This window comes from Hyperoodon ampullatus, assembly GCF_949752795.1.
Source record: "Hyperoodon ampullatus genome assembly, chromosome: 1".
Taxonomy (NCBI): Eukaryota; Metazoa; Chordata; class Mammalia; order Artiodactyla; family Ziphiidae; genus Hyperoodon; species Hyperoodon ampullatus.
Genome location: NC_136914.1, coordinates 143,915,599 through 144,203,956, shown reverse-complemented (window position 1 = coordinate 144,203,956; position 288,358 = coordinate 143,915,599). Strand labels below are relative to the sequence as shown.

Below are 288,358 nucleotides of genomic sequence, written 5' to 3'. Positions count from 1 at the left end.
TTTTATCCTAGAAAGTTCTTAAAGCTCCTGGAGTTTAAATGTGCTGACCTAACGCTCCCTGCCAAGACATTAGTACTAATGGTCCGATCTGAAGAGGCTGCTATATTATAAGACATCAGTGCTTGCTGCTTGAGTCATTTTTACCTTGGTGAAGAATCCCTTGTTATTTTGCATCAGACAGTGGATGCTGAGAAGGAAAAAGAGGCTGAGAAGGAAAAAAATGCAAGGAGCTTGAATTCTAACTTTTTTTTTTGACAAACTCTAACCTCGATTTATTTATTTAGATACCTGGTTTTAAGGGCCATATTTGGAAAAGATATCACACAAGAATGGGTACATCAGAATGGAGAAAGTACATCAGTAGGTGCCTTACTAAACATTAATATTTTTTATTTCTCAATTCCATACACCAATCATATAAAGGTACTCCATGCACATACAGTATACATGACAGTTTGATATACCAAGTGTTAATATATACAGATAAAATTAATCAAACTTATTTTTTCTTATTTTAGATAACACAAAAATAAATATCAATAGAAATTCTATTTTTTTTCATGGCCCTGTTAATTATCTTATGTGCCCTCTGGGGTTCATACACAGTATACCCATAGCATTTACATGACACGTTTGAAAGTCCTTGCATTATAGAAACAAAGCATATAATGTCCATATAAAAAGTATTAGAGGATAACAGAAAAATGGAAGTAAGCCATTCTCAAACCCTTGTAACCAAAAGTGGGATCTGGCCACTCACCACTCAAAAGCCAATAAAGAGGCAAGTTGGTGGAAAGGAAAGTTCACTTTATTTTGGATGCTGGCAACTGGGGGGTGGGAGTGGGGGGGGTTGGTGGGGTGTTGGTGTGGTGAGTGGACTCCTGTCCAAAGGCCAACTCCCCCGCCATTGACAATCAGTGGGCAAGAGCTTTTATAGACAGACAGAGGGGGCTACATGCAGAAATAGCACAGTCAGCTCTGACTGTCATCTTGAAACGGGTCATGCGGCTGTCTGATCAGTGTCATCTTGATTGTTTTAAGAAGAGTTAGTCTATGGACTTCCCTGGTGGCGCAGTGGTTGAGAGTCCACCTGCCAATGCAGGGGACATGGGTTCGCGCCCCGGTCCGGGAAGATCCCACATGCCGCGGAGCGGCTGGGCCGGTGAGCCATGGCCGCTGAGCCTGCGTGTCCGGAGCCTGTGCTCCGCAACGGGAGAGGCCACAGCAGTGAGAGGCCCGTGTACCGCAGAAAAAAAAAAAAAAAGAAGAATTAGTCTATAGTGCCAGGGTTGGTTTGTTCCCATTTCCTTGAGACCAATTCTTGGACTTGTGGCAGCTTATGTCATGGCTACAGCCTGGTCATCATGTAGTTAACTGCTTCCACCTGGTGGGGATTTCAGTATCTATACGACCGACAGCTCACAGGATGTGGCTCAGAATATTATCTACAGCCCTTGAAGAGGAACTAAAGGTCCTTGACTTTGCTTACTGACTAAACTGTTATTGTTTTGTTCTGTTTGACTGCTTTTCTTTGTTTCTGCATTTTCTCACTTCTCTGATTAAACTTATTCTTTGGCTAAAGTTTTTCCACAAACAAAAGGCAGATGGAGGACATGGGGGGTCAAGGACCATAAAGTTCTGCTTCATTTCACCCTTAGTGATAATACAAGACAATGAAAGTCATCTTAATTTTTTTATTATTTTTTTATTGAGGTATAGTTGATGTGCAATATTATGTAAGTTTCAGATGTACAACATAGTGACTTACAATTTTTGAACATTGTACTCTATTTATAGTTATAAAATATTGGCTATATTCTCTGTGTCATTCTATATATCCTTGTAGCTTATTTATTTCATATGTAGTGCTTTGTATCTCTTAATCCCCTACTGCTATCTCATGCCTCTCCCCTTCCCTCTCCCCACTGGTAACCATTAGTTTGTTCTTTATATCTGTGAGTCTGTTGCTTTTTTTATGTTCACTAGTTAATTTTATATTTTATATTCAAACTTTTTAATGTTGCTTTTGAATTTATCACAAATGGCACATCATAGACAACTCACTATTTCATCAAACATGCATACACCACATGCTGGAGTTTATAGAACCTGGTTGGATTAAGTGTTTTATTCCCTCACACAGATTTATTTAGCACACGCTGGAAATTTTTTTGTCACAAGTCTGTCATTTACAAAAGTTTAGGAATAACATCATATTTCCTCACAGGAATGTCTAAAATCTCTGAGATCTACTAAAAGGCATTTGACTATCATTATACTGTATTTGAATTATAATCAAGAACTGGTACTTATTTCAGAATCTTCCCTTTTATACAGCAGTAAAAAATTCCCAGGAAGCATGTCATATAAAGTTAGAGGATCCAGAGAAAGTGAAAACTTTACAAAATGAAAATTCTAATTTTGTAGTAATAAAAATTATTCTGAACATGAACTTATTGTTAGTAGGTTTGTTAGGCAGAATAATGTCCCTGCAAAGATGTCCACATGCAAATGCCCAGAACCTGTAAATATGTTAGGTTACACAGAAAGGGGATTGAAGGTTGCTAATAAGGGTATTTTAAAATAGGGAAATTGTCATAGATTATCCAGGTGGGCCCAGTGAAATCACAAGGTCCTTAAAAGGGAAAGGGGGGAGGGGAGGCAGACGAGTGAAAAACCAGTAAGATGGCAGCATGAGGACTCAGCCTGAAGTTGCTGGCTTTGAAGATGGAAATGGGCCACAAACCAAGGAAAGCAGGAAGCCTCTGGATGCTAGAAAAGATAAGGAAATGCAGTCTCCCCTCGAGCCTCCAGAAGGAATACAGCCTTGCCAACACCTCAATTTTAGCTGAGATGCATTTCAGACTTCCGACCTCCAGAACCGTATGATAATCAACTTGTGCTGTTTTTAAGCCAGTAAGTTTGTGGTAATTAGTTATAGCAACAATAGGAAGCTAATACAGTTAGCTGTTTTCTTGGAGATACGGTGGAAAAGTCAGAATCCCCATTATCTAAGACTTTGGAAACTCACTCATCTTGCACACTGCTAAGGTGGAGAGGGAATGGGTAGGCTTTCTGAGGTTACGCTGGACAGATTCTTCCACCATTTCTCTCATCATGAATCTTCTCCTTCTAGAGAGAATTCTGGGGGGAGAGTAGAGCTGGATCGGGGGGTTGAAGTCCGAACCCTGACTTCTTAATTTGTAAATGAGATTAGATCAGATCATCTCAAGAGAAAACCAAGGCCATCCCTGAAATGCCCTAATTCCATCAATGAGGAGATATGGATATGTAACTACATTCATCACTTCAAGTATTAAAAAACCTCAACCCTTAAATCTGTGTTGCTTGTTTCTGAAGAGTGAGGACTTTGGATATTCTGTTCCATTTCACTATGTTTGAAAGGCTTATATTTTCTATATTAGAAAATAGATTCTGAGCTTGATTTATAATTCCTCAAACTTGGGGTTAAATTATAACCAAAGTGAAGCTCAGGAGGATGGGATTGTGTGACTAGCAATCATATGCAGGAGGTGGGGTATCTTCACACAGATGGAGTTTTGGTCTCTAGCTGCCCCTCAAGTGATTCTGCATCTGCAAATTTTCCAATGTCCCAGCCACTGTACTTATTGAAGAATGGATGGATGGATGGATGGATGAATAAGTACCTATGCTTCTTGACTTCATTTATCCCACTCTCTACACAACTCAGCTGGGAAGTGGGAAAATACAGTGGCTGCTTTTGGCCCAAAACACACCTGACTTGCATTCCTCCATCCATGCTTTTCCTATCATAGAGATGTTGTCCTTTTAAAACAAAGCTTAAATATTGCTTTGAAAAACATCATTCTCATACAAATGAAATGAAGTAAAAGAATATATATTCTTTGAGTTTTACATCTAAAACAAATGAGCATTTCTAAGGAATAAGGATTGGAATAAACAACCAAAAAAAAAAAAAAGAATTTCTGCCTTGGACTAAGTTGTAACAGCATGAAAAACAGACTCAAATGATCTGCGTGCCTCACCCTTGCATTCTCTATCTCTTCTATTGCTGACTCATTTTCCACTGAATCTTCTATTTGTAACATTACCTACGTTCTGGATATCGACTCATGTGTCATGAGTTTTTCAAAGTGGTCTTTTATTTGAACGAATTGAGATTGGCTGTCTAAATGCATTGACTAATACCATAAAGCATGAGTTAATTAATCTCTAATTTTATTTTCCCCCACCATGTGAAACTAATATTACATCAGCAGTTGACCTTGATGGGTAATTAGAAATAATGAGAGAAGACAACAGGGAACAGATTTTCAGATATCAACTATTAGAGGATTCATTTTTTTCCAAAGGACTGAGGAATTTTAAATTTTTATGTAAAGCATTTCTTAAATAGAATGTAAATTATTCACAGAATATGCCTAATGATATATAGTATGAAAATACCTCTTAGGTCAGTTTAAGATCGCTTGACTGCCTTACCAAAGTAGAATATAGTCTTGGGAAGACATCATTCTTTTTCTCCTCTCCTGAAAGTTATAGCCAAGTTGAGCAAAATCATACATTTCCTACTTTCCATTTCCCATGATGCTGGAATATTACCCAGGAAATAAACACGATTGAGTCTGTTTGTTTCCTAAAACCATGAGAAAAATGTGAACTGCTTGGAAAGTTACACCCAAGGGAAAAGGCTCATGCTGAGATCAGTGACGTTGTGAATGTGTTTGGTTCCTTTTCTCAAGAGTCCACTCCTCATCCCTGGATTAGGAAGCCTGCAGCCCATGGAGGAACAGCCTCTTGTCCAAGGTCAACAGCGTTGGGGAAAAGGACTAAGCTTAACAGATCTCTTCAGTGTCCAAGGATGTTGACTGCAGCAGAAATATTGTACTCAACCTTCCACCTCTGTCAGCTTTACAGGGCATGAATTGTGACATTTTAAGTATCCTTTACTCAATGGCCTTAAACCTAATCAAAGACTTGAATTAAATTTCTTCTTCTCCCCAGGCTGCCTTTGCTTACAGCTGTGACCACAACTCTTATAGAGTTAATTCTTTGCTTAGCTTGCTTGCAGTCAAATGTATAAGTGGCAGGCCGTAAGGAGTTTTTGGACAACTGCCATCATGAGAATAGGGATTTGACAAAGAGAAAGAGAAGCGTTGGCAGCTCTGCTGTGTAGTAGGCAGAACAGGAAAATAATGGGGGCAGAAGGAAGGAAATAGGAGAGTTCAGTGTCTGAGAATTGTCCTGTGAGAACACAAGAGCGTGGAAAGCACGAGATGGGTAAAGGAAATCAGCAATCACAACAGTCAGGATGTAGACTTCTTATAAGGCACGGCGGAAGAGGCAGGGCATCTAGTTGGATTATTTTACAAACATAGCTCCCATGACCAAAAGCTCAGGAAACTGGGTGAGAGGTTAGCTGGCTGAGAAGGCAGGACTGAAACAGGAGGGAAGTGGGTGGGGCACAACCTTTAAAAGAATGACATAGCCATAGGACATGACAAAACCTGGTTAGAACCAACTAGGTCCAAGATGGTGGAAGATTTGATTTCCAGTGGACCTTGAGCCTCATTATATGCTCATTGTAATATATTCTACTCAATGACACACCCACCAGAACCATGACAGTTCTGAGGCTAACCATAAAAGGCCAAAAAGTGGGCAGTGGCCCAATTCCTGGATATCCCCACCCCTTTCCCAAAATAATTGAAATAATCTTCCCACTCATTAGCCTGTGAAATTACCCAGCCCATAAAAACTAACCACCCCATGTTTCGGGGCCTCTCGTCTTCTGAGATGGCCCACACTCTGTCTGTGGAGGGTGTTTCTAAGTAAATCCACTTCTTGCCTGTCACTTTGTCTCACTGAATTCCTTTTGCAACGAGACATCAAGAATCTGAGCTTCATTAAGTCCTGAGACCAGGTGTGTGATCTCAATTAAAAGTCTGTGGGTTCAAGTCCCAATCTGGAATCTTGCTGGGTTCGAGTCCTGGCACATGGGTTCAAGTCCCATCTGAGTTGCACAGTTTCGGAACCTATGAGGATAATGACAGTTCAAACGAGACCCTTGCCTTCTATTTCAGTATACATGCTATAAGCCTTGAAATAAAAAATAAATGGCAATAAAGAAGAGTTAAAAAGAATATTTTAAATGTTGCCTTGAAAACTCTCGGGTCTTCTTCTCTTAAGAGAGCTGTGCTAGCTCCTTCCTTGCAGTTTTCTTGCTCCTCACGGCACACTGCTTTCTGAGTTTGGCTTTGCTTACTAGGAGCTTTCCAGCTATGGCTGAGATTGCTTTAGCTCCTGGGACCCAAGTCCCTTTCTCTCAGATATTTAATATCTCATATCTCCCTGTTGTCTTGATCAGGTATCCTCTGCCTATTACTGGCTTTTTTCATCTACAGAAAATTTCTTAGGATAAAGGTAGAATCATGGCGAGTCACGGTCACTTAACCGCTTGTAATGTTACAATAGCTCTAGATCACCTAGTAACTAGTTAATTCCCCATGATAACTAAAACCCCTCAGTCTCCTCTCCCATTTTATCATTGTCCAGAATCCTTTTCAATATTTTTTATCATAATAAAATGTGAAGGGGCCCAGAATAAGCCACCATGGCATAAGAACTATTGTGCTGAAGGAATCTGAGAATAGGTTTTTTCTGAACTTCCGTATCTGCCTAAAAGCAGAGCCTCCCAAAGGGACTTCATTGTCTTAAATTCTCTCCCTGGGAGTTTCCCAACCAAGGAAGATCTTATCACTGGAGAAAAGTCACACACCACACACCATACATAAACAGGCAGTATCTTAGCACTATCACTGTCTCCTATCTATTGTCCTAAGGCCCATTTATCTTTCCTAAAAGTTATTTGTTTTCTCTTCTCCCCTCCCTTTCCTCTGTTAAGATGATATATAAGCCCCAAATTCTACTTCACATTTTTCTGTGAACTGTCATGCTTAGGTGATTAAATTTTGTCTTTTCTCTCACTAATCTGTCTTTTGTCTGTTTAATTTTCAGTCCCCCAAATATGAACATATGAAGGTAGTTTTTCTCTATCCTTTAACATGTCTCTTGTCATGGAGGGGGGTGGGGTCCAACGTGTCAGCTAAATGAATCTGCCTGCTATTTGTTACCATCACACTGTTTGATTTTCTACCTCTATTTAGTTTTTTTTTTTTTTTTAACTCTGGAATTGTCTCTTCTCTCTTCCATTTTCATTCTGTTCCGTATACAATAAAACCCTTCTTTCCAAATTCAGCCAAAGTGCTATCTTCAACATGAAACCTTTCATAAGAGTTCATGTGGAAATGACATTGTGTTTGAACATTGGTAGACAAGGATTTAAACTTCTGATCTAATATTTATCAGCAGGGTACACTTTGAAAAACTTAGTTGTCCTCTCAGTCTCAATCCATATCCACTGAATTGAACTTAGGCCAGCAGAGGTGTGGAGCCAGCCCAGCTGTAGCCAATGGGCATGCATATATACATGCTCATATATGTGTGTACATAGAAAGTATTTTTTTGTTCAGTAAATGGTTCTCCTGTTTCCCAGATTAGAACCTCGACAAAATTGCTTAATTTCTCTGTACTTTGGTTTTGTCATCTGAAAATGGAGTAATAACAGTCCCTTCTTCATAGGGTTATTGTGAGTGTTAAATGAACCAGCACTTTAAAGAACCTTACCTGGCATATAATAAGCACTTAATGTTAGCTACCATCATCATCACCATTATCATCATCATCTAATAGATGATTCTACTTTTGGATTTGAATGTTTGGTCCAGGAGAACGTTTTTATGTATTATCTTCCAGGGAGATAGTCTTAATTTATTTAATGAATTTATTTTCATCATCTTTTGGCCTTTCATCCAAGAAATATTAACACTAATGGCATAATAGTTGACATTTTCTCTTACAGAACAAATTGTGTTTCATCACTTTGACTAATCAAATCTTAATTCAAGTTTATACTAAAAATATTTCCCCATATGTTTGCTGTATATGACATAACCTCTGAAAGCAATGTTATTGAATCATTGACCTCAGTTCTGTAAATACTTTTGTGTATTACCTAGGGCCATAGATATCCTGGACCCAGTAAACAAAAGTAAAAATGTGACTTGAGGGTAAGAAAAATATCCCTAATGGAAATACAGCATCCTGTTAACATATAGTGCTTATATGTGTTAAATGGACTCTCGCATATACTTTCTCATTTAATCATCACATGAAGTAAGAGGAAAATATATGGTAAATTTTATTTACAGATTAGGACATTGAAGTTCTAAGACAGTGGTAGCAACCTCAACCCATCTTCTGCTTTTGTGCAGCCTGTGAACTAAGAAAGGTTTTCACATTTTTAAATGGTTGGGGAAAATTTTTTTTTTAATTTAATGATGTGAAAATTAAATGAAATTCAAATTTTGATGTTCATTAGTAAAGTTTTATTGGAAGACAGCTCTGCTCCTTTATTAAATATTGTCCATGGCTGCTTTCACACTACAACAGCACAGCTGAGTCGTTGCAACTGAGACTCTATGTCCTGCAAAGCTGAAAATATTTATCAACTGGCCCTTTACAGAACATGTTTGCTGACTCCTGCTCTAAGAGGTTAAGTGACTTGCCCCAATTACATAGCTTGTAGGGTGATGTTTTACAACTTGAATCCAGATCCTTTGTCTATCTCAGAGAACAGGCTCACTGACTAGATGTCTCTTTGTTTTTTAGACAAAAAAAAAAGCCAGGCTTCTTAGCTTCAATTTCAATTGTAAAATGCTTCAATTACGGAAGCATGATCCGCAGATGCAACCTCTCAGAGCAGCTAACACGAGCTCCTCCTCCTCTAATCAGACAGCTCCACTCCTCTGCCCCAAGCGATCCTCAGAGCTGAAGTGTGTCACCTGCAGGATGCTTATCGCTTCCAAAAGCACCAGGATGAGACTTATTCTTAGCCTGAGCCTAGTCGTAATACTTATCGAGTATTACACCCCTTGGTGCTCTTGTGACTAAGGAAAACCAAGATAACATATTACCAGATGGAGAAAAGAAATATCACTATATCATATCTTCATAGTGGCTTCTTAAAAAAAAATTTTTTTAATGTTTACTGACAGTATCTGCTCTGCTTACCATACATGCAGAGAATGCTTTAGAAACCCAACTACTTACCATTTCTGCTTCAAAACAGGTTTTAGTGGTAAGCTTATAATAACCTGGAAGACAGCCAGGTGTTCTCAACAGGAAGTAAGTTGCCCAGAGGATTTAAACAAGAGTAAGATGGTCAATTTGGGCCGTTTCCCAAATTACTGTGTTAGGCCATAGTATCCATTATTTTTCTGCATGAATTATCAGAAAATTAATGACATCCATATGAAATATAAATATATAAACATATTAAAAAACCCAGTTAATTTTTGGAACATCCTAAATTTTGAAATAAGGCCCTTTCTACCCTCCTGTGTTAATGCTGATAGACAAGAATTGATCTACTTTAGTGTTAGAAAACATGGTATGTAATTTCTTTCCCAAATATTACATGGAGTACCAAGACCAATTATCCATTAGGCTTTCATGTGCTATAATTTCTCATGTATATTATTAATGAATTTGTCAAGGTAAAAGACAACATACACATACATTACAATAAAAATCTCTAAGAGATACAGCTGTAAGGCAGTTTATTTCATCATCATCATCATTATATAATCATTACTAATAAAAACTTATTGGAGATATATTGAGCTTGATTTTCTACTAAGCTATCAGGAGAACTTCTGCCAAGGTAGTAATTAATCAGTAATAGAGAGGAGTATGGCAAAGATTGTTTACCTGCCTTAGTTAAAATTTGCACGTCATGAAGCCTTCCTAATATATGTAAAGCATTTTGTGATTTATCTACCACTGCAGGTTTTAAGTTTCTATTTTGAAATGATTTTTAAGATTTACAGAAAAGTTGCAAAAATACTGCAGAGACAAACATTTCCATATACCCTTCACCCAGGTTCCTCAGAAGTTAACATTTAACATTTGCTTTATCATCTTTTATATAAATAGAGAGATAGATGAGTATGATTATGTTTTTTGTACCACTTGAGAGTAAGTTATAGACATGATGCTCCTTTATCACTAAATGATCCAGTGTGTATTTCCTAAAACCAAGGGCATTCTCTGTATAACCACACTACAGTTATCAAAATCAGGCAATTAACTTTGATACAACTAAATTGGGAAATTAACTTTGATTTACAGATCTCATTCAAATTTTACCAGTTGTCTCACACAAAGATCCTTTATAGGAAAAGGGGGAAAAATCTACTTTAAGATTCAATCTAGGAGTACAGATTGTTGTTTGGCTTTTTTCTCTCTTTAGTCTCCTTTAATCTGAAATATCCAGTCTAATAACCTTAACACTTTTGGGGAGTCCAGGCCATTTATTTTGAGGCACATCCATTTGTAGATTCTTATGTTTCCTCATGATTAGATTCACACTGTTCTGGGCGGGCAGGAATACCACAGAGTGACATTTGGCCCTTTCTCAGTGCATTATATGAAAATATGTGATATCTATTTGTCCAATTATAGGTGATATTAACCTTGAACTCTTAGTAAGGTAGTATCCACTGTTTTTTTTTCACTGTAAATTTTCGACATTGTCTTGTGTGGAGTTACAATGAGACTGTATCATATCTTCTTTCTCATCAAACTTTCAGCCAGTAATTTCTTGCCTGAAACAATTATTACTATGGAGATTGCCAAATGGTAATTTTCTAGTTTCATCATTCCTTCTACATTTATTACTGTTTGTAAGAGCTTTTCCCTCTTTGCACATTTATTTATCTATTTATACTAGAATAAAAATGAACTCATTTTAGTCAGTGAGTTACAAACCATTATTATCATTATTTATTTTGATGCATACATTGTTGCAGTTTTGGCTAGTGGGAGCCTTACTGCAAATTTTTGAGGTGAGCAGTAAGGTCATCTGAACTGTGTTTATGGTAGTTCTGGAAGCACTGTAAAGGGTGCTTCAGAAATATGAGATAGGAGGTGGGGAAAACCATGAGTGATGAGAGCATTGGGTATGGAAAGGACAGAATGGATTTTTAGTGTCTCTGAGGAGGCGAATCAATAGGATTTGGAAACTGGGTGTAGAGGTAAAGGAAAAAGAGGTTTGGATCTGGATAACTAGGAAGGCAGTGGTGCCACAGGCAGAAGCAGAGGATATAGAAGCAGAGGGGTTGCAAATGAAAACAAGTTTAGTTTTAGACTTGTTGAGCTCAAGTCTCCAAGGATACATCCATGTGAAAATGCCCAGCACTTGAAAATAGAGGCCTAGAACTCAGAAGAGAAATAATGGTAAAGGAGTAGACTTGGGAATTGTCAAAGACAGAGGCTTTGCAAGTAAATGAGCTCATTTGGCAGGAGGGTAAGTCCAAAACAGAAGTGAAGAGGGCCAATTTTAGGAAATGCCTATAATTAAAATAGGCATTTTAATTATTACTCCACCCAGTGGTGGAGTAAGGGAAAGACACTACACAAAGTACGACTATCAAAGAGAACTTTTTGATATGTCATCAAAACCTAGATAAAAGACAATTTCACAAAGGAAGGAGTAGTAAATGGAGCCAAATTCTGAGGTTGAATAGAGTGAAGGATGAGATGATGCCCTAAACGTGACAATTAGGAAATCAGTGTCTTCTTTAAGAGAACTATCTCAATTAGATCAGTGTGGATAGAAACCAATTTACAGGTAAGGTGAGGTAAGGAACTAAACCAGTAAATATTATCTATAATTCTAGACTATTTGGCAGTGAAAGGAAGATGGAGAGTGCCTTGGATGAAGCAAGAGCAAGAGGATTTTTCTTAGTATGGAAGATCTAACCATTGTTTTAGTCTAAGGATCAAGAGTGCAAGTGTTTATCTTTGGGAAGCAGAAAGTTTATTCTGGAATATAAGAGAGAATAATGGATGAGAATAGAGAAGTCTTGATGTGGAGAGGAAGGAAGTTGAGGGAGACTGATGTTCAAGTGAAATAACCTGATTTTCTTAGTGTAATCAAAGTGATGGAGTGAGAGTGGATTCAGAGATTTTTGGTGAGTGGAAATGATTTCGAACAATGGCATTAAGGAATGTAATATACCTAAGTATGATGTGGTGGCATTATTGTATATATGAAAATCTGACTGTGTATTAACCATGTTAATGATGGCTGAGCACATTAACACCTCAAATTCTTTATAGATCAGAATAGGGAAACATAAACAAATGGGTATATTTTGAGTGTGTTATGCTCCTTCAGAAAGCAGGTGTCAAGTCAGGATTGAATATGCTAGATATTTATTGGGGGGAAATGTCTATGAAGGATGGAAGGGGGAGGGTCACAGAAGGTGGGGAGAGCCTCAGCCTGTGATGCAGGTTTGATCTCTATGAAGGAGAAAGGGAAGGAAGGGAGGATTAGGTAGGAAGAGTCTCAGACTTAAATGCAGTACTAAGAAGTTTGGGCAAGCCAGTAGGAAATGCTGGAGCCAAACTCCCTGTTAAGGGAGTTTCCTATCTTGCAAGAATGGGCTAGCTTTAGTACCCTTGCCATGGTAAGTCCTTGGCTGGAAGCAGCCTGCAGGAAGCATGGAATGGACCTGGGGGTCAATCCAGAGAGAAGGCATCTCAGTTTTGCTCTGTAGCAGGGGATTTGAGTGCTACATTTCCATGGCTGCCAAGTGAGCATGTGATGAATATATATTTTGCAAGACCAACTGCCTGGGGGAAAAGTCAACTGAAAGAGTTCCCAGCAAAAAGCTCCAAAGATGGGCTGAGTTGAAAACCGTAGCCTGTGAGAACTTGTCGATCTCTAATCTGTTGTGACATAGGGTTGGAAATTGAACCTAAGTGGATGGACTCAGGAGCCTTTAGGTATGAACTGCTGGATCAGAGAGAGATAAGTAGAACCTGGACAACATCACCTTTTAGCAACCCTGAAGACCTTTCATCACCAAATTTGAATAGGCAGGAAGGAAGGAAGCCATGCAAATATGCCTGAAGAGTTGTGCTAACTTAATATGAGTAGAAGCAGTGTTACATTAGGATGAGAGGGTTTGAGATTCAGTAACGGTGTTTGCTGATTCCCTGAAAAGTTTAAGATGAAAAGCCTGTCCCTTGCAAAGTCGTTTCTAGGGTTTCCAATAGGGCTGAGTTTAGGGTGAGGTGAATGAGGAAGGATTGTGTAAGTGTAAGATTGGATCCTGTCATTATTTAACATTTTGATACTTTTTTCATCATGGATTTTTTGCACTAGTTTTTTTTTTCAGTATTTCTTTAAAATATTTATCTTTTTTTTTTTTTTTGCGGTACGCGGGCCTCTCACTGTTGTGGCCTCTCCCGTTGCCGAGCACAGGCTCCGGATGTGCAGGCCCAGTGGCCATGGCTCACGGGCCTAGCCACTCCGCGGCATGTGGGATCTTCCCGGACCGGGGCATGAACCCGTGTCCCCTGCATCGGCAGGCGGACTCTCAACCACTGCGCCACCAGGGAAGCCCAACTGAGATTTTTATGAGACATCAAAGGTCATTTTGGAGGACAAACAAGAAAACCAGGAAGTCAAAACGTTTTTCTCCTGCCTATCCCAACTAAAGGAGGTCATCAGATCATCTTCATTAATTTATCACCTCTAATATATATCCAACTGTCCTGTTGGTTTTACTGCAGATAATACTTAAAGATGTCTCTACTTGGAAAGTTGCTATTTTAGTCTGAGTTCTCCAGAGAATACTTTTTCAAACATCACCTTTTTTCTTTGGCACAGATAGATTTTAAATTTTTTAAGTAAATGCTACAGTCAGGTATAATTAGATGTAATTATTTTAACCTCAAAATGTGTCCCAATGAAGCCTGTGCTAGGAGTAAAAGATTTATCTCTGACATTTTGTTTTCATTTACTTGTGCTTGCTGTATTGCTTCTATCTTTGATCTGAGGCTTCTTTGCAGGAATATTATTGAGGCCACCTGTCCATTTTATGAAGACTAAAGACTAGATGATACAATCTATAAAGTCATTCATTTGGGCACACATAAACTGAACTTTGCATATGCTGCAGACAAGTATATGAGAACACCAAGTTACACCCTCTCTCCCTTTCTCCCTCAAACAATCCTACCCTCTCCTCAGGATACATCCTATACTAGACCTGACATGTAACCATCTGACAGGCAGGTGAAATTAGAGAGCCAGAGCCAATCTCCATATTAAATAGTGGCATCGCTTTTTGTTTTCACCCTCCCCCTGGGAATTTAGCTTTGTCTTGGAGTCATTTGTGGATCCAGCCCAATGAGGCCAAGGACATTCCAACTATGAATCACTGCAGAGGCATTTAGATCCTTCAGATTCTTCAGAGTGAAGCAATGTCAAGGCAAACAAACCTTCCTTTTCCTAATATTGTTATTCTCTTGTAACATAACTGATGCATTATTTTACAGTAGAGCCTCTGTCTGTTTATTCTGCTTTACCCAGAGTGCTCTCCCTATATAGGAGTGGGTGGTAGGGAATAAGGACTCAAGGAGAAGGGAAAAGAAAATCCTGTCCCACCACATTATCAGGGTCTAGCGTTTAGCATGTGCTCTGCGTTAAGCTGTCATAGTGATGTGCTATTGATTTTCTTTGTGATCTCATTGGGTGTTAGGTCCCACTTAGTCTGTGGCATGCACAGAATCAATCTTGGCCTGAAAGACCCCCTGTAGCACTAAAATTCCTTGATTCTATGAATTTGTGTCCTTAGTGAACACTGCCCACGTTGGTTGGCAGTGCTATTCCTGGGTGATATGGGTCCGAGGCCTCTTTGCCCCCGTGTCTCACTCTATCTTTTGTGGAATACAAGGAGTGCTTCAAAAGACGAGCCTGAAAATGGATATTCGTGAGAATTAGAAACAAATCACTGCAGGGAACTAACAACATAAAAACGCTTCAAACTGTGAGGAATAGAAGCAACAGTTCCTGTTGGGATGTACACAATGAACACAGCATGTGAGCAGCTATAAAAAACACTGGAGGAAAAAGTGTATCTATGAAAAACAACTTAAAAAAAAAAAAACGAAAACCCACAGAGAGCTCAAATGCCTCACGTGCAGAGAGTAACTACCACAGAAATGTCTTTGGGGTCAAGAGAAAGAATCCACGGCATACGTTTAAAGTTTGAATCCCAAAGTAAGTTTTGCCAGGCCTTGCCCATCTCCTGATGCCCACACATCCCCTCAGTGAAACCAAAGGTCTTCCTGCTTCTATCACCTCCCAAGCTATATGGCCAAAGTTACCATGTCCATTCCAACATGACTTAATTATGTAAAACTGGATAGAGAAGATGAGTAATCCAGATTCAGTCCTTAATCTAAAATAAGTCACTTATTTCTAGAGTAGTGTTTTAAGAAAGCTCCAATTTGTGACTTGCTATGCATATGGGTGATTGATTACATCATCACCATATTACTTTTCAAATGTAAACCTACTCTGGCATCTCAAGACAAGATACTCTGAATTGAATGAAGAATGAAAATAAAAGTATAAGCCTATAATCATCATTTAATATTATGTATGCCAAAAAGGGAGTATTTTAATTAAGGATCATATTCCTCTGGGGAAAAAAATTTTTTTAAAGTCACATTTAATGGACAAATTTGATACTGACCCAGAGCTCCCTTTTGATACTGAAGGAATAACTCTTCCTAATTGGGTAACTAATGAGAAGTTTATTACACTCAGTGTGTTTTATAATCATTATAATTACCTCTAGATTGTAAAGCCCTAGAAGGCAATGCTTAACACATTTTGTTCAGTGATTTAACAACCATCCCTAGCTGGTACAGTATTAAATAAGCAAGGAATTTTTTTATCACTTAGGATGCTTTCAGCTGGAATTAGTAGAAAACTCATCTCAACCTGCTCAAGCATTAGAAATATGTATTATCTTACATAACAAGTAGTCTAGAGTTAAGAGAAGTTATCAAGTGGCTCAATCATCTTATCAGAGACCCAAGTTCTTTCCATTGCGCTATCCTCAGAATGCCACCTTTCACTTAGAGGCCAGCTTCCTTCATGGTTGTAAGTGAAGTCCCAGACACCACGTGCAGATATGTCAAAGTCTGATGGATAAGGTGGACATCTCTTCCCATGTATCTCTATCTTAGAGAAGGAACCATTTTCCAGGAGCCTCCTGCATTGGTGTTTCAGGAACTGGGTCCCATGACAACTAGTAAACCATTTACTGCCAAGGCAAGTACAAGCCAATGATTAATGTAGACCAATCAGGATTTAGTTCTGAGGCTCATAAATGAAAGATGGACAACTATATTGGTTAATAGGTTTGGTTGTGAGTAACAGAGCTTGTAGCCCACTTTGGAGAAGAGTTTTGTTATGTTAAACCAGTGTGCTAAAACTCTTGTCAAGAATCATATTGTAAAAGAAAAGAAAAAAAGAGTCATGTTGTCAGAATCTCTTCTTGTAGTCACTTATTCTTCCTAGAATATTGAACCATAATATGTCTTTTAGGGATTGAGAGGAGCTCTGAAATTAGGATGCATTTATCATGATTCTTCACTACATCAGAAATCCACTCCAATTTTTAAAAAATTAACTTCAGTTAATGTAAACATTATAAGGGAATTATTGAAAGGGATAAGAGGTGGTCATACAAATGATAAGAAAGCTGGAAAACAAGGACTGGGCAGGTTCCAAAAGTGCTAAGGCAAAGCCAGGATCAGCCCCAGTTATGGCTGCTTGAGACTTCTGCCTCTGCCACTCTTGCCTTTGGATGCTTTCTCTCCATGTCATTACCTTCTAAACTCCACAGCAGCCACCTGAATCTTACTGACCCTGTGCCTTCAAGTCAGTTCTTTAAGAGCCAAAGTTCTAGACAGAAGTATCTGATTGACTACTTTTAGGTCAGATGTCAGTGCTCTGACTTCCAGGGCAATAGAGAGAGAAATATCTGCCCCTCCATCCGTTTTTGTGAAAAAGAAATCAGGCTGTGTCCCACCTGCCTTTGGATTCATCCAAAATAAGAATGTTAGGAAGCTGGTCAGCCAAAACAACAAATACCCACTACAGAAGCCATGATGGGTGCTACAGAGGAATAGGGTCACTTCACTCAGTTATAGAGGATGTTGGGATGAGGGAACGGAGAAGCAGAGAGCCAGCATGGGTGGGAGAAATTTTAAACTGAGAGATACTCACCAAGAGAACAAATTAAGTATGAAATAAAATGGAAATGTTCAGACATACAAGATCTCAAAATATTTCACTTTTTATGCCCTTTTCAAGAAGCTTCTAGGACATGTACTACACCAAACAAGGAAATAAACCAAGAGAAAGGAATAGGAACCAGGAAACAATGTATCCAAGGTAAAAGAGCAGTGTGAAGAATTCCTAGGATGAGGGTGAAAGAAGATCCCAGGTCACAGTTGAGCAACAGACCTAGATAGCCACCAGCTCCTGGTGGTAGGAAGACGGAGGACTCCAGGAGTGAGGACTCCAAGGGGTGGGACATGTATATACATGTGGAGATACGTATGGAGATATTTGGTGATACATTAGTGATAGATGCATAAAAAACAAAGTAAGTTGAAAATGAGTTAATTATTAACTTCAAATAAGATACAAAATTCTATAAGGAATGAAATATAATCATAGTCTACTATATAGTTCAACTGTAAATAATACAGTTATAATAATGCAAACACTGAATACTGATCTAATAAGAAAGTGAGACAAAACTAGATTCTGGCATTTGCTTCAAAATAGCATGAGATGATGGGGGAAATGGGTGGCGTGTGGATAGGGCAGGCCTAGCTATAGGGTAATGGTTGTTGGAGTTGGGTAATGGGTACCTGAGGGTTCATTATATAATATCCTTTTTGTGGTTATGTTCAAAATTCTGCATAATGAAATGCTTTTTAAAATGATATAACCATACTGGAAGGAGGCTGGGACAGGGATGTAAAAGAGCTAACCCTTATCTTCCATAGTAGGAAGCCCATAGATAGTGTCTAAAACTAAAAACTCAGGTAGTGGTTGAATATGCATGTTACTTAGAAATATGGACATAAATATCAGATGGTATAGCTAAGAGATAAAGTCAAGTGCCCTGAGGAGAAGGCATCAAGGATGCGGTGAGTGAGGCTGCTGTCTTCCCTCTTGGGCCTTGTAGAACAACTTGACTTTTAAAGTTGTACAGCCATGTGTCTGTACATCTTTAAAAATTGAATTATTAAAATTCATATAAAATAACGTTTAAAAAGAGAGAAAAAGAAAGCAGAAGGACTAGTCCGAAAAAGTTATACCTTGCTGTGCACCACAGGAGAATCCTCTCTGGGTTGAATGAGCAGGACTCCTGGCAGGCGTCAAGGGCTAGGATGAAATCAGGCCAGGAGCTAGACTCAGCCCACAGGCGAGCTTCCCAACCACTACCCAAGGTGTCCATTAAAGTTAACAAGGAAAGCAATTAGGTCATTACACATATGCCCTTGGTATGCCCAGGCCTCATATCTCATACTGGCCAGCTACTTACTAGCTAAATGTCTAGCTTTGAAAAGATGAGAGCCACCAACTATTCCTGGGACCTTCTGGATGCTTCTTCTCCTGACTGGAAGGAAGTTCACAGTGAAGCTGCCATTCTTTCAATGCATCTTTGGACTTGAGCCTGTTCTTTTGCTGTGGCCTCCACTGACAGATCATTTTAGCTTGAGCTGATATTAAATATATTTAATAATTGATACGGGACACGATGTGATCAGGTAGAAGGGACCCAAGTCATAATGCACAAGCAGGGCCCTCCAGGCTGCCTGCCAGACCAGGCATTAATCATTTGCTTGTTGGACTGTAGAGATCCTGAGGGTTCCAGGGGAGGCCAGGGCAAGTGTAGGGGGCATGTAAGAGGCTCAGGTCATTAGCCATTCACCAACTTTTACCAACGTATTTCAACACTTTTAACAGTCCTTCCCTGTATTAGTGTTACCAAAACGCAAGTCCGTGTGCCCCACGCACAGTGAGGCCAAACAGTACCAAAACGCCGGAGTTTGGAACAGAGAAAGGTTTATTGCAGGGAGATGCAAGGAGATGGGTGGCTCATGCCTTAAAAAAAAAAAAAACCCATACTCCCTGAAAGCTTTCAGCAAAGCCCTTTCATAGGAAAGGTGAGGGAGGGGCGTGGGTAGCTGTTGCAAATTTCTTGGTGTCAGATCTTTGTTCCTGAGGTCAGGTCATGGTCAGGTCACGGTATTCCTGTAAATCTCCACCAAAGAAATGTCACTCTCTGTTCTGACAAGAAAGGGGACGGTCCCAAGGCACAACTTTCACCCTTTGAGGTCCAGGCCTAGCTGAGAGAAGGGGGTCCCTGCCCCAGAGCGTTCATCCAGCACCCAGTCTGGGTCCTCCTGCCAGTGCCCAGACCTGGCTGAAGAGGCAGATCTCAGTTAGCGGCTCCCTCAGGGCCAGGTCCCCAGACCCTGCCCAGCTGTCATCACTGAGGGAGCCAGGCACCCAGGGCCCAACTGGCCCTCAGGCTCCTTGAGCCACCCAAACAGTAGGGGCCAGGTCCCCCAGACTATGTCCCATGCAGACTGCCACTGCCATTAGGTCGCAGAGGCAGGGATGGGGGAGAGGGTTACCGCCGTGTCAGGTCCTGGGCCCGGCCAGTGGGCGTCGTGGCGAGGGCTCTGGAGCCCTGCAGGACACACCCCCAGCCTGTCCCCTGGGCCCCCCAGTTTACCCACCAGCCCAAGGCTGGGTGAGCTGGAGGGCCCTGGGGAGAATGCCAGGATCTGCCTCTTACCTCCCTCTCCACCTGCCGACCACCACTCCACCAACCGTTGGCCCAGTGCCCCTCTAGGTCGTTCATTGACAGATGCTTGCTTGGGGGAGGGACCCACTGCAGCACCGACCAATGGCTGAGTGGGGGCCCCTGTGGCGCCCACTAGTGGCTGAGCAGGACCTCTAGTGGCTCTAACCATTAGGCATTAATGGTCTCCCGGTAACCGTTGCCTGATAATGGGGTCCTGGGTAATGGCTCACAGCAATGGCCAAGTGCTAAGGGTTGTGCACTGCAGCACTCTATTACATTCATACACACCAGCCAAATATTAGCCCTGTCTCAAGAATCTCAGCACTGGGCAACTGGTCCAGGTGGGATGACCATATTTAGTGCAGGTCTGAATCACCTCAAGTTTGGATCTGCTTGAGACCAGCACCAGAGATGTTAGCGTTTTTACCACAGCTTAGCCTTGGGGGATAGGGATAATGAACTCTCTTGGCTTAACAACGTATCGCTGAGGTACCCTAGTCTGTTAAACAGCACGGTACCTTTTTGGTTTTTACTAGTTTGCCATTTTTCTCCATTCTACTATCTCCTTAATGGCTACCTTCCACCTTTTATTACCAGGTGCCTTCACTGCTGAATCCGCATTGCCTAGAATGGTGCCCGGCATGTAGGAGGTGCTCAGTGAATGAGTCACTGTGGCTTCTAGGAAACAGGAAAGGTATCTTAGGCAGAGAAATGATGTCCCGGGAAATCTGAAGGGAGATCACTGGAATTCTGATACTATCTTGAGGGAGAGCATTCCGTGTATGGAAAACATGTCTAGAGGATGGCACTCTGGGCGTCCCGCTGTCTCCTCAAATGGCAAGACTGTGCAAGTCAAAGAAAATCTTAGATAGCCAGGTGTGTTAAGAAAAGGACAGTGAGTTTGCAGGGAAGAAATAGAGACACAGATGTAGAGAACAAACGTATGGACACCAAGGGGGGAAAGTGACGGGGTGGTGGGATGAATCGAGAGATTGGGATTGACATACATACACTAATATGTATAAAATGGATAACTAATAAGAACCTTCTGTATAAAAAAAATAAATAAAATAAAATTCAAAAAAAAGAGAAGAGGGCAGTGGGCGATTAATGCTTTTGCATTCTCCTCAGTCCTATCTGCCAACAACAGTCAGGTTTCTGACAGAGAAAGGAATGGCTCTGCTCTTAGATAAGCCTGATTGCCTTCTTCTCATCCTCAACTGCTTCCCCAGTTCTGCCCAATCTGAACAAGAACCTCTCCCCAACAACCCTAACATGCACTTCTCTCACTCCATCCTCTTCAAACGCACTTGTCCTTGGATTGACAACTTACTGACTCATGTATTGCTTTAATGCTTCTATTCTGCTCTATGTCTACATCCGACTATCTTAGATTCTAAATTCCAGGGAAATGAGTCTAAGTAACTGTCATATTAAATAGTCATGCAAACACTAGGTACAATTATGCACTTCATAGGTTTTTTCAAAATGATGGTTAGGGACACTGAAATCTGAAGCATAATGTCATAACAATAATCACTTCTGCAAACTGGGATTCTTAATCAGGGACTCATAAACTTGGGTGGGAAAAAATTACATTTTTTTTGCTATCACTAACTGAAATTTACTAATTTCTCCAATTATTAATGCAGGCAACAAGCCATGGAAGTATCAGCTATATATATGACTTTGTCTCTAATAGAAATCATAGATATTTTCATATCACATTACAGTTACTGTAGATAGCTCAAAATAAGGTTTATGCTCAAAATTTCAGTAGAATACATATTTTACCATAATAAAAATAATTTCAGTGGTTACTAGACCTGCCACTACATCTTGTTATTTGATATGTTAATAGGAAAGTGTATGTATTATAAGTTTGTCTTTTAAATATATTTTGACAACTATGTTTAATATCATTTATTTCCTTTGAAATTCTATGTATTCTATTTTGTTTTTCAAAACATAATCTGAGAAGCAGTTTATAAGTTTGACTGTCAAAGGGTTCTTGGCACACACACACCAAAAAGGAGGCTTCCCTCCTCTATGCAAAGCACTTTACATAACTATTGAATCATTACAATAACCCTGTGAGTTAGATATTATCATTCACCACAATATAGATCATGACACCAACCCTTAGAGAGACAGGAAACATGCCGGAAGTCAAAACACACAGCCAAAAGGCAGCAAAGTCGAGATCAGTCAGTCTGACTCCAAAGCCCATGCATTAATCACCATACTACAGCACATCTTCTGGGTGTTGTGAGAATTGCGTGCAAACCATTATTTTGTGCATTAAAATAAGGTTGATTTCTGGTGTGAAATGAGAGTTAAAAAATATTGACATTAACTTTAGTATCAAAATTATTCTAGTTATTACTGAGACTTAAAAATTACATTTTCTGATTACAGAAGTAATATAAAGTGGTAGAACAAAGCAGGATCACAGAATCTCACTCCTCTAATATCTAATGAAATGAATAAAAAATTAGTCTAAGAGTCAAGCAGTGAATATTCACCTCCTATGATGCAACAGATACTGTTCTAGGTTCTGGGACTATGGCAATGAAACAAAACAAAGTCCCTGCTCTCATTTCACACCAGCCCCCAACTCAACCAGCAGCAAGCAAACACGGAAAAAGAAATAGCCTTATGGAACAAACTGGCTTTCCAGGAAGGAAGACCCTGATATAATGAGACACAATTAGACTCCAATTCCTGTCCCCACCTCCCAGAAGTAGTGCTCAGCATAGAGGAAGGGATTTCTCCTTAAAAGGGGACTGGAAGGTTGAGTAGGCAGGTCTAATAAGTCCAAGAAAAGACCTTATGAGTTTAGCTCCTACTTGCCACCATAGGACTTATGCAGATGTCAGAACTGGCACTAGCGTTCGTCATTTTCCAGAGCACTAAAATGCTTGAGTTGGGGTTTTTACTGCTTCATTCATTTGACAAATATTTTAAAAACACAGACCTGAATGATAAGAAGCCATTCAGGGGCTTCCCTGGTGGCACAGTGGTTGAGAATCCGCCTGCCAGTGCAGGGGACACGGGTTCGAGCCCTGGTCTGGGAAGATCCCACATGCCGTGGAGCAACTAGGCCCGTGAGCCACAACTACTGAGCCTGCGTGTCTGGAGCCTGTGCTCCACAACAAGAGAGGCTGCGGTAGTGAGAGGCCTGCACACCGCGATGAAGAGTGGCCCCCACTTGCCGCAACTAGAGAAAGCCCTCGCACAGAAATGAAGACCCAACACAGCAAAAATAGATAAATAAATAAATAAACTCCTACCCCCAGCATCCCCTAAAAAAAAAAAAAGAAGCCATTCATTCTAGGATCAGAGAGCAGAGGTTTTAGGCTGAGGAAACAGGGAATGCGAGAACAAATTTGGATCATGTGATGGTTCATTTTATGTATCACCTTGACTAGGCTTTGGTACCTGATTATTTAATTAGACACTAGATGTTTCTGTGAAGGTATTTAGTAGGCATGATTAACATCTACAATCAGTTAACTTTAAGTAAAGGAGATTACCCTAGAAAATGTGGTGGGTCTCGTCCAATCAGTTTCCAAAAACAGGTTTCCCAGGAAAGAAGAAATTTTGCCTCAAGACTACAGTATTGACTTCTGCTTAAGTGTCCAGCCTTCCCTATGGATTTCGGACCTGTCAGCTCCACAGTTGTATGAACCAATTCCTTAAAATATACATAGACCAAGAGATTCAGAGAGAGAGACAGAGATTTATATATACATACACACACACATACACACACACATCTCAGCATCTGCTTCTGAAGAACCCAGCCTGTGAGAATTGCCGCCAAGATATAATGTATCATACTGATTCTGTTTCTCTGGAGAACGCTGACTGATACAGAGCTCTGGTTTGAGGAACAGAAAGAAGGCCATTGTTACTGGAGCACAATGAAAGTGGTGGGGGTGATGGCTTGGTGGGAAAGTGATATGCGATAAGGACAGAGAGGCGGGGAGTGGCCAGGTTATCTCACTCCTTGTAGATTCTACAAAACAGGAGTCCACAGGAGAGATGCTGAAAAACAGGTTAAGTGAAGAAAGAAATCAAAATTTTACAGGTCTGAAAACTAAATTAGGTGTCTTGCTTATCAGATTGGTAAATATTCTAAAGATTGACAACCCACTTTGTTGGTGAGGCTGTGTGAAAAGGAGCACCCTCAAATATCTCAGGTGGGAGGGTAAAAGGGCATAACCCCTATGGAGGGCGATGTGAGAATATCTAACAAAGCTTCATATGCATTTATCACTTCATCAAGTACTCCCAACTGAGGGAATTTACCCTGAAGTTGTACCTCCATAAATATGAAAAACATCAATTATTTGCAGCATTATTTGTAATAGTAAAATACTGGAAGCAACCTAAATGTCTATCCATAGGAGATCAGTTAATAAACTAGTATCTGCACACAGTAGAGCCCTATGAAGCTGTTAAAAAAAAAAAAAAGAATTTCTATATATTGATATGGAATGATTTCTAGGTTATTGTTAAGAAAAGCAAGGGGCAAATGAATATCGGTAGAATGCTAAGAAGGAAGCAGAAATAAGAGAGAGTGTGTGTGCGTGTGTATGCTTATTTTTGCAAAAACAATGCAGGCAAAAATAAAAGCAGGAACTAAGAAAATGTTTTTTACGGAGTCAAATAGACAGAGATGGGAATAAGACTTCCTTGAGGATAAATTTTTGCATGGTTTTGACTTTTAAATTATGTAAATAGTTTAAATAATCCCAAACATAAAATTAAAACAATGTGGTAAATACTAAAATGTGCCACTCAGATCGTCTTTCAAGGAAGCATGGCTGCCCACCCAGGGAATGCAGACAGCAGACAGCCTCCAGCTATCAGCTCCTTGAGGGTTTGCCTCAGCTGCAGATGAACAGCCTCCTGCAAAGTCACCCCCTTCCTGGGGTGACCACATCCTGTCACTGAGCCAGGCAGGGGCTTAAAGGCCCAGAGCTCCACACCAGGTTGGCTGAGGCTTTGTTTAGCTTGCATCACAGTTTGTTTTCTCCCTTTTCCAAAATCCTGTTTCCTCTCCCTTCTCTTCACAAGTATTGATCGCTAATAAACACCTTGCACCCCAAACTCCATCTCAGCGTCTGTTTCCCAAGAACCTGGCTCGCAATAGTTGCAGCCAAGAGCTGAATTACTCACCACCTGGCTGGTCATGAGGACCCTTTGCTGGTGGCAGGTGGAGCACAGCAGCCCCTGGCACAAGGCGGTGGTCCAATTGTTCACTGGTAATGAGTTGGAAGGGTGTACCAGTGACAGGAAATGCACTAACGAACGGGTGCTCTGTGTCTCCTCTCTGAGACATATAGAGGAAATAGTAGCTCTGAGGATTGCAGTGTTGGGCGGTGTTGCCAAGCTCCACTGATACCCTACAGAAAGACAGTGGAGTGCTGAGGGCCAGATAACAGACAATTAAAAAGGACTCTGGAAGCCAAAAGGCCTCTTTGTTTACATACAAATAAGCTCAACTCCTATAGCAGAAGAGCAGAGAAAGTTGAGGATCAAGTTCAGACTTTATGGTCTGAGTGGCTGAATTTCAAAGAAATTTCTTTTTTTAATAAATTTATTTCTTCACTTATTTTTGGCTGCATTGGGTCTTCGTTGCTGCCCATGGGCTTTCTCTAGTTGTGGAGAGCGGAGGCTACTCTTCGTTGCAGTGCGTGGGCTTCTCATTGCGGTGGCTTCTCTTGTTATGGAGCATGGGCTTTAGGTGTGGGGGCTTCAGTAGTTGTGGCACGTGGACTTCAGTAGTTGTGGCTCGTGGGCTCTAGAGCGCAGGCTCAGTAGTTGTGGTGCACGGGCTTAGTTGCTCCGTGGCATGTGGGATCTTCCCAGACCAGGGCTCGAGCCTATGTCCCCTGCATTGGCAGGCGGTTTCTTAACCACTGTGACACCAGGGAAGTCCCTGAATTTCAAGGAAATTTACAGTCCAACCGTGGTGGTCTGTTACATTAAGGTCAGGGCTCTGATGGGGAAAACTTGGGCAACTGACTCTGGGATGGCGACGTCTGGGCCAATGCTTCTGAAGATTTTGACTCCCCGGACTCCCCCGAACCTTCTGAGCCTGCAGCAATGTCCCACTCTTCCCTGTTAGAAACTAGCACTGCAAATAGGATCATCTATACCATTTTTCTAGATTCCACATATACGTGTTAAATATGATATTTGTTTTTCCTCTTTCTGAGCTACTCCACTCCGTATGACTGTCTCTAGGTCCATGGGAAGGAAGTCCAAAAGGGAGGGGATATATGTATATGTATGGCTGATTCATTTTGCTGTACAGTACAAACTAACACAACATTGTAAAGCAACTATACTCCAATAAAAATTAATTTAAAAAAAAAGAGCTAGCACAGCAACCACACTGGAAGAAGTCACAGAGGCCTCTTTCCCATAAGGCAGCAAACACCCCCCTCAAGATCTGCCCCATCTCTCCTTCTGGCCTATAATTAGGGTTAAATCACAAAATAACACAGCTGGGAACAAGCTGGATCTGATAAGGAAGGATAGAAATTATACCCTAAAGGAGCTGCAAGACCATGGTAGCAGGTATTGGGAGCTGGGAGAATATGTATTGATTGGATTCTGAGGGTGCTGATCAAAGAAAGAGTTTGTTGACCAGGGAGCATTCAACTAAGATACAGTATTTAACAGCCTTGCAAAGGCCCCAGGAGATGGTGTGGACTTGCTCCTAAAATGGCTCCTAGAAGCATGGAAAAAGCCTGCCCACATGACATCCACATCATGGCCCACACTGAGCACAGCTGAAATGACAGAGTTGCTGTGGTAGATGGTAGAGGAAGGGATTTAAAAGGTCAAGGAAGTGAGCATGCTTGGGTGGATATAATATGATGATGAGAAGGCTTGGCAGATGACTCTGTTCCACAGGATGGCCCAGAGGATGCACCATTGACTAAGGCTGTGAGAATGAACTGGCAAGAGGGGCACCAGCATCAACAAAATTTTCATGGGGTATCCTCCTCTATGGGTCATGGCTGCTGGGAGGAGAGGCTGTTGTAGAACTTCGCTCACTGATAGAAATGAGGACGATAGAACCCCAAAATAACAGAAGGCAGGGGGTGGCAATTAAGAGCCAGAAGCCAGAGGACAGCAATTATTGTAATGATGAGCAAGGTCAGATTGGAATCCAAGGGATCTGATTCACAAAAAATTACAAAGATTATTAATAGTATACAGCATCTCCAGGGGTAAAGTAGATGGGCAGCCAGCATGGGAACTATTTAGCTTATACCAGCAGAAGCAATGAAGAATAGATGACCAAGGGGTAAGCAATATGATTCCTTGTCCAGTTCTTCACCTGAGCCAGGATTCAGATGAAAACCTCATTGACTAAGAGGCGGCAGGGTCTCTGGGAGGAAGGACCATGTAACACCATGGCAATAAACATGGTGATGATTTCCCCAGTCCTTCCCTGAAGAAACTTGTGGCCATTTGTGTGGGTAACTATGTACTGAGGAAAAGGAAGTATCCGGACATCAAGGACTGATGGACCCAGTGTCTAGGTGACATTGTAATCTGGAGCACTGAGGCACTATCATGGTCCCCTGTTAATGTGGAAAAATAGTAGGGTCAGTTAACGGAGTGCTGGTCAAGATCAGGCTTACATTTCATCCTCTGAGTCCCATTGGTGCCAATGGTTCACACTCATTGGTCACAATGGTTCACACTCATTTCCCCAGTCCTTGAATTGAGATTGATATACTTGGCAGCTGGTATAACACTCACATTGGCTTCTTGGTCTGTGGAGTAAGAGTGCAGAAGAACAAATGGAAGCCTCTAAACTACCACCCACCTGCCAAGATAACAGACATAAAACACAGTATTGCTTCCCAAGGGCAGCAGAAATTAGTGCTGCCTTTAAGACTCTACATGATGCAGCAGTGGTGGTCCCCATCCATTTAATTCACCAGTCTGACCCCTGCAGAAATTAGACTAATGCTGGAGGATAATTATAGACTACCACAGGCTCAACCAACTAGTACCCCAATCACAGCTACCATGCCAGCTGTGGTATCTTTGCTAGAGAAGTTTAATATGACCTCATATATATAGTATGCAGCCATTGATTTAGTGAATGTATTCTTTTCTATCCCAATCAGGAAAGAGGATCACATGAAACAGTCTTACCCCAGACCTCTGTTATCTCTCTTATCCTCTACCATAATATAGACAAAAGAGATTTGGACCACCCGGACATTCTGCAGAATATCACATTAATCCATTACATTGATGGCATTATGTTGGTAAAACTACATAAACTAGAAGTGGCTGGCATGCTGGAGGCCTTAGTAAGACTCATGTTTTCCAGAGGGTGGGCAATAAACTGTGTAGAGTTTCAGAGGCATACTACATCTGGAAAATGTTTAAAGTTTCAGTGGTTAGGGTTGTGTTGAGATATCCCCTCTAAAATAAAAGTGAAAGGATTGCCTCATACCTCCTTGCATAAAAAAAATAAATGCTGGTAGGTTTGGGTTCTGGAAACACTTCTCTGGCCCATATACTGAGTGGTGAATGGCTGCCAGCTTTGAATGAAGCCCAGAGCAAGAAAGGGCTGTGCAGCAGACCCAAGTTGCTATGTAAGCAGTTCCACCACTGGGGCCATATGATCTGTAGAACATATGGTGTGAGGATATCAGTGGTAGGAAAGGATGCTGTGTGGGGTTTGTAGCAAGCCCTAGCCAGGAAATCACAAAGGAGGGCCCCTGGGGTTCTAGAGCTAGGCCATGATGAGATAGGAGATAGATGGGCCCCAGGCTGAGCAGCTGGAGTTTGTCCCGTGTGGACAGATATCCAAGATGAAGATAATAGCAGGAGAATAATAGGAGGAGCTGAGCCCTCCCCAGATAAGAGATAAAGAGACTACATATTCCTAATTCTCGAAGTCAAGGAGACCTCCGTGACTACACATGAACAGAAAGGCTCCTTGGAGGTCAAAAAGGGAGGGGGCACCACCCCATAGTAAGTGATGTCAGCCTACCCATAGGCCTCTTTGCTAGACTCCATCTTGGCTAAGAGATAAGCATGCACACAGGGGAGGACACTGAGATATACCAAATACAGACTCACAGTCAGGCAAAGCAAGATGATTGGCCAAAGGAAATCTAGAAGAAATGCCCCATATAAGTGATTTAAACTACCACAAGCGTGACTCTCTCACTGAGCCTGCCCTTGTGAGTCTATTCACACATACTCTTTTTCCTCCTATTAAACGCTTTACTTGTTTCACCATTTTTCGTCTCTTTGTGGAAATTCATTTCTACAAAGCCAATGGTCCAGGGGCCTTGTCTCTGGCCACTGTCCCTGGTGGTCTAGTGGTTAGGATTCAGCACTCTCACTGCCGTAGCCTGACTTCAGTCTCTGGCCAGGGACCTGAAATCTTGCTTCAAGCCACGGCAGGCTGAGGCCACCTGAGGTCAATGCCATCTGTAGCAGAAAATTATGTAGCTTGCATACTGCTTGGGTCTTATAGAGGTGGAATGCCTGACCGTGGGAAACCAAGTGACCATATATCAGGAATTGCCTCTCATGAGAACTCACAAATTCATAAAATTGAGCAGGCCAGCAACAAGCTCTCATAAGATGGAAGTGGAACTCCCAGCACCATTGAGCACAATCAGGGCCAGAGGGCACAGAGAAAGCTGCATGTTCAAGTAACCCAGATTTCCACGACCCCAACCACTGTTACACCAGTGCCCAGCTCTCAGATGAAGGAAGAGGGAAAAAAATCTGATCTTGGTTTATGGGTGGGTCAGCTGTACGTGTGAACGCAAGCTTAGGTGGAAAACAGCTGCACTATAGCTTCATTCAGATGCAACCTTGGTGGTGATGAAGGAAAATTGTCTCAATGGGCAGAGGCCTCATGAGCAATGGCTTGGCCAAGACAATCAGTGACAAAGAGGTCTGGGATAGAAGCGTGTGGGTGGACATTTGGAAGTGTACACAAGGTGTATACTTGTAGAAGGAAGGTTTTTATATCACATCTTAATGCCCACCAGAGAGCTTCCATTATGAGAGACACCCAAGTAGACAAAACGATTTGGCCGGTCAACGCCCACCCAAGTACTGGTACGATAAGCACAAGTATCAGGATGATATGTTTATTTCTTATCACTCGCCACTGAAATGACCTAGAAGGAATAATACTCCAGTAGCAATGAGTACATCTAGTTCTCAGATCTTGGTTTTTAAAATACCAATATCCATTAAAAAGGAAGCAGGAATCCCTGGAGAAATGGTTGACTCCAGATCTGGGACAGAAAAAGTAAAAGGTGAGCCTGGAACATTTTTTCATCCCCAAAAAGCAAGAAAGTGCTCAAAAGGTTATAGGAGCCAGCTTGAAGGAGTTCCCACTGACCAAACTTGGGAAAATTTGAACATCAAATTGAATAATGATGCTAATGAATTATAACACACTGAATAAAAAGACAACCATAAGTCCAGAGTGTTCTTTTCAAAAATGAGATGGAGGAGAGAGGAAAAAAGATAAAGCTTTTATCTATAAAAGAATACAAGCCAATGGATGCAGTAGAAATGCTAAGTAGGAAAATCACTATTTTGCAAGCACTGATTGATATAGGTGGGAATCATTTATAGTTGCTAAAACTCATAAGTAAAAAATTATTGGGGAACATGATATTCACAGTTTTCAAATATCATGCCACAGATTACTTATTCATTATAAAGAGGGAAAAAAGATATAATTTTATAATGGAGAGATCTGGTGAACACCAGCATAACCAAGTAATGAAACTGTCTTGTCAGTAATGGAATAGATGATATTTTTTGCCTCTTGTGATGTACTGAGAAAGACACAAGGTCACCTATGCTATGTTCTTGCCAGAATGTTTAACCTGAATATAACCATGAGGAAACAATCAGGTAAATCCAGATTATGAGACAACTTACAATAAAACAAGATTTCCAAAATGTCAATCATTAAAAGCAAAACAAAAGGTGAGGGATCTCTTCTATATTAAAGAAGATTAAATTCTTCTATATTAAAGAAATGCAATGCATGACCTTTGATTGGATACTGGATCAAAAACAAAAACAAAACAAAAAACAACTAGAAGACACATTTTGGGGACAATTGGAGAAAATTGAGTATTGGACAGTATATTAGGTTAAAATACTGTGTTGGCATAAGATTTCTTAGGTATAATGATGGTATTGTGGTTATGTAGCCCAATGTACTTATTCATAGGAGATACTTCCTGAAGTATTTAGGGATGAAATGTCCTGAGAGTTAAAGGGAGTGTGGCAAAATATTAACAATGGGTAAGTTAGGTTGAAAGATAAAAAGTGTTAATTTTACTATTTTTTCAACTTTTTATTGGTTCAGAATTTCTTCAGAATAAGCAATTGGGGGGACTTCCCTGGTGACGCAGTGGTTAAGAATCCACCTACCGATGCAGGGGACACGGGTTTGACCCCTGGTCCAGGAAGATCCCACATGCCGCTGAACAACCAAGCCTGTGCGCCACAACTACTGAGCCTGCGCTCTAGAGCCTGCAACCCACAACTACTGAAGCCCGTGCACCTAGAGCCCATGCTCTGCAGCAAGAGAAGCCACCACAATGAGAAGCCCGCGCACTGCAACGAAGAGTAGCCCCCGCTCGATGCAACTAGAGAAAGCCCGTGTGCAGCAACGAAGACCCAATGCAGCCAAAAATAAAAATAAGAAAAAAAAATAAGCAATTGGGGAGGGTGCAAAGTTTGCAAAAATAATATGATATATTTAAACACTTCGCAGAACTGATTTTGTGCTGTTGATACACAATAAAGCAATTTTAAAGACAAAAAGTAATGAAAACAGCATTGCACAGTGGAGACAAGGCTGAAAAACAAATGATTGACGAGGAGAAGCTTCCATCAGTCTCAGTGAATGCAGGGGAGAAAGACAGAGGTCGGCAGGAGAAGCTGCATATATGGTGTAGTAGAATTTTCTGCAGCTTGAGGGAAAGTGGTGTGCAATAATGATTTGAACCAGACTCCCCCTAAAAATTAAACTGTCTTCCCAGGCAGAGGGTGAAGTTTAGGGAAAGAGGGTGAGGGTAACGGAGGTAAAGGGAAGGAAAAGGCAGAGTGAAGAAGTTTTATGTCACCATCACTACCAGCATTCTCTGCTGTTCCTACTAGTTTGTGTGATTGCAGGGAAATGATACACAGACCCACTCAACCATCCAAACCTTTTGTACATCTCTGAGAAAGGAGCCAGGTCCTGAGTCTACCTTGGGACCTCAGTTGTCTTGGCTTTTTCTAAATAACTCATTGTTCCAACCATATTGCCACCAGAAGATCTCGGATCACCCATTTTTCTTAAAGTTGTAGCAAGGTCCTTCTTCCATGAGCCCTGAAGATAAGCTATGAGATGTAAGCAGTGCATGAATTGGATACTGAAGATAAAATATTGAAAAGCCAGCATTTCCTAAACTGTTATAATTATGGAATTAAGTGTTGGAAAAATGTAGAGCTTCCTCCAGACAGGAAAGAAAATATGACACATTTAACGTCTATATAACTTTCTTCCTGTTGCATAAACGTTTCCTCGTTATTAACATTTCGTTCTCAACAAATCAAGGTGAAGTCAGCAATGTAAACCTCTGTGTTTACCTGCTCTGGTGACAGTCATGTACTCCACTGTTGGTCTTCCATACTGAGGAGACTAAACATTTTTTAAGAAAATGATTTTTTTTCAACCCAGCAACCATCTCAGTTTTCTGTGCTTTTTCTTGTGAATATTTTTACATCTTTACACACTGGCTCTAGAAATTGCAACTGTATTCCTTTAATGTTGTTGTGTATAACATTTCTCCGCCATTGCAGAGAAAAAGAGCATCATTTGGTTAGGTCTTTGGGATACACGTGGCAAATACCAATAGCTCAGCCTTCCTTGTCCTTAATGAGTTTTGTCTCAAGTTTTAGCTGGGCCCATGTCTTAAGATACTTTCCCATACATTTTTCTTCATACCTGGGATGATGATGTTGGACTTCTCACCAAAATGAGAAAATAGATCCACAGGTCTTTTACGTGCTGTTTGAAGGGTTGTTAACATCACATGCTCTTCCTCTTTTTCTCCTTCCGCTTTTACATTTCTTTTTACTTCCTCTCCTTTCACCTCTCCAACACTTCACTTCTAAGGAAAGATGAGTCAGAGCTTTGTGAGGCATGCTTTTCCAAACTGTATACTCTGGTTCTAGATGCAGTTGTTCTTGAAATGTTTGGTTCTAAATGGAATAATAGCTTGAAATGCTAGTGAAGGTGTTAAAAATAAGATGAGTGATAAAATTCATATTTTTTCTTCAACAAGAATAAGCCACAATAGGGCAGGAAAAGATTTTGTAATTAAGGTTTCCAACAGTTGTTCTCAGGATTGAAAAAAAAAATTCACCACTTTGTCTCACATTTATGTATACTAATTACTGTTTTAGCAAAATGTTTTGTTGCCATCTAGAGGATGTCTGACTTTTTAAAAATATGTTTTGATTCCATTCAGAAAAAAACATCCAACTGTGTTATTCTTTTTAAATTGATTTTTCTCACCGGAGCACAGAACAGTACCATGAAGGCTGAAACTCAGAAGAGGAATAACAAGATCGTAGGATGTTAGAGTTACAAGGTGTGGTGGAGGTCATTCAACAGAATCCTTATCTGGTTCATGAAACCTGTACACAGTATCCTCAATGAGGTCAAGAACAGAAGTGAAAATTCATCCAACAAAGATGGTACTAGAGCTACTTGTTTTTCAGAGATCTTGAGCAAGAAACTCAAAATTTGCTTTTGAAAACTGTGAAACTGAGTCTGAAAAATGTCATCTGGGATAGTATTAACTAAAACAGCTAAGAAGCCAAATTCCTTTTTTAAAACAAAATAATGTTCTTGTTTGGTTAGTGTAAAAGGCTTGCTAGGCCTCACAAAACAGCCATGAAGTGTTTTTATTAGATGAGCAATGCAACTCTTAAACGTATAAGAATGAAATATTCCTATGTCTACTTGTGCACTTGTAGTATTTATTTTTATTTATTTTTCAGGTGCCTAGAGGGCAGAGAGTTGAGCTAATCTTACTCCTCAGTTTTATGCACATTATCAATATCTGCCCATATCCTCATATTCTCCTCTCACTTTAGGCCCCCATTCTAATCAAAGACAATTACAAGGATAAATGCTTGTAACTGTGTATTTATCCTTGTAAAATATGTGGTACTAGATGCTGTGCTATTTTGATGTGTATAACAGTGTGCTATAAATCTCATTCTTTCCTTAACTCTTTTTATTATTTTTGATACCTATAACTTTGATTTACATAAGGATAATTTCTATCTGATGTACATTAGTCCATGATATGCATCTATCATATTTTATGTATCTATTCTTCCAGCTTTCAGCTCCCGACCATCACTAGCAATGCCACCATGAGTATCTTCAAAAATAGCCCATCAAGGACTTATAAAAAGATTTCTCTGGGATACACCAGAATAGGACCACTGGGTCACAGAAGGTACACATACCTCATTCCTTTGATTATGATCAGATTGCTTCCAGAATGACTAGCACCAGCAATGCACCATTACTCACCAAACCTGAGCAACATTCATCTTTATACTTTAAATAACATGATAGGTTAACATAGTATATTATTTAAAATGTCCATTTCTCTGGTTACTAGTGAATTTGGTTTATCTCTGGGCTTTCTATCCTGTTCCATTGATCTATATTTCTGTTTTTGTGCCAGTACCATACTGGCTTGATTACTGTAGCTTTGTAGTAGAGTCTGAAGTCAGGGAGCCTGATTCCTCCAGCTCCATTTTTCATTCTCAAGATTGCTTTGGCTATTTGGGGTCTTTTGTGTTTCCATACAAATTGTGAAATTTTTTGTTCTAGTTCTGTGAAAAATGCCAATGGTAGTTTGATAGGGATTGCATTGAATCTGTAGATTGCTTTGGGTAGTAGAGTCATTTTCACAATGTTGATTCTTCCAATCCAGGAGCATGGTATATCTCTCCATCTATTTGTATCATCTTTAATTTCTTTCATCAGTGTCTTATAATTTTCTGCATACAGGTCTTTTGTCTCCTTAGGTAGGTTTATTCCTAGATATTTTATTCTTTTTGTTGCAATGGTAAATGGGAGTATTTTCTTAATTTCACTTTCAGATTTTTCATCATTAGTGTATAGGAAGGCCAGAGATTTCTGTGCATTAATTTTGTATCCTGCTACTTTACCAAATTCGTTGATTAGCTCTAGTAGTTTTCTGGTAGCATCTTCAGGATTCTCTATGTAGAGTATCACGTCATCTGCAAACAGTGACAGCTTTACTTCTTCTTTTCCGATTTGGATTCGTTTTATTTCTTTTTCTTCTCTGATTGCTGTGGCTAAAACTTCCAAAACTGTGTTCAATAATAGTGGTGAGAGTGGGCAACCTTGTCTTGTTCCTGATCTTAGTGGAAATGGTTTCAGTTTTTCACCATTCAAGACGATGTTGGCTGTGGGTTTGCCATATATAGCCTTTATTATGTTGAGGAAAGTTCCCTCTATGCCTACTTTCTGCAGGGTTTTTATCATAAATGGGTGTTGAATTTTGTCGAAAGCTTTCTCTGCATCTATTGATGTGATCATATGGTTTTTCTCCTTCAATTTGTTAATATGGTGTATCACGTTGATTCATTTGTGTATATGGAAGAATCCTTGCACTCCTGGAATAAACCCCACTTGATCACGGTGTACGATGCTTTTAATGTGCTGTTGGATTCTGTTTGCTAGTATTTTGTTGAGGATTTTTGCATCTATGTTCATCGGTGATATTGGCCTGTAGTTTTCTTTCTCTGTGATATCTTTGTCTGGTTTTGGTATCAGGGTGATGGTGGCCTCGTAGAATGAGTTTGGGAGTGTTCCTCCCTCTTCTATATTTTGGAAGAGTTTGAGAAGGATAGGTGTTAGCTCTTCTCTAAATGTTTGAAAGAATTCGCCTGTGAAGCCATCTGTTCCTGGGCTTTAGTTGGTTGGAAGATTTTTAATCACAGTTTCAATTTCAGTGCTTGTGATTGGTCTGTTCATATTTTCTATTTCTTCCTGATTCAGTCTTGGCAGGTTGTGCATTTCTAAGAATTTGTCCATTTCTTCCAGGTTGTCCATTTTATTGGCATAGAGTTGCTTGTAGTAATCTCTCATGATCCTTTGTATTTCTGCACTGTCAGTTGTTACTTTTCCTTTTTCATTTCTAATTCTATTGATTTGAGTCTTCTCCCTTCTTTTCCTGATGAGTCTGGCTAATGGTTTATCAAGTTCATCTTCTCAAAGAACCAGCTTTTAGTTTTATTGATCTTTGTTATCATTTTCTTCATTTCTTTTTCATTTATTTCTGATCTGATCTTTATGATTTCTTTCCTTCTGCTAACTTTGGGGTTTTTTTGTTCTTCTTTCTCTAATTGCTTTAGGTGCAGGGTCAGGTGGTTTACTCGAGATGTTTCCTGTTTCTTAAGGTGGGATTGTATTGCTATAAACTTCCCCCTTAGAACTGCTTTTGCTGCGTCCCATAGGTTTTGGGTTGTCGTGTCTCCATTGTCATTTGTTTCTAGGTATTTTTTTATTTCCTCTTTGATTTCTTCAGTGATCGCTTCGTTATTGAGTAGTGTATTGTTTAGCCTCCATGTGTTTGTATTTTTTACAGCTCTTTTCCTGTAATTGATATCTAGTCTCATAGCATTGTGGTCGGAACAGATACTTGATACAATTTCAATTTTCTTAAATTTACCAAGGCTTGGTTTGTGACCCAAGATATGATCTATCCTGGAGAATGTTCCATGAGCCCTTGAAAAAAATGTGTATTCTGTTGTTTTTGGATGGAATGTCCTATAAATATCAATTAAGTCCATCTTGTTTAATGTATCATTTAAAGCTTGTGTTTCCTTATTTATTTTCATTTTGGATGATCTGTCCATTGGTGAAAGTGGGGTGTTAAAGTCCCCTACTATGATTGTGTCACTGTTGATTTCCCCTTTTATGGCTATTTGTATTTGCCTTATGTATTCAGGTGCTCCCATGTTGGGTGCATAAATATTTACAATTGTTATATCTTCTGCTTGGATCAATCCCTTGATCATTATGTCGTGTCCTTCTTTGTCTCTTGTAATAGTTTTTGTTTTAAAGTCTATTTTGTCTGATATGAGAATTGTTACTCCAGCTTTCTTTTGATTTCCATTTGCATGGAATATCTTTTTCCATCCCCTCACTTTCAGTCTGTATGTGTTCCTAGGTCTGAAGTGGGTCTCTTGTAGACAGCATATATATGGGTCTTGTTTTTGTATCCATTCAGCCAATCTGTGTGTTTTGGTTGTAGCAGTTAATCCATTTACATTTAAGGTAATTATTGATATGTATGTTCCTATTCCCATTTTCTTAATTGTTTTGGGTTTGTTATTGTAGGTCTTTTCCTTCTCTTGTGTTTCTTGCCTAGAGAGGTTCCTTTAACATTTGTTGTAAAGCTGGTTTGGTGGTGCTGAACTCTCTCAGCTTTTGCTTGTCTGTAAAGGTTTTAATTTCTCCATCAAATCTGAATGAGATCCTTGCTGGGTAGAGTAATCTTGGCTGTAGGTTTTTCTCCTTCATCACTTTAAGTATGTCCTGCCACTCCGTTCTGGCTTGCACTGTTTCTGCTGAAAGATCAGCTGTTAACCTTATGGGGATTCCCTTTTGTATTATTTGTTGTTTTTCCTTTGCTGCTTTTAATATGTTTTCTTTGTATTTAATTTTTGATAGCTTGATTAATATGTGTCTTGTCATGTTTCTCCTTGGATTTATCCTGTATGGGACTCTCTGTGCTTCCTGGACTTGATTAACTATTTCCTTTCCCATATTAGGGGAGTTTTCAACTATAATCTCTTCAAATATTTTCTCAGTACCTTTCTTTTTCTCTTCCTCTTCTGGGACCCCTATAATTTGAATGTTGGTGCATTTTATGTTGTTCCAGAGGTCTTTGAGACTGTCCTCAGTTCTTTTCATTCTTTTTTCTTTATTTTGCTCTGCAGTAGTTATTTCCACTATATTATCTTCAAGGTCACTTATCCATTCTTCTGCCTCAGTTATTCTGCTATTGATCCCTTCTAGAGTATTTTTAATTTCATTTATTATGTTGTTCATCATTGCTTGTTTCCTCTTTAGTTCTTCTAGGTCTTTGTTAAATGTTTCTTGCATTTTCTCTATTCTATTTCCAAGATTTTGGATCATCTTTACTATCATTATTCTGAATTCTTTTTCAGGTAGACTGCCTATTTCCTCTTCATTTGTTAGGTTGGGTGGTTTTTTACCTTACTCCTTCATCTGCTGTGTGTTTTTCTATCTTCTCATTTTGCTTATCTTACTGTGTTTGAGGTCTCCTTTTGGCAGGCTGCAGGTTCGTATTTCCCGTTGTTTTTGGTGTCTGTCCCCAGTGGCTAAAGTTGGTTCAGTGGGATGTGTAGGCTTCCTGGTGGAGGGGACTAGTGCCTGTGTTCTGGCGGATGAGGCTGGATCTTGTCTTTCTGGTGGGCAGGTCCACATCTGGTGGTCTGTGGGGTGTCTGTGGCCTTATTATGATTTTAGGAAGCCTCTCTGCTAATGAGTGGGGTTGTGCTCCTGTCTTGCTAGTTGTTTGGCATAGAGTGTCCAGCACTGTAGCTTGCTGGTCATTGAGTGAAGCTGGGTCTTGGTGTTGAGATGGAGATCTCTGGGAGCTTTTCACCATTTGATATTATGTGGAGCTGGGAGGTCTCTTATGGACCAGTGTCCTGAAGTTGGCTCTCCCACCTCAGAGGCACAGCACTGACTCCTGGTTGGAGCTCCAAGAGCCTTTCATCCACACGGCTCAGAATAAAAGGGAGAAAAAATAGAAAGAAAGAAAGAAAGAAAGAAAGAAAGAAAGAAAGAAAGAGGATAAAATAAAATAAAGATAAAATAAAATAAAGTTATTAAAATAAAAAATAATTATTAAAAAAAATTTTTTTTAAGTAAAAAAAAAGAAAACAGACAGAACCCTAGGACAAATGGTGAAAGCAAAGCTATACAGACAAAATCTCACACAGAAGCATACACATACACACTCACAAAAAGAGGAAACGGGGAAAAAATAGTCTATGTTGCTCTCAAAGTTCACCTCCTCAATTTGGGATGATTCGTTGTCTGTTCAGGTATTCCACAGATGCAGGGTATATCATGTTGACTGTGGAGATTTAATCTGCTGCCCCTGAGGCTGCTGGCAGAGATTTCCCTTTCTCTTCTTTGTTCGCACAGCTCTTGGGGTTCAGCTTTGGATTTGGACCCGCCTCTGCGTGAAGGTTGCCTGAGGGCGTCTGTTCTTCGCTCAGACAGGACGGGGTTAAAGGAGCCGCTGATTCGGGGGCTCTGGCTCCCTCAGGCCGGGGGGAGGGAGGGGCACGATACGGGGAGAGCTTGCGGCAGTAGAGGCCGGCGTGATGTTGCACCAGCCTGAGGCACGCCGTGCGTTCTCCCGGGGAAGTTGTCCCTGGATCCCAGAACCCTGGCAGTGGCGGGCCGCACAGGCTCCCAGGAGGGGAGGTGTGGATAGTGACCTGTGGTTGCTCACAGGCTTCTTGGTGGCGGCAGCAGCAGCCTTAGCGCCTCATGCCCGTCTCTGGGGTCCGCGCTGATAGCTGTGGCTCGCGCCCGTCGCTGGAGCTCCTTTAAGCAGCGTTCTCCTCGCGCACCAGGAAACAAAGAGGGAAGAAAAAGTCTCTTGCCTCTTCGGCAGCTTCAGACCTTTTCCCGGACTCCCTCCCGGCTAGCTGTGGCGCAGTAACCCCCTTCAGGCTGTGTTCAGCCGCCAACCCGTCCTCGCCCTGCGATCCGACCTCCAAAGCCCGAGCCTCAGCTCCCAGCCCCGCCCACCCCGGCGGGTGAGCAGACAAGCCTCTCGGGCTGGTGAGTGCCGGTCGGCACTGATCCTCCGTGCGGGAATCTCTTCGCTTTGCCCTGCGCACCCCTGTTGCTGCTCTCTCCTCCGAGGCTCCGAAGCTTCCCCCCTCTGCCACCCGCAGTCTCCGCCCGCGAAGGGGCTTCGTAGTGTGTGGGAACCTTTCGTCCTTCACGGCTCCCTCCCACTGGTGCAGGTCCCGTCCCTATCCTTTTGTCTCTGTGTTTTCTTTTTTCTTTTGCCCTACCCAGGTACGTGGGGAGTTTCTTGTCTTTTTGGAGGTTTGAGGTCTTCTGCCAGCGTTCAGTAGGTGTTCTAAAGGAGCAGTTCCACGTGTAGACGTATTTCTGATGTATCTGTGGGGAGGAAGGTGATCTCCACGTCTTACTCTTCCGCCATTTTCTCCGACCCTCCCACTAGTGAATTTTGGACCCTTTTGGTATGCTTTTTGGGCACTGGACTTCCTCTTCTGTGAATGCTTCATGTCCTAGGCAAATTTTCCCATTATATCCGAACTTCAAATTATACCTTCACTTGGTTTTTACTTTCCCTTGTTTTGTTTTTTATCTTAATGGTTTGTTGGGGTTTTTTTATTTTTATTTTATTTTTATTTATTTATTTTTTTGCAGTACGCGGGCCTCTCACTGCTGCGGCCTCTCCCGTTGCGGAGCACAGGCTCCAGACGCGCAGGCTCAGCGGCCACGGCTCACGGTCCCAGCCGCTCCGCGGCATGTGGGATCCTCCCGGACCGGGGCACGAACCCGTGTCCCCTGCATCAGCAGGCGGACTTTCAACCACTGCGCCACCAGGGAAGCCCTAAATTTTTATATTTTATTTATTTATCTTTGGCTGCATTGAGCCTTTGTTGCTGCGCGCAGGTTTTCTCTAGTTGTGGCGAGCGGGGGCTACTCTTTGTTGCAGTACACGGGCTTCTATTTGCAATGGCTTCTCTTGTGGAGCATGGGCTCTAGGCGCATGGGCTTCAGTAGTTGTGGTGCATGGGCTCAGTACTTGTGGCTCGTGGGCTCCAGAGTGCAGGCTCAGTAGTTGTGGCGCATAGGCTTGGTTGCTCCACGGCATGTGGGATCTTCCCAGACCAGGGATCAAACCCGTGTGCCCTGCATTGGCAGGCAGATTCTTTTCTTCTCAAGAAACATCTTTTTAATACAGTATCTATTTGTCTTCCTTTTGTCAAACCCTGAGCCAACCGGCAGGCAGATTCTTAACCACTGCTCCACCAGGGAAGTCCCGATGTGTTGATTTAAAAAAAAAATATATATATATATATATATATATATATATATATATATTTGGCTGCACTGTGTCTTAGTTGTGGCATGCAGGATCTTCACTGCCACGTGCCAGATCTTTAGTTGTAGCATGCAAACTCTTAGTTGCGGCATGTGGGATCTAGTTCCCTGACCAGGGATTGAACCCGGGCCCCCTGCATTGGGAGAGAGGAATCTTAGCCACTGGACCACCAGGGAAGTCCCTGATTTGTTGATTTTTTAAATACTGCAAATATTTTTTCTTAGTCACCTGTCTACTAAAGTTACCTGTGGTATCTTACCCTGAACAGAAATTATTTTCTTTAATTTTGATGTAGTCAGCATCAATTTTTCATCTTACTGTTTGCCTTCAGAGTCTTGTTTAGCAAGCCTGGCCCCAAACATATAGAACAAATATATCCTCCTATTTTTTCTTCCTATTAGCTCTATTGTTTACCTTTAGTCCACCTATTCATACCAATAAGGTAGGAATACAGTTATATACATATATTCTTTATATAATGAACTAGTTATCTCAACACTCCTGAAAATAGGCACTTTCATTTCTCCACTGTTCTGGGGTAGGAATTTCATACATCAATTTCCATACACACACACACACACACACACACACACACACACACACATACATCTGTCCCATTTCACTGGCCTATGTATTTGTTCCTCTTCCAGTATTATATTGTTTTTACTAATAAAGCTTTGATTTAGTCAATACCTAGTAAGACATGTCCCTGCTCTTTCCTCTTGTTTATTAAAATTGATATAGGTATTTGTTGGCTTCTATTCATCAATATAAAATTTGGAGTTTGTTGAGTTCCTCATACTGTCAGCTGCATTTACTGGACGGAGGGGAGAATTGCGTTGAATTTATGTATTAAATATAATTCATACTGTGCTAAATTAAAACATTATGAGCATATCTAGCTCTTCACTTACTCAGATCTTTTATATCCTTTAAAATTTAGTTCATAAAGGTTTATACATTCTTTCATTAATGCCTAGTTCTGTTAATGGTTTTGTTAATGGTGTCCCATTTTCTATATTTCTAGTTGGAATTGTTTGATAAAGGTATATTATAGTATTTATATACTGTAAAAAACCAATACTACTTGGTATTAGTTTTGAAAGGAAACTAATTTTTGTAGTAATTTCATGTTTGTAAAGTAAAGACACTTTTAAACCACTGTGTGTGTGTATCTGTCTCCTTCCATGGGAAATCCCACACCCAGTTCTAACCTTCATTTCTACTTTGATCAGGATCCCCATCCTAGCTTGCTTTCCCACAGTATTAAAAACATGCCCTTTAAAGAAACTAAAATGTTATATTTTATTCAAATTCTTCTCAAGTCTGGCTCATTTCTTAACTCAAAAGACGGACTTTCAAGGTGTTCTCGGCCCCAAAAGCACACAACCTGATTTTACTATCTACCAACATTTGTGTCGGCTGCTAGGGAGATATTTAGTTTATGTAAACTGAGATGTCATGTTATAAATTGTTGGGTTTTGTAAGAATTACCATTATATTGATAGTTCAGGAAAAAAGTGGCAAGGGATTTCTTATGATAGCTGTATGAATGGGGCAATAATTCAATTACATGTTATTGAAGTGGGAGTTTATGGAAGAGAAAATATGATTAGAGTTCAATAAAAGTATACATTAGAGAATAACATCCTTGATGTATAGTAACAAGTAAACAAACTACCATATTTTCTTTCTGTCATATCTAAGAAACCATTGCCTAACTCAAGGTTATGAAGATTTACCCCAGTGTTTTATTCTAACATTTTATAGATTTGTATTTTACATTCTGTATAAATGTGCATTCTCCATTGAATTGCCTTTGCTCCTTTGTCAAAGATCGGTTAACTATATTTGTGTGGGCCTATTTTGGGGCTCTCTTTTCTGTTCTGTTGATCTATGTGTCTATACGTTAACTAATACCACGTTGTCTTGATTATTGTAGCTTTATAGTAAGTCCTAAAATTGGGTAGTGTGGGTCCTACAACCCTGTTCTTCTTCAGCATATGTTGGCTATTCAAGTTCTTTTGCTTTTCTCACATAAACTTTAGAATATTTTTTTTTTTTTTTTTGGATATCTACAAAATAGCTTTCTGGTATTGCATTGCCAATCTATAGATGAAGTCGGAAAGAATTGACATCTTAACTATGTGGAGTTTTCTAATTCCTAAGTAAAGAATATCTCTCAGTTTATTTAGATCTTCTTTGATTTCTTTCATCAGTATTTTAATTTGCTGAATATAGATCCTGTACATATTTTGTCAGATTTTTACCTAAGTATTTCTTTTTTTTTTTTGGTGCTATTGCAAATGGTGTTTTTTTAATTCCAAATTTCAATTATTTGGTATTGGTATATAGGAAAGTAGTTGACTTTTGTATACTACTCTTGTATTCTGTAACCTTGCTATACTCACTTATTAGTTGCAAGAGTTTTCTTATTAGTTCTAAGGGATTTTCTAAATAAATAATCATGTCATCTTTGAATAATGACAGTTTTATTTCTTCCTTCTTAATATGTACACCTTTCATTTCCTTTTTTGTCTTATTGTACTAGCTAGGGTTTCCAGTACAATGCTGAATAGGAGTGGTTAGAAAGGACATTCTTTCCATGTTCTCTATTTTAAGGAAAAATGTCTAGTTTCACACCATTAATAATGATGTTAACTGTGGGCTTTTTGTAGATCTTCTTTATCAAGTTGAGGAAATTTCCTAGTTTGCTGAAAACTTTTATCATGAATGAATGTTGGATTTTGTCAATGCTTTTTCTGCATCAATTGACATAATAATATGATTTTTCTTCTTAGCTTGTTGATATGTATATTACATTGTTTGGTTTTTGAATGTTGAACCAGCCTTGCATACTGGAATAAATCTCACTTACTCAAAGTGTATAATTCATACATTTTTTATTCAATTAGCTGATACTTTGTTGAGGAATGTTACATCTATCTTTGTGAGAGATATTGGTCTGTAGTTTTCCTTTCTTGTAATGTTTTTATCTGGTTTTGGCATTAGGGTAATGCTGGCCTCATAAAATGAGTTAGGAAAGGTTCCCTCTGCTTCTATTTTCTGGAAGATATCGGGGATAACATGTATCACTCCTTCCTTAAGAGTTTGAAAGAATTCATCAGTAAAACTATCTGAGCATGATACTTTCTTTTTTTGAAGGTTATTAGTTATTGAATTCAATTTCTTTAATAGATATAGGTCTTTTCAGGTTTCTGTTTTTCCTAATGTGACTTTTGGTACTTCGGTCCAGTTCATATAAATTATCAAATCTGTGGGCATAGAATTGTTTGTAATACTTTTTTTTAATCCATTTAATGTCCATGTGATCAGTAGTGATGACCCCTCTTTCATTTCTGATATTGGTAAATGTATCTTTTCTCTTGTTTTCTTAGCTAGCCGGGCTAGAGGTTTATGAAATTTATTGATCTTGTCAAAGAACTGGTTTTTGGTTTTGTTAATTTTCTCTAATGTTTTTCTGTTTTCAATTTTATAGAGTTCTGCTCTAATTTTAGTATTTACTTATTTCTTTCTGCTTGCTTCCAGATTAAATTACCCTTCTTTTTCTAATGTCATAAGGTGGAAGCTTAGGTTACTGATTCTAGATATTCCTGTTTTCCTAATAATGTTTTAATGCTGTTAGATTCTTTCTAATCACCACTTTCACTGCCTCTCACAAATTTGATAAATTGTATTTTCATTTTTATTAAGTGCAAAATATTTAAAAATTTTTCTTAAAGCTTCTTTTTGACCCATGTGTTATTTAGAAGTGTGTTGCTTACTTTTCAAGTATTTGGAAAAACTTCCAGATATCTTATTGATTTCTAGTTTGATTCCATTGTGGTTTGAGAGTGTACATTGTTATGATTTCTATTCTTTTAAATTTGTGCCCAGGATGGGGTCTATCTTGGTGAATATTTCATGTGAGCTTGAGAAGAATGTGTACTCTCCTGTTGTTGGATGGAGTATTCTACAAATGTCAATAAGATCAAGTTTATTGATTATGCTGTTTGGTCAATTATATCCTTACTGATTTTCTGCCTGCTTCATCTATCAATTAATGGAAGAGGGTTCTTGAAATCTCCCTTCAGGTCTATGAGTTTTTGCCTCAATGTATTCTCCTGCTCTTTTGGGGGGTTTATGCAGATTTAGGATTGTTATGTCTTCTTAGGGAATTGACCCCTTTGTCATTTTGTAATGCCCCTCTAATCCCTGATAATTTTCCTCGTTCTAAAATCTGCCTTATCTGAAATTAATGTACCTACTCCAGCTTTCTCTTGATTAGTGTTAGTGTAGTATATCTTTCTTCATCTTGTTGATTCCAAGTCTTCATATTTAAAGTAAATTTCTTATAGGCAAGAAGTAGGGCTCTGTTGTGTTTTTTTTTTTTTTTTTGTCTACTCTGACACTGTATTTCTTTTCTGTATTCTCACTGGTGTTAGGACCATTCACATTTAAAGTGATTATTGATATAGTTGGACTAATAACCATCATGTTAGTAACTTTTCATATTCATTGCATCTGTTCTTTATTTCCCCCCCTTCTTTTTCTGCCTTCTCTGGTTTTAATTGAGCACTTTATATACTTCCATTTTATCTCCTCTCCTATCATATCAATTATACTTTAAAATATTTTAGTGATTACCCTAGAATATCCAGTACACTTTTTAAACTATTCTAAATCCATCTTCAACTAATACTCCATCACTTCACACATAGTTCAGGTACTTTATAAAAGTATTTCTAATTTCTCCATCCTTTATGACATTACTGTCATTTTTAACTTATTTATCCATATGCTGTAATCACCCAACATATTTTTACTATTGTTGCTTTAAACAAAGGCATCTTTTAGATCAATTAAGAATAAGAAAAATATAATGATTTATTTAACCTTAATTTATTCCTTCTCCAGTACTCTTCCTTTCTTTCTGTAAATCCAAGTTTCTGGCCTATATAATTTCCCTTCTCCCTGAAGAACTTCTTTTAATATTTCTTGTAGAGCAGGTCTGCTAGCAGTGAATTCCCTGTTTTTGTTTGTCTGTAAGAGTCTTTTTCTTTCACGTTTGAAGTTTAATTTCCCTTGTATATAGAATTCTAGTTTGGTGGAGTTTTTCTTTGAACATTCAAAATATCTCACTCCACTCTTTTCTTGCTTACATGGTTTCTGATAGGAAGTCTTGTAATTTTTATCCTTTTTCCTTTTAAAGACACAGTGATTTTTTTTTCTCTGACTTTTTAAAAGATTTTCTCTTTACCTTAAGTTTTCTGTAGTTTGAATATGATATGCCTATGTGTTATTTTTTCTTTTTTTTTTTTCTGTTTTTGTTTTTTTGGTATTCATGATGCTTCTTGGTGTTGTCTGAACTCCCTAGGTCTGTGGTTTGGTGTCTTTTATTAATTTGGAGAAATTCTCAGCCATCATTACTTCAAATATTTCTTCTGTTTCATTTTCTTTTTCTTCTTATATTCAAAATGCATCTATTTTATACCTTTTAAAATTGTTTTTCAGTTCTTGGATGTTTTGTCCTATTTGTTTTCATTCTTTTTCCTCATTGCATTTCAGTTTGGGAAATTTTTATTTACATATCTTCAAGCTCACTGATTCTTTCCTTGACTACCTTCATTTACATCAAAGGCATTCTTCATTTCTGTTACAGTGTTTTGGGTTTCTAGAACTTAAATTTTTTTTTTTTTTTTTTTTTTTGTGGTGCACGGGCCTCTCACTGTTGTGGCCTCTCCCGTTGCGGAGCACAGGCTCCGGACATGCAGGCTCAGCGGCCATGGCTCACAGACCCAACTGCTCTGCGGCATGTGGGATCTTCCCGGACTGGGGCACGAACCCGTGTCCCCTGCATCGGCAGGCGGACTCTCAACCAGTGCGCCACCAGGGAAGCCCCAATTTTTTTTTTCTTAGAGTTCTTATCTCTCTGCTTATAGTAGCTGTATTGTAGTATAACATCTTCTTTCATGTTGCCTACTTTTTTCCATTAGAACCCTTAATATATCAATCATAGTTATTTAAAATTCCCTATCTGATAATTCCAACATGTGTGTCAGCCCTGTGTTGATGGGCCTGTATGCATCTTGGCTAAAGCTTTAAAAGTCTGTCTCATGTCTTGCTCCGATTGCTCCTGAGTAGGTGCAGCCTATCATATGTACACACCTTCCTGACCCCAGAGTTGTCTGTGATCTCAAGAAAGTCCTTTTCTGCCTCTTTTCCTGGCTCTTTCCATTAAACTTCTGACTGCTGTGTTACTTTGCTTATATGAAACTAACAGCCTTTTCTTAATTGTGCTCCGCCAAGATCTCAGTTGTTTTCAATAAGCATGGAGTTCTCCACTCTCTGTTCCAAATAAAGTCAGTTCTTTCAGGCAGAGCTGCAGAGCTCTTTGTCCTTGTGGCCTGCCTTTCTCCCTGGACAGAACCCTTGCACCATTGCACTAAAACTAAAGGCAGGAAACTGCTCCCACCCACCCACTGGGGCAGGGGCAGGCCCTAGTTTTCTCAGCTTTGTCCTCTCAGCATGGAACCTTCTCCCTACAGCCAGCTGGGGCTGGGATAAATTGGAACCTTAGTATTTTCAGACTGCCATACCTAAGGTACGATGTCTGTCCTGGAGGGGAAGCTGTGTGTGGGAAGACAGATATCTGCTACTCTGGCCTAGAATAGAGCTCCTGTAACACAGGCCTGGGGAGGAGGAAAAAAAAAAAAAATCTGCCTGACCTTCTTGTGGTCACCATAGCCTCAGACTGGGAGCAGGTGGGAGAGGAGTCTCATTCTTGGTTGCAAGTGCCTGGGGGAGAGCTTTCATAATGTGGAGCTGAGGGGGTTTGTGTAATGGAGCAGATCATGGTTCATATGTCCCAGGCTCTCACTGGTCTTACCCAAGATTTAGTATAGTTTCTTTAATGAATATTTATTTATTTGCTGTATGTCCTTGGCACAATTTCCAGAGACTTAGAATGACTGATTTTTATAATGTTTACCAGTTAAACCACTGTTTGGCTGGGGAGAGGGTCTGCTGAGCTCCTTGCTTCACCATTCTGAAAGTCCTGCCTTAGCCGCTGCCAGCCCCCTTTTTTAAACCAGTGCAGGCATCCAGTGTGGCAAATTGGAATCTGTGGCAAATTGAGGAACCACAATAAAGGATTAGTCCTCGCTACTAGGCGGGAGCCAAAGAACACAGCTTCCCCATTTTCTTCTCCAGATGGGTGGTCCCAAGGCACATTTTTTATAACAGTCATCAAGAATAGCCAACTTTTGTATCTGCTCCATTTCTGTACTTGCTTTTCTTCTCCTTCACTGCCTGATCCAGCACTTGCTCTTAAACTTCTGCCTTCGGTCTGCTAAAACATGCGCCAAGCTTTTTATCATACTTTCTGCTTTATAAATAACTCATAGTTTTGGCTAACCATTGCATTGCATTATTATAAGTTAAATAATGAAAACTAGCAAAAAATTTACTCTTTGCCTTATAGATTATTAAGAGAATGAAAAAAATTATATTAAACTATGTGGTTTTAATCTTGATGGCTTTATTTCTAGTACTCTACCTTACAATTTATTTTTCAGTGATATTATCCCTCAAAATGCACATGAACACATTCATTTGAATTAAAAGTTAAGACTTATTTTTTTAACAGAAAGTCAATCTGGTTTGGCTAACTGGAATAATTATGAAGTCTAACTTCACTAATTAAGTTCAAAGTAGACATTTTCTATGAACAAGCTTAATCTGAAGGTCTAAGGTTTTGACAAAACATACTTAAAGCACATGGCATGATAAAACATTTTATCAAGCATATTGTATGGCAAATATACTGAAGTTAGAAGTATTTCAATTTTATCAACTTTTTTGTTTAAACAAAAAGGTGGCTCTAAGTGAAAAATAATATACAGTTATTATTGGTGGCTCTAAGTGAAACAAGGTGGCTTGTTAAACAAGGTGGCTGTAAGTGAAAAATAATATACAGTTATTATTGTTTAAGAAGTTTTGGTAAATTCTTTTTGGAAAAAATGGCTAATGACTAGGTAACAAATCATTTTGCAACTCAAGAAGATACTGATTGGTTTCTAATTCTTAGTATTAGAAGGACCTAATCAAAGAAATAATTTTTGATAATGGATTATAATGTGACTTTTGGCATGTAACTCTGAAGGAGTTCAAAGACTTAAGTGATATTGATGTAATAAAACTTCTTTCATTTCTATCTCCTTCTTTATATGAGCAAGGTTTCTCAGAGCCTATATCAGTGTACATGAAAAAATAGGAATAATCAGGTCTCCTTCAAGTAATCAGTAGGATTCATCACAGATATACTAACTGGGGAAAAACACTATTTTTTACAATAGCATATACATTTCCAGTACATTTTACTTCTTGTGTAATAAATTTTGTCAAAGTTTATAAAATAATTATTTTGGTTAATTGACTTTCACTAATTGCAATTATAATTCAATCCAGAGGGGAAAAAATTAACTCTTAAGAGTTTTATGGTCACATGAAATTTTAGAAACTGAATTTATATTTATTTACATAATTTGTTGCAGAAAAGAAAGAGAGGTGTTCAAAAAAACACTTTTAAGCATTAAATGTATATTATATTAGGTAACATTCTGCAGGGGAAGTATGATGAAATTACAAGTTCAGAAAGGAAAAGAAATGATATAAAATTTTTAACTGTTAAAGAAGAATTTGTCCATTATTATTTTTAAGTGAATGATAGTGCATGTAAATGACTGTAGTATTTAGATCCCATTGAATACATTTAAAAGAGTGATATTGCTTTATTTTAAAATGTCAGTATTAATAATAGTCTAGAAAACTTCATCCTTTGCAAATATCTAAACTTACGATGAAAAATATTAAATGCTAAGGTGTGAAGGGGTATACTGCTTATGACATCTTTAAGGAACACATGAGCAAGAACATTTCAAGACCACTGACCTGGACCTAGGTGACCTGACCTAGTTCACTACTAGGTGAACTTCACTGGAGTTCAGCCCCAGAGAGAATGCATAGAAAAAACCCCAAACCTGCAAGGTGACCTAGAATCTTGAAACAACCTTCTTACTAAGTAACTGCTGAAGGAGACAGAAAACAGCCTGAACTGAGAACATAGTGAGCCTCATGGAGAATGAAGTACAGTATAAAACCAATTGGATTATGACTCTTTTTAAAGTCCTTCACTGGCTTCCCATTGAATTTAGCATAAATTCCAGACAGCTGATCACAGACTACAACCTTGATACTCAAGTCTGTTGCGTGGGACAGCAGCAACAATATTACCTAGGAGTTTGTTGAAAATGCAGAATCCCAGATCCCACCCCAGACCTTGGAACAGAATCTGTATTTTAAAAAGACCTCCAGGTTCTTTGTATGTATAATAAAGTATAAGGGGAACTGGTATACATGATCATAAATAAATAATTTAGAAAATGTAGACATAGTCAAGGTACTTACTTTAGCTTAGAAAAAGCTGCCATATGCTAGATTTGAGGCTTGAAATGAAAGAGCAAAATCCAAGTAGTACAATGTCTCAAAAACACCCAAGAGCTTTTCCTACCTCATCAACCTTGTCCCTCTGTCCCCTAGTCTCTCCCTTGTTTGCTGTGCTCCTAGCCAAAAGGATCTTCTATCAATTCCTTTTGCCCACCAATTTTTTTTTTCCCCTTTAAGGACCTCTACACATGCTCTAGGAATTATGCTTGGAATACTATTCCTTTCATTCACACACAGTCTTCTTCTCATCTTTCTGATCTCTGCTCAAAAGTCAATTCCTCAGAGCTACCTTTTCTGATCACCCTCCTGAAAGTCTTCAGTTCCCTCATTGTCCCCTCTTCCTCTCCTACGTAGGTTTTAGCACAATGTGTAAGTTATCTATTAATTTTAAACTTCTTTTTTTTTTGGCCGTACCACACAGCTTGAGGGATCTTCTTTTGCGGGATCATAGCTCCCCAACTAGGGATTGAATCCGTGCCCCCTGCCGTGCAAGCATGACATCCTAACCATTGGACCACCAGGGAATTCCCTTAAATTTTTATAGCAAAATAATTTGACTCACAAGAAGTTGCAAAAACAGTGTAGGAAGTTCTGTGCATCTCTTACCCAGCTTTCCCCATTGACATTTTATATAACCATATTACATTTTTTTAAATTAATTTTTTTATTAGTTTCTGCTTTATAACAAAGTGAATCAGTCATACATATACATCTGTTCCCCCATCCCTTCCCTCTTGCATTTCCCTCCCTCCCACCCTCCCTATCCCACCCCTCCAGGCGGTCACAAAGCACCGAGCTGATCTCCCTGTGCTATGCGGCTGCTTCCCACTATCTATCTACCTTACGTTTGGTACTGTATATATGTCCCTGCCTCTCTTTTGCTTTGTCACAGCTTACCCTTCCCCCTCCCCATATCCTCAAGTCCATTCTCAAGTAGGTCTGTGTCTTTATTCCTGTTTTACCCCTAGGTTCTTCATGACATTTTTTTCCCTTAAATTCCATATATATGTGTTAGCATACGGTATTTGTCTTTCTCTTTCTGACTTACTTCACTCTGTATGACAGACTCTAGGTCTATCCACCTCATTACAAATAGCTCAATTGCGTTTCTTTTTATGGCTGAGTAATATTCCATTGTATATATGTGCCACATCTTCTTTATCCATTCATCCGATGATGGACACTTAGGTTGTTTCCATCTCCGGGCTATTGTGAATAGAGCTGCAATGAACATTTTGGTACATGTCTCTTTTTGAATTATGGTTTTCTCAGGGTATATGCCCAGTAGTGGGATTGCTGGGTCATATGGTAGTTCTATTTTTAGTTTTTTAAGGAACCTCCATACTGTTCTCCATAGTGGCTGTACCAATTCACATTCCCACCAGCAGTGCAAGAGTGTTCCCTTTTCTCCACACCCTCTCCAGCATTTATTGTTTATAGATTGCTTGATGATGGCCATTCTGACTGGTGTGAGATGATATCTCATGGTAGTTTTGATTTGCATTTCTCTAATGATTAATGATGTTGAGCATTCTTTCATGTGTTTGTTGGCAGTCTGTATATCTTCTTTGGAGAAATGCCTATTTAAGTCTTCTGCCCATTTTTGGATTGGGTTGTTTGTTTTTTTGCTATTGAGCTGCATGAGCTGCTTATAAATTTTGGAGATTAATCCTTTGTCACTTGCTTCATTTGCGAATATTTTCTCCCATTCTGAGGGATGTCTTTTGGTCTTGTTTATGGTTTCCTTTGCTGTGCAAAAGCTTTGAAGTTTCATTAGGTCCCATTTGTTTATCTTTGTTTTTAGTTCCATTTCTCTAGGAGGTGGGTCCAAAAGGATCTTGCTGTGATTTATGTCATAGAGTGTTCTGCCTATGTTTTCCTCTAAGAGTTTGATAGTTTCAGGCCTTACATTTAGGTCTCTAATCCATTTTGAGCTTATTTTTGTGTATGGTGTTAGGGAATGATCTAATCTCATACTTTTACATGTCCCTGTCCAGTTTTCCCAGCACCACTTATTGAAGAGGCTGGCCTTTCTCCACTGTACATTCCTGCCTCCTTTATCAAAGATAAGTTGACCATATGTGCGTGGGTTTATCTCTGGGCTTTCTATCCTGTTCCATTGATCTGTCTTTCTGTTTTTGTGCCAGTACCACACTGTCTTGATTACTGTAGCTTTGTAGTATAGTCTGAAGTCAGGGAGCCTGATTCCTCCAGCTCCATTTTTCGTTCTCAAGATTGCTTTGGCTATTCGGGGTCTTTTGTTTTTCCAAACAAATTTTGAAATTTTTTGTTCTAGTTCTCTGAAAAATGCCAGTGGTAGTTTGATAGGGATTGCATTGAATCTGTAGATTGCTTTGGGTAGTAGAGTCATTTTCACAATATTGATTCTTCCAATCCAGGAGCATGGTATATCTCTCCATCTATTTGTATCATCTTTAATTTCTTTCATCAGTGTCTTATAATTTTCTGCATACAGGTCTTTTGTCTCCTTAGGTAGGTTTATTCCTAGATATTTTATTCTTTTTGTTGCAATGGTAAATGGGAGTGTTTCCTTGATTTCATTTTCAGATTTTTCATCATTAGTGTACAGGAATGCCAGAGATTTCTGTGCATTAATTTTGTATCCTGCTACTTTACCAAATTCGTTGATTAGCTCTAGTAGTTTTCTGGTAGCATCTTTAGGATTCTCTATGTATAGTATCATGTCATCTGCAAACAGGGACAGCTTTACTTCTTCTTTTCCAATTTGGATTCCTTTTATTTCCTTTTCTTCTCTGATTGCTGTGGCTAAAACTTCCAAAACTAAGTTGAATAAGAGTGGTGAGAGTGGCAGCCTTGTCTTGTTCCTGATCTTAGTGGAAATGGTTTCAGTTTTTCACCATTGAGGACGATGTTGGCTGTGGGTTTGTCATATATGGCCTTTATTATGTTGAGGAAAGTTCCCTCTATGCCTACTTTCTGCAGGGTTTTTATCATAAATGGGTGTTGAATTATGTCGAAAGCTTTCTCTGCATCTATTGAGATGATCATATGGTTTTTCTCCTTCAACTTGTTAATATGGTGTATCACATTGATTGATTTGCGTATATTGAAGAATCCTTGCATTCCTGGAATAAACCCCACTTGATCACGGTGTACGATGCTTTTAATGTGCTGTTGGATTCTGTTTGCTAGTATTTTGTTGAGGATTTTTGCATCTATGTTCATCAGTGATATTGGCCTGTAGTTTTCTTTCTTTGTGACATCCTTGCCTGGTTTTGGTATCAAGGTGATGGTGGCCTCGTAGAATGAGTTTGGGAGTGCTCCTCCCTCTGCTCTATTTTGGAAGAGTTTGAGAAGGATAGGTGTTAGCTCTTCTCTATATGTTTGATAGAATTCGCCTGTGAAGCCATCTGGTCCTGGGCTTTTGTTGGTTGGAAGATTTTATCACAGTTTCAATTTCAGTGCTTGTGATTGGTCTATTCATATTTTCTATTTCTTCCTGATTCAGTCTTGGCAGGCTGTGCATTTCTAAGAATTTGTCCATTTCTTCCAGGTTGTCCATTTTATTGGCATAGAGTTTCTTGTAGTAATCTCTCATGATCTTTTGTATTTCTGCAGTGTCAGTTGTTACTTCTCCTTTTTCATTTCTAACTCTATTGATTTGAGTCTTCTCCCTTTTTTTTTTTGATGAGTCTGGCTAATGGTTTATCAATTTTGTTTATCTTCTCAAAGAACCAGCTTTTAGTTTTATTGATCTTTGCTATCGTTTCCTTCATTTCTTTTTCATTTACTTCTGATCTGATCTTTATGATTTCTTTCCTTCTGCTAACTTTGGGGGTTTTTTGTTCTTCTTTCTCTAATTGCTTTAGGTGCAGGGTCAGGTTGTTTACTCGAGATGTTTCCTGTTTCTTAAGGTGGGATCATATCGCTATAAACTTTCCCCTTAGAACTGCTTTTGCTGCGTCCCATAGGTTTTGGGTCATCGTGTCTCCATTGTCATTTGTTTCTAGGTATTTTTTAATTTCCTCTTTGATTTCTTCAGTGATCACTTCGTTATTGAGTAGTGTATTGTTTAGCCTCCATGTGTTTGTATTTTTTACAGATCTTTTCCTGTAATTGATGTCTAGTCTCATAGCATTGTGGTCGGAACAGATACTTGATACAATTTTAATTTTCTTAAATTTACCAAGGCCTGGTTTGTGACCCAAGATATGATCTATCCTGGAGAATGTTCCATGAGCACTTGAGAAAAATGTGTATTCTGTTGTTTTTGGATGGAATGTCCTATAAATATCAATTAAGTCCATCTTGTTTAATGTATCATTTAAAGCTTGTGTTTCCTTATTTATTTTCATTTTGGATGATCTGTCCATTGGTGAAAGTGGGGTGTTAAGGTCCCCTACTATGAGTGTGTTACTGTCGATTTCCCCTCTTATGGCTGTTAGTATTTGCCTTATGTATTGAGGTGCTCCTATGTTGGGTGCATAAATATTTACCATTGTTATATCTTCTTCTTGGATCGATCCCTTTATCATTATGTAGTGTCCTTCTTTGTCTCTTCTAATAGTCTTTATTTTAAAGTCTATTTTGTCTGATATAAGAATTGTTACTCCAGCTTTCTTTTGATTTCCATTTGTATGGAATATCTTTTTCCATCCCCTTACTTTCAATCTGTATGTGTCTCTAGGTCTGAAGTGGGTCTCTTGTAGACAGCATATATATGGGTCTTGTTTTTGTATCCATTCAGCCAATCTGTGTCTTTTGGTGGGAGCATTTAGTCCATTTACATTTACATTTAAGGTAATTATTGATATGTATGTTCCTATTCCCATTTCCTTAATTGTTTTGGGTTCGTTATTGTAGGTATTTTCCTTCTGTTGTGTTTCTTGCCTAGAGAAGTTCCTTTAGCATTTGTTGTAAAGCTGGTTTGGTGGTGCTGAACTCTCTCAGCTTTTGCTTGTCTGTAAACGTTTTAATTTCTCCATCAAATCTGAATGAGATCCTTGCTGGGTAGAGTGATCTTGGTTGCAGGTTTTTCTCCTCCATCACTTTAATTATGTCCTGCCACTCCCTTCCGGCTTGTAGAGTTTCTGCTGTGAGATCAGCTGTTAACCTGATGGGGATTCCCTTGTGTGTTATTTTTTGTTTTTCCCTTGCTGCTTTTAATATGATTTCTTTGTGTTTAATTTTTGACAGTTTGATTAATATGTGTCTTGGTGTATTTCTCCTTGGATTTATTCTGTATGGGACTCTCTGTGCCTCCTGGACTTGAGTAACTATTTCCTTTCCCATATTAGGGAAGTTTTCCACTATAATCTCTTCAAATATTTTCTCAGTCCCTTTCTTTTTCTCTTCTTCTTCTGGAACCCCTATAATTCGTATGTTGGTGCATTTAATGTTGTCCCAGAGGTCTCTGAGACTGTCCTCTGTTCTTTTCATTCTTTTTTCTTAACTTTGCTGTGCAGCAGTTATTTCCACTATTTTATCTTCCACCTCACTTATCCGTTCTTCTGCCTCAGTTATTCTGCTATTGATCCCATGTAGAGTATTTTTCATTTCATTTATTGTGTTTTTAATTGATGCTTGATTCATCTTTAGTTCTTCTAGGTCCTTGTTAACTGTTTCTTGCATTTTGTCTGTTCTATTTCCAAGATTTTGGATCTTGGAAATAGAATCTTGGATCATCTTTATTATCATTATTCTGAATTCTTTTTCGGGTAGACTGCCTATTTCCTCTTCATTTGTTAGGTCTGGTGGGTTTTTATCTTGCTCCTTCTCCTGCTGTGTGTTTTTCTGTCTTCTCATTTTGCTTATCTTCCTGTGTTTGGGGTCTCCTTTTTGCAGGCTGCAGATTCGTAGTTCCCATTGTTTTTGGTGTCTGTCCCCAGTGGCTAAGGTTGGTTCAGTGGGCTGTGTAGGCTTCCTGGTGGGGAGGACTAGTGCCTGTGTTCAGGTGGATGAGGCTGGATCTTGTCTTTCTGGTGGACAAGTCCACGTCTGGTGGTGTATTTTGGGGTGTCTGTGGACTTTTTATGATTTTAGGCAGCCTCTGTGCTAATGGGTGGCGTTGTGTCCCTGTCTTGTTAGTTGTTTGGCATAGGGTGTCCAGCACTGTAGCTTGCTGGTCGTTGAGTGAAGCTGGGTGCTGGTGTTGAGATGGAGATCTCTGGAAGATTTTCGCTGTTTGATATTATGTGGAGCTGGGAGGTCTCTTGTGGACCAGTGTCCTGAAGTTGGCTCTCCCACCTCAGATGCACAGCACTGACTCCTGGTTCCTCAATTTGGGATGATTTGTTGTCTATTCATGTATTCCACAGATGCAGGGTACATCAAGTTGATTGTGGAGCTTTAATCCGCTGCTTCTGAGGCTGCTGGGAGAGACTTCCCTTTCTCTTCTTTGTTCTCACAGCTCCCGGGTCTCAGCTTTGGATTTGGCCCCACCTCTCTGTGTAGGTCGCCGGAGGGTGTCTGTTCTTCGCTCAGACAGGACAGGGTTAAAGGAGCAGCCGCTTCGGGGACTCTGGCTCACTCAGGCCGGGGGGCAGGTAGGGGCATGGAGTGCGGGTGGAGCCTGCAGCGGCAGAGGCCGGCGTGATGTTGCACCAGCCTGAGGCGCACCGTGCGTTCTCCCAGGAAAGCCGCCCCTGGCTCCTGGGACCCCGGCAGTGACGGGCTGCACAGACTCCCCGGAAGGGGGGCGTGGACAGTGACCTGCGCTCACACACAGGCCTCGCGGTGGCAGCAGCAGCCCCAGCGTCCCACGCCCGTCTCTGGGGTCCGTGATTTCAGCCGTGGCTCGCGCCCGTCTCTGGAGCTCCTTCAAGCAGCACTCTTAATCCCCTCTCCTTGCGCACCAGGAAACCAAGAGGGAAGAAAAAGTCTCTTGCCTCTTCAGCAGGTCCAAACCTTTTCCCGGACTCCCTCGCGGCTAGCTGTGGCGCATTAGCCCCTTCAGGCTGTGTTCACGCCGCCAACCCCAGTCCTCTCCCTGCGCTCCGACTGAAGCCCGAGCCTCAGCTCCCAGCGCCGCCCGCCCCGGCGGGCAAGCAGACAAGCCTCTCGGGCTGGTGAGTTCCGGTTGGCACCGATCCTCTGTGCGGGAATCTCTCCGCTTTGCCCTACCCAGGTACGTGGGGAGTTTCTTGCCTTTTGGGAGGTCTGAGGTCTTCTGCCTGTGTACAGTAGGTGTTCTGTAGGAGTTGTTCCACGTGTAGCTGTATTTCTGGTGTATCTGTGGGGAGGAAGATGATCTCTGCGTCTTACTCTTCCACCATCTTCCCCGGAAGTCCATATTACATTTTTAAAACCAGGAAATTCACATTGGTACAGCAACCAATAAGCTTTTGTTTGCTTATTTCTTCTCTTGATCACCCCATTTAAAGTTAAACCCATAATTCTGGATCGCATTTCCTTATTTATTTCCTTCTTTGTACTCATACTTCTACTCACTGTCTAGAACTGTTTAATGTATTTGTTTACTTGGATGTTGCCTGTCTCCACTTCTAGGACATAAGTTCCCCGAAGGCAAGCAATTTGTTCAGCATTGTAATACCAGCACTTACAACAGTGCTATAATTGTTAAGCAAAAACACAGTAATTGCTTAATAAATACTGATTTGGTAAGTGAATGGTTGTAGGCAGAGATCAAATTCCAAATATTATGATTGATTTGTATATTAGTAGTTCAGGAACAAACATGTTACAATAATTGATTGTATACAACTAGTAGATAAATAAGTTCTGGAGATCTAATGCATAGTGTGGTGATTATAGTCAACAGTACTATATTATATATTTCCAAACTGCTAAGAGACTAGATCTTAGATGTTTTCACCATAAAAAAAGAAATGATAATTATATGATGTGATAGAGTTGTTAGCTAAAGCTATGGTGGTAATCATGTTGCATTATATAAATGTATCAAATCACCAAGTTGTATACCTTAAACTTACGGAATGTTATATGTCAATTGAAGATACCCCAAAAAATAAATTGTAGAATTCAATACTTCTGATGACCACATTTTATTATTCTCATATGTTAAGTGGTGGGAAGGAAACATATAGCTTCAGTTTCCTTGTCTACAAGACAGCAAAAGGTGGACTCATGTCCAAAAGCCAACCCCTCACTGCTGGTCATGGGGCAAGAGCTTTTAAAGGGGAGTTTCAGGGGCATATAGGTGGAGGGAGGGGGCTACATACAGAACAGCACAGTCAGCTCTGACAATCGTCTTGAAATTGGTCATACAGTGGTTTGATCAGCATTATCTTGACTATTTTAAGTGCACTTAATCTTCAGTTCCAGGGTTGGTTTGTTCCCATTTCCTTGAGACCAGTTCTTATAATCATGTAAGGTGGAGCAGCTTATGTCATGACTAGTCTGGTCATCATGTAGTTAACTTCTACCTGGTGGGGGTGTCAGTATCTGCAAAAGAGCTCAAAGGATGTGGCTTAGATTATTATCTATAGCCCCTGAGGAGGAACTAAATGTCCTTGACTTTGTTTAATGACAAAACTATTATTATTTGGTCTTGTTTGACTGCTTTCCTTTGCTTCTGCAGTTTTTTCATTTTTCTGATTGAATTTATTCTTTGACTAAAGTTTTTCTAGAGACAAAATGAAGTTGGAGGACATGGGGGAGGAGGTGTCTGTCATGGGAAGGCCCCATAGGGTCCTGCTCCATTACAAGGTGACACTGATATGGAAGAAAAAGGATTTCAAGGAACGTAAATTATGGTGTTATGCTATAGTTAATATTGAAAATAGTGTCTTTTACTGGCTTTGAGTTTTATTTCTTCTAGTAGATTCCAATGTCTCTGCAAAGATGGGTATTTTTGTTTCCATCTTTATTTTCATAAATCTTGATACAGTGTCTGCACTTTGGGTTTCATGATAAGTTTGACTGCATCACTGTAACATTTTCTACATGAGGCTTCACTTGACAACTCATTGACTAAACCAGTTTTTAACAGCTAAGTACTGAGGCATATTTAGGTATTAATTTTGCACTGCTTTTTATATTGTATTTGAAAGACATCTGCTTTCATCTCTCTGCTATCCTAATTTTAGGTTGCCATATCTTCTTGTGAGGGACAAATGAATTAATACATGCAAAATGCTTAGGAAAAATATATTGGCACACACTAAGTGCTCAATATACATTATGAAAATTAATAAAGGGAAACCTCACTAAAATGGTGTCAGGAGGTCAGAAGCGGGGGCTGTCATGCACATACCACTTGACATCAATGCAGATCACAACAGGAAGAGAGGGACGTACTTTTCATCTCTAGCAAGAAGCGACACTACTACCACCAGCAGGAGGAAAAAAGATTTTCTTCTCCCCTGGCAACAGCTCAGCCAATGAAAGACTGTCACAATTCAGCCAATGAAAAGCCACTATACTTTGAACTCCCAGTTTCCTCCAATGGGCTTGATATCACTGAGGCAGCACATTAACCTATGGCTACTGTGGCCCAACAGGTTGAATTATACCCTTTTACTTGGGCTTGTATTTTAGCCAAGGTCAAGACTGCAAACATTTATACTGATAGCATGCCTTTGGAGCAGCTCATGACTTTGGGGTGCTATGGAAACAATGAGGTCTCCTTACCTCTAATGGGGAAAAGATTAAAAATGGCTCTTATATCCAAAACCTATTAGATGCCATACTCTTGCCAGCTGCCTTGGCTATTATTAAGATCCCTGAGCATCCCAAGCTTGAATCCCTAGAGGCTAAAGTAAACCACCTCATTGATATTTCTGTCAAAAATGCTGCTGTCAAAGGAAGCAGTGGCCAAACCTTTCTCATGGTCTAAAGGGATGCGCCCTAAGACAACAATCTAGAAAAAATTGACTAGAAATGCCCAACAATTGGCCCCAGAAAAGGAAAAACAGTACTGGAGTTCTGGTAACTGCTGGTTCGATAAAAAGAGAGAACTCTGGTTCAGGCCAAATAACAAGTGGTGCTACCAGAAATTCTAAGATTTTCACTCCTTACCACTGTACATGCATTGAACCATTGGTCCACTGACAGAATGATAGCATTCGTGAACCAATATGGGTGGGAAAATATTAAGAAGGCTGCAAAAAGTGCCTACCTCGCTTGTCCCACCTGTCCAAAATATAACCCAGGGAAGCCTGTTCACAGTGCTCCCCAACATTTTAAACTGCCTAGTGGGCCATTTGAGGTTTGAAAAATGGATTTCATACAGCTGCCCTGTCTCATGGACATAAATATGTTTCAGTCATGGTTTGTATGTTTTCTCACTGGGTCAAAGCTTTGCCTCATAGGCAGATCACTGCTTATTCCATGGCTAAAATTTTGTTAGAATAGATTATCCCTACTTGGGGAACACCTTCCACTTCATAGTGATTGAGGGACCCATTTTACTTGTCAGGTACTTCGACAAGTTTGTGCTATTTGGCTGGTTTTACAACATTTTCACTGTGCTTGCCATCGCCAATCCTTAGGGTTAGTCTAACATACTAACGTCATTCTTAAGACCCAATTGGCAAAATTCGTAGAGGCCCTTAAGATACCTTGGCCAAAAGCACTGCCGTTGGTCCTTCTAAATCTCAGATCTACTCCTGTCAGAACTCATAAACTCTAACCCTTTGAGATAGTCACTAGACAACCAGTGCACCTGACCCTTGCCTCTTTTAATCTGCATTTGATAAAAGGGGATATGCTTCCACACTGTAAAGACCTAACTTCTATTTAAAATAACCATGCTCTGATAAAGCAATCTTTTTTTTTTTTTTTTTTTTGGCTGCATTGGGTCTTCGTTGAGGAGAGCAGGGGCCACTCTTCGTTGCAGTGCACGGGCTTCTCATTGTGGTGGCTTCTCTTGTTGTGGAGCACAGTCCCTAGGTGCACAGGCTTCACTAGTTGCAGTGCCTGGGCTCAGTAGTTGCAGCACGCAGGTTCTAGAGCGCAGGCTCAGTAGTTGTGGCACATGGGCTTAGTTGCTCTGAGGCATGTGGGATCTTCCAGGACCAGGGATCGAACCCATGTCCCCTGCATTGACAGGCAGATTCTTAACCAGTGTGCCACCAGGGAAGTCCCCTAGAGCAATCTTTTCACAGTGTGCTCTTGGGAGATGAAGATCTTAAGCATCATGTGCTGCAACCTGGAGATTTCATCTATTGGAAAAATCAACTCCAGAAGGATTCTCCTCAATCTTGCTGGAAAGGCCCCTATCAGGTACTGATAACCAACCTGTGTGCCACCAAACTCCAGAGCATAGACTCCTGGATTCACATGACACATCTAAAGAAAGCACCAAGTCCTGATTGGACCTGCACATCATCTGGTGACGCGAAGGTCAAAATTTCCCAGAATTTAAGCACGTGACATAAGACAGCTTTTCCAAGATGTCCAGACCAGGCCTGTCAGAAGGTTTAGAAGTCACAGAAGTCTTTCTTTCATTTGGACTATAAACTGACTCTGGATTCTTTTCCAAGTTCATACTCTCTGAATTTGTGAACTACAAGCTGTATTATTGATAAAACATTTGGTTCCAAACAGTTTCTTTTGAGATGACAATATTGTTTAATTACTTCATGTTTGTTCCTGCACTGTGTCTTCCCAATGTGCTTACTTAATTCCTTCAATTTTGAGTGTGCCCTTGCTGGATGCACTATTCTAAGATGCAGATTTTAGGTGGGAAATGCCTGAGATGTCCCCCTCCTACCCCTCCTTGTTACTCAAATGTGACCACAATAGGTTCCCAGTCTGTGCACTTTCCCTCTGACATGGGACATGACACCCAGGAAAGGTCCTTCCTGGCACTGAGGGACAAAAGGCCACTGAATGCTGGCCAAAAAATTAAAAAATTAAATAAAACCTAATTCTTGATCAGTGATGCTTTCAGAGAAAGATCTTGATCAAACTGGGGAAATACGAAAATTAATAAAGGGAAACCACTAAAATGGAGTCAGGAGACCAGAAGGGGGAGTTCTTATGCACATACCACTTGACATCAATACAGATCACAACAGGAAGAGAAATATCTTGCATTTCCAGGAGGAAGTGATATTACTACCACCAACAGGAGGAAAAAAGATTTTTTCCTTGCCTGGTAACAGCTCAGCCAATGAAATACTGTCACAACTCAGTTGATGAAAAGCCACTATACTTTGAATTCCCAGTTTCCTCCAGTGGACTTTTTCGTTTATAACAGCCCCAAGCAACTTTCCTTTCTCCTCTATAAAACACTTTCCTTTCTCCTCTATAAAACACTTTCCTCTCCTTTGCTTTACTGAACATGCATGTGGTTTACCATCACTGCATGTCCCAAACTGCAATTCTTTGCAGCTCTTGAATAAATCCACTTTGCTGGTAAAATAACTGCCTGTTTTATTGTTCTTAGTTAACAGTCTTAACTATAGCAATTATTATTATGATGATGTCAGTCAGCAAATTTGAATATGTAATATGAATATGAACAGGTAAGATCCTTTAAACATAATAGGTGTTAGATTATTGCATCACATTTCAAATTGAGAAGTATAGAAAAATAACCAAAAGCATTATATAATGATAACTTTATTTTTGAAATATTTCTCAGTAAATGGAAATTCCAGTATTTTAAAGTGTGCAGTATTTTACATTCAAATGAAGGGTGTGACATTTATTGATCTTAAACACTCTTTTACATGTTTGTTTTTATATAGATTTCTGTTATCTGAAGCTAATTGTTCCTTCCTTCATTTATTTAATAAGCATTTATTGAATATTTACCTTATGCCAGACACAATGCTGGGTCTGACAACAAAACTCTGTAAGACAGTTCCTTCCTCAGAGAATTCACAATCTATTAGGGCAAAAGGTATTTAGAAACAGAAAAATTGGAAAACACTGTGATACATCTTTACTGATGACATAATGGCAGCACAAAGTTGATACCAGCTCTGATTCTGGGGGTGGAGTGCATGACCAAGGTCTACACTAATCAACACTACTGCAGTTCCCAATGCCATTGGGGATAAGCATGGGACCTAATAGTCAACAAGACTCAAGAAGACTTTGAAATTTCTGGAGAAAAGACTCTTGCTCTATCTTGCTGGATCAAAAAATGGGGAGGGTGTGGGAGCTCTACCACTGTCTTGCTACAGTGGGAAACATGAGATTGAAGCCAACATCAATGTGAATGGTTTTGCTGAGAGACATAGCCAAGCTTGGTCCTGAAGACATATATGTCATGGAGCCTCAGCCTGGCGTGAAGCCAATTTCTGGGGTTTAAAACTTATAAGGGCCAGTATATTACCTTTACTTAGGCCAACTTATGTTCGTTTTCTATCACATACAATCAAAAGAATTTGAACTTAACATGGGTTGGGAAAAAACAATACCATTAACAGGAATCATTAGACTGCAGTGAGAGATCAGAGTTTAAGTTTTGGTTTATTCTCTGTCTTTACCACTGACTATAACACTCCTCATGGGCAGAGATGATGTCTACCTTGATTATTTCTTCATATCTAGGAGCTAGTCCAGTGTGTACTGTACAAAATATTAAATATTTATTGACTGACATGAAGGAGAAAAATAGACACATGAAAAATCAAAATAAAGAAGACTTTGAAATAATTTTTCACATTGTCCTGAGGAACAGAGATACAGTGATAAGATGATTAATGAATTGTAGAGGACTGTAGCTACAAAGGCAGTAGAAAGAGTTTATTAGAGAGGTAAGATGCTGTCACTTAGACTAGCACATATGCCAAGAGTGGGCTTGACCAATACCAAGGGAGAAGGGAAAAAAATCCCCACCCTTCAGCCTTTTCTGGAACACACACAAGATCAAATGGTAACTTACAAAAAAATTTTAAACCTTCTACTTTTTTTTTTTTTTTTTTTTTTTGCGGGCCTCTCACTGTTGTGGCCTCTCCCATTGTGTAGCACAGGCTCCAGACACACAGGCTCCAGACGCACAGGCTTCGCGGCCATGGCTCACGGGCCTAGCCGCTCCGCGGCATGTGGGATCTTCCCAGACCGGGGCACGAACCCATGTCCCCTGCATCGGAAGGCGGACTCTCAACCACTGTGCCACCAGGGAAGCCCAAACCTTCTACTTTTTAAAAAAGAATGATAGGATAAATGAACAAGATAACATAATACAAAATACGTGTAGCAAGAGTTTTTTTTTTTTAATTTAACAAAGGTTTATTGGGCATCTATCATGTGCTGTGCTCAGCTGGGCACTGGATACATCGTGGTGAACAGAGGAGCTTGGTCCCTACCTTCGAGGGCATTCAATCTAGTATGGAGAGATGGATGATAAACTGGTAAATTAATACAAATTAAGAAATATCAAGAGTTTTAGAATAACGTATGTGGAGTATATATTTCAAAGAATTATACAAGAGATCATATTTGTCATGTGTTGTGGGCTGAATTGTGTCCCCTCAAAATTCATATGTTGAAGCCTTAACCTCCAGTACCTCAGAATGTGACTATATTTGGAGATAGGGCCTTGAAAGAGGTAATTAAGTTAAAATGAGGCCATTAATGTGTTTAATCTGACTGGTGTCTTTGCAAGAAGAGGAATTAAGACAAAAGGGGAGACACCAGGGTCAAGCTTGCACAGAGAAAGGACATGTGAGGAAAAAGTGAGAAGGTGGCCATCTCATCCATGTACATACATGTTATTTTACGTTATGTGCCATTGACTGGAAATGATAACTTTTGTCCAATTTAGTTTTTGACCAATATATTTTTAAAGTCACTTGTAGGTTTTGGCCTATTTACTTATTATTTTTCACACATACACATATATTTTTTGCTCTTCACCTTTTTAATAATATACATTGTAGATTATCTCATATCAGTGCATTTATAACTATCACAATTTTTCACTGCTCTACAAATGTTTCATATTTTTAAACTCGTCTTCTAGAACTGAACATGTTTAGGTGGCTAACAATCTTTTACCTTTATGGACAATGTAGCAATGGATAACTTGTACGTTTTGGTCATGTGCGAAGATTTCTGTATGATTCATTTCTAGAAATGGAATTGCTGGGTCAAAGATATGAGCACTTAAAGCTTTAAAAAGATATTTTTTGTATTGCTCTCCATTGAGGCTAAATCAATTCATGACCACCAGCAAGGTAGGAGGGTGTCTATTTCTTCAAACCCTTTCTAATATTGAATTATCAAAAAATGTTTTGAGCTTTGTCAATTGAAAAGAAATAGTACCTAAACATTAGCTGTAATTGGCCTTTTTATTTTTATGAGAATGAAGACTGTCTTTTCTAAAGTTTTAGGCCCAGTTGTATTTCTTTTTATGTGAACTGTCTGTTCACATGTTTTGCTCATCAGGTTGTTGGTCTTGCTTGTTGATTTCTAGGGTATTATATGTCATTAAAGTTCAAATCATTATTAGAAAACTGGATTTTTCTAGTATATTAAGAGATGTACACACTTCCTCTTTCAACACACATGTTCAGCTCCTTTCACTTTTGCGTCAGCTTTAAAGTGTATAATCGTGGTTTTCTTAAAATATATTTGACTTAAATAGCATTGGTTTGTTTGTTTTAGCATTGGTGGCTCCTGGGACAGTGTGACATCACAGAAACTTGAACTGTGGCCTGCATTGGCTGGGGGTAAGTGAAATGAAAGAAATAATTTCAGTTGGTAGATATATTGGGAAATAATACAGGAAACTATTAATTATTTTGTGTGTGTGTTTTATGGACTTATTGATGTTACTTTTTTCTTCTTTTTGGTGTGAGAATTAACTTCAGACTTGGTATGGTATTATAAAAAGTGTGTAACAACTTGAGGAATACTCAAGTTTATATATAAAGGAATAGTGGCTTTAAGAAATTATTAAAGGGTAGTGAAATAAAAATCTGAATTAAGCATTCACAACAACTTTAACATATTGAACTTGGTGCCATTAAATTCTTTTATGCATTAAAATACAGACAATATGCCGCTTTATCATCACTGTTTTTAAATTATCTGTAAAGTAGTTATGTTACTGAACCAAACCTCGGTCTGCTTGCCCAAGCTCAGGAAAGCCAATCTACTGACACGGGGTTGTGGTGAAGGAAAGGGCAGCATTTATTGCAGGCACCAAGCACGGAGTCCAGGCAACTAGTGCTCAAAAGGCCCAAACTCCCCGATGGCTTTCAGGGAAAGGTTTTTAATGCCAGGGTGAGGGAGAGGGCTGCGGGGTATGTGATCAGCCCATGGACATTCCTCTTATTGGTTGGTAGTGTGGTAATTGGGAGTCAACACTGTCAGCCTTCTGGTTCCAGCCTGTCTGGGGTCTGCATGCTTGTGGGTAGCATATAGTTAACTTCTTCCACTTGTTGGGGATTTTAGTATCTGCAAAATAGCTCAAAGAATATGGCTCAGAATATTATTTATAGCCCTTGAGGAGGAACTAAAGGTCCTTGACTAGTTTATTGGCTAAACTATTATTATTTTATCTTGCTTAACTGTTTCCCTTTGTTTCTGCATTTTCTCACTTCTCTGATTAAATTTATTCTTTGGAACTCTGGAAGGCCTAGGAGGCTTAAGTTTTTCTACAAACAAAATGCAGGCAGAGGACATGGTGGCAGGGGCATGGGGGTGTCCCAGGAAGGTCTCACAGGGTCCTGCTTGGTTACAGTTGTGGTTTTACATTATTATCTGTTCCAGTACTACAATTTGAGAGATAATCTTTTTTTTTTTTACTTGGATCTAGTATGGAGTAGTGAAAAATAATAGGTATTGGAGTTAGACTTTCTTGAGTTCCAGTTCTGGTTCCACTTTCTAGCTTGTGTGACCTTGGGCAAGTTATTTAACTTTACTAAATTTCCTCATTCACAGGTGGTATATACATTATGGGTTTGTGTGAATTAAATGAAATAGTCCATAACAGATATTAGCCAGGTGCCTGGCACTTAGTATATGTATGTAATTTAAAAAATTTTTTCTTAGTATATATTCCATTAGTTTTTGAAGCACATTTTATTTTACTCTAGGATAAAACATTTTCATGATGACAATATCACTGTAAATAGAAAGCAGCTAAATTTGGTTAATTTGGTGGCTACCTCTTGGATTATTTTGAAAGTAATCCCTTCTATCCTTAAATAATCCTTTCACTGTCCCCAAAATTACACCATTAGAGATTTATTCCATTCAATATCTTTAAAGTTGAAGATTTTTATTGTCTTTAATGTTTTCACATAAAAATGAAATATCCCCCAGAAGGAGATGAGGAATATAATTTTAGGGGACCATGAGAGCCTGATTTAATCAGACTTGAGGCTGACCTTTGTATGTGAGCTAGTGAGTGGCAAATAAGGGTAACAAATGAGAGTAACAAAGGGGAGAGACAAAACTGAAAGACGTAAATTTCACATTGGTCTCAACTTAAAAAAATAGTCCTCTTCAGTGGACCAAAAGAAATTAAGACAAAGAAAATGTCATATATATATATGTATATACATATATATACATATATATACATATATATATTTTTTAACCACTAGACCACAAAGAAAACTTATACACAGTTATTCATAGTAGTTTTATTTATAATAGCCCCAAGTGGGAAACAACCAAAATGTTCCTCAGTAGGTGAATTGTTAAACAGACTGTGGAACACTCAGCAATAAAAAGAATGAACTATCGATATGTGCAACAACTTGGATAGCTCTCAAGTACACTGTGCTGAGTGAAAAAAGCCAGTGTCTAAAGGTCACATACTGTGTGGTTTCACTTATATAATATTCTTTAAATGATTACATTTATAGAGGTGGAAGACAGATTAGTGGTTGCCAGAGGCTAGGAATTATACACGGAGGGGAGTAAGTGTGACTATAAAGGGGTAGCGATAGCATGAGGGGGTATATTTGTGGTAACAGAATAGCTCTCATCATGTTTGCAGTGATGGTTACATGACTTTACATGTGATGAAATGATATAAAGCTATATATACACATTATACCAACGTCTAATTCCTGGTTTTCATGTTGTATTATAATTATGTACCATATAACCACTGGGGGAAACTGGGTGATGGGTACACAAAACCACTCTGTACTACCTTTGCAACTTCTGTGTATCTATAATTATTTCAAAGTAAAAGGTTAATAAAAAACCCAAAATCATTAGAGGGCTTCCATCATTAGAGCAATTCTTATTGAAGTCTGGATGGAGACATTTGCTTTTGTATTCTTCTTTGCTGGTGAAAGGTGAAAGTAGGTGGTAGACAAGTGAAGGGAATAAGCCTTGTCATGAAAATTAGTGAGTCAAATGAAATGTCAGAGAGTTTAACAATCTTCACAACATTAAACACCTTTGGAATAGAAAGCTTTTAAAATAAATAATTCATTTTTAGGACGCCGTCTAATGCATATCTGTAGTTGTTACAGGGTGGCCCTTTTTCTTAGGGATGAAAGGAAGTAGAGTCAGAAACTTTCAGATTCTAACTGTCCACTCAGTAGTTAGATGAAGACCACATTCAACTTCACCCCCATCTTCCCTCTTTCCTCTTAATTCTTTCCCTTAGCTCCAGGGCAATTCAGTTTCAGTTTAATTTTTGATTTGAGGAGCTTGAACCACATCTTGGTATTCCTACTCCAGATAACTTGTGCTGGGACAATTTCCCTTTAAGGCAGGGTTGAATGTTTGACAGTAGCAAAGTTGAATCCTTGTGGGGTCCTGGAGCCTTACTAGGGAATAAGGATTAAGAATGATTGAGATTCTCCAGACTTTGAGAAAGACTACTGAAATTAATTTCTTTGTAGAAGTGCAGAAATAAACTCTAAAGAGCTAATTCAAATAAGGGAGGCAGGTGTGTCTCGGTAGTAGGTGGAAGTAACTAAGATAGGTGTATACTTTTCTCTTCTTGGCTTTCATCCAGTCCTTTCATAAACCATTTCTGCTTGAGCCACCATTTCCTTATATGCAATAAAGGTTAATACAATACCTCATGTGATTAACCTTTTCTAGCTTTATTTTAAATTTGGCTTCATAGCTGTTGTTTTGAGGTAAAAACAGAACTCCCATGTAAAAATGTTACTGAGAGTGGTACTTCAGCTCAAGGAAGTCAGACTAGACATTTCGACATTCAGAATTTAAGAGGCAGTATACAGTAATGCTTAAGAGCATGAACTCTGGAGCCATACTGCTTGGGAACCCTAGCTCTCCAGTTTGGCAAGTTATTAAACCTCTCTCTGTATCTGAGTTTTTAATTTGTGAAATGGAAATAAGTGGGGATAATAACAGTATTTATTACCTCACAGGGTTTTGGGAGGATTAAATGAGTCAGTAAATAAAAAGTGCTTAGAACAGTGCCTCGCTCATGCTTGACACTGTTAGCTATTACTAGTATGTTACCGTTTGCATTTCTAGTTGTCTTATGTGCATTCTCCACATCTGCCCCAGGCAATCAGAAAACTTTTACAGAGCTAAGACTGTTTCCCACTTTTCCTATTACAATTTGTACCTAAGAAGTGCGCAAAATATCTGTAACAAGCCTCTAACTCCAGGAAGTAGTTTGCTTTGGTGCACCCACTAATAATATGAAGAGCCTTTCTCTTTAAAAATGGTGAGCATCAACCACTTTTTAGTAGTATAACAATAAGAGACTTAGTTCTAATAGATTCGCTGTGGCAGCATTTCACACGATGAAGCTCCCTTTATTGATACGGTCATAAAAGTTTTGCTCTCTATTCAGAGCGGATTCTCTTCAAACCAGAGCACCGGTCTCCTTTTGGTTAGCGATCTGTCCCCACCTGTGCTCATCTGCCTCTTGGCCGCAGGAAGGTAATTCATTACCATTCCCTTAGGGTGGGTAGCGAAATGATTTTTCAAATCCGTGCCTAACCTCCGCCTCAAGGTCGAGGTTCCGCCCCCAGCCCTCCCAGGAGGGGGGGAAGGGGCGGGGCGTCCCAATTCCTGGGCGGGGCTCGGGTGGCGTGCCTCGAGACGCCGGCGCCGTGACGTATGACGTTACCAATTGACGCAGCCGCAGTGCCGCCCGGCCCCAACTCGGACCCCTCCCATCCTCCTCCGCCCCACTCTGTGTCAGAGGTGGGGCCCCGGGCCGGATTTCGGGCGGCGGGTCCGGGTGGCGGGGTTGGAGGGTGTGGACCCGCGCAGCGCTCAGCAGGCCGTGTTCGGCTGGGCGCTGCAGCTGCCGCCGCCGCCGCCCAAGGCCCTCGGCATCCCCCGGAGAGAGACCAGAGCGATTCCGGGCCGCCCCGGCGCTCGCTCAGGTGAGGGGATGGGTCCGGCTGGGCAGGGTTTGGGTGGGCAGCACTCTTCCCAGCATCTCTGGACCTCAGTCTGGTCGGAATCAGGGAGGTGTGGCTTCGTCGCGACTGCCTGGTGCGACGTCGACTCATCTCTTATTCGTTTGCCATCCTTACCTGCAGCACGGGGACTTGTACACCGGCTGTCGAAGGTCCATGAGAAGGCCAGAAAGGGCCATGATGGGTGACTGGGGGCTCGAATGCAGAAACTGGCCCCTGGGTGGTGGTATGGCGGGCGGGCGACGCCCACCTGCGGCTGTGTGGGAAGGACCGTGCACCTGCAGACTCTGGCTTCAGCCTTGTTAGCTGCACCGGGCTGCAGGAGACCCCATCCTGGTTAACGCAGAGTCGATTTTGGACCAAGGGCGGTGGAGCCTTAGAAACCCTGTTTACTCCCCAGGCGTGGTGTGTTTGTATTCTGATGGGTGCTTGCTGGGGCTACACTATGGAAGAGTACGTTTCAGCGGAAACATCTTTTGACCAAAGGAGGGTGAAGGGAAGTTGATTTTCCCTCTGCAGAATTGTCCCCCTCCCGCTCCTCTTGGCCTTAGCTTTGACAAATGCAAGTTAGGGACGCTTGTTAAAGGGAAAGAGTTCTTGTAAATTTCCTCTGTAAGGAAATCATTGTTTTCCATGACTGTTCAAGCGTCTAAGTTTCAACTGGTTTCATGTTGCTGCTTTCAACTCTGTGCATGGCAATGAAGCTGATTTATTTTAAGTTCACTAGATACATAAAGTATAAAAATAGATGAATTAACCAGAACATTTATCTTAATAAGTATTGAGTGGTACATGCTTTATGTGCATATATTATCTTATTTAATCATCATAACAATCCTATCAGGTAAAGTCTGTTATTACTCTTATTTTATAGATGAGAGAACTAAATCCCACAGCCCTAAAAAACAACTTGTCGAAAGTCAGAGTTGTGATTTAGATCAGGTCATTGTACTCCAGTTTAGAGTCCCTTAATCAGTATGCTTTACCACTCCCAAGCATCGTGAGGATTTGCAAGGTGATTTTCATTTGATAAAAAGTGTGCCAGGTGGGAATAGGAAGGAAACTGAGGCACCATTCTTGCCAGCAAGGACCCAACAGATTGAGAGAACAGCTTTTTCAAGGAGTATGTTTTAAAGGTAGGATTTGACCTCTAGAACCCTCTGATTACCAAAATCATGCCCTTTCCATAAGTACAGTGGTTTTGAAACCTTTGGAAGACTGTAGTTTGGAAATTGTGGTCTTCTTCTAGTTTTAGGAGTATTTCTTGTTCAGAAACTTTAAAGAAGGAAATGTAATATTGGATTAACACTAAAGACTTCTTGTGTGTGCATGCACGCAGGTGCATATGTAATCAAATCATTTAATCTGAAATGGTGAAACTGCTGATAAAGCCAGAATATCTTGTATAATTGGTTAAAATGGGTGATCTTTTCAGGTGTGTTAAGATGAAACACTGCAGACAGGCCTTCTGAAGATCAAGAAAAGGAAAAACAGAACATTACAGACTCTGGAAAAAAAACTTGGTAAATATTTCGGGTTTTCAGTTAAAGCTCAGATAGAGGAAATCTGACTTTCTGCTTCAATTGTAATTTAACCTGATCGAATGGTCTAAGAATGGGGGTGGGGTGACAGTAGTGTATGGGGTGACAGTAGTGTATAACGTGACCTGCCATTCATTTTACCTGACTTCTGAACTATTGCTATGTGACTGACAGTTGAGTCATGTGCTTAGCTTGTGTATTGGCAGGAGAAAGCAAAGGGAATTGTTGGCTTGATTCTCTATCAAGTGTCAACTTTCTTTTCTCTCTTTTGCTTCCTCATTAATCTGCCCATATTATAAAGGGTTTTAAAAAGAAAGGAAGAAAATTAGTTGACGTTTGGTTTGTTCTTTATAGAATACTGTGTTTGTTTGAACTTAACTGTATTTTTCACTATGAGTTCAATGGAGAATAGTAGAAGACATGGTTAAACATGATTGAGAAAATCTTAATTAATTTCATAAATATTTATTGAGTACCGTACCTCAGGCATTTTTTCAGGCTTATGTTAAGAGTAGTGGTCACCATGGCCCTGGAGAGTACTAGAGTAGTGAACTTTTTTCTAGAAGGTGAGATTTTTGTGAACCCATATCTTTTATTTATTTATTTATTTATTTATTTATTTATTTATCTATCTGTCTATCTATCTATTTATTTTTGGCTGCATTGGGTCTTCATTGCTGCTCCTGGGCTTTCTCTAGTTGCAGCGGGCGGGAGCTACTCTTCACTGCAGGGCGTGGACTTCTCATTGCGGTGGCTTCTCTTGTTGTAGAGCACAGGCCCTAGGTGCATGGGCTTCAGTAGTTGTGGCATGTGGGCTCTAGAGCACAGGCTCAGTAGTTGTGGCACACAGGCTTAGTTGCTCCGCGACATGTGGGATCTTCCTGGACCAGGGATCGAACCCGTGTCCCCTGCATTGGCAGGCAGATTCTCAATGACTGTGCCACCAGGGAAGTCCCTAAACCCATATCTTTTAAAAAAGTTTTATATGCAAGGATGTTTTTGATTTATGTAAAAGACTAGGAAAACAGCACTACTCATACAGTAAGTGTTTGTATCTATAATAATTCTTTCATATTATTTTAGTTAATAAAGGAAGGCACTCTACTAGAGCTACTTTAAGGTACAGTGAGAAACTAGGATTCTTACAGACTTCACTTTAGTGTACTCTTTTCCATGTTAGAGATAGTAGTAGACCACATGTTCTTTATCCATTCATCTGTTGATGGGGACTTGGGTTGTTTCCATATCTTGGCTATTGTAAATAATGTGATATATATATATATATATGTATGTATATATGGAATACTATTCAGCCATAAAAAAAGATGTAACTTTGCCATTCGTGATGACATGGATGGATCTCGAGGGTATTATGCTAACTGAAATAAGATGGAGAAGGACAAATAACATGATTTCACTCATATGTGGAATATAAAAAACAAACAAAATAAATGAACAAACCAAACAAAAACACAGTTACTGAGAACAGAGTAGTGAATACTAGAGGGAAAGGGATTGGCGGGGGTAGGGCGAAATGGGAAAAGGGGATCCACTGTATGGTAATGGATAGAAACTAAATTTTTGTTGGTGAGCACATTGTAGTTTATACAGAAGTATGAATATAATGTACCCATGAAACATATAATGTTATAAACCAGTTACCTCAAAAAATAAATTTAAAAAAGATAGTGATAGAATTTCAAAAGTTCATGGGAGATTAAGAAAATTAACTCTTTAATTTGAGAAAATTTCAGGGAACTTATATATGACAAATAGAAGGGACATGGTCAGATGCAGCAATCTGGATGATGAATTGGAGAGAGATGAGCTTGGAAGCATGGCAGTCAATTAGAGGCTATTGTAGTAATCCACGTGGCAAATGAGAATTAGAAGCACAGTAGTGTAAATGAGATTTATGGGATGGAGATGGATTAGCTAGATATAAAGGAGATAGAATGGATAAGATTTAGTGGGCTTGAGGGAAAGTGGAGTCAGGGTGATTTCTAGCCATTATCATTTTCAATTTTATAATTAATGTTTAATAAATATTTTCAGAATAAATGAATTATCTGACACCTGGCTTGGGAAACTGAGTAGATTCTGGGCCATTTACTGAGGGAATATATAGGAAGAGAAATAGACTGAGGAACATGGTTGGAGGAGATGAGTTCAGTTGAGGCTCTTATATTTGAGGCATCTGTGACTTCCAAGAAATGTCATTAGGCAGTTGTATATACAGGTCTGAGTTAAGAAGAAGACTCAGCTTGAGATATAAATTTGAAGTCACAGTTTATAGATGATAGTGAAAAGCAATGGGAATGGATGAGATCAGTCAGGGAGAAAAACATAGGGTAAAAGAAGAGAAATGAGGATGGGGAACACTAATATTTAAGGGTAAGGTGGAAGGAAAACATACCTCAAAAGAGATGAAGTAGTAGGCAGGGAAGTGGGAGAAGATCAGCAGAGTCACAAGTAAGTGGAAGAGCTGAGTTTGGAGAAAAGGAATGAGTATTAGGCATCTTTGAGACATCACATAAAATGAGGATAACAAAAATATCCATTGGACATGTCAGTTAAGTCATTGACTTCAGCAAGAGCAATTATATAGGTGGATCCAGTTCACACTGGCTAAGAGATAAGAAATTGAAATAACTAATGTCACTTGGTCTTTCAGAAAGTTTGGTTTTAAACAGGGGATAGTTAGAGATAGTTTGAGATAGATAGATAGATAGATGAGTTTGAGAGAGGGTTTTTGTTTTTTAAAGGTACGAATGATATGAATACATTTACAGTCTTTATTTGCTGAGGATAAGAAGCCATCAAAAAGAGAATTTGACGAGAGAAGAGTGAGAGAGAAGAATTGGTGGAGCAAGGTCATTAACCAAGTTGGAAGGGATAGAATACAAAGATGCAAGTCAAGGGTGCTTCAGATAGACCTCTCCCGAGACAGGAGGGGAGGAGGTGGTGATGATTATGGATACAGATAAATTTGTAGGAGGCAGGGTAGAAGTTGCTCCACAGAGTCCTTGCAGGAGACTCCCACTTAGGGTGGAAGGAGTATATGATTCACTCATGTGATTGGTAGCCTTCTTGGTGTGGTATTGCTGACTCCTGATCATTTGGTGAGGAGGAGTGGAGTGAGGGTAGTTTAGCTTAAGATGGCAGGTATGAACCATCAGGGTAGAGATAGCTTGCAGATATCTCACAAAATTACCTTTCTCATACTTTGTATTAGTTATCTATTGCAGAGTAAGAAATTATCCCAAAAGTTAGTGGCTTCAAATATTTATTATCTCAGAGTGTCTGTGGGTTGGGAATTTGGGAGTGACTGAACTGGTTGCATCTGGCTTCAGGTCTCATGAGGTTGTAGTTGATTGGCTGGGACTTCAGTCCACTGAGTGCTCAGCTGGGGCTGGAAGATTTGCCTCCATGATAGTTCATTCACATGTGTGTTGGCCGGAGGCCTGAAATCCTCACCACATGAACTTCTCTAGGGCTTCTGAAGTGTCCTAACAAGGCAGCTGTCTTCCCCTGGAGCAGATGATCCGAGAGAGAGAGAGAGACAGAGAAACAGAGAGAGAGAGAGAGACAGAGAAACAGAGAGAGAGAGACAGAGAGAGAGAGAGAGACAGAGAGAGAGAGAGAGAGACAGAGAAACAGAGAGAGAGACAGAGAAACAGAGAGAGAGACAGAGAGAGACAGAAACACAGAGAGAGAGAGACAGAGAAACAGAGAGAGAGACAGAGAGAGACAGAGAAACACAGAGAGAGAGAGACAGAGGAACAGAGAGAGAGACAGAGAGAGACAGAGAAACAGAGAGACAGAGAGACAGAGAGAGAGACAGAGAGAGACAGAGAAACAGAGAGAGAGACAGAGAGAGGGAGAGAGGGAGAGAGGGAGAGAGAGGGAGAGAGAAAGGCTGTGATGCCGTTTTTGACTCAGTCACAAACCATTGCTTTGTTCTTTTAGAACTGAATCACTAAGTCCAGCCCACACTTGGGAGGGGAATGAATTAAGCTCCACCTCTTGAAGGGAGGAATATCAAATACTTTTTGGACATATTTTAAAACTACCACAATTCTATCAATTGTCAGTTTCTTCAGGGCAGCAAATAACCTCTTTAAAAATATGTAGATTCAGCCTTTATATCCAGGTGAGAGAGAAGTACAGAAACGTGGGGAGGTGGTTCAGTCACATTTAGCTCACTTTACCGTTTGGTCTCCATTGCCGCGAATTAGGCTCAATAACTTGATGTGTTACCTCTTGTAGTTAATTTAAAAAAGTGCTGACCTTTGATTTAATAGAGGATACTTTTAGGAGAAAAAAATGCCATAGTGGGCAAAATATGAATTTTTTATACCAAAATGTGGATTTTGGTAACATTCAATATTAGCTTCTAAACTAGAATTTAGAGGTAGAAGGAAGGAACTAATTTTTCGCAGCAAAGAAATTGAGGACTAAAAGACAAGTACAGGCTGATTTCTGTGAACATATATGATATGAGAGGCAGTATAACACAGACTCTAAAGCCAGACTGTCTAGTTTCAAATCCCAGGTCAGCCATGTCTTAGCCGTATTTGTGCTTAGCTTCTCACTGCCACAACTTCCTCATCTGTAAAATGGGGAATTGTAAGTAGGTAGTTATTTCTGACAATTAGATCAGTAACTACATGTAAAGTGTTTAGAAAAGTGCCTGGCACATAGCAAGCAGTGAATAAATGTTAGCCATTTTATGGTAGCTATATTTTATCATTATAATGGTGAGTTAATACCATGGCATGAACCTTTCAAGGAGTAATATAACATTGTCCAAAATGTTTACAGTCTAAACTTTAGTGGACTTTGTCACTTTTGATGTATATGGAAAGTGTGTTTCTATCCAGCTCCATATCCATTTAAAATACTGTGTCAAATATCACCAGTAGTATTGTATAAGGTCACATCTGCATTTTTTCCTGAAACAGCCTTTTTTGTTGTAGTAGGTACATAGAAGTTCAATTTCAATTACAGCAGTGTTCTCAGTTCATAGGAATTGGCTATTAAATGGATCTTTGGGGCTCTCTGCATAGCAACATGCTAATAAAAAATAATTTCATTGAACTTGGTATGATGAGATTGTTGGTAAACACACATGACCAGTTTCTTCCTCCCTCTCCCCCATATCCAAAGACCCTACTTTATTGGGTGAATAGTTTGAATATATATTAGGTGGGGTTTTCTGATGTGACTTAAGGCAGAAGATAACAAGATTAAGAGCCAGATAAGAAAATGGAAATACTGGTTTTATTACAAGAAACCTTCTTTAGAATTTTACTTTGCTGATGCTAGTTTTTTTTTTTAAGTTTTATGCCTTCTGGTGTATCAATATGGAAGGGATATATAGAATTCTAGATTAAAAGAATTAAAAGAAACTTGTAGATTGTGTTCACCAGCCAGTACAAAAAGTGAAAACAAAACCCCACAGCTAATCAGTTTATGAGATGCAGAAGTGGAAGGGTTAAACTTTTCACTCATGGCACTTTCTGTTGATGTCTTTGTATCGCTGGCCATATTGAAGAATACACTGAAGGTAGTAATTACTTCTGGTGTGCTGTATGGAGGTGGGTAATATTTATAAATCATGGTTTCTTCTAGATTTGAAGAAGTTGAAGTTAGCTCTTTTTACCCCATTATTAGTAGATATGCTTTCTACAGCTTTTTAAGAGTTTCGTTTTGTTTTTTGTGCTTTCTATGAATATTTAGGTGAACCAGCATAAATTTCTGGCTATAGCAGTGAGGTTTGCTAAAGTGCAATATTTTTATTGGATGATATGACTTCTTAGATGTTAAAAACTCTTCCATATGTGACATGAAGAACCATTTTTGTAGCACAGATTATGATATTAAAAGGTACTCTACATTTGTTTAGTTTGTTGATTTATACTGTTTGAATCGTTGGTCACCATATCTGAATAATATCAATACTTCAGCAGTAATTGCCTGGTGATCATTGAACTTTGGTATTTGATCTGCTTTTAAGAATCTCAATAGTATTTTTAGAGCTATGTTATTCATAATACATTTTTTTTTTTTTTTTTTTTTTTTAGTGCTCCCTAGACTCATGGCCCATGCTATCCAAAAGTTTGGTGCATTTAATACATTTTTGATTGTCATTTATATCAACTAATTTCTTCTTTGTTATAAATTTCTGTTGTTTAATTAAATATATATATTTCTCTTTTATATTTTTATCTTTTACTAACAATACATTAGTCATTGTTTACTGGTGTGCATCTTATGTTTTTTTAACTTTCACCTTGTGTTGAACTGGTTTTCTTTTAAAAAAGAACATTAATGATAGCTTAGCTACCACTGTTATAATGTGTTTCTTGTCAAACACTTTGCTCTGAGTTTTATGTTTGCTCTTCAAGGAAGAGATGGCCATTTTACAACTTGGAAACAGGCTCAAAGAGATTAAGTAACTTGCTTCAGTTATCTCACAGCTAAGGAAGGGCTAGAAGGGATAGAAAGAGGAAGCTTTACATTGCAAATCTGCTTTAAAGCCTATTCTGTTTGATTTCTGTTATTTCTGACTGTTACTTTACCACTTAATTCTGTTGGTCTTTAGAGGTAGTTAATAGTTAATAGGTCAAGTTGTGCTTGTTGCATGTAGAATCCTGGGGCTGAAAGGGTCCTGGAATGACTCTTTCTAGGTAGAGAGGATTATTCCCAATCTGTTTGATCTAAGAGGATAATTGTCTATTTTGTTTGTTTAAATGAACAGAATAGGACATTATATAATTTTGCTTTATGTACACAAATCTGCCAACCCTGACCACATTTCTTAAGGAAACTAAATTTGCTTTTTTTGCCTACCATCTTCTTTTTAAGGTTTTTCCCATTTTCAGGAATCTCAGGCCTTCTGTGATATTCTTGGATCTTGCTTGTTAATGAGAAAAGTAATCTATTGAATTAATTTATACTAATAACACATGGTAATAATTAATGGTAGCTATTATTGAGATACTCTAAAGATATCTTTGCATTTTAAGAGAGAATATTGGTTGGTACTCTATTTGAAGAAATGGATGGTGGGATTTTAGGCCTTGTATCCTGATGGGCAAATTTTTTTAGGCATAGAGGGCTCTTCAAATCACTATATGCTCAGTTGGTAATACCAACCTTTATATGCATTCCAATACTATCTTAAATGTAAATGTTTACATATTTCTTTTGCTTGAGATGTTCAATTGCAGGTACTTTTCTGTTTTGTATTATTTTATTTGTGCAGCGTCCTAGAATTGGAAGGAGCATCGCAAAGTCATTTGTTTCAGGCCCGCTGCCTTTAGATTGCTGAGTGCTCAGACTACTTGAGCCATTGTAGAAACAGTTCAAATGAATTAAACACTCTTGAAACTTCATTTTGTATAAAAATGTTGCCATCTGATTTGTGTTTTACTTTTGTTTTGGGTTGTCATTATGCCATAGGAAACTTAAGCAGTCTGTTTTGGCAGTTCCTTTGTGTTGGTATTTACTGAGCTCTTTGGGTCAATTACCTGACTTCTTAATTAAGGGGGATATAAATGACTTTGAAATTGGGACCTCTACAAAGGTATCTCAAGGTAATTTCTTACATATTTACAGAAACCAAACCATACCTGAAAAGTTTTCAAGTAAGTGTATATTCTGTAACAGTTAATGTAAAATCAGTCAAGTTTGGTTTATGGGCAAGCAATGCAAAAGTGTGTACAAAGTGCATACTTCACAGAATTTCTAGTATACAGAATGCTGCTATGTGCTAATAGGTATTCAAGCTTGATGTTGAAGAGAATGCTAATGTTGATGAAGCTGAAAGGAGAGCTATGAAGTCGATATATTTTCCAACTCTTAAAACCCATGTAGCACAGGGAACTGTATTGAATATCCTGTGATAAACCATAATGGAAAAGAATATAGAAGAAAAGAATGTCAATGTGTGTATAACTGAGTCACTTTGCAGAGATGGGCACAACAATCTCGTGCCAAACTATACTTGATTGGCACAATCAACTATACTTCAAAAAAAAATTAAAAAAACAAAGAAACAAACAAAAAAACCCCACGTAGTTTCCTTTATGGAAAAGGAACTGTGATTAAATTCAAAAAACTTTAATATAATGGTCTGAAGGTATGTGAATGCCTTTTATACAAATAATTGTGACTTTATTGTTGCATGAGGGATTTGAGTATGATTAATTTTTTTCCTTCATTTTTGTTATATTTGGAATTGGGTTATCAAAAGGATATTTTGATATCCTTTCCTTAAACTCAAGTGAATGAAAACCAAATTTTCTTGAGTGTGAAAAAGATCATTTAGGACTCTCTTGGCCTTGAGTACAGTGGAAATACTTGCTTACCTTTGGCAATAGCTCATAATTATGTACTTTTTATAATGATGCATTTATTTCATTCAGTTATGAAACAAGTATTTATTGAGAGACTACTGCATACCAGGAACTTTGTTGGATATTGCACACTCAATGAATAGGGCAAGCATATCCTTAAAGAGCAGTTAGCTGTCTAGGTGGGGAGACAGACTTCTAAACTGATAATTACAATACAGTGTGATAAATGCTAAGATACATTTACCACTGTGGCCATCTGGAGCTCACTACCACTGGGGAACTCACGGAGACTAAATAAAATATTCCTCAGAGTTATCCCAAGCCAAGAGCAGGTAAGCTGCAGGTGTTTACCCACCAACTTCCTAGCCATCATTGACATTAACTCTGGCATTTCTGGCTTGCCCTGAGTACAAACTGAGCATGTTCCTGCAGCCAGAAAGCAGCCTACAGTAGGATGTTACAGGTGTTCAGAATGAATAATCTTCTGGTGTAGAGGTGAATGTCAACAGTTTATGGGCAAGACACCAATGGCATTTGTTGCCAGTATCAGGCATTTACACAATGTATTATCTACTATGTGCTACGCATTGTTCTAAATGCTTTACATATCTGAACTCATCAATTCTCACTGTACAACTCTGTGAGGTAGGTACTGTTAGTGTCCTCATTTAACAGATGAAGAAATAGAGCACAGAGTGGTTAGGTAACTTGCCCATGATCACATAGCTATAATGTCAGAACTGGTTTTTGAACCCAGGTGGTCTAGTACAGAGTCCATGCTGTCAGTCCACATAATGGTCTGCTTTTGGAACAATACAGCCTGAAGCAGGACCTTTTGACTCTTCTGTTTTCCCTTGGTAACTGCTTCCTCTTTCTCCCTTCCTCCAGTGTCTTTCCTGTTAGTGTTCTTTACTTCCTTCCTTGTTTTTAGCTTGCCCCTCTCTAGAACAGTACAGCTGTTCAGCTTCCATTCTTACACTCAAGGCTATCAAATCAAATAATTCTTGCTAAGGTGTTAACTGATCTTTCTGATGTTTTGATAAAGGCTTTGAGTTTCATATTGCTTGGTATTTGCATTTTAATTTTTTAAAAAGACAAAGATTTAAGAACCGTAGAAGGAAAGACATGATGGTAGAATGACAGAGGATCAAGTTGATATTTTTGGGTTGGGAAACACCTATTCCTTGGCCACAGTTATAAGGAAAGGCCAAGGGGTGTGTGCTTGGGCAAAAAAAGCCCCTTTCTCGCCTGTCATGTCCTGTCTTCCAGCCACCACCCTCCCTTTTTTCTTTTTAAATTGTGGAAGAATTACAAGCCAATTGTAAAACATTTAAATAATACTTAGTTATCAAGAGTAAAAGTGAAAGTTCTGCTTTACTGATTCTTTTCCTTTCCCCAAATCTCCTCCCACTGCTCTCGGAGGTAATGGCTTAGCTAATGTTTTTGCAGATTAATAAAAGTATATACATATACACACACTATATATGTACATGCATATGTGGTGTATCTATATGGTGTATATATGTAATACACATAATGGATAGTCTTTTTAAAAAATGTAAGTGGAATACTATACATCTTTTTGCTCAACTTGCTTTTCTCCTGCTAACATTACATGTATCCTGGACATTTCCCTGTATTATCCCCTATAGAGCTATTTTATTCTTTTAAAAAGGCTGCATATTATTTCACATGGTAATAGTATTTATATGGTAAGAGTGTACCATAATTTATTTAACTATTTTCCTATTAATTGACATTTTTTCTGTTTTCTCAGTATGATATATAATGTTGCAGTGACTGTCCTTGAAAAAACATCTTTGTGTCTAAGTATTTCTGAGAAATAAACAGAGCCTTAGAACTGAAATGTTCAAGTCAAGGCATGTACATTTTTATAGTATCTGATAAATTGGTCTTCTCGAAGGCAGTTTACTCCCATCAACTGTATAAGTGCCCATTTCCCCATACTTTTGCCAATATAGTTGTTTTCAGTCTATCTAATTTTTGCTTATAGTGGGTGATAAATTGTGATTATCCCCGATTGCTAGTGTTACTGATTATCTTTCTCTGTGAATTGCCTGTTTATATATTTTCTCATTTTTCTATCAGATTATTTGTATTTTTTGTATTGACTTGTAGGATGACCTCTATTCTTGTAGGACCAATCAAGATTTGGAGTTTTATCTTTAAAAGTCTGATGATGCAAGTATTAGATGTTAGATAGTTTTATTCCTTCATGCTAGTGGAAGAGAAAATAGGTTGAATGTAGTATTTGAAAATATTTTACAGATAATTCATTTTGAAAAGTAATCTTTTTTGGAAAGCTATTTCTAAGAATGTTGGTAGTAGTGGTGGTATTAAATTAGGGACTTTGATAAATCTCTGGTTGTTGCTGTGTTTGATTAAACTGTTTCACATTTTCATGCTTTTCTTTGTATGCCACTAAAATATTAATTGCCACAATTTCTTTTCTAATGTGGACAGCAGTTTTGAAATGAGTACCATGGATTTCAGGAAGAATGAAGAGAAGAATATAGGTGAATCATGAAAATATTGCGAGAACATGTCTTAAAACACGTAGATCAGTGTTACCTTCTTACGTAATAGATAAAAATGCCATTTAAAATGATATGATACTTGAAAACAGTGGCTGTGTTCAAGGCATTGTCACTGGTATTTTGGATACAAAGATGACTAAAACAATCTCTATTGGTCATTATGATTCAGAAGAGAGAGGCAAGATAGATTAGATTCAGGTTATGTATCTTTGGCAGGAATATCAAGGAAGTGAGGCTGTTTTCTTCTATTAAAAAGTGCACGATTTTGATTTGTCCCTATATTGATGGTATTTACTTTGATCACTTAATTAATTGCCAGCTTTTTCAGAGTTCCTCTTTTTCCCTTTGTCATTAATAATTATTTTGGGGAGCAGTTATTTTGAGATGATATGAGTATCCTGTTGCTCATCAAAATTTAATTGATTATTTATATTCGTATGGACTCATAGATTTGTATTTATTAAATGGGTTGTAATTTATTACTGTTATTTATTTTACTGCTTAAATTGTCCCAGATTTTGCCAGTGGGAGCCTCTGGTTTTTATGTCCTTTTGACGTGTTCCCATCATTCTTTGAATACTTCTTTCCTTTCTGGAAAACAAGGCTCATCTTGACTTTCCCTGCCCTAGTTGTGGAATCAGCCATTTCTTCAAGGAGCTCTCTTAATAGAAAACTGTTTTTAGAAGAAAAGTTCTCTGCTCTTTATATTGGGGTGTTGCTGCTCTCAGGGCCTGTTAATGAACATATGCATAATATACATATATACATTTACAGCTATATTTGTTTCTATATCCGTTTATATTGAAAACCGTACCTCCAGTTCTTATCCAGCACCACAGGGTTAATTCTGATTTTCTTCCTTTATATATCCTCTAGCAGTGAGAAACTTGGCTCCCATTATTCTTGGTGTATTTACTTACTTGATTAATCCCCTCCCCCATCCCCTGCATGGGCTATCTCCCAGGTGTTCGCCCTTCATATCCCGCTCCTGCATCAATGCAGTACCCCAGATCGCCCTCCTGCATGGAAGCTCTACCCATCTCTTTGGGGTCTGATGCCTTCCACTTGGGTTCTGACACCCTGCACCAGGCAGCCTGCCTGTGTGGATGACCTCATTCGCCCAGGCTCTGACACCTTGAGCTGGACTGCTTCTCCTGCCCCTCTCCCCGTGCCTTGGACCCTCGTCCTTCCACTCAGTCTCCAGCACCCTGTGCCTGACCTATTCCCTGCAAGTATTGCCTCCTCATCCTGCTATGGCCTCAGTACCCTGAAATACTGCCACTTTTCCACTAGCCTCATCACCGCACAAATGGGTATTTAATTTAGCGTATTTAAAGGTATTATTTGGCTCTGATATTCTACTCTAGGCCACTGAGACTCCTGTCCCTCTCTCCCCCATGTGCAGGTGCCTGCCTTACTCTGCTTTACCTTATGGCTTTATTTATCTGTTTGTTTGTTTATTTAATAGGAGATGGAACAATCTGCTTTCTCTCTTTTTTTAATTAATTGGTTTATTTATTTATTTTTGGCTGCATTCCATCTTTGTTGCTGCGCTTGGGCTTTCTCTAGTTGCAGTGAGCGGGGGCTACTCTTCGTTGTGGTGCGTGGGCTTCTCATTGCGGTGGCTTCTCTTGCTGCAGAGCACAGGCTCTAGGCACACGGGCTTCAGCAGTTGTGGCTCGGGGGCTCTAGTTGTGGCACATGGGCCTAGTTGCTCTGTGGCATGTGGGATCTTCCAGGACCAGGGCTCGAACCCATGTCCCCTGCATTGGCAGGCAGATTCTTAACCACTGTGCCACCAGGGAAGTCCCACATTATGGCTTTTAGACTGAACTGTTCAGGAAGGGAAGAGGAAGAGGAAACAACCAATTTGTTTTTTATTCCATCATTTGCTCCATGAAAAGGTTTTGCAGTAGGTTCTTGTATCAGTCTCCACTTCCTCTTCCTTAAAGGACTGGTGGTGTGCCACTTAAACAGTGTGGCAAAGCATATAGCCCCGTTTGAGTCTGGATTTTCTGTGTCCAGTGTTGTTTTTACTCACTTACTTTATGCCAGAATGTCTACTGTTTACTTTAGGGCCCCTTGTTAAGTCTTAACCTTTACTTCTGTATTTGCTCAAAATATGTTCTTTTAACTATTGAGACTTTGTCTGTTGATTTCTCTTAAAGGTTTTGCATTAACTAGTAATTGGACAAATGTTGGTTAAAACTGTGTGATACTGCAGTTTTCTCTCTTGGTAACTTGAATACCCTCTTTCTAATTACATTCTCTTTGGCTGCGGGTTGTTACAGTGGTGGGTGGTCCAGGTGATGTTGCATGAGGACTGTAGATCCTTTTGGTGGATAGATCACTTTTCCTCTTATGTGGAGATCTGAATGCCAGAGTACATCCCTCATGGAGCATCCCCTAAGAGTCACCAGGTGCTCCTTTCTTCCTCAGTGTGCTGGTGATGCATCTGTAAAATGTTAAAAATAAGTATGAAATAGGTATAGATGTTATTTTATAATGTGTAAACCATTATATAATATGTGAATATTTGGTTTTAGATTATAGGTCTTTTCAAAGTGTTTTCTCTCTTTTAAAACTTTTACTTCTTCTAGTCTACAAAACTGAAAAGGGAAGAAAGAAAGCTCATGTTGTAAAAGTTAGCCTCCAAATTTTAAGTTGCTAGTTGACAGACTTTTCAAAGCCTTGAAAAATACAGCATTTTTCCCAGTTTTATTGAAACATAATTGACATATAACATTGTATTAGTTTAATGTATACAACATAATGATTTGATATATGTATATATTGCAAAATGATTGCCACAGTAAGTTTAGATAACATCCATCACCTCGCATAGTTACACGTTGTTTGTTTTTGTGATGTGAAATTTTAAGATCTCTTAGCAGCTTTCAAATATGCAATACAGTATTGTTAACTATAGTCACCATGCTGTTCATTACACTCCCAGAACTTATTTATCTTATAACTGGAAATTTGTACCCTTTGAACATCTTCAATCATTTCTGCCACCCCACGCCTTTGGCCACCACCAGTATTTTCAATATGTGAACATTTTTTACTCTCTAAAACATAGGAAAAAAGGTTTACTGAAAAATGAAAACATTAAAAAAATTTCTCTAGCCATCTTGCCCTTAGGTTTGCATATCACTTTTAATAATAAACCTTTTATTACTGAGCTCTTCATTTTTTAAAAATGCTTGTTTAATTTGCCTCTAAATTATACTGATTTCAACAATGCAGAAATATGAAATACTGTAATCTCTTGTAGATAGTATCTTGCAATGTTGTTTCACCCAGTTTTTAAACTTGTTTTGTGATCTATGAAGATAGATTTGTGGCGAGTAAACAGAAAACACTTTTAAGTTTGACAAGCTAACTACTGAATTTCATCTAGAAAGTTGTCCTCACATATTTTTCCTGTTTTAAAATCTGTCCTTCTAGTTGTTCATAAAAGTCACATATACTGTTTGATCTTAAGGGATTATTAACTGCATAGCTTTCTTTGTCTAACTTCTTTCCCCCCTTTTTCTGATTTATCACAAGATAATTTTGTTATAGGTGGGTTGGGTTAGTCATGTTAATACTGTATTATCAGATGGATAATTTTCTTGTTTCTTAGATCATAAAATCAGAACTTTCATTCCTCACTTTTTGCTCATTCTCAGTACGTACACACACACACACACACACACACACATACACACACACACACATACATACATTTTTCATGTCTAATCACAATTTGACATATGTTGTAATTTATCCTGAGCATCCGGTAGCAGGAGATCTGCTTACTGTCCAAACTATCCAGAGTGAATCTAAACTAGGAAGATTGTTTCTCCATGGAATAATGGGAATACACAGCTGATAGAGGTTAAGAAGGATTAATACAACTTAATATATAAATATATTATTATTAAGTATCAGTTTTTAGGACAAGTCTAGGTGAATTTGTCTAATGTAGATGATTAATACTTACTCCTTTATTGTTGAGATAAATATCTTAGATTAGATTTAAGAATAATTATGTCCCTCTTATTTTGAGCCAGAGTATAGTAAATGAACCTGAGTCTCTGTTCATACTTTGAATGGTGAAATCAGGACATTAAAAATATGATACATTGTTTTATATTTTATGTAGAAATGTGGACATGTTTGTTGTTTGTTATATTTTTGCAAATATAACAAATTTCTTCTTATTGAAGAAAGCAGAATATGATTTAATAAACTTTCACATTTATTAAATTCACCTTATTTTCCCCTTACACAGGTTAAGTTCTAAATTTAACCTTTGAACTCTTTCAGACCTTTAGATGCTATTCTGGAAAGACTTAAGTAATGGATCAAAGGAAGAATGAGAGTATTGTTCCTAGTATCACTCAATTAGAAGATTTTCTTACAGAACACAATTCCAATGTTGTTTGGCTTCTTGTTGGTAAGTAGAATATATTTTCTTGTACTTTATTGTTTTTTGTGTATGGATTAACAACTGCCAGATTTTAAGCAGTGGTTGACTGAAGTTAGAATGCTTACAATACCATTTGTTTATTTTTTGGGGAGAAGATTTTAATCTATGCTTCTTTGAATATTTGCTCTGGAAACTGCTCTGGAAGGCTGTTTTCCTTAGATTGCCTCCTTGTCTGACTTAGAAGTGGGATGAGAAGAAAGACGTAGCTTATCTTTCCTGTTTCAGATCAGCTCTTCCATTCCCCATCCCAACATACAAGCAAACACTTTTGTTTTATTATAAAAGTGATAAATCCTTGTGGCAAATATGTTTTTGCCTAATTAATCTTCTCATCTCTTTCCTCACTCTTTATTCACTTGACAGTGGGCTTTTCCAGTAATAAGTTTTTTTGTCTTATATTGCCGAACTTTTCTAGGTGTACACAAATAATACAAGACAGTGTACACTTAAATTGCAGAGAAAGGGAAGAAATACAAGTGAATGAATGAGTATGAACAAATAAGAAGGAGAAATACAAATAAAATACCAAGGAAAGGAGAGATTACTGTAGGCTGTTACTGCCCAGGATGTTTTGTGGAAGAATGGTGTTTGATTTGAACTTTATCATGGGAATTAGAAAGATACAGAGAGGAAAGTAGGAAGGGTAAGATGGGGTGAGAGAGGAAAGGGAGGGTAATGGTAATATTTATTGAGGTAATATTTATTGAGCATCCTTTGTGTGCCACATGCCACAGGCATTTTGCATATGTTGTCTCACTTAATGCTCACAGCAGACTTATGAGGGTAGGTGTTATTTTCCTATTAACTTGTTGGGGAATTGAGGCCCATAAGGATTTATTAACTTACACAGGTTACACAGCTGTTTTTTTCTGAGTGCAGGCTTATGCTTCTTTCATGACACTGCAGGATGCATGGTAGGGTTATGGTAGAGGTGAAGTGTATATAAAGGGAATTATAATGATTCATGATTTCTAGGTAAGATTGGATTACCATTTCAACTTCAAGTTTTTTTTTTCCTAATTGACAAACATGAACTACTGTAAATTATCATTAACGAAAAATAAAAAGTAAAATGAAATGCAAAACAATACTATGAAATATAACTTCATAAAAGCAGCATTTAAAATTACCTTTTAGTTTAATTAAAGGCAGAATTCTTTCTTTTTTTCTTTTTAACATTTATTTATTTATTTTGGCTGTGCTGGATCTTAGTTGCAGCAATCGGGATCTTCATTGCGGCATAAGGGATATTTAGTTGCAGCATGCGGACTCTTAGTTGCAGCATGCATGCGGGATCTAGTTCCCAACCAGGGATCAAACCTGGGCCCACTGTGTTGGGAGCGTGGTCTTACCCACTTGACCACCAGGGAAGTCCCGGCAGAATTCTTTCTTATTTCCTAGGTGCCCCTTCTCCTGTCACCTTGAATTTCTCATTTTCACATTGTATACAGCTCCTTTCTTTAAGGTGAAAATAATTGCAATGACCAGAAAAACCTAGCGGGATTGTTTAATCCCTCTGTTTTACTAATGGCCTTACGCTATTGAAGGGGATGGGGGGACATGATACAGTGAAAGGCCATAATCCTCAGGTGGTTACTCTCTGGGAAAGAAGCGTACTTTCTCAGCAAATACCTTTTGCCTTTCTGAAGGGCCTGTAACTATCTGCTCTTCACACAGTGATTTACAGTAAAAATTAATGCAAAATGACTTTAAGCTTAAAACAGTGTTGTACCATCAAAATAAGTGTTCAAAAGAATTGTTCTAGAAATAATTTTTATGGACAAATCATAGCACTTGCTACCTCAGAGCTATTACCATCAATCTAAGCTACCTTGAGGAATGTTGTATTTTGACTCTCAGTGACTGCTTTGTTTTATCTATGTTAAATAATTTTTTTTTTTTTTTTTTTTTTTGCGGTACGCGGACCTCTCACTGTTGTGGCCTCTCCCGTTGCGGAGCACAGGCTCTGGACGCGCAGGCTCAGCGGTCATGGCTCACGGGCCCAGCCGCTGCGCGGCATGTGGGATCCTCCCGGACCAGGGCACGAGCCCATGTCCCCAGCATCGACAGGTGGACTCTCAACCACTGCGCCACCAGGGAAGCCCTATGTTAAAAAAATTTTTAAAAATTTTACGAACTTAATATGATGTTGCTAAAAGGTTACACATATTAAATTGCTTTATATTACTGTCTTAATCTAGAAAATAGTTATACTATTTAAATGGATAAGTAAAAGAAAATTTATCGAAAAATACTTTCTTGTGTTTTGCGTTTTGTATGTTTACGAACTAGGTTTTTTGGGAATATTATAAATTTTATAAGTGACCATAAACTTTTCATGAAAAATTCATGATCAAATTTAGAATATCATTTACTGTAATAATATTTACTGGTGTTCTTTAAAAGTAAGTTGTTGTCGGGGCTTCCCTGGTAGCGCAGTGGTTGAGAGTCCGCCTGCCGATGCAGGGGACACGGGTTCGTGCCCCGGTCCGGGAAGATCCCACATGCCGCGGAGTGGCTAGGCCCGTGAGCCATGGCCACTGAGCCTGCGCGTCCGGAGCCTGTGCTCCACAGCGGGAGAGGACACAGCAGTGAGGGGTCCGTGTACCGCAAAAAAAAAAAAAAAAAGTAAGTTATTGTCTTATTAATTGCAGCAAAATAGTATTTGGTGGCCTATTTAATATAGATATATCTTGAAGTAGGTTAAAATTGTCACTCCTTTCCAATAGTACTTTAAAAGCAGAGACTATTGATTTTTTTAAAAAGTGACTTTTCAGGCTTCCCTGGTGGCACAGTGGTTAAGAATCCACCTGCCAGTGCAGGGGACACGGGTTCAAGCCCTGATCCAGGAAGATCCCACATACCGTGGAGCAGCTAAGCCCGTGTGCCACAACTACTGAGCCTGCACTCTAGATCCTGTGAGCCACAACTACTGAGCCCATGTGCCACAACTACTGAAGCCCGTGCGCCTGGAGCCCGTGCTCCACAACGAGAGAAGCCACCACAACGAGAAGCCCGTACCCCGCAATGAAGAGTAGCCCCCACTCACCACAACTAGAGAAAGCCTGTGCACAGCAACAAAGATCCAGCACAGCCAAAAATAAAATAAATAAATTTATTTTTTTTAAAAAGTGACCTTTCCATGATGTAAAAAAAAAAAATCAGTTTTCTTTATTTTTAAGTGGACGGTATTAGGAGTGAGCTTTTAGCCTAATAAAGGTAGTTTTTTTTTTCATAATATTCAGAAATATGGGCTTTTTCATCCCAGAACATCTTTGTGTATGTTTAATAACTGAAACAGTACAAAGGAGTGTAAAAGGAAACAGGAAAAAAAGGAAAGCCATTTTACTTGAAACATTGCTTTACTTCATCTGATTGAAATCTGTGTTTTGCTGGCTCATGACTTACAGAGAATGAAGAAAGTTGAATAAAGAATCAACTTGTGGTTTTGAAAATTCAAGTATTAAATTGTAAGAGGACATTTTACCATATGGAAGTAAATCCTCTCGTTTCTGAACATGATAAATGATCTTTCACTAACAAATTTTTATTGAGATATTAAGATGACCGAAGGAAACGTATAGTGAGATCCTTTTTTTTTTTTTTTGCATTTTTTTCTCCCAACAGCTACCATTTTGTCCTGTGGATGGATTATTTATCTCACGTATTATAATTCTCGGAATGTTGGTCTTATTTTAACACTGGTTCTTAACAGATTATACAAGCATGGCTATATCCATATTGGTAAGTTTGAGTAATTTTTTTCTTCTCTGTAATCTTGAGATGTATATTGTAAATATGTATTTTATAAACAGATAATAGCTTTAGAAATTTACCTTTGTTTTATGAAAGTTAAACTAATTTAACTGGAATTTCTCTCATATAGCATATAGTTCAAGTAGAGTTGAACTACCACTTGGTTATGTCCTTTACCTCATTCTTATTTCTTAAAGTGTTTCTAAGTGGTTTTTTTTTTGGCTTATAAGAGACAATCATTAAAATAATTTGAAAAATCTAGACATATAACATATGGAACTAGAAGTTTCTTAAGGTCCTACTATCCAAAGAAACTTTCTAATGCTTGATGAAGTTTTACTGTTTTTTTTTAAACTGATACCTAAAAAATCTATAACTGTAAGTGGAATCATCTTGTGTATTTCATTTTGTAGCCTTCTTTATTAATTTAGCTTGACTACTTATAAATGGGAAGTTTGCAAATAGATAGGAGGATGTCTTAGGAAGTTATATGCCTTAGAAAGCCCTAAACCACTGGGAAAAAGGGGTGAAGAGTCAGCAAATAGAATGTTTCTGATCTTCCTTAGAGTTGAGTACCTCTTAGTGGTCATAAATAAAACTTTTCTCAAACGTAAGTAGTCTTTCATTAATTTGAGGCAATGACGGGTTCCTGGAGTCACCCAAATTAATGGAGAAGAATGGTGAATTAGTCACTGCTTTGGGTTTTTTTTTTTTTTTTTTTTTTATACTGCAGGTTCTTATAAGTCATCAGTTTTATACACATCAGTGTATATGTGTCAATCCCAATCACCCAATTCAGCACACCACGATCCCCACCCCACCGTGGTTTTCCCCCCTTGGTGTGCATACGTTTGTTCTCTATCTGTGTCTCAACTTCTGCCCTGCAAACCGATTCATCTGTACCATTTTTCTAGGTTCCACATACATGCATTAATATATAATATTTGTTTTTCTCTTTCTGACTTACTTCACTCTGTATGACAGTCTCTAGATCCATCCACATCTCAACAAATGACTCAATTTTATTCCTTTCTATGGCTGAGTAATATTCCATTGTATATATGTACCACTACTTCTTTATCCATTCGTCTGTCGATGGGCATTTAGGTTGCTTCCATGACCTGGCTATGGTAAATAGTGCTGCAATGAATATTGGGGTGCATGTGTCTTTTTGAATTATGGTTTTCTCTGGGTATAAGCCCAGTAGTGGGATTGCTGGATCATATGGTAATTCTATTTTTAGTTTTTTAAGGAACCTCCATACTGTTCTCCATAGTGACTGTATCAATTTACATTCCCGCCAACAGAGCAAGAGGGTTCCCTTTTCTCCATGCCCTCTCCAGCATTTGTTGTTTGTGAATTTTCTGATGATGCCCATTCTCACTGGTGTGAGGTGATAGATACCTCATTGTACTTTTGATTTGCATTTCTCTCATAATTAGTGATGTTGAGCAGCTTCTCATGTGCTTCTTGGCCATCTGTATATCTTCTTTGGAGAAATGTCTATTTAGGTCTTCTGCGCATTTTTGGATTGGGTTGTTTGTTTCTTTAATATTGAGCTGCATGAGCTGTTTATATATTTTGGAGATTAATCCTTTGTCCTTTGATTTGTTTGCAAATATTTTCTCCCATTCTGAGGGTTGTCTTTTTGTCTTTTTATGGTTTCCTTTGCTGTGCAAAAGCTTTGAAGTTTCATTAGGTCCCATCTGTTTATCTTTGTTTTTATTTCCATTTCTCTAGGAGGTGGATCAAAAAAGATCTTGCTGTGACTTATGTCAAAGAGTGTTCTACCTATGTTTTCCTCTAAGAGTTTTATAGTGTCTGGTCTTACATTTAGGTCTCGAATCCATTTTGAGTTTATTTTTGTGTATGGTGTTAGGGAGTGTTCTAATTTCATTCTTTTACATGTAGCTGTCCAGTTTTCCCATCACCACTTATTGAAGAGACTGTCTTCTCTCCATTGTATATATTTGCCTCCTTTACCATAGATTAGTTGACCATAGGTGCGTGGGTTTATCTCTGGGCTTTCTGTCTTGTTCCATTGAACTATGTTTCTGTTTTTGTGCCAGTACCATATTGTCTTGATTACTGTAGCTTTGTAGTATAGTCTGAAGTCAGGGAGTCTGATTCCTCCAGCTCCGTTTTTTTCCCTCAAGACTGCTTTGGCTATTTGGGGTCTTTTGTGTCTCCATACAAATTTTAAGATGATTTGTTCTAGTTCTGTAAAAAATGCCATTGGTAATTTGATAGGGAGTGCATTGAATCTGTAGATAGCTTTGGGTAGTATAGTCATTTTCACAATATTGATTCTTCCAATCCAAGAACATGGTATATCTCTCCATCTGTTGGTATCATCTTTAATTTCTTTTATCAGTGTCTTACAGTTTTCTGCATACAGGTCTTTTGTCTCCCTAGGTAGGTTTATTCCAGGTATTTTATTCTTTTTGTTGCAGTGGTAAATGGGAGTGTTGCCTTAATTTCTCTTTCAGATTTTTCATCATTAGTGTATAGGAGTGCAAGAGATTTCTGTGCATTAATTTTGTATCCTGCAACTTTACCAAATTCATTGATTAGCTCTAGTAGTTTTCTGGTGGCATCTTTAGGATTCTCTATGTATAGTATCATGTCATCTGCAAACAGTGACAGTTTTACTTCTTCTTTTCCAATTTGTATTCCTTTTATTTCTTTTTCTTCTCTGATTGCCATGGCTAGGACTTCCAAAACTATGTTGAATAAGGGTGGCAAGAGTAGACATCCTTGTCTCTTTCCTGATCTTAGAGGAAATGCTTTCAGTTTTTCACCATTGAGAATGATGTTTACTGTGGGTTTGTCATATATGGCCTTTATTATGTTGAGGTAGGTTCCCTCTGTGCCCACTTTCTGGAGAGTTTTTATCATAAATGGGTGTTGAATTTTGTCAAAAGCATCTTCTGCATCTGTTGAGATGATCATATGGTTTTTATTCTTCAATTTGTTAATATGGTGTATCACATTGATTGATTTGCATATATTGAAGAATCCTTGCATCCCTGGGATAAATCCCACTTGATCATGGTGTATGATCCTTTTAATGTTTTGTTGGATTCTGTTTGCTAGTATTTTTTTGAGGATTTTTGCATCTATGTTCATCGGTGATATTGGTCTGTAATTTTCTTTTTTTGTAGTATCTTTGTCTGGTTTTGGTGTCAGGGTGATGGTGGCCTCATAGAATGAATTTGGGAGTGTTCCTTCCTCTGCAATTTTTTGGAGGAGTTTGAGAAGGATGGGTGTTAGCTCTTCTCTAAATGTTTGATAGAATTCACCTGTGAAGTCATCTGGTCCTGGACTTTTGTTTGTTGGAAGATTTTTAATCACAGTTTCAATTTCAGTGCTTGTGATTGGTCTGTTCATATTGTGTATTTCTTCCTGGTTCAGTCTCAGCAGGTTGTGCATTTCTAAGAATTTGTCCATTTCTTCCAGCTTTTCCATTTTATTGGCATAGAGTTGCTTGTAGTAGTCTCTTAGGATGCTTTGTGTTTCTGCAGTGTCTGTTGGAACTTCTCTTTCATTTCTAATTTTATTGATTTGAGTCCTCTCCCTCTTTTTCTTGATGAGTCTGGGTAATGGTTTATCAATTTTATTTATCTTCTCAAAGAACCAGCTTTTAGTTTTATTGATCTTTGCTATTGTTTTCTTTGTTTCTGTTTCATTTATTTCTGCTGTGATATTTATGATTTTATTCCTTCTGCTAACTTTGGGTTTTGTTTGTTCTTCTTTCTCTTGTTCCTTTAGGTATAAGTTTAGATTGTTTACTTGAGTTTTTTCTTGTTTCTTGAGGTACTCTTGTATAGCTATAAACTTCCTTCTTAGAACTGCTTTTGCTGCATCCCATAGGTTTTGGATCATCGTGTTGTCATTGTCATTTGTCTCTATGTATTTTTTGATTTCTTCTTTGATTCCTTCAGTGATCTCTTGGTTATTTAGTAACGTATTGTTTAGTCTCCATGTGTCTGAGTTTTTAATGTTTTTTTTCCGTGTAATTGATTTCTAATCTCATAGTGTTGTGGTCAGAAAAGATGCTTGATATGATTTCATTTTTCTTAAATTTACTGAGGCTTCTTTTGTGACCCAAGATGTGATCTATCCTGGAGAATGTTCCATGTGCACTTGAGGAGAAAGTGTAATCTGCTGTTTTTGGGTGGAATGTCCTATAAATATCAATTAAATCTATCTGGTCTGTTATATCATTTAAAGCTTATGTTTCCTTATTTATTTTCATTTTGGATGATCTGTCCATTGGTGTAAGTGAGGTGTTAAAATCCCCCACTATTATTGTGTTACTGTCGATTTCCTCTTTTATAGCTCTTAGCAGTTGCCTCTTGTATTGTGGTGCTCCTATGTTGGGTACATATATATTTATAATTGTTATATCTTCTTCTTGGATTGATCCCTTGATCATTACATTGTGTCCTTCCTTGGCTCTTGTAACATTCTTTATTTTAAAGTCTATTTTATCTGATATGAGTATAGCTACTCCAGCTTTCTTTTGATTTCCATTTGCATGGAATATCTTTTTCCATCCCCTCACTTTCAGTCTGTATGTGTCCCTAGGTCTGAAGTGGGTCTCTTGTAGACAGCATATATATGGGTCTTGTTTTTGTATCCATTCAGCAAGCCTGTGTCTTTTGGTTAGAGCATTTAATCCATTCACGTTTAAGGTAATTATTGATATGTAGATTCCTATTTTCTTAATTGTTTTGGATTTCTTTTTGTAGCTCCTTTTCTTCTCTTGTGTTTCCACTTAGAGAAGTTCCTTTAGCATTTGTTGTAGAGCTGGTTTGGTGGTGCTGAATTCTCTTAGGTTTTTTTTTTTTTTTTTGCGGTATGCGGGCTTCTCACTGCTGTGGCCTCTCCCGTTGTGGAGCACAGGCTCCGGACAGGCAGGCTCAGCGGCCATGGCTCACGGGCCCAGCCACTCCGCGGCATGTGGGATCTTCCCAGTCTCTTAGCTTTTGCTTGTCTGTAAAGCTTTTGATTTCTCCATCGATCTGAATGAGATCCTTGCTGGGTAGAGTAATGTTGGTTGTAAGTTCTTCCCTTTTCATCACTTTAAGTATATCATGCTACTCCCTTCTGGCTTGTAGAGTTTCTGCTGAGAAATCAGCTGTTAACCTTATGGGAGTTCCCTTGTATATTATTTGTCATTTTTCCCTTGTTGCTTTTAATAATTTTTCTTTGTCTTTAATTTTTACCAATTTGATAACTATGTGTCTTGGCGTGTTTCTCCTTGGGTTTATTCTGTATGGAATTCGCTGTGCTTCCTGGACTTGGGTGGCTATATCCTTTCCCATGTTAGGGAAGTTTTCGACTATAATCTCTTCAGATATTTTCTCTGGTCCTTTCTCTCTCTTTTCTCCTTCTAGGACCCCTATAATGCGAATGTTGTTGCGTTTAATGTTGTCCCAGAGGTCTCTTAGGCTGTCTTCATTTCTTTTCATTGTTTTTTCTTTATTCTGTTCCACAGCAGTGAATTCCAGCATTCTGTCTTCCAGGTCACTTATCCGTTCTTCTGCCTCAGTTATTCTGCTATTGATTCCTTCTAGTGTAATTTTCATTTCAGTTATTGTATTGTTCATCTCTGTTTGTTTGTTCTTTAATTCTTCTAGGTCTTTGTTAAACATTTTTTGCATGTTCTCGATCTTTGCCCCTATTCTTTTTCTGAGTTCCTGGATCATCTTCACTATCATTATTCTGAATTCTTTTTCTGGAAGGTTGCCTATCTCCACTTCATTTAGTTGTTTTTCTGGGGTTTTATCTTGTTTCTTCATCTGGTATATAGCCCTCTGCCTTTTCATCTTGTCTTTCTGTGAATGTGGTTTGTGTTCCACAGGCTGCAGGATTGTAGTTCTTCTTGCTTCTGCTGTCTGCCCCCTGCACTGCTTTGGGTTTGTTTATTGGCTGTGCCTAATTAAGGGAATTATCCATAGGAAGCAGCTGTTTAAACTAATGTTCTCATATAGTTATTTAGTGGCTCAGTTCATAGTGATGATATGTATGGCACTTTTTGTTATATTTGAGGGAAAAATTTTAGAAGGTTAGTAAGGCTTTAAGGATATCAGGAAGGGAGTAGGGAGAGAACATTTAATTATTGAGTAAATTGAATGCTAAGAGCATTTAAAGCTTTAAGGACTCTACTGTCTTACAAAACAATTACATTAATTGCTGTTGTTTTTTTCCTACAACAGGCTCCTTTTCTTTCTCTGTTCTTTCTGGAAAAGTCATGGTTCGTGAAATCTATTACATTACAGAAGACATGTCTATTAGGTAAGAATAAATAAATAAATAAATGAGGACCCATCTTAAACAAATTTGAAATATTACAAATTTTTTTGATTATAATACTGTATTGAATATGACTTGCTTTTTCATATTAGAAATGTTGGCCTTTTCAAATAAAATCATAAAAATCGTTTTCTTCAGTGACTCATACTTGGTGAATTGATTTTTTTAAATGTTTCTATCAGTGGATTAATTTAGCTAAGGTTTAAGCTGGCAAAATATTATTGAATAGCAGCTTACTGAAATGAACAATCTTATGTCATCCCTAGTTTTAAATATTGAGCCATTAGATTACCTGACAATTTTTGTTTTAGAATTCATTGTGGTCATTTGTTATGTAAGCAAGGATCAGGGACGTTGATAACTCTCATCCATTAGTTCCTTAGTATAGATAGTCAGTTTTTAGAATTATTTAGCATTTATTAACATTTCTAATTTTACCTCAAGGAGGAAATGAAATCTGAATATAATAAGAAATGATAGTTCATATGTTTGTTATATTCTGTCTTCTGTAAGCCTTGAAAGAATAGCTTACTCTTATTTTTGTGATTTGCTTAAAATTTGTTAGTTAGATAAAACTTGAAGATATGGAATTAGTTGAGAGGTGCTAGGGTTTGGCGGCCCTCATACCTCATTTATAACGGAGAGGTAACTTCTTTGTGAGTCTAAAATTATTTCCAAGTTAAAATTAAAAAGTGAAAGTTAGGTTATAATTCCATCCTTCTGGGATATGAAGTGTTGTATCACTATAGAAATGAAAGAAAATCTTTAAAAGTTTTCCGTTAGTGTGCTAATATCCCCCTTTGAAGATTTGGCTTTTAGCTTATATAATTTTAACTCCTTTTTTAAATTTTAAAAATTTAAAATTTAAATTTAAAAAAGAAAAAGTTTTTTCTCTTAACACTTTATTTTCCTGTTAAATGTAATCTGGTATTACAGTTTACCTAAATAGAAGAATCTAAGAGCTTTGCAAATCTTCTTTTCCTTTCTTAACTGGAATGTTATGAAACATCTTGGTATGCTAGTGTCCTGTTGAAAATTTTGTGTATTTCCTTATCATCAATTGCCTGCCTTTTATAATAACTAATTAAGAAATGAGTTAAGTAAATTGTTACTTAAGCTTTCCTTTCTGTAATTTATCTTGCTTAGAATTCAAGATGGATTTATAATTTTTCGGTGGTGGAAAATGTATAACCCAAAGCAGAAGCAACATGGTGAGCTTTCATTTTTGCATGTGTTTGAAATCTTCAATCATATAATCAGAATTTTCATTTGTAGATAGTTAAAAATATTTTGTAATAGTTAAAAGTATTTTTAAAAGCTTTGGAGTTTATAGAACTGATTTTAATACCCCTTGGCTGGAAATCCTTCAGCAGCTTTCCTCTTGCATGGTTAAATTTAGTTTCTTTAGCCTATTATTTATTTAGGGTTATTCTCAGTATGACCCTTACCCACATTTCCACCCTTACCTCCTATTACATCTATGGACTTAATCCCATACTGTGGTTAGAGTGGCCTTCCTAGCACTCTTTAATCATTCTACTAAGACACTTCTCTTACTTTTCAGCTTCTTTGACTTTATTTATACTTTTACGTGGCATTGTGACTAATTCTCATTTATCTACTGTTGTAAGGATGAGCAGAAAAGAGGAAATGCAGACTTTGACTCTCTTCTGGTTCTGCTTTTTATCATCAGAATTTTCTCTCAGAATATTGTCCTCAAATCTTCATTTCACAACTGTAGGTGTTCCTGTTTGTGAATGTACCCTTCGTTCTCTACATTAACCACACCAGTGGCCTCAAGGAGAGTAGACCTTGTCTTTACTTTCTAGAATATTGATTCTCAAACATTTTTGATCTCAGGAACCTATTACATTGTTCTAAATTATTGAGGATTCCAAAGAGCTTTTATTCATGTAAGTTATATCTATTTATATTTACTGCATTCACAATTAAGCCTGATCATTATAGAAACATTTTTATTTCATTAAAAATACCTATCATAAATCCATTACATATTAAAATAAATAACAAACTTTATGAAGAATAACTTTTCCAAAGCAAAAAAATTAGTGAGAAGAGTGACACTGTTTTATATTTTGCAAATATTTTAAATATCCTAATGGAAGATAATTGAATTCTCACCTCTGCTTTTATATTCAGTCTGTTGTACCATATACTTCATGTAGCCTCTAAAAAACTCCATTGTCCACTCATGGGAGAATGAGAAAAAGTCAAACATCTTAGTATAATACTATCAAAATAATTCTGACTTTGTGGTCTTCCAGAAAGGGTTTCAGTATCTCCCCAGAAGTCCCTGGACCATACTTTGATAACTACAGAGATTTTAAGTGGGGCCTGGGAGTGTAAGGTCAAAAGAGGACGAAACCCCTCCACCTTTCTTAGTGATGAAGACCTCTGTTTCTGGCACCCCACTGAGATTCTGAAATGGTGATTGGTTCTGTATAACTTTGGAACTTTCCAATTAAATGTTGGATTTTGTGTGTGTTTGTGTGTGTGTGTGTGTGTGTGTGTGAGCTCATCTAGGAATCTTACCATCGTATATAACTTGTTTGTATAGGAAAATAGATTTAAAGTTCCAAAAGTTTTAAAACTTATCAAAACTTTGAGCTATCCTAAATTACTTTTAGATTTTGCTATTGTTTCACCATTGTTTAGTCTTTTTTTAAACTGTCATTTCCTTGCTCCCACGTATCTTTTGCCCCTCCTGTATAATACATAATAATGTACTCTACCTTGAAAAGGTTGACATTAGTTGGTTACAATTTGACATCTGAAGAGGTAACAAAATCAGAATGATTAGAAGAAATAATGGCAAATTTCATGTCTGGAAAAAGTTTTCTAAAAATTAGAGTTGTACATTAGATAATTTTGAACAGAGGCTGAGTGACTTCATATGATAAAAGTATTCTGTGGGACTTTGGAATAGGATTTTTGCAATCTTTCATCTGTGATTGAGAATGGCTGGCTGTATGTTATTACCAGTCTTCAGTCTGTGATTTTAGAATATCAGTTGTTAAACCAACTTTTTTACCTCTTTTCTTATCATTTACTAGAAGCATTCTCACAGGAAATAAAAAGTGTTCTTTAGATATTATGTTAGTGCATTGGGAATCTTTTAAGTTTTGACTTTTTATGAAATCTGAATAAATTCAAAATTTTGAGTCACTTTCCTACACTGTTAACCATGTTAAATGTTGTGGAGAGAATTTTCTTGACTTTTTTTTTTTTTTAATTTTTAAGTCTTAAAGGTGGCAGTTAAGTAAAGATATCTTACACTTTAGAGATGGTTAAAGCTCATTCCTGAGAGCCAAGTTCCTTTGAGCTCAGTCCCAGCTTCTAACACATTTACTTAACTTTGCACAGGCCCAGTATTTCTGCCTCTGATTTAGTTTGAAAAATCCATCTCATTTGTCCCTTAGAGATAGATTACTTTAGGAGAATATTTTTCCTCAGCACGTCATGCTTCTTTTAATCTTGTAGTCTATTTGTTAGGTGACTTGCTGTTTTGACTTAATCTTTTTTTCTCTTTACATGTTTAGTTAACATAAGCTTTGTTGTTAACAAGGTTACAATGGAGCTGAAACAAAAGTTCTCTTCATTTATATAGCTTGTTTGTGATAAAAAAAAACTATTTGTATACTTATATTAGGAACTTTATTTCCAATTTCTTTTTTTTTTTTTTTAGTGTTTTAAAATGTTCATGTGAACTGATAAAGCTGTAAGGGGGTGGTGGGGTGAGGAAGCCCATTTGGCCTTAGGGCACCTCCACCCCATGCTTTTTACCCCAGGATTCCAAGGAACACAGGAAACAACCAATTTTTCTCAAAATCTATTACCAATTTGGAAACAATTAATGTTCTCAAAACCCCTCATTTGGCAGATGGAAAATCAGAAACTACTGTGATTATAGCTGGTAAAATCAGGACAAAAACCCAGGTCTACTAACTTCCAGTCTAGTGCTTCTTATATTTATAAAACAACCTTGTCAAATGTGGCCCAAGAAGGTTCCTTAGAGATTCTTATGGATAAACACTGATCACAGCTTATGGGGAGGAATGAAGACATTTGCAGTGTCCAGAGGCAACTGCACGACTTAAACTAAGCCTACTGCGATTGCCCATTTCAGAATTTTCTTTGACACGGGGAATACCATCCTAAATTGTTTATAGTCTTTTTTTTTTGAAGAAAATAATTAATTTTATCATGAAATGTAACATCTCCTTAAAGTGGATTGCTATTCACCAAAACACATGGATGAGGGTCAAGAGTAACTGACCCAAGTTCTTTAGGAAAGAGGTAACTTTTGATAAAAATCTTTACCTAATTGAACAGATTTTTTTTTTTTTTTTTTTTGTGGTATGTGGGCCTCGCGCTGTTGTGGCCTCTCCCGTTGCGGAGCACAGGCTCCAGACGCGCAGGCTCAACGGCCATGGCTCACGGGCCCAGCTGCTCCGCGGCATGGGGGATCCTCCCGGACCGGGGCACGAACCCGTGTCCCCTGCATCGGCAGGCGGACTCTCAACCACTGAGCCACCAGGGAAGCCCTGAACAGATTTTTATTTTGAATTCACTTTACTGATCATTGTGTTAAGTTGGAGTGGGGGATAAAAAAAATAGGTGCTATCCAAATCTACTTGAGGGAATACATTCATACAAACAATTGTAATTAAAGAAAAAATGGAGCAATGAGTGTGTGTTGAGGAAAAATACTGAGAACCATCTTCAGAACCATCTTCAAAGTTGGTCCATACCAACTTTCGAATGGACCACTTGGTGTGGTCCCAGCTGGTTCATGGTTTGATGATGTTATAAGTTCTGCCTATTGGTCAAGAAGCAGAATGGTAGATGGAGGGCTGTTGTGAAAGTTCCATGCTTGATGATGACAGTGAGTAGGATTGTGTCATGCAGGGGCGGAGTGGATGGGAGGGTAGCTCAGATGGAATAACTGGTTTGACCAGTGGCAATAAGGTTGGAAAACGGGTGTGTTTAGGAATTAACAACTCCATTTGGTGGTAAATATAAGGTAAAGGAATAATAGGGGATAATTTGGAAGCTGTGTTATGGAGGATATTGAACACCTGGCAGTCACTGCCGTGAAAGGTTTTTGGGCAGGGGAGTGATATGAACTTAGCTCATTTCAAAGAATATAGCAAAATGTAATCACTACTTGAGATGCATAACCCAAGACTAATATAAATAGCTCAAATATTAGCCCTTCCTTGACTGGCTCTCCCCTGTCATTTCTTTGTGTCTTGAATTCTTTTTGTCACTCTTAATGTTAACATAAATATGTGTCTCTGCTCTCCCTCTGGAATTGTCCATAATGTAGAACAGAAATATTATCATAATTTTTGGATATTTTATGTTTTTCTTAATATTGAATAACATTTAAATTATTTTTTCCAAATTGTTCTTTCTCATTTTTTTTATGCCAGTGGTTTGCAGTAGAAAAAAAACTCACCCCTCCATTTTACAGTGATGTTAAAAGTTGGTAGACTTTATCAGTTATCACTTCTATAATTCTAATTATTTGCTCATAGTTTTACCTACATTTAAAAATTTAAATGTATGTGCTCATGAATAGCACAGCTTTCGTGAATGGTCAAAGAAGTTTCTCTTCCATATGCTTTTAAAAGATATTCTTTGCTGTAAAGGATGACATTCTTTACATTGTGCTCACAGTTACACCCTTCAAAGGTAAAGACACAATGCCAAATAGCAGTGCAGGAATAAGCAGTTTGGTCTAAGTACATTATTAGTCTAGCATTTATAAGGGACAGAATTTATCAGAATATAGTGTAGAGGAATGAATAGGCTGCAAAGTAAGCTTCTGGTAAAAAGTTGGACAATATTATGGAATATAGGTTAAAATAGTGAGCTATATTCAGTAGCAAGACCTTACATTCTGGATATTACTTCTTGCTGATTAAGGGAAGATCCAGGGCTTCCCTGGTGGTGCAGTGGTTGAGAGTCCGCCTATCCATGCAGGGGACACGGGTTCATGCCCCGGTCCGGGAAGATCCCACATGCCGCGGAGCGGCTGAGCCCATGAGCCATGGCTGCTGAGCCTGTGCGTCCGGAGCCTGTGCTCTGCAATGGGAGAGGCCACAACAGTGAGGCCCGCGTACCGCAAAAAAAAAAAAGGGAAGATCCATGTGCTTTGACAGTTAACCAAGCAGGAAGTAGAGATGATTGATATTTCTTGGTGGAAAATTTAGAAGCCTAACTGGGGCATGTGCCTGAGAAGATACATGGCCACTAGCCTTCCAAGGAGATAGACCCCATTGGTGGGTAGGACCAAGATTTTCATTAGGAAGTTTTAGAGCTGCTCTATTAGGAGAAAAGAGGTATGTTAAGTGCTGAAACTACTGTGCCATAGAGCTTGGTTGGGATAATTTAAGCCAGGAGCAGATTTAAATTTGTCACTTGTCCAGTTTAACCCTTTAAAAAAGAGAAAACAGAACACATCTAATTCATTTACCATAGAGTTTGTTGTAAAATATGCCCTAGGTCATGAATTAGTGATCTGTTATAGATGGTTGTTGGCTAAAGGCCACTTAATGAGGATATCAGTCAAAAATCTTTATTTTTAGGATATTTAATTTTAAAGGATCCTTTTGGAAAATAAATAGCAGGGCCAGTTACCTCTTAATATGTGGTGATATATCATAGTGTTTAAATTCATACTAGTCTGACAAACTAGGCATGCATCCTTCTTATCCAGAGGAATTCTTGGGCTGTTGAGAAGCAAAAGGATGATGGTAAAGTATGTCCCTTTCTGTTATTTTGTTGCTTAGAAGTTTTAGCCTAATATAATCTAGTACTTTTAAATTTGTAGCATCTAGATCTTGTTTGTTAAATACATAAAGGAAATAAAAATCCCTGAACAATTCTTAAAAGGTCAGCAGACTATTTTGTCTTTGTGCTAAGTATCGATTCTAAGTATTACAAGGCCTTGTCAGCACTTCTGCACTTTAGATTTTTTACTGCAAATAACATGTGTCCCAATTATATAATTAAATAAGTGCCTTTTTCCCGATTTCCCTTTGGAAAACAAGAAGTCTCAATTAGCTGTTTGCTCAGGAGACTTAAGCTGTTCTACAACATTCATTTACTTTTTTCCTCCGTAAGTTAACTGCTTGTTAAGAGCCTTTTATGCCTATACTTCTATCTATTGGATATTTTATTAAAAAATGAGTTTGGGAAGCCCATTATGTGAATGTTAGATGACAAGGAGTATGAGAAAGAGAAGATTTCTGCCTTCAAGGGTAGAGCAGTGTTAATGTAAAGAGAAGATTTAGAAGAGCCAGTTGATTATACCTTTCTTAAATTATGTATAAAATAAAGTTTTCCGTTTGACTCCCAGTATCATCAGAATGAATGAAACCTAAAAACTGCTTTTAAAATTTCTAGGAGAGATAAATGTCAGTGAGAAATCTAGTGTTATCAGAATTTAACAATTAAATACTACATTTAAGTTTTGACTATTGATCAGTTTTTTTTTATATAAAATGCAAAGAAATAACTGGACCCGTTTTGTACATTTCTGTTTTCAGGGATTAATAACTTTTTTGCCTTTGAAATACTCATTACATTTATTAATATAATTGATAAGTAATTTTATTTTGTGGTTAAGAACCTATTTAGAGACCTGGATTTTAGTCTACTTCCTAGTTATATAATCTTGGGCTCTGACTGCTAGGGTTGTTGTGAGGATTAAATGAGATTATATGAGTAAAGTGCCTAGAACAGTACCTGGAACATAGCAACTGTTCAATAGAGGTGAGCTGCTTTTGTTATTATGATGAACATTATGTCACATTATTAAATGAAAAATTATTTAAAAAGAAGAGAATTCAGTACAAATAAAAAGTGAATACATAATTTATATGACTAGTAAGAAGAATTTGACCTGCAAAGCCAAGGGAACTAGCTAGTATTTATGGTATACAACAATCCTACAGGTAGGTAGAGGTATTCTCATTTTATAAATGAGAAAAATGAGGCTCAGCATGGTTAAGGTACTTGCCTTAGGTCATAGCATTTGTAAATAATGTTACAGGAATCCAATCTTATATCCTTTCTACTGTCTATTTACTGCCTTTTTCTAATTCCTGGAGAATCTAGTGTAGGATTCCCCAACTTTCTTTTTTCCCCCCCAAAAAAGCTGTATATGTGTGTTGCTGAAATTAGGCCTCTGTACACTGGTGCTGGATTAAATCTCAGAGACAGAGTTTTGGGTGAAGTAGAAAGAAATAGCTTTATTGCTTTGCCAGGTAAAGGGGGCCACAGCAGGCTAATATCCTCAAGACTGTGTGTTCCACCCTGGAGCGGATAGTGAGGAATCTTATAGTGTTCAAGGAGCAAAGTGTCATTAGCTTGTGGACATTCTTCTGATTGGTTGGTGGTGAGGTAATGGGGAGTCAGCATCATCAGCCTTCTGGTTCCAATCAGTCTGGGGTCTGCGTGCTTGTGGGCAGCATACAGATAATTTCTTCCACCTGATGGGGGTTTCAATATCTGCAAAACAGCTCAAAGGAGGTGGCTCAGAATATTATCCGTAGTCCTTGAGGAAGAACTAAAGGTCCTTGACTTTGTTTAACGGCTGAAGTATTATTATTTTGTCTTGCTTGACTATTTCCCTTTCTTTCTGCATTTTCTCACTTCTTTGATTAAATTTATTCTTTGACTAAAGTTTTTCTAGAGACAAAAGGCAGGCAGAGGACATGGGTGGCTCTCTATTCTGGAAAGGTCTCACAGGGTTCTTCTCAGTTACGTGTGTGTGTGGGTGTGCATGCGTGTACTCACATGTCTATATGTGAGAGATACATGCCTTTGAAACCTCTCTGTCTTTTTTGAGTGCTCATCTATCTGTTAGGGGAGGTGTTTATTTATTAGGATGTGCCCTGTTGATCTGGGAAGGTATCCTTGTCTATGTGTGGGGTACCTCTGCATGTGGGCTCTGTATGTACATACTTATCTCTGTGAGGGTGATGCTATGAGTACTGAATATGCTAGTACAGTAGTACTTGTATTCATGCATCTGCATGTATGGCTCTGTGAGAGTATATGTATGTATGTGTTTGTCTTTATGAGTGGTTCTGTGTTTGAGTGCTTAAATGAATGCATGCCCCCCTCTGTATATGTGTGCTCACCTCTGTGTATGTGCTTTTTCCTATGTTTCTGTCTCTTTGGGTGTGCTCTTGGGCCACCTTTTTGCATCTGTGTTTGTTGGGATAGGGGTTGACGGATGGAGAGGGAATTGCCACATGGAATATTCCTGGGAATGGCAGAAAGCTGGGATTATTGACAGAAAAGATCCTGGGCAAAGACTCTGAAGAGAATAAGGTCATGTAAGCTTGGAGATCAACCAGGCTTGGAGATCTGATTTACTGTTTAATCACATAGCTTGCTGGCTGGAATATTAGTAATTCAGGTGAAACAAATAGAAGCAATAGAACATAGAAGTTGAGCGTGAACTCAGCTAAATCTCTCTATTTAAAAATATGAAACCAAAAGCTGCTTTTAAAATGCTTATAGATTCACTGTTTGTTCAGTATTTTTCTAAAGTGATTTTTGGAAGGAAAAGAGTGGTCTAGGCATTTTGTTCAATCTTACTTAAAATTTAAAAGCCCATTTATTATTTCTGTTTAAGGATTTAACATATTTATTGAGCCCCTTCTACATACCAGGCACTGTTTTAGGCACCAGGGATAGAAGAGTGAACACAACAGGAAAAAATCATCTCTAATGGAGTTTACATTCTAGTTGGGGCAGGTGACAATCAATAATAAATAATGCAAAAAAAAACAGTTGGGAAAATGGGTAGGGATTGTTGAGAGGATCTTGTAGTGTTTTAGTATTAAGTATTTAGTGTTTATCAGTGTTTTCAAAATACTTTCAGAGATTAATACCTTTATCTTTGTACCTTGTTGTCTTTAGTAAGTTAATGTAGCCATATTCTTTTATATCAGTTATATTGAAAGAAGAGAATCAGTTGTGCATGTCCAGCAAGTTGAAGATCAAATTGAGAGTAATCCTGTTTCCATTTTTATACAGTCATTTGTTTGTTCATCACTGCTGATCCAATTAGGAGCTAGTCCAGACTCTTGATTTTCCCCATTGCTCCTTCTGTAGCTCATCCACTGGCCTTTATAGTATATTCCTAATGATCAAGGCATTTGTATTCAGGGATCATGATCAGGTGTTCCAAAAGTAAATTTGAAAACAAATGCCTTAAATGAGTTTTGAGGTAAATTTTGATTGAGTTGTTTATGACCTTGAAGAATTGCATAATAATTAATTCCTACTTGTATAGATCAAAGTGGGAATAGAAAAATAACCTACTTTGCATTTATTATGCTTCCACATGTTGGGTTTCCAAAAAGTCTTAGATCTGTTTGTTTGAGGATATTTTTGTTTTACTTAGGAGTATGATTTGTGGTAAGATGCTCTGTTCCTCTTTCATACAAATGAGCCCTACTATGTACTAAGAATTGTTCTAGGCACCAGAGATACAATAGTGAATAAAACAAGTTTTTTCTCTTAAAGAGCTTGCTTCATTCTGAATCCTTGCTTGGGAAGGATTTAGATAATTAGCGAGTAAATATATGTAGCATCGAGGAGTGAGTGAGGAAAATATGGCATTGAGGAAAATCAGAATAGGGTCAGTAGAGTAGAGAGTGCTGTTTTGCAGGGAGGGTGCTGTGTACATAGGGAAGTTGGGAGAGGCTTCATTGATAGGGGATGGTTAAACAGAAACATGAAGCAAGTTAAGGAAATGAGTTATTTTGACTATCTGGGGGAAGGACATTTCCTGGTTGTTCAGGTCCTGGTTTATAACCAAAATGGAGGCCAGGACTAGAAGGGAGGGAGGACTAGAAGTGGAGAAGAGTGCAGATCCTATAAGATTTTATAGGTCACTTTTAAAGGAACTTGGTATCAATGAGAGAGGAGACCATCAGAAAATTAGGGAACAGGAGAGTGACATGATTTTAGTTAGGGTTTTTGAAAGATCTGGCCAATGTGTAAAGCACAGGCATAAGGGAAATAAGGGCAGAAGCAGGGAGAGTAGTTAGGAGGCTATTGTGTTAAAACAGGTGCAGGTTGATGGTGACTTGGGCCAGAGTGGTGAGGAGTGGTTTCTGGATATATGTTGAAAGAAAAGCTGACAGGATTTGCTGATAATATCTGGGACAAGAAAGAAAGAGAGCAGTCAAATTTTTTGGCCTGAGCAATTGAAAAGATTGACTTGCTGTTGATAAGGTGGGGAATATTGTGGAGTAGATTGGGGTGGGAAAATCGGGTGTTTGGTTGGATAGGTCAAGTGCGTGATGCCTGTTAGACATCAAATTGGAGATATTTGAGTAGGCTGCTGGATATTTGACCCTGACATTTTGAGAAGAGGTCATGAATAATTACTGTAGAAAGGTCTAAAACCTAATGAGTGATAAAGTTTGATTTACTTATTTAAAAATGATAATGATATTTATAACTATTAAGTCTTAGAATACTTCATATGTATTAAAAAATGTGTTTCTTATTTTTATTTTAATTTTAAGAATTTGACCTACAGCAAGAAAAAGGGAAACACACTTTATGTAATAGCTTAAGGGGATCGTCTTAGCTTTTAGCCATTTGATAAGTCTGAAGAAATAGGAGAGGGAACATAGGTCAAGAGCTGTCTAAAAAATATAAGAAAACTTACAGCTCTTAAACATTAGTTTTTTGAAGGATTGTGTTTATCTCTTTTTCCTCTCTTGTCTCAGGAAGTAATGAGGGAAAAAACCTTGATTGGAGTAAAACTAAAAGTATTACTGTATAAAAATATGAATGTTGTTGATTCATTTTCCTCAGCTTATTTTTGAAATATGAGTGGCAGTGTATTTTTCATTTATTAATTTAAACTTACATTTATTTAGGGTGTTTGACATCTCATATGCTGTTTTGCTAATAATTTGAGAAGAAATTAATACTGGTGAAATTTCGTACCTTACTAAACCACAGCTTAAGCTACTAAAATGAAAGTTGGTAATTCTCTTTACCCATTTAAAAAAATTAAATTATTCTAACTGTTCATATCTAATTTTAATTGCCTTTCAATTGAATTTGTTTGACAGGGATAAAAACAGATAAAGGTTGAAAAAGAAGTCTTAAAAAACACATGTATCATTTATAACAAAATAAAGCACTGACTGTGGTACCTTTCTTCTGACCCTTTTTGGTTGACATGAGATGCACTGTCTTAGATTATTTCCTCAGTAGAAACAAGTGCCCCATCTATCACTTTATAGATGGATTTATTACTATTGTCACTTATATTTAATATAATTGTCTTTTATTTGAGATTACTATTTGAGTCTACAGTTTATCGAATCTTTGTTTTAGCATTGTGTAGTTTTTATTTATTTTTTATTTTTTTAATTTTTTTTCTGTACGCGGGCCTCTCACTGTTGTGGCCTCTCCCTCTGCGGAGCACAGGCTCCGGACACACAGGCCCAGCGGCCATGGCTCACGGGCCCAGCCGCCCCGCAGCATGTGGGATCTTCCCGGACCGGGGCACGAACCTATGTCCCCTGCATCAGCAGGCGGACTCCCAACCACTGCGCCACCAGGGAAGCCCTAGCATTGTGTAGTTTTTAAAAACAAACTAGTATTTATGAAAAGTCCTGGTTTCTATGATGCACAAGTTCAAATACTAGTGTGATGTTTAAATGCATCATACTTTGAACAATTTATATTTTAGTATACACTTATGGCTATATTGGGGTAAAGTTTTACTCTGTAAATGGCATTGTGCTGTTCTTAGCATACAGTCTTTAAGTTTTGTTGTTATACACCCAGAATGTAGAAATTCAGATTGTTTTTAGAGTGCTAAATTGAAATACTGTAGTAAATCAGCTTTTTTCTTTCTTTTGCCCATGTTTTATTGCTTTTAAAATATTATTCCCTTTTACCATAGACTTCTGTGTTAAAAGAAATTATTTGAGTTACTTTAGCTGTGGAAAAGATTTGACTTAAAACTTTGACTAAAGTTTTTAAAAAGTTGACTAAAAACTCTTTTTTTTTTTTGTAATTGATGTCTTTAGATCCAAAGGCAGAAACTAGATTATACATCACAGTCAATGACTTTGAATTTCACGTCTATAATCGTTCGGATCTTTATGGACGTCTTCAAGAATTGTTTGGTTTGGAGCCAACAATAATTCTACCCAAGAAAGAAGATGATAAAACACAAGAAAATGGAAGAAGAACCCAGTCCAAAATTGAAAGGTTGATTGTCACACTTGAATTTTATTAATCTCCAACATTTAAACATCCGCTTTTATTAGAGTATTAACACTGTTTACCTAAACACAGCCTAATCTTTCTTTATAGATTAGCTAAAACTTTTATTCTCACAAATAAGTATATAATTCTTCAAAAATTTCAAATAATACAGAATTATGTAATGTGAAAAAACAGTCCCGGTCTATTCTTCTCACCAGTTCTACTTCCTTCTTTGTTGATAACTACTATCAATTTGTTTTTTATTCTTTTGAATGCACATACATAAGTCTATACATACATATACATAGCTAAGGTGCATATACAATTATATTATTTTATTTTATCTGTTTCTGGGCTCTCCGTTCTGTTTCATTGACCTATTTGTTTTCTTTCACCAGTACCACAGTATGTTGATTACTGTAGCTTTACATTTAAGTCTTGAAATCAGGTAGTGTCAGTCCTCCAACTTTGCTTTTCTTCTTCAGTGTTGTCTTGGGTATTCTGGGTCTTTTGCCTCTCCATATAAACTTTAGAATCAGTTTGCCAATATCCAGGGGTTTCGATAGGGATTGCATTGAATCTATAAATCAAGTTGGGAAGAATCGACATCTTGACAGTATTGAGTCTTCCTGTCAATGAACATGGAATGTTTCTTTAGTTATTTAGTTCTCTTTGATATCTTTCATCAGAGTTTTATAGTTTTCCTCATGTAGATCATGTAGAAAAATTGTTAAATTTATCCCTATTTCATTTTCTGTAGTGCTAATGTACGGTATTATGTTTTTAATTTCAAATTCCACTTGTTCATTGGTGGTATATAGGAAAGTGATTGACTCTTGTATATTACTAACCTTGTATCCTGCAACCTTGCTATAGTCATTAGTTCTAAGAGTATTCCTGATCAGTTCTTTCCGATTTTCAACATAGATGATTGTGTCAGCTGCAAACAAAGAAAGTCTTATTTCTTGCTTCCCAATCTGTATACATTTTATTTCCTTTTTTTGTCTTATTGCAATAGCTAGAACTTCTAGTATGTATTTGGAAAAGAATGGTGAGAGGGGACATCTTGCTTCATACCTGGTCTTAGTGGGAAAGCTTCTAGCTTCTCACTGTTAAGTATCATGTTAACTGTAGGTTTTTGTTGGTTGATATTCTTTATCAAGTTGAGGAAGTTCCCCTCTATTCCTAGTTAGTAAAACTAGAGGTTTTAATCATGAATGGGTATTGGATTTTGTCAGATGCTTTGTCTGTATCTGTTGGTATGATCCTTTGATTTTTCACTTTTAGCCTGTTAATTGATTTTTGAATGTTGAACCAGCCTTGTATAGGTAATAGTTTTATTTATTTATTTATTTATTGCATTACGCGGGCCTCTCACTGTTGTGGCCTCTCCCGTTGCGGAGCACAGGCTCCGGACGCGCAGGCTCAGCAGCCATGGCTCACTGGCCTAGCCGCTCCGCGGCATGTGGGATCTTCCTGGACCGGGGCACGAACCTGTGTCCCCTACATTGGCAGGCAGACTCTCAACCACTGCGCCACCAGGGAGGCCCTAGTTTTATTATTTTAAAAGTAGATGATGAGGATGTTTATTCTCAATTAAATATTTAGTGCATATTATGTCCCAGGCACTGAGCTTGAGGTACTGGGGATACTGAGAATATGACAACTGTTCTATCTTGAGAGAATTTACAGCCTACTGTGGGAGTTAGAACACTTAGCAGGCAATTTTAGTGCAAGAAATATAACAGGGACAAGAATAGAATTCTCGGGCTTCCCTGGTGGCGCAGTGGTCGAGAGTCCGCCTGCCAATGCAGGGGACATGGGTTCATGCCCCGGTCCGGGAGGATCCCATGTGCCGTAGAGCAGCTGGGCCCGTGAGCCATTGCCACTGAGCCTGCGCATCCGGAGCCTGTGCTCTGCAACGGGAGAGACCACAACAGTGAGAGGCCCGCATACCGCAAAAAACAAAACAAAACAAAACAAAAAAACAAAACAAAACAAAACAAAACAAAGAATAGAATTCTTTGGGCACACATAGAAGGATCCAGGAAGGTAGGAACCTTAAAGGTGAATGAATTAAGCAGAGAAGGAGATGAAAGTTCTTCCATGGAGAAGAAACATCATATGCAATAGAGAAGTTGTTACTGAGGCTGGAGTGGATTACTTGAGGTGGGGATAAATTAGACTAAAATGTTTAGCAGGATCTGGATTAGAAATGTGGCCTTACCCCAGGTCAGCAGTGTTGTGTTGTGATTGGAGGGAAATAAGACTGGAGGCAGGGAGACCAGATAGAAGGACGTAGTAACAGTTCAGGGAAGAGATGATCATCAACTGGGTTGCTAGCAAGGGGAAGGAAGAGATGGAGATGGATTCTGGATACATTTAAGCAGATGAATACTTAAGAGAGTGATGAATTAGATGTGGAGAACAAATAAGAAGGATGAGTCAACAGTGAATCCAAATTTCTAATTTAAGCAGTAGTCATGCTTAGTCAGGGAACGTTAGAGAAAGGTTAGGGGGTGGTAGTGAGGTTAGTTTTGAATTTAGTTTTAAGAACTGAAGGCCATCTTACAAATATGGCTCCAGAAGTGTGATTTAGGAGTTATCGGGTTATTGAAGAGATATGCCTTGAGTTTTCATATGAAATCTTTAGTGAATTGCTGTGAATTTTTCATTTCTTAAATTTTGTGTACTTTGTGTATGGCCAATTCCTTTTTTCTTACTCTTGGTCTATCCTTTTCATTATATTGAGAGGAAATTATTTTGGCACAGAGTGGCGGGGGTAGGGAAGGTGAAGGATCAGCTGAACTGTCAGAAGTGCTTAAAACACTTAAAACATCAAAGTAACATATCTTGGTCATTTTTGTTTTAATTATAATTTTTTCTGTCTTGTAAAATGATATAATGTAGTGTGATAGGCATAATGACATGTAATGACAGCACATCATAATTTATACTTTGTCATTTAAGCTTGTCATTCTGAAAATATACTTTTTTGTTATAGCTTCTTATATAAAAATTGGTACGTGATAGAGTACATTCTAGGAGACATTTTAGGGATATTAGTGTCCCTTAGATGGTCATTGTTTTGTTTACTGAGCAGTCATTAGATATATTTGGAAAGATATAAGTGGTATTAATAATGTGTATTGTGGGACTTCCCTGGTGGCGCAGTGGTTAAGAATCTGCCTGCCAATGCAGGGGACATGGGTTCAATCCCTGGTCCATGAAGATCCCACATGCCGCAGAGCAGCTAAGCCTGTGCGCCACAACTACTGAGCCTGTGCTCTAGAGCCCACGAGCCACAACTACTGAAGCCCGCGTGCCTAGAGCCTGTGCTCCACAACAAGAGAAGCCACTGCAGTGAGAAGCCTGCACACCACAACAAAGAGTAGCCCCTGCTCACCACAACTAGAGAAAATCTGCGCGCTGCAACGAAGACCCAACACAGCCAAAAATAATAATAATAATGTGTACTGTGAGGAAGTCAACAGTATTCTCAGGTACTTAAATTTTTCTCATATATGTCAATTTTTTTTTTTCTCAGAGTTAAAGTAAAAACAGAATCTCAAGACCCCACATCTTCATGGAGATCACTTATTCCAGTCATAAAGGTCAATGTGAGCACAGTAAGTAAATTCCACTACAATTAGTGTTTCATGGGTTAATAACAGAACCTTTTATTTTTGCAAATATAATTTTCACTTAAGAAAGTAATTTTGTAGAGGTCTTTGGGTTCCATTCTTAATAAAGTGAAAGAATTATTTCAACACCAATACCATTTTAGCACAAATGTATAGACCTTTAAGGCTATTTATTTATTCACAAGTGCTCAAATTTCTTTAAACACTAGTCTAAATTGATCAGTGGAGCAATTTAAACAGTATATAGTGCTAAAGTGGAATCATTTAGTAGTTGCTTGAAAATGCTTGTTATTAGGTCAACTGAGAAAAAAAAAATGGCCTAAATTGTATGGCATAATATCTCTTATCCGTTTTTTACAGGGACGCTTGGCCTTTGGAAATCATTACCAACCTCAAACTCTGTGCATCAACTTTGATGATGCTTTCTTAACCTATACTACAAAACCACCTTCCAGTCATCTTGACCAGTTCATGCATATTGTGAAGGGAAAGCTTGAAAATGTTCGAGTCATGCTTGTTCCTAGTCCAAGATATGTTGGTCTTCAAAATGATGAGTAAGAAAGTCATAAAAATAACAAATAACTTCTTTATACCTATTGTAGCTTATCATTTAGAATCTTTTGTATCCTTTTAATTTCTTTGCTATAAGTTGGGCAATAATTACATATATTTCTCTATTAAATCAACTGAGAGTATTCCTGCTTTATAAGATAGATGGAGTTTATCCACTGGTAAACTCCTATTTTAAATATTTTTCTATAAGCTATTTTTCTTGTTTTTTAATTGTAATAGTTAATATTTATTGCCATTTAATATATGTCAGGCACTGTTTATAAGCTTATAATTTTTCTATCCTTTTCTCAGTGTATTTGGGAAATTTATTTTGGGCAATTGATCCCTGATGTTTGTATGTTAGAAAATACACATTACAGGTAGGTTTTTATTTTCAGAAGGGATGGATAAATAGTAAATTCAACAAATTCATTATAGTAGAGTATCATTTGAGTTAATGAAAAGTTGAAAATTGAATCAGAATTACTCTTGGAAAACTGATGAAGTTAAGACAGTTTTGGAATTCAGTTGACATTTAAGTCCCAGTCAGTTTTCCACCTGGCTTTTCAGATTTCTTTCCTTCAGTGAAGTAGCTCCTTGCATTTAGGAGACACATTGTAATAATGACGCACACTAGAGTCACCCTCTTTGTGGTGGGATGCTTCCATTCCAGAGGACCGGGGCCCCCAGGTAACAGACACATGGCTCGCATCTGACTCCCAGGCCACATGCTCATGAGTGGGGTGAGGGCTCTTGTAATCTTTGTTATTCTCAATCACTATTCTTTTTTGTGAAGGAGTCTGTGGTTAAATTTGTGTAATTTAAGTATTCATGTGATGAGTTTCCACTGTCTCAGCTTTTGTCTTGTGTGTAGGCAATATAAAGTTTGAGTTTATGAGAAACATGATTGTTTCTTTTTAGTTCCAACTTTTGGCTAGCTTGCTATTAGATTTTCTAGGGATTGGCTAGAATGACACGGTCATTTTCCCAGCTTGAGTACCGGGGAGGCTCTGGGTCTACCTGGTTTCACACTCTTCAGGATCACTGAATTGCTTAGCATCTTGGAATATAAGCTACGCACACAATTCTATATTTATGGGTGCAAGTTGTAATACTGAAAAAAATAAATCTGGGTTTTTGTGAAAATTACTACAGAGTAAAATGAAAAAGTGTCCTGCTATTTGTATAAAAAGATTTAAAATTGTATTTTTCACTCTTCAGAAGTAAGCATGGAGATTAAATAATGAGATTAAACCCTAGCCTTTGTGATTTAATACATATTTAGAAGAAGATTGTTGAATTTGTATGTGTTATATTATCTGATGATTGAGAGGTTAATTTTGATATGGAAGGAAGATATTGTGGTGTATGATAAGGACAAAAGTTGTTAAATCAGAGGAAGTAAAGAGGGAAGTTAATTGATGGTACAGAAACATTCATTCCAGAATTTGAGTTCAAGATGTTTGCTTTAAGTTTATTTCAAGTTGATCAATTAAATATTCTTGGAAATAGGTAATATAAAGTTGTTAAAAATGACAACACTTTTTAAATTTAATGTTTCTGAAAGGTTTTGCTTTATTTTACAATATATAAGATGATATTTTTAATCAGTTATGTAGTGTTATTAATATGAAATGGTTGAATTTGAAGTCTAATTTTAAATTTATTGTTGCAAATGCAGAATATGATTATTATATTCCAATGAACATTGTTCTTCCATTGTATTTAATTAAACTTTGTTTTAAATGGATTTCTCTCATTCAAAACTTAAAATGAAAAATGCAAAACAAATTTTTTGTCTTTCTTTAACTGATTTTGCTGGTCAAAAATTTTTCAGTGCCAATTTTTTATATAGTCTAATATAGAAAACAATTATGGAACAATTTATTATGTATGTGAAAGATGTTTTCCCTTTTCAAGTTTCTACACTTGATTGCTTTTAAGTTTTCTTTTTTGTTTTCACCCATTACCATCGTTAATTAGAATGCTGAACATTTTATATTCTGAAGGTGTACTTAGTTTGCCTTCCACCTTCCTTTGTATAGACCACCAAGATTAATGGGAGAAGGTTTTGTGGTGATGCAGTCGAATGATGTTGACATCTACTATTACATGGATGAGCCAGGTATTATTTTTTGAAAATATGTTTCATAGCTACAATTCTGTTTCTTCTATGAAATGCTGATACCTAATAATATTTTAAGTATCCTTGCTTAGGATATAAATAAGCATTAATAACGGTAAATGTGGATGTGAGAATGCCTACCTAAAAAATATCTGTGTCATTTGTCAAAAGTTGAATATGTTTAGTATTTCAGATCAAAAGAGAACAATATAGTAATCTTTCCTTCAAATTCCATTTTTGCAAGTATACTTCAAAAATTGTGAATACAAATGACCATGAGTGAAAACCATTAGAGAATATGATGATAGTTAAGGTAGTTCTTGCTGGCTTAGGGGAAAAAAAATCACAGTAAGTTGGATTTGAGGCCTAAAGTTTAAGGATTGAAGTCCAGCTAGTTACAGTGTTTCACAGGTGGCCTCAGTTTTATAAATAAGCTAAATATTGGATTTTTAGTCATTTTTTTCCTAATTCTTGTTTTTCATACCTTTCAGGAGGTTTATGAGGTCAAAGTATGTTCAAAATTAGGATGTTATTTGCCTTTTTTTTTTTTTTTTTTTTACCATGTTGTATTGATTGTGTAAAAGTTACAGGGGGCAAAACTTCTGGTGCTTTAGCATGAATCAAGGCAGTGATTCCAAACTATACTAGTAATCCCTGTCTTTTTCACTGCCATGCAGTCACAATAAAACAAATGCCAGTGCACTTTACAGAGTCTTTGATTAAGCAGTAAAAATTACTTTTATCAAATCTTGACCCTTCAGTAAACTTTTTAATATTCATTTAATAAAATGATAAGAACACATAATACACTTCTGCCCCATACCAAAGTACACTGTTGTTTTGGGGAAAAGCACTCTGTGATTGAGTTCCAAGCTGAACTGTTTGCTCTTTTCATGGAATACCAGTTGTGCTTGAAAGAGCAACTAGGGACAAACTATGGTTTTGAGCTTTCATGTGAAAGTTAGAATTTTGGAAAATTTGGGTCTGCCACTGTGAGTTTGATGACTTTTCTGATGAGACTACCAGTGTTATTAACAATATGACTTTTTAAATGTTTAATAATGAAATTTGTCTATTTGGGAAAAATATGCATGTCTCAGTGAACCAGTATTTTCCAAATGACCAATTCATGATGTCCGTAAAAGATTTATTCAGAGTGCAACAGGAATCAGTAAATTTTAACGTGTCAGAGTATAAGAAGTTCAGTGATATGGTTTCAGATTCCACATTGCAAGTAATCTTTAAGAAATTACCACTTGTTGAATTTTGGTCTAGTGTCAAAGAATATCCAAAATTATCTGAAAAAGCTATTAAAATACTCCTCCCTTTTCTGTCTACCTATTTGTATGAGGCTAGGTTTTCTTCAATAGATTAAGTGCCGAAACAGCTGTGAGAATTCACTTGTTTTCTATTAAGCTGTATATTTAAGAAATTTGCCAAAATAAAAACGATGCCAACACTTCTCAATAAATTAATTTGTTTTAGAAAATATGCTTATTTTGATTAAAAAATATTTTCATTCAAAATGAAATAAAATTTTATTTGTTTTCATTAAAATGTAGTTATTTTTCACATCATATTTTCATTAAATCTTATTAGACATTTTGTTATGTCAACATGTAATGAGTTTATTTTAAAAATAAAATTTAAAAATATTGCTCAATTCAAATTTTGAATACAGTAAATTTTGATAGATACAATACAAAAAAAAAAATCCCACTTTGGGGTCCTCAATATAGAGTGTAAAGTGTTCCGGAGATCAAAAAATTTTTAGAAATGTTGATCTAAGGAAGCCTTTTAATGGTTATTTTAAGTAACTATCTTCATATTGTATATTCTGCAATATAGGACTTGTTCCAGAAGAAACAGAAGAAACTATTGAAGGAGAAATGAGCAGTGAGGATTGCAAATTACAAGATTTGCCTCCATGTTGGGGACTGGATATAGTTTGTGGTAAAGGAACAGATTTCAACTACGGGCCATGGGCTGATAGGCAGAGGTACTTGATTAAATTATATTTCTAAGTCAAACATATTGGGATAATACTATAATTTTTATTAAAGGCTAGCTTAGTATCGATATTTTTATAAGCTATTTTATTATGGCAGGGTAAGGTATCACTAAACATTTTAATCCAAATAATTTGTAGAGAAATTGGCACAAGCAAGTTTGCTCTAAAGGAGGAGCTAATTCATTAGAAAAATGGTGAATGAGCAGAATATTTATTGATTCCTTGGTTTTTTCTTTTGTATTTAATCACTGAATATGCCAGGGATTGTTGGGACTATGGAGATTTCAGAGCTAAAAGACATACATAGTTCAGTTTTGGAAAAAAGAAACAAAAGAGTTTTATTAAGTGCTGTATTAGAGGTATGTAAAAAGTCTTGATGAAGAATTTAGAGAGGTACTGTATTAGTTTGCTGAGGCTGCCACAACAAAGTACCGCAGACTGTGTGGCTTAAACAGCAGAAATTTCTCACCGTTCTGGAGGTTAGAATTCTGAGATCAAGGTGTTGGCAGGATTGGTTCCTTCTGAGGGCCCTGAGGGAAGGCTGTGTTCAAAGCCTCACTCCTTGGCTTGTAGATGGTCATCTTCTCCTTGTATCTTCATATGGTCTTCTCTCTTGTGTGTTTTGTAGGTCTCTGTGTCCAAATTTCCTCTTCTTGCAAGAATACCAGTCATATTGGATTAGGCCCACCCTATTGACCTCATTTTAACTTAATTACTTCTCTAAAGACCCTGTCTCTAACTATGGCCAAATTATGAGGTACTGAAGATTAGGACATATGAATTTTAGGGGGACACAATTTAGCCCACAACAGGTTCATAACTCATATTGAAGAGGAGAGAACTGGGGAATGCTTTTTGGTTGAGGTAATATGTGAGTTGAGTTTTGAAACGTAAGTAAGAATTAGCCAGGGAAGGAAGGGAAGGATAAGTAATCAAGGCAAGGGAGGAGTTCTGCAAATGCATGATGACAGTAGAGAATTGTCTTAATAAGTTCTATAGGTTGTTAAAGAGATTTGTAGGTAGTTAAGAAATATATAGATTTTATACTGGAGGTAATAGGGAGTGCCTGAAAGGTAAAAAAGGGTTTTTTATTTCTTAGTTATTCTATTAATTTTGAAGTTAATTTTCTATTTTTAATATATTATGAACATCTGCCTACTTATTGAAGAATTTTAAACAAAGGAGGGGACATGTACTACTATTTATGAGGGAACATCTAAATTTTTATGTAAATATACATTGTTTAAAGCTAGTTTAGTCTTTCATAAACTAGCCTGAATGGAGAAATACAAGCTTAATCAGTCACTGAGGCAGATATTACTGGGCCACTGATGGACTACTAAGAGCGCTGATACTGACTTGATATACTGACTCTTTTTATACTTAATTGGTTTTTTTTTTAATTTTATGTTTTTACACAGCAGGTTCTTATTAGTTATCTATTTTATACATATTAAGGCATATATGTCAATCCCAGTCTCCCAATTCATCCCAGCACCACAAACCACCGCCGCCGCTTTCCCCCCTTGGTGTCCATACGTTTGTTCTCTACATCTGTGTCTCTATTTCTGCCTTGCAAACTAAATTGTTTTAAAAAGTGCTTTCTAAGCCCGGGCGCAGCAACGAAGACCCAACGCAGCCAAAAAACAAAAAAAAAGTGCTTTCTACCTAGCATTGTTAGAAGAATTATATGCTTTGTCAGGTACTACATTCTGTTAACCTTGGTATCTCTAGCATATAGAAATACCTGCTCCATTAAGTAGCTACTTAAATAACAGTTGTTTGATAAATATATAAGTAAGTGTGTTGTTATTTGAATACTTGGAGTATGCCAGTACAGTACTTCATTAAGTTCTGGGTTAGATTATTAGACCCGAAGGTAAACATAGCTTAAAATTTCAGGTTAGAAAACAAATATTTTTCAAATTACTGGATTAAAATTTTCCTTTTATAATAAAATTTTTCATACATTAAACCATGCTATATTTACTGTGTAATAGTTGAAAATGAGGGGTTTTACATTCCCTTAAGTAACAATTACACTTGCTATATTTGAAAGGAAAAAATTAAAGCAGTGCTTTAACACAGACACAGAATATTCTTGCATTTTAGTATTTGAATAAAGTGTGATTCTTCTTAAACTATATTTAATTGTATTGCATTAAGAGAAGTATTAGGCTATATTTACATGAAAATCCTAGCTAAAATTCTTTTAATATATAGTCATATTCACTCTTTGGGTGATCTTTGTATAATACAGAGAAATGATACTGAAGATAACATGAAAGAAAAATTTGCTTTACCAACTCCTTTCAGTAGGTCCTGCCACTGCTAGGAGAGAACAGCAATACATTCTTTAACCTGGACTTAACAAAATCCTTCAGATTTATTAAAAAGAAAGAAGAAAGAAATTTATCACATGGGTTTAGTTTCCTTTTGTGAGTAATAATAGTATTTATCTCCTCCCTTTTATATGCAAATTGTGCATTTCCTCTCTTGTAGCCATTTCCTTTTTCCCCATACTGAGTTTCTAAACAAATATGAACTGTTATCAGAAATATTAATTAGGTTATTTTTTTTAGTATCTACCTATTAGTGTAAGAAATATAGAAAGAAATCTCAACTGTTTTATTATTGGATAGTTCACTCAGCATTGTGAGTTTTTGATCTCTGATGTAGCATGACCTTATTTAGCTTATAGATTTTAATGTCAGTTCTATTACCTTTACATGATTTTCTTTTTTTTTTTAACATCTTTATTGGAGTATAATTGCTTTACAGTGGTGTGTTAGTTTCTGTTGTACAACAAAGTGAATCAGCTATACGTATACATATATTCCCATATCCCCTCCCTCTTGTGTCTGAATCTTTAAGACACTCATCTTTTCTTTTTAAGAGTTTTCATGACAGAGTTGAAATATAAACTTTATAAATTCGTACTTACTCCTTAATGATAACTATAATAATGCAAATATTCCTGATATTGTCTGGCGTTTTATTGCTTTCACTTAAGTGCTTTCATTTATATTTTCACACTTGATCTTCATAACAGTGAGAGACACAAGGACAGGTGTGGTGATCTGATCTGATTATACCTGTGAGAAAATGAAGACACAGAAGTTCAGTGATTTGGGCAATATAGTAAAGCTATAACATCTAGAGCCAAGATTCAGACCAACCCTTCAAGTCCACTGCTCTTTTCATTATATCCTGCTACCCATTTTATAGTCCATGATCACCTAATGATCAGATGGATTCTTTGTCTTGAAAGCTTAGTTTTATATATTTGTGTCTTAGCCAAAACATTTACAGACTTAATTTTCTTTTCATGTCTATAATGGATCAGTTTGCAAATTTTGTTCTGTTGATCTGATTTTTCCCAGTCAGTTTATTCCAAGCAGCATTTCCTGTTACTGATGGCTCCTTCCTCAGCTCTTCCTATTTAAAAGTCAGAAACTGATACTTTTTCTGAATGTATGAGTAACATGCTAATTTTTAATTTTATAGAAGACTATGAATTGAAAGTTTCTTGGTTTCTTTCATGTTTGTCAAATGATATGGGGAGGCAAATACATTAGAGCCTTAGCCTCCAAACACTTGCTTCGTTTTAGAAATCTATTGCTCTTTAGAGTCTTATTCTTATAACATTGATTAATAGTGATTATGAAAATAATAGAAATACACTTTCTCCATGTGCCCTGTACTGCCAAGTCTTTTTCTTATATGTTGTCATTTAATTCTTGGATCTATTCTCTGAGACTGGTTATGATAATTCTCTTTTACAGGTGAGGAAGCAGGTGAATGTCCTCAGAAAGGTTAAGTAGTAATTGTCCAGAGCGGAATGATTCTAATTAAACCATCCCCCTTCAGCTTTTCTTTGCCATTTGCACAATTGATATACCTGTAGAAAGTCTTTAATTTTTCACAGTATGTTTGAATAGTGCAAATTTGGTCTTACCTTTGTCTTATTTGATAGTAGTATATTAAGTGCTCAAAGCTCATTGATCTCTGGAAGTATAAAACAGTCTTTCATTTTACTGAAAGGAAATTATGGTAGGTGTTATTTTGTGACTTATAATTTTTTTTTCAATTTTATGTCTAATTGTTAAATAAGATAGCAGTGGTAATAGAAAGTTATAATACTGATTTTGTCTCTTATCAGAGGTAATTTTATTTGAATAACTTGTCATTATTCTTTCTTCCTCCTTATTTAGAGATTGTTTATGGAAGTTCTTCTTCCCTCCTGATTATCAAGTTCTGAAAGTCTCTGAAATTGCACAGCCTGGGAGACCAAGACAGATCCTTGCTTTTGAACTACGAATGAATATTATTGCAGATGCTACAATTGACTTGCTGTTTACCAAAAATAGGGTAATTATTGAAATAATATAGTAGAAAATTATGTGTAAAATTTGAACATTATTTTCCAGAGTATCTTTCTGGCGACTAGTCCTATACTCAGATTCATTTCTATGAACTTCCCTGACCCCCACCCCCAATAATTGTATGTATGTTACTTTCATTAAGTGCCAAATAGTAGAAAGAAGTTAATTAATAATAATAGACCTTTATACTATAGTCTGATTCATTTTCTCCTTTAAATCTGGCCAAACTTTTTTAGTATATTTTTGGTATAAATTTGAACTTTTGCTCTTAGGAACTTTTAATACCTATTTAATATTATTGATGATTAAATTTTATCTTTGATAATAACTGAAAAGTAAAGATGGGAGTGTAATTATAATAAATGCCTCATGAATTATTTTTTGCTTTTGGTAGGAAACAAATGCTGTACATGTAAATGTAGGAGCTGGCTCGTATTTAGAAATTAATATTCCAATGACAGTCGAGGAAAATGGTAAGCTACGATGACTGTTTTTCTGTTTTAAGTGATTAGTAGGGGAATAATTAATATATAAATAATCATTAATCCAGTTAGGCTAGAATTAATGGGGTTTTCTTTTTCAGCTTTTTATTCTATTTTGATGTGTCTGTAGTTAGTAAATACTATATTATTCACGCACTTGGAGAGAAGGGAAAAGTGTTTTAATCAAGCTAGGTCTTATTATTCTGTGCTTTCATTATACCTTACACTTCTTTTGTAAGTTTGTGTGTAATTTGCTTAGTGTATGTTTTTCCTGTTAGTCTGTTGCTCTGTGAAGGCTGATACTACGTATTTCTTTTCACTGGTGTATACCTGTGCCAAACCCAGGACCTGGCACGTGGTCCATGGGCAGAAATAGATTGAATGACTAAAAGGCTTTGTTTTAGGTTGTATTGTTAGTAGATTTTTGTCAGGAAGTAACCTGGGTACTTTGAATAGCATAACTTTAAGAAAGCAGAATATTTCATATTTAAAACATTAAGTCATGCCCTGATTAGCTGTAGTTTTATCTGAGCTAAGATAATCTAAGTTCATTATGAATTTGAAATTTGGGCTCTGATACAGGTTAATCAGTAACATGATTAAATACTTTATTGTTAAATTTATCAAAATATTATATAGTCTCCCTCATTTCTCCTTGTTCTTCCCATCCTCTTATTACATTTATAACTGAGACCAGTTGAAGTGAAGTTCTGCTTTATTTCTTCACTTTCTTGAGAGTATGGAGAGTAGCAACTCACCAATGTTTTTAAATTACTGAAGAGCAATGTTACTATTGCTAAGTATAATTAGAATAAGTTTTATGTAATTCTTGGCTCTCTTTTCTTGTTTCTGTCACTCATTTTGTTGCTACAATAAGAAGAAAACAGGCAAAGGTGTTGACTAGATTTATTAGCTTGCATAAAAAGGTAGCAGTTGAGTCTGCCTGCTTAGATAATTAATTGAAAAAGTGACTGAGAATGAGATAGTATATCTTTTCCCTGTAACTTTAGGGCTATTACACTGAAGAACTAAAACCTTATCTTAGTTACTTTTAAAAGAATAACCTAAGTCTTGAAGCAGATGCTTGAGATTCTCTAGGATTTAGAGTAGTCAGTTGGAAAGAAGCATCTTTCAGGATAGCCTTAATTACTGATATATAGGACCTGTAATTCTGTAGGGGAAGAGGCTGTTGAGGGTTGCACAGAATTGAGAATGGTTCAGTTAAGGGAGTGCTTCTGCCTTTTTTTTTTTGATTTATTTATTTATCTTTGGCTGCGTTGGGTCTTCGTTGCTGCGCACGGGCTTTCTCTAGTTGCGGCGAGTGGGGGCTTCTCGTTGCGGAGCATGGGCTCTAGGCACGTGGGCTTCAGTAGTTGTAGCACATAGGCTCAGCATTTGTGGCTCACGGGCTCTAGAGCACAAGCTCAGCACTTGTGGTGCACGAGCTTAGTTGCTCCGCAGTATGTGGGATCTTCCCAGACCAGGGCTTGAACCCGTGTCCCCTGCATTGGCAGGCGGATTCTTAACCACTGCGCCACCAGGGAAGTCCCTCTGCCTTTTTAAACTGATGATGCATATAGGAAATAATATTTGTACAGATTTTTGGGGGGTACATTTATTGGTGCACTGGGGTAGACCATCTGAGGACTGAGGCATCAATATCTTGAGCATATACCTATTATGAATTCATGGGAAGTGCCACAGCACACTGACTGTTGAACTGAATGAGTTAAGTGTCTAAGGAAAACCCAGTCAAGTTCTTGGTAAAGGTTAGGTGGCTTTTAAGATGACTGTCTTCAAAGGGAAAAATAAACTTAGTTCTTAGACAGTAACAAAATATAATTCAAAAACATTTAAAAACTGGTCCCAGAGATTCAGGTGTTTGGGGAAAAAAAAATGCCCAGAGCAGGATGCATGTTGAATTAGCCATATAAGAATGTTCATAGTGTTAGGGTTCATAGGAGGGCAGTCCATCAAGAAAAGAAGTGAAATACTCTGAACCTTTCTGCTTTTATTCAGAGTGGGGCTGTGTTGTTTGGTAACTGTCACTATGTAAGGAATAGGGTTTTTTTTGTTTAGCAACTATCATTACACATTTTTTTTTAATAATTTGTGCAATCTCCTGACTTCTCTCCTACCTATCCTTGCCCTGATGGGTGGATTTTGAACAAGGGTATGATATATTAGATCCATCCTATTCCTTTTTTTTTTTTTTTTTTTTTGCGGTACGCGGGCCTCTCACTGTTTTGGCCTCTCCCACTGCGGAGCACAGGCTCCTTACGCGCAGGCTCAGCGGCCGTGGCTCACGGGCCCAGCCGCTCCATGGCATGTGGGATCCTCCTGGACCGGGGCACGAACCTGTGTCCCCTGCATCGGCAGGCGGACTCTCAACCACTGCGCCACCAGGGAAGCCCCCCCCACCTTTTTTTTATACTGTCTTTTCTACAGACAGATTTTAGACTCTTCGAAGTCATTTAGTGAAAGGGTCTGTCCTGGGTGGTGGAGTAGATTTGGATTTCTGGCATTGCCTATCTGTAGCTATGACTAACTCAAGATTTTCTTATTGGGATATTCAAAGCCATGTTTTCAATACCTCTATAATAAAGCTGGTGTTTTAATTTCCCCCCAAAAAAGAAAAAAAAAGCAACTGTCATTACTTAAGGGGTAGTTGAAAATATGTACCCTTGAATCAGTGAAAAAAAAGACATGGGAGCAGTCTTAAATATTTGCACACTATCATTTGGAAAATAGACTTGTAGTTTTGCACTGGAAAGCAGAGTCAGGATAGACCTTATGGAACTCTTTTTCATCAGAGCTGTCCGAAATGAGAAAGGTTACCTATTAGATAGTATACTCCACATTATTGGGGGTGTGTTTAAATAGTGACTGATTACTATTTTTCAGGAATTCCTTCTTTGGGTGGTGGGGTAATTTGTTTCCAGTCCAAAATTTTTAATTATATGTATATATTTCTTTAGGTTCTTAACTTTTATGTTTTCACTTATTTTAGGTTACACCCCTGCAATTAAAGGACAACTCTTACATGTTGATGCCACTACCAGCATGCAATACCGGACTCTTTTAGAAGCAGAAATGTTAGCAGTAAGTCTAGAGTATATGATGATATGCCTACGTCCATAAAATACAAATTTGGTTTTAATTTTTTAATATAAAATTTTAATGGCCAGGAGGTCATCGAATGGTCAGTCTTCTCATTCAAGAACAACCAGATGCTCTTGACCATGTTTTTGGGTAGAGGTGTAGATTCCCAATGCCGTGGACTCCCTTTGGCATCTCTCTGTTGCTCTTCTTTTGGGGGAAATGAATATAAGGCAACACTACGTGGGTTTTTGGCCTTTAAAAATGTGAAAAGTTCTCGGTGTATTGTTTTTAAACGTCACTGTATGGCTAGACTAGCTGTCTCCTATGCTGTAAGTAAGATAATTTTTTACTCTATGTTTTCTGGCCCCATCAGATTCTTTCTCAGGGCTTAATAATTCATTGTCCTTTTTTACTTGATGAATAAGGTACAAGGAAGAAAATCTTATTGATACCCTGAATTGCTCCATATTAGAAACAGAATAAATATGGAAATGCTCATGATTGAAAACTGCAGGTCAGGAACTCATTAATCAAGCAGATTATTATTTTTTCTCAGGGACGACAACAATAACAACAATAATAACAAAAGTCACTGTGTAGAATGGCTGTTATTTAGAGAGGATTCTTTTATATTAGATGATATCATTAGGTCCTTAATTGCTTGTCTAAACAAGCATATTTATATATGATATATGTAAATTAAGAAAATTTTGCAGTTACCAAGAATATAATGAATACTATAAATATGAATATTCAGCATTTTAATGAATTCCTGAGCTATTGCTGATAAATGGTGCTGTGCAATAACGGTATTCCTGGCCAGGCAGCTCTTGCCTTTGCAGAATTGCCAAGCTTTGGCAGGTGGAATATACCACAAAGCATCATGTCAGATTTATAACTACTGTGCTGTCAAATGAGAACCGAGGAGGCACTGGTGGCCAGACTTCTGTGTGACAGTATACATTGCACTCTACCCTGCCTGACCCTGAGCCTCTCACTTAACAGATTAGGTTTAAAGAAGAGTTAATGAAGTTGGCTGTTACTCTGTTTGTTTAGCTACAGTATCAAAACTGTAGCCTGATTTGTTCTTAAAGTTTTTTGGCCACATCATAGCTTAGTATTTTAAGGAGCTGGATGTAACCATGGATACTGACCTTTAGCCACAGCAATATTAAAATCTCTAAGGGACATTCTGTTTGGCTCAGTAGGAAAATAAGTTTTAATTACTCACCAGTTTGTGCGAGTTCATTTCTAATGCTGTCACACAATGTCATATTTTAACCTCTGACATTGTTACCTAACATTTGATTTGCAGTTTCACATCATTGCCAGCTACCCCCGAATATGGAACATGCCACAGACATGGCAGTGTGAATTAGAGGTTTATAAAGCCACCTACCACTTCATCTTTGCACAGAAGAATTTCTTCACAGGTAATTTTCTAATAAGTATAAATACAATGAGATCTGAGATTTATCATAGTGAACTTGTGTATAGTCAATAAGTTTTGCTTTTAGATTCAACATAGGGACTTGATGACACAATTCATACTTTCTTTTACACTTCTTTTGGGGCCAAGTTTATCAAAGGAAAAACTTAAATATACATGTTCTATGCTGTCTTCTAACCCAAACAAGGAAAATATTAACCCCAAATAGGGCTTAGGAGGAAGTGCAAGAACTCATTTTTGTGTCAGTCTAGTGGGGGATAAGTTGGGGAAGATGAATCAGTTTCTTTCTCTTCCTGAATTAGGCATCATTGTGGCTCTATTATTTTGTTTTAGTTAGTAATCCACAGACAGTATATTCAAATAGTCAAATATGTTAGTTTTGTATTTGGAGTCCCTACTTAACTCCTTTCTGTTGGCATGTATAATTAAGTTGATGCTGTCATTAGGTGGAAAAAATTCTTTTATTTCTTGCAGCATATTATGATAGCTACTCATTATTTTATGATTATGGGAACATGTGGTCTTAGTCTCTGAATGACATAAATACTGCTACATAAAAATAAGCATTTTTTGAGCCTTTCTGTAAGAAGTTTAGCCAGAGTTGGTCTGTTTTTCTAGGATCAGTGGCTACCCCAGAACTCCTAATATTTGCTTGACTGATTGCTGCATTTATCTGTTTGTCCATCCACCCACCGATCATTTACAAGTATTCTGTGCTGAATACTAATATTTGTGGGTATAGCAGTGATTAAGATATTCACAGGTTTCCCTGTCCTGACATTACTTACTAGCAATATGATGTTGGCCAAATTTCCTAATTGTTTAAGCTTCAGTTTCCTTATCTGTGAAATAGGGATAACAATTTCTAACTTAATTTTGCTATTGCTAGAGTTTTGGCCTTTTATAATAACGCCAATACTATAATATGTTCAATCAGTGGTCTTCTGTAGTTGTTTTTTGCTTTAATCAGGAGCCTTATCGTGGGGATTAGATAGAATGATTCTGTATTTTTGCAGTTGTATAATGCTTCTCCAAGGCTCAAGTCAAGGTCCCAGTAGTAGAAACTTTGACAGAGTCCCTGGCAAGTTAAATTTTTGTCAGTGAAGCTGAATATTGAATAAGTACTACTTAATTCAGATTTATGAAAAAAATAATAGCTAAAACTTAGTGTGTATTAGTGTCTGTCTCTGTTCTAAGCAGTTTCACATATTAAATCATTAAATCCTCATAATAATTCTCTGAGGTCAATTTTATTATCATTATCCTTATTTTACAGGTGAGGGCAGTGAGTTACAGAGTGGTTAAGCAATTTGTCGAGGGTTACACGACTAAGTCAAGCTAGGATTCCAACCCAAATAGTCTGGTTCAAGAATCTGTTTTTATATAGATAGCTTCTTTGCATAATCTTTTCCTTCTCACTTAAGATTTTATCATTTCTAACTTTGCTAATCTTTTAAAATAGATTCCAGTTTCTTTCTTTTTAGACTTTTTAAATTATAAATTATTGAATTTATTTAAACTTAAAGAAAAAACCCAGTATTTTCAAGCATTCAATACTTCATATTGTTTTTCCTCCATAACTTCACAATCTCAGACTTTAGCAGTGCCAAGAATACTTGGAGTAGAAGTATAAATTTCTCAAAATTTAAACTTTATTTTGTAGTAGTGCTTACATTTAGACTGAATATTGTATTAGCTAAACAAGTACACATTTCCTTAATTACAATTGTGATTTTTCTTAAATTATTTTCTTTCTCTAACTCTAATCTTTATGCTTATACCTATTTAACTTCACTTTTTTAGTTATTTTTTTCTAAAATTCATTTGGAGAAATTTTAAAAATATAGAAAGGTACAAAACTTAAGTTCTCATCTCCCAGATTTAACAGCTGTAACATTTAGATATATTACTTCTGAAAACTATGTTCAATAATAGTGGTGAGAGTGGGCAACCTTGTCTTGTTCCTGATATTAGTGGAAATGGTTTCATTTTTTCACCATTCAAGACGATGGTGGCTGTGGGTTTGTCATATATGGCCTTTATTATGTTGAGGAAAGTTCCCTCTATGTCTACTTTCTGCAGGGTTTTTATCATAAATGGGTGTTGAATTATGTCGAAGCTTTCTCTGCATCTATTGAGATGATCATATGGTTTTTCTCCTTCAGTTTGTTAATATGGTGTATCACATTGATTGATTTGCGTACATTGAAGAATCCTTGCATTCCTGGAATAAACCCCACTTGATCATGGTGTATGATCCTTTTAATGTGCTGTTGGATTCTGTTTGCTAGTATTTTGTAGAGGATTTTTGCATCTGTGTTCATCAGTGATATTGGCCTGTAGTTTTCTTTCTTTGTGACATCCTTGCCTGGTTTTGGTATCAAGGTGATGGTGGCCTCGTAGAATGAGTTTGGGAGTGTTCCTCCCTCTGCTATATTTTGGAAGAGTTTGAGAAGGATAGGTGTTAGCTCTTCTCTAAATGTTTGATAGAATTCGCCTGTGAAGCCATCTGGTCCTGGGCTTTTGTTGGTTGGAAGATTTTTAATCACAGTTTCAATTTCAGTGCTTGTGATTGGTCTGTTCATATTTTCTATTTCTTCCTGATTCAGTCTTGGCAAGTTGTGCATTTCTAAGACTTTGTCCATTTCTTCCAGGTTGTCCATTTTATTGGCATAGAGTTGCTTGTAGTAATCTCTCATGATCTTTTGTATTTCTGCAGTGTCAGTTGTTACTTCTCCTTTTTCATTTCTAATTCTCTTGATTTGAGTCTTCTCCCTTTTTTTCCTGATGAGTCTGGCTAATGGTTTATCAATTTTGTTTATCTTCTCAAAGAACCAGCTTTTAGTTTTATTGATCTTTGCTATCGTTTCCTTCATTTCTTTTTCATTTATTTCTGATCTGATCTTTATGATTTCTTTCCTTCTGCTAACTTTGGGGTTTTTTTGTTCTTCTTTCTCTAATTGCTTTAGGTGCAGGGTCAGGTGGTTTACTCGAGATGTTTCCTGTTTCTTAAGGTGGGATTGTATTGCTATAAACTTCCCCCTTAGAACTGCTTTTGCTGCGTCCCATAGGTTTTGGGTTGTCGTGTCTCCATTGTCATTTGTTTCTAGGTATTTTTTTATTTCCTCTTTGATTTCTTCAGTGATCACTTCGTTATTGAGTAGTGTATTGTTTAGCCTCCATGTGTTTGTATTTTTTACAGATCTTTTCCTGTAATTGATGTCTAGTCTCATAGCATTGTGGTCGGAACAGATACTTGATACAATTTCAATTTTCTTAAATTTACCAAGGCATGATTTGTGACCCAAGATATGATCTATCCTGGAGAATGTTCCATGAGCACTTGAGAAAAATGTGTATTCTGTTGTTTTTGGATGGAATGTCCTATAAATATCAATTAAGCCCATCTTGTTTAATGTATCATTTAAAGCTTGTGTTTCCTTATTTATTTTCATTTTGGATGATCTGTCCATTGGTGAAAGTGGGGTGTTAAAGTCCCCTACTATGATTGTGTTACTGTCGATTTCCCCTCTTATGGCTGTTAGTATTTGCCTTATGTATTGAGGTGCTCCTATGTTGGGTGCATAAATATTTACAATTGTTATATCTTCTTCTTGGATCGATCCCTTTATCATTATGTAGTGTCCTTCTTTGTCTCTTCTAATAGTCTTTATTTTAAAGTCTATTTTATCTGATATAAGAATTGCTACTCCATCTTTCTTTTGATTTCCATTTGCATGGAATATCTTTTTCCATCCCCTTACTTTCAATCTGTATGTGTCTCTAGGTCTGAAGTGGGTCTCTTGTAGACAGCATATATATGGGTCTTGTTTTTGTATCCATTCAGCCAATCTGTGTCTTTTGGTGGGAGCATTTAGTCCATTTACATTTAAGGTAATTATTGATATGTATGTTCCTATTCCCATTTCCTTAATTGTTTTGGGTTCGTTATTGTAGGTATTTTCCTTCTGTTGTGTTTCTTGCCTAGAGGAGTTCCTTTAGCATTTGTTGTAAAGCTGGTTTGGTGGTGCTGAACTCTCCCAGCTTTTGCTTGTCTGTAAAGGTTTTAATTTCTCCATCAAATCTGAATGAGATCCTTGCTGGGTAGAGTAATCTTGGTTGCAGGGTTTTCTCCTTCATCACTTTAATTATGTCCTGCCACTCCCTTCCGGCTTGTAGAGTTTCTGCTGAGAGATCAGCTGTTATCCTGATGGGGATTCCCTTGTGTGTTATTTGTTGTTTTTCCCTTGCTACTTTTAATATGATTTCTTTGTGTTTAATTTTTGACAGTTTGATTAATATGTGTCTTGGTGTATTTCTCCTTGGATTTATTCTGTATGGGACTCTCTGTGCCTCCTGGACTTGATTAACTATTTCCTTTCCTGTATTAGGGAAGTTTTCCACTATAATCTCTTCAAATATTTTCTCAGTCCCTTTCTTTTTCTCTTCTTCTTCTGGAACCCCTATAATTCGAATGTTGGTGCGTTTAATGTTGTCCCAGAGGTCTCTGAGAGTGTCCTCTGTTCTTTTCATTCTTTTTTCTTTATTTTGCTCTGCATCAGTTATTTCCACTATTTTATCTTCCATCTCACTTATCCGTTCTTCTGCCTCAGTTATTCTGCTATTGATCCCATCTAGAATATTTTTCATTTCATTTATTGTGTTTTTTATCGATGCTTGATTCATCTTTAGTTCTTGTAGGTCCTTGTTAACTGTTTCTTGCATTTTGTCTATTTTATTTCCAAGATTTTGGATCTTGTAAATAGAATCTTGGATCATCTTTACTATCATTATTCTGAATTCTTTTTCAGGTAGACTGCCTATTACCTCTTCATTTGTTAAGTCTGGTAGGTTTTTATCTTGCTCCTTCACCTGCTGTGTGTTTTTCTGTCTTCTCATTTTGCTTATCTTCCTGTGTTTGGGGTCTCCTTTTTGCAGGCTGCAGATTCGTAGTTCCCATTGTTTTTGGTGTCTGTCCCCAGTGGCTAAGGTTGTTTCAGTAGGTTGTGTAGGCTTCCTGGTGGGGAGGACTAGTGCCTGTGTTCTGGTGGTTGAGGCTCGATCTTGTCTTTCAGGTGGACAGGTCCACGTCTGGTGGTGTGTTTTGGGGTGCCTGTGTCCTTATTATGTTTTTAGGCAGCCTTTCTGCTAATGGGTGGGGTTGTGTTCCTGTCTTGCTAGTTGTTTGGCATAGGGTGACCAGCATTGTAGCTTGCTGGTCATTGACTGAAGCTGGGTGCTGGTGTTGAGATGGAGATCTCTGGGAGATTTTCGCCACTTGATATTATGTGGAGCTGGGAGGTCTCTTGTGGACCCGTGTCCTGAAGTTGGCTCTCCCACTTCAGAGGCACAGCAGTGACTCCTGGCTGCAGCACCAAGAGCCTTTCATCAGCTCTGGAATTCTACTGCCTTCGGCGTGATTCTTTTTCCTGTCTGCTTATAGCTCTCCCAGCACCCGGTTCTAATCAACAGGGAAGAGCTCAATCACTGCATATCTTTTTAATGAACAAAATTTTTGTTAATGTGTACGAAGTAACATGGCAAAATTTTGAGTTCAATGAAAAAAAGTAATTTAACTTGTACATCTAGGATAGTGTAAAAATCTACATAGAAAAAAGAACTAGGATGAGATATATCCACAATGTTAGGTATCTTGGTAACAGAATATCAGGTAATTTTTTTTCCTCTTTTATCTTCTGAAGTTTCTTTAAAAACATAATAGGTATATGAAATGCATAAAAGTTTTCTTATTTGGAACTGTGATTAGTAAGTAAGCATTTTTACTGTCCAATCATTTAGCTACATCTTAATCACCTTTTTGTATAAAAGTTCTTTTTAGGTAACAATAGGAAACTTTTTGGTGTTAGAATATTTTTATTTTGTTTTCTGAATTTCAATTAATTTTACATTCTGTCTCCTACCTCAATAATTTTAGATTTAATTCAAGACTGGTCAAGCGATAGTGCTCCAGACATTTTTTCATTTGTTCCATATACATGGAATTTTAAAATCATGTTTCATCAATTTGAAATGATTTGGGCAGCTAATCAGCACAATTGGATTGACTGTTCCACTAAACAACAGGAAAATGGTAAGTACTTTTTAAAAATTAGGTTAGTATTCTGTTCATTAAGACAAATACCAACAAAGAAAACTGGTATTGATTTTTGTAGTTTTAATAGATACTAGAATTGATCTTCTTTTCCATTGTCTTATAAGACTCTCAGAGAACTATTTCAGAATTTGTATTACACTAAGTATATTAAATTTAATTTTGTTTAGGTGTGTATTTAAGGCAGTTTTTGTTTAAAATTTTTTTTTAATGAAAAGTAAATTTCTTTTCTTTTTTTTTTTTTTTTTTTGCAGTGTACCTGGCAGCCTGTGGCGAAACACTAAACATTGATTTCTCTTTGCCGTTTATGGACTTTGTTCCAGCTACATGTAATACCAAGTTCTCTTTAAGAGTACGTATAATTAGATGCATTGTTTATTCCACAAGGTTTATTAGTAAATTTGATTTCCCAGCACTTACCTTTACTCTCTCCTGCCCATCCTGTTGCCACCCTGAAGTATTTTGGTTTTCCACCATTGTTCACTAACTTCTGTGGCACAGAATTGCCTGTTTCTTTTTTGTAGTTAACTGTAATATTCTGCCTTTCCCCTAAGTTCCCCAAGTTCCCCTAAGAAGTTGGGCAGTAACTTGAAAAGATATGTGTACCCCAGTGTTCATAGCAGCATTATTAACAATAGCCAGGATATGGAAGTGACCTCAGTGCCCATTGACAGATGAATGGATAAAGAAGATGTGATATATATACTCACTGGAGTATTACTCAGCCATAAAAAAGGATGAGACCTTGCCATTTATGATGGATAAATGGATGACCTAGAGGGGTATTATGCTTAGTGAAATAAGTCAAACAGAGAAAGACAAATACTGTATGTCTTCACTTATATTTGGAATCTAAAAAACAAAACAAATAAACAGATAAAACAGAAATGGACTTCCAGATACAGAAAACAAACTAGTGGTTACCAGAGGGGGGAGGGGAAGGAGGAAAGGTGAAGTAGGTGAAGGAGATTAAGAGATATAAACTACCAATTATAAAATAAGTCATGGGGATGTAATGTACAGCACTGGGAATATAGTCAATATTTTATAATAACTTTGTATTGATATAGCATATAATCCATAAAAACACTGAATTGTGTTATATGACTGAAATGAATATAATATTGTAAATCAACTATACTTCTATTAAAAAAAAAACCTGGGCAAAAAAAAAAAAAATTCCTTGAGTCAATTATTTTGTTAGAGCTCATTTCTGACCTCTGTGACTAATCTATATGTTCTCTTAAGAACTTATTCTAGGTCTAATATTAGTCTGTGAACTGGATTTTACATTTCTCTATACAGTTGACACTTGAACAATGTGGAGGTTAGGGACGCTGACCCTCCCTGCCATCATAAATTCGTGTGCAGTTACTTAGAGTCAGTTCTCCTTATATCCTCCATATCCTTGGTTCCTCTGTATCTGAGGTTCAGCATCTGCAGGTTCAACGAACCACAGATTGTGTAGGACTGTAATATTTACTGTTGAAAAAACATCCATGTGTAAGTGGCCTGTGCAGTTCAAACCTGTGTTGTTCAAGGGTCAGCTGTATTTCAGTCCTAATTTTAACCATGAATTCAAGGAATAAACCCCATGATCCAAAAGCCAGCTCTTAGGAGTTCAAAATTCATGGTACACCTAACTTTAAGGTATACAATCATTGGTAGTTGTAGTATTGATGGAGGTTATGAAGGTAAAAAATAGCAGCAATAATAAGAGCATCCAGCAAGTATTAACATCTTCTTTGTGCCAGACACTTCTCCAAGTGCTTTATGTGTAGTAACTCATTTAATCATTCTCAGAACAACCCTCTTGTAGTAGTTGTTGTTATTATCTGCATTTACAGAATAGGAAACTGAGGAGGCAAGTTGATATAAGTTGTCATATAGCTAGTGAGTGGCCAAGTTAGAATTCGAGCCCAGGCAGTATAGTTTAGGGCTCCACTCTTTTAACCACCCCACTGTGTTGCCTGTTTAGAAACCAAGCATCAAAATGAGCAAAGATTCAGGGACCTATAAGGAAAAAAGTGAAACTCAGTGAAGATCCTTTGATATAATTCTTAAAAGGCAGTTGAGGAACCAAGACTTACTAGAATCAAAATAGACAATCATGTTTTTTAAAATACAGAACATATTCCACCTGAGCTTATATTAGCTGATTTTTAATTTTTTTTTACTGAGTTACGTGTGAAATATCCAAGGAAACCCATGGAAGATAATCTTCTTACTGTTTTCTAGAAACTGTGCTGTTTATTTCCCTGATTTTTTTCCCTGACTTTCTTTTACTTAGAGATTTTATTTTTATTATTATCTTTTTTAAAGAAGGTTAATTAATTAATTAATTTGTTATTTTTGGCTGTGTTGGGTGTTCATTGCTGCGTGTGGGCTTTCCCTAGTTGCGGAGAGCAGGGGCTACTCTTCGTTGTGGTGCACAGGCTTCTCATTGCGGTGGCTTCTCTTATTGTGGAACATGGGCCCTAGGTGCGCGGGCTTCAGTAGTTGTGGCACTCAGGCTCCGTAGTTGTGGCTCGCAGGCCCTAGAGCGCAGGCTCAGTAGTTGTGGCACACAGGCTTAGTTGCTCCATGGCATGTGGGATCTTCCTGGACCAGGGCTTGAACCCATGTCCCCTGAATTGGCAGGTGGATTCTTAACCACTGCGCCACCAGGGAAGTCTCATTCTTGACTTTCTACGCAGAGTTTAGTTTCAGTCAATGTAAGATCTTATTCCAGTTACTTACCTGATTATTCAGTGTAAAACCTGCCATTTCAAATTTTGTTTATTTTCTGTTTAATTGATTATTATAGATAAGCTTGCCTGTAAATAGTAACCTAACAAATTTATGTACCTATTTTGTTACTTTGGGTTATTATAAATTATTTTTTAGGGAGAAGATGTTGATCTTCATTTGTTTCTACCAGATTGCCACCCTAGTAAATATTCATTATTTATGCTGGTAAAGAATTGCCACCCAAATAAAATGACTCATGATACTGGTATTCCTGCTGAATGTCAAAGTAGCCAGAAAACAGTTAAACCAAAATGGCGGAACATTACTCAAGAAAAGTAAGTACTTAATATTAGTGATCTAAGTATTTTGTGTTTATGTGGAGAAATTACTCTTCTAATTCTTTAAAAGAATGGTAGTAAAATTTGATTATCTGTAACTGGTGTCTGTATACAATCAAAGGAATAAGTACCAGACTAGAAACTTTATTTTTACTCTTCAAAGGGCTGGTTGGGTTGAATGCTGGACTGTCCCAAGTGTCATGCTTACAATTGATTACACATGGCATCCAATTTATCCACAAAAAGCAGATGAACAGCTAAAACAGTCATGTAAGTGTTTTTATATAATTTGTACGTTGAAATATCTAATGTTATAATTGATAAACATCAAAGATACAAGGAGAAATTAAAAATATTTGGAAATGCATCTATTGGCAATTTTATACATTTAAAATCTTTTAAGGATTTTGGTATAATTACAGCTAACTTTCATTGAGCGTTTACTATATATCAAGTACTATATCAAATACTGTATATATCAAATACTAGGCCAAGCTGTTTCCTGGTTTACTTTATCTCATTTAACTCTTCAAGCAACTCTGTGAGATAGATGTTATAATTATTATTGTCATTGTAGAGTTGAGGAAATATGCTCAGAGAAAGTAAGTAATTTTCTCAAGGTCTGCTGAGCTAGAAGCAGCAGAGCTGGAGTATGAAGTTAGGTATATGTAAATCTGTATATTTAAAGCACTAGATTTTGTGAAATGTTAGTTTCTTTAATGCATTTTGACAGCTGTCATATCATTTATAGTTTCCCTGAGGCTTAAGTGCTGCTTTATTTGGATCCAAAGTGGAATTAGAGTCAAGTGATATTTTCTGTGTATTTTTCCAGTGAGTTAAGTTTTTAAGAATAGTCTTTGTAACTTTCTCATATGTATATGTTGATAATGTCACACTGCATTTGAATAGCTGTTTATGTGAAAATAAATTTATAGTTTAATGCCTAAGTATAGTTAAAGCCTAATTGTGACCCAGACTTACAGTATATTGACAGAACTTGATGAGAATGTTGCCTTAGTTAATGGGAATTTTTCATCGATTCTTTGAAGTTTGATTTATTTTATACATATTTCAATGAAGTCCATTCTTTATTGCATTCTTAACTATTAATCTTTCAGGTTTGTTTTCATTATATACTACAGATATTTTATAGCATTAGTTGCTTTCATATTTGCAAAACAGAATTTCTTAGTGACTAGTTCGTTGAAGAACTTTTAAGAGGTGCTTTCCTCCCTCACCCCTCAAACATTATTCTTTTTTCCTCAATTTATTCCAGTGTCAGAAATGGAAGAAACAATGCTATCTGTATTAAGGCCATCCCAGAAAACAGACAGAGTTGTTTCTTCTCCCTCTACTTCTTCACGTCCACCTATTGATCCCTCAGAACTTCCACCTGATAAACTTCATGTAGAAATGGAACTTTCTCCAGATTCTCAAATAACTCTCTATGGACCTCTCTTAAATGCCTTTCTATGTATAAAGGTAAGAATTTTAAAAGAACCTCCATATATATATATTTTTTTTTGCAGTACGCGGGCCTGTCACTGATGTGGCCTCTCCCGTTGCGGAACACAGGCTCCGGATGCGCAGGCTCAGCGGCCATGGCTCACGGGCCCAGTGGCTCCGCGACATGTGGGATCTTCCCGGACCGGGGCACGAACCCATGTCCCCTGCATCGGCAGGCGGACTCTCAACCACTGCGCCACCAGGGAAGCCCTATCTTGAGTTTTAAAAATTGACTGTTGGAATTCAGGATAAAATCCAATATTTATTTACCTTTCTATTTGTGTTTGAATTTGTCCATGCTTCTGAGTTATATAAGCACAATTAAATCAAGCAGGTTCAAAGTAGGACCTGTATTATTTAGAGGCAGATGACAGTAGAGAATAGAGGAAAAAGCCCCAGTTCTGCAACTCAGTATATTTGGGATTTTAATATTTGCCCTACCAGTAATTAACTGAATGACCTTAAGCCCTTCAATATCCTTTCCTATGAAATGATATTAATTGGCCATATATCCAGAACCCTAACCAGAAAATAAATATGTCAATAACCAAAATGCAGAATTTACCAAAATACTACCTTGGTTTTAATATTGAGCAAATGTAGTTAACGGTGTTAATTAGAATATTTTAACAACTTTTTCATTACTACTGACAGATCAAATAGGCAAAATTTAAATTTGGAATTAATAGGAAGAAAAAAGAATTTCAATTAAAAAAGAAATTTAAATTCTGATGCAAAAGAAACCAGATATTAATTGTTGAAACACTTCTGAAATTCGAATACTTAAGAAACCAGGATGAACTGTGTGAAAGGAAATTTTGGTAACTGTTTATAATGTTTTTGTCACAAGTAACCAAAATGAGACATTCTTATTAAAGCTGTTAAAACATTCCTGATAAATATTCCAACTGTAATATATAAATTACAGATTTAGCTAATTGGATTTAGCCAAATTTATTTATTTATTTATTTATTTTATTAGTTTCTGCTTTATAACAAAGTGAATCAGTCATACATATACATCTGTTCCCCCATCCCTTCCCTCTTGCGTTTCCCTCCCTCCCACCCTCCCTATCCCACCCCTCCAGGCGGTCACAAAGCACCGAGCAGATCTCCCTGTGCTATGCGGCTGCTTCCCACTAGCTATCTACCTTACGTTTGGTACTGTATATATGTCCCTGCCTCTCTTTTGCTTTGTCACAGCTTACCCTTCCCCCTCCCCATATCCTCAAGTCCATTCTCAAGTAGGTCTGTGTCTTTATTCCTGTTTTACCCCTAGGTTCTTCATGACAATTTTTTTTCTTAAATTCCATATATATGTGTTAGCATACGGTATTTGTCTTTCTCTTTCTGACTTACTTCACTCTGTATGACAGACTCTAGGTCTATCCACCTCATTACAAATAGCTCAGTTTCGTTTCTTTTTATGGCTGAGTAATATTCCATTGTATATATGTGCCACATCTTCTTTATCCATTCATCCGATGATGGACACTTAGGTTGTTTCCATCTCCGGGCTATTGTGAATAGAGCTGCAATGAACATTTTGGTACATGTCTCTTTTTGAATTATGGTTTTCTCAGGGTATATGCCCAGTAGTGGGATTGCTGGGTCATATGGTAGTTCTATTTGTAGTTTTTTAAGGAACCTCCATACTGTTCTCCATAGTGGCTGTACCAATCCACATTCCCACCAGCAGTGCAAGAGTGTTCCCTTTTCTCCACACCCTCTCCAGCATTTATTGTTTCTAGATTTCTTGATGATGGCCATTCTGACTGGTGTGAGATGATATCTCATTGTAGTTTTGATTTGCATTTCTCTAATGATTAATGATGTTGAGCATTCTTTCATGTGTTTGTTGGCAGTCTGTATATCTTCTTTGGAGAAATGCCTATTTAAGTCTTCTGCCCATTTTTGGATTGGGTTGTTTGTTTTTTTGCTATTGAGCTGCATGAGCTGCTTATAAATTTTGGAGATTAATCCTTTGTCAGTTGCTTCATTTGCAAATATTTTCTCCCATTCTGAGAGTTGTCTTTTGGTCTTGTTAATGGTTTCCTTTGCTGTGCAAAAGCTTTGAAGTTTCATTAGGTCCCAATTGTTTATCTTTGTTTTTATTTCCATTTCTCTAGGAGGTGGGTCCAAAAGGATCTTGCTGTGATTTATGTCATAGAGTGTTCTGCCTATGTTTTCCTCTAAGAGTTTGATAGTTTCAGGCCTTACATTTAGGTCTCTAATCCATTTTGAGCTTATTTTTGTGTATGGTGTTAGGGAATGATCTAATCTCATACTTTTACATGTCCCTGTCCAGTTTTCCCAGCACCACTTATTGAAGAGGCTGTCCTTCCTCCACTGTACATTCCTGCCTCCTTTATCAAAGATAAGTTGACCAGGGGCTTCCCTGGTGGCGCAATGGTTGAGAGTCTGCCTGCCGATGCAGGGGATACGGGTTCGTGCCCCGGTCCGGGAAGATCCCACATGCCGCGGAGCGGCTGGGCCTGTGAGGGCTGTGAGGCCTGTGAGCCATGGTCGCTGAGCCTGTGCGTCCGGAGCCTGTGCTCCGCAACGGGAGAGGCCACAACAGTGAGAGGCCCGCGTACCGCAAAAAAAAAAAAAAAAAAAAAAAGATAAGTTGACCATATGTGCGTGGGTTTATCTCTGGGCTTTCTATCCTGTTCCATTGATCTAACTTTCTGTTTTTGTGCCAGTACCACACTGTCTTGATTACTGTAGCTTTGTAGTATAGTCTGAAGTCAGGGAGCCTGATTCCTCCAGCTCCATTTTTCGTTCTCAAGATTGCTTTGGCTATTCGGGGTCTTTTGTTTTTCCAAACAAATTTTGAAATTTTTTGTTCTAGTTCTGTGAAAAATGCCAGTGGTCGTTTGATAGGGATTGCATTGAATCTGTAGATTGCTTTGGGTAGTAGAGTCATTTTCACAATATTGATTCTTCCAATCCAGGAGCATGGTATATCTCTCCATCTATTTGTATCATCTTTAATTTCTTTCATCAGTGTCTTATAATTTTCTGCATACAGGTCTTTTGTCTCCTTAGGTAGGTTTATTCCTAGATATTTTATTCTTTTTGTTGCAATGGTAAATGGGAGTGTTTCCTTGATTTCATTTTCAGATTTTTCATCATTAGTGTACAGGAATGCCAGAGATTTCTGTGCATTAATTTTGTATCCTGCTACTTTACCAAATTCGTTGATTAGCTCTAGTAGTTTTCTGGTAGCATCTTTAGGATTCTCTATGTATAGTATCATGTCATCTGCAAACAGGGACAGCTTTACTTCTTCTTTTCCAATTTGGATTCCTTTTATTTCCTTTTCTTCTCTGATTGCTGTGGCTAAAACTTCCAAAACTAAGTTGAATAAGAGTGGTGAGAGTGGCAGCCTTGTCTTGTTCCTGATCTTAGTGGAAATGGTTTCAGTTTTTCACCACTGAGGACGATGTTGGCTGTGGGTTTGTCATATATGGCCTTTATTATGTTGAGGAAAGTTCCCTCTATGCCTACTTTCTGCAGGGTTTTTATCATAAATGGGTGTTGAATTATGTCGAAAGCTTTCTCTGCATCTATTGAGATGATCATATGGTTTTTCTCCTTCAACTTGTTAATATGGTGTATCACATTGATTGATTTGCGTATATTGAAGAATCCTTGCATTCCTGGAATAAACCCCACTTGATCATGGTGTACGATGCTTTTAATGTGCTGTTGGATTCTGTTAGCTAGTATTTTGTTGAGGATTTTTGCATCTATGTTCATCAGTGATATTGGCCTGTAGTTTTCTTTCTTTGTGACATCCTTGTCTGGTTTTGGTATCAAGGTGATGGTGGCCTCGTAGAATGAGTTTGGGAGTGCTCCTCCCTCTGCTATATTTTGGAAGAGTTTGAGAAGGATAGGTGTTAGCTCTTCTCTAAATGTTTTATAGAATTCGCCTGTGAAGCCATCTGGTCCTGGGCTTCTGTTGGTTGGAAGATTTTTAATCACAGTTTCAATTTCAGTGCTTGTGATTGGTCTATTCATATTTTCTATTTCTTCCTGATTCAGTCTTGGCAGGTTGTGCATTTCTAAGAATTTGTCCATTTCTTCCAGGTTGTCCATTTTATTGGCATAGAGTTGTTTGTAGTAATCTCTCATGATCTTTTGTATTTCTGCAGTGTCAGTTGTTACTTCTCCTTTTTCATTTCTAATTCTATTGATTTGAGTCTTCTCCCTTTTTTTCTTGATGAGTCTGGCTAATGGTTTATCAATTTTGTTTATCTTCTCAAAGAACCAGCTTTTAGTTTTATTGATCTTTGCTATCGTTTCCTTCATTTCTTTTTCATTTATTTCTGATCTGATCTTTATGATTTCTTTCCTTCTGCTAACTTTGGGGTTTTTTTGTTCTTCTTTCTCTAATTGCTTTAGGTGCAGGGTCAGGTGGTTTACTCGAGATGTTTCCTGTTTCTTAAGGTGGGATTGTATTGCTATAAACTTCCCCCTTAGAACTGCTTTTGCTGCGTCCCATAGGTTTTGGGTTGTCGTGTCTCCATTGTCATTTGTTTCTAGGTATTTTTTTATTTCCTCTTTGATTTCTTCAGTGATCACTTCGTTATTGAGTAGTGTATTGTTTAGCCTCCATGTGTTTGTATTTTTTACAGCTCTTTTCCTGTAATTGATGTCTAGTCTCATAGCATTGTGGTCGGAACAGATATTTGATACAATTTTAATTTTCTTAAATTTACCAAGGCCTGGTTTGTGACCCAAGATATGATCTATCCTGGAGAATGTTCCATGAGCACTTGAGAAAAATGTGTATTCTGTTGTTTTTGAATGGAATGTCCTATAAATATCAATTAAGCCCATCTTGTTTAATGTATCATTTAAAGCTTGTGTTTCCTTATTTATTTTCATTTTGGATGATCTGTCCATTGGTGAAAGTGGGGTGTTAAAGTCCCCTACTATGAGTGTGTTACTGTCGATTTCCCCTCTTATGGCTGTTAGTATTTGCCTTATGTATTGAGGTGCTCCTATGTTGGGTGCATAAATATTTACAATTGTTATATCTTCTTCTTGGATCGATCCCTTTATCATTATGTAGTGTCCTTCTTTGTCTCTTCTAATAGTCTTTATTTTAAAGTCTATTTTGTCTGATATAAGAATTGCTACTTCATCTTTCTTTTGATTTCCATTTGCATGGAATATCTTTTTCCATCCCCTTACTTTCAATCTGTATGTGTCTCTAGGTCTGAAGTGGGTCTCTTGTAGACAGCATATATATGGGTCTTGTTTTTGTATCCATTCAGCCAATCTGCGTCTTTTGGTGGGAGCATTTAGTCCGTTTACATTTAAGGTAATTATTGATATGTATGTTCCTATTCCCATTTCCTTAATTGTTTTGGGTTCGTTATTGTAGGTATTTTCCTTCTGTTGTGTTTCTTGCCTAGAGAAGTTCCTTTAGCATTTGTTGTAAAGCTGGTTTGGTGGTGCTGAACTCTCCCAGCTTTTGCTTGTCTGTAAAGGTTTTAATTTCTCCATCAAATCTGAATGAGATCCTTGCTGGGTAGAGTAATCTTGGTTGCAGGGTTTTCTCCTTCATCACTTTAATTATGTCCTGCCACTCCCTTCCGGCTTGTAGAGTTTCTGCTGAGAGATCAGCTGTTATCCTGATGGGGATTCCCTTGTGTGTTATTTGTTGTTTTTCCCTTGCTGCTTTTAATATGATTTCTTTGTGTTTAATTTTTGACAGTTTGATTAATATGTGTCTTGGTGTATTTCTCTTTGGATTTATTCTGTATGGGACTCTCTGTGCCTCCTGGACTTGATTAACTATTTCCTTTCCTATATTAGGGAAGTTTTCCTCTATAATGTCTTCAAATATTTTCTCAGTCCCTTTCTTTTTCTCTTCTTTTTCTGGACCCCCTATAATTCGAATGTTGGTGCGTTTAATGTTGTCCCAGAGGTCTCTGAGACTGTCCTCTGTTCTTTTCATTCTTTTTTCTTAACTTTGCTGTGCAGCAGTTATTTCCACTATTTTATCTTCCACCTCACTTATCCATTCTTCTGCCTCAGTTATTCTGCTATTGATCCCATCCAGAGTATTTTTCATTTCATTTATTGTGTTTTTTATCGATGCTTGATTCATCTTTAGTTCTTGTAGGTCCTTGTTAACTGTTTCTTGCATTTTGTCTATTTTATTTCCAAGATTTTGGATCTTGTAAATAGAATCTTGGATCATCTTTACTATCATTATTCTGAATTCTTTTTCAGGTAGACTGCCTATTACCTCATCATTTGTTAGGTCTGGTAGGTTTTTATCTTGCTCCTTCACCTGCTGTGTGTATTTCTGTCTTCTCATTTTGCTTATCTTCCTGTGTTTGGGGTCTCCTTTTTGCAGGCTGCAGATTCGTAGTTCCCATTGTTTTTGGTGTCTGTCCCCAGTGGCTAAGGTTGTTTCAGTAGGTTGTGTACGCTTCCTGGTGGGGGGGACTTGTGCCTGTGTTCTGGTGGTTGAGGCTCGATATTGTTTTTCTGGTGGACAGGTCCATGTCTGGTGGTGTGTTTTGGGGTGCCTGTGTCCTTATTATGTTTTTAGGCAGCCTCTCTGCTAATGGGTGGGGTTTTGTTCCTGTCTTGCTAGTTGTTTGGCATAGGGTGACCAGCACTATAGCTTGCTGTTCGTTGACTGAAGCTGGGTGCTGGTGTTGAGATGGACATCTGTGGGAGATTTTCGCCGCTTGATATTATGTGGAGCTGGGAGGTCTCTTGTGGACCTGTGTCCTGAAGTTGGCTCTCCCACTTCAGAGGCACAGCACTGACTCCTGGCTGCAGCACCAAGAGCCTTTCATCTACCTGGCTCAGAATAAAAGGGAGAAAAAATAGAAAGAAAGAATTAGTAGAAGAAAGAAAGAGAGAGAGAAAGAAAGGAAGAAGGAAAGGAAGGAAGGAAGGAAGGAAGAAAGAAGTAAAGGAGGGAGGGAGGGAGGGCAAAGGACGAAAAGAAAGAAAGGAGGGAGGGAGGGAGGAAGGAAAGAAAAAGAAAGCGAGAAAGTAAGAAAGAAGGGGAGGGAGGGAGGAAGGACAGAAAAAAAGAATGAAAGAAAGAATGAAAGAAAGACAGGAGAGAGGGGAGGGAGGTAGGAAAGAAAGAAAGAAAGACAGGAGAGAGGGAGGGAGGGAGGAAGGAAAGAAATAAAGACAGGAGGGAGGAAGGAAGGAAAGAAAGAAAGAAAGAAAGACAGGAGGGAGGGAGGAAGGAAAGAAAGAAAGAAAGAAAGGGGCAGAGGGAGGGAGAGAGGATGGGAAGGTAGGAAAAAAAGAGAGAAGATAAAGTAAAATAGAATAAAGTATAAAATATAGTAGCGTTATTAAAAATAAAAAAAAGTAATTATTGAAAAAAAAACAAAAACAAAAACGGACGAATAGATCCCTGGGACCTATGGTGGAAGCAAAGCTATACAGAGAAAATCTCACCCAGAAGCATACACGTACACATTCAGAAAAAGAGAACAGGGGGGAAAAAATTGAAAATCTTGCTCTCAAAGTCCACCTCCTCAATTTGGGATAATTCGTTGTAAAAAGAAGAAAAGGGGAAAAAGTCTGAAATCTTGCTCTCAAAGTCCACCTCCTTAATTTGGGATAATTCGTTGTAAAAAGAGGAAAAGGTGGAAAAATCTTAAATCTTGTCCTCAAAGTCCACCTCCGCAATTTGGGATGATTCGCTGTCCATTCATGCACTCCACAGACGCAGGACACATCAAGCGGACCGTGGAGCTTTATTCCGCTGCCTCCGAGGCTGCACAGAGAGATTTCCCTGTCTCTTCTCTGCTCTCACAGCTCCCGGGTCTCAGCCTTGGACCTGGCCCCGCCTCTGCGCGTAGGTCGCCGAAGGGCGTCCGTTCTTCGCTCAGACAGGACGGGTTTAAAGGAGCCACTGATTCGGGGGCTCTGGCTCACTCAGGCCGATGGGAGGGAGGGGCACGCAGTGCGGGGCGGGCCTGCGGCGGCAGATGCCAGCGTGACATTGCACCAGCCCGAGGCGCTCTGTGCGCTTTCCCGGGGAAGCCGTCCCTGGGTCCCGGGACCCCGGCAGTGGCGGGCTGCACAGACTTCCCGGAAGGCGGGGTGGACAGTGACCTGCGCTCGCACACAGGCCTTGTGGCGGCGGCAGCAGCAGCCCCAGCGTCCCACGCCCCGTCCGGGGTCCGCGCCTTTAGCCGCGGCTCGCTCCCGTCTCTGGAGCTTCTTTAAGCAGCGCTCTTAATGCCCTCTCCTCGCGCACCAGGAAACAAAAGGGAAGAAAAAGTCTCTTGCCTCTTCGGGCAGCTCCAGACTTTTTCCCCGGACTCCCTCCGGGCTAGCCGTGGTGCACTAACCCCTTCAGGCTCTCTTCCTGCCGCCAGCCCCAGTCCTCTCCCTGCGCTCCGACTGAAACCCGATACCCGAGCCTCAGCTCCCAGCCCCGCCCGCCCCGGCGGCCAAGCAGACAAGCCTCTCGGGCTGGTGTGTGCCTGAGGGCACCGATCCTCTGTGCCGGAATCTCTCCGCTTTGCCCTCCACACCCCTGTTGCTGTGCTCTCCTCCGCTACTCCGAAGCTTTCCCCCTCCGCCACCTGCAGTCTCCGCCTGCGAAGGGGCTTCTAGTGTGTGGAAACCTTTCCTCCTTCACGGCTCCCTCCCACTGGTGCAGGTCCCGTCCCTATCCTTTTGTCTCTGTTTATTCTTTTTTCTTTTGCCCTACCCAGGTATGTGGGGAGTTTCTTGCCTTTTGCGGGGGTCTGAGGTCTTGTCAGCGTTCAGTAGGTGTTCTGTAGGAGTTGTTCCACGTGTAGATGAATTTCTGATGTATCTGTGGGGAGGAAGGTGATCTCCGCGTCTTACTCTTCCGCCATCTTCCTCCGTTATCCAAATTTATTTTTAGTGAATTGATCTGCTTCCCTCAAAGGATATCTCTGGGTATTATTACCTCAGAACTCTGAGAAGCACAGATTGAAAACAACTGAACCTTTCAAATTTTCATAGGTTTCTTTTAGGACCTAAATTGCAAGTTTTTGCTATAATTAGAGGTAATTGGAGGTGGCATTATCATGAAGCTTTACTACAAATTTCTGTAACTTTTTGTTAATTTTTTTTTTTTTTTTTTTGCTACGGAATATTTATTTGCTAAGCAGCCAAGTAAGTGGCTGCTTAAATATATGTAGTTAAGTATCAAATGGGTGCCTTAAATATATGTATCTTGTTTTCATTTTAAGGAAATAGACTGATGCTTTAAAACAGGTTAAAGAATTGCTTAGTTTACAAATTTCAGGCTCCAAGATGAAAAGTTATTGTTACATATCTCTTTTGATGGCAATTTATTCTTAATATTTGTAGGAAAACTACTTTGGGGAAGATGACATGTATATGGATTTTGAAGAGGTTATTTCAAGTCCTGTTATGTCACTGTCAACATCATCCAGCTCTGGGTGGACTGCTGTTGGGATGGAAAATGACAAAAAAGAAAATGAAAGTTCAGCCAAGTCAATTCATCCGCTTACCTTGCGTCCTTGGGATATTACTGTACTTGTTAATTTGCACAAAGTTCATGGGCGTCTTCCTGTTGTAAGTGTTTACGTGTCTAAATAGTCTGGAGTTTATTATGAAATCCACTCAGCATAGGAAACTGTGTGCACACACTTACATAAACAATTCATATTCAAAAACACTTATGAATTTATCCTTTTATCTTTATAAAGCTAGTTTATTATTTTCTTCATAGTATAATTACGCAATCACTGATACTTTTCCGTTCTGTTTTTCTTGTTTCACTTTAGTTCCTTCTTTGCTCTTCTATATAAGTTTAGAACATTTTGCCATGCTGTTGAGTTGCTAGGTTTATAGTTAGCCTGATGGATGTCCTAGGACTTCACATTTTTTTAGCCTTTATCTCTAACTCCAGACCAGTCTGGGATGTTGGACCTATTACAAAATCAAGATTCAGACTTGACCCTGGAATTTGAGTTGTGTCGGAGGTTTGGATTCAGCACAGTATCCTGGTTTACTCTAAAGGATGACCCTTGGGCCTCTTGGGGCTGACTTGAAATAAGATTATATTGTCCAAAGAACCCATGGCCATTGGACCCAGGCCAGATAGGGAGGGTGTGGCCCTAGAGCATTGTGCTGCATACTGGGTCCATGTCATGTTCCTAGGGTTGCACGGGAAAGGAATCACCTCTGGTGCTTAGTGAACCTAATGTCTTTTTTCTGGGTACAGAATACTTTTTTTTGTCAGTAAGCACTGTTTCTCTTTGTAAAATATCAGTCTTTTAATTGTATAAATGTAATTTTTATTTTCCTGTACTTCCTTGGTCTTTATCTGTATCTTGATTATGGTATTTTGCTTGACTTTAGCATGGAACTACTGATGGCCCTGAGTGTCCTACAGCTTTTTTGGAAAGACTATGTTTTGAAATGAAAAAAGGATTTAGGGAGACCATGCTGCAACTTGTCCTGTCACCCCTGAATGTGTTTGTCAGTGATAACTATCAGGTAATGTGAAACTGAGTTATGGTAGAGACTTAGTGATTTATTATTACTATTTTTGGGGTCAAAACAATGTGTTAACTTCAGAGCATGGAATATATAGCTCTTAAAATTAGGGACCTCTAATTTAACTGTACTAAGCAGTTTTGTATTGTGTGTATATATATGAGAATTGTTTCAAGAATCTTAGTTTTTCTTTTCTTTTCTCTGCTTATTTCCTTATTTATATGATCCCAAACAATTATATTTAATATCTATTGTTTTTAGAAATGGAAAGAAATACTTTCTAACTTTGTCGTATGTTGATGGAAGGGAAGAACTAATTGTATACAATGTTGGTGTAGATAGTGTTGAAAATCGCAACCTAAGTATTAATATTAACCAGTACCATAAATCTTGAAAACATGCATACCTACATGGTCAATGGTTTATTCTTTTCATCTAATGTACCTACCAGATACTTTGTTAATTCCTTCAAGATATTCCTGAGGCTCTTTTGGAAGTGAACTGGTGACATTCATCAAATGGGAATATTTTACATTCCTGGGTAGATTATTACTTTATTATTATTATATTTTTTTAATGCCAATGGCTTCTCTTGGCATCTGCCACTACTTTAAGGCTCTTTTCTACTTTTAGTAAAGTTGTGTGCTTTAGAACTATGATTTTTTTAGTACAAAGCAAAGTAAAATTATAAACAGGAGGAAGAATCTGACAGTGAATCATCAATGAATGATAACTCACTATGGAGTCTATGTAGTAACTGATCATCTTATTTAAAAGAGCTTACCCCTTTTCACTGTTTTGCCATAACTGACTATATTTTTCTATTGTAGTAGCTAAAACTTAACACTTAATGTATGATAGTTTTTGCCACAGAATGTTTCTTTTTTTAAAACTTTTATTTCAAAAGAATTATAGATTTATAGGAGGTTACAAAGGTAGTACAGAGAGTTTCTGTGTTTCCTCCATGTTGATGTTTTACATAATTATGGAATAGTATCAAAACCAGGAGATTGGCATTGGCACAATATGTGTCCATAGTTCTCTGTCATCTTATCACGTGTAGATTTGTGTAACTGCCACCAAAATCAAGATACAGAACTATTCTATCATCACAAAGATCTCACTTGTGTTAACACTTTTAACTTGTCACATGAAACCTTAAAAATAACTCTTGTCCTTCTCTCTCTAATTAGTGGGTCATTAGAATTGGTGTTTTTTTTATTTTGAGAGGCAAGTGTATGGAGGGGAAGCCCATCTCCTTTTTTCAGTCTGTTGAGGAAATTAATAAAGGTAAAAGGGAAATATCTTCTTAAGGCTGAGTTCTGAGAATCTTAGGTGAGTATCTCTGGTTGCTTATGAGTACCTGGTGATACTTCAACTTCTATTTTAATAACTGCATTCTCAAAAGACTTTAGTAGATATAAAAATATTTTATTGAGTTTATTATGAAAGTTCATATTAACCCTAATTATAGAATTACTGGCAAACTTGTACAGAGACTGAAGTGTAAAGTGTGATTTATTTGGTGATAAGAAAAGGAATTCAGGGAGTGGAGATATCAAGGCAGTAGTAGAAGTATTAGTGATGTTTTGTTTCCTGGGTGGTTAACACTTCATAATTCACCCCGAAGACAAGCATAGTCTATGCATATTCTCTTGGAATTTGCTTATCTACTTAATTTGCTTACATTTTGTAGTGCTAGCATTCCTAAGAAATATTTTCTTCTTTTGTCTTTATACTATCTAATACTCTTTCATGGTGGGAAGCTTCACACTGTGACTGCCCTCAAGACTCAGTTCTGGGTCACTCACCTGTAGCTGCTTATTTCTGGTAGCATTAGTCTTAGTGCAGAACTTCAAGGTTAAGGATCTAAGGTGATGGGTCTATTATTGTGTCTGACTTATGAAACCACACACTTTTTACTTGATCATCTTTTGAAGTATATTAGTTTTCTAGGGCTGCCAATGCAAAGTACCCCACACTGGGTGGCTTAGAACAACAGAAACTTATTCTTTCACAGTTTTGGAGCCTAGAAGTCTGAAATTGGTGTGTTTGGCAGGGCCATGCTCTCTTTCAAGGCCATCGGAGAGGATCCTTCCTTGTCTTTTCCTAGCTTTTGGTGGTCGCTAACAATCCTTGGCATTCCTTGTTCTGTAGTTGTATCACTCAAATCTCTGCCTCTGTCTTCACGTGGCATTCTTTCCATGAGTCTGTGTGTCTAAGTTTTCCCCTTACAAGGACACTGTTGCTTGGATTAGGGCCCACTGTAATCCAGTGTAATCACATTTTAACTTGATTACATTCGTCAAGACCCTATTTCCAAATAAGATCACATTCACAGGTACCTGAGCTTAGGAATTGAATGTGTCTTCATAGGGGACACAATTCAACCCACTAAACGATGCAAGCCGTAATAAAATTCAGAGTATAATCTTTATTGGTGTACCAGGTAGGCTTTACCTTTAGGACAAGCCAAGATCCACATGTTTGTTTTTGTTTTTTTGGCAGCGGGTGGTGAGAGAGAGGATAGAATCCAGGATGATGCCTGGTTTTTGCCTTGGGCAATTAACTGAGCCAGTGGGAGATAAAGAATACGGGAGGAGGAACTGGTTTATAGGGGAAGATGATGCGTTTCTGGGCATGTTGGGTTTGAAGTACCAAGAAATCAACCTTCATTTTCTAGTATTTTCCAAAGAGTGGACTTCATTGTCTTTGAGAAATAGCTGAGATAAACACCTAAGTGTCTGTGTAGGTGCAGTGGCATTCAAAAGTCATAAATAGCTGACTTTCTGATGGTACTCTAATATACTAACAGCAGATGCATATGTGGGCCCTGAACATTCTTGGAAAATACATTTGGATGGTCCCTGTGATAACCTATGTGGCTAAAAATAATAAAAATAGACAAGCTGATGGTAGTGACTGATAAAGGCATCATGCCCTCAATACCCCCTGTCTCGTCTGCATGAACCCCTCCCCCCCAACTTTAAGGCCAAATGTACTTTATTTTCTTTTGCCTTTTGACCCCTTTCACCCATTTCCCCCACCCCCTACTCTCACCTCTAGCAACCACCAATCTGTTTTCTGTATTCTATGAGCTTTTTTTTAGATTCCACATGTAAGAGGGATCATACGGTATTTGTCTTTCTCTATCTTACTTATTTCACTTAGCATATTGCCCTCGAGGTCCATTTATGTTGTTGCAAATGGCAAGATTTCCTTCTTTTTTTATGACTGATATTCCACTGTATGTGTGTGTGTGTGTGTGTGTATACACATATATATATTCACCATAATTTCTTTATGACTGATATTCCACTGTATGTGTGTGTGTGTGTGTATATATACACATATATATGTGTATATATATATTTACCATAATTTCTTTATGATTGATATTCCACTGTATATGTGTATGTGTGTGTATGTATATACACACACATATATATATATATATTCACCATTTCTTTATGACTGATATTCCACTGTATGTGTGTATGTGTGTGTGTGTGTGTGTATATATATACACATATATATTTATGTGTATATATAGTCACCATAATTTCTTTATGACTGATATTCCACTGTATTTGTGTATGTGTGTGTGTATATATATATATATATATACACACACATATATATGTATATATATATATTTACCATAATTTCTTTATGACTGATATTCCACTGTATGTGTGTATGTGTGTGTGTATATATATATATATACACATATATATGTATATATATATTCACCATAATTTCTTTATGACTGATATTCCACTGTGTATGTGTGTGTGTGTGTGTGTATATATATACACACATATATATGTATGTATATATATATATATTCACCATAATTTCTTTATCCATTCATCCATTGATAGACACTTAGGTTTTTTCCATATCTTGGCTTTTGTAAATAATACTGCAGTGAACATGGGGATGCATGTATCTCTTTGAATTAGTGTTTTCATTTCCTTCAGATAACTACCCAGAAGTGAAATTGCTGAATCATGTGGCAGTTCTATTTTTAATTTTTTGAGAAACCACCATTATTCTCCATAGTGGATGCACCAATTTACATTCCCACCAACAGTGCACAAGGGTTCCCTTTTCTCTATATCCTTGCCAACATTTGTTATTTGTGTTCTTTTTAATGAGAGCCATTCTGACAGGTGTGAAGTGATATCTCACTATGGTTTTGATTTGCATTTCCCTGATGCTTAGTGATGTTGAGCATCTTCTCATGTGTCTGTTGACCATCTGCATGTCCTCTTTGGAGAAATAGCTATTCAGATCATCTGCCTATTTCTTAAATTGGATTGTTTGTTTTTTTGCTTTTGAGTTGTGGGAATTCTTTATATATTTTGGGTATTAGACCTGTATCAGATTTATGATTTGCAAATATTTTCTTTTCTTCTGCAGGTCGCCTTTTCATTTTGTTAATAGTTTCCTTTGCTACAAAGAAGCTTTTTCGTTTGATGTAGTCCCACTTGTTTATTTTTGCTTTTGTTGCTTTCCCTTTGGTGTTAGATTCAAAAAATAATCACCAAGCCCATGTCAGAGAGTCTACTTCCGATATTTTCTTCTAGGAGTTTTATGGTTTCAGGTCTTACATTCAAGTCTCTAATTAATTTTGAGTTGATTTTTGTATATGGTATAAGATAGTGATTGAGTTTCATTCTTTTAGTATGCGGTACCCAGTTTTCCCAGCACTATTTATTGAAGAGACTCTCCTTTCCTCATTGTATATTCTTGGATCCTTTGCTGTAAATTAATTGACCATATATATGTGTGTTTATTTCTGGGCTCTCTATTCTGTTCCATTGACTTATGTGTCTGCTTTTATGCTAATACCATACTGTTTTGATTGTTACAGCTATGTGATAGAGTTTGAGATAAGGGAGCATGATACCTCCAGCTTTTTTTGTCTTTTTCAAGATTACTTTGGGTATTTGGGGGTTTTTGTGGTTCTATACGAATTCTAGGATTATTTGTTCTATTTCTTTGAAAGATGCCATTGGAATTTTGATAGGGATTGCATTGAGTCTATAGATTGCTTTGGGTAGTGTGGACATTTTTAACAATATTGATTCTTCCAAGCCAAGATCCACATGTATTTTTGAACTTAGAAAAAGCTCTCAAAAACTTTATACTGAGAATTACTGAATCTCAGTGCCAGAAGTGATCTTTATTGACCATCTTCTCCAGCTGCCTCAGATAAAATTCTCAGAAGGGAACTGAGGCCTGGAGAAGTTAAGTGATTTTATATACTGTCACACAGACAAAAATAAAATTAAAACCGTGTCAGAAGAGTTTCTAGAGCTATTGTTATAGTCACAATTTGAAATGACCTTTTAAGAATTCTTTATGAATTCGATTTAGCTCTATTCTTAAAAACACTTTTTTATGAATGCAGTTCCCAAAATTTGTGTTGAAATAAGGAACATTAACCCTGTAAGATGGCCTGCACATACACACACTAAAAAGACTGTCATGGTAAAATTAAGATAAATAATTTCAAGCGTAAAAAGTGCTGCAAGGAGAGGAATGTGGTACTTTGGCAGCATGTAATAGTCTTAAGATAAGAACATGATAAAACTTGATTTTAAAAGATCTCTGTGGTGGTTTTGTAGAGTGTGGACCAGAGATATGTAAAAGTTAAGGCTTGGGAGATCCTGGCAAGAGGTTGTATTATTTGGACCAGGATGATAGCAGTGAAGCTGGAAGAAACTCAGTGCATTTGTGAGAGATTGGGAGGTAGATTCTATAGAAATTGGTGACTGATGGGTAGGGCATTACCAAACTTACTTTATTCTGTCTTTCTAATAACCATCTGTGAAACCAGTGTTGCACGGAATACCCTATTTTAGGACATATGCTTTAGCTTTCTGAGTAAGTCTTAGAAATTTTCTCTTTGAAATGTTGCTGCTTTTTAGTTGTGACTATCTAATTATTCTTGTAAGATGAATCTATCCTTTTAATATTTACATAATTCTCAAAATCTTTATGGAAGATGGCTTTCTTTGCTAGTTCCTTGTTTTATGGTCTTAATGGTCTTTGTTCTTCCATGTTATTTTCTTCTTTTTAATACTTCGATCTCATGATTCCTGCCTTGTCACAAAAGATTGGCCTCTTACATTCCCTCTCAGTCAGAATGCTTGTTTCTTTTTATTCATTGAGGCAGTTACCAATCAGAGATCTGCATTTTTTTTTAGGACTTTGCTGTCTCGCTTTGCAGTTGGGCTCTTATGGATAATGTCACTAAAGAAGCTTAACACAGACTACCTTTATGGGTACAAGGTTGTGTTAGGAGCTTGTGGATCTCAAAGTCATATTTTCCAAATAGCGTGATTTTACCTTTTGTCACTGGGGGAAAAAGCAACTAACAATTATAATGCTGATTTTTCTTACGCTTCTTACAGTCTTATTATTGTTTTCAGCAGCGACCCCCTGTGGATGAAGTGCTCAGGGAAGGTCACATCAATTTGTCAGGTCTCCAACTGAGAGCACATGCTATGTTCTCAGCAGAAGGTCTTACTTTGGGAAGTGATTCCTTAGAATACGCATGGCTAATTGATGTGCAGGCTGGAAGCCTTACAGCTAAGGTCACAGCGCCACAGGTATGTTCTCAGTTTTCAGAGTGCTATCTCCTGACTTTTTTTTTTTTTTCCTTTACTCACCCAGCTCCCCAAGAATAGGTTATATGCCCATTTGAATGTTCATCTTATTTCCACTTGCCATTCAGAATTTTCTTAGTAGTATATGAGTCAGAGACAAATTTCACTTTTCTGGGCCACCTAAAATTGACGGGTGTGATGTTTTATAGTTCTGTGTAATACTTTCAAGAATTCAAGACTTTCTTTGAGAAAATTTCAGGATGAGAAATTTCTGGAAATCAAATTATATATTATTAAAATTATATTACTTGGCTGTCCACTGTTGGAACAATCTTGTTTTCCCAGTACACAGAATAATTTTCTAAGAACTTTACCTCCTTGTATATTTCTTAAGTAGGATTGGAAAACAGCATTTATACTATTAAGGTAGCATGATTCTTTACTTGTGATGTCCCAAAACAAGATAAAATCGTTTGAACCTCCACTTAGTGATATGAATACTGGTTTAGAAAAATAAAAATGAATTTATTGGTAAGAAAATCTGGTCTGGAGTGCTAGTTGTGATCCTTTTGGATAAATTCTCCTTCCCCCTCACTGTCCCACTTAGTCTTTAGGAGTCTCAGATGCCTAAAAGGTTATAGTCAGCCCTTCCTATCCACAGGTTTTGCATCCACAGGTTCAACCAACTGCAGATGTGAAGCCTAAGGATACAGAGGGCTGACTGTATTTAGTTCTAGAAATGGACCATTGAAATTTAGTTGAATGTCTGTATTACTGCAATATTTCACCCGTTGAGCCATATACAGGCATACCTCATTTTATTGTGCTTCACAGATTTTGCTTTTTTTTTTTTTTTTTTTTTTTTTTACAAATTGAAGGTTTGCAGCAATGCTGCATCAAGCAGGTCTATCAGCACCATTTTTCTGCAGCATTTGCTCAATTTATGTGTCTGTGTCACATTTTGGTAATTATTGCAATATTTCAAACTTTTTCATTATTATTACATTTGTTATGGTGATCTGTGATTAGTGATCTTTGATGTTAGTTACTATTGCAAAAAGATTATAAATCATTGAAGGCTCAGGTTAGCATTTTTTAGCAATAAAGTATCTTTGAATTAAGGTATGTATGTTGTTTTTTTAGACATAATGTTATTGTGCACTTGATAGACTACTAGTTACTTGTAAATATAACTTCTACATGCACTGGGAAACCAAGTATTTGTGACTTGCTTTATTGTGATAGTCACTATATTGCAAATTTATTGCGGTGGTCTGGAACCAAACCCACAGTATCTCTGAGGTATGCCTGTATTTATAATGTGTGTTTCATAATTGGCGTTTCAAAAGATTGGAATGTGGTAGAAAGGTACATACTCAGTTTTTAATAAAGAGTTACAGAATGAGTGTGAAATACATGTAATTTAGAGGTAGGTAGTGGCAACAAGCAGGTGAATAAAGACTAGATACCTTGTGTATCTGAAGGAAATTGTTGGAGGGCAGCAAAAATTAAGATTCTAGAAATAGGAATTGAAAAGGGATATTTTATATAAAAATGAATGGAAAGAAATAAATAATAATGGGTGAAAACAAATATTCATTGCTCAGTAGCCTCATAACTGTCTTCTTCTTATCTGTCATTTTCTGTCTCTAAATATACAAGTAAAAGCTGAAGCATATAACAAAACAGTTTGTTCCCAGCAAGCATGCAGTGAAGCTGTGCTGACCCTCCAAGACTGGACACAATTCCTTTAATCTAAAGATTGCTAGACTCTCATATACGTTGCCCTTATTAGAAGATAAAACATTTCTCTTTCTTCTGCACTAGAATCATGGCATCACTGTTTCCTGCAAGGTTCATGAATCCATAGGTGCTTTTAGTGTTTATTCCATTCTTTGTATGTTTTAAAAGTGAAATTCATGTTTTCTGAGAGTTCAAGATATGTACTTTTTTGGGGGGGATAATACCATGTATACCCCTGTCTCAGTGTTTATTGTAAACTATCCAGTTATAAAATTAAGGGGTTTTTTTTAAACTCAAGATTTGATGAAAAATTGATATATACTTACTTAAACTTCTATTCATAAAAGTTCTTCAATCTTCAGAATACCTGATTTTCTAAAATTGTAGCTTAACAGATATAAATTTCACTTCAAAGCTTGGTTTATTATTAGGTAGAGAATTTTAGGTGCTTTTCTGTGCAGAGGATTCCTATTAATCATATAAGAAAGATATAACCTTGAAAAAAATACTTGCTTTAGAGGTTGCTGAAGTTGAATTTTTCAGTTGAAATGAGTTTTCATTTTGGCAATGCATTTTGTCATTCACAAATGAAGGGCCTCCCTGGTGGCGCAGTGGTTGAGAGTCCGCCTGCCGATGCAGGGGATACGGGTTCGTGCCCCGGTCTGGGAGGATCCCATATGCCGCGGAGCGGCTGGGCCCGTGAGCCATGGCTGCTGAGCCTGCGCATCCGGAGCCTGTGCTCCGCAACGGGAGAGGCCACAACAGTGAGAGGCCCGCATACCACAAAAAAAAAAAAAAAAAAAAAAAAAAAAAAAAAAAAAAAAACAAATGAAAAGTAACACAAGCTTATAAATGATGTCAAGGTAGAAAAATGATATTGACTAACAAGTAGATTATGTAGCAGGTATAAGGCACTGTTTGGATTCTTTCACGCTGTATTAATATTCTTGATAAGCTTTTAAACTCTGAACAATTGTTTAGAATGCTAACAGTGTTGTCAACCTGTCATGGCTTATTTGCAGCTCTCTTGTCTCTTGGAGTGGGGACAGACATTTGTTTTTCATGTCGTATGTCGGGAGTATGAACTGGAAAGACCAAAATCAGTAGTAGTATGTCAGCATGGAATTGATCGTCGGTTCTGTGAATCCAAGGTATGTTAACAGATATGTTAGCAGTATTATAAACATTTATGGCTTTTTTCAAAATGAAAGAGATATCAGCTTTAAATCAACTGCACATAGCATCAAGTAAACACCAAAGTTCAGTTTTTTCAATTACTAAAATTATTTTGCACATTTATAGCCACTTGTTATTTAGTTGTAAATATCTAAAATATGAGGTAATTATTAAAACATACATTCACAAATAAATGGAGATATTATAAAATTATGTCTTATCTCTTACTGCATTATTATACTAACTCTTTGGGATATGGCTGTGTGTTTATGTAGAAGGTTTAGAAATTGGAGGAAGAAGGTTAAATTCCTTACATGGCATTGTTTGCAGACCCTTCTGGAACATACATGTTCTCCTTTAACATGATTAGCAATGTTGGGCATTTGCCAAGTTTCCTGACTCCAGATCTTACACTCTTTCTACCACATTGCACTACCGCGACTAAGGGTCATTACAGTACCTTCAAGAGGGTTGTAAAAAGTAGGTAGTAATTCCTGAAATCATGTACAGGGGCAGAGAGATGCAGAGTGTTATTTTGTAGTAAACACCGTTCCTTATGCATTTAGGGTGGGGAACATTTTTTAAGTATGCTCCTTTGAGAAAACCTGGAAAACATTGCAGTTTCAAAAAAGAAAAATAACACCCTAATTCTACAACATAGAGATAGCCATTGCTAACAGTTTTTCTTTCTAGTTTCTTTTCTATGTGTCTTTCCTTTCTTTTTTCTTTTGTTATACAAACTGTATGTTTGCTATTATATTACTGTGAATTGGAAGTAATTCATTCTGCTTTTAATTTTATGTCCAAGAAAATCTGTAACCTGTGCTAATTTACCATCAATAAAGGAAACAGCTGTAATTGGTGATAAAATTATTTATTTTCTTGTTATAAACACAATGCCAGGCTCCAGGGAATTGGATCCTTAGTCATTAGTTTCTTACCAATAATTTGTACATACTTGTAGGTATCTCCTCCTTTTTTTTTTTTCCTACTACTACTCAAAGCTTTTAAGTTGTATTATAATTTTAAAAAATCAACTTCATTGAGGCATAATTTACATACAATAAATTCACCCTTTTTAAGTTTGAGTTTTGAGAAAAGTTATATATACTGGTGTAACCCTTACCACCAATGAAGATCTAGAACATTTCTATCACCTTAGGAAATTCCTTTGTGACCCTTTGCAGTCAGACACTATTCCACACATCCACTGATATTCTTTCTGTCATTTTAGATCAGATTTTTTTAAAGGTCTATTTCGTGTGGAGGAAATATATTAGTATAGAGCACCGACTGTCATGCAAGACACCTGCCTTCTAGTCCTGGCTCTGCCACTGATGAGCAGAGTACATGCTGTTGGGCTGGTGATTTATTCAGGGCTGCCATTTCCCAAAGAAGTTCATTGAAGTTGGGGATATGTATGTTAGCTTCCAACCTAATCATGACCAAATCTATGTTTTAGGAGTAAAACAAAAGTAAATTTGTGTGGATTTTCCTAGATATCATCATAACATTTACAGTTCATATATTTGTGGATGTGTGTAAAAATGTGCATGTGAATGGAATATGAAATACTCTTAAGAAAATCTTACAACTTTAAACTCCTCTACAGTCCTTATAAACCTGTGAAATTGTTTATCAGTTTCCTTTGGCTGTTCTTTTTGAGTTTCAATAACAAGTTTTACATGTATTCTGTCAGTATAGTATTGCCACATGCCACTTTTGAATGAAAGTGACACATGGTTGCTTATGATTAGTTTTCTAATTGGCAAGACTTTAATTGCTGATTATTTTATTTATCATTTTAAATATATCTAATTATAAATATATAATTTATCATTATAAAAAAGTGAAATTTAATTGATATTTTAAAATACACATGTAACAAGACTTGTGTTTATTTAAATAAGCAGATTTATGTATCAAAATAATGAATTGATGGTGAAGAATTAAATGTTCAATCCATTTCATTTTAGTTGAGTTGTATTCCTGGGCCTTGTCCAACTTCAGATGATTTGAAGTATACTATGACTCGTTTAGCAGTAGATGGAGCTGATATTTATATTGTGGAGCATGGCTGTGCTACAAATATAAAGGTACACATTTGTCTATTTCTTGGCCAGTGTAATTCTTTTTTCCTTTTTGCCAAACCAAACCTCCATTTCTTGAAATAAAACACATATTTATAGTTTGCCATCTCGCAGAATAGTACAGAATTCTAGGAGATAGCTTTCTATTTTATACTATCTGTGTTCTCTTCCAGTCTTTTATATATATATATATATATATATATATATATATTTTTTTTTTTTTACCGGTACGCGGGCCTCTCACTGTTGTGGCCTCTCCGGTTGCAGAGCACAGGCTCCGGACGCACAGGCTCCGGACGCGCAGGCTCAGCGACCATGGCTCACGGGCCCAGTGGCTCCGTGGCATGTGGGATCTTCCCGAACCGGGGCACGAACCCGTGTCCCCTGCATCGGCAGGCGGACTCTCAACCACTGCGCCACCAGGGAAGCCCCAGTCTTATATTTTTAAAGGCACACTTTCACTACTTTTTTACTCTAACTGGATTATTATAACCTTGCTTTATGGCAGGGGGATATAAACTGGTAGCGTGCTTATATGGCAGGGATATAAATTGCTGATGTTTTTAAAAGATTTAATTTTGAATTCCTTTAGGTTTTATTCATTTATATTTGCTGTCTGGCTCCTAAAACATTTGTTTGCCACTGCTGCTTACTGGCTACTGTTTAAAATCAAGCCCTTGTTAAGATTCTGTGATTTCATTACTTACTACTCTTCTAACTTTTCTTTCCTCCATCTCTCATTTTTCTTTGGAATTATGTTCTTTTCCTTTTATCCTCTTTTTTAAATTGAATGTTTATTTTTATTCTGTTGCATTTATCTTTTCTATTTCTCCTTTCTCTTTTTTTCCTTTCCCTTTCTTTTCTTCTTCTATATTTCATGCAATTTGAAATAATTACTTATTCTATAGTTTACTGTAAGTTGCTTAAAAATACAGAAACTACAGTTTTGTTTCATTTTCTTCATTCAACTTTAGATGGGTGCAATTCGGGTTGCAAACTGTAATCTCCACAATCAGTCGGTTGGGGAAGGAATAAGTGCTGCAATTCAGGATTTTCAAGTGAGACAGTACATTGAACAGTTGAATAATTCCAGAGTTGGACTTCAGCCTGCAGTACTACGGAGGGCCTACTGGCTTGAAGCTGGGTCTGCCAACTTAGGACTTATTACTGTTGATATTGCATTAGCTGCTGATCATCATTCTAAACATGAGGCGCAAAGACATTTCTTAGAAACTCATGATACCAGAACTAAGAGGTAAGTGAAATTTAGGAATGGTAATAGTCTCAAGTTCAGATGAAAATTACTAGATAATTATAAAGGAAATTCTACCGTTAAGAATGGAATAAGCAGGCTTCCCTGGTGGCGCAGTGGTTAAGAGTCCGCCTGCCGATGCAGGGGACACGGGTTTGTGCCCCGGTCTGGGAAGATCCCACATGCTGTGGAGCGGCTGGGCCCATGAGCCATGGTCGCTGAGCCTGCGCATCCAGAGCCTGTGCTCCGCAACGGGAGAGGCCACAACGGTGAGAGGCCCGTGTACTGCAAAAAAAAAAAAAAAAAAAGAATGGAATAAGAATGTCTAAAATATAGACCGAATGTGATTGTGCTGGGTATACCTCAATGAATAAATAAAGATTTTATATTTAAGTAATCACATTGTATATATCATCTGATGACGGTGTGGTTGCTGGAAAAAAACATTATTTTTTGATATGTTTCTAAGCCCATGCTGTGTATGTCAACAGTGAAACAAATATAAATTACTGGCCCCCAAATAACATTTTGTAAAGCACTACACCCCCTTCTCTCTCACCACAGCCCTCCACTTCCAATATGTCATTCCTAGAAAACACCATTACTAATCACCATTTATTCTACAAAACTTCTTTTGTGGGCCTTCACAACTGCAGGGAAGACTCAGAGTACCTAAACCTTAAGAAATGATTATATCTGCTTTTTAAAAAGTTGCCAAAGCTTCTTACTGAATTACATCTGTTTAAAATGATAGTATGACTTTTTCCATCCCCATCTCTTCCCTTCTAAAGTTTATAAAGCTTATTTTAAAAATAGAGAAAACTATTAAGAAATAAAGGAAAATAATTATAGCCCTACTACACTGAATTTGTTACATTTCTTTCCAGTATTTTTCTTATACTTGAAATCATTTACATTTAAAAATTCTACATGTATGTAATGTTGCCCTTAAAAAAAACAAAAGAGCCCATTTTTTGGTTTGTTTTTACCAGCAAAATGAGTTTTTTTGGGAATAGCAAAGAATTGCAATTCAAGACAAGCAAACTGTGGCAAACCGTAGGCAAGTCTGGAGAACAGAGGAGAGGAGAGAACAGAGAGAAGGGAGGAGACTGGGGAGGCTGTGGGTTCTTCGTTGGCTGCAGCCCTTGGGCAGCTTGTTTTTGCTGGGTCAGGAGGCTGGCGTCTGTAAGCTGTGGACTGATAAAGCTCCTTTTAAACAAATGATAATGCACCCATCAAGAAGGTATATTGTACTTTACTTAGCCATTGCCCTTACATTAAATACGTAGATTGTTTCTAAATTTCTCATTATACATCAAAGCTTTTCCCACGATTTCTGGGTATTTCCTTTAAATAGCTTCCTTAGAAGGTTGTATGACTGTGTTAAAAACTGAGCTTTTTATATGCATTCCCAAACTACTTCCTAGAAAGATTATTTCATTTTATATTCCCAGTGGCTTTTTAGGAGAGTCTCTGTCTTACTGCACCTTTGCTACCCTTTGAGTGTTTTATAATAACCGAAAGGTGGTATCTCTTTGCTTTATTTTGCATTTCTTTATTTTGAGTTTAATACTGTTTTCAAATATTTATTGGCTATTTTTATTTCCTCATTTGTGAATTGCCTGCTAGTATTCTACATACATTTATTTATTGGGATCTTGGTATATTTCTTACCAATTTTTAAGAGCTCTTTATAGATTATCGCCCTTTTCTGATCCCTGGTGCTAATATTTTGCAGTTTGTTTCTTTTATTTTTTTATTCTTATGTTAAACAGATTTTAATTCTTATGTATTCAAATATGTTAACCTTTCCCTTTTGTAATTTCTTGTACTAATTTGAGAACACTCTTTTTGCTAGTAATTGCATGGCCCCTGTACTTTCTTATTTTTTTCTATTCCTAACCATCTTGATTTTTTTATGGTGTATGTGCATTAATAAACACCATCTGGATTTTTTGTGGTGTGTGTGTATTAATACAGTCAAGGATGTAAATAGATTTTTCTGCAAATATCTATTCAGATACAGAGGAAAAACTCTAAACCATGTGGATTTTTAATGGTGTGTGTGCATTAATACAGCTAAGGATGTAAATAGATTTTTCTGCAAATATCTATTCAGATATAGAGGAAAAACTCTAAACCATCTGGATTTTTAATGGTGTGTGTGCATTAATACAGCCAAGAATGTAAATAGATTTTTCTGCAAATATCTATTCAAATATAGAGGGAAAATTAATACCTAACACATACTCATTTCACAAAATGTTTAAATATTTTCATCTATTAACTTTTCCCAAAGAACTATTTTTCTAGTTAAAAGAAATCCCTTTGAGGTTTTTATTGAGATTACATTAATCTTTTAGGTTTATTTAAAATGCTGATATCTTGTAAATCTAAGTACGAAAACTCATGTGTAGAGAATATTGTTTAAAGAAACTTTGGTTTCTTTGTTAATTATTGCTCAGGAAGCCAGTGAGTATGAACCCAGTGCCTGTTCTGATAGGTCAGGTGGTAGTACAAAGTATTAGTGAAGCTAAGGAGGTGGCTCCATGTGATTTAAGGCCTCATTTAGGTTAGTTTCAGTGCTCTGGTTAAGAATTGTGAAGAGTTTGAGATTTTATCCTACTTACAAGCTGACAAATTATCCTGCCACAGTTTCCTGAGTGCTGGCAGAAGATATAAGAAACCTGATGAGAGATAGAAGACTATATTACTCACTAGCAAAAGCACTAGCCAGAGTCAAATGTGTTTGCATTGGTTCCCTGTGCCCTCCAAGTAGGATTGCCAGATAAAATACAGGATGCACAGCTAAAATTGTTTCAGATAAACAACAAATAACTTTTTAGTATAAGTACACCCCACATATTGCATAGGACAAACTTATTTTTATTTGTATTTTTATTTGCTAAACCTGGTACCCCATCCCTGAGTCCCATGGGGGTGTCAGAAAAGACCCATGATGGATGTTTGCACATAGTGGGATGCATTACAGAAGAGGCACATATTTTCCTTCTGTCTTCTCTAGATGGATGTTCCTCTTCTAATTTGATATATTAATTTCTTCACTTCTAACTTGATATATTTATTCCATCTTATTTTTCACATCTCAAATATTATTTTTTGAAAGGTTACGTGCATTTTGTTTGTCACAACACCCTATTCTTTTCCTCAGAGCATTTACTGTAATTTATGATTAGATATTCTTATTTGTGGCCTGTCTTTGCCTCTGTACTGTAAACTTCACACGGATAAGGCTATGTCAGTTTTGCCTAGCACAATACAAGGCACACAGTAGATATGTTCAGGAAATATAAATGAATGAATGTAAAGTGAAAATACAATACCTATTCTATCTTCCTATGAGAGCCCTGAGGATCCAGTGAGATAATGCATGTGGAACTGCTTAGAAAAATGGACTGTTAATATGAGGTTTTATTAAAGTAAAAAAAAAAAAGGAATAACAATATATTTCCCAGACTTATATAATATTTTTTAAGAAAGGGGAGTTAATAAATGCTGACAGTTTTCTGTGGGGGTCACTCACAGAGCTTGAAGAATTTTACAGACATTTTACAGAATTTTACAGACATCTTATTGTCTTAATTCTCAATACTTTATTCAGAGTCCTTATTACAAAATCATTACAATTTTTTTTCCTAAAATATAGAATGGTGCATTATTTTGATTTTATTGAGAAATAATTTTTTACTTGCCCCATATTTATAACATTTTGGTGTACTAAATTTACCATGTGAAATAGGCTCTGAAATGCTAAAAATAATAATCTATTAAGCATAATCTATACTAATAGTTTTGTCTATTTTTAAAATTTTTATTCATTTTTAAAAATTTTATTTATTTTTGGCTGCGTTGGGTCTTTGTTGCTGCGTGTGGGCTTTTCTTCGTTGTGGTGCGCGGGCTTCTCATTGCAGTGGCTTCTCTTGTTGCAGATCACGGGCTCTAGGTGCGTGGGCTTCAGTAGTTGCAGCACACGGGCTCAGTAGTTGTGGCGCAAGGGCTTAGTTACTCCGCAGCATGTGGGATCTTCCTGTACCAGGGCTCGAACCCGTGTCCCCTGCATTGGCAGGCAGATTCTTAACCACTGCACCACCAGGGAAGTCCCTTGGCTATTTTTTAGATTAATGTTTAAATTTTTAGTTCTTTTGAGAATGTTCACTGCTGTCTTTAAACTGGATTTAAATGTCTAATTTTCATATATATATGCTTCTTTTTTAGCTCTTTGTTTTTTGTGGTTTTTTTAACGTATACTCTATTTCTCATTATTGTTCCTACCTATTTTCATCTCACCATGGTGAGACTTTTTTTTTTAAGAAAGGCAAAATAATTAAAAAGATACTCCATTGTAAAAACAAACTTCTTTAAAAAATATTAACAGTTATATTTAATTGATTATCTGCTCAAAAGTTTCTGATTTCTTAATGATTTTTTGTTATGTTGTTGTTCTTTTGTTTGTTTCATTTTGGGTTTTGTTTAGGTTGTGGTTTCTGTGGCCAGATGACACCCTGAAGAATAAGAGGTGTAGGAACAAGTGTGGTTGTCTTGGTGGCTGCAGATTCTTCGGCGGCACAGTAACTTGCCTAGATTTCTTCAGACTTGAAGAGCTGACACCTTCCAGTAGCTCTGCATTTTCAAGCACGAGTGCAGAGTCTGATATGTATTATGGACAGTCTCTGCTACAGCCTGGAGAATGGATCATTACTAAAGAAGTTCCCAAAATTGTAGATGGTAATGTGTTGTCACTTGTGTTAATCTTTTATTATCTTCATCCCTATGCCATTCTGAGAGAAGTTCAGTGTTACTTTGTTCAACTTAGTTTTTTGAGCAGTCTTACACGTAGGGTTCAGTATAATCTGTCTTTGTTTTGCAGGTGATTAACTCTAGCCAGATAAGACTAGTGAGTTTTTCAGAGTTGCACAAGGCAAAAGTAGATCTACTATTCAGATCTTCTGCTGTTAACATGGGTGATTTTTCCTAGCCCAACTTACTCTAAATATTTCCTTATATATCATTATTTCCCTAGAATCCAGATTCCAGAAATATACTTAGGAATAGCTATGCTTTGAGGTAACGATTGTTTTACCAGCTTACTTTTATAGGAAAAACTTATCAATAGAAATATTTATACTATTGGCCCTCATTTTATTCACTACTTTTGCAAAATATTCTTCTTACTAAAACTGTACATGTCAAGAAGAGAAATTTGGTCTTAGAGCCTGTAGGATAACTTTGCAAATACATGAGTTTGATATGAACAGTGAATGGTGGCTTTAGGCATACTGGATTTATATTTATCCAGCATCTTTTCTCCAAAGACTTCAGAAATGCATTTTCCTTTGTGTTTCTTAGTTGTGTATTCCTACAATTAAGTGCAATACTTACTGCTTAAGTTGCCATGCTGTCAAGAAGTGAAATGTAGAAAAGTCTTGATATCTCACCAGTATTTAGCTATTTTTCCTTGATCCATTCAGAAACATTAACTTAGCTCTGCCTTTTGTCAGTAGACAAAGATAGAAAAGAAGTAGTTTTAACTTTAAGAATTTATTGGATTGATTTTCATGTGTAAGGAGCTCTTAGAGGAAAGAGCTAGAGTACTACATATGCCAAATTCTTGTTTAAATGATATTTCACTGAATATTAATAAATTTGTGCATGTTATTTTAAGATTACTTGACTTCAGCAGTTTTACTAGAATAAGAGCAGATTATCTTATAAAATCAGCAAACACCAAAACTTCTCGACATTTAAAGGTCAAGAAACATACGAAATAAAATTTACTTAGCCATCTTCTTATAATATTACTTTCTCACTTTTGAATAATGTTTGTTTTTAAAGGTGTTCACAGGCATTTCTTATTTCATCCACAAACTACCATGTGAGTTCTTTATTTTCCCTGTATATGGTGAAGTAACTGAGGTCATCACTGAGGCTGAGTTGCATGAAGTCAAAAAGTCATGTATATGGCTGAGCATAAACTAGAATTACAGTCATCGAAACCACTTTAGTTCTTTCCACCCTACTAGAGCTGGCACTATTTATAAAGACGTTGTTTGATTTTCTAATCTGCAGATCAAAATTTAACTATCGCAAACTCAAGGAAGAAAATCTACAGGGAATTTACACATGGTTAAAAGGGAGAAAATAGCAATTTCTCTAACAGTAAACAAAAGAAACCTCATTTTAGTTCTTATAACATGTAATAGGGAGTGTCTGTGTCTCCTAGTGATTTTCTCAGGAATGAGCTATAATTGGTAAATTGCCATAAGTTTCTTGTGCAGGGAAGATTGGAATTAGTCCCTGTGTAAGTATCTGCATTTTCTAGGAGCCACATATAGATGTACAGTGTCAGGATAGAATCAAGGAGGGCATGTCGATGGAACTAAATAATTTCCTTGGAAGGTCAGTGAACACTAGTTTCCTATCACTTAGAAATGACTCAAACCCATTTTTCTTTTGACTTTTGTTGGATTTTTACATTTGTGGTGGTAGAAGCAAGTAATATTACTTATACTGTAAGTTCTTAAGTCTTCTTACCGCTTAAGTTCCACCTAGAAGTGCCTTCTGCTTGGAGAGATGTTTTCTCCTACTAGTATGTTCTTCTTTCTTGAGTAGCACAAGCATGGCTGGAGGAGAGGAGTAGGGCAATAGTTATTTTTTGGATCTAAGCAGCTATAGAATTCTCCTTTTATCCCTCTCCACCCCCAATTTACATAACACATCACAGGGCTCTTATGAAAGACTGAGAAAATGTTCCAGATTAAAGAAAACATGACAACTGAATGTAATAATATACAGACCTAGATTGGATCCTATACTGGAGAGGGCAGAAGTGTTTTAAAGGACATTATTGGGTCATTTGAGAAAATTGGAAAGCATGTGGTAGACTAGATAACAGTATGGTATAAACACCAAATATACCAAGTTGATAATTATACTGTGTTTTTGTATTATTCTTAGGAAATAAACCTTTAAGTATTTAGGGTGAAAGCCTACTACATCTGCAAATTATTCTCAGATGGTTCCAAAAATATTATGTCTATTTATAAAAATAGAGCAAATGGGGGCAAAGTGTTTTTAAGATAGGTAATTTCGAGTAAAATGTCTTTGATGGCTTGGTTACCACTCTTGAATGTTTTCTAAGTTGGAAAATTTTCATATAAATAGCTTAAAAAAAAGAAAAAATTCACTGTGTATGGACTCTGGATTCATACTTACGTTGGTATCTTTCTGTAGTGTTTAGCATATTGCTATGTGAAATTAGTTACTTGTGCTTTTAAAAAATTATTATATACTTAAAAACAGGGAATTGGATTAAGTTATCATATTTTTCATAGATTGCTTTTGAAATTATTATGTTTATGTAACTCACTTTTTTGTTTGTTTAGGTAATGTGAATGGCATGAAGAGGAAAGAATGGGAAAACAAATCAGTGGGAATAGAAGTAGAGAGAAAAACTCAGCACCTTAGTCTTCAAGTACCATTACGATCTCATAGCTCATCCTCTTCTTCAGAAGAGAATAGTAGTTCTAGTGCTGCACAGCCTCTATTGGCTGGTGAAAAGGAAAGTCCCTCTTCTGTTGCCGATAATCATTTGGTTCAAAAAGAATTCTTGCATGGTACGAAAAGAGATGATGGCCAAGTGAGGTCAGTATTCAATTAGATTTAGAAACCTGATCGTGGGATTATACGTGCTTAAAACTGTGGCAAGAAAAACTTCTCTCCTCTCAACTCACCTGTTGTAGAGAATTTTTTCTCCTCCTGAACTTATTTTTAAATGTCCATTTGCTGTTGTTTTTCTCATTACAAAAGTAATACATATATATTCATTCCAGATGTTAGAAAAATACAGAAAAGTATAAGAAAAATGAACATTTCTTGTCATCTCACCACTGAGAGTGAACCATTGTTAACATTTGGATATTATCCTTCCAGTGTGTTGAATATTTTTTGGTCCTTCTTTTGGCCCCTAGTTGATTACTTGCTTCTTGAAATACACTCTTCTCTCGACTTGATAGCACATTTCAGATTTTCCTCCCATCTCCTTGGCTTTTCCTTCTCCGTCTCTATTTCCAAGTCCTCCATTTTTTTTTCTCTCCCCTTCTTCTTTCTCTTCCTCTTACAGACTGCCATTTGTTAAATGTCATTATCCCTTAAGACTGTTATGTACCCTTTTCTCCACTGACTCAATAATGTTTCCCTAGGCAGTCTTAGTAACTGTTTGGCTTCAATTATGATCTGTAGCTAACATCTTATAAATGTTAAAAACTCCATCCAAGACCTTTGTCCCTATGAACCTAGCTACCTTCTTGATGTTTCATGGAGGGCTCAAACTCAACATATTAAAAAATGATCTTGTGCCTATCATGTTCAACTTGCTGTGCCTCAGTAAATGGCACTAGTATATCAATTGCTGAAGTCAGAAATATTGGGGTTATCTGTGACTTCTCCCTCTCTCATTTCCTCTCATCTAATCAAAGGCCCCTGGTATATTTTGTTATATAAACTTTTAAAGGATGTGGGAAAAAAAACTTATAAATGCATTAGTGTTCATGGATTATGGATAGAAGATTATACTCTGGGTTTCTTTAAATTTTTATTGTGTTTTAAGTTGCCTCAATTTTTTTTTTTTTTTGGAACTATGTGGGGTAGGAATATATATTGTACTGTTTTGCTACTTTGTATGGATATTTTATTGTAAAAGTTTACAACTTCCTTTATTTGTAACATAAGTGATTAATATATACAGAAAGGATTTTATAAGTACTTCTATTTATAATTAAATTATATGGTGTTCAGTAAATGTTAATAGTTTTTCTTTCTTTTTTTAGCATTCCTACAGAAATTTCAGGAAATAGCCCTGTGTCTCCTAATACTCAGGATAAGTCAGTAGGTCAGTCTCCTCTGAGATCTCCCTTGAAACGACAAGCCTCTGTATGTTCCACCCGACTTGGAAGTACCAAGAGCCTTACTGCTGCTTTTTATGGGGACAAGCAGCCTGTTACGGTTGGAGTCCAGTTTAGTAGTGATGTCTCCCGAAGTGATGAAAATGTGCTAGACTCACCAAAGCAGAGAAGAAGTTTTGGTTCATTTCCATATACACCATCAGCAGACTCTAATTCTTTTCATCAATATCGATCAATGGATTCCAGCATGTCAATGGCTGATAGTGAAGCTTACTTTTCTGCAGCTGAAGAATTTGAGCCCATTAGCAGTGACGAAGGCCCTGGAACTTATCCAGGTAGAAAAAAGAAGAAAAAGCAAGCCCAGCAGATTGACTACAGTAGGGGTTCCATATATCACAGTGTAGAAGGACCACTTACTGGCCATGGAGAAAGCATTCAGGATCCCCGGACTCTGCCATTCAAAACTCATCCTTCCCAGGCTTCCTTTGTTTCTGCATTAGGTGGAGAGGATGATGTTATAGAGCATCTGTATGTTGTAGAAAGTGAGAAAACAGTAGAGAGCGAACAGATTACTTCTCAACAACCTGTGATGAATTGCTATCAGACTTACCTTACACAATTCCAAGTAATTAATTGGTCAGTGAAGCATCCAACCAACAAAAGAACCTCTAAGTCCTCATTGCATCGCCCACTCGATCTGGATACACCAACCAGTGAAGAAAGCTCATCATCATTTGAACAGCTTTCTGTTCCAACTTTTAAGGTATAAGCCAAATCATTACTTTCCACTGATAAATTTATGTAGGAAAATTGGTTTTTAAGATATTTAAAAAATTACTCTCTCAGTCATTTAGCTACTTTTCTGAAAGATAAAATTCCTGAAGTCATGGCTTCATGTACGACAGTAGGCCTTAGATTTACTGATGAGTATTATAAATTTAAGCATATAAAATTAAGGAATAGTTTCAGACTTGTTTGTCAGAATATTAACAATTAACGTATAGTCTGTGTCTACATTATATTCTAAGATTAGGATCATGTCTCTGTGAATTCATATTTTCTGTGTCTTAAAAGTAAAATTTTGAAATAGTTTTTAATTGTTGGTGTTCTATTATATTAATCCATAACTGCTTCTATGCAAATCCAGTTCTGTACACTTGGTATTTGAGATCTTATAATTTAGTATTAATTAATTATTGTCCATATCTGTAATGTATTCTGTAAATAGCTTTTTTTTAGGAAAGCTAAAAATAGGTCAAAATAAATTTAGTGATAATATCCAATATGAAGACATTTTTATAAAATTATAAATTTATAAGAGAACTTTTTATGATTTTAAAGACCAAAACTGAGCATATAAAATCTTATGGAGCTGATTAACAATTCAAGAATCTCATGTGGTATATACTAACATGTACATATATACTTGTTTAAAGTGTCTAAATGTTAATATTCTCATTTTAAATTTAGATATTTATTATATACTACTGTGTGTCAATCATTTGATGTTCACTGGTGAGGGAAACAGACATGGGGCTTATAGTTTAGGATGAGAGATGGGCAGTAAATAGATAAATGGATAAGTACAGTATATGATTATAAATTCAGAAGTCTTATGAAGATGATGCTGGGATAGAAAATAATGGGGAGTGGGGCTGCCTAGCTTGTATTGACATGAAAGGTCTATCACAGGAGGTAATATTTAAACTGAAACTTAAAGGATGAGGAGGAATTGAGGAAGGGAAGACTTAGGGGTACTATATACTATATTCAGGGCACAGGCATCCGCCTTGCTGAAGTTCTAAAGTGGGAAAGAAGTCAGTGTGCGTGAGACGTAGTGAGTTAGCAGAGAGCTTTGCACATGGTGAGGTTAGAGACCTGAACAAAGACGAGATCATTAAGGATGTGTAGACCAGGGTATCGGTAGTTAGAATTTTAATTTCATTGGGAAATTCATGAGAGCTTTAAGGAAATGTGATGTGATCTCATGTACTTTGGCTACTAAGTGGAACAGAATTCTCATTACGCAAGGAGGAATTGGGGTGATCACCTAGGAGGCTGTCGCAGCAGCCTGTGCAAGAGATGATGGGCTTGGACTTAAATAGTGACGGAAATGTGATAAGTGGAGTGAAATATCCTTAGAGATAAATGCATTTGAGTAATATGTATTGAAGGAAGAAGAAACATAGAGTCACAAAATTTTGATTTTAAGGTTGTGCCCATTTCTTATCTTGCCTAAGATAAGTTACCCATGCCAACATTTTAAAATGTTCTCTTTATTCCCTGTGAAAATATGTTGGTAAATGAATGTTCCAGTATAAAACTAAATTGCACTTGCTGTGAAAAATAGAGGTTAGAATTGCTGTGAGAGGTTAGAATTATTGTAGTATTTTCAATAAATCTAGTGTGATTAGGCAGTCAAATCTCTGGAGAAAATAAGTCAAGGAATTCATATCTTTAAACAACTTCAAAAATAGAACATAAGAAAGTTATTTTTCTTCATTAAATCTAAATACAGGCTAGCATTTAAAGGGGTTTAGTTTGGTTATTCAAGTGCATTATTTATTTTATTTATCATCTTTTATGGATATAAAATACAATCTAGCTTTTCCTATAATTTAATGTTACTCTGGGATTCTTTCCCACTTAAAAGTTGATTGTAGGGGGCTTTCCTGGTGGCGCAGTGGTTGAGAGTCCGCCTGCTGATGCAGGGGACACGGGTTCGTGCCCCGGTCAGGGAAGATCCCACATGCCGCGGAGCTGCTGGGCCCGTGAGCCATGAACGCTGAGCCTGCGCGTTCGGAGCCTGTGCTCTGCAACGGGAGAGGACACAACAGTGAGAGGCCCGCGTACCACAAAAAAAAAAGTTGATTGTGCTACAAGACTCTAAAATTAGCTTTTTCTAAGAAAAGCACAATTTAAAGAGGAACTATGGAGAAAAAACATTTGAAGCACTTGCTTTTAAGCTTTAGTTGTATAGTCTACTCTCGTTGCTGAATCCTCTCGTTGCTGAATCCTCACAGCCCTACTCTGTCATTTTTCTGAATAATTAGAAAATGAAATTGCCAGTTGAATATTTTCTGTGATTTTTTCAATTTGTTAAATATTTATATCATACATACCAAAATCACATTAACAAGGTAATTTGGATATTCACAAGTATCAGTTTATAGCATAAAATTACAGAATAATTAATATTAAAATTCTAGTCTATAAGTAATGTTTTTTATTATTCTAGGTTATCAAACAAGGGCTCACAGCTAACTCTTTACTAGACAGAGGAATGCAGCTTTCAGGATCTACTTCAAAGTAAGTAAAAATTATATACTTTTGAAGTTTAAAATCAGTCTTTCTTGATTATGAGATACATAGAGTTCGTTCTGAGGAATAACCACTCTTTACTTGACTGTAGTCTTTATTTTATGAATAAATTGACCCAAATAATTCAACTCTGTTGTCTTTCATGGCTTTGCCTACATGTATAATTAGTCAGTAGCATTTCTTTTAGACATACTATGCAAACCATAACTTGGCATATTAAAATTGGGAACTAACAAGAATTCAGTATTATAATTTTCGTATTTTGGTAGAGCCCTGCCAAATAAATATAACAAAATTTTTTTTATCATTTGATGTATTAACCATCTTTGATCAATTTGCATTTTATTGCCTCATTTGTCTTGTCCTTGAAGAGTATTTGGGACATATAATATATAGTCCAATTTCATGAAATTTTTAGTTGAAATAAGTATAAGTTTAAGGGTCACTCATCTTAAGGAAGCTCCAACTTCTATTTTTTTCATATATATACTGGTCTTTTTAATATATACTTTGCTTGTTAAATTGTATAGTACACCATATACTCCTCTGGAAAAGAAAGCTGTTGATAATACAGATGATGAAACATTAACAGAAGAGTGGACCTTGGATCAACCAGTCTCTCAGACCAGAACAACAGCCATAGTTGAAGTAAAAGGAACCGTTGATATTGTTCTGACTCCCCTAGTGGCTGAAGCTTTAGACAGGTATTAATTTTGTCTAAAACTACAACTACTATTTTATAAAATAATAAGTGTATGTGATATAGTATTTTCATGAAAAAGAACGATGATGGCTATCTTGATTGAATAAAAATGAAAATATATTTTAAAAGGACTATGTTTCAGTTATTATTTGTTACTTTTTCAGCCTAAATAATTATATATTGCAATATTATAATAATTATATTACATTGTATTTTCTACTTTTTGCTTTGGGGCTGATAAGCATAAAATTTATCAAATACCCAGGAACTAATTATTAAGTTTGATATTCTTACTACTGTCTGGTTAACAAAGGTATAAAGAGGAAATAATATATTGTTTGTCCTGCAAGGAGATATAGTCTATCTAGGGAGACAAAACTAAGATGAATAAAATCTAGAATGGAACATAATAGGATAGATTAGATAAACTAGATCATAATATTAAGTGATATTAAAATGTTTCATACACTGTTTTTCTTCCCTCAGGTATATTGAAGCCATGGTTCATTGTGCTAGTACTAGACATCCAGCTGCAATTGTGGATGATCTACATGTCAAAGTCCTCAGGGAAGCTGTCCAAAATAGCAAGACTACCTTCTCAGAAAATGTAAGAACTTTTTGTTGAGTGAGTGTGGCAAATTGAGTATTCTTCACAGGTACATAATATCCAAACTTGAAAAAAATTTGAATATACTAAAATTTTATTAGTCATTTAAATTGGAATACATGAACATTTCTAAATAATCTTTATATGTCGTTGGCTCCATAAGAGATAGCATAAGAGGAGTAAAATATTTATTAAAATGTAGCATTATTTTTTCTTTTATTTTGGAAATAGTTTAATTCTAAGCCTTTCCTAAAGAGCTTTGGTCCTAAGTGAATGAGCATTGTTTAGGACTGGTACATTCATTTACTAAGAAAGCAAATCTGCATAGTATTTTGGCTTTCCTCTGTGATTAGATAACTTGTATCTTAATATTTTTGAGATTATTTTTGTTCACCTCGGTGAATCAAGTCACTGTCTTCTGGTGTGCGATGTTTTACTTAACACTGTGGTCCTAGTCACAAAGCCAGTTTCTTAGCAGTCATATCCTGGTGATTGATCCTCATCTAGTGACTGTCCACTTGACTTTCAGATTTATCTGAGTCGCATTTGGACTACGGACCAGAGGCAAGGTGAAAGTAAAGCTGATTATTTTTAGTGATCCAGTTATTCAAAATATATTGGCATTTCATGTGATAGGTAGTTTGGCTAGAGGAGTACAAATCAAAAGAAATTTGAAAATATTCCCAGCCAACAAGGAGCTAATTATCAGAAACCAAATATGTTCTCAAGTACATGTTTTTATGTAGGCTGATTTTGCTTTATTATGTATCACTTCTCTCAACACTGGGGCTGCCAGTCTATTTTCTAGCTTTTCTAAGGTTTGGACTTTAAGACTGGGAATGCTAAACCAGATGGCAGCTGGTACCTAGATGGGTATAAAGGAGCACAGTGAATAACAAGTTGCTGTTGTAGATGATATGGAAATTACAAAAGGTCTGTGAAATAATAATTCTGCTTTCAATCTTTTTAGCTATCTTCCAAACAGGATGTTAGAGGAACAAAAACTGAACATTCTACCATAGGAATGACTAACCAAGGACAAGCACAGACAAATCTTATAATGAAGCAAGATAATGTAACAATTAAAGGTCTTCAGGCTAATGTTAGCATACCAAAGGTAAAAATTTAATATTTAAACAAGTTTTCCTGAAAGAGAATATTTTGGTGGTTTTTATCCTTTGTATTTACTAAACTGAATGGTGGTAGAATAGATTGTAATATCAGAAATATATATTTTATTTCCTTGATGATCTAATGTAACATTTAATGTAATGTAAGTAGTTTACTTAAGCAGAATGTTGGGTAATATTTACTAAAATAATTCACATTGATCCAGTAAGAATTTAATTATTATTTTATGAGAGTTTATAAGCTTCTCCTTCATTACTCTCATACACATAGATATGCCATTCCTAATGGTAGTTTTTCATTTTCCTGTATATCTTATGTTTAAGTGGTAGCTTTTTACTTTTCAACTCTGAAATATGTGACATTTTGTGTGTTAGGTGAACTTATGTTTGTTACAAGCCTCAGTGGAAGAATCTCCGAGTACAGCTCCTAGTAGAAGTGTGACTCATGTTTCCTTAGTAGCACTGTGTTTTGACAGAATTGCTACACAAGTTCGTATGAACAGGTAAGAAAGAGTTTATTAATTTGAGACATGGCTGTCTTGCTGGATGTTAAAGCAAGCCTTAACCATCCGTTTAATACATTTCGGAAAATTCTAATGTTAAAACTCAGAACTGGTATTGGAATTTCAAATCTCACTTTAAGATTAGCAAAGTAGATTTTAAAAAGTTTGTACTTTTTTTTTCATACTACCTTTTAGTAAACACTGAAGAGTTTGTTATTAATATTGGTTTAATTAAAATAGTGGATTGTTTTTTTTTAAATACTAGTTAAATGTTTTTACTGAACTATATATTATTTAAATGTTAACCATCATACTCTTTCTTTTTTCATAAAGAGGTGTGGTTGAAGAGACTTCAAACAATGCAGACCCTGGTAGAACATCAAATTTTGATAGGTATGTTCATGCCACTAAGATGCAGCCTCAGTCATCAGGATCTCTCAGATCAAATGCTGGAGCGGAAAAAGGCAAAGAGATTGCAGCCAAGTTAAACATTCATCGAGTTCATGGGCAACTGAGGGGTCTTGATACAACGGGTAGGAGTCTACAACATATTTTTCTTTGACATGTATAAATGTAAGAGGATTTTGCAAAAGGAAACATAATTTTTTTCCTTTGAAGATTGCTACAATTTGAGTATTTTATCAATATAGGGAAGAGAAAGGTATTTCTGTATATATTGAACACATAGTATTTAACTATTCATTACTCACATTCTATGCAGGATGGAAGGTAAACTTTGGTGGGAAGGTGGGTAGTATGGCCCCAAATTAGGAACTGCTTCTAGCTCGCATCTGTTTTCTTCATGGTATCTGTTGCTCACTGTAGAACAGAGAGAGTATGATCTTTATAGTCTTTCTTTCTTTTTAAAATTATCCTGTAGGCACAGCTTTGTTAAAAAGAATTAATAGTGGTATCAAAAGCAGGTAGTCAAATCTGTGAACTATAGCAGCAATAAGAATAATAGACATGGCTGTGCTTCTTAAAATAATATCTTTGAAGAATTTTTAATGAACTGAGGAAATTATCATAGTTGACTGCTACATGAAAGGTGGGAACCAAAGCTGGATTTGTAAAATGATCTCTAAAGAGCTAGAAGAAAACTTAGTTCATACGTAAACAAGTTATCTCTGGGTGGTAAATTTACATGTGTTTTTTAATCTTCTTTTTGCTTTTCTGTATTCATTAGCTGTAGTCAGAGAAAGAAATGAAAAAACAGTAAGATAAACTAAAAATCTCTGCCAGGCACTCAGGATGTTGGCTCCCATATTGCATATTGAAAGGGATGGAATTAGGAAATATCTGTGATGAATTGTTATATAAAATATGTTAGCATAAAGCAATCTTTGAGTGAAAACTATAGTTTTCCTGGAAAATAATGTTTTTCCTAAGGCTAGGTAATTAATTAAAATAATTTTTTATTTTGTAAAATGATGAGAAAGTATTTAAAAATAGTTTACTATGAAGCTGAATTATTCAAGAACTTTTTAAGTTTAGATTTTTAGAGTACCCTATAATCTGTCAGAAATGACTTTATCCTATCTCTGATCTGTTACTTATGGAATCTTCTTTTCTCCCTCTAACTTCAACATGATTCTGGTACTTTTTAAGTAGTATGACATTAGGCAGCGCTATTTTAGAAATTGGTTGGTTCATTTGTTTATTTTTCTTTTTGACAGAATACTGAGATATCTTTTAAGACAACCACTGTGCCAAATGCTTACATTATTTGTTGTTTTTAAAAAATATACAAACCTCTGTCTTTAAAAATGGTCATTTTGTTTTCTTTTGATAATAGATATTGGTACCTGTGCCATCACTGCTATCCCCTTTGAGAAGTCCAAAGTTTTATTTACTCTTGAAGAGTTGGATGAGTTTGCTTTTGTGGATGAAACTGATCAGCAAGCTGTTCCAGATGTAACTCGAATAGGTCCCAGCCAAGAAAAATGGGGTTGGATAATGTTTGAATGTGGACTTGAAAATTTAACCATAAAAGGTAAGCTTTTTATTAAAATTTCTGCTTAAGTGGGGAACAAATTGGCCACACATTGCTGAAAAGTTTTGAACAATCATGACTTTCAATAACCTGAATCAGCATATTCAAGCAGAAAGTGTAGCATCTGGGATTATTTACTAGGAGTGGGTGCCCCATCCCAATTGCGTAAGTGGAGCTTAATGAAATTATTGTGTGATTCAAAACTAGCAGAGCATCTAGACATGTAAAATGCCTGAGCAAAGCAGTGCATAGTTCAGAAAAAATTCTCAAATAAAATATAAAGCCTCTTAACTTTTGGAAGTCTGCATCTTTGGAAACTGGATCTTTGATTAGTGGAGCCTTGCCATATACGATGAAAATACTGTAAATCCTTTATTCAGTGATACTGACTTATATTTATTTTCTTTTACATTACTGACTAATACATTAAAATAGGAAAGCTGAATTGTGTATAAGACTTCTAGGTTTAGTTATATATAATAGTAGTGTATATGCCTATAATTCCATACCTGATATTGAAATATTATATCACTTTTATAGATAAGGGCAAAGTTTTGGTGAGAAAAAAAATCTTCATGAGATTTTTATTTTTTATTTTTATGGATATGATAGAGTACAGTATTGAGACACCCAGTGTTTTTAATAAATAAATTCTTTCATTTGTATAGGAGGAAGACAGTCTGGTGCTGTTTTATATAATACTTTTGGAATTATGGGTAAAGCTAATGTCACGGAAAGGGGTGGAGTGCTGACATCCAATAATTCTTCTGATTCTCCAACTGGCAGCGGCTATAATACTGATGTCTCTGATGATAATCTTCCTTGTGACCGAACAAGCCCTTCTTCAGACTTAAATGGAAATTCTGTTTCCGATGAACAAGTTGGTGAATTTCTAGTAATAATAATGATTTGGGAAAATAAAATAGAAAACTACATACCCAATTCACATTTAATTTCTGGAGTATATTTCCTTGTCTTTCCATGTTGTGGATTTTGCTTAAATGGTAGCCAAGGCATTTTGGTGATTATATTCTACTAGAGTATAATTGCTGAAATGTAGGCACCATATTATAGATATATTTATATCTGTCATAGTACCTAGCATAATATTTTGCTTGTGTTAAGTACTTAATTATATTTGTTGAATTAATGAATTAATAGAATTTCAGAAAAGCAGGCTTTGTTTTTATCTTATTTGAAGCATTTTAGCAGAATTCATTTTTTAAATAGTTTTGTTAGTAGTAGTATTTCATGCAAGTTTAAATATTTTTGTCAATATCTACCTATTTCATTTGGAAGCCTGAAGAACACCTTACATGCAACTCATTTATTATTTTTATTATGGTATAATTTCATGGTGATGAATATAGTAACAGCAATAATGAAAATATTCAAAATTCTAGACTACAGAATAGTTGTACTACTACCTGATTGATGACCTTGGGCACATTTTTTTGTTTTTTTTTTTTTTTACTGTCTCCTATGTTTCTGAAATAGGAGTATTATAATGTTATTGACCTAGAGTTGTGAAGATTGAAGGAGGCAGTACATATGAAAGACTTAACTTGGTGTCTACAGCATAGTAAGAACTTGGTAAATGTTGTTCTTAAACATACATGACACTTCCGATCATTTGGAAATTAGACCAATTGAAGAGGAAAGAAACCACCTTTTAACTAAGAAATGTGTCATGGGTATCTAGTATGCATTGGCAAATCACTCCTGAACCCAGGTTTCTGGGAATTTATTTTTGAAATGTTTATTTTGATTTGATGCATAGTAAAGGGTTTTAATCACAGTTTTCTTGTGAGGTCTTCGGAAGTATTTGAGAGCTGGGTGGGAATTAGCACTTCGATTAAGGAAATTAAAATATATAGCAGCTGCTCACTGAACAAAGAGCTAGGAAGAACCTATCTGTTCTTTCCTTCTCCTTCACCTTCTAAAATACTTGACAGAAACTCAGGTATCTTCCTTAATCTCGCTGATCCTGTTCTCCTTGGTGGAAGTCCTCGAATTTTGTAACGTTGCTTTCTTTTGGTTCTCTGACTTTTCTTGGTCCATTTCCTTATGCAGTTCATTGTCCTTCATAAATGTGGGTGTTCCCCCCATGTTCTGTTCTTGGCTACTCTTCTTGCTCTTTGTCCACTCCCTCACTTGTTTCATTTCCTAGTCCAGGTCCATAATTTGATGACACTGCTCTTTCCCATCGGTTATGCCTTCAGCATCAACCCTTTACCTGAGCTTCAGAATTGTATCCAATAGCCTTTTAGATATCATCATTTAGATGTGCCATAGGCACCAAAAATTCAGTCAGTCTAAAACCAAGTTTTTTGTTACTTTGCTTCACATGTTGTTATAAGTACTTGCTTATTATCTGCAAGCCCCTCTCCCGTTTTCTTTTCTTTTTTTTTTTTTTTTTTTTTTTGCGGTACGCGGGCCTCTCACTGTTGTGGCCTCTCCCGTCGCAGAGCACAGGCTCCGGACGCGCAGGCTAAGCGGCCATGGCTCATTGGCCCAGCCGCTCCGCGGCATGTGGGATCTTCCTGGACCGGGGCACGAACCCATGTCCCCTGCATCGGCAGGCGGACTCTCAACCACTGCGCCACCAGGGAAGCACCCCCCTTTCCTGTTTTTTAAAGTTCAAGTTCCTCTAGACTGTTTCCTGTATATTTGTATATACTCAGTTGCCTGGCTCACAGCCCTTGTCTGAAATCCATGGACCAGATGTATTTAAGAATTCAGATTTATTTTTCTTTAAAAGAAAGGTAATATGCCGTAGCCCTATATTGCCTCTCTCTCCTTCCCTCTCCCTACTGATAACCACTAGTTTGTTCTCTATATCTGTGAGTCTGCTTCTTTTTTTGCTATATTCACTAGTTTGTTGTATTTTTTATTTTTTTATTTTATTTTTTTTTACATCTTTATTGGAGTATAATTGCTTTACAATGTTGTGTTAGTTTCTGCTTTATAACAAAGTGAATCAGTTATACATATACATATGTTCCCATATCTCTTCCCTCTTGCGTCTGCCTCCCTCCCACCCTCCCTATGTTGTGTTTTTTAGATTCCATTATAAATGTTTAAGACGTGCAAACTATTATGTATAAAATAAGCTACAAGGATATATTATACAACACGGGGAATATAACCAATATTTTATAGTAACTATAAATGGAGTATAACCTTTAAAAATTGTGAGTCACTATATTGTACTCCTGTAACATACAATATTGTACATCAACTATACTTCAATAAAAAAATAAAATAAAGGTAATATGGTGTGTGTATAAGCTACATAAACTCCTAGTGGAATCTGAGATAGCACTACATCTTGAAATATTTGAATATTTCTACAGCAAGACATGAATAAAAACACCAAGTGGGATAAATAGTCTCTTACAAGTTCATATCAGATTTTGATGCCACAAAAACAGATTTAGATTTTCAGAATGTTGTGGATTTTGGAATTGCAGATATGGGAATGTGGACTTATATTTAGTGCCTGCTGACTTTAAAATTACTAGGGTCTGTGGTTCACATTGTCTTGTAACATTTAGGATTTAAAGCTGTTTTGTGGATACTCTTCATTCCTTAATCATCCCACAAGAAAATGCCAATCTTTTATTTTGACCAAGAATATCTAAAAATGAATTAGAAACCTATGAAACAGATATAGCAGGCAATGGATTTTGTTTGTTTCTTTAATATTATGCTTCTTACCTCCCTGCATTCTGAAGAGTGGTGATTACATGTTTAAAAAGTATTATTCCTGTTTCTCAATACAGATTCAGATTACTAGCATCCAAGATAACTAATAATTTTTTATTGTATAGTGTTATTTATTTGAACATAGGCTATAATAGTATTTCTTATGGCACTTTATTTGGAAGTTTGAAACATTCTATTAAGATAAATGGAAGGGGCTTCCCTGGTGGTGCAGTGGTTGAGAGTCCGCCTGACGATGCAAGGGACACGGGTTCGTGCCCTGATCTGGGAAGATCCCACATGCCACGGAGCGTTTGGGCCCGTGAGCCATGGCCGCTGAGCCTGCGCGTCCAGAGCCTGTGCTCTGCAACGGGAGAGGCCACAACAGTGAGAGGCCTGCGTACCGCAAAAAAAAAGGAAAAAAAAAAGATAGAATGGAAAATAGATTGCAGTAGGAAGCAGAAGACCTTAATGCTGTCACTCATTCTCCAACTTAATAGTTGTATGACCTCTGGCAAGTCATAAAACTTCTTTCTCTCATCTAGGAAAAAAAAAAACAGTATCCCTAAACAAATGTGACTGAATTAAGTGATTGAGAGAAACACTTTAGTTCTAAGATCTCTGATTTATGGTTCGTTATAATGCAGTTCGTTATAATTTATGGTTTGTTATAATTATGGTTTGTTATAATGTTTTTCAGAGTGTGCTCCTTGGAGCTTCAAGGATCCATAGGTATTTCTCAGAATAAGGATTAGGCTGAGCAAGGTTTATGTTACCTGTTTTATATCACGGTGTTATCTGTAGAACTTGATTTGATAGAAAGGTTTTGTTCGTAAAACACTCTGTGCTAGTGGTTTTAAGGGACTATACATTAATAAGTTTTTGATGCTCTGTTTTATATAGGATGAAGGAGTTGAATCTGATGATTTGAAAAAAGATCTGCCTTTAATGCCTCCACCTCCAGATTCCTGTAGCATGAAGTTGACCATCAAGGAAATTTGGTTTAGTTTTGCAGCTCCCACCAATGTGAGATCTCCTGCACATGCATTTTCTAGGTAAAAAGTTTTAAAAATATATTACTATCCCTGATGTTTCTTTAAGTAACATACAATACTGTTTCATGTATTTTTTGAATTGTTTTTCTGATATATCTAGTATTAGTGTTGCCAGTTTCTTTTCCATCTTTCCTACTTCATACTTTCTATGGACGTTATTCCCAATTTGTTTGACCCTTCTTCTTTCCTAGGGTTTTAGTTTTATTTTTACATGTCACCCTGCCATAAGCTTTTTATATACTCTTTTCACCTCTAACTTTTATATTTTTCTTTATTTTATAAAGAAATATTTTTATATTTTTCTTTATTTTCTGTTATCTGTTCTTTGCATTTCCTACTTATATGTTCAGAATTTATCTAGTGGTCAAAAGGAAAGGTAATTTTGCCTAATAAAATAGCCACTAATTACAGTAGGTATGGGAGATTGTTTGAAATACAAATCTAAACACTTGTTTTAAAATTTTTTTTTTTTTTTTTCATTTTAAAAGGCAGCTAAACCTTTTAAGCACTGCAACTCCAGCTGTTGGTGCATGGCTTGTTCCCATTGATCAACTCAAGTCATCCTTAAACAAATTAGAAACCGAGGGAACCTTGAGAATTTGTGCTGTTATGGGATGCATAATGACAGAAGCATTAGAGGTATGTCTTTCAACAATACAAGGTATCATACAAAGTTTATTATTGAAAATGATCCCTTATTATCATTGTCAGAAAACATCAGACCTGCAAGTTCTTAATTTCTAGGTATCTTTTGTTTGTTGTATCTTTGCTGTGTCATTCTGAATCTGTTGTTTTGCTTTTTACAGAATAAAAGTGTACATTTTCCCTTAAGAAGTAAATACAACAGACTTACAAAAGTTGCCCGCTTTCTCCAAGAAAATCCTTCATGTTTACTGTGTAATATACTACATCACTACCTGCACCAGGCAAATTACTCTATCATTGATGATGCTACAATGGTGAGTTACTGGAATCATATGTTAGCTTTAAAAAAACCTCTATTCTTTGGAGTAGCCGTTGACCCACAAGGTTTGAGATGAGTATGGGAAGTCCAAAGGAGAAATGTGGTTAGATATCCAGCCTGTTGACAAGATTGGGCTCAAATTAATGGTTTGGGAGTTGCCAGCATGAAAGTGTTAGAAGCTGCGGATATGGCTGAGCCTTCTACGGATGATATGTTGAGTGAGAAACTGGTCAGGGATGGATCCCTGATAAATACCAAAATTAAAGGAGCATGGAGAGGGTGCATAGAGGTACACAGAGTGCTGAGGAGGGAAAAGAAGAGGTAGAAGGACCAGGAAAGAAGGTTTTAGAAACCAAAGGTATAAAGAATTTCAAGCAGGAGAGTAATTATTAGAGTCAAATTTCACAGAAATGTTTAATAAAATAAGAACTAATTAATGATTGAGGGGGGAATATGTAACTGTACGAATAAATACAGTATATCTCTGCACTAGAAAAGCACTATGGAAGCACATGATTAGAGGCTTAGAGCTTGAGGATCTCCTTCTCCTCTCCAAGTTTCTGGTCAATAGAGAATACACAGGAATCTTTAGCCAAATTAGTAATCAACGTATCAGTATTATTAATGGCCAGTCAAGCTCCTGATAACCTCTAATGAAAGAATCTGGAGTAAATTATGGATTTCATAAAGGTACTTAGACCTGAGGCTGGTATAGTGCTTTCTACTCCCACCCTGTGAATTGAAGCCTGGGAGATCCACAGTGCAAGGTTAACTTGCCCATCTAGTCACAGGCAGGCATTTCCCACGGATGGATGCTCTGCCGGGATATGGTTTTCATGTAAGAGGAAGAAACACAAAATGACCCTCCTTACTTGAGTCTAGGAATGAAAGGATAGGCTAAGCGACCTGATGTTCCTCAGAAAGTAAATGAGGTGATTCCTGCCACCTAGTAAACGGCTCTCTTCAGTCAAAGCTATTATTCCTAATACTAGGAAAGGGGAGGGAGAGGAGTTGCATATTTTCTCCTTAGGCTAAGGCTCCAGTAGGCAAATTTTCTTTCGTAAAATCATCACCATGTGGAATAAAATATATTCTAAATTATGTAATTCTTACTGATCATATATTTAAGTTTCAAAGCAGTTACAAATCCTTCTATGTCTGTCATTTAACTATAGTAATTTATTAAATTTTTAATAATAAAATAGAGGTGGTTACCTAATCTTTGAAAGAAATAATTTCCTCTTTGCTTGATGAATATTCCAGGTAGCACAAAATACATTTAATTCTTCAGTTGAGCAAAGCAGGTGAAGTGCATTGAATGCTTCTTAAAGAGGATCCCACTTTTATACCCCGTGTTTAGTCTCTTATTTACCTGGTACTGCTGTGTTGTTTATGATAGAAAGATGCAACATTGTGTTTAGAGATTGAGTTCTATAGTCAGCTTGAAATAGTGACTCTGCTGTGTAAACCTGGACAAATTACTCAACATATAAATTCCAGTTTCCTCATCTCTGAATGGGAGTTATGAGATTTAAATGAATAAATGTATGCAGAACACTTAAATGGTCACTATTATTGTTACAGTAAGATTACTCCTAACCATGTCATTGTTGTTACAGAGTGATGGCCTTCCTGCTTTGGTAACTTTAAAGAAAGGTTTAGTTGCACTGGCAAGGCAGTGGATGAAGTTTATTGTAGTGACACCAGCCTTTAAAGGAGTGAGTTTACATCGACCAGCTCAGCCCCTGAAACCTCAATCAGCTGTGGTCTATGATCATGAAGATGGGCTTGGGCTGGACAATGGAGGTGGTCTTCAAAGTGATACCAGTGCTGATGGAGCAGAATTTGAATTTGATGCAGGTAATTTTATAAATATTTTTGCTAGATACTGTGTACTTGGTAACCTAATACTTGTGATAATTTTAATAATTTTTGTCCCAAATTTGAAAATGTCATGGCTTAATTATACAACTATGATTTGTATTAGTCCAAATAAGTGGTAATAATGTTGGAATCTTTATACAGACTTGACTTCTAAGTTTAATTTTGTGAAATACAGAAGATTTCTTCTCCTAATCTATCCAGTACAATTAACAGGCATCTTTGTATAACCAGAATGTTTTGAGTGAAACACATGAATCTCTTTTTGAAATTTATATTTTTATTTGTCTATTTATCATGCTCCCTATACCAGTCTTTTAAAGATTTGAATTTTACCTGGTGCCTGTTTGATTCTGAATTTGTATAATGTTTAGAGGTATGCATTCAGCCCACAATTTTGTCATTATAATGACTGTGCCAGAACATAGGCAGTAGATAATGCAATACAGAAATATACATGCATACTTAAATGCTTTTTCAAAGGATAATTTTTATTATTATCATGATATATAGTATTCAATGAAAATTTATCTTGTGATCTTTTGAAAAAAATTAAAAGTACCATGGAAAAGGATAGTAGTCTTAAAATTAGAGCTTTCAGAACATTTACATATAATACTTTACCAAGCTTTTAAAAAATAAATTAGAAAAACTTTGTATTTAACAAATAAATATGTTATGTGTAATAGGCTAGATTTTATTATTTTAAAAAATTTCAAGTCTACCCCAAAATTGAAAGAATAGTGCAGTAAACATCCCTTCTAATCATCTGCAAATGCCTAGGTTAATCTGTGAACATTTCCTACTTTCTTCAGCATAGTTGAATTAGTTTTTGATCTCTGTGCCATTTGGGTGACATGTGAAAGACTGAGCAGAAGCTGTTTGTTCCTTTCTTGAGACTGAGTGAGAAGACTGGGGTTTGAAGAATAAAAGACAGAAGAGTGAATGTTATAGCAGAGTACACAATTAGTTTTTCAAGAAATATGAAAAGTTGAGTTTAGTTATACCACCAGGAGCATTGGAGTTGTTCTTTCAAGATTATGATAATCTATAACCCACTTATTGTTTTGAACTGTTTCAGCCACAGTCAGTGAACACACAATGCTGCTGGAGGGAACAGCCAACCGGCCTCCACCTGGTAGTTCTGGACCTGTAACTGGAGCTGAGATAATGAGGAAACTATCTAAGACTCACACGCATAGTGACTCTGCATTAAAAATAAAGGTACATTGTTGCTGCCCTTGGTTAGAGTTACTTAGACTTACAGAGAAGACCTAAACTTTTGTTATCTCAAATGTAAATATTAGGTATTTGCCCTAAATATTCAAGTAGTGTTTTTATGTTGAAATTAACATGATTAGTAACTTTTAGTTTACACATTTCTTTGAAAATTATATCAACAGTCAGTAATTAATATTGAACAAGGACTACTTTAACTACCAAGCCTTAGGGCTCTCGTTGTTTCAACTTATTGAATATTGTATTCAATAAAAAACAATATTGAAATGTTGATCAGCTTACAGTTATTAGTTTTAATGAGAAGTTTTATAGGTAGTACATGATCAAAATACAGTTTGAGTTAGGCTAGTTTTATGACTTTAATTACATTTTTTTGTTTTAAGAAATTTAACCAGTGCTTGATAAAATAAGACATATGGATAGCAGAGTGGTTGACTGCCACTCAGGAGTCAGACTGCCTTGGTTTCAATCCTGCCCCTGCCACTTAATTGCTTTGTGACTAAAGTTTTTAACTGCACTGTGTGTCAGTTTCCTCATATGTTAAAAATGGAGATTATAATAGTAACCTCCTTCAGAAGGTTGCTGTAAAAAATAATTGAGTTCATACATGAAAAATGCTTAGAACAATACCTGGCTTATGGTAAGCACTTAGTAAGTTATTTGCTGTTGTTGTGAGTTACTTATTTTTTGGTAATTTCCTTTTCTGAGCACTGAAAACAGCAAATAGTTAATATTTTAACTTCCTTTGACAGTCTGGGTATAATCTTAAATTAATAATTAATACCAAGAATCCATTAAGTAAATTGTATTTTTCACTATATTGAAATATAAAATTTCTACACAGAAAAGAAAGTATTGTAAACAAAATGGAAAGACATATGACCAAGGGCTAATTTCCTAATGTGTAAAGATCTCTTCCTAATCACTAAAAAGGCACAACCAAATAGAATATAAGGCAGTTCACAGAGGAATTCATATACAAATATGAAAATGTATTCTCTTATAATTAAAGAAATGTAAATGTAAAATAAAATGAGATTCCATTTCCACCTGTCAGGTTGAAAAATCTGAAAGTTTAATAGTATATGTTGGTGAAGATGTAAGAAAACAGACACTTTCATACGGTACTGGGTGGGAGTGTAAACTGGCATAACCTCTTTGAAGAACAGTTTGTCAATTTTTAAATGCAAAATTTTAAATGTAATGCCTTTTAACAGTATGTCCATGTCCAGGAACTGATTCTAAAGAAATGAATGCTCATAAATGCTCAAGGACACATGTCCAAGAACATTCTTTACAACACCATTTATAATAGGAGTATAATGGAAACAACATAAATGACTATTTGAGGACTAATAAATTAGTGTACCCTCATATGGATGCCTACTATGAAGACTTCAAAAAGATAAAGTAGATCTCTAAGTGGATGTGGAATGATCACCAAAGTGCACTGGTTCAAGTAAAAATAAAGTATAGGACAATATGTAGCTCTGTGTTAAAAAAGGATAAATATGTTTATGTAGTCAAATTATTTATGTAAGGATAGATAAGAAATGGTTAAGAGGACTTCTCGGGGAAAGGATCTAGTAGACTGGAGCTCAGGAGATACTTTTTATTGACTAGTCTTTTGTGCTTTTGAAAGTTTTATTTTGTGTAAGTATTGCTCTTTTAATTAAAACATTTAATTTGATATACATTTTTTAAAGTTTGGGCTATAGGCTTATTCTATTTCTGCAGTATAGTTACAAGGCTGGGACACTTTAAATTCTCCACCCCTTAATCTGTCTCAGAATTTTTCCTGGTTTATAGTTTTTCCAGATGCTCTGATCATATTTAGGTGTTTGCTATTTTTAAAAATTTTTATTTCTTTTTTTATTTTGGCTGCATTGGGTCTTCGTTGTTGCGTGCGGGCTTTCTCTAGTTGTGGCGAGCGGGGGCTACTCTTCGTTGCAGTGCGTGGACTTCTCATTTGTGGTGGCTTGTCTTGTTATGGAGCTCGGGTTCTAGGCGCATGGGCTCAGCAGTTGTGGCTTGTGGGCTCTAGAGTGCATGTTCAGTAGTTGCAGTGCACGGGCTTAGTTGCTCTGTGGCATGCGGGATCTTCCCAGACCAGGGATTGGACCCATGTCCCCTGCATTGGCAGGTGGATTCTTAACCACTGCATCACCAGGGAAGTCCCTAGGTGTTTGCTATAATGCTGTTCTCTCTCAGAAATGTTTTTGAACGTTCCTTTGTTTATGGATTACAGAAGTCCAAAGAATTGAAATTAAAAGTGCTTCGTTTCAGATCTCTGCTTTTCAGGCTCTTTCTGTCTGCATGGTCTTTCTTTGTACTGTTTTAAACTGATCTGGAATTCCAGTCTTAGATGTGACAGAACAGATAGAGATTGGACAATTGTGTAATTTTTGATTTTTTTGTTTTTCTTCAGAGAATTGCTGGAAATTCTTTTTGGTATATTAGAGCTTTACAGAGAATCAGGTCTTAACACAGAAATTTATTATCAGAGTACCAAGAAGAGTAGTATAGTATGAAGAATTTGGGGATAGACATCTTACCACCAGACTCCCTCTCCAGATTTTAAAGGGCATTAATCATTGTTAAAATTAAATGAGTGATAATAAATGCTGTCCTTTGTATTGTACTGTAGAGTTATAAAACATTATTACATACATTTGGGATTCACCATAATTCTAATAGACACAAACTGTTTAGATAGACACAGTTGTTTTAATGTAAACAATAACTAGTAATAAAAACAGTGAGTAGTCGTGGTTATCAGTAGTCATTTTTATGTGCATAAGAAAGAGCCCCGTGTTGTTCCTTTTATAGGGCATTCACCCGTATCATTCTCTGAGCTATACCAGTGGTGACACTGCCACAGATTCTCCGGTACATGTGGGACGTACAGGCATGCCAGTTAAGGAGAGTCCAAGGAAGGAGAGCCTACTCAGCTACCTGACGGGAAGCTTCCCAAGCTTGCACAACCTCCTGGAAGGGACCCCTCAAAGAAGTAGTGCAGCGGTGAAAAGTAGCTCCCTAACGAGAACAGGTATATCCTTAGTTTTGACAATTATAAGCTTACTTCTGTGGGAGATTAAGAAAACAAAAACAGGACCTATGTTTATTTAGATATATACTTTGGTTGCATACCTAGTCTTTTGTATTACACCTTATCTTTGAGAAACTATTTTGGGAAACTCTTCTGCTTATAACTTGTTGGTGTCTCATGCCCTTAGTTTGCATTTTTAAATTGCAACATTTGCTATTACTGTCAACCTAGGCATGGTGTGAAATGCTGTCTAGGCCAGCCAGCAGTGAATTTTTTCCCATTATGATAGCAATAAATTATTTATTAATGCCTTAATATCCAAATACCAACATCGTGCAGTGAGTTTAAAGACATACAAAAGGCAGATAATTTAACCTGACTTTTCAAAAAATAAATCACATTTTCTGCTCCTTAGTACATAAGTACTATACTCAGTAAAACTTTATTTTCAGGAAACACAATGGCCACTGATATGTTATCTGAACACCCTTTGTTATCTGAGCCATCATCTGTGAGTTTCTATAATTGGATGTCAAATGCTGTGGGTAATCGAGGAAGTGTGGTGCAAGAATCTCCTGTTACAAAATCAGGACACAATAGTCTCCCAACAGGTATTGAGCTATCACATTATTTTACTTAACCATCTAAGGGGTATGTGTGAAGTTATGTTAAAATCCTGTTTTTCAGAGGATGGTTAAAAAAATCTCAAACGTTTAAGTACTGTTTAGTTGAAATTGGCTCATTTATGGAATGCCTTTGCTAATATTGCAATTGAGAGAGTCGTAAGCAGTCGCTCAGTGTTCTTGTGGAAAGGCAAATATGTCAAATGCAAGATTATATATAATTTAAAGAGTTTAAAACTTCCATTTAATGTGTGTGGTTTAATTTTCAAAACACCAAGAGGAGGTAAATGAAAAAATGCAAAGTATAATTACAGCGTCATGTACCTACAATACAGAAAATACTTTCAGCTTATCCAGAGTCCTCTGAGGCATAATGACAAGCATCTATATATTCTTTATACTTAAATATTTAATTAAATCTGAAGGAGTACTAAAAGGAATAAAGTAAGATTCTTGCCCTCAAGGAGGGAAACAAATGAGGAAAATTTATTAATTTTAAAGGAATGTTTGTAAGTAGCAGGAAAACAGGCAAAGAATTCACAAAGAAATATTGGTGGCTATTTCCAGTAACATAAATGGAGCCACTCTTTCTTTCCTATCCTTTGCTATTATTTTTTGTTTTTCCAAATTCACTAGATGCATTTATTATTTTATTGTAAAAATGTGTATATATATTTTAAATGAATATGTGAAGTAGCCTTTGAACCTAGTTACTGAGGGCAGCTGAAATTAATCTGTATAACAGCCATTGGATCACTTGTAAATTTTCTTCAGACAAAAATATGAAATTATGAAAAGTAGTTGATATATGACTACTTACTCAGTCCTTTTTTTTGCCAGTGCATGGACCACTTTTGAATCTGGAACTGATCCTAATTCTGACTCTTAAGAGCGCTAAGACGTGCTAATTCTTAGTATTGGCCCTTGATTGAAGAAGATAGAAGGATGGTGCTTTTACCAGCTCTCAGCACTTTTCTGGAGCTAGTGTCACTACTTCATAGAGTTTAAATTTCAAAAGAATCAGAAAGGAACATTTCCTCTCTATCACAGGTCCTTTGCCTGGCGAGTTGAAGGATAAAGGGAGTACAGAAGAAAGAAATAGTGCCATTTCATTTTTGTTCCACCTTGGGAAAGCATAGTGGGGAAGAAATTTATATTTGGGATTCTGTGATGCCTATGGCTTTTGTCCTGCTGCAGCTGCTTTTTGTAGCCCTGCTACTGTCTATAATTCTGTTCCTCAGTGCAAAGCTGATGGGATATCAAATGCTTTTCAAAGATCTTCCAGCCCTAAAGTTTTATATTTTGGAGTGACTGGCTCTAATGCATACTTCATGTACAAGGATGAGTGATATATTCTGAAAATAAAGTTTAATTTCATTTTCTATTAATAAATCATGTCTGTAAAATAACCTGAAAGTGCTATTTTTTCCCTTCTCAATTTAAATGGTCTGATAATACAATTACAATACAAGTTTCATAAGTTTACTTTGCTGTGCCCCTTTATGTTGCTTTCATTTCCCAGTAATTTAGATTTTATTTTTGAACACTTGCTCTTTTAGGTGTTGCACCCAATCTTCCTACAATACCCTCAGCCTCAGATTTCAACACTGTCTTGTCTAGTGACCAGAATACTTTGGATGGGACACATTCTCAACATAGCACTAGTCAGGATGATGTGGTAGGTGTAGAAGAAGCCAACCAAGGGTTTCCTGCTGTACAGCTTGCTGATGCTCAGGTGAGCCAGTCTGTTTTTCCCTAATTATAGTGACCTCGCATTGAGCAGTACTTAGCAGCTGGAACCATCAAGTATGTGCACCATGGAATTCTAGTGAAAATCTTTTTCCTTGCCTGTCTGCCTAAAGCCTTCATGAAAAAAGGAGGAGCCTTTAAAAAGTACATGGGTTAATTATAAATACAAATTAAGCATCTATAGATACTCATTAAACTGAAGAGTGGCATATAGTTAGTTGTCTCGTATAGCAACATTTTTGTTATTTGGAGATAGAGATAGGCAAAATAACATGACTAGAAAGTTAAATTTCATCATTTCCTATAGTCTTTAGCGCTATGTGAAGACTTGAGCGAGCAGTGGGGAGGCATTGAAGATTTTAGAGCAGAGGAGTAAAGTGCCTGGAACTGTACATGTGCAAATGTTATATGAGTAGCAATGTGTTAAATGGATTGAAGTAGAGATACTAGAGGTGAAAAGATGAGTTAATGAAATAGTTCACACAAATGATAATGAAGCTGTTAGCTTAGATGGTTATGGCTTTGATAGGTAAAGGAGAGATATTGTGGAGATCTTATTTAATTGACTAAATGTAGGGAGTAGAGAGCAAAATCCTTTGAAATGTACTTTCTAGTTTGAGTGACCAGAGGCAGGTGGGAGAGTGGGATATGGATATTAAGAGGTATTATTTTTTCAGGATGAAAGAGACTCGAGCATATTTTTTACTTAGGAGGAATTAGGAAGGTCCTGATCAAAAAAAAAAAAAAAAATGGAAAAGAGGGTAAACTGATAAAGAAAGATTCAGGGAGGGATGAGAAGTGTTGGAATTTAGAGTCATTTATAGAGAAAGATACTTTTTGACATAAAAAGTACTTTTTCCCCTGAGAATGTTTGGGAAGGCAGTAAGGACATTTCATAACTGTACAGGTAAGTTTGCAAATTGATAGCCTCAACTTTCTCTCACAATAGGAGGTGATTTATGTTAAGAAATGTGTCAGGCACTTTTAAACTTTCTTGAGATTTACTTCTCTAATACATTGGAGTAGTTTTTAGGGATTCTTTCACTTTTTTTTAAAAGAGAGAGAGAAAAGAAATATTTTTATGTCTATTTGGCCTGTATATATATTCATTGTATTTATTAGCATCCAATACACATTTTTAGAGACAACTATACTATTTTACATGTAAGACTCTAAAATCTACCAGAGACATTAATATTAAGTAATACAATAAAAAACTGTAAGGTGATTTAGATATATGGAAAGGTTAGAGTGAATGTGAAAGAGAGCCCACCAGACCCCCAGAAGGATTGCCAAATAGTGCTGAGGGTCTAGTTATTTAGAACTTCTTGTGTCCTTAGTAGCTCAGCTATAGGAATAGAAGAGGATTGATCCAAAGCAGATGTAGCAAGAAAAATGAGGTGATGAAATGTAATATACAGTCTTGGAAGTTGCTGAAAAGGAGTTTAAGGCAAGATTATGGGGGGGAAAGGAAGTTACATAACTTTGGAACTAAAGCATTGGTTATCTGCATGGCCAAAGAAGCCATTCAGGATGATAAACTGGGATGGAAAAGAAAAGAACCAAAATATCTGATGGGTTTGCAGAATTAACTAAGGGGCATAAGTAGATAACAAAGATTAGGAAAGGTGGAAGATGGTTTGAACCTTAAAGAGGGAAGAGCGTTTCCATTAGGATGAAAGAGCAAATCTAAGAAAGAGTAAACCCAAGAAAGCGTATGCCAAGCAGATATACAAGGGAGAGAAAAATACTCCCTGAGTTTCCAGTGAGGGGTGAATTGTTTGAATTCTCTCATTCTAGGCCTTCATGCTTTCACAAGGGTAGCTTGTTTTCCCAAGCACAAACAAATGAGATGATGTAGAGACAAGTGAAAGTGCAGACTTGAGTTTCATTGCATAAATGGCATTTCTCCATTTTGATAGATTTTTTAAGCTTCGGGAAAAGATTACTAAGTGAGAATGTGTGGTGAAAGAGTTAGAAGGGGGTCAAGGAAAGCACCAGATATATAGCATCTGTATTTAGGATGTGGAAGGAGGAAAAGGACCCATGCAGCAGAGAAGGAGTAGTCAGAAAGATTATAGTGATCTACTATTGCACACATATAGTTGCTTCTATTTGGGTTACCTCTTAGTAACTATGAAGTTCAGTTAACTAGAGATTTAACCAGAGTGATGTATTAATATTTCCACAGCATATATGATACTTAAAATGTAAAGGAAGTTCTTTGTCAGAAAATGTTATTTTGCAACCAAGTGATACCACTTAAAAATAGACCAGATATTAAAAATATAACATATGAAATGTTTTTATATTAACACAGGAAATTGATAGACTCTTTTGTGAACCTTTTATAGCAGATTGTTACGGAAACACAGTAGATATTCAAGCCTTTTTTAAAAGCAAGAAGTAGAATGATTTAAACTAATTCACAATTCTATTTACCTTGTACTTTCACTTAAGTAGGATCAAGGCATCTTTGTCCTTATGATTAATTTGAAGATGAGTGGCACATAGTAGGTGCTCAAAAATACTGTTAAGTTTTAAGTAAAATTAGAGCTATATTTATTATACAAGGCCTTTTTTTTCCTCTTCACACTACAGTTAATAATATGTACTGAGATAGAGTGTAAGAAAAAAGCCACAATAAATGATGAATTGTTAAGTTGAGGTAATATAAATGTGTTATGTTTTTTAGGTTGTTTTCAAACCTCTTCTGAGTCATACAGGGATCCAGTCACAGGATGCAGTGCCTCTCTGCTACCGAATGTACTTCGGAGAACACCTCTCATTTTCAGGAACTTTGGACTGCCTTAGAGCAGATATCGTGGATTCAGACACAGCCAAAGAGAGAAAAGGCAAAAGAGCAAGAAGGTGTCTTACATTATTATTGTTTTTATGTAAAGTTTTGTACAGAAGTTATAATACTTGTTTTTTTTAACTTTGCTTTCTTCCAGTGCTGATGTGGTAGTAATTTTAATAGCGTAATGAGAAGATAACTTCCATTTAACAGAAACAGTAGTCACATTTCCTTAAAAACCTGTTGATTTTATCAGTAGGTTATGAGGCCTATTTTTAGGCATATTTTTGTAAGATGTTAGTACATGTATGAGGGTCAGCCAAAGCACTTATGTTGATAAATACACTTTATTTACTGTTGCAGTAGTTTAATTTTTATGATCTTATGGATTGTAATTTTATATATTATTCTTAGAACTTACTCCTAACCTCCTTTCTGAGTTGACTTGTAGCAGGTAGTATTTTCTATTAGGAACAGAGTAGAAGCCTTGCTGAAAGTATGGACTTGCTTTTCACAATAGTGTGGTACCATTAATAATGACCATGCAAGCTGAAACACTGCAGAAGTGACCTTAATGATTATAAAGATTAATGGGGAAAATTACCTTTGTTTTGTGACCTGGAAAAATGTTTGTCAAAATATTAAAAAAGCCTCTTACTATTTATTATAAATGTATAGGAAAATGAAAAATATAGTAAAACTAATATTTTGTTCATACAATTTAGAACATTAGAAACATGGAGAATTAAGGTGTTTTATTTCTTTCTTAAAAACTCATCAAAGGGTAGTTTGTATAGTCCTTACCTTCTTATCATCATGTAACTTACAACACAGAATGAGCATCTTTTCTGTGCCTTAGCAAATGTCATACGCCATTCTCAGCAGTTTCCAACATTTTACCTTTGCACTTTGTGTCATGAAATATCTTCCCTAGTTCTTTTCACTAGAAAGGTTTTTGCCCACATCACTTTCTCTGGGATACCTTCATCCTTTTTGCCATGACCACTTCCTCTTTATGCTAGTAAGTTTGCCTTCTCTGAGCTCCTCTAGCTGCATATCTAGAGTTTCTAGAACAGTGGAAGTGTCAACATTTTCATACTCAGTTGTTTTCTTCTATAACTCCATTTACTTTTTTAAACTTTATTTTTTATTGAGGTAACATTGAGTTATAACATTATATAAGTTTCACATGTACAACATTACATTTCTACTTCTGTATACACTACAGCATGCTCGCTGCCAAACGTTTGGTTTCCTTTTGTTACCATGTGTTTGATCTCCTTTACCCATTTTGCTCCCCCCTCCCTTACCTGAGCCCCTTCCCCTCTGGTAACCACTACTCTGTTCTCTGTATCTGGGTGTTTGTTTTTGTTTGGTTTGGTTTATTTATTTTATTATTTGTTTTTTGTATTCCACATGTAAGTGAAATCATACGGTATGTCTTTCTGTTTGACTTATTTCACTTAGTATAATGCCCTCAAGTTCCATCCATGTTGCTGCAGACAGCAAGATTTCATCTTTTTTTATGCTGAGTAGTATTGTGTGTGTGTGTGTGTGTGTGTGTGTGTGTGTGTGAGTGTATACCATATCTTCTTCATCCATTCATCCATTGATGGGCACTTAGGCTGTTTTCATATCTTGGCTATTGTAAATACTGCCATGATGAATAGAGGGGTGAATATATCTCTTAGAATTAGTGTTTTTGTATTATTTTGATAAATACCCAGAAGTAGGAAAGCTGGATCATAAGGTAGTTCTAATCTTAATTTTTGGAGGAATTTCTATACTGTATTCAATAGTGGTACACCAGTTTATATTCCCACCAAGAGTGTATGAAGATTCCCTTTCTCCACATCCTTGCCCATACTTGTTATTTCTTACTTTTTGATGATAGCTATTCTAACAGACATGAGGTGATATCTCATCATGGTTTTGATTTATATTTCTCTAATAATTAGTGATGTTGAAAATCTTTTCATACGCCTGTTGGCCATCTATATGTCTTCTTTGGAAAAATATCTATGTAGATACTCTGCCCATTTTTAATCATTTTTTAAATTATTGAGTTGTATAAGCTCTTTATGTATTTTTTGGATATTAACCCCTTATCAGATATATCATTTGCAAGTATCTTCTCCCATTCAGTAGGTTGTCTTTTCCTTTTGTTGATGGCTTCCTTTCCTGTGCAGAAGCTTTTCATTTAGATGTAGTTCCATTTGTTTATTTTTACTTTTGTTTCCCTTGCCTGAGGAGGCATATCAGAAAAATCTTGCAAAGACCAATATCAGAAATCATAGTGCTTAAGTTTTCTTTCAGAAATTTTCTGATTTCAGGTCTTACATTCAAATCTTTAATCCATTTTGAGTTGATTTTTGTGTATGGTGTGAGATAGTGGTCTAGTTTCTTTCTTTCTTTTTTTTTTTTTTTTGCATGTGACTGCCCAGTTTTTCCAACACCATTTATTGAAAAGACTATCCTTCTGCATTGTTTGTCTTTTGCTCCTTTGTCATAAATTAATTGTGCATATATGTGTGGGTTTATTTCTGGGCTTTCAATTCTATTTCATTGATCTATGTATGTTTTTCTGCCAATACCATGCTGTTTTGATTAATTTAACTTTGTAATATAGTTCAGAATCAGGGAGCATGATACCTCCAGCTTTGTTTTTTTTTTCCTCAGGATTGCTTTAACTATTCAGGGTCTTTTGTGGTTCCATATATGTTTTTTGTTCTCTTTCTGTGAAAAATGTCCTTGTGATTTTGATAAGGATTGCGTTGAATCTGTAGATTGCTTTAGGTGATATGGGCATTTTAACAATGTTAATTCTTCTAGTCCATGAGCACAGAATATCTTGCAATTTATTTGTGTCTTCAGTTTCTTTCAACAATGTCTTATGGTTTTTGGTATACAGGTCTTTTACCTCCTTGGTTAAATGTATTCCTAAGTATTTTATTATTTTTGTTTCGATTGTAAATGGGATTGTTTTCTTAATTTCTCTTTCTGCTGGCTCATTGTAAGCATATAGAAACAACAGATTTTTGTATGTTGATTTTATACCCTGCAACTTTCCATTTACTTTTTATTGAATTTCATCACCACAATCTTATTTTGCTTCATTTTCATCTTTGCTGTCCAGTTCCCTTTTAATTAACCATTTTTGTAAAATGTCATGTGGGTTTATCACAAGGAGGCAATATAACTACATGCTTTACTGTCTGTGCATGAAATGAAAAACAAATGTGCACTGACCAATCACTGACAGACTTTGACAGAAGTGATGTGGTTGGTCAGTGATCATGATGTACGTCTATTATTTATGTAGTGATTTGTGGACTGAAGAGCTAGCAGCAAGTTTATACTTTATGCAGTAAATTTCAGTTAAAATTTGAACCATGTTATTGGGGTCTGGTGTTATTTAACTATAAACCATGGTAATTGCATCCATTCACATTGGAATCATCAAATCCAGACACCAAAACATTAATATCTGCTTACATTCCTGGATTAGAGTTTAAAGTCCTGAGTTAAATTTGTATTTCTATTTACAGTAGCCTACTTTCATGTAGATATATACATACATATAAATATATATTAATATGTAAAAATATATGTATATATAAAAATGGTATGTATACACACATAGTATATGTATCATCAGATATAATTAGGTTATGCATAATTATATTATATATAATATGATTATATATATTAGATTATATTTACAGCCTACTTATTGGCCTGCTAGATGCCATATAATACTGCTACAGACCAGACCTTCATCTGACCACACTTCCCTTCTTATGTTTCCAAATTCTTTGAATGACTTTGAACTTACTGTCTTTAGTCTAGCCGAACCTAACATTCCTTTTAATTTTTCTATTATCACACCACCTCTGAATGCTCTACATTCTTATTACTCCACCATGGTTAGCTTTTATTTCTCAGATCTCCTGTAACTCCACCTTAGATCTTATTTATTAGGAAACTTTTGTCACAGTACACTTTTCCTGGTCATTAATTTTAGTCTGGTCTGGGCTTTTTTTGTAGCACACTGTTCATTCTACTAATTATTGTACCTTACTATTGGGTTATAGTTTCTTATATAAACATGTATAACTCTCCTAGACCATAAAGCCAGAACAGTTATTAAGTCATTTAGCATAAGTCCTGGCATGTAGTATGTCCTCATAAATATTGGTTTCCTTATATCTTTGCTATCTCCAGTCAAGATAGGTGAACATGTTAGGGGCTTAATAAATATTTAATTTTAACTTTACCCATGTGGCTGCTTTTGCCTTAGATGACTGCTTCATTATGTAGCTAGATTTCTTCCCCCTTTTACTTGAATCTCCTCTCTTTAAGACTTTTTTGCCTCGCTTACATGTTTTCAGTTCTTGTTTTTGCAGTTTTGGATTATTTTAATCTCTTTTGAGTCTCTCTTCTATATCTTCTAATTCTCAAAATCTAATTTTTCCTTCTCTGATTGCACACTTAGCATTGATTATAGGCTTACTCTAAGCTTGTACATTTTCTTGAATTATACCACAGAGTGGAACTTTTCTTATTAAATAAGAAATACTAGTATTCATTAAGGAATTATTAGTCTCTAATTATAATTTCTTTAAGTCAAATTGAAAATATCAAAGAATCTTGGAGAGGTTTTTTTTCCCAATAGAAAAAAATCCTATATTTAATTTAACCTATATGACTACACATTCATATTTTACATGGAGGAAGAGGGGAAAAATATCTTTTTAAAATTTTGGTGCTTGAGGTTTATTGTTATTAGTAGTTGATTTATGAAAATCTGAGATATTTTGACATTTTAATATTAAAATTGTCTATAATATTTCTACCTGAAAAATTTTAGATATGCAGGGGATTTGCCAAAATAACTTTTATAGAGGTTTTAAGTCTTGTGTGCATTTCTCATTTTTGTTTCAGTTGCTCTTCTTAGCACTTTCAACTTGGCAAAATATGCCAGCAGGGTTTCATTTCAAATAGCAAATCAAAATATATAAAATGTGATGAAATTAAATATATAAATCATATATTTAACAGAACAGTAGAGGATGGTTAAGGAAGATGTTCTGGTTGACCTACTATTGAATTTAAATTCTAATACCGTTGGGGTGTGCCATCAGATGGCAAGAAAAATTATTTTACCATTTCACTGAAATCATTAATTAAGTCTGATTTTGACTAGTCATAGAGTAAGATCACGAAGGAAGACTTAAGGCCCAGTTTCCCACTTATGAAAAAGTTGGAAAAACTTATTCTACTTGATCTCTTACTTAAAATTATTTAAATGGCTTATTCTTCACCTTGGAGATTATTTTGCTAACAAGTTAATAAAGATTGTGTGGTTCTGGGGAAAAAGAAATAAAACCTTGTCATTTTCTTTTTTCATTTTTTTCCACATTTTTAGGCAAGGCCATGTGAATCTTCCTCCACTTGAGTTCAAACCAGCATTGATGTTGGAAACCTTTAGCATCAGCGCTGTTGTAATGGAAAAGTCTGTGTGCACCCCTCAGAACTCTACCAGTGCTCTTTCTTTTCATGATCTCAACAAGCGTTATTACAATACCTTTCACTGCAACTTTACTATTTCCTGTCAGTCAATAAGCCAGCATGTAGATATGGCTTTAGTTCGTCTTATTCATCAATTTAGTACGATGATAGATGACATCAAAGCGACTCAGACTGACATTAAACTTAGCAGATATACAGCTGGATCAGCTTCTCCAACGCCTACCTTCAAAACCAGAAAACATCGGGATTTTCGCTCATCTGACTTCAGCCGCAGTTCTAGAGGAAGTCTTAATGGTGGCAATAGAGTAAATAATGCAAAGAACAAACGGACCAACAATGAGAACAACAAAAAGGAGTCTCGAAACAAAAATTCATTAGGAAGATCTGAAAGAAGAACTTCAAAAGTGTCTAGGAAAGGTTCAAAAGACGTGGCGGATCATATGACTATCCATATGGATGACTCTGACTCAATTACAGTGTCAGAACAAAGTGAGCCTTCAGCTGAGTGCTGGCAGAATATGTATAAATTGCTTAACTTCTATTCACTTATCTCTGATCCAACAGGAATACTGGAAAAATCTTCAGAAACATTTGGACCAGCAGGTAATGGATATTTTTATATTTAAAATTTTTTCCGTTTAGAATAGCAATAATACTAAAAAAGACAAATTTATTCATCATGTTTTCTTAATGTTATAATTGGATAATTGAAATGCAGAGAAATTGGCAGTCACCCAAGGAGAGAAAATAGTGATGGCGATCTGCTACCCCTTTTTCCCATCCTTCCTAACCCTTACACAGTATGCTCCTAAAGAATTCACACAGACCTGCTTTCAAACACCTGACTGTACTATTTATTTTCAAATGTGACCATGGGAAAATGTTGAAAAATTTAAGAAATCATTTTGGTGGGGAAGAGGACAAAGAGGGCCAGTTTGGAATGTGCAGGAAAGAAAGGTCAGTTGATGTCCTTCCATTTTGCAGTTTTCACGTCTAAACCTATATATTTCTGTTCACTTAAAGGAGTCCGGAGCCCTACAGAGCCAACGTGTAAAGTTGTGTTTGAGAATGAACAAGACAAGAACAGTTTGACGAGGACGCAGAGGAAGCGCAGTGTGTCAGCTGCTGAGCCCCAGCACGTCACTCTAATAGTGTTTGGGGTTGGCATGGTGAGCCGCACACACCTGGAGGCCGACATTGGTGGGCTAACCATGGAGTCAGAGCTGAAGAGGATCCACGGCAGTTTCACACTGAAGGAAAAAATGAAAGGCAGGTGACATTCTAACCCTGGGGCGTGTTTTTTCTGAAGAAAGCCAGTGCCATGTCTCACAAATTCCTACTTGGCAATTTTTCTTCAGAGAATGGAACTTCCCATTTATACAGATCAAGAGTGCTCATGTATATAGTTTCTTTTTCTTATTCTTAACGTTTTTAAAATTCTTGTAAGTATTCTGTGCCAAGATTTACTTCTGAGATTTAAAATGTCCTTAGGCTGTTTAATGTCATTAGGCTCTTTAGTGCATGAATGGCATGTTAAACTACATATTCAGCATCATTCCAGTTTTGACGTATAATACATTTGTATATGTGAGTGCATAGAAATAAAAATCTTCAAGGAAATTTTTAAAAAACTCATTTGGAAATAGTTTAAATTTCATTGTACCTTTAAAGTTATCTTTTGTCATTGAACATATTATGAATAAAACGACATTTTAATATGAAGTGCAACTCTATTTCCAGAATTCATACACTTTTTTTTTTCACATTTTAAGATGTTTTACATCAAAAGATGACTGAGACATGTGCCACTGCTCATATTGGTGGGGTCAATATTGTGCTGCTTGAAGGGATTACACCAAATATACAGTAAGTGTGTTTTTTTTTTTTTTTTTACTATTCTCTTAAACTTGTTTGTTATAGTTTTACAGGAAACTTAAAATTCATTGGATGAATCCCGTACCTACTAAGTTTTGAGATTTATATTACTTAATGTTGCCAGACACTGTGATTCTGTCACTAAGAACATCACAAATGAAATGTTCTCAGAAAACTTATTTATTCCTTTTCTAAAATTGGCCTACTGCCACCCCTCCACCCTAAAAAACTGACTCCCGGGGCATTTTAAGATTGTGTGACAGGAAAAATGATTACAATGCAAATTTCAGTTAAACATATGAGATGCAAAAGCTCACATAATTCAAATAGTTAAGTGTTTAAAACAAAATTATAGTCAGAGAATATAGACTGTCTCTTGATCTTATTCTAACTAATCATTACCCATATTCATGCTGGGTTTCCAAACTTTGTCTTGCCATTTTTTCATTTAAAGAATTTAACAATAAAGCCTGTGAGACCCTTCTAATAGTATAGGTAAGCTTTCTGTAGTGAGTATACCATTCCATATTGCTTTTTTTTGACTCTTTGCTCTCACTTTTTCTTTATATGTTCTATTTGTGGGTCTGTCCAAAATTGTTCTGATAATGATTACCTTTATACATGATATTTAGATCACTATTTGGTTGTCAATACATTTAACTGTTGACTTTGCTCATACACTTGGGAGTATAAAACTTCATTCCTAACTTCCTTTCAGTGCAGCACTTTTATGCTATAACTACAAAATGTATTTTGATAATTTAGGTCAGATTTTGAGGATTTGCTCATTCTTAATATTATAACTAGTTAATGTCCTACTATTGTCCCTTAAAGCATCTATCATGCTAAATACTGATAAATAGAGGATTTGGTTCAATGTTATAAATATTAAATATTAGTTGTACTTTGACTCATTACAGGTCTATTCATAACATTTCAAACATGGGTAATGTGATGACTGTCTTGGGGAACATAAAATGGATGGATGAAATGGAGGTCTAAGTCTTGCTGAGGCAGTTTGGACCTGTATATCTAGAACCAAAGAGTATATTTCATTATAGCTGCCTAAATGGTCCAGATCACATGTCCTAAGCAGTCTTTCTAAAGACCAGGAAATTCCAGTAGTTGTGAGAAAAGATCTTTTCTGATCATTCAGTATGGGAGGAGAGGGGTATTATTATGTAATAATTACCATCTAAAGGAGTTATCTATCATGGACCTGGAGCCTCCTATACATTATTTTATTTAATCCTCACCACAGTCCTGTTAACTGGGGTGTTTTATCCCCACTTTACAGAACAATAAATCGAGATTCAGAAATATCAAAGTGTTTTCCTAAAATGCTTAAAGTCATACAGTCAGTAAGAAGAGATGCCTGAACCTCTGCACCTTCTACCTCACTATGATGCTACTGCAGGAAGTCACCATAGACCTTGGGTTTCATGATTCCTTTGTTGAGTCTAAATTTAAAGTATCATGGTCACTTTGACCTATTCAAAAGTACAACAGGGCTTCCCTGGTGGCGCAGTGGTTGAGAATCCACCTGCTGATGCAGGGGTCACGGGTTCGTGCCCTGGTCCGGGAAGATCCTACATGCCGCGGAGCGGCTGGGCCCGTGAGCCATGGCCGCTGAGCCTGCGCGTCCGGAGCCTGTGCTCTGCGACGGGAGAGGCCACAACAGTGAGAGGCCCGCGTACCAGGAAAAAAAAAAAAAAAAGTACAACAAATTTCTTTAGATGTCTCGTGGGTTTTATTTACTCTATCCTCTTGAACCTCTTATCTCCATTATCTATTATCTCTTAAGGGCTTCAAATAGTCTCTAAATTTGCAAACATATTTATAAAATTGATTTTTTTTAAAAAGTATTAGTTGATAATTCTTGCCTTTAAAAAAATCTGAAGCCAAGATCCCTTAACTTTTTCATTAAAAAAATAAAAGTTATTAATTACTCACTGCCAAACTCTAGTAGTGTTAAGACTTTCTGGATTTATTCTTTGGCTTTTCACTTCCAGTTTCAATTAAAAGGAAATGGAACTTTAAAAAAATAGTTGAAAAGGTTCTTGAAAATTTTAAAAATGGAAAATAAAAGCTTTCCAAATGATTGCTCATATTGTCAGTAATTTATGCATGAATGTTTATTTGCTTCCTTTTTGTTTTCCTGCTTTCTCTTGAATCTTCATCTGTAGACTGGAGGATTTTCCTACATCTCCTACAAGCACAGCCAAACAAGAGTTTCTGTATGTCATTATTATTCTTTTTCATGGACTTTGTGATTAACATAGTATTGAATAGTTTTAAAGATAAAATATTTAGATTATCTGCATGGCTGTGAAAGTATGTAGTTATTATTTTGTAGCTTTAATATAGATCCTTTTGTAGATTAAAGTTTACTGATTTTCAAGGAAAATACACAGGTAAGGACTACCTTTTTGGTAATTCATACCTTGTTTTATTGTTGAAAGATTGTAACACTGTAGTTGTGTGTTGCTTTGTGCTTTTTTAAGACCTGTTACAAACCCGTTAACATTTGATGTGATAATAGAAGCTAAAATTTTTAACTTTGCAAATGAGTTTTCACAAATTTGCGAAACTAATTATTAAAACACTAATATATGAAAATATCTACATTGGTCAACCTTATAATAATTCTGTCTTTAAGATGGAGAGCGTTCACTGCTCTGTTGTCAGCTTTTATGTATGGCTTTTACTGTGTATCCTTTTGTATTTTGACTGGCTTGATTTGGCCTGTGTATATCTGATATTTTGTGGTAGTGATATATTTAAATACTTGTCACATGAGTCTTACCACCATGACAATTTAGTATGTTACTTAGGACTGATATTTTCTTTCAGCCTTTTCTATAAAATTTCAGTATGCTGAATAGATAGATGAATCTGCATATTTTGTTCCAGGCTGGTAAGATTATCAATACCTGGTGAGATTTGTTTCATTGCGTATTGATAATAAGCCATAGTCAAAATATCATCAGTCAGCAACCCTTTGTTGGGATTATCTGTGATCTATGTCACTTAATCAGCCAACTAGAAGTACTAAAAAAGAATAAATGCACTAATATTAAATTAGAAAATTGATTGTTTTTGGAAACCACTCTAAGGTATAGAAAAAATAGCTAATTCCACTTTAGTAGTTATAGTAGCTAGAGAAGATTTATTGTTTCTCTCTTTTTTTATCACTGAGTTCTCTGGATGTATAATAAAAAAAAATCAGTACTGTATGACTTTAGAGAGGATGCTATTTAATGGCTGAAGCTCACATCTTTATCCACTCAACTAATTAGGTTATTAGTTGCATATTATGGCCTGCTTACTGTGTTACGTTTCAGAGATGCAACAGTAAGCAAGTGAGAGGTAGTTCCTGTCATAATATCACTTATAGGACCACTCCCTCCTTTTTTAGACCTTCCTGCTGAGAGAGTTAACACGTAAGGTACAATTGCCAAATGGGAAAGAAAGCTCGAATGATTTTTAATAGTTAACTGAATTACACCTGATCCCAACACTCTCTGTCCACATTGTAGAGATTTCCAGGCAAAACTGAACTGAGGCAGGCAGCATGGGTCAGGGTACATAAATTAGTTTACTTCCTTTTCCTGCCTTTAAAGTCTGGGCCTGCAAGATCAAGGAGGTGGGGTGGGGGTGGAGATAGAGTAGCGATAATGAGGCCCCAAAGTAAATCCTCAAACTCTCAACCGGCACTACGAGGATGGCTGGCCTGCTTTAAAGGCCCTGTGGCCTGGACACAGGAAGAAAAAGAAGATGCGGATAAGTCCTTGCCTGATTAGGCACTGTGGTGGTTATAACAGGCTCACAGTGGATCTGCCCTACCACCACTGCCAATGAATTCTTGAACCAAGCTTCTTGGTCACTTGCCGTGAACTTTTTACATATATGAGGCATGCCTGGCATGCTACAAGTTTTTATAGTCTTCTCTTTAAAAAGACTTCAACCACTTCTTTCCTGTGTAAAAGTCTTATGTATACTACATGTTTTTTGATCTAGATTAAGTGACAGCTCTTTTAAGAATTAAAATAGATAATATATGAATAGATAATAATGAATAGGTAAATCTGAAATTATGAATAGATAATTTATGAATAGATAAATTATGAATAGATAATTCATATTGGCAGCTTGTAAATTGTTTAATTCCTGATTCTGGGTCTCCTTACATGTTTGACATGTACAGTTTGACAAGAGTTAATCAGACATCCTCTACAGTGTCTCTCTCAGTTTGATCAGTGTAGGACTATCCTGTTGTCTAGCTCCAAGGAACATTACTCACGCTGTAGTCATGGGCATCATTTACATGGCCTACAGTGTGATGGTGCCCTCTGGAGTTGGGCAACACAGAGCCCCTGAAGTCCTTAACATCAAAATTTCCACTGGAAATACCACAGTAGGATCTACAGTAGGAGAGCAGTCAGCCCCATAGCTTTCTGTTCTGACATTTGGTGTATAATTGAAAATCAAGGGTTGTGTATATGCTTCTATAATCACAAGTAATATTCAAGCAGACTTCTATAGATTATAAAGGTAAAATAGTAAGATAGGTGTAGAATTTCTTGAATGTCATGATAACAAGACTTCTTTGTAAATGTATGCTTAGTTTCATTCAGTAGGTGAATACTGTTCACAACTAGAAAGCCCTTTGCATTTTAGCACCATCTGAGTGTTCTGGCTCATGTTGAAATTGAATTTAAAATGGAATCTCATTGATGATAAATAGTAGCTTTATTTATTAAAATAGTTAAGATTCAAAATTCAGTAACTAGTCAGCATCCTAGAATCTATACTCTTGCTAGCTAGAACAATTCCATAGATTACTTTTTTCTTTTTCTAGTCAGTGATAGTCTTTGAGAAATAGTTTCCTTTGAAGAAGAAAGCAAATGCAGTTCTCTAGTAATCATTTTTGAATTTTGTATAATACCTGGATTTCACTATGTAAATAATCAGCACTTCTAATAGAACCACTGTTACGCTTCTCAAGGTTTATTCTTATAGAAGTTAAATGTAATGAATGGATGATTCCTTAGGTCCTTGAGACTGTAAATAAATTCTCGGTGAATCCTCTGTAGCCTAAGTAGAGATAAATGTGTGTGAACTGACATGTAGTTAATATGAAATTTGCATTTTGTGTGTTTTGCTAAATGTGTTGTCAAGCATTCTTTGCTCATTTGAAAGATAACATATATGTTAAAAGCTTTCCTTTTTACTACTGGGCCTTTAGTGGTGCAGTTCATTGACATGAACCTTTCCACTGTGTGTGTCAAGACTGCTTCATCGTGGCTTTTACATACATGATTTATCACATGATATCTGTGGAATTCCACAGTTGTGTTGAGTCATTCTTCTGCTGTACTTCTTTCTGCTCATTCATTTCACAAAATTCAGTGAGTGTCTACCATGTTTAAAGCACTGTTCTAGGCATTGGAAAGAAAGAACAAGAAATCAAGAAAGACAGTATTTCTATTTTATATCTGTACCAGTAAAGCTTACCAATTTTTAATTAAGTAGTAGTTACTCATTATGAATTGGACTTCTATCATTTCTTTGCTACTCACTGAAAATAAAAAATGGAAAATGCAAGTTATATTTCTTCCTTCTCGTTAATTTCTTTTAACATATTAGATGATTGTTAGATTAATTTCTTTGGCTGATTAGATTTTAAGAAGTATAGTGAGTGTTTGTTTCTTTTCTTTTAATTTTCACTGTTTATATTTTCTTAGTGGTTGTACAGATGCCTAAAATATGTTGAAGAAAAATGGAGTTCTGAATGGGGAAAAAAATCAAAATGGGATTTTGTGTGTTGTATATGTGTAATATGTCAGTGTATTCTCTTCCATGTAAGCACATACATACATTCTTCTGTAAGCTCTTTATTAAACAGAATAATATTCAGTATAAAATGTATGTCCATATTTTTAGAAAACATTATTTCTTTAGTGTGATTTAAATTCATGAAAAATCTTGTAATTTACTTCATTGAATGATTTAAAAACATTTGTCTTGCTCTCAAAATACTTTTTCAAAATTTCTCTTTACTTGGCCATATTTTAATGATCCTCCTTCTCTTTAATTAGAACTGTAGTGAAATGTAGTATTGCCAAGTCCCAAGCCCTCTACAGTGCCCAGAGGGGGTTGAAGACTAACAATGCCGCGGTGTTCAAAGTAGGAGCTATCAGCATCAACATTCCCCAACACCCTGCCACCTTACACAGCATGATGGTTCGAAGTTCTCACCAACTATCTAAGCAGATCTCAGATCTCATCAGACAACCTTCTACAGTGTAAGTTATTTATTTAAGATCTGTGATTCTATATAGTATTTCATGTCATTCTTCGCTGTGTTAACAATAGTTTGGAGGAAGACAGAAGGTTACATCTAAGTAGTGACTATTATGGATAGTGGGGCGGGTGAAAAGTAGCTAAACATGATTGTGGGAGAATCATATTCTGAATATTATTAAAGTACTATGTCACAAATGCAATTGTCAGTCTTTCATATTGCATCAGTAAAGCTTAAGAGATCCTAGAGATTAGTGGACGTTATAACATGTTACTAATAAAAGGCAAATTCTAGGATTGTAGCAATATTTCTTTACTTTGAACTCACTGAAATTTGTGAGTGCATAGATTTATAAAGTTGCAGTGGCCATTTATGTCCCATGCGTGGTTTTGTGCTGACCTCTATGTGAGATTATTGTACATGGTTCAAGGCAGGATTTGAATATACCATTTAAATATTTTAAAAGGCAGTAAATGGGACCTTTGCACAGTAACCTTTATTCCCTGGGTCTGCATTGCCAGGCTTTCTTCCTGGTCTCCAAAGTTATAGCTAATTAATAACTAATAAAAATATAAGTAAAAGGTAAAAAGTTGTCTTGTTATGTTTCCTTTTTCCTAACCTGTAAGGCAGAAAAAAACAAGTGTGTATTTTGACAGTGTCTTAAAGCAGTGATTTTTCCAGTTGTCCTATTTAGATCTTTAATTCTGATGTAATATTAATTCATGTCTGGTTGACTAAGTAGTAATAATTTAAACATGTTTCTCCTGTCAGTGGAATATGGAATCCAGAATGTGTACATGAGCCTAAGTTATAAAATACCCTAAGGAATTTTTCCTTATTAGAATGTATTGGCAGTGGAGTGGAGTAGTTAAAAACAAAAAGACTCTAGAGTCAGATTGACTGAGTTCAAAACTGATTTCACCACTTTCTCGCTATACTTCATTTGTAAAATGGAGATAATAGTACCTAATCAAAGGGTTTTGTGAGATAAATAAATTATATGAAATACACAAAGCAATAAGAATAATACCTGGCACATAGTAAGCACTCAAATAATTACTGCTGTTGTTGGTGTTGGTGTCATTTTATTAATAGTGCTAGTAATAGTAATAGTATTAACAATCAACAGTAGAGTGCATAATGGTTAAGTCATGGAATTTGGAATCAGACAAACCTCCAGTTTCACATTAATGATGTGAATGGCCTTGGCAGTGTAACATTCAGTTTATATTGTTATTACTTCATCTTGTTTACTTTTCTAGATCATCATTTTTCAATGGCTATTCTGAGGAAGTCTTAATATGATCTGGTATTAGAAAGAAAACATCTGTTCATAGTTTATTTTTGCTCTTTTACATTGAGAATATCAATTTTATACAATTTTTATTTTTATACAATTTAAATTTTATTAGTAGCTGTTCTAATTGTCTTTTTTAAACTTTTTTTTTCTGCTCTATAGCCCACAGCCTGTAAAAGAAGATATTGCAACCCCCCTACCTTCTGAAAAAACCCCAACAAGTGTTAATCAAACTCCTATTGAAACAAATGAATTTCCTCAGCTACCAGAAGGTTTAGAGAAGAAGCCTATTGTCCTTAAATTCAGCACCATGTTAGATGGTATAGCCATTGGAGCAGCACTTTTACCATCTCTGAAAGCAGAATACAAGATGGGAAGAATGAGAAGTCATGGAATGACAGGTAACATTGAAGTTTGAATTCATTCTTAAAATTTATGACTGATTTAAGAAATCAGTAATATTTTGGTGAAACAAATTTAGTTTTATAGATTTTTAATGAAAATTTAAATAATTTTAATCAAAACACTTTTAAATTTCATTAATGATGTTCTTCATTCAGTCAAGTAAAAATAGCAATACACTTCCTTGAATGACCAGCATGGACCCTGCTTTCATTTGAACTCTTTAGAGTTATCCACTCTTTAGAAACCATTTCCAACTTAAACTTGAATTGAATACATTTCTACAAGTTGGATACATTTCTACATTGTTAGGTTCTTATAGCCTGAATAACTTGGTTTATTTTCACGTTGAGTACATCTAGCTTAAATCAGAGGTTATTTGACTTCTTCAAAATAGCTATTTTTATAAGATTTTGTGATCCTTATATATCCTCTCCAAAAGCACTTTGCTGTTGTATTTTTATTCTGAAATGTATCATGTATACAAAAGTATGTCAGTTACATTCACACAGTTTATAGAACTGTAAACTCACCCACCGATTACACATCCTAAGAATTAAAACATTACCAGTACTTTGAAGGCTCCTTCAATGAATATTATTACTACCAGATAATAGTCCCCATGAGTGCTTGGTTAATAATCACTATCATGAATTTTGTGTTTTCCATTGCTTTGCTTTTCTTTATAGTTTTATTACGGAGACATATACTCACAAATGACCAATTTTGTTGTAGCCTGTTTTAAACTTTATTCATATGGAGTCCCACTAATGTATATTTTAACTTGGAATTTTTTATTGCACATTTTCTTTGATTTATTTATATTCATCCATGTATCTTTGGTTCATTCATTTTTCAGTGAAATATAGTAGTCCATTAAGTGACTATATCACAGTTTATTTATCTATTCCGCTATTGATGGACCTTTGCCTCATTCTATTTTTTTGCTATTACATTTGTTCTCATACACATCTTCTGGTACATATGTGCAAGAGTTTTTCAAGGATATTTACTTAGGAGTGATACAGCTCGATTATAGGGTAAATGCATCTTCAACTTTACTAGGAAATATAAAACTGTTTTCCTTAGTGCTTGTGTCCACCAGTTTTTACCCTCCTATCAGTATTAGATTGGAGTTCCCACTGTTCTGCATCTTTGCCAACACTTGGTATTATCGACTTTAAAATTATTGCTTGTCTGGTAAATGTGGAACGGTATCTCATTGTACTTTAATTTATGTTTCTGTAGTTATTAATGGAGCTCAATTTTTAAATATGATTAAGGGGTCCTTATATGTTTTCTTATATGAAACACCTGTTGATGGTTCTTGTTTGTTTTCTGTCCATTTGACCATTGAGTCATTTGTATGGTTCTTGGTTCACAGAAATTCTTTGTATGTTTTGTATATTAAACCTTTGATGTTATATGTTCAACATATATTGTTACCCAGTCAGAGGCTTATTTCACTTTTTGGTCTTTTGATCAACATATACTCTTAATTTTAATGTAACTGCATTAATATTTTCTTGTTTAATTGTGTAGTTTTATGTCTTGAAGAAGACATAAAAATATAAATTTTTATATCCTTCTGTTCCCAGGATCATGAGAAGATTCTCTCATATTTACTGTTAAACATTTTGAAGTTTTGTTTTTCACATTTAAGTTCCTAATCTGTAAGGAATTGACTGGTTTTTTCTTCAGTTTGGTATGGAGTAGTATGCATAACCAGTTACCTCAGCATCATTTATTGACTAATCTGTTCTTTTTTTCAGTGATAGATAATCCAACTTTATCATCTATTAAGTGTTTATGTATATGGGGTTCTATTTCAGAGAACTTTATTGTGCCTCAGTGGCCTGTTTGCACCAGTGTCATACTGATACTTGACTTTTCCTTTTTTTAGAAGTTGTCCTGGTTATTTTTGTTTATTTGCTCCTTCAGATACATTTTAGAATCAGTTTGCCAAGTTCCCTGAAAAAGCCTGTTTGGATTTTCATAGAAATTGAGTTGAATCTATAGATTTACTTGGGGGAGAATTAAAAATATTGATTGATATTGAGAACTGACATAGTATTTAACCTTCTTATTCCTGCATATGTCTATCTCTCTGTTTCTTTAGATCTTCTTCAACGTTTTTCTATAAAGTTTAAATTTTTCAACTTAAGGTTTTTGTGTATCTGTTGCAAGATATATTTATTTACTTAGATACCTAGGCACCTTATGTTATTGTTGTTATTACAAATGGTATATTTTATAAATAGCATTTTAAACTAGTGGTGGTATGTACAAATGCACTTGATGTTAATCTTATACTCAGCAACCATATTAAACTATTTTATTATTGCTAATAAGATTCTGTGGAGTTTCCTAAGTAGATATTCATACCATGTGCAAATAATACTTTTGTTTCTTCCTTTCCAGTCTTTATGCCTTTTTATTTTTCTTATATTACTGTGTCTTTACTACCAAGTTCAGTAAAAGGGGTACTGTTGGCATCCTTGTTTTACTCACATTTTTTAAGGGAATTAATATTTCACCAGTGAATATGATGTTTGCTGTAGGTTTTTGCTGGGTTATTTTTGTCAGGTCAAGATAAGTTACTTTTATTCCTAGTGTGCTAAGAGTTTCTATGAATGATTGGCGAATACTTATTATTGGATACTTTTTTCTGTATCTGTTGAAATTAAAATATTTTTTCTCCTTTATTTTAATAACATGATAAATTACATTAATAATTTTAAAAAACACATATACATATATGTGAATACATACATGTATGTATTTTTGTATGTATGTGTATGTATTTATTTCTGCTCTCTAGCATTTTAGGTTTTCTTTATTGAGAGGGATTTTTCTGAACATCTTTTCTTATCAGAAACAGAAGCACTTTAAAGTGAATTTCCATATTTGGCAGAGTCAGAAGTGTTGGGCCTTCAGGTATTGGGCTAAATGGCTCTTCTTGTCTGTTTATTCAGGGTATCCATGAAATAGAAGAGTCAACAGAAGCAGCAAATCAAAAGCCGAATAGTCAGATTGGAACTAGGAAGATATGAATATTTAGGAGCAAAGAAAACATATTGTCAAATATCCAGTCAGATAACAACCCATAATTCTTCTTGCAATAAAGGAAAGGGACAAAAACAGTAGAAAAAAAAAAGGTTATACTAGTGGTAAGGGATGACCTGAGGCCTAGTATTACTTCAGTCTGTGTTTTTATTTGGTGATGTTGGTGGTAGTAATAGTAGTGGTAGCTACTGTGGAGGGCAGCCCGCACCCCTTGCAGCCTGCAAGCCATAGTCAATGACTCTGCCTGGCTGGAGTGGTGAGTAAGAGGAGATCAGAGCAGTTGTGACCTATCTGGCCTCTCACGGTTGCACCAGTTGGTGAGAGAGCATGTTTCTGTTTATGGATAACTCATTCCAAGTATAAACGTTACTGTATAGTGAGTGAATATAGTGAAAGTGACATATAGGAGGTGACCTTTAATTAGTTTGTGGAAGAAAGAGAATTACTTCTGGCACAGTCGAGAATACTAGGAACATATAATAAATTTTAAGTGTAGGCAAAATAGGCTGTTTAATGTTTGAGTGGAGAGAATTGCTTATGTACAGAACAGTATCAGTAGATTTGATTGGTTGGAAAGGAACATGCACATATACATTAGACAGTATATGTAATAGGCAATAATAGATCTTGATTTTAACAAGGTTTCTGCTACGCCTTAATGCCCTCAATAAATAGTTGGAGAAATATGGCCTGAATAAATAGTACAGGTTGTGTATTTATAATTGTTTGAACAACTACATGCCAAATTGTTGATTTAAGTGTTTAGAACCAAAAGTAAACTAAGACTCATACCATATTCTTATTTGGAGTATGGTCCCATTATTATTGTTAAGGTCAAAGATACATGTGTTTGTAAAATTTTATACTTGACGAATGTCTTCATTGAGTGTAATTTAGTTGATTTGACAATTTCACTGTTTCCTTCCATACTGAGTCAGGATCAAGAGGCAAGTTATCAACTGCTAACTATTCTCTGTGAATAAAACAGTGTGGATTGCTGTTGTTTTGTTTTGTTTTGCACTTTAATTTCTCTTGTTTTAACTCTTTCATAATAAAGGCAATTTCTTTTCTACCTTATGTGAAATAAAGAGAACATTTACAGGTGTTTCTCTAGCACCTAACACAATGCTGGGCACCTAGTAGGCTTAATAAATGATATTTGCTGGCTTAGTAATACTGGCTGATGCTTTATAGTAACCATACATATATTTAAAGATGGGAAGTATTTTATAAGCAAATTTAAAATATCCTCATATCTTTCAACGTAGGTTTGGAAAATGCATACTTTTTTTAATAGACACCATTTATTGAACAAAGTAAGGAATGAATGAGTGAATGAGCACCTGAACAACAAACAGTAACTTTCCTTATTTCTTACAGGTGCACAGACCAGGTTTACATTTGAGCTGCCAAATCACAGACTGCGTTTTACTTCAAAAGTTTCTGCCACAGATATGTCAACCATTCCTCCTTCTGCCAGTCTTAACCTTCCTCCTGTTACTATGTCAGGGAAATATATAATGGAAGAGCATGATAGTTATTCAGACCAGGTGTGGAGTATAGATGAACTGCCTTCTAAACAAGGGTACTATTTACAGGGAAATTATCTACGTTGTGTGGCAGAAGTAAGTTCACTTTTTAATCTTCTTACTCTTTGTAATTTAGGAGCCTTCAAATTTTAGTTGTACCAAAGTATGTAGTGATCCAAAAAATCATCAAATCATTTATTCCTACAGAATTTTGTACTCTGTTTGGTGTGTGTGTGTGTGTGTGTGTGTACGTACGTACACATGTGTGTTTGTGTCTCTCTCCTTATAGTTTTATTTAAACATGCTTTTTTTTCTTGTTTTAATCATCTTTGAATTCAAATTTATTATATTGGGTTTCACATGCATCTCTACAATATTTTCGTGATTCATTTGATTATAAAAACGCTAAGGGTATCTAACATTTGTCAGGTGCTTCATATTCATTGACTTGTACAATCCTTAAATCAATCCTTTGAGGTAGATATTTTATTCTCATTTTACAAGTAAAGAAACTGAGCCATTAGAGAGGTTACATGATTCATCCAGGTATACATATTTATTAACAATATAAAGGTCATACAGACATAAAATAATTACAAGCAGATTCACAGACTAGTTTCTTTACTAAGGGAATTTGAAAGCCAGCATACATGATTCCATCATTATTTTTTCCCTTTATATCTGTACAATTATCACAAGTTTAAAAAGCATTTGGATATGTTTTCATTTGATTTGTGGTAAGTAGGCCATTTGTTATCATCCTAATTTTTTATAGTAGAAAATCAAATTTAGAGAGATTAAATAACTTTCCCTAAGTCTCCCAACTATCAAATGAGAGATGTAGGAGTCACACAGTGTGCTCGTCCCTCAGCTTGCTTTGTCAGTTTGTCAGAAACAATTGCAACCTTATCAAAAATCAATTTTCCAACTCTTTGTTTTATAAATTTTATCCTCTAGAATCTGAAGGATCTATAAGAATGCTCTTTGGCGTCTTTCTAGAAATATTACAGCTAAGTAGGATATATTTAAATCTAGTTTACCTTCTTTAGACTCTGCTTGTCCTAGAACTTCTCGTGTACAAGATGCTAGAAGTCAAATATTTACTTAAAGGTGGATTATAAAGCATATTTCATTTGTGCTTTCTACACTGAAAAATAAGTGTCCCAGACTGTAGTTTAGCAATACTATTATTAATGCTTCATTTGACAGAAAATAAAACAAATCAAATGCAGTATATTGCATAGTTCCTTACTAATATTAGCTATTATAAAGGTATAAAGTTTGTAATTGGGGCAGAACACCCTCCCAGATTTACTAAGAATGCAGTTAATTACAAACATTCGGAAGAATCTAAAGTTGCATCTCTCTGAGAGTTGCCCATTTAACTATGGCCTAAAGTAGACACATGTGAAAATCATCTTTGCCCATTTGATACTACTATATATAAAATAAAAGTGCCCAGTGAAACTTAGACTTTATGTGACTTCTCACCTAAGAAAAGACTGCTACATCTCTTTTGCTGTTAACTTTTGATCAAAATATGGACACTATCAAAGTGACAAATGTTGAAGCATTTGCCTTACTCATAAGGATGTTTCAATTCATTGTTAATATAAAACTCAACTCCAGTTAGGGCCGGGTTTCTATTTAATCTGTTTATTAACTAATGCTTGCCAGAAATTTTGGGCTTTATACTAATTATGGGACATGTATTATAGTAAAGCTGACTTCAGTATATCTGATTTGCTAATTTGCTCAAATGTAGTTTCATGAGAGCCATAATTTTGTTAGTTTTATTCACAGCTGTATCTTTAGCACCTAATGCAGATGGTCAATAAATATCTGAATGAGTAAATACATTTACTTTCATTTATACTGGTCCATCTTTCTAACTCTACAACAGTGGTCATTAAAAATAAATATTACTCTACATAAAATTTCAATTTTGCAATCAGCAAGTTACATAGAGTATAATTTTCATTCATTTTCAAAAGATTTCTCATACCTTATTGGCTACTGTTATTTTAAAATATGGGGGGAATAGCTCATAACAATGTCAGGCCAGTAGAGTATTGGGGAATATTTTTAACCCTTCTTCAGTATTTTTATTTCAAATAGCATGTAGATAATTGTTTTTCCTCAGAGTTTGGGATGACTTATGTGAGATGTATTTTAAACTAATATAGTCAGTATGTTAATCTAATATTCTGATTTTGTTTGGCAGGTTGGCTCCTTCGAACATAACCTTACAACTGATCTTCTAAACCACTTGGTATTTGTACAGAAAGTGTTCATGAAGGAAGTTAATGAAGTAATACAAAAAGTTTCTGGTAAGATGATTTGATACTTACAGTGCAGAACATACAACAGGTTTTTATTCTCATTGGCTATATGATGGTCCATGTACCACTGGTATGTATGAGTATCGATCCTATCATTTAGATGAAATTGTTGAGTAACTCCCTAAAAATTCTGCATTCCTTTTATGGCTTTCTCACCTACAGATTCTTTTGCTTATTACTTTTGTCATATGTAATATATGCATTTGCAATTTATAAATTAAACAAAGCTCCCTTATGCTTCCCTTCCAAAAAAAAAAAAGCTTAGTGTGTGTCTGTTAACTAAACTAATCTTAATCATTTGGGAACAAAATTTAGATGAGTATTAAGATTTCGATTTTAATCTGTATCAGATGGTGACTGTATGCTGGCCACATGGTAAATTGTCTATAGCAACCCTTATTATATTTTTGCTATTCCTCAAGATCAGATTACAAGTGAGCTTCTTAATCACTATTTTATATTTTAACCAGAAATATGTTTGATTTAAACAATTAATTGATTTTTAATTCACAAGGTAAAGTATTAAGAGGCATTAGGGTGGAAAACAAGTTGACTGTACAACAGTTCTTGAGGCTGAATATTTCAGTATGAATATAATCATGTTAAAATAATAGTTAAGCCTCATCTATAAATTGGCATCAAGAGGAGACTCCTCCTGATGGATAAATTCATTCATTTTACAAATTTATTGAGTATCTAGATAGTATATTATAATTGTGATGAGTTCTCTGAATGACAAGAAGAAGGTGCTATGTCTGTGTCAAAGGAGAAACTAATGTAGTCTAAGGAATCAGAAAAGGCTTCACAGAGGAAGTCATATTCAAAACCGCACAAGTGAAGCCTCATTTGGCAAGAAAGGAGAAGTAGAGAAGTTTCAGGCAGAGCTTATGGACCAGTATTTGATAAGGCCCTGAAGGAGGACAGAACATGGATTAGGGAATTAAATTATGTAGCAGCTGTGTGAGCAAGAGATTTTCCTGGTTCTCATGGGTTGGTTCTGGTTGTATCTGAGGTCAGGAAGCTACTTAATGATCACATTGAAGAAGCCTAGCAGAGCTATAGAATTTTACAAGTTAATATAAAAATCAGATCAATTGGTAGTCTTGGAATTTTTCTAAAAACGGTTGAATACAAACCATTAAGGGAGGGATAAATACATAGCAGAAGCCTCTTCTGCCACTGAAGGTGTCTCTACTTGGAGACCATACAGAAGTTTTAATGTGGCCCATTTACCTGGTTGATATCACATTAGAACATTGTCTATAATGTGAAAGTAAAGAATATTTCAAGTTGGTAAATTTTTATGAGTTTTAAAGAGTATTTTCAAGACTGCTATTGCTGAATATGTATAACTAAAGAACAAACAGACTTTTCCATTAACTAATCTCGTATCTCTTACGGTAAAAAGCTAGGATTATAGAGTTCCTCGTATTAGTCTGGTACTGTAAGCTGTCAAAGTGGTTTTGATGAAAAAGAAAGGCTTTCTTAACCTTTGAATTACATTCAGTTAGGAGTTATAAGTAAAGTGTATCCCTAGGTCTGTGAATAATGAACTGGAAAAGAAGACTGGAAATTAATATTCTAACCATGAAGGCTTGCTAATCACTGTGAAGAATAGAGAAATCCGATAATGATGCCAAAGTCATTTAGTGGCTAGATCTGCTCCCTGAACCATTCCTTCCTGACTGTAGAGACAGCATGAACCCTAGGAAAATAGCTGAAATGTAAATCACATATCATCCAGCTGGCCCAGGGCCTCATGGAGCACAGATGTTCCCTTATCTTTTTCAAAACCAGAGAATGTAACAGATTATTGAGAGGGAATACTTAGAATCCCTGTAGCCACATTTCTTAGTATTCTGATCTCTATATTGCTTCCCTACTCTCCCATAATCTTCATGATTATTTTCCTTATTTGTTTCTTAAACTTTTTCCTCATGCTTTTCCTTCATGTTACATTTAGCTTTAGGACATTTTCTGTGGCATAGGAATACTCATGTTCACAATCATCATCAAGTTTGTTAGGAAAATTCTTTTTTGAAGAATCAATTCTTATAATCTTATTGCCCATGGATTGCCTGGGTTTCAGAAAGGTGTAGGTAAGCACTGACTTAGTAAAGAGAAGAGGTCTATTTTGGGGTATGTACAGCCATTTATATGTAATGAGAAATATATATATAGTGAGGTTACCTTCTTACAATTGGACCAGGTCTATATTTAATTGATAACAAGGTAAAAACTGTGGAGTTAATGTGACTAATAGTATCTCTGATATTTCTATAAACTAAAAGTATTATGTAATACATTTTGTAAGAGGCAGAGCTTGTCTTTTAAATTAAAAAAAATGTTTTTTCTGAAACTATATAAAAGATATTCAGCATAGTGACAGATGAACAAAACAAATAGTCTTTTTTAAAAATCAACTTTATTTTTTAGAGCAGTTTTAGGTTCACGGCAAAATTGAGGGGAAGGTACAGAGATTTCCCAGATACCCTCTGCCTTCAGTCATGCATAGTCTCCCCCATTATCAAAGTCCCCCATTACAGTGGTACGTTTGTTACAACTGACAAACCTACATTGACACACCATTATCACCAAAAGCCCATAGTTTACATTAGGATTCACTCTTGGCATTGTTCATTCTGTGGGTTTGAACAAATGTATAATGACGTGCATCTATCATTACAATATCCTACAGAGTAGTTCCACTGCCCTAAAAATCCTCTGTTCTTTGCCTATTTATTCCTCCCTTGGTTGCTTCCAGGTTTTGGCCATTATGAATTAAGGTGCTATAAACATCCACATGCAGGCTTCTGTGTGGACATAAGTTTTCATCTCCTTTTGGTAACTGCCAAGGTGCAACATTGCTGGATCATATGGATCATATAAAAGTATGTTTAGTTTTATAGGAAACTGCCAAACTGTCTTCCAAAGTGACTGTACCATTTTGCATTCCCACCAGAAATGAATGAAAGTTCCTTTTGCTCCACATCCCCCCAGCATTTTGTGTTGTTTGTCACTGTTCTAGATTTTGGATATTCTGATGGGTGTGCAGTGGTATATTACTGGGGTTTTAATTTGCATTTCCCTGATGACATGATGTGAAACACCTTTTCATGTGCTTATTTGCCTTCTGTATATCTTCTTTGGTGAGGTGTTTATTAAAATGTTTGGCCCATTTTTAATCAGGTTGTTTTCTTATTGTTGAGTTTAAGAGCTCTTTGCATATTTTGGATAATGGTCCTTTACAAATGTATCTTTTGGAAATATTTTCTCCCGGTTGTGGCTTGTCTTGTTATTCTCTTGATACTGTCTTCTCAGAGCAGAAGTTTTTAATTTTAATAAAGTCTAGCTTGGGACTTCCCTGGTGGTCCAGTGGTTAAGACTCCGTGCTTCCACTGCAAGGGGTGCGAGTTTCATGCCTGGTTGGGGGACTAAGATCCCTCATTTTGTGTGGTGTGACCAAAAAAAAATTAAAATTAAAATTAAAAAAATTTTTTAAAGTCTAATTTATCAATTCTTTCTTTCATGGATCATGCCTTTGGTGTTGTATCCAAAAAGTCATTGTCATACAGAAGGTCATTAAGGTTTTCTCCTTTGTTATCTTATATGATTTTTGTAGTTTTGTGTTTTACCTTTAGGCCTGTGATCCATTATGAGTTAATTTTTGTGACAGGTTTAAGGTCTATATCTACATGTATTTTTTTGCATGTGGATGTCCAGGTATTCTAGCAACATATGTTGAAAAGACTGTATCTTTGCTCAATTGTATTGCCTTTGCTCATTTGTCAAAGATTAGTTGACTATATTTATGTGGATCTATTTTTGAGCTCTCCCTTCTGTTCCATTGATCTTTTTGTCTGTTATTTCACCAGTACCACACTGTCTTGATTAGCTTGTAGTCTTGAAGTCAGGTAGTTTAAGTCTTCTAGTTTTGGTCTTCTCCTTCAATATTTTATTGGCTATTCTGGGTATCTTGTCTCTTCATGTACACCTTAGAATGAGTTTGTCAATATCCACAAAATAACTTGGTAGGATTTTGACTGGGGTTGCATTGAATCTAGAGAGCAAGTTGGGAAGAACTGACATTATCAGAGTTTTCTAGGTTTTCTCATGTAGATCTTATATATATATTGTTAATTTATACCTAAGTATCTTATTTTTTGTGGTACTAATGTAAATGGTATTGTGTTTTTAATTTCACATTCCACTGTTTATTGCTGGTATATAGGAAAGTGTATATTATTAACCTTGTATCCTGCAATTTTGCTATAATCACTTATTGGTTCCAGGAACTTCTACATAGATGATCAGGTCATTTGTGAACAGAGACAGTTTTATTTCTTCCTTCCCAATCTGTATATCTTTTTTTTTTCCTTTTCTTGTCTTATTGCATTAGGTAGGACTTCTTGTATGATGTTGAAAAGGAGTGGTAAGAGTGGACATCCTTGGTTTGTACCTTATCTTAGTGAGGAAACTAAGAGCTTTTCACCATTAAGGATCCTACTAGCTGTAGGTTTTTTGTAGATATTCTCTATCGAGTTGAGGAAGTTCTCTGCTCCTAGTTTACTGAGAATCTTTACTATCAATAGGTGTTGGATTTTGTCAAATGCTTTTTCTGCATCCTGTAATATGATAATGTAATTTTTCTTCTTTAGCCTGTTGATGCAATGAATTACATTAATTGATTACCTACTAGGAAAAAACTTCCCATCCCACTTATATTTGCTCCCTGGGATGATGCTAAATTCAATATACATAGAAAAAGATGAATCATTTTAAGATAGAATATTTGAAAGGTAAGCATACAGAAAAGTTTTTACAATAAAGGAAGGAGGAGTAGAGATAGAAGTTGGATTTTAAAGTATTAGAACATTATTTCCTGAATGCCACAATGCCTGGGCAACAAATGGTCTATTAATAGGAACTTTATCCCCAGGGTCCTCTGCCCCCATTTTGTTTTCATGTATAGGCCAAACCTTTATTGTCACACTCTTAATTATTACCTTATTTTTTATTTCTCCACCTTTATTTTTTCTTCCATTCTTTTTTGTTTATGACACACAAATATAAATGACAAAGGTCACATTTTTGGTTGAAGAAATTATTTCATTGTACTGTTTTTCCCTCAAATATATTTCCTCAGGTGTATAATCATGTTTGGTGTAATTATAGGTATAATGTCTTAATTTAGTCCTTATAAAATGTTTTTTTTTTTTTCTGGCCGCACTGCACAGCTTGTGGGATCTTAGTTCTAGTCCTTATAAAATGTTCTTAATAAATATCTACATATGCAGTACTGTCCCTATCATATAACATCTGCCTCAGTGAAATGTGACATGGCTAAAGTTCCCTGTTAAAGATTGAGTTAATGATCAGGAAGAAGAAAATGTTGTGTGTGTGTGTGTGTGTGTTTTTAAGCACACAAAGTAGTTATTATTTTCCTTTTAAAGAAATTGCCTCAAACCTTCAATTATTTAACCTTTCAGGTGGGGAGCAACCTATTCCTCTTTGGAATGAACACGATGGAACAGCAGATGGAGATAAGCCTAAAATTCTACTCTATTCCCTGAACTTGCAGTTTAAGGTAACATAAATAATAATATAATAATGATTCTTTAAGAAGTATTTTTCTACTTAATGTATGCTTGTAGAAAATCTATATGATATATGAGTATGCCAAATAGAAAATAAAACTGAAGTATAACCCTGTCCACGCAGAGAAGAAGCTTTAACAGTTGAATATCCTTTAGGACGTTTTCCTATTTGTATTTTTATATATGTATATATTTCTGCATTTTTAAAAACCTTGAATACCTTTCCATGTCAGAACATTTAGATCCACTTTATCTTTTTGAACAGCTATGCTATATATTATACAGTTGTAACAATTTAACTACTTCCTTCAGATAAACCTTTTGACTTTTTTCTAATTATTGCTGTTATAAATTACTCTGTAAGAAATATTTTGTACAGTTATCCAGTTAAAATAATACCTTAATAGAAAAGTTATTTCCAATATTTACGATATTAGTGTTCTTAAAAATAAAAATCATTCTTACCAAATAGTTATTTACTTGTAATTAATGTATTTAACACATGAACAGTCTATATTTTAAATACAGAATACTGAAAAAAAATTTAATAGCTAAAAAAGTTCCTACTGACATGAGAAATTAAAGGATGTTGCCAGTTTTATCAGTTCATCAGGCATCCTATATGTGTTTTAAAACATGGCTGTTTTATTTATCATATATTGAAAGATTTCATTTGTGTGGGTGTACATTGTTGATTTAAGATTCTTTTTTTCCTCCAAACATATAATCTGCTAGGGTATTCAAGTAACGGCCACAACTCCCTCAATGAGAGCTGTGAGATTTGAAACTGGATTGATTGAACTGGAACTTTCAAACCGACTTCAAACCAAAGCTTCACCAGGAAGTAGCAGCTATCTGAAACTGTTTGGTAAATGCCAAGTGGATTTAAATCTGGCATTAGGACAAATTGTTAAACATCAGGTGAGTGCTGAATATGTTGATATTAAAACTGTGGCTTTTAAACTTTGCACATCAATTTAAACTACTTTAAGTATTACTATACTTTAAAAAGTATTGAGTTGAAGTTCCTAAAATCTGATTGTAAATTCTAATAAAAAATCATTTAAGAAGGACCTTATAATTTTACCTTGGTATTTCATTGAGTATATTGGTAGTATATTGTTCAGTGCAAATGCAATCACATGAAACTTGAATCTAGTATCTTCATAAATATTCGTTTATAATTTCTCTTGATTTTGTTAAACATTATTTTTTATTTCAACACTTTGTACTAACATTGGTCAGTCTTTAAAATGTTACTAAGTTTCTTAGCTGTCCTGTTTGATAATGGCAAATTTTTCATGCTATAATATAAACATGTAAAGTTAAAAAAAATGTGTATATATACGACAGTAAATCAGATTCTGTTGTATAAAAATTAACTTTCACAGCTCATCAGGGAATTTTACTATTTTTTTTGCTAAAAATTATTATGTAGATTTAACCTTTTTCCTTCTTTAGTTTGAAGATTAAAAGAATACCAGTCACTTTTCAAACCTGAGTGGTTGTATTAAAGATTATGTGGGGGAATAAATGAATAAAAATTTCATGTCATCTCTAGAAAAACAGTAATTTTTTCAAATAGAAACACAGTTTGAGAGGAGAGAGGATCTAATTATCTTGAAACATTTAATACATTGCCATTGAGGATATGGCCCTAATCCTAGCTTTTGTATGAATTTTATGTATGACTTCCTATTTATTTCTTATATACCCATCCATATTGTATATTAATTTCAAGTGTTTATGGTACAGAGTATCAGGAATTTATCATTGACAAATGAAATAGAGAAAAATGTACTGTAGTTCTTTTAGTGAACAATACCATTAATGGTGTTAAAACTTCTAATTTTTAAAATTAAAATATTTTCCATTATTTGATTTTATTGAGCTTTTAATTTTATTTTAGGTTTATGAGGAAGCTGGTTCTGATTTTCATCAGGTTGCCTATTTTAAAACTAGAATTGGGTTAAGAAATGCCCTGCGAGAAGAAATCAGTGGTTCTTCAGATAGGGAAGCTGTGCTTATTACCCTGAATAGACCAATTGTTTATGCACAGCCTGTGGCCTTTGATAGAGGTAAGATGAAGTCTATCAATACTGTCTTGTTAGATTTAGAAATGTTTTGGTAATGCTAGAAAAAATCATCTGTAGTTTACAAGTTTAAATGCTTGACAGCTAAATGTCTCTTAAATTTGAAATGTGAGCACCCAAAAAATGTTTCATGCTTATTACCATTAGTTTTTGAAGTTACTTTACTTTTTAAAGTTATTTGCTTTTTACATGGATCTATAGGAATGTCTGATTCAGAATTTTAAATTTTTTGGTTTGGATAACTATTGCACCCAATTGTCTTAGCACTGTCTTTATTAATTTATTCTATAAACATTTATTGTTTACTGTCTAGAAGTGGAATACAAATATGGAAAACAGGATCTCTGCCCTCAAGGAGCTCTCAGTTCAGTGGGAAAGAGAACAAAGTAGACTACGGAGTGGAGATATATAGATATAGATATAGACACACACACACACACACTTCTTTTTTTCCCCCTTATATCTGAGGGTGTCTCTCACTTTCTCTGTGCTTCTCAGAGGAGAAACTAAATTTTCAGATTCAACTTGGAGTTAGGAGTTCACCAAGGAGACAGGAAATGAAAGCTTGTCCTATTTACCTCTGTATCTGAAGGCCTAGAACAGTCCCAGGCATGTAGTTAAGAACTAAATAAATATTTGCCAAGTGAGAAAGAACATGAATGAATATATATGAGCACAGAGGTCTAAGAAAATATAGCAGCGATTTTTATAAAAGAAAATAATGGGAAATAAGGCTGAACGATAGATAGGATCTAATTAATGTGTCTTGGGCAAATAGGAATTGTATTTTAGAAGTAATGAAGAACCATTTATGAAGCCATAAAAGATTTAAATCAGTGGTGGGCATTGGCTGGTGATAAGATCAGTTTGTGAGAAAACTGCCCTTACCATTTTATTTTGCTAAATCTGGTGCACATTTTTTTTTTCATTTCTCATCTTACCAACTTTTGATCAACTTTCAACAACTCCTTAAAGTACTTTGTACTCTTTGTGTCCATGACATAACACCTGCTTTTCCTTCTACTTCTCTGGCCCCTTCATCTTTATCTCTCTTTAGACTCCTCCTTGTATACACTGCATTAAATGATGGTTTACCTTAAGTTTCATTCTTGTTACAAACTCAAATGTCTTCGACTTCTCTCTCTAAATCACACTTTATTAATGTATACTCCCAGTATTACGTACCTCTCCTTCAAGAATTTTTAACTGTTGTAACAGAAAGCTGTATAAGGTCAGGGACCATGTCTGTTTTCGTTTGTTATTCCATGCCAATGCCTAGCATATATAGTAGGCATTTCACAACTAATTCATTGAACGAATGAATGGACCTGGATTTTCTTCTTTTGCCACTTTGCAGTCCCTGCTTTCTGCTTTTTTCATTTCTCAAGTTGACTGTATCCTCTTAGATCCTTTCAAATTCTAATGCTACAATTTTCTGGGAATAATTTTTATTAATCAACAGGATTTTGCAGCTCTAGAGGTTTACTTGCCATATAGCTTTACAGTTTTTATTTTAATTTTCCTTCTGCCCTGTCTTAATTATCAAAAGCTGTGCTGTTTTGGCTGAATTATAAGGCTGCCTATGACAATTGGAATGAACAACGAATGGCTTTACATAAAGATATTCATATGGCTACAAAGGAAGTGGTAGATATGTTGCCTGGTATCCAGCAAACGTCAGCCCAGGCGTTTGGGACTCTCTTCCTCCAGCTCACTGTGAATGATCTGGGAATTTGCCTGCCTATCACAAATACTGCACAGGTATAAAAAATCGAATCACAGTCCAAGATTAAGAGCCAGACATTTCTAGAAACCATTTTTATGTGTATAGAGTATAACAATAAGCTTTTCAGGATAACAGTTTATAACTTGAGTTTAGTAGATAGCAAGTAAGATTGAACTCCTTCAACCGTTATTCATCCACAGTGTATTAAACGTCAGTTTCATGAGACTTCTCTGAAGCATTCTGATATGCCTCATAATAGTAATGAGATTGACACCCATCTAATAAATCTTAATTTTTACCTTGGAAAATAAGCAGCTTAGCTTTCAAAGATTTTTATTTGTTTTGTATTTAGCCAAGACATCTTTGGCATACACTTGATAATAAAATAGAAACAAAGGATATTTAAGGATGCTATATAATAATGTTTAATAACTTTATCTAAAACAGGGTAGGGAATTTCAAAATTCTTTTAAACTATAATATTTAGTGGTAACAAAACTTCCAAGTTATGTGTACTGGATAAAGCAAAAATTTACTCTTTGTGATTTAGGACCAGTTCTCAGGAATACATATTTGCATGCACATGTGTGTGAGGGAAAAGGCTATGAACCTCCTGTTAGGCTAAGAAGTTACAATTATAACAAATACAGAGGTCTACATTTTACTGTTATAATTTACCTTAACCTGTAACCAGTTGTTGAATGAATTTATCTTTAAGTATTCTGTTTGGCAAAACAGTGTTAAGAAAAACTCTGAGTTAAGGATTGGCAACGTGGTATGTTTGTGCTTCAAGGGTTGAAAAATGATAATATTTTAATGACATGATGGACAGAGCTTAGGAAGGACTTACACACCAGGGATGGTTGTCAAAATGAAAATGTTCCACACAAACTAAAAGGCTTGAGATAAAAAGAACAGATAATTAGCCTTTTGCAAGTTTAGGTTAAAAAAATGCACATGGCAATGCATTTCACATGAGCAATTTAATTTTAAAAGTAGGCATCTTTCTAAACTGCTTTTTAATGAAGCGCTCTAGGGTTGACCCTTTCTAGATGTTTGATCTTATGAATCCTGTGAGGTTTCCAAATTTTAAAAGTTGTCACCTTTTGTCTCATTTCTTTAATATATTTTGCAGTCTAATCACACTGGAGACCTTGACACTGGTTCTGCTTTAGTACTGACCATTGAAAGTACTCTCATCACTGCTTGTTCTTCAGAATCTCTAGTTAGTAAAGGGCATTTCAAAAACTTTTGTATCCGTTTTGCTGATGGCTTTGAGACATCATGGGATGACTGGAAACCAGAAATTCGTGGGGACCTAGTGATGAATGCCTGTGAGTGTCTCTTATTTTCTGTATGAGGTTTTGAATTTTTTAAAATTAAAAAATAACCCCAGTGTCTTCATAAGTAAAACTAAAGGATGTTCATATCTAGGAATGTTATTGGACTTTGTGACATAAAGACTATTTCTAATTAAAGATATCAGAACATATTTGTGAAAAACTGCAGCTTTCAGTTGTTTGGGTAAGTAAACCAACTAGGTATTCTTTTTGATGGTATAACATTTGAAGGTTTGCTCACTCCCTGATTTTTCCTGTAACTGATTCGTGAATGACCAGGCAAAGTGTCTTTGTTCTGTGGGGATCTTGAAACAAAGTGATAAATGTGTAAGATCCAATTCATCCTATAACATAATACAGGATAACCGGGAGCAGGGATTCCAGCCATAAATAAGTCCACATGTCCACATATGTAGTATACAGAGTATAATTTGTGTGAATTTCTCTGATTCTATTATGCTCCATTAAACACAGCTTTAGTTATTCCTCTGGTTGTGAATAACTAAAGCTGTATTTGTATGCTATTTTGAAGGTAAAGGGATTTATTTTTATTTTAATATTTTAAATATTACAGCAGAGTTGATAAAGCATCATTAATCTATTTTTAATTAATTTTTATTGGAGTATAGTTGCTTTACAATGTTGTGTTATCATTAATCTTAATAATGAAGAAAAATTATATTTGAAGAATTAATGGTTGTGGACTAAAATTCCTCAGCTAATCTGTAAAACAAAATTAATTACTTTTCAGAAGGTGGTATGCCATTATTTAGCAATTTTTTCCTCTCTTCACTGGAAGACAATCTTCTTTCCAGTTCTGGGTTTTCTTTGAGTATTGGGAGAACTTTCCAGTGTTTTTATATCAAAACTTGAAGTTTTAGCATTTAATATTGGCTAAAATTTTAGGTGAAATTTTTTGGTTTTGAATGCTTTGCATTTAGATAATTCATAGGTAAAATACTAGGATTTCTTTGAAATACTTCAGGTTATTAAGAAGACTTGATATCAAAATACTCGTGCCTGATACCCAAAAGACCAAAATTAGGCTTCATTAGAAATTTTTACAAGTCATCATTTTACATGGTTGTTATGTATGTTTTAAAAGGTCACCATAACTGTCTTTTGTTTGTGTGGTTTTTTTCCTTAAAATAAATTTAAACCTATTGATTTTTATTATGATGACATTTTGCCATCATTATAGTCATACTGGATAGAATATATTTGGAAACAAGGAAGGATACCATTTCCTTAGCAGTTTAAACAAAGGGAAAATGCATAAGAAATATGCCTCTGACTCAAAAACACATATTAAAAAATATAAACAATAACTCAGCACCTCAGTGGATATTATACCAGCAAAGTAGAACACTAACATGCTGATAATTGCGATAATCATAATTTATTTGGGGTTTTGGAGGGAATCAAATGACTTGTTTTTGTAACATGCTTATTGTTTGGTGTTTTGGGAGAGTGGCAAACGAGATGAGTAGAGTAGTTGTTTTGCTGGCATAAAAGAATTCCAAATTACAGATTCACCAATTAGTTTACTATTTTGTAGTTTTTATTAGTGTAGTTTTTATTAGTAGTAAGTATACTTGGATATAACTGAGATTTTTTTTTAAAAAAGAGTTGAGTTTAGGGCAGAGAAATAAGGAAAAGTAGGATTATGCCTTAGGATTTTTTTTCACAGATCATTTAAAAATCATGCCCTACAGAAACAGAAATATAGATCAATGGAACAGGATAGAAAGCCCAGAGATAAACCCACGCACATATGGTCACCTTATTTTTGATAAAGGAGGCAAGAATATACAATGGAGAAAAGACAGCCTCTTCAATAAGTGGTGATGGGAAAACTGGACAGCTACATGTAAAAGAATGAAATTAGAACACTCCCTAATGCCATACACAAAAATAAACTCAAAATGGATTAAAGACCTAAATGTAAGGCCAGACACTATAAAAAGGAAAACATAGGCAGAACACTCCATGACATAAATCACAGCAAGATCCTTTTTGACCCACCTCCTAGAGAAATGGAAATAAAAACAAAAATAAACAAATGGGACCTAACAAAACTTCAAAGCTTTTGCACAGCAAAGGAAACCATAAACAAGACCAAAAGACAACTCTCAGAATGAGAGAAAATATTTGCAAATGAATCAATGGACAAAGGATTAATCTCCAAAATTTACAAGCAGCTCATGCAGCTCAATATCAAAAAAACAACCCAATCCAAAAATGGGCAGAAGACCTAAATAGACATTTCTCCAAAGAAGATATACAGATTGCCAACAAACACATGAAAAGATGCTCAACATCACTAATCATTAGAGAAATGCAAATCAAAACTACAATGAGGTATCACCTCACACCAGTCAGAATGGCCATCATCAAAAAATCTACAAGCAATAAATGCTGGACAGGGTGTGGAGAAAAGGGAACCCTCTTGCACTGTTGGTGGGAATGCAAATTGATACAGCCACTATGGAGAACAATATGGAAGTTCCTTAAAAAACTAAAAGTAGAACTACCATACAACCCAGCAATCCCACTACTGGGCATATACCCTGAGAAAACCATAATTCCAAAAGAGTCATGTACCACAATGTTCACTGCAGCACTATTTACAATAGCCCGGACATGGAAGCAACCTAAGTGTCCACTGACAGATGAATGGATAAAGAAGATGTGGCATATATATATACAGTGGAATATTAGCCATTAAAAGAAATGAAATTGAGGTATTTGTAGTGAGGTGGATGGACCTAGAGTCTGTCATACAGAGTGAAGTAAGTCAGAAAGAGAAAGACAAATACCATATGCTAACACATATATAGAATCTAAAAAAAAAAAAAAAAAATGGTTCTGAAGAACCTAGGAGCAGGACAGGAATAAAGACACAGATGTAGAGAATGGACTTGAGGGCATGGGGAGTGGGAAGGGTAAGCTGGGACGAAGTAAGAGAGTGGCATGTACATATATAAACTACCAAACGTAAAATAGATAACTAGTGGGAAGCAGCCGCACAGCACAGGGAGATCAGCTCGATGCTTTGTGACCACCTAGAGGGGTGGGATAGGGAGGGTGGGAGGGAGACGCAAGAGGGAGGGGATATGGGGATATATGTATATGTATAGCTGATTCACTTTGTTATACAGCAGAAACTAACACACCATTGTAAAGCAATTATACTCCAATAAAGATGTTAAAAAAAAAATCATGCCCTAAAAAAAAGATGGCCCTGTGTCGGTAATTCCCTGGTGGTCCAGTGGTTAGGACTTGGCGCTTTCACTGGCGGGGCCCAGGTTTGATCCCTGGTTGGGGAACTAAGACTCTGCAAGCCAAGCGGCATGGCCAAAAAAAAAAAAAAAGATAGCGCGGTGTAATTTCCTCTCTAGGTGATAATATTTTGGGGGGAAGTGCAATAAAAATTAGAAAGGACAATCTATAGGAAGGGTTCCATGGACCACTTAAATAGTAAAGATTAGACGCTATTCTTTAACATGTATTTAGAAAAACTAAACCACTAGAAGTTTGAAAAATTCCAAGCTTTCTGCTAACACCTGGGTAGCAGCATTTGGTTGTCACAGCAGGAATACTGCCATCCTGGATTCTGGTTGGTCCAACTCAGAGATGACAGGTACAGTGGGCAGGAGCCCAGCTGGTTTCCTACTTCTCACTTTCAGGATCCAGATATACTCCTAAGAATTTTAACATTCCTTATTAATTCATCATACCTCTGTATTCTATGAATTTATATAATCTTTTTTTTAGCTTAATATTCAAAAATTCTCTAGCACTTCTTGGGATTGGAAGTCCCCGATGTTTTCTACCCTTTTTAAATTTACTGTTTCTTACTTTCACTTGGCCTTAGTTATATTACTCCAATTTCAGAGGCTTTTCTTTTCATTCTAGCAGTCTTAAGATTTGAAAGGGTAGTCTAGGCTTTTTTTGCTCTGATTTATAACTATGACATTAAAGGTGAATTAGGCAAACTTTTACCCCTAAACAAGATCTAATTCTTTTTTATAATTTGTATGTGAGGCACAAGTACCATATGGTTCAAAAATATAATTTAGATTTTAAAGTTATTGGCACCACCTTAAAAAATACATAATAGAAATTGTCATTTATGAACCCTTTCTCCCAAAATAAATTGTAGTATTTCTTTTCTTTTTTTTAAATTAAGTTATTTATTTGGCTGTGCTGGGTCTTAGTTGTGGCATGCGGGATCTAGTTCCCTGACCAGGGATCGAACCCAGGCCCCCTGCATTGGGAGCATGGAGTCTTAACCACTGGACCACCAGGGAAGTCCCTAAATTGTAGTATTTCTACAACTCACATTTGAGTAACTTTTGAATACCAGTTTAGAATATGGAATGAATTGCAAAAGGACATTTTATTTACGGTATATATACTGTCAGGTTTAGACTGAAATTTGGTTTCCATTAAGGATTACTGAGAAAGGGTCTTAATTCTATCTTTAGGCTCTACTTTGTTTAAAAGTTGTTTCAAGGATGGCATGTCTTTTGTTGATTTAATTAACCTCTTTAAAAAGCTGAAATTATCTGATTAAAGCTAAGAAGTAGTAAATGTTTCAAAGTTAAAGTTAGATATGTTCTGGGGATAGGTCCATGACCTTAGGAGGCTGACGTTATGAGGTTGACCTCATGGCAGGCAATCTTTTTTTTTTTCCCCCTCATAAAATGATCCTTGTCAAAGTAAAAGACAAGGTTGATGAATCATGTCTGTGACCTAATGTGGCAGTTCTTAGTTATCAAAAAATCATTTTAAAATTATTTGCATTCTCAAAGTGCCATTCATTCATGATGGTACAAATTGTCATAGCATCTGGAAACTAGAGTTTCAGAGTTAGCCAGGTATTGTCACTCAGATAAGGAAATCACATGCAGAATGTAAAGATAAAACTGGAGTCAAATCTTTTTTTCTTTATTGAGGTATGGTTGATTTACAATATATTAGTTTCAGGTGTATGCAGTTTAGTTCTTAAAATCGGTAAGAATAAAATATTGCGAGATATGAAATAGATATCATAAGTCATCTAAGGTAGCCCTTTCATTCTCCAGAATAGAAACTGAAATCTAATACACTAAGATGTATCAGATAGATAACTAATAAGAACCTGCTGTATAAAATAAATAAATTAATAAATTTTAAAAAAAGAAACTGAAACCTAGAGAGGCTAGTAATCCTGTTTATATTTAGGTAATCATTTTTGGAAGAAAAATTGCAGTGTAATATTTAATCACAAGCATAATTTTATTGAAACTTACTTTGGGGGTGATTTTTGTGCAGGTGTAGTTCCAGATGGTACCTATGAAGTGTGTTCCAGGACTACAGGACAAGCAGCTGCTGGTAAGTTCACCTTTGGTATTACTTTTGCTATATATATCTGGTAGAATTCTGCTTTTTTTATCCATTTTTCCTGCCTTTATATTAGAGGCTCTTTTAACTAAACTCATTCTGGTATTCCCTAATTTTTAAAAACTATTTTGCAATAATATTAGCATATTTTTATTTATCTAACAATTAATTAGACACCACCAGCGTACAAGATACACTACAAAATGTTTTGGGAAAGACAAAGATGAATAAGATATACTTTCTATGCCATATAAGTTTAAATTCTAATAATGTAGTTACAGCTCTGCAGCATAACTAAACTGTAATAAGTGATAAGTTCAAAAAATATATAAAATTCCAATTGCTATTGAAATTTACAGGAGGGAGATAAAATTTCTAAATGTCAAAGGATACTGGAATGAGAGAAAGCTTTATGGAAGGAAAAGCATTTAAACAAGGACTTGAAAGATGGATAAAATTGTTTCTTAAGCAAAAACTGGAAAATATGAACAGAGAAAATTCAGGCAGAGAGAATAATACCTGTCATGATGTCAAAACACAGTGTCTAGTTAGAGTTGTCCAAATTGGCTGGAATAGAGTTATGTGAAAATAAAATGAGAAAAATCTTAAATCCCAAATTAAGGAATTTGGACTTCATTTTGTGGACAGTGAGAAAGCCATTGAGTTTTTTTGAGCAAGAAAGCAGATGTGACAGTATCAAAGGGACACACACTTTCAAGGATTAGAGAGGAGAAAAGTCTAGGAAACTGGTTAGGAGATAACCATAGAAGTAATAATCTGTCTTAACTAAGATGACAGCATAGTGTAAATTTTTATTATTTTTACTGGTATAAAATTAGGGTAAGATAAATGGAGATATTTATTTAAGAGCGCTTAAAATGTTGAGAGGGGAGAAGCCGATTAGGATGAGTAGATTTCCTTTTCTCCTTACTATTCCTCCTGTCCTCCAAAACCTAGTCTCAGTGCTCGTCCTAAGTAAACTGTCTCAGAAAATAGCAAGGCCTGCAGTCCCCACTGACAGAGAACTGAAAAAGTTAGGAAATTTCCAGCAGTAATGTTAGAAGGAAAAGTTGATAACTGAGGTAAACATACATATTGGGAGGAAGGTCACATAAAAGTCTTTGTCAGGAGTCTTGTTTATAAGCGACAACAACGTACTCAAACTGGCTTAACCAGAAGGGGGAACTTGTTAAAAGAACATTTGCAGATCACAATTAAACTTAGGAATGGCTATCTCAGTGAAGAGAAAGAACGAGGTCAATTCAGGGGCCCTCAGGAACTACTGGAAACAAGATCCCAGCTGTCACCAGGGCTCTTTCCAGCTCTTGTCTTTGCTTCTCTCCGGCTGCTTCATTTTTGCTAACTGCTGACCTCCTGAAATATGGCAGGAAACATGGCTGCCAGCAGCTCATGAGCCTCATTCCCCACCCCTCAATCACTAGAGAGGGACCAGTCTTTTCTCAAGTCCAGGGAAGGATTCTTAGTTTTCCAACTTTGACCCTTACTCAGGCTAATCATCTGATTAATTCTGGCTAATGAGGGAGGGCTGTGCCAGTTCTCCTACTATAGTCATGGGAAGGTAGATCAGCTATGGGGCTAGGGGAGGAGGGAATTCATAGGTCACATGGGGAAAGAAGAGTGCTGAAAACAGAGAAACAATAGGTGCACACTATACAATAGGGAAATCAATCCCGTAGTCTCATGTTTCTGACAGATCTAGCTGTGAGAGACATTAGTTATTACACAGGGCCATCATCCACTTTATTACCTGAATGTAGAATTATTTAAATTTCTATACTCAAGACTTACCAAAAACGTCACTTCTTTATTTAAACAGAAAGTAGTAGTGCTGGAACCTGGACACTCAATGTATTGTGGAAAATGTGTGGGATTGATGTCCACATGGATCCTAACATTGGCAAAAGACTTAACGCTCTGGGCAATACCCTTACAACACTGACAGGAGAGGAGGACGTAGATGACATTGCCGATCTAAATTCAGTGAACATAGCTGACCTGTCAGATGAAGATGAAGTTGACACTATGTCTCCCACTATCCATACTGTAAGTAAACTCACAGTTAGACTTTGTCAGGACTGGCTTTTACCCTGAGAAAGGGATATTATTAGGTCAGTGTTATTTACTGTAGTTGCTAATTGTGGAGGAAGGGAGTGGTGGTTCTCTGTGTCTACATTTATATAATATTGTTTTTTTAATTCCAAAATATTGTCTTTTAATTGAATTCCTTGTTTCATAACGGTTGTCAACCAACTTGTGCCTTAACCTACAGGTAACATGTTAACAGTAAAAGCAAAGTGCAAGCAGATCTGTAGAGACAGAAAGTAGATCAGTGGTTGCCTAGGACTGGGAGAGTTTAGGGGGTTGGGAGAGGGGATGGGAAGAGACTGCTAATGTTATGAGGTTTTGTTTGGGAGGCGGTAAAAATGTTCTAAATAGATTCTGATGATGGCTGCACAACTTTGTGACTATACTAAAAACTACTATAAACCATTATACATTTTAAATGGGTGAATTTTATGGCATGTGAATTATCTCAATAATGATGTTCAAAAATGAAAGTCAGAAGCAAAGTGCACCCACACAAAATAAAGTATACATTTTAAAAATGTGTATTTCCATTTATACTGTACATATTCTATAGTATCAGATTGATTAGTTATTAGTTAAACTTATTATTAGATAAAAAGAAAGTTTCTCTCTGCTTTCATTCTATTATCGACGTAAAAAAATTTTTGAAACATCTTTTAACTACTGTATCATGAAATAGTTTTGTTCTTGGAAAGAAATTTTTTAAAAATTAACATTACTGTTTACCATTTAGAGTTCAGAGGGAAGTTCAGTAAGTGGAGATGGCCACAAGCTCACCTTTGGGCAACGACTTGTAAATCACCTCCTAGGCCTGAGGCCTCCACATCAGCGCTATTCTGTTCCTGCAGAGTATCTGTGTAACCCAGAGATGTGGGCCTCCCCTCAGTCTAGCCAGTCCCATCTGAAAGCATGCAGAGCTCACTCATGGGGAAACGTAGGTAGCAACTAAATGGATTCCTTACGAAAATGAAGGGGTTTGAATCACTGGAGAATTCCAATCATCTTACTTAATATAGATGGCTTTGATTCTTGCATGCTCCCTTTGATTTAAGGTGTTATTTCTGTGATAGGGTAGATTTGCTTTGTGACCTGAGGGTGTTACTGACAGACATGCTTTTGATTTTTCAGGAAGCTGTAGATCATCGAAGACAAGGAGCATCTTGTAGCCAGCCAGGAGAACTTAGAGGAAGAAAAATTATGAAGCGTATAGTGGATATCAGAGAACTGAATGAACAGGCCAAAGTAATAGATGATCTTAAGTATGTATAATGATTTTTAATTTAGTATAGTATTCCCTAATAATAGAATAGATTTTAAATGTGAAGGAAACTGGATTGGGGCCAGTACAACCCCTTTAGTTTATAAATGAGATCACCAAGGTCCAGAAAAGTTTGGTGATTTGTCTGAGATCATACATTCATTAGTGATAAAGTTAGAAATGTTAGTCTAGTGCTCACCACAACTCCCCATTTCTGAGAAGTTTATGACTGACTTTATGTCACATATATGCATCTCTACATGTACATACATGTATCTTCACATATGTATGTAAATATGAGTTTTTTGCTAACAGTATTTTTGGAATGCAAATTTTTGAGAGAGGAAGAAAATTTAGAATTTATTAAGCACCTATTGTGATTCTGACATGTTATCTCAATTTAATCCTCACAACATTTCTGTGAGATAAGATGGCATTATCCAAACTTTATAGATGAGAAAACTGGCTCAGAGAGATTAAAGAATTGGAATTTGAACCTGTGTTTGTCTGAATTCAAACTTCATGCTTTTTTGCTTTCCTGTATTAGCAGTTCACTAGAACTGAGGTGAGGGTAGGGCGAGTCAAGAGTGGGGAGTAGGTGGTAGTCATTTTTTTCTTTATTTGTAGCCTGCTAAATAGTACTGACTAGGTAATACTTGCTCTGTAAGACTAAATATTCTTCTTGCCAAAATGAAATTTTTGTTTTCCCCAAAGGTGGAAAACATACTTCATCTTTTCTAATCTTTGTACTCCTTTATCTGTGTTTTTTTGCATTCGAGGATTTTACAGAAATGTATACATTGTACAGTGAAAGGTATTCGCTAAAAACTTGTCTGTAAAATCAGTTATGATACAGTGATTCACGTTTTCCTGTTGACTTACATTGTAGTTTGAGTTTTGTTATCAGGGGAAAACTGACTTGAAGCAAAATATACTTCCTCCCCTAAAATCTTACCTGAGGCTTAAATTATATGTAGAATATTACATACAGATACTATTCTGCTAAGTGGTTCCATAGCTTTCCTGAGATTATCACAGAGACTCGTGATGTAGAAATGGATAAGAACCATTTCCTAAAACATTAGAGAAAGTTTGTTTTTTTTTTACAGTTTTGCCAGATATGAGTATTAACTTTATGCAGGATTGTGGCCTGTCCATACATAATCTTTGATACTCTGATAGAGAATTTAAAAAGGAGCAAGTAAAAATCACTCTTACTTTGTTACCTCATTACACTAACTGCCATATTTGTTTTTTATCCAGAAAACTAGGTGCAAGTGAAGGAACCATAAACCAGGAAATTCAACGTTATCAACAATTAGAATCTGTTGCTGTGAATGATATTAGAAGAGATGTTCGTAAAAAATTACGGAGGTCCAGTATGCGAGTGAGTAAACATTTAAGGAGAATTTTATTAAAGTAGACTATTTAAACATTTTTTCACTTTATGAAATTTTATGATGATACTTATGTTGTTCTCTTTCTTTCTCCATTGCTAGTGATAACACTTGACTTGTGTATCTCATGTCTACTATGTACCAGGCACTGTTTAAAGCACTTTACATTCAACAACCCATTAAATCTTTACAACAACCCTATGTGGTAGCTTGTATTATTTTCCCCATTTTAAAGATGAGGAAACTGAGGCACAGAGAGGTCAAGCAATTTGACCAAGGTTATACAGCCAATAATTCCAGTGGAGCCAAGATTCAAACCCAAACAGTGGGGTTCTACAGTCTATGCCCTTAGCCACTGTGTTTTGTCTGCCTGTCATGAAGTCATACTTTCTTTTTTGTCTCTAATTCAAATGTGAAATTTTTTGAGATGTCCATTCTACCCCTCCCATTTTCCACAGCGGATTTTACTCTTAGCCACTACATACTGTCAGCACTTTATTCTTACCTTTATTATTTGCATATTTAGTTGCCCTTACTAGTATTTGAGTCTCTTAAAGGACAAGTTGTTTATCTTTGACCTTACTATCTACCACATCCTGGGATTTAGTCCAATTGCTGAACACTTGAAATAATATATAGATACATGTACTAGAAAAATAGAGTAGAAAATAATTCTAAAACTTATTCAAATGGAGGTAGGTTGCTTTGGGTCAAGGTAGTCTTGTTAGTAGAAAAACTAATTTTTAAAAATATAGTCAGCAAAACCCTCCAGTTTTTTTTAACCAGAGTATGGTTTTTGGGTGTTACCCCAATACATAAAAACTGATTAAATCAGAGCTGTTGAGGTTAGAGAAAAGGGGGAAAGGTTGCAGGGATCCAGAGTTCATCAGCTTGAACTTTCTTTCCTTGGTCACCACCAAAGTCCTAGACAACCTCATTTGAATAGTGTTCTAAATTATTTATTTAAATTAGGAATAAAATTCAATTTTACTTATTCAACACTGGCCTCTGATAGTACTAAATGGATAGTGATGCTCTGTAATGCATAACTCTGTGTTTAAATTTTTTGCCACTATGTACCTCACAGTCATGCAACATAATGAAAATATTGCTTGCATACTGTTTATAAGCTAGTTTAGACTTGGCAATTAACTGTTAAAAATAAAACTAGGTAGAGAGGATTAGGAAAATTACTGAAATTAAATCTGTGTTCTTAACATTTTTCTCATTTGGTATTTCCCCCTCAATTCCCTTTTAGTCCTCTTGCTTTCTAAGTCTCCATTGTATTAGAATCTTTTTACTATCTAGCCCCCCAAACTACAAATTTGAAGAAGAGGGATTTGGTGACAAGGAGGGTGTTCCAGTCACCACTTCCTTTCCTTTTTTGTAATAAAGAGTTCTGTCGGGGGGGTACCCTTGGGTGGTACTCAGGATGATTAGTGGTCGCTCCCTCCCTCCCCCTCCCCCTCTTCCCTGATCTCCTCTTCTCCCCCCTCCCCTCACCTTTCTCCCAGAATCTTTCCTTTTAATTCTCATTTTCTTTCTCGTTTCTTTCTTTTCTTATTGTTTCCTTATTTCTCCCCTTATTTCTGTACCCCTCATCCCTGCTCCCAATCTTTTCTCTCAAATGAGCTGGTGGCTCCTATTTTCCTTGTACAGCCTTCCTAATTGACGTTAGGACTAAGAATAGCTGATTCCTGCTGCACTTTGATCCATCTGTGTTGTTAAGTGACATTTAAAGTCACAATTTAAGATAACTTGTTATTGACCTGGGGGAGACAAGCTAACTTCTTTAACAGCAGAACATTTTACCTGAAGTCAGATATTACAACAGTAAACAACTGCCTAAACTCACCCTTTTTCTGTCCCCTTTCATTAGGCTGCTTCCCTAAAGGATAAGTGGGGTTTGGGTTACAAACCAAGTTACAGCCGATCAAAAAGCATTTCAGCTTCTGGAAGACCACCTCTTAAGCGAATGGAAAGGGCAAGGTAATATATTTCAACCAATGCAACAAGTAATAAAATTGCTGACTCTTTTGCCAAAGGTCACTACTTATTTATTGTGTTCTAATTGGGGAAATTACAAAATTAAGGTAGCAAATGGACCTTATTAGTAAAACTAGTGATAGTGGATACTGTCAAACTAAGAAGTTTGAGGAATCCCTCTATCCCATTTATACTCTACTTTTATATTATAAAAGTCATTGTGTGCTTTTTAGTAATGAAGTACACTGCTATTTAGACAAGTTTATGCGTAAACTTATAGACTATCCAAAGAAATGAATAGTTGCATGTTAGTAGCTGCAACTCTAAATTTGTCATTTTAGAAAAAGTGTGATTATACACACATTTAACATATGAAAAATGGGAAATTTTACTTATTATTGAAGAAAAATATAGTTTTACTAGTAAATGAACACTATAAAGTATAAATTCTTTTTTATAAGGTTTAATTTTAGAAAATCTTGTGTTAAAGCAATGAACTTTTTTTTTGTGAGATGCTAAAGGTTAAGAAATGGAATACCAAAAGTTCAATCCTTGGATAAGGTAAATATTTAGAAATAAAGTGTTAATGTCATTAATCGGACTTTTATAAAGTCCAGGGGTTTTTTTTGAACACGAATATTAATGTTTTATAACTTTATATTTTATTATAGTTCTCGAGTAGGTGAAACTGAGGAACTCCCAGAAATCCGGGTGGATGCAGCATCTCCTGGACCCAGAGTCACTTTCAATATCCAAGATACAGTAAGAGAGATACTATTTGTTAGAGATACACAGTGCTAAATAATTTTTAGTAATTACAAAATTATAGTAGTTATGCAGTTTAGAAATAGTAGTTCCTACTTACAGTGAAAGTGTGGATTGTGATGGTTGAGGTGTCTGTACATTGCCAAATAGCAGAGCACTATTGAGAGCCATGCCGCAGGTGTTAGTGTTTTGCATGTAGAATAAAGACTCCATACTGCTTGCTTGTAGGTAGAAACATTTTGTTGAATAATTTTTCTTTCAAGTTCGACTCTGCATTAAACTGGGTATTTTACACAAATGTAATGTGGAATGTTTTTACTTAATGTATTTTATTGTTTATGTATTTCTGTTCAGAATATATAGAGAGATAATATCAGAAACTAGTAGTAAAAAAGGTCAGCGTCAAAGTTGTATTCTAATTTTATAGCATGTTAAAATTAATGTTAAAATATTTGTTGTTTTTTGTTTACTTTTAAAGCATTTTTTATTTTTCATGAATTTTTATAAATTTTCTTATTATTTTAATTAAGTTGAAAAACACGGTATGGGGAAGTACACCACAGTCCAGCTGTCCTGGGGAAGGGTATTTTCAGGTACTTTTTAAGAACAACATAAATTTTGCTTTAAAACTAATTAACCACTCTGAAAATCTGCTTTCAAAATGTCTTCCTCTCATTTCATACTAAACTCAGACCTTGAAGATATTTTACATAAAGGTTTAAGATTGTTTCAGTTCTTTTTCATCATGTATATTTCCTAAGCTTTTTCATGAATATATTTTACTTCTATACTTACTTATAATTTAATAGTAATTATTTAATCTCCAAAATTAAAGGACTAAATCAGCAGATTAACTCAACAAAATCATAAACCAAAAACTGCAGTATGTTACAGTTATTTGCTAATCCCGAAGTGAATCTCTTTTTCCCTACACTCAAATACAAAATGAATCTTTTCTTTAAGAAAAAATTAGTTACCTAATTCAAACTAGAATCAAACCTATCTCAGAACAACAAATTAATCATTGAGTGTTATTTATTTTGAGTCACTGGTATAAAAAAGCATGTATAAAAGCAATCTATTAAAAATTATGTTCAAAACAGTATGGAAAATGTGCTACACAATCACTTATAAGTTGAGTTAACACCTTTATAAACTACATATTTTCCCTAAATATAAGTTATAAAAGTAAAATTTAATTTTAAAATTGTATCTGTATAGTAGGTACGTAAATCATTGTCTAGAAATTTTCTGTCAAGTTACATTTAAAAATTGGAACTTATTCCACATTTGTTTCCCATAGCCCACCCTTTTAAGATAGTCTCAATATATATCCCGTAGTTACACTGAATTTAGTCAAGCCAAATTTTGTTGTAGAACTATTAGGTTGTAATAGAGTGAGCTTGACAGACATGTCCTTTTTTCTAAAAATGAACTTGGAAATACTGTCCTTTACAGTGAATTGAATGGATTCTACTAATTGATTTTTTTTTTCCTGGACAGTATTTTTAAAATTGAGATAATTGACATATAACATTATTTTCAGGTATACAACATAATTATTTGATATATGTATATACTGTGAAATGATTGAGTTATTCTTAAAGGCATTAATATTTGATTCAAGTCCTATTTTTAAATAGTATATGCTGTTTATAAAAAATAGTGTATAAAAATCATAAATTACAGAATAGATCGTTAAGGCATGGTTAAATAGAAAATAAATATAAACAAAGGTATATTTATCTACATAAACTCTTACCACAGCTTTAAAAGTTGAAGATTTTCTGATAAATCTGACTTACTTACTAAATGATGTTAGTTTTTTAAAGTGAAGAAAATCTAGATTCTGCAAATGTTTGAAATTTTGATTATAGGATTTCACTATGTATCTTATAGTAATATCAATAAATGTACCTTGCACATTAGACTTTACAAAGGCTTATCACATTCCTTCAAAGAATATGCGAGCAAATCTCAAAACTGGGAATCAAAATTAGGTCATAGAAGTTTTGTTTTTTGTTTTTTTTTGACCTACTTAAATGTAGTGGTCTCCTGATACAATCCTCAGTGAGTGACATTGTATTTATACAAAGTATTTGCCTTAAAATACAGAATTCTTAAGTTTGATTGATTGCTATTTAATTATATAACTATTTACACATCTTTCTTCAGCTCATTAGGGGCCCATTTTAAAATGATGTATCCACAGAAAGTATTCTGGAAGCACAAAGTACATTCTGTACTGACACTTGCATGTTCTTCCATCATTAATTGCTCTCTTGCCCTTCTAATTTAATCACATTGCTTCTTTTGTCTCCACAGCATGATTAACCCATGCTTTAAAGAATTACAGTATGTACTAATTAACGTGATGATATATGCTTATATAAAGTAAAATTTCACTCTAATTTTTAGTGAGTCAGTGGTATGACTTTCTGTGGTTTGAACTTCTCCTTCCTTCCTTGGTGTACCATTTCATATGTTTGTAAAGCTGATCTTTCAGTTCAGAGTGAGGAAATTCAATTTTGAGAGAAATTTTAGATGCTTAAATGTATATTTTTTCTTTTTCTTTTTTTTAAGGGAAAAGAGGTTTATAATGTGAACCTGATTCATATTTTTTCTCTTTACATTCAGTTTCCAGAGGAGACAGAACTGGACCTTTTGTCAGTAACCATTGAAGGTCCATCCCATTACTCCTCAAATAGTGAAGGATCATATTCCGTGTTCAGTTCTCCCAAAACTCCAGGAGGCCTTTCACCAGGCATTTCTTTCCAACCTGAGGAGGGCCGACGGGATGACAGTTTGTCTTCTACCAGTGAAGATTCCGAGAAGGATGAAAAGGATGAAGACCATGAGAGGGAAAGGTTCTATATTTACAGGAAGCCCTCGTGAGTAGCTTTAAGATCCCTAGGCAGTATTTTAGAATCTAGAACTGAGCTTAAAGCATTATATAACTGTTAATTTTTACAGAAAAAAAAATCTTAACATGCCTACCCAGAGTGAGACTAGGAGATGTATCCATGGTTTACTAATATAATTTAGCTCCATATGGCATTATTTTTTTCTTTCCCTGTCTTTATGTCTTTTAATAAAATCTAGAAAGTAGCATTTTAAATTTTACAATTTGCAAAAATGAAATCTCCTCCAAGATGTAGAATGTAGGTCATACGCTGATATTCAGACTCCTTAATATCAGTGCTTGTGCCTGTGTCCTGAGCGCTTAGAACACTGCCTGGCACGTGATAGTTACTCAGTACATAGTTGTTGAATAAAATGTGACTCCATTAAACTTAAGAAAAACTTCAATTAGTAGGAGCCAGTTGGGTAATTTGTGTGAATTTATAAAATAGTGAAATTTATTTATAGACTACTGCTCACATAACATGTTGGAAAATAGTTGGTTGAAAACTCTTCCCAGTTTACTACAATGTAATCACCAGTTGTTCTTCCTCTAGACATACATCTCGTAAAAAAGCAACAGGCTTTGCTGCTGTTCATCAGCTATTTACAGAACGCTGGCCAACAGCCCCAGCCAACAGAAGTCTTAGTGGCACAGCTACAGAGAGAAATATTGACTTTGAACTTGATATACGAGTTGAAATTGATAGTGGAAAATGTGTGCTCCACCCAACCACCCTTCTACAAGAACATGATGATATAAGCTTGAGAAGGTAACATACTGGTCAGAACGGTGTACAAGTAACTTCATTTGTTAGAACTACTATTTACATATCATTAGTCATAACATTTCCCACCACATCCCAAAATGCAGATTTAAAGAGTATATTTTATTATAATTAGCGTGTTTGTTTATTTGTATAACATACTGTTTTCTTTAAACAAGTGTATAATATTTTCTGGTGATTAGAAATGGACATCTGATTTAGATTCTAGCAAATTTGTTAATTAAAATAGTTATATCCTTGGAATTCTTTAAATAAGCATGAATTTCTCAGTCTCTGTCATCATATTGTGCACATTTCTGTTTCAAAGAACAGTACAATACTTAAAGATATCTTGTTATTGAAAGTTTGATGACATAAAGAAATAAGAAAGATTGGGAAACAACTGCACCAAGAGACCTCAGTAAACTGGAATGTTGTTCAGGCTATAACTGCAGCTTTACCATTTGTTTCCATCATTGAAGAAATAGTGGTATAAACAGGCGTAGGGTTAGATTATTTTGTTCTTTGAATTTCTGTTTTGCTTTTCCTTCCTAATCTAAAAAAGAATTATAAGAAAACAGTAATATTAATAATTGAGTGAATGAGTAAGGAGTGGGTGGAAATGTAAATAAAACAAGTAGGCAGAATGCTGACAACTGCTGAAGCTGGGAGATGGACCCATGGGAGTTCATTCTGCCATTCCATTTACTTTCTGTATGTTCAAAATTTTCTATAATAAAAGATTTTTAAATGTCTCTTTGTCTAATGAAGCTTTTTAGAAAATGAGAAGATAAAAAGGCACTCTAAACAGTTAAATTCTTACAAATGTAATAGTGGTGATAGAAAGAACAACTGTTAATTTATTTTTGGTTGAACCACAGTAAACCAAAATAAATTGCTGGTACTCAGCTATATTTACCTATGTAAAGGGCAGTTTCATTTGGTTCAACCCTATGTGTTCATGTGAAACAGTTGTGACCTCAGGAAAGAATAACTGCCTTGTGTAGTTGTGGAACATACAACATAAACCTCATCCATTTAAGGATTAACCAGTTTCACTAGAGACGCTGATGAGCTTCACTTTTTCAACCTTATTAATGAAGGATTACATTTCACTTACTATATAAATAAAAGTTTGCTTTTAAACAAAATAAAATGAAATAAATATCTTTCAAAAAGATATAACATTTTTCTATTTATAGGAGTTATGATAGAAGTTCCAGGAGTTTAGATCAAGATTCTCCTTCGAAAAAGAAGAAGTTTCAAACTAATTATGCTTCCACCACCCATTTAATGACTGGCAAGAAAGTGCCATCGTCTCTACAAACAAAGCCTAGTGACTTAGAAACAACAGTATTTTACATTCCTGGAGTTGATGTAAAGGTAAAAACCTAAATGTCTAGGATTAGGGATTAGATTTTTAGTAGCCATGTTTATTTTCTATCATATATATTCTTCCTTCACCAATTATATTAAAATGAGGCTTTCTGAAGTTTTTCTCTAATATAGCCATATTCTGAACATGAGACCTTCTAAACTGCAGGTTGCCCCTTTTTCCACGAAATTTTGACAGAAAAGTTAATTTTCTTTTTTAAACACTGATATTCACAATGTATTTGCTAAACCTTGCCTATTGCAACTCTTTTAGATTCTAGAATTATTAAGCTAGGATGTTAAGCTAGAAAGAACTTAAAATATTATCTGGGATGACCCTTTTTAATTATAAAAATGAGAAAAAGCTAATAAGGAACTTTCCGGGATCACAAAGCTAACTCGTAAAATCTTCTGGCTCCAGAACCAGTGTTCTTTCTGCCACATTTTTGTACATTTCTTGGTTTTCCTCATCTGCATAATTTTAATTTTGAAAGTTTATTTGTTTCAATACAGTTGCATTATAATTCCAAGACTCTAAAGACCGAATCACCTAATGCCTCCAGAGGATCTTCCTTGCCAAGAACACTGTCTAAAGAGTCCAAGCTGTACGGTGTGAAAGACAGTGCGACATCTCCTCCTCCTCCTTTACCTTGCACTGCCCAGAGCAAGACTCACAGCTTACTTCCTCCCCAGCCCCCGCCTATTCCCTCAGGTATTTACGGAAAATATATTTTATTTTAATTTTTTTCATAAATTAAGTTTTAGTCATCACCTACTTGCTCTTTTGGGACTTTCTTTCAAATTCATGTTTAAGAAGAAAGGACTTAGACTTATCAGTAACAACTGTACAAAGTTCATATGTGGAAGTGTTGGCCAACTACTTTTGCCTAGTTCTCAAATTGATATTACCTTAGAATATCAGTTGTTAAAATAAACTTAATAGTTTACTTAATTTTTTAGATCTATATATATTTAGAAAAGTCTTAATGTAGTTCAAATCTGGGAGTTTATGATCTAGATGGAAACATCAAAGTTATATCTGGGAGCTTATGATCTAGATGGAAACATCAAAGTTATACATTTAAGACAGAGTACACTGGACTTAACCACATTTATTATCTATTATTGCATAACAAATTAACCCAAATTTAGTGGTTTATAATCTCAAACACACCTTCTGCGGATCAGAAATTCAGGAGCAGTTTGGCAGGGTGAATCTAACTTCACAGTGTTTTATGAAGCTGCAATCAGGATGTTGGCTAGGGCTGCAGTCATCCAAATGCCTGACTGGGTCTGGAAATCTGCTTCCATTGTATCCCATTCACATGGCTGGCAAGCTGGTGCTTTAGTTTCTCCCCACATGGGTCTCTCCACTGGGCTGCCTGAGTGTTCTCAGGACATGGCAGCTGACATTCCCTCAAAAGGAGTGATCCAAAAGAGAACATGGCTGAAGCTGCAATATCTTTTATGGCTTAGTCTCAGAAGTCATGTAACATCACTTCCACAATATCTAACTGATCATAGAGGTGAGCCTTATTCAGTGTGGGAGGGAACTACACAAGGGTGTGAATACCAGGAGGAAAGGACTATTGGAAGTTATCTTGGAATCTGGCTACTATACCATGTGGATAATACCTTATATATATATAATAGAATTTCCAAAAAAGGGAACATTGGACTGGACAAGAACTATTTGAAAAAGCTTTATTAGAGAGATGGAACTTGATAAATCTTTTAAAGTAGCCAGTAATCGTAATAATGCCTAACATTTTTAGAGCACTTTTATATTTTATTTTATATTTTTTAATTTATGTTTGGCTGCGTTGGGTCTTTTTTATTTTTTTATTTTGGCTGGTTTGGGTATCAGGGTGATGGTGGCCTCATAGAATGAGTTTGGGAGTGTTCCTTCCTCTGCAATTTTTTGGAAGAGTTTGTGAAGGATGGGTGTTAGCTCTTCTCTAAATGTTTGATAGAATTCACCTGTGAAGCCATCTGGTCCTGGACTTCTGTTTGTTGGAAGATTTTTAATCACAGTTTCAATTTCATTACTTGTGATCGGTCTGTTCATATTTTCTATTTCTTCCTGATTCAGTCTTGGCAGGTTGTGCATTTCTAAGAATTTGTCCATTTCTTCCAGGTTGTCCATTTTATTGGCATAGAGTTGCTTGTAGTAGTCTCTTAGGATACTTTGTATTTCTGCGGTGTCTGTTGTAACTTCTTTTTCATTTCTAATTTTATTGATTTGAGTCCTCTCCCTCTTTTTCTTGATGAGTGTTGCTAATGGTTTATCAATTTTGTTTATCTTCTCAAAGAACCAGCTTTTAGTTTTATTGATCTTTGCTGTTGTTTTCTTTGTTTCTACTTCATTTATTACTGCCCTGATCTTTATTATCTCTTTCCTTCTGCTAATTTTGGGTTTTGTTTGTTCTTATTTCTCTAGTTCCTTTAGGTGTAAGGTTAGATTGTTTGAGATTTTTCTTGTTTTTTGAGGTAGGATTGTATAGCTATAAACTTCCCTCTTAGAACTGCTTTTGCTGCATCCCATAGGTTTTGGATCATCGTGTTGTCATTGTCATTTGTCTCTAGATATTTTTTGATTTCCTCTTTGATTTCCTCAGTGATCTCTTGGTTATTTAGTAACGTATTGTTTAGCCTCCATGTGTTTGTGTTTTTTACGTTTTTTTCCCTGTAATTCATTTCTACTCTCATAGCGTTGTGGTCAGAAAAGATGCTTGATATGTTTTTAATTTTCTTAAATTTACTGAGGCTTGATTTGTGACCCAAGATGTGATCTGTCTTGGAGAATGTTCCGTGCGCATTTGAGAAGAAAGTGTAATCTGCTGTTTTTGGATGGAATGTCCTAAAAATATAAATTAAATCTATCTGGTCTATCGTGTCATTTAAAGCTTGGGTTTCCTTATTAATTTTCTGTTTGGATGATCTATCCATTGGTGTAAGTGAGGTGTTAAAGGCCCCCACTATTATTGTGTTACTGTCGATTTCCTCTTTTATAGCTGTTATCAGTTGCCTTATGTATTGTGGTGTTCCTATGTTGGGTGCATATATATTTATAATTGTTATATCTTCTTCTTGGATTGATCCCCTGATCATTATGTAGTGTCCTTCCTTGTCTCTTGTAACATTCTTTATTTTAAAGTCTGTTTTATCTGATACGAGTATTGCTGCTCCAGCTTTCTTTTGATTTCCATTTGCATGGAATATGTTTTTCCATCCCCTCACTTTCAGTCTGAATGTGTCCCTAGGTCTGAAGTGGGTCTCTTGTAGACAGCATATATATGGGTCTTGTTTTTGTATCCATTCAGCAAGCCTGTGTCTTTTGGTTGGAGCATTTAATCCATTCACGTTTAGGGTAATTATTGATATGTATGTTCCTATTACCATTTTCTAATTGTTTCAGGTTTGTTTTTGTAGGTCCTTTCTTCTCTTTTGTTTCCCACTTAGAGTAGTTCCTTTAGCATTTGTTGTAGAGCTGGTTTGGTGGTGCTAAATTCTCTTAGCTTTTGCTTGTCTGTAAGGCTTTTGATTTCTCCATCGAATCTGAATGAGATCCTTGCTGGGTAGAGTAATCTCGGTTGTAGGTTCTTCCCTTTCATCACTTTAAGTATATCATGACACTTCCTTCTGGCTTGTAGAGTTTCTGCTGAGAAATCAGCTGTTAACCTAATGGGAGTTCCCTTGTATGTTATTTGTCGTTTTTCCCTTGCTGCTTTTAATAATTTTTCTTTGTCTTTAATTTTTGCCGATTTGATTACTGTGTGTCTCGACGTGTTTCTCCTTGGGTTTATCCTGTATGGGACTCTCTGCGCTTCCTGGACTTGGGTGGCTATTTCCTTTCCCATGTTAGGGAAGTTTTCGACTATAATCTCTTCACATATTTTCTCGGGTCCTTTCTCTCTCTCTTCTCCTTCTGGGACCCCTATAATGTGAATGTTGTTGCATTTAATGTTGTCCCAGAGGTCTCTTAGGCTGTCTTCATTTCTTTTCATTCATTTTTCTCTATTCTGTTCCGCAGCAGTGAATGCCACCCTTCTGTCTTCCAGGTCACTTATCCGTTCTTCTGCCTCAGTTATTCTGCTACTGATTCCTTCTAGTGTAGTTTTCATTTCAGTTGTTGTATTGTTCATCTCTGTTTGTTTGTTCTTTAATTCTTCTAGGTCTTTGTTAAACATCTCTTGCATCTTCTCGATCTTTGCCTCCATTCTTTTTCCCCGGTCCTGGAGCATCTTCACTATCATTATTCTGAATTCTTTTTCTGGAAGGTTGCCTGTCTCCACTTCATTTAGTTGTTTTTCTGGGGTTTTATCTTGTTCCTTCATCTGGTACATAGCCCTCTGCCTTTTCATCTTGTCTTTCTGTGATGTGGCTTTTGTTCCACAGGCTGCAGGATTGTAGTTCTTGCTTCTGCGCTCTCTGCGTTGGGTCTTAGTTGCGGCACATGGGATCTTTCATCGCGGGGCATGGGCTTGTCTCTAGTTGTGGCGCATGGGCTCCAGAGTGCATGTGCTCTGTAGTTGCGGCGCGCGGGCTCAGTAGTTGCAGTGTGTGGGCTTTGTTGCCCCATGGCATGTGGGATCTTAGTTCCCTGACCAGGGATCAAAGCCATATCCCCTGCGTTGCAAGGTGGATTCTTTACCAGTGGACCACTGGGGAAGTCCTTAGATCACTTTTAAATTGACAAGACACATGTATGTCCATTAAGTGCAAGGCAGATATTATCAATATTGTCCCCATTTTATATATGAAGAAATTTAAAGCTCACAGAAGTTGAATTTCTTTCCTACGTTTACAAGCTAATACATGCTGGAGTTGGAAACCTAAGCCAAAGTTAGCCAAATCTTAGTTAGCTATTATAATCATTCTACTAATGTGGAAACATTTAGTCAGGCAGAAGGAAAGAGAGATGCAGCCAATGTAAGGAGACATTATAAATGCATACAAGGTAAGAACAGCAAGAACACAGGAAAACCTAAAAACAATGATGTTTTTCCTCAACTTGCCACAGAATGTCATTAGTCAAAATTCTCTACATCTTACTCCTCAAGTGGACAAAATAATACTAAATGAGAGATTAAATGCTAAAATAATACTGACAGAGTTAGCAAAGTATAAACTTGAAAAACTGAACCAAAATTTGTTACCTAGAGCAAATAGGAATAACTGTTGTACTTTTATATACATCATTGATTATCTTTGTATTCTAACAATAATTTATGATTTCTTTCAACCTATTTTTATTGCATTCTTGTATGGTCTTAAATATAAGGTGCTTCATGTGATTAAACTGTCATATAATTCTAATTTCTCATAAAATTATTGTATGTTTTATGGAAACTATTAAATTCACTTCACACCCTTAAATGTTCTAGCTAAAGGAAAAGCAAGTGGAGGAGTAAAAACAGCCAAGTTATATGCCTGGGTAGCACTTCAGTCATTGCCAGAAGAAATGGTTATTAGTCCCTGCCTATTAGACTTTCTGGAAAAGGCTCTGGAAACTATCCCAATTACACCAATTGAAAGGAACTATACAAGTGAGTGTCCTCTTTATATACTTATTTGCCCATCACATGTACTTTGGGGTCCTATTACTTAGAAGGATTTCTTAATGCTATTATATATTCAATGATAAATGTAAAGGAATTATAGAACTGAAGAAGAACTTGAGAGACCATCTAGTCCTGGTGGGGTTTTACGATTCTTCCACGGCCACAGCTAGTGACAAAATTAACATTTTTAGGTCCTATGTTAGTGTGTCTCTTGGACTGGAAACTCCTTGAGGGCAAAGGCATAATTACTTTTTTCTTTGTTTGTTGTTTGGTATAGCAGCAGGGAATCAGAGTTTGAAGGAATGAGTAAGAGGTTTGAATAGGGAAAGATGTATAGAATGATGGGCTACAGAGCCAGTGTTTCTGTGCGTTCATACCCCTGATCTCAGTACTAGCATAAGAGAAAAAGATCTTTTAATAAATAGTTTGCCCTTGCCCTAATAGTGCACTTAAAACTAAATATTTTAACAGCTATCAGCTCACAAGATGAAGATATGGGACATTTTGAAATACCAGATCCTATGGAAGAATCAACAACATCACTAGTATCATCTTCAACATCTGCTTACTCTTCCTTCCCTGTAGATGTTGTGGTTTATGTACGAGTTCAGGTGATATACTTCATTTATTCCTTTCTGTTTTAAAGAAAAAAATTTTTTCTTAAGTTTATTTGAACATTTACAATATTACTTTAGCGTTTTCTTAAGCTTCATGGACCTTTAGTATGTCTATGATGGCTTAGAGGTTGTGTGAACCTTTGGGAAGTGTATGTATAATTTTATGTGTGTGTTTACTTGTCTGCTGAGGAGGTTCGTATCTTTTGAGTTTTCAAAATTGAGATCTCATACTTTTGTGGCAAATGTAAAAATATGTAAGTTAAAACTGTTTTTTAGCACTCTATGCCATTTTTTATGATGGCACCTATATTTCTTGTCATTATGGTCATTTGGGAGCAGATATAAAGTGAAATTGAGATACAAAGTCACAACAGTACCTTTGTTAGATTTTTCTAAGAGTTATATAATATATATTTAATATTTTATTCTAAAATTCAGTCCAATCTGTAGTCCTTTAGGAGTATAGGCATACCTGAGAGATATTGTGGGTTCAGTTCCAAACCACCACTGCAATAAAGCAAAATTGCAGTGAAGCAAGTTACATGAATTTTTTGATTCCTCAGTGCATATAAAAGTTATGTTTACACTATATGGTAGTTTATTAAGTGTGCAATAGTATTATATCTAAAAAAACAATGTACCTTCCTTAATTAAAAAATAATGCTGTTGGAAGAATGGTACCATTAGACTTGCTCAAGGTAGGGTGGCCATGAACCTCCTTCAATCTGTAAAAAACTCAACATCTTCAAAGCACAATAAAACGAGGTATGTTATATTAGCATCCGATTGAGTCCATTTATTAAGGAGGACTTGGCTTGTATCCAAACTTCAAGGTTTAGTTTACTCTCAATTAAAATTTTATGAGCAATCTCAAGAATAAAAGTAACGCTAGTGCCCCGGGCCGGGAAGATCCCACATGCCACGGAGCGGCTGGGCCCGTGAGCCATGGCCGCTGAGCCTGCGCATCTGCAGCCTGTGCTCTGCAACAGGAGAGGCCACAACAGTGAGAGGCCCACGTACCGCAAAAAAAAAAAAAGAAAAAAAAACGCTAATGATCATCTGTTCAGATTAATTTCTACAATAGCAGTTTGGCCAAAAGAACTTCAGTCTGATCTTCTGGAGTTTTGCACAAGCTTTTTTGAAGATCTGATGAAAACATGTAATGAGTAAGGGTTTGAGAGTTTGTAAAACTTCAGTTATTAATGCAATAGCCTTTTTAAATTTTAGTATAAAAGGAAATTATTTAAAATACTTGATTATGAACAATATGAACATAAACATCTTTAATGTTCTGAATTATCTATATGTCTACATATTTACTGCTTAGAGATAGTTCCTCAAATATTTAGAGTTTTTTAAATGATACCATTTTGTTAATATACTTTGGTTAATGTATCGTGTGTCTGTTTGAAAAAGGTAGGACACTAAAGACAAAATTCTTTTAAGTGTCAAATAATAAATTTGGTATATGTAGACTGAAACGGAAACTGAATGTAATTTTTGGAGTCCAGTGGGAAATTTTTTAATCATCTGGCTCCTAGAAACTTATTTTTTGGCTTTCTGCACTTTTTAGCCCTCACAGATCAAGTTTAGCTGTTTACCAGTGTCAAGAGTAGAATGCATGCTAAAACTGCCATCCCTGGACTTGGTGTTTTCTTCAAACCGAGGAGAGCTGGAGACTTTAGGGGCTACGTATCCTGCAGAGACTTTATCCCCTGGAGGTAATGCTCCTCAGAGTGGAACAAAGACCTCTGCAAGCAAAACTGGAATACCAGGTGTGGAAACATTCTTTTATTCAATTGGCATAAAGCCAAGTATTATTTTAACAGTAATATATATTGCCAAATAAATAAATTTGGAAAAGGAGAATATTTGAGAATTAGAGTACTTGTAGAAAAAAATCTATAGGAGATCAAAGTTTTGAGTGTATTTTATTACAAAGGAATGGCAGTGGGATAGCATTTTGTTGTTGGTTTCACATACGCATTACATGCACTATGAGGTATGAATGATAATGTGTTCAAGTACTTCTGAGTGTTTGATTTTATGCTATATTTTTACATTACAAGTAATCAGTGTTGCAAATGGTAAATGAGATGTAGTATTATCTTGCAAGGATTTCTTATCACACTGAATTAAAAGTATATCACATTGTGTGTGTGTGTGTGTGTGTGTGTGTGTGTGTATAAAAACTTTTTAATGGTAAATTTTGTTACCTCCTCAAATGTTTGTTTCATGAAAGGTTTAGTTTTTAAAGCAGAACTGATGATTTCCTGATGAGATAGTCACACTTCACTGTATTAAAACTGTGTCATTTCTGCCCTAAAAATCATTTAGAGATCACAAATGCAAAAAATAAAGATTTTCTTGGCCATTTTTTAAAAGAGAGACTAGAATGAATGAAAATTGATGAGAGAACTAATGTTCAGTGGTCTTAAGCAGTGGGGGGGCGATTCTGCCCCCAAGGGATATTCCGCAATGTGGAGAAAGGGCTAAAGCAAAACATTTGCTTTGCTGTGTAAATCTCTGAAAATTTTCACAACAAAAAGTTGATATTTTAGAAATAAGATTTTTGCTAATGCCATTGCCCACTGTCTTACACTTAGCTCCTAAATATTGCTGCTGGAATTGTATTGTAGTCAACAACATGTTGGAGCAATAGTGCTGGTTTTTGAAAACATTTTTTTTTGATTATAAAATTAACTCATTGTTCATTACAGAACATAAAGAAAACAGAAAAGTATCAAAAATGAAAATAATAATATCCCTTTATCAGTTCCTACCTACTCTCTAGCATTTTTGTGAAGATATGATCTTTTTCCCAGGAAAAACTGAAATATGGTCTCTTCTGCTATGTAACTTTCAGAAATTTTAAATATAGGTTTTCCCAAATTATTAAGTATTTATCTCTAAAATAACTTTAATGACTGTATGATATAACATCATTTTGATCATATATTTGAAACTCCCTGGGCTCTTTGGTTTTTATTTTGTGAATAATATTGAGATGAGTATCTCTGTATATAAATATTTTAAAACATCCATAGGATTAATTCTTAAAAGTGGAATTCCTAAGTCAGAGAGTGTAAACATTTTAAGGTGTTTGATATATTTTACTCTCTAGTAAGACTATAAAGATTTCTGCATCTTCACCACAACGTGTCTGAACGCCAAGTTCACTGTACTCTTCTCAACACTTTGCTTTAAATTTATTTTCAGTCATTGTTAATATGATTGTTACTTTATTGGCTGTTTGACAGAGGGGGATAAATATGCCCATGCCCATTTCTCTGTTGGGATATTCACTTTTTTCTTAATGACAAAATATCACAAATTATTAACACAAATTATTATAGCAGTATATATGTACTATGCTAGAAATATATAATGAGAGGAAAATAAAATGAGCAGCTATTTTTATGTCCACATTTATTTTAGAAAATTAAAGAATGAAACAGCACCCCTTATTCTATCATCATAAAACATGAAAGAAGGAATGATGATGAGGATAAATGTATAAGAAATGTAGGTTATGACAATATCCATTCTTTTAAAGGATCTTTACTGAACTTTACTGAGTTCTGGGTCAGTACTAGGGGTTGGATATACTGTAGTGAACTTAGCTAACAGACATAGTGCCTGCTAATATGGAACTTAAATTGAATTTGGAGAAACAGATAATAAGCAAACAAACATGTTTTAAGTGGAAACATGAAGTCGGTTAAGTATGAGTTAGCCAAGCAGAGAGTTGAGGGAATAAACACTCCAGGTACAGAATACAAGAATTAAGTAGGAAAGAATTTGACAACTTTGAAAAATAAAAAGAATAAAACTAGTATAAGTGGAGCATGGTGAACAAAGGGTATACTGTCATAAGCAAGATTTATATAGATAGGAAAGAGCCATATCATTCAGGGAAGCCACCGAGAGGTTAAGCAGGGAAGTGGACGTGATTATCATTCACACTTCTAGAACACTAGTCCAGCTGCAGTGTGGCAGTTGCTTTGAGGAGAACAGGAGTGGAAGGAAGCAGGGAGAGAAGTTGGCCATTTCAGCAGCCCAGAATTGATCATTGTTTAGGCTAGAATAGCAATAGTAAGATGGAGGAAAATGGACATACTTGATATATGTTGTTAGACATAGAAATGGTATGGTGATAAATTGCATGATAGGAAGTTAGAAGTGGGAAGGATGACAGATAACTCCCAGGTTTCTGGCTGAGCTATTTGCATGGAAGTGTTACTTATGGAGATGGGAAATACTGGAAGAAAAGCAGATTAGGGGAAAAGATCAGTTCAGTTTTGGACATGGTAAGCTTTCTCTTACCATGTCGGTGATCACATGTCTGTGATCCATTCTAGCTGGATGTCAAGTAACCAGCGGCAATATATGAATCCAAAAGAAGTCTGGTCTGGAGATACGTATTTTAGAATCACTGGCAAATCATATAAAGCTCCATTCAGACAGTCTCATATTTTTTTATGTTTAAAGCACATTTGGAATTAGTCTGTCCACCCATGGTAGATGTTGCCAGTGAGGGCACGTAGCTGCCTAAGAGAAGGAGATCTTTAACTTTCTCTATTTGTGTACCTTACTCTGTTTCCACTGTTTCTGGGAAATGTGGACTCCAGCTATATGGTTTGGGTTTTTTACAGTTCATTCTTCTCTTCCATTGCTTAAAACCCAGCTGTTTTGTACCTCTTCCACGGCCTGCTTCCTGTAGAACAAAGGAGAAAAGAAACAGGAAACCATGGAGTTGGCCAGTAATATGTATAAATAATTATTTCAAAGATGAACAGAATATTCAGCCTTAGTTTACGAAGTAAATTAACTGGAAAATACATCTAAGTCCTCATTTTAATTTCAAGGATTTAACTCTATTGATCGGTTAATATTTGACTATTTTCACTTTATTTTCAAGTCATGTTTGTTTCTTGAGACTATATTAGTGACAGTTTTTAAAATTTTCTGTGGCTTATAAATATTTTGGTGTTCTTGTGTTCCCTGTAGGTTTGTCAGGATTAGGCAGCCCTCTTGGCAGAAGTCGACATAGTAGTAGTCAGTCAGATCTGACCAGTTCCAGCAGCAGTTCATCTGGGTTGAGCTTCACTGCGTGCATGTCTGACTTTTCCCTTTATGTATTTCATCCATATGGAGCAGGGAAACAAAAAACTGCTGTTTCTGGCCTTACACCTGGATCAGGAGGATTAGGTATACTTGGCATGTCTGCATCTTTTTCAAATTTATCGCATCTTTTCAAGCTTTGATCTTTTTAGAAATGTTATCTTTAATAATGGATATAAAATGAGATCAGAAACTTTTATTTTTCTTCTTGATAATATCTATCCTGTCTCTACATAATAAATAGAAATATGAAATAAGTAATGTAGGTAAATCAATTATATAAGAATTTTAAAACTCCAAATATTTTATAAGTGATATACACTGTGCAGTCGCTTCAGATATCGTTACTTATGTTACTTAAATTTTAAATGTTTCATCAAATTACTATTTGTATAACAAATTATATTTTATAAATAGTAAATTTTTAAAGGGTGTGCATCACATTTGTTAATTTAAAGTGAGACTATTATTACTAGTTATTTAGTGAACTTAAATTCCCCTGGCATTTAAAGTGCAGATTTACCACTAAAAATGCATAGGATGTTGATATTAGTGAATGTCTCTTGACTTATTTAGACAAATAATAAAGACACACACTCCATGTCCATCCTAATTTTTGCTGGAGAGATGCTGTAAAAATCATCTATTATGTTTATGGGCTTGAACCTATAAAATTATTGTTAGGAATGCCTAATGCTCATTAGGTCATTCTGTTTAAATTTTTACTCACTTAAGTGATGTTATTTGATAGCATATTCTAGCCTATTGGATAATTTCATGCGATTTCATAATTTCATGTAAGATAGTTGTGTGTGTGTGTGTGTATACATATATATGTGTGTGTGTGTTCATACGCATGTGTTTTTGGGGTTTTTTTTCTTTTTTTTTTTAAAGGGAATGTGGATGAAGAAGCCACTTCAGTCACTGGTCGAAAAGACTCACTCAGTATAAATCTCGAGTTCGTAAAAGTGAGTTTGTCTCGGATAAGGCGTTCAGGAGGTGCCTCATTTTTTGAAAGTCAGTCTGTAAGCAAGTCTGCAAGCAAAATGGACACTACACTAATAAATATATCTGGTATTCAATTTTATAGTTTTTTAATTAAAATATTGTTTTTCCAGAATTAAATAAGGGCCTCCTTTTCGTGTTTAATTATTAAATACATTTAGTAATATTAAGCATTCAGTGATAAATTGATTTAAAGGAGAAGAATAACTGTCCAGCCAAGTATTATCTCAGTCCAGGTAATCAATGTTAGAAATATGATTGCTAGATAAATACATGGAAATATCACCCAAGGGCCAAAATATGCCTAATTGAATCACTGAAAACGGCTTCTTTGCTTCTCTACCATGAATTGGTAAAATTTCTGACTTTTTGTTTGATTTTTTAATTAGAACTTCTTAAAACACTAAGGAGAGATGAGTGTTGGAAATTTTTTACTTGGTGTCATTAGATCTTGAGTTGTGTGCATATGTGTTGCCAGCTTTATAACTAGTTACATAACTATGGACAGATTACTTGCTCATTTTCTTTACGTTGTGATTTGAGTATTTAAAATTAAATGCATGTAGAACATTTTGAAGAATTCAGAGTACTATGCAAGTGAAAAATCTTTAAATTATTAACTGAAAAGATATAGTAAGTATACTTAACTCACTCAACACAATATATGTTTGGTCATTCATCAAACATATATTGAGCCTTTATTTTACAGTGAACTTGTGCCAGGCACTCTGCTAGATGCTTGAAGGTGCAGGCATGAATAAGGGAAGGTCTTATGAGTAGACAAATTACAGTGCAGTGTGATAAATCCTATAATGAAGGTTTACTTAAAGAGGAGGAAACATATTCTGCTTTATATGAGTGATCAGAGAAAGCTTCACAAAGGAGATGATGTTGGACCAGATCTTCAGAATTATGTAGGAATATCCTTGGCTATAGCAACATGGTATTTAATGGTACAAAAGTGTCAAAAAGTATGCTTTTGGATCATACTTTGATTCACTGAAGCTGAAGCATTGGTATAACTGAACATTTAGTTAGTTGTACACAGTAGGTGAGGCCAGAGGGAGAGAGGAGTTGGCTAGAGGTAAAGCTGGTAAAATAGCCCAGGACATGATTGGGGTAGGGGGGACTCATATGCCAGGCTAAAGAATAGGGTTCTGATCCTTTGAGTGGGGAGAAGCCATTAGCATTTTTAAGAAATGGTATGACAACATTGTCCCGAAAGATGACAATACTGTATTGTACGTTTAAAAATCTGTAGCTGGTAGATTTCATGTTAAGTGTTCTTACCACAAAAAACAACCAAAATTATATACGGATTATAAAATAATGTTTACATTAAAAAAAAAAAAAAGGAATGATGCTTCAGATTGATGTTTTAGGAAGGGAGTTGATGGTTGAATGAAAAGGGGTGGTAGAGTGGAAAGATGCTTGAGGAAGCTGTTGAAACAGACTAAGCAATAGGGGATGAGGGCCTGAGTTGTTATAGGAAAAAAAGAGTAGAGGGAATGGTTTCAAGAGAAATATGAGAGTCCACAAGCTTAAGGACAAGTTGTATGAGGAGCAGTAGAGGAGACAAGGATGCCTCAAACTTTTAGCTTAGGTGACTGAAGGGACAGTGAGGTCATTAACTTAGATAGAAAATAAAGAAGGAAATGCCTATATGACCTTGAGGTGAAAGGGTCTGGTAGGCAATTGGCTAATGAGCTGTGTGGATATGGGCTCAGACTGAAACAGACACTTCAGGTTTGGGAGATGTTGGCATGTAAATGCAACAGAAGCTATGGTGGAGGAACAGAAGGCACATGAAGCAAAAGCAGCAGTGTGCTCAGAGCAGAACCCCTAGAGACAGCCATGAGAGTGCTTTCAGATTGACAAGTCGCTACTTTCTGTCTAAAAGGAAAATAGTAGTTTTTGCCATAGTTATTTGGTTTGCAGCTACTTTTGAGGAAGTTTGTATTCTCGCTCATCCTGATGATTCATTTCCCATATTTGAGAAGAGCTCTATGTTAAAGCTGGAAGCTGTTTGTAAGACTGATCTTTAGATCCTCTCTGAGAATTTCACGATATCATCACTTGATAATAGAATTCCAATTTGCCCTCACCTTAAAAATGGAACTAACAGTGCAGAATGTGCTATTTTTATCATTTGTGGAACACATTATCACTTACTAATCACACTATATAACTTATTTTGGTATTTCATGAATTGTAACAGAATTATAATTCAGTTGTGTGATATCATGTCCTATTATTACCTACCATGTGAAAATATTAAAGGTTTTGGAAATGTGTTCTAACAAACTTTATTTATGTATCAGCTGTTTGTGATATAGGGTCTGCTTCCTTTAAATATGATATGCGCCGCCTCAGTGAAATTCTGGCATTTCCAAGAGCTTGGTATAGGAGGAGTATTGCAAGACGCCTGTTCCTTGGAGACCAAACTATAAATTTGCCAAGTAAGCTTGTTTATGTAATTATAAATTATACTTAGGCTGCTTTTCATTTTGATTACAATAGTAACAAGATCCATGATTGATAACACAAACTTTGTCTTACTTGGTAAGTTTTACCCTGCAATTCTTTCACTCATTCAGCAAATGTCAGTGGAGCCCCTTTAATGTTCAAATAACCACTGGGAGTGCACTAGCACTGGAGGTCACAAAATACTTGCACTCTCAGGGGTTAAGTTCAGCTGATTTTTATTCTGTAATGATTACCCTGTAATCTTTGTAAAATCTGGAAACGCAGAAATACATTTAACCAAGTTAATCATGGTTAAACATGGAAAATAGAATATATTGGGGACATGCTATCATATTGCATTTTTTCTCGTGGACTTAGATATTGTTGTAGTATTACACTGCGTAAGTGAAAGACAGAGTTAGCATGATACAGTAGAAAATATCAGAAATCTGGGTCTGGGTCTATTCCCTCATCTGTAATATGGGACAGAGTGCCTGTCCTACCCATCTCATGGAGTTTCTGTGAGAATTTTAAAAAATAACATGCTGGAATGTACTTTGCAAACTGTACATCATACAGTTGTCAGAGAACTGGAAGGGATATAAAATGTGATTAGAAATGGTGGAGTGGTGAAATTCCTTATTTTATAACATGGTGATATTACCCTGTTAATTTTGTTTTTGCTATCTACTTTTCTGTTAGCATCTGGCCCAGGGACACCTGATTCCATTGAAGGTGTAAGCCAACACCTTTCCCCCGAATCTTCAAGAAAAGCTTACTGCAGGACCTGGGAGCAGCCTAGTCAGTCATCCTCTTTCACCCACATGCCTCAGTCACCTAATGTGTTCAATGAGCATATGACAAACAGCACCATGTCACCAGGGACAGCAGCACAGAGCCTAAAATCCCCAGCTTCCATAAGGTCAAGGAGTGTGTCTGATTCTTCAGTTCCCCAAAGAGGTAACACTGCTCTCCTTGTTATCAGTAGTCCTCCAGTGACCCCAAGATAAAAATTTTAATTAGTTACGCCCAGACTTCTGCCCCAAATGCAGGAAGTTATTCTCTTGCAGGTTTTTATGGAGATGCGGGGTTGAGGGAGGAACCCCAAACCAAACAACAGACAAAGCACTTCACAGTATTTGCTAGCAGAAGAGACAGCTGGACGGCTAGTCGCTTTGAAAAGGGATAGGGAGAGAGGAATGAACATAGTGTTAGCATGCACCACAGGAAGTAAAACAAACCTACAGTGTTGTAAACTCCATATTGAAAAAGTTAATCTTTGCATTCTTTCAGTCATTCTTTTACTCAGCCACTATTTTTTTTTAACTCTTATGTGCTCAAGGCTCTACTTGTGTCTAAGTATATAAAATGAATGATGTAGTTCATGTCACAAGGTAAGATTAGAGTATAATGAGTCAATGCAGGACTCAGGATATATAATGAGTCAATGCAGGACTCAGGATATATACTGAGTCCATAAGAACACAGAAGACAAGCACCCCAGCCAGCCTCTGCATTTCAGAATGGCACTTGCCTTCCAAGTTCTCTTCTTGGCAGCAGCAACTTATGATTTTCTCCTTTGGTAAGGAAATCCTAGGGTGATAAATGATCTGTGCTGCTATATCCCATGCACACCAGAATCTCCTCATATAAGATGGAGCTCATACAGAACTATGAGCTTTCAAGAAGTAAGGCTGGCAACCCTTACTGACCGTTCAGTAAATGGTAACTATTAATATTTTGGAGGCAATATGACAGCTAGTAAATGTTAGGTTTTAACACAAGAATATCATAATTTTATTTTCTGGATTATAGTGATGAGTAGTTTTTGCTTTGTAATTGGCTGAGCATCTATGTGAATGTACATTTGATTTTCTATTTTTAGATTCACTTTCAAAAACATCAACTCCTTTTAACAAATCAAACAGAGCAGCAAGCCAACAAGGGACCCCATGGGAAACACTTGTCGTGTTTGCTATCAACCTGAAGCAATTAAACGTTCAAATGAATATGAGTAATGTAATGGGAAATACAACGTAAGCTATTCAGATACAAAGAAAATATATTTAATCATTAGTTGTAATTTTTCTAATTGTAGTAAAGCAATTCAAAACCTTTTTTTAATGCTGCAATGTTTGAGACAGTGAAGACAGTAGATAAAAAGATTATATGCCTTGCTTTATCCTGAAAATGGTTTAATCCTAAAGAGATTGTAACATAAAAACAGCATGAAATATGTCTTCTAAAAAGATAGAAAATGATAAGGAAAATAGCATAATTATCTAGTTAAGAAGAAAGCTTCATCATTAATGTTAATATTCAAATGTTTACCATAGTTTTTATAAGAAATGTATTGTTTCATTGTCCAACTTTTTTGAAATCATCTAACTCCTGTTTTAATTCATTGACTTGGGAAGCCATATGTCTAATTAATAACACTTTTTCTTTTTTATAGCTGGACAACTAGTGGTTTGAAGAGCCAGGGCCGTCTGTCAGTAGGAAGTAATCGAGATCGAGAGATAAGCATGTCTGTTGGTCTAGGAAGATCACAGTTAGATTCTAAAGGAGGAGTAGTTGGAGGGACTATAGATGTCAATGCTTTGGAGATGGTTGGTATGTTGAAATTTTACAACTGAACAATATGTTGAAGAAAAGTATTTGAAAATTGATTTTGATGAGTTTTTCCCATGAGGCATTTCTGTGCAAAGTAATTATTGTTTCTATTTTAGCTCATATTTCTGAACATCCAAATCAGCAACCCAGTCACAAAATTCAGATTACTATGGGTTCTACTGAAGCTCGTGTTGATTACATGGGCTCAAGTATTCTCATGGGTATCTTCAGTAATGCTGATCTCAAGCTTCAGGATGAATGGAAAGTAAATCTGTATAACACACTGGATTCAAGCATTACTGATAAAAGGTATTTAGTAAAATATTACTTTTTCAGTACTTTACATGACTACTCAACATATTTTTATCATCCAGTGAGAAAACACAAACCATTTTTCCTGCACAGTGATTTTATATCATACAATTAATATGAATGAAAAAACTGGTGGGGAAGAGACTTTTTCTTGTGCTTTTAAAGTGTCTTCTGTAATATATATGATAAAAGATTCTGTTTTATGCTCTAGTGAAATTTTTGTCCATGGAGATCTGAAGTGGGATATTTTCCAAGTAATGATATCAAGATCAACTACACCAGACCTGATAAAAATAGGAATGAAGCTGCAGGAATTTTTCACTCAACAGTTTGACACCAGCAAACGAGCTCTGTCTACCTGGGGACCAGTTCCTTATCTTCCACCTAAGACAATGACTAATAACCTAGAGAAAAGTTCACAAGAACAATGTAAGAGAAGACTAAGGCTTTATATATGCTTTATCTTTCACTAAATATGTGTTCATTTAAAATAATATCTATATACCATACTTAAAAAGTGGTCCATATGCTTTTTATCCTGCTCACTCAGCAAAGTACCCAATTTCCTACCCACCAGTGGAATTAGAGGCCATCATTTGGGAAGTCATTCATTCATTATCTCCTCCCCCTGCCACAGCTCATCTACAATCATGCCATTATTACAGATTACATCACTACACTACAAATTAATTCTTACTTTATTACATAATTACAAGTTACAACTAATGATTAGATATATTTTCTTTTATTCTGAATAGCGTACATTGTATTTCCCATTACATTACTCATGTTCATTTGACTGTTTAATACATACAACTATACTCCATGCTCTTGAATCTAAATATGACAACACCATGTTCTGGTTTAGAGCATGGGCTATAGAATCAGAATGTCTGAGTTTGGATTTATTACCTGTGTCATATTAGGCAGATTTTCATTCAGTAATTCAAATTTTTATTATGTATCAACCGTGTTCTTTTTTTTTTTTTTTTTTTTTTTTGCGGTACGCGGGCCTCTCACTGTTGTGGCCTCTCCCGTTGCGGAGCACAGGCTCCGGATGCGCAGGCCCAGCGGCCATGGCTCGCGGGCCCAGCTGCTCCGTGGCATGTGGGATCTTCCCAGACCGGGGCACGAACCCGTGTCCCCTGCATCGGCAGGCGGACTCTCAACCACTGCGCCACCAGGGAAGCCCATCAACCGTGTTCTTAAGCACTGTTTTAGGCCTAGGAGATCTACTAGTAGAAAAAATTCCTACCCTCATGGAGCTTACATTTTAATGGGAGAGACAGATGATAACAAATTTGCTAAGTAAGTATGTAAGATAATTTCAGGTAGAGAGAAATGCTGAGAAAAAGAACAAAGCAGGGGCAGGATCATAGAGTCTGTGATACATACTGTGAAGGTAGCTGTTTGAGAAAGGGTAGTCAGGGAAACCTTTTCTGAAGTGAGAGCTAGGCTAAGATCTGGGGAAGAGAGTTCTGGGCAAAGTAGGCTACCGAAAGGTGCAAAGCTCCTACAGTCGGGAGGAAACGTACTTGTTTGAGGATCATTAAGGTGGCCCACTGTGGTGGAACAGAGTGAGCAAGCAAGCAAGAAAATACTGGACATGAATTTAGAGAGGCCAAAGATAAGATTTTTAATATGATGGGTAGCTATTGGAGAGCTTTGAACAGATCTGATATTATTTGATTCACTTTTTTAAAAATTAATCCTTTTTAAAGCATCACTCTGGCTGCTGTGTGGGGAACAGACCAAGGTGGTTAAGAATGAAAGTAAGGGGCTTCCCTAGTGGCGCAGTGGTTGGGAGTCCGCCTGCCGATGCAGGGGACACGGGTTCGTGCCCCGGTCCTGGAAGATCCTGCATGCCGCGGAGCGGCTGGGCCCGTGAGCCATGGCCGCTGAGCCTGCGCGTCCGGAGCCTATGCTCTGCAATGGGAGAGGCCACAACAGTGAGAGGCCCGCGTACCAAAAAAAAAAAAAAAAAAGAATGAAAGTAAGGAAATCACTGCAATAATTACCATTGCTACAGACTTACATTACCATTGTAAGGAGGATTTTCTGAGAGTCCAGGCAACAGACGATGGTGGCCTTAACTAGAGAGAGAGTGGTAAAAGTGAAAAGTAGTCAGAAGCAGGATAATTTTTAATGATTTATTAGCACATAAGCAGTACATGTGCATTGGGAAAACAAATGAGAAAACATATACAAGCAAAAAAAAATCACATTCCACCCAGAAATCATCACTGTGAACACTTCAGAGTATATACTTTCAGATACTTTTCTATGCGTGTGTGTGTGTATGTATATGTGTGTGTGTATGTATATGTATACACACACACACATATGTACCTTTTACCAAAACATTATTCATATTGTTTTGAGGCTTTTCCAGTCAACAGTCTCGAACTTTCCATTGTGCTAATTATCTCCTCTAGCCACCTCAGCACAGTCTACAACTGATCTAAAATTATATTTACAACTGGTTTGTCCAAACCAGTATATCCAATTCAAGATCACAGATTAAAAATGGTTATATTCCTTTACTATTTTTAAATTCAGTATAGTCCTTTTTTTAGTGACCTGACTTGCTGAAGAGACTTGGCCAGTTGTCCTGCAGAATATCCTACTTTCTGGGTCTTTTTCAGTTGCTTCCTTGTGGTTTCATTTATCTTGTTCCCCTAGTCCCTGCATTTCCTTTAAACTAGAATTGGTATCAGACATATATACAAATAGAGGGATGTTCCCAAAAATGCATGGCCTGGATTCTTCCAAAAAGTCTTTGTCATGGGAAACAAACAGGCTTAAGGAATTATCTTAGATTAAAGGAAACTAAAGAGATATGCCAACTAATGCATGATCCTTGCATGATCATGATGTATGATCCTTGGTTAGATCCAGAATGAGAATTGTGGAAAACAGCCAAAAGGATATTATTGGAATAAGTGGGAAATAGAAATATGAATTGTACAGATGACCCTTGAAAAACATGGGTTTGAACTGTGCAGGCCCACGCACAGATTTTGTTTCAATAGTAATGAATACTGTGGTACTACACCATCTATGGTTTGTTGAATCCTGAGGAAGTGTGGATGTGGAGGGCCAACCATAAGTTATACGTGGATTTTCGACTGTGTGGAGGGTCAGTGCCCCTAACCCCCATGTTGTTCAGTGGTCAACTGTATATCTCATTAGTTCTTCTTGAACTTTACTGTGCATCTGAAACACCTGGAGAGCTTTTTAAAATGCAGATTCTGATGCAGTAGATTTGGGGTGGACATGAGTGAATTTCTAACAAGCACCCAGGCGATGTTAATGCCACTGGTCCTCAGACCTCACTTTTGAGCAGCAAAGGGTATAAAAGATTTTTTTTCCAGTACTTAAAATCAGGGATCTGCCTTTGATTTCTAGGCCTTCTGATCACTGGTTCACTTAACCCCTCTTCTATTTCACTTGAAGAGTCTAGATGAAATACCTAGTTTACAAAGATACTGTGAGAATTACATAAAATTTCATGCAGGCACTTTGTAAATCATTAATCATTACAGAAGCATTAGTTGTAATTGTTATTAGCAAGTTGCTACTTTCCTGAGTTCTAGCCGTCCTTACACAGCATCTTTTCCCAGGCTGTATCCTTATTAGCTTCTGCTTAATGTTAACCAGGGACTGAACTGTTGTTTTCATCTGTTATCTGAGTCACTTCAGCTGTAGAAAGTAGCCACCTGCTGTTTTCCTACCCAGCATTCAGGATGTTCATGAGATATTTCAGGATAACTGGTTATTTGTTTTCTTGCAGTGCTCGATGCAGCTCATCATCGACATTGGCCTGGAGTATTGAAGGTGGTATCAGGATGCCACATATCCTTATTTCAGATTCCATTACCAGAAGATGGAATGCAGTTTGGAGGATCAATGAGCTTACATGGAAATCATATGACACTAGCTTGTTTTCATGGTCCAAATTTCCGTTCAAAATCATGGGCCCTTTTTCACTTAGAGGAACCAAATATTGCTTTTTGGACTGAAGCTCAAAAAATCTGGGAAGATGGTAAACTGACACATTCTCAGCTTTCACTTTTCCCCATCTTCTTATATGATTATATATGACAAAGTAATTTTCTTTTCTCATATCTTTTATCTCTTTTTCTTATGGTATTTCTGAAATCCATCTCTATTTATTATCATGTATCTGACAGTGTCAAGGAGTTCACTGCCAATGAGTCAGTATCTATAAAGTCTGGGACATGTTAAAGGACTTATTTCTGAACTTACCATCTCACTCTGTTTCTTACTTAGGCAATTAAAGTTTTTGTTGCTGTGGCTGGCCACAGTCAAAATAATAGTTATTGTAAAAATTTCTTATAAAAACATGAAGAGAAGATGACACACAGTGGTAGTGTAAGGAAATTACTTGCCAGTCAATACTATTTTACAAAACTTTTATGGGCAGGCTGTGCTCTTACCTCTATTTACAGTTTCTTTTAGCTTTAATTTTCTACTCAGTGGTTTCTTAATGATGAAGGAAAAAAATGGTTGATGTTCTTCATCTTCTTGGGGATAGATCCAGTTATAACTAAAAGAAAGAGTATTTGTGAATTTTTTTCTCTCTTTTGTACTCCTTACTATGTATGACTTACCTAGCTAAATTTATTGCTCTAGGACCACAACTTTTCTTGCATCTAAATATAGTTTGTTACACTGAGAAACTTTTTTTCCTCTCTAGGCGCTAGTGATCATTCTACATATATTGTACAAACACTGGATTTTCATCTGGGCCATAATACCATGGTTACCAAACCATGCGGTGCTTTGGAAAGTCCTATGGCAACAATAACCAAGATAACAAGGCGTCGCCATGAAAATCCACCCCATGGAGTAGCAAGTGTGAAAGAATGGTTCAATTACGTTACAGCCACAAGAAATGAAGGTTAAAAGTTTGATTCTTTGGAGAGATTTATTTTGTTTTGTTCTCTCTATTTTGGGCTCTGTTGACTGTGTTTAGAATTTAAGTGTAGGGAGAATTTCCATTTCTTTAAACAATTTTCGTTTTATTCCAGCTGCCTTAAGTAGCAATATTAGTACATGATTCACCACCCTAGTAGTGCAACATCTCATGGACTAAAATTATTTTAGATGTAACTGAAAACATTCAAAATAAAATTGGTTTAAATAAATTAAGTTTATTATAATTGGAAAAATATTTTTATAGCAATGTTCACATTGGAGGTTTGGGAAAGTTATTATACAACTAAGTAATAGAATACCAAAGATTAAGGTTCAGGATGGCTGGAATAAAATGAAACTAAATATTAGTAATCCTATGAAGTCATAAGTTTAAAGAGAGGGCTTTTGACGAAGTTTTTAAATTGATTTTCATTTTTTAATTTATTAATTTTTTTAATCCTCTCAGAATGGAAAAGAAGATGGCTTGGGCCTCATGGAAAATAGTTGTTACGCACAGGCAACCCTAGGGATCAGAGACTGTTAAAAATGTTCTCAGAACAAAGGAGGATAAGGAAGTAAATTAGATTCACTGGTCTTGTAGTAATTCAGTCATGAAAATTCTTATTCTGTGGTTGTTTTTGTGTTAGAGTTTAGAGTACTGCTTTTACCAATCATTTCATCTGTATTAAAAAGCTGACTAGACTGGGACCTGTTAAGACTTGAATGTTTTACTTTAAAAAGACCTCCTGGGGGCTTCCCTGGTGGCGCAGTGGTTGAGAGTCCGCCTGCCGATGCAGGGGACACGGGTTCGTGCCCCAGTCTGGGAAGATCCCACATGCCGCGGAGCGGCTGGGCCCGTGAGCCATGGCCGCTGGGCCTGTGCGTCCGGAGCCTGTGCTCCGCAACGGGAGAGGCCACAACAGTGAGAGGCCCACATAACGCAAAAAAAAAAATAAATAAAAAAATAAAAAAAAAAAAAGACCTCCTGGGACTTCCCTGGCAGTCCAGTGGTTAAGACTTCGCCTTCATTAAATTCAGATACAATTTCAATTGAGAATAATATTCAAAATTCAAGAAACAAAAAAACACAATTTACTGGATTTATCCAAAATCATGTTATAAAGCTTCAATATTGAGAATAGTGAGATATATATTTGTATATGTATGTATATATAAATGTGTCCATATTTATAGAGGCATATAACTAGTCTCAAAATCAAAGCTTAAATATGGCTCTCTTTTTTTAAATGTATTCATTTTCCAGCCTTTTGAAATGATAAAAGTTCTGTGTATCACTGTCATGAAAGCTATATGCTTATCAATGCCTGTTGGTTTGATTCTTATTGTCTTTATCATTATGCTTGTAGAGCTAAATCTGCTTCGTAATGTTGATGCTAATAACACTGAGAATAGCACTACAGTGAAGAATTCTAGTTTGCTGAGTGGATTCAGAGGATGTTCTAGCTACAATCATGAAACAGAGACTATCTTTGCATTACCAAGGATGCAGCTTGACTTTAAATCTATTCACGTTCAAGAACCACAAGAACCTTCATTACAGAGTATGTGGAAAAACAATCTTTAGTTTCTAAAGTTAACTAAGAAAATTCTAAAGGATCTTCAAACTTCTTTTTTTCCCCTGAAGGTTATTTTTGTAATATAATATAATGAAATTGATCTTCTGGTTCAAATTGATTGATATTCTTACCAGCTGTATGACCTCTGGCAAATAATTTACTCCATTTGTGCCTCTTTCTCCTCAAATGGAGCTAATAGGATTTCATCAGGTTTTTATGAGTAAATGGCATATACTTGGAAAGTGCTTAGTAAACTATCATCATCATTCTGTAAGTCATATACAGAAATTGCATTTAAGTGGAGGCATTTACATGGACCCATGTAAATCCCTTGTTAATGGGAAGAGGAAGGGACTTATTTCAATAATCTTTTACTGTAAAAGAACTTTGCCATTGCAGACGCCAGCCTGAAGCCAAAGGTAGAATGCAGTGTGGTGACAGAGTTCACTGACCACATTTGTGTGACGATGGATGCTGAGCTCATCATGTTTCTTCATGATTTAGTGTCAGCTTATCTTAAAGAAAAAGAAAAAGGTGGGTAACATTGTTTTTGTTTTTGTTTTTCCTTTCAAGCTTTAGGAAAGGCAGCTCTCACTACAATTTATATGGATTTTTATGGTCTAGTGATAAAATGGGTAGAATGTATCTCCTTCCTCTATGAGTTACAAATATCAATAAATATATAGTAGTAAGACTATGTGATAGACTTTCTGAGTATCTGCCAGGTACATTTCATTTTTTTCTAACCATATCTCAAACTGAATGGTGTTTTATACTTTACACAATGTTTCCATATATGTTCTGTATATTATCAGGTCTAGTAAGATAGTCTCACAAAAGTTGGAAAAGAAAACCTCTTTGAGGAAATATTGCTAGTCAAAGTGAAATGACTAGAGAAACAACTACATAATAAAGTTAGCAAGAGTTACATACAAAATTGGGAAAACCGAATTAAATAAGAAGATATATCTGTCTAGAATGCACAGAACATTATCTTTTTTATAAATATTTAGACCTCAGTAGTGGTGTCTTGTTTTCATGAGCTAGCTAACATTGGTTTTACTCACTGGAAACTTAAATGTTGGCCCACTAAGAAACATATGGTGACCCTAATATCCATATGGAATTGGCTGAATATATTATGGTGTGTCCATAGAATGAAATGGAATACTCTGTAGCTGTTTAAAAGAATGAGGTAGTTTAAAATGTCATGATATGGAATGCTCTCCAAATATATGGTCTTTATTCACTCAATAAATATTTATTGTGCAACTATATGAATATACAATGGTAAAAACAACACATGTGCTTTTTAAAAAAACTGCTTCAAATAGATGAAATTTATTTAATTTATTAAATATAATCAAGTCACACTATAATCACACTATAATAACTGCTTCATTTTTTCCAAGAAGAAATATAAAATTTATCTTGTAGATATTTCAAAATAGCTTCATGATGAATGTTTGAGTGAAGAAAACAAAGACAGATTTTCAAAAGACCATGTGGAAAGAGTGTAAATATAGCATACATAAATTGAATTGCTCTTCCATTACTATTTAATCTAGATGTGCCAAAAATTCAGTGAGAGTGAAAGCAATAATGATGGCTGGGAGAAATCTATGAGCCACTCAAGTAAAATGACTGCAGGCGTATAATAGGAAATGCTATGTATAATATGCATAGATCCAGTCTTCACATAGAGCAACAAAATATACCATCACTGTTAATCCTCTTGTTTTTCTCTCTGCCTTAATGTTTAAACTTAATGTGGAGAAACACAGATTCTAGATAAAGCTGTGAAGTGCAGAATTCTTTTCTAGTCTACCTAGGTATGAATGCCTGCCAGATTTCTTTCCCTCAGGTATTATGTGGAACCTTTGTCACTTTATGAAATATTGTGTTGGCCTGCCATGAACTGTGTGCTTCTTCTAAAATGTATTTTTTATAGAAATTGTTGTAAGACATTATTTCAATGAGAAAAGAGGAAATAGGGACTTGATTATTGGACTTACAGTAACAAAATTACTTATGGGGATTTTAATTATAAATAAAATATTTTAATAGCTGTAAGTATATTTTTTTAAAAAAAAACTAAAAGCAAGTAGTGTTGGGCAAAATAAATATAAACATGCCTCAGAAAATTCTTAACAGCATGTAAGACTAGAGCAGAATCAACATATTCCTAGAACATCCAGATAAACTGTAGTACTGTAACCACCATCAATAATAAACAAAAGCAGAGCAACAGACCAAGCAATAACTGAAGACATCTGTATTCCGATGTGGTGTGAGAGTACAGCTTCATGCCTAGGTTCATTCCCAATGAATATATTATCCCACTGCTAATTAACAGTTATAACCAGAGCTACATAATATATATCATATTTCATATTAATCATTATTTTATGCCCAATTTGTGTCTTGAAAACCTGTGCCCTATAGGAATGCTGTATTTATTAAAGATCATATGAAAGCTACTTTTGTCCCAGATTCAATTTTAAATATATCATTTATGATCACCAATTTTAAAAGACTTCATTTTTCATAAAACATTTGAGTACTCAACTATGAAGAGTGAAAAGACTGCTTACCTAAAAAACTCCTAAGTTAGTACAGCTGTTCAAATATATATATATATATATATATATATAGGCATTAACATTAAAAAACCATTGAGGGCTTCCCTGGTGGCACAGTGGTTAAGAGTCCGCCTGCCGATGCAGGGGACACGGGTTCGTGCCCCGGTCCGGGAAGATCCCACATGCCGTGGAGCAGCTGGGCCCGTGAGCCATGGCCGCTGAGCCTGCGCGTCCGGAGCCTGTGCTCCGCAACGTGAGAGGCCACAACAGTGAGAGGCCCGCGTACCGCAAAAAAAAAAAAAAAAAAAAAAAAAAAAAACCCATTGAGCTGTACACTTTAAACGAGTGAACTACATCTCAAAAAAGCTGTTAAAAAGTCATCCATCTACAGGCATTTCTTTAGGAGCCCTATAACTGTCAATTTCAGTGTCCTGTGCCTGCTATCAAGTAAATCTCAGTATTCTTTACTGTATGTTTTAGGCACACAGATACATGTAAAACATGTTCTATTACTCAAAAATAAATGATGACATGTTATTTCTAATTCTTAGAATAAAATAACTTCGATATTGTCTTTCTCCAAGAAATACCAACAACTGGCACTTACTTATGGCTTATTTTTAAATATTTTTTAAGAAATGTAATTAAATGAGGCTTTGGCCAGTTTATAAATAAAAACAAATGGAGCCAATTACTTTGTTCATTTAGTGACTTAAAATAAATTTATAAGATATGTATTTGCAATATTAATATATCATTTTCCTTATAGCTATTTTTCCACCTCGGATTTTATCTACTCGACCAGGACAGAAAAGTCCAGTTATCATTCATGATGAAAATTCCTCTGACAAAGACAGAGAAGACAGCATCACTTACACTACTGTGGACTGGAGAGATTTTATGTGCAATACATGGCATCTAGAACCCACTCTTAGGTAAGGAGTGGGTGTACATATTTACCTATTTCCTATGAGATTATTATGAGAAAAAGGTTATAAATAATGCAGCAGGTTAAATATGGTTTACCAAAAAATATTTTTATGTTAGTCACTCACAACCTCTACAGCTTCTGACTGATATTTTTGCTGCTCCTTTTTTCTCTTGTAAGTGCTTCTAAGCAAGGCAAAAGAAGCACAAACAACTGAGAATAGCTCCGTGCTGACGAGCTATCCAGTGTGTGACATGATATCCTGTCAGTTAATCAGTAAAAAATGAGAGTAACTCCACTTTTGCAGTTGCTATTATTTTTTCACCATCTCAGCAGGATGTTATTTTCAGGTGTTTGAGGTAGCTACAATAAACTTTTGTAAGATGCAGAAGTCATACATCATCATTAAGGAGTCATTACAATTTCTCACATATGTCATGACAATGTAATAGAACCTACAGTGTCACAGTGTCTTTCTGTCTGCATACTAAGCAATATAAAACCATCCTGAAATGTCAGATTTAATTCAGATTTAGGTTCCTTTTCTGTGTCATGTTCTACTACAATCACAATCCCAGCTACATCACATTGTTTTCATATCAAACTTTCCAAAGTATTTTCTAGTTTTAATTACATTAAACTTCTGCTGTAACTAGCGGTACTTGCTCTGTATGTCCTTGTGTGTGACTTAACACAAACTTCCTGTTATTTTCCTCTTTCCTCTCCTCTGCTTTGTTAATCAAATTATAACTGTCCATCATGCAATAACAGTATCAAAAAAAGTCCAGCACAACATTCTGCAGAATGATATATATTTCATTTAGATGTTATTTTTCAGATATATTTATGCCACAGAATCATTCCAAACTAGTAAGATCTCCATTATTCAGTGGACTCCTGTATAAGCAGAAAGTAGTGACTTTGTGTTAGTAATTTGTATTTAATAAAATATGTTGTAACCAAATCAACAATACACTTTGGTATTAATAGTACATATACTCATGAGAAATATTAACAGTGTCAATATTAAAATACTGCAAAGGTCCTAATACAGAAAACTGTTCAGTATATGTAAATCTCAATAAATATAATGAAATTGACTATCTTTTAATTTAAAATGAGAATAAAAAGTTAAATTTGCCATAAACACATATATATATATATTTTAGATACCTATCAAGAGATTAAGCGATATGATATACTGGTGGAGCCTGTGGTTAAGGGCTCCGGCTCTAAGCCCAGCTACATAGCATAGTGGCTGAGTGACCTTGGCCAAAGGATCTAATGCCTCAGGTGCCTCATATGAAAAATCTGGAAAATGGTATTACCTACATTCCAGGGTGGTTACATGAGTTAATTAATGGAAAAAGCTTATTAAACCATTAGAGTTTTAGCAGACCAGTGCTTCATACCCTCCTTTTCCCTACCTAAGTTCAGGATCAATTGAAACAGCAAGAGGCAGCTGGAAATCAAAATTACAGCTTTAATACTTATAAAGCTGATAACAGAATGTGGTTTGGTGTCAAGCAACAATGTCTTTCTATTACAAAGTCTAGGTTTGGACTTACCTACAGGGTCTCGATGCAGAATTCAAGTAGGAGGTGAGGGGCAGAGGGATGCTAGAGTTGTGCAGTCAGCAGCCTTGTGTACTCACCTAGCTACAGGTAGCCACGAACAGTCTTGGGCTAACTATTTAGGGGCCTGTCCTTGAAAAACCTATGGCATGGAGGAACAGTTCAAAATGAGTGGCTCCTGAAGAGCAGGTAGGGAGGAGGGTACTGAACTACACTACTCAGTTCTTCTGTTAATTTGCCAATCAGATAAATCATCAATAAGGGGGCAGAGAAAGACCAGGTGTGTTTCACTAATGCTGTTCTTCTATATGGAAGAAAATAGAAAGAATAGGGAGAAAATGGTTCTTCCTTCAAACATGTTTAGCACATAGCAAACACTTAGTAAATTTTAGCCTTTTTCTCCCAGCTTTATTGAAGTATAATTAACAAAACAGATATTTTAAGTGTACAACATCATGATTTGATATACGTGTACATCATGAAAGGATTCCCCCCATCAAGTTAATACCATCTTTTAGAATGAGCCAGATGTCCTTTAAAGGTTTAAGATGACCATGTAACTTGAGGCCTAAAATAAATTAATCACGATGAAATTCATAAATGCCGTTGCTGTGTAGGCTCACACATTTTTTGAGTGCTATTACAGTGAATCCAGGAATTGCAGGTTAGATAATCATTTGCATCTACTGAAAATACTTTGTCTTGAACCTATCTTCAGGACTGTGCTAGGGCACTGTACTCCTTAATAATAATTTATAATTATTTTAGATTAATTTCTTGGACTGGAAGAAAAATTGATCCAGTAGGCGTTGATTATATTCTTCAAAAATTGGGCTTTCATCATGCCAGGACTACTATTCCTAAGTGGCTTCAAAGAGGAGTCATGGACCCACTGGACAAGGTTCTGTCAGTTCTTATTAAAAAACTCGGTACTGCACTACAGGATGAAAAGGAAAAGAAAGGAAAAGATAAAGAAGAACACTAAAAATGTAACTTGATCTGTGAACAAATTTTGATTCTGTCCGTTAAGCTTTATTACACTGGAGTGTTGGGTTTTTGGGGGGTTTTTTTGTATAGTAAAATTATTTTAAATATAACTTTAAAAAATTCTAATTTTGTGGCCATTATATTAAAAGTTTGTAAGTTAACCTGTTTATTCTAGTTCCACCATTCTGTATACAGTGAAGTATTGCATGAGAATGTAAATTTTGTGAAAAACTAGATTAAAATATACACATTTGCTCAGTAAGGTTTATAACTGTATTATGTGCAATATGATTCCTGCATCTTTAAAATATTTTCAGAATAACTGTGAATTTCCTTTGTTATTGGCCATAATGTTTAGAAAAAAATTTTGTTGATAATGTGACTTTTTTTTTTTTGGACATTAATTGCTTTTTCTTTTTTTTAAGTGTAGACTTGTATAAATACCTATTTGTATATAGTTTGAGTAATTGTGATACAAATACATACCACTAAAGTATTGTTTGTAACTATTGTAATAAAGTCACAATAATTGGTTTCAGTCTGTAGTTGTTTGAGACTTTTCTTCCTTTTATAGCCTATTTTTATAATTAATAGATGCCCATCCTGGGTCAGTTACTGTTTTCACAGAAAAAAATACTTATAAAAAATTATCTCAGGGAGAGGTACAGCAGAGGCTTCAGAAATATTAGGTATTGTTCTATTTCTTAAGCTACTGGTGAGTACACAGCTATTTGTTTTATTATACTATATTCTTTATATATTTATATGTATTCCTTGTGCATACGAATATGTATAATATTATACATGTAAATATAATAAATTTTAAAAGAATAGCAAAATCTAAAGTAATATTCAAAGGTAGCTATAATACTGTTAATCACAACTCAGGTTTGAAATCTAGCTAAGTCAATAGTCAGTTTAAAGGCTGGGTAAAAGAGTAGAACTGAAGAACCATGAGCTAGAAGACACCTCAAGAAAGCCTCTGGTGCAGACTTTTGCATTTATTTGTTCTGACAGATTAAAAGCTCAAGAGTCAAGACACTTAGCCAAGGGTGTGTGTGTATAGGTATGTATGTAGATATGCATGTACACTAAGTGTCAGTAGGGGAATTAAGAACTGCTATCTAAGGTCACACAGCAATTCAGTAGCAAAACTAAAACCCTAGTGTCTAGAATCATCATTTTGTATTCTGCTAGACCATCTTATGAATCATCTGCCTGATCTCTGTTTTCCCCTTGGCAGCCCTACAGTTGGGAGCAATAGGTACAATATTTCTGTTGGTCAAGCTTACCAGAGAACTATGTAAGACAGTTACTTCATAAAACAACAGAATAAGTAAAAATTTTGAAAATTAGTTCCTGGAGTTGTACTTCAGGTATTAATTCTCTGCTTCCAAGAAACAGTGTGCTAGTAGTAAGTTCTAAATGTGAAAAATTTCCTCTGGCTTTAAATGTATTGATATACGAGATTACCAAAAAAACGACGTAAGTATAAACTCTATTTCTGGTACTTACTGTGGTAACGCTATCAAAAAAAGGGCAATTTAAAATAAATCTGTAACTGTTGAAAATTTCTGTGGCTCTGTTGGACAAAGCTATGGGAAAACCATATTTGTGCAGTGCTGGTAGGAGTGTAAACTGGCACAACCCCCATGAAGGACAATTACGCAAAGCTACTAAAATTACAAAGGCACATCATCCCTTATTGAACAGGCTCACTACTGGATATACCTGCGTATGTGTGAAATAATTATGTAAGAATATTTACTGCAGTATTCTTCATAATAAATGGATGGAAACAATTCAAATGTCCATCAGTGGAAGACAGGTAAATGGAATATGACAGACCCACTTAATGGAATAGTACACAACTGTAAAACAAAACAAACAAACAAAAACCAAGGATGATCTCTATCCTTGAATGAAAAAAGATACAGCCCTGTGTAGATACCAGTTTCCAGGCAGTCTGCTAAAATTATATTTTGAGTATCATGTACCTTATCCTATTCTAGTAAATCACATTATACATCCAGATTTTCTATAACATTCCAATGACATGTGACAAAATCTAAAGGATTTTCTCATATAAAGATCGTAATTCCTGGCCCACTTTAGACCTGGGATTCACAAACCATCTGTAGTGAAGAATCATTTTATAAAAATAACCTATATGTAGCACCAAATATAAATCTGCAGTACCAAAATATAAATCTGCAGTACCAATCTAAACTGCCAAAACAATACTTGTAAAATACAGTAAAGATCAATTATTCAAAATGAAAACATTTTTAAAAATACTCAACATATAAAACACAAGCTCAAATTTTTAATTTTTTACATTCAGTTTTATTATTAGATTCAAGTGTGTTCTGTCAATTGCTGTAAGACCTTCTAAACGCGTACTCTCAATTTCTATACTTCTTGTAGAACATTAATAATTCATGGAGTGGCCTCAGTCCATGGACTACACTAAATAGAATTGCTCTAGAACCTTCTCTATCCTCACTATGAAGAAAATGAGAAAATTCTCTAGAAAATTCATTTTCTAGAGAAAATGAATGAGCCTATTCTCATTTCATCTTTTGAAGCCAGCCTGCCTGCAAGGAGGATGCAATTCTGATTTCCTCCCTTGTGCATGCTGTAAGGGGCAAGCTGGATTTGTCCAGCTTGCACTGATAGAATGAGGAAGTTTGTGTATTTAGAGAGTGATGGCAACCCCATTTGGCCAGACAGCTGAGCACATTTTCCAATTCAGATTCATTAGGCAATAAAGCTATTTTTTTTAACCTCCGTATCTCTGATATGTGTCTTTCAATGAATTCCAACCTTTGGACAGGAGAAAGCAGATATTTATCTTAAGCATCAAACATGAATAGTTTTCTGTTTAAATACTTTACTATTACTATTGTTACTATTACTTTGTTACTACTGTTTCCTGTTAACAGGTTTATTCATTGTTCAACAGAATGAAAACTTACCTAACTTACAGTGAGAGAAAGCTGATGCCCATGGGTTTCACTAGTTTATCATTACCCATATGCAGCTGGACTTATCATCATAGACTAGCCTACTGAAGATTCAGTGATTCCTCAATCTAAGAAAGATATGTATAGCTGGGGTGCTGACCTACATAATGTAGTAGATGTTTTAAACTAGTGGTCAGTATCTCATCCTGTATCTCTCATGAACAAAATACATAGGTTCAATAACTGAGAGTTGAAAGATAAAGTTATCTCCTTTCACTATTATACCTAACAAGCACCTTCAAAATGTATACCTTCTGTCCAATTCCACTGAAAAGAGCTCTTAGTATCCAAGGGAGGAATGTTTCCACCAGGAACACACAATGGTCTCATTAAATTAGAATCTGAGGCTGCCACCTAGTTATCTGGGTTTCCAGATGCCGAGTGGTTGAACCAGGAAAAGGTACTGGACACGTGGACTGATTCCATTAATTGTGAGGAAATGGGTTGCTGCTGCAATGGAGATGACACAGATAGCTCCAAGGTGAGCCCTGAAGGAGTCTATTAGTGCCTCTAAATGAGTGGCAGAGCACAGCAGCCATAGGCATGTCCATTAGGGCTCAGCTCCCTCAGAAGCAGAGATGAGAACACTTTGGAAGATATTCTCAGTGGGTCTCCTACATTTCCACACATCTTGCAAGCAAGAGTCTAACTGCTCTTTGTTCAGGACTATATTCTCCAGGTTATTTGTACAGTGAACAACCCTGGAAAATAGAGATAGTACCTGCCACCAGAGCAAAGGGTAAATTTACCTACAGCCTTGGAAAATAGTGTCTCCTTCTGCCCATTATAAAAGATTAGAGTTCCCTAAGCTGAAAGTTCTTCTCCTGTAACACAACCCTACTGTGTGTGCAGCATACATCTGGACCTATACATGCTGCTTCCATGGGACTTGGGGACAAGTAGAACCATTCAGACATACTGATGGCCACACTACTCTTTGTCACTGAATCACAAGTCTCGTGTTCTGCCAGCATCGATAACTATGGCAAGCTAACTTTAAAGTTTTCAAGTACAGTAAAATCTCAAATCCTTCATAGTTCTTGACAGATTATTCCACTGAATAAGGAGCCCCAATCATTTGAGACACTGACTGAAGGCAACTGACATGGAACGGGTGGTACAAGAAATAAATGATAAATTCTAACCACCACCATATGACCAGTTGAAATGAGGGTTCTACCACCTATTTAACTTCTGTCATGGAAGTTTTATGTGTTAAGTTCTGTGACAAACATTTAAAAGTACCTTTAAAGCTTCAGTACTTATTCATATATGAAATAAAATAATAATACCAAGCATTTACTGGGTAACAGGTACAGTACTAAGCTGTTTATATCTATCAACTAATAGATTCCTCCCAACAAATGTATGAAGTGGATGATAATCTGCTTATTTTGCAAATGAAGAAGTTGAGACTCAGAGGGCCAGGTAACTTGACCATAGTTAATTTTCTTCAGGTCTTTAACAGTAGTCCTCTCAGTGAGGTACTCCTTAAATATCCTACCTGAAATTTTAACTTCCTTCTATATAAATATATGTCTCCCTTCTCAACTTTATAATTTCATTTTAGCACTTCTCACTAACATTGTATAATTTTACTTACTTATGTTTTCATTGTATCTCACACTAGAATGTGAGCTCCATGAAGGCCAGGGTTTTGGGGGTTTCTTTGTTTTGTTTTTCCCGTTTTGTTCACTGTTGAATCCCCAAGGCCTAAAACAGTGGCACATGGTAGACACTCAACATATTTGTTGGCTACATTTGTAAATGAATGAAAAAATGAACAGCAAAGTCTAAATTAAAACACTGTGCTAGGGACTTCCCTGGTGGCACGGTGGTTAAGAATCCACTTGCCAATGCAGGGGATATGGGTTCAAGCCCTGGTCCAGGAAGATCCCACATGCCGCGGAGCAACTAAGCCCGTGCGCCACAGCTACTGAGCCTGCGTTCTACAGCCCACGAGCCACAACTACTGAGCCCGCGTGCTGCAACTACTAAAGCCCGCACTCCTAGAGCCCATGCTCCACAACCAGAGAAGCCACCGCAATGAGAAGCCTGCGCACTGCAACAAAGAGTAGCCCCCACTCACCTCAACTAGAGAAAGCCCGCGCGCAGCAACGAAGACCCAATGCAGCCAAAAATTAATTTAAAAATAAATAAATAAAATAAAACACTGTGCTAACTCCAAAAACCCAATTACTTAACCGTTATCCAACACTGCCTCTCATATACACGTTTATCTTCACCCACTTCTTTCTCAGATCTAAATAATATATTTTTTCTACTTTTAAAAAACTCTTTTGAAAGTAAAATGGAAAACGGCTTACTGGTGGGTTAAAGGGACAAGAGCTGGAAGAAGGAAGACCTGTCAGAAAGCTACTGCAAAGTCCCAGAAAGAGATAACAATGGTTGCTTGGACAAGGGTGGCAGTAGTGGAAGTGATAAGAAATGAACTCATTCAGGGCATGTTATGGAGACAGAGCCAAAAGAGCCAACTGCGGAATAAGGCTGGAGGGAAAGAAAGGAGTCAGTGATAGTTCCCGGTCATGGCCAAGGAAACTACATTAATGAGATCAGAAATTAGAAAGAACATTTGTTCTTCAGGCCATAGAAGACCCAAACCAAGGCATATAGCTTGGTTAGCAGAGTGAAGGTATACTTCAGCCCCACTTGCCCCCCTGGCTTGGTGTCCTTGTTCACAGCCTTACACTATGGCCTTGCTCCTGCGTTTTTGGCTTGAACAACTTGGTTAATGATGGTGTCAGGTATGAGATGGGGAATTCACTATCACACCCAATTTCCCAGTTTTCCTTGTCAAATAATAATGGAGAGTCATGTCAAGTATGAAGGATGAAAGTACTATAGTTCAACAGTTCCCAAAATGTCCTTCAAGTCATACAGTATATTTTGGCCATCTGATGTTTAGTTAACTTTACATCAGTATGTCAGAAATGTGAAGGCAAGGATTTAAAACCTGGTGTATTTCCATTTATACACTAGGCAATCCATCATTTGTTAATTAATAGCAATATTTATATAGTATTAAATCTGAGGCAGTTTACTAAAATCAGCACATAAGCAACACTCATAGTTTTGAAATACAAGGTCATTTAAGTTACACTGAAATGTCTTAAACACTAAATTACTTAAACTTTTTCTTTTACTGTATAATTCACTGGGAATTTTATGCAAATTATGTGGATTATCTGTCCCAGAGCCTAAGTCAGGTAAATCTCACCTAAAATTTATCAGACTCTGGCTGTGTTAAAATTTTAATCACTTTTTAAAACATAGGGCCCAAAACATCACGTTGTATCTCTACAGCACTCACATGCAAAACTTAACATGCTGACTGGGGCTGAAACAATAAAGAAAAGGCCAACAGGTATTTGGCAACCTGGGTAAACTTTGGCAACGTAAAATGACAGTCCCCTTAGCTCATTCTAACGTGCAGCATCACCAGAATCAGGGTAGTGGGGGGTTAGATCACTCTTCTTATATGTATCCAAGATATATCCTAGGAGTTTCAGGCCCAGAATTATTCATTTAAAAATACATAATCAGACAACTTGGTTTCACCTTGGAGAGGTAGAGAACTGGAAAAAAGCACTGTGCTCACCCTTAGAAAAAAAAAAGCTGGACACATTGTAAATTAACAATTTTTCTTGAACCCATCAGAAAACTGAGGTCATAGTGTGAACAAGTAACAGAAAATCTGAAGAGACAGGCATAAGGACAAACAGGACCTGAGCATTTGCTTACTTGGGCCAAATGCCATACAAGCTAATAAGAAGAATCAGCCAGTAATTTTTAACTAATCAGATAGGCTAAGCATAGGCTACAATAAGACTGTGATGCCCCTGGGAGCCAGACTTAGGGGCTTTTGTGTCTTCCTGTAAGCTTTCTCTCCAGGAATCCCACAAAATGCGCATAGGATAAATCAAGATGAATCCTGAAAAAGCTTCCCCCATGATACTGGCTAGATACTGGGAAGAACAGCCACCACTGAAACCCTGCCCAGACCCACGTCCTCTATATCTCCTAAGGAATACAAGTCTAATCCGCAGAGGGAAGGGCAACAAAATTGTTGCCTGAGGCAACTGGTGGAAACCCACTGAAGCTGGAGGAGAATAAAAAGGAAAAAAAGTTATACCGCTGGGAGAACTAGCCCCAATATTAGATCTGAAAAAGGGGCAGGAACACTTCTGAATGAAAATGATATAGTCAGAAACTTGGATCTATATAAAGACATGTAGAGTGTTCAAAGTAAATGAGGATAACAAAAATATCTTTGTTTTTAATTGCTGTAAAAGATAATTAACTATGTAAAGCAAAAAAGCTGTAACAATATATTGTGTTTACAGCATATAAGGGAATAACTGGGAATACACTGTTATAAGATTAATATACAGATGCTAAGTGGTATAATATTGTTTGAAGATTGACTCAGATTATTTTAAAATATTACTGTAAATTCCAGAGCAACCACTAAAAAAGTTCTTAAATGACATGTAAATATTAAGTCAACAGAGGAGATAAAATGGAATCATAAAAAAATGTACAATTAAACCCAGAGAAGTCAGCAAAAAAAAAATGGAACAGAAAAAACATCTAGCCTTAAGATTAAAGATTTTAATCCAACCACATTAATAATCATTTTAAATGTGAATTGCCCAACACATCAGTAAAAAAAAAAAAAAAAAAAAAAATTGGATTGGATAAAAAAACAAAACCTAACCATACACTATCCACAATAAATTCACTTTATATATAAAGATACAGATAGGTTTAAAACAAAAGGATACATATCATGAAAACACTAAAAGAAAGCTGGAGTAGATATATTAACTTCAAAAAAAATAAACTACACAACAAGGAATATTATATTATCAGACCAAACAGTGATGTGACATAAAGTGGTCAATCATCCAGGATAACATAATAATCCTATATGTGTATACATCTACACTTTAAAATATGTGAGGTAAAAACTAAAAACTGATAGGAATGAAAAGATAGACATATCCACAATTATAGCTGGAGATATCAAGATGCCTCTCTTAGTCACTGACAGAACAAGTAGGAGGAAAATCAGTAGAAATATAGATGACCTGGACAACACTAAAAGTCAACTCGATTTAGTTGGTATTTATAAAACACTCTACCCAACAACGGCAGAATATAGATTCTTCCCAAGTTCAAACAGAACATTCACAAAACAGACCATACTCAACCCTAAGACAAACCTTAACAAGTATAAAATAGAAATCATACAAAGATAGTATGTCTTAAACCATAACAGAATTAAACAAGATATCTGAAAAAAATCCTGAAATATTTGGAAATTAAACAACACACTTCTAAGTAAGCCAAGAGTCAAAGAGGAAGTCCCAAGGGAAATTTTAAAATATTTTAAACTAAATGAAAATGAAAATGTATCAAAATTTGTGGGATGCAGCTACAGCAGTGCTTTGAGGGAAATTTATAGAATTAAACATTCATATTAGAAAAGAAGATCTGAGATCAGTAAACTATGCTTGAATAAAGAAATTAGAGAGCAAGAATAACAAATCCAAAGCAAGAAGAAGGAAGGGCATAATAAAGATGAGAGCAGAGATAAATAAAATTTAAACAGAAAAATAACAGGAAAAAAATCAATGAAGCCAAAATCTGCTTCTTTGAAAACATCAATAAAATTGATCAACCTCTAGCCTGGCTGAAGAAGACACAAGTTACCAATATTAGGAATAAAGGAGGGGATATCACTACTTATCTCACAGACATTAAGATAATAAAAAAAAATATATGGCCATGTATTTGACACAGTTACACAAAACTTAGATGTAATATCCTAATCCCTTAAAAGGTGCAAAATACCAAAACTCACCTAAGAAATAGATAACATAAATATTTCTATATTGATTAAAGAAATTGAATTTGTAGGTTAAAACCTTCTCCCCACCCCGAAACAAAAGAAAACTCCTGCCCCAGATGGTTTTACTGAAAAAATTCTGAAGATTCTGAAAAATTTACTGTAAAATACAGAACATTCAAAGAAGAAATAATACCAATTCTACCTAATCTTTGTCAGAAAGTAGAATAATACTGAATACTTCCCAACTGATTCTATGAGGCCAAATTATCCTAATGTTAAAACCAACAACATTACAAGAAAGAAACACTTATAACCCAATATTCCTCGTGAACACAGATGCAAAAATCCTCAACAAAATAGTAGCTAATTGTGCTTCCCTGGTGGCGCAGTGGTTGAGAGTCCACCTGCCGATGCAGGGGACACGGGTTCATGCCCCGGTCCGGGAAGATCCCACATGCCACGGAGCGGCTGGGGCCGTGAGCCATGGCCGCTGAGCCTGCGTGTCCAGAGCCTGTGCTCCGCAACGGGAGAGGCCACAACAGTGAGAGGCCCGTGTGCTGCAAAAAACAAAACAAAACAAAACAATGGCAATTTGCCCACATACTACCATATCAAAGGCAACTGCAGAGCAAAATATATAACTTCACTGCTGCAAAACAAACTATATAGTTTGTATGTCTGCATATCTATAGAAAAATACTGGAAGAATACCCACCAAACTACATACTCATAGTGACTGTCTCAAGTAAGGAGATTAAGGAAGGAGACAGACCTTTCCCTTTTTTTTTTTTTTTTTTACTGCTTTTTTTGTTTTTTGCATTGCTTGCGATTTTTACCATTAGCCTATAGTGCTTTTGCAATTTAAAAAGCAGGGAGTGGGGGA

The 288,358-nt window shown here is 36.3% G+C and overlaps 1 protein-coding gene and 1 long non-coding RNA gene across 3 annotated transcripts; both read left to right on the top strand.

Annotated features, from left to right (window-relative positions):
* Positions 1-70,653: 70,653 nt before the first annotated feature.
* On the top strand, positions 70,654-83,460 carry LOC307056006. The gene is made up of 3 exons (XR_013810991.1): positions 70,654-70,824; positions 72,296-72,383; positions 83,249-83,460. It is a non-coding gene; the product is annotated as an uncharacterized lncRNA (long non-coding RNA).
* A 4,209-nt stretch (positions 83,461-87,669) lies between these two features.
* On the top strand, positions 87,670-279,115 carry BLTP1 (bridge-like lipid transfer protein family member 1; the record flags this gene model as incomplete). 2 transcript variants are annotated; one of them, XM_079697869.1, is made up of 86 exons in its annotated part: positions 87,670-87,766; positions 91,427-91,543; positions 97,780-97,858; positions 99,023-99,087; positions 110,986-111,169; positions 114,714-114,795; positions 115,171-115,364; positions 117,408-117,487; positions 119,336-119,486; positions 123,713-123,869; positions 124,278-124,356; positions 127,376-127,467; positions 128,783-128,900; positions 134,853-135,008; positions 135,284-135,381; positions 137,916-138,094; positions 138,261-138,367; positions 139,374-139,579; positions 148,958-149,185; positions 149,975-150,112; positions 156,556-156,735; positions 159,498-159,626; positions 161,628-161,747; positions 162,716-162,996; positions 167,489-167,739; positions 170,397-170,655; positions 171,840-172,677; positions 175,153-175,223; positions 175,766-175,939; positions 176,425-176,545; positions 177,516-177,662; positions 178,051-178,178; positions 178,512-178,711; positions 179,974-180,171; positions 180,840-181,051; positions 184,780-184,931; positions 185,420-185,570; positions 185,738-185,890; positions 187,515-187,755; positions 188,858-189,000; positions 191,845-192,064; positions 192,517-192,675; positions 194,247-194,422; positions 197,132-197,307; positions 202,662-203,368; positions 203,789-204,034; positions 204,538-204,631; positions 206,827-206,877; positions 210,742-210,948; positions 212,407-212,645; positions 217,093-217,337; positions 219,466-219,571; positions 225,073-225,170; positions 225,916-226,101; positions 227,090-227,258; positions 228,823-229,034; positions 230,135-230,333; positions 235,659-235,718; positions 237,565-237,791; positions 238,570-238,770; positions 238,965-239,095; positions 240,358-240,481; positions 242,371-242,480; positions 243,149-243,239; positions 243,773-243,835; positions 245,880-246,133; positions 246,701-246,916; positions 248,113-248,293; positions 248,798-248,996; positions 253,672-253,833; positions 254,320-254,459; positions 256,039-256,240; positions 259,476-259,676; positions 260,484-260,663; positions 262,916-263,053; positions 263,763-264,020; positions 264,946-265,096; positions 265,516-265,673; positions 265,790-265,982; positions 266,197-266,414; positions 269,779-270,030; positions 270,706-270,909; positions 272,294-272,488; positions 272,903-273,037; positions 275,855-276,020; positions 278,356-279,115. In XM_079697869.1, 86 exons carry the CDS (start codon positions 87,670-87,672, stop codon positions 278,570-278,572), a joined length of 15,273 nt encoding a protein of 5,090 aa, XP_079553995.1. In that variant the 3' UTR covers positions 278,573-279,115. The 2 variants fall into 2 exon arrangements, with proteins under 2 accessions (XP_079553995.1, XP_079553996.1); XM_079697870.1 differs by lacking the exons at positions 238,570-238,770; positions 243,773-243,835.
* Between the last annotated feature and the right edge of the window lie 9,243 nt (positions 279,116-288,358).